Genomic DNA, 259193 nt, shown 5'->3' with positions numbered 1-259193 from the left:
AAATTCGGAACAGCCAAAATCAGACTACTATATCATATAGCTGCCATACAAACCGAACAATCTGAATCAAGTGCTTGTAAGGAGCCTTTGTATTTGTGAAAGTTATTATAGCTGTTGTCGTCAAATTAGTTAAGTAAATGGAAATTATATCAGTTTATATTTAAACGTGTTTTTCTCAAAATTACATTTTTCAAATTTTAGTCGGAGATGATCATTCGGTGATGCGATCACTATCAAATTTTCTGCATGTTCTGTATACATTTAGTTGTCCATGCAATTACCTGGCAGTTTTTCGATCTGTTTAAAAATTCAATGACAATAAAATAAATTCAATTTTTTTTTTAAACGCAGCCATTTTGTCAATTTTTTGATTTTTTCGACCGTATGTCACTTTTACATACAATATCTTCTAGCAGAAAATGGTGAGGTTTCATCCACTCAGAATGCCGGAATCGCTGCAGCAGTGTTGAACATTTTTTAGCGCTGTTGGAGATCACGTAGAACTCGAAATATATTACATTTATTTTTTTTAATTTTACTATTTATATTCCAAAAATTTGGGTTAATACCCAAAAGTTGTCTTTTTCGACTGTCATGCTAGTTGGGCCTTTAAAATAAGCACAAATCGCCACATTCTACATTAGTATAAGAATTTATTTATTCTCGCCGTGAAAGTAATTAGTTGCTCTAATCACATATCGAAATTTTCGGAAAATGTCTTACAATGAATATAAGTAAGTATTATATTAAAATAGGCTAAAATTTAAAATAAACGTAGTTTTTTAGGTTAGACAAGAAAAAACGTTAACTTCGGTTGCCCCGAAGCTATAATACCCTTCACAAATACAAAGGCCCCTTACAAGAACTTGATTCCGATTGTTCAGTTTGTATGGCAACTATATGCTATAGTGGTCCGATATCGGCCGTTCCGACAAATGAGCAGCTTCTTTGTTAGAAAAAATAAAAACTGAGGGGCTAGTTTGTATATATACAGACAGACGGACATGGCTAAATCAACTCAGCTCATCATGCTGATCATTTATGTATATATTTTATAGGGTCTCCGACGTTTCCTTCTGGGTGTTACAAACTTCGTGGCAAACTTAATATAATACCCTGTTCAGGGTATAAAAATGAGGCCGATTTGCGGCTCGAAGATCACATAGGTTACACTTGAGCAGCTGATCAGTATTTCGAAAGAACAAAAATGCTTTTAATGCGGCTATAAAATGAATGATCTTCACATTTGCATTCCATTTTAATACCGCGTTTGTTTTTTCTTTGCTACTCACCTTTTTTTGCAATTAGCCAATAATCATTTTAGTTGCAGAAATAAAATGCAAAATTGTCGCTTTGCTTGATTCTCGAGTTCCTTTTTATTTGTTTATTATAATTTTTATGAGCTTTCATGCTTTCTGTTTTATTTTATGTTTATTCGTTTTTTTCCCTATCATTCATGCACGCTCTCATCTGATCGCCTCATTACACCATATACGAATAATTCGCCACGCTTGCGCACTAACGTTGCGCCGCTTTACAACAAAGTGTGTTTTTATTTTTTGTTATTTTTTTTTTCAATTTTGACAAAGTTGCATAATGTAGCGTTGTTATTACATAAGTGCGTACATAGATTCAGTGCTCTCAATCAGCATTCGGTTCTTAACAAATGTACTCAGCATATTAACTTTTCGCTCGCCTCTAACACGCTTGCTAGAACTACTTTCGCCTTCTGTTTGGCATTATCACCAGCTATTCTTTATCATCATCTTACTCTTCTTCTTCTTCTCACTGATTTGCAAAAATATATATAGTTTATATAAAAATGTTTGTTTTGAGAGGGAGTTTGGTTGTTTTTTTTTTTTTTTTGCTTTTAACTTTTATAAGTTTTTTTTGTTTTTGTATTTTTTTGTATGTGTTTTTGTTTTTGTTTTTGAATTAGTGATTAGTGTAAGCGCGTTGTGTAGTAATCGTTTTTTGTTATGCCGTTGTATGGTATGTGTGTGTATGTTTATATGTAGTATAAATGTTGCTACGTTTTTCGTATATATGTATGTATGTATGGTGTTGGTTTCATGTTTAAATGGAATTTTCACGTACGCTTTACTACAATATGTAGCAACATCGCTTCGGTTTCTTTTTTGCACTTTTTGTTTGCATAATATTTGTTTTCGAAATTTCGAAATGTTCAACATTCTTTTGTTTTTGTTTTTCATAACAGAAAATGTGTAATAGTAGAAGACTAATACATTTATAAAATAAGTTAATATTTCAATGAGAAAAACCAAGGCAGACGCAAGCTGCAAATGGGTCGGTCCGTTCGCTCTCCATTTCGTTTCTAAGCCACACTTGTATGTGTGTGTGTGTGTGTTTTACTGACAAAATCGCGTTCACAGCTTGCTTTCGTACCCAGTTATCCCATTCTCTCATGCTTTAAATACAACAACTTTGGCATCAAAAACTGAGCGCAATACAAATATTTCCACGCTTTTATTATGTAAAACAAGAGTTGTTCTTTTTGTTTTTGTTTTCATTTATAAAGTAACCAATTTTTATCACTTAACTTTCGCAGTTTTACCTTCTAAGTAGACTGCTACGCTATAAATATTAACCATTTCTGCCAAAGAGCTTTTACAACTTCGGCCAACTTAATAAAGAAACTTCCGTAATTGTTACATTTTGCCCTCTATAAGATCGCTGCGGTTAACGAGTTTCCGTTGCAGATTACATTTTTATGAGCGCCTAATTGTAGGCAACACATTATTAATAATTTCAATATAATAAGAATTTGAGCGCCTACAAGCTTAATATATTCAGAGAACGTAAATGAATTCATTTCTACGTTCTCTGGTTGCATGTTCTACAGTTCGAAACTACCAGCGTTGCACAAACGCCTAAAATGCTACTTTATTAAATAATTGTACGAAATATTAGCATATCACAAAGGCCACACATGATTCGTGATTGAGTCAGAGAATGAAAGAATATAGTATTCATAAGCATTCTCTGCTTGAGTGTTCCAAAAGCCACCATTACAAGAATAATGGAGCTGATCAGTGAATCCATTTCAATCGAAAAACTTTCCGATTCGATCGAAACAAATTACATCCAAATCATTGGAAGCAAAATTTTCGTTCAAGTTCAACTCACTTACCGATCCAATATATGTACAAGTATATGTATAAAGTACTTATGAAAAATAACCATTGTTGGTGCTTTTGAAATAAATCGGCTTTAAAGGAATGCTAAGAGTTTAAAAAAAAAATTATATGATTAGATGTTGGCAGCAAGACTATTTATCTATATATAGGAAATAAATTTCCTGTTTATTGAAAATTATTTCTATAGCCTCATCGAAATCATGTAAATCGTAAAATGAAGCCGAAAAAGTATTTCGAATTTTGATTTAAACAAAACTAATTTAGTCAATGTCATCAAGTGCCAGAGCGTTTTCATGACCTAACATAACATTCGCAGTTTTAGTGAGGCTCCGCCAGATCAACGAGTTTTCTGTTTGTTTCTGGGACTTATTTGAAAATTTTTAAAAGTAGCCGATTGTTGTCACTGAAATCAAGACGCCGGCCTTTTCAAAAACAACAAGAGTACAATACATACTACAGTACAATAAGCTTCAGATATTTTTAATTTCAAAATTAGCATATATGGTATATACTTTTCTATGTAAAAATGCATACATATGTATATGTATATGTACATATATGCTTAGGCGCTCAACTCTTTGCACAACGCAAATTATTAAGGAAAATGCTGCGCTCAACCATGTTTTTTTTTGGTTTGTTTTTACTTAAACCTGCAATGCTTACACGTCTGGGACGGGAAGTTACAAATAGTTATTTTCTAATTTTTTATCAATTTCGTTTTGTTTGAAAAAAAAAACACATTTTTGAACTAAAGAATATATAGCTATTCAATATGCAAAGGAAAAAATTGCATGTAATTAAAATTGGTATATATTATTTTATAGTTGCAGCTGCTGCTTTTTCTGCCAACACAACTGTAACTAGCAATTTTTGCTCTTCGTAAGCCACAGCTTTCTCTGCTGCGCAACAAGAGTAAAGTTACAATACAATTAACATTAGTTATCAAAGAATCAAACTCAGTGCTGTTTTTTTTTTTGATTTTCTTTTATGCAAAAAAGTTTTGTTTTATAATTATTAAAAATTATATGAATTATCATATCTTTTTTTATAAAAAAAAGTGAACGACTTGTTGTATTGTACGATGGTGTAAGTGTTTTTTCTTCGCTTTTTCACTGTCATACCAATTTTTTTTTGTTTTTGTATTTTTTTTCTTTGTTTTGGTTATGTACGTGTGTGTTTTGTGTATGTGTATTATGTAAGAAAAGTAAGTGTGCACAGTGGCAGATGTGTTGAGTGTGTGGTGTTCGTACATATGAACAATTTGTTTTGTATATTCTCATTTTCGTTCATAATACACATTACATAAGCGAGCCAAAAAGCCATTGTTTTTCCATCGTAACAGCCATAGCGTATTTAACATCAACATCCTTATTAATCATCTTACAACAAAATTTGACATGTGTGCTTCTTTTGTTTTTGCTCTGGTGTTGGCGTTTCTTTTCTTTTTTTTTGTTTTTTTGGTTTACATTTAACAGTCGTTACGAAAAGTCTTTGAAATAATATAAGATATATAAAAAATTAAACACATTGGAAAATAAACATTTGTATCAGAAAATAAGACAAAATTTTGAGATAATAGTATTAATGTAGTAATTACGTCTAAATTATGTGTATTTGGAATTTCGAACAGTGTGATGTTGAGCGCGACAGAGAGTGGTGTATGGATAAAAGAAAACTAATTGTAAGCAAAATTGCTGACATTAACTTGTAACTAATTAAAATCGGGGGGAAAAAATATATGTTTTAACTATTGCCAACATATTGCAACTTATTTCATATTATTTTGAGTCATGCGTCAAGCCTTACGAGCTTTCGTTAGCTTTTACGCAAAGCTACTTTTTAACTTTTAAACGAAATGCGCGGCATGTGCGCTTTAGAGATAAGCACGCTCAACAAACAAGCTGTCCGTTACACAAAGAAGAAAATTAAATTATTACGAGTAGTACAAAAAAGTAGGTTATCTTTCGTAGATTTTGAAATACATAAGTGATATTAAAAAACCGAATAGGTTCAGAATTTTTGTGTGGGTGAATGTGTGAGCGCAAAAAGTGTGCGAGGTGTTACAGTATGCATGTGAATTTTAGTTTTTAAATGTACTGAGGGCAACACTATCGAAAGTAGAGAGTCAACAAACAAGCAGTAATTGCGGGCGATTAAAAAGTGTTTCAAAGCACGCGCCGGCTTTCGCTTTTAATTGACAAACTACTGATTGCCCACATTTACTTAAAAAGAAAAACGCATTACGCACTTGTTGCACTCACACACACACACCTACAGTTACATAGTTTTTAGATTTTTGAATAAGTATACATAAATGAAATCGAGTTGGTTTCGTTTTAAGAGCAACAAAACGTTCGTGAAACGAGCGTTGCTTCAATTTCTATGAATGTTATTTTGTTTTGTGTTATATTTATGTGTGTATTTATGGATGTGAATGTAGTAAACTTTTCGCTTATTAACCGTTAGCCGTTGCCGATTGGCAGAAATCGCCCACACCGAAGTCATTATTGCGATGCCGCCCAGCGCCTGCTACTACACGCATACGTCGCTGCATTAACAAACTCTCGCTCGGCGGTGAGAGTCCAATGTCCAGCTCACCAGCCGATGTTGGTGAACCACTGCTACTGCCGCCGCCGCCGCCACCCAAACCAAAACCGTGGCCGCTATTATATATGCCGCTGACGGCACTGCCGCGCGACTGCGGTACATACATATTGCCGGTTGGTGAATGCGTGAAACGTCCTGAACCGATGCGCGGCTGATATTGATTGTTTCGGTTGAAATGCGCGCGCATAATGCTGCCGCCGTTGCCATCGTGTATGGGTTGCTGGTAGTTGCGTCGCTGTTGCATTCCACAATTACGCGCACCCGTATAGATGCAATCGTTACGCCAGTTATGTATGGCACTTGCAGAACCGCTGCCGCTGTCATCGGACGGTGGCGAGGCACCACTTACGCCGACGTGACTGTAACTGCCACCGCCGGAGCGGGCATTGTAGTAGTGGCCGCCATTACGTTGAGCGCCGCCCACATTCCAGCCGGGCGAATTGACACCACCTTGTGAACGATACTTGTTGCGGTAATTATTTACTGCAACCGTGGCACTTAAACCGGTGCTGTTCGATGAGTCTCCGTTGCTGTTGCCGGCATTGTTGCCATTTATTAGAATACCACCGCGATTGCGCCAATTTTCGGCTTTCTGTCCGGACGACTGTTGCTGTTCTTGCTGCTTATTGACGCCGGCTGTTGGCTGTGAGTAGCGTCGATGATTGTTGTTGTATGGTTGCTGACGACGTGCATAACCAGTTGCGTTGATGTTGTTGCTGTGCGAACGTGGTCTGCCGTAAACGACGTCGTCTTCATCGGCATCGTCCTCTAACTCGGCGTCATAATTGTTCTGATATGCATCGTAAACGTCGTCAACGCCGCCAGCATGGCGACCGCTGTTGTTGCCCAGCGCAAAGCAGACGTTACGCGGTGTTTTGTTTGCGCGTGGCGACCGCTTTGATTTTATCAAAGTTTGTTGTTTTTGTTTTTGATTTTGTGGTTGTTGTTGTTGTTGTAGCTGCTGCTTCTTTTGATTTTGCTTTGGCGGCTGCTTCTGCTGCTGTTTTAGCTGTTTTTGTGTTTGTTGTTGTTGATTTCCAAAAGTCGTTCGCATTGTTGCCACCCGTTTCTTGGAAGTCACCAGCTCATCTTCATTCCCATCCGTTGCGACAACTTTTCCTCCGTTCTCTTCATCAATTATGTTGTCGGCAGGCGTTGCAGATTTTCCGCTTTTTCCATTGAATGCTGCATTTTCGGCAGCGACTCCGTTTATTGGCGTGGTGACAACAATGTTTGCAGTCTCATTAAGTTCAGGTAGCGTATCTTTCAAATCACTAATACTAGCCAATAATATAGCATTTTCTTTTGTTGTTGTTGTAACATTATCTGCATCTTTTATGATTTTGTTTGCTATATTTGTTTTGGTTTCTGTTTCCATATTCGAAACATTACTATTCTTGTTGTCGTTGGTGGTGTGATTTGTTTTGGTTGCATTAACTGCGATTGTTGTTGTATTTAAATTGGTGATTGTTATATAATTAATATCACTTATTGGAAGTTGGTTTTGTCCAGCGTCCAGCAACAAATCATTTGCTTTGTTGCCGCTTGCATTCTTCTTCGTTTCAATATTATTATCTTGGATGTTATAATAAGTTTTGAAATTTGTTTTTGAATTTTCATTGAAATTCATTTTCGTTTCGTTAGCAAAATCTATTTGCTGTTGTTTATTTTGCTTTTCGATATTTTCTTCCTCCTCCAACTTGAAAACATGTTCATCAATTTCTGCCTTTGCAAATGAATTATTTGCCTCATCTGCAACTTTTTCTTCAAATTCATCATTAACCTTAACCTTATTATGATCAACATTAACATAATCATTAACTTCAAACATTCGCTCCTGATCAACGCTCCTCCTCTTCCACTCTGCGTTCTCCATGTTCTCATCATTAACCTTACTCTCATTATTAGGTAATCTATTAAAACTTAACTGGAGAGCAGTTTCAGCTTCGGCTGATCTCTCTCCCTCCTTAATTTGCATGGCACCCTGTAGTAATGTTGTCTTACTGCCTTCGTCACCACTCCTAACACAGGAACTATCCTCCGCATCACTAGTAATAGCATTATCACCATAATCACCATGACGACAACGATTTTTGTCCTCCAACTCTTCGACTACTTTGAGCTCCATCTCTCCGTCTTCGTTATTATCATCTAGATAGTATTTTGGACGTCTGGTGTAATCGTTATAGTCATGGGGCGTATTATTATCACTGCACTCGCCATCCTGTTCATATGGCCTATTTGTGCTGGTTGCTTCCACCTCATCACCTAACTCACACTCCTCCTCCTCATCCTCATTGTCCATAACACGCCAAAGATGTGGATAACTCTCGTAGTCACTCTCATCTCCAGCATTATCTCCCATTTGCCTACGTCTGGCTTCCACTTCCGCTTTTAAATCGTCTTCATTAGCGGCGGAAAAGTATCCGTTCTGATGCTCTCCCACATGTGCCCACTCTTCATCTTCATCGAGCCGTCCAAATGCTTCCAGCGCCTCATCGTCGTCGTCCTCTTGGTGTACGTTTAGTGTTTTGAACGATGGTGCACCCGATTGATAGATGCTCGACGCTTTGCCGCCATTAATGCTGCTGCCTAAACGACTCGAATGGCGTGTAGCATAAAGATTGCTATTACGACCGCCATAGATCGAACGATTATTGCTGACGCTCAGCGTGTTATTCATGGAGCGACTACGTGGTGGTGGTGGCTTTATAAATATGGGTGGACTGTTGTTGCTGTCCGCGCCGGCGCCGCTATTCTGGGCGTCTACTTGCAATTGCGACGGCTGATAGATGTTCGGGCGCTCTTTCATGTAGTCATAACGCATGGAAAAGTGTTGCAGTATCACGCGTTTCACAGCCATTGCCGACTCGGCGAATCGCGATATCTCGCGCGCTGATTGATTGCTAAGCAATAGAAGGTGATAAAAGGTAAATATAATTTAAAAATTAAATAGCATAAATATTTATTTCTCTTAACGCAACTTACCGCCTTATATTGCCAGGTGTGCGTAGCGCCTTTCGCCGATTCTCCATTTTCTTAATATCATTCGGAGACTCTTCCTCCGAAAACTTGATCCACGAATGGTTTAGCACTGCTTCAGCACTTAGACGCTTTGGCGCTTCCTTGACAAGTAGACCACGTATCAAATCTTTGGCCTCCTCGCTTACATCCTCCCACTCAGCCTCGGGAAAGGAAAAACGTCCTTAAAAAGAAGGCAACAACTTAGTGAATATGTAAGCAAGTTGTATTTCTACTAATTTTTTATGCACACTTTGAAAAAAAAAAAAATTTTTTTTACAAAAATAGCAGCTTACCTTCTTGTATGGACTCGAAGAGCAACTCCTGACAGGTGCGACAATTCTCGCCGCGATTCCAGCCGCAATCCTCTTCACAATTGCCCGAAAATGGTGGATAGCCGCACAATAAAATATATGCGATAACACCAAGTGACCACAGATCACAACGCTTATCATAGTAATTTGCCTCGCCAACGAATAGATCAACAACTTCGGGCGCCATAAATTCTGCGCTGCCGACCTGCAAGAGCAACATTACAAATGTTTATAATTTTTTCATTTAATTATTTTTTTTTTTAAAGCGAATTCTTATAAAATTTTTTCTGACTGGTTACTCACTGGTGTTAGCAATTGTGGTGTTGCCGATGGCGATGAGACGTCTGTGGTGAATTTAATGCCCGATCCCAAATCGAAATCGCATATCTTAATCGGGCACAATTTGTCCGGATAGACGCATAAAATATTTTCCGGCTTCAGATCACGATGCGCAATGCCTTTCTTGTGCAGAAAATCCAAACCGGATGCAATTTCCTTGATAATCTGCGCTGCCTCGTGTTCTGAGAAACAAATCTGCTCCTGAATGCGTCTCAACAGTGGGCCGCCATTAATCTGCAAATAGTATTTGCGTGTAAATTGAAGTTTCCAAAATAAAACAAATGATATTATAGTTTCCTACCTTTTCAAAAACCAAAAAAAACTTTTCATCATCCTCGAAAAATTCAATTAATTGTAAAATGCCCGGATGTCCCTGGCAATGATGGAATGTCTCCACTTCGCGAAAAACACGCGCACGCGCATGTCCCGGTATTTTATCGATTACCTTCACGGCATACTCCAAATCGGTGTAGATGTTTACGCATGTTTGTACAGAAGCGTAAGCGCCTTCGCCAAGGATTTCGCCCGTCAGTTTATACAATTCTGTAAACAAAATAAACATATGTGTGTGTTATTTTAACATAAACAAATTTCAAGCTGCACACCAAGTGCTGATATAGTATATATATATATATATATATATATATATATATATATATATCTATATGTTAATATAAAGCTTCGCTTGCAAAACGCTGATATATGGCTATCTAATTTAATAAATAAGTAAATAAGGTTGATCTGCAAATTTAGCTGCGCTGGGCTGACAAATTAACGAAGTGCCTGGCTGCTTGTCTGCCGTCACACACGTAACACAACACTGCGCTGCCGCCACGACGTGGTGATCAACAACCTCCACCCCAAAAGCGCATTAAGCTTGTACGTTTGTCTGCGCGTCGGCATAAAAATATGTTTACATATTTACTTTTCACAAGAAATTATAGCCGGCTAGAGTTTACAATGTAAACAATGCGTATACTTGATTGAATAAGTTATTGGCGCTTATTGGGCAAAACAGCAGCTAAATACAAAAACAAAAAAAAATTAAATAAACAAATGAAAATTAAAGGAAAAACGAAAGCAGAAAATTTATGCACGTGTCAGTGCAATGATTTAATCATTTTGCTTTTTTTTGTGCTTAAGTTTTGAGTTTTCCAATAATCTTTCTTTGTATACATAGCGCCCGAATTACGCATGCATTCACCTTGTGCCATTTTCACCAAGGCACGCACACCTCTAATGAAAACAAAAGCTTGCTATGTATTCTACCTTTTATTCTTAATCTTTAGTTTCTTTGTTTTACTTTTAAAAGTATTTTTAGCCTCGCATACATATTTCGGAAATATTGTGTAAAGTACCGACCGGTAAACACATACAGGTATACAGGCATACATATTATGTAGCGGCGGGTTTAGTGCTCTATTAGGAACGTGGTGAGTAAGAAAAACTCAGTGCATGGCATGGAAATTGTGTGCTGCTGCGCATTTAATTTTAAAATATTAAATTTTAATCTAAAATGAGCTTAAACATATATAGTAATTGTTTATTTTAAGCAAAAAATTGCGGCGTCAGCGCTTAAATGTAGACGTATTCAATTTAAGGGTATTATATTATATTTAAATATTGCTGACATTTTAGACGTCAGCTAATGGACAACAGCTGGTGTAGACGAAAAATTAAGCCAACACTAGCCGTAATAGATTTTTTATTTTAAAATAAATTTTTGTAATTAAGTTTCTTTCAAATAAATAAGTATGCTTGTATAGAAAACATGGTTTTAGGATAATTAAATTAATTAATTAATTAAGAGATTAAACTAAACTAGAAGCCTTGCCACACTATTCTCTTTTTTGTTTCCATTTGAAGAAAAGTGATGCAGAGTCGCAACGAATGCTTGTCGAGGCATATGGTGATCATGCTCTATCAGAAGCAACATGCAAAAAACGGTGAATGATGTTGATGTGAGAAAAGAACAACGTGGAAGACTACCAAACAAATTTGAAGACGCCAAACTGCTAGCAGTTTTGGATGAAGATGATACTTTGAGTCAAAAGCAAATGGCAGCCATGTTAAATGTTGCACAACAAACAATTTATGACCGTTTGAAAGCTATATGGAAAATAGGGGCCACATGAATTGAACGAAGGATAAATAGAAACATCAGTTAACCCCGTTAAGTCATGTTAAGCCTATTCGGGCTGTATGTGAGAGCTTTTTATAACTGATTTTGTATGTAAAAAAGTAAAATTTTGCATTTTATAGCATCTGAATATCTTAAAATAATATAAAATCAATTAATATTTATTAATTATTTTATGTCTTCTCCATAATGGTTATGGACCACCAATTCACTTGCGCAAACAATCCACAGACAAATAAATATATGAGTTTCAATAAAATATATTTTTCAGCATTTTAAAAATAAATTGAATTAAATAGGCGTCTTCTATAATTTATAAAAAAAAAATTATAATTACTTTCTTAAGTTATAGAAAAAATTAACAAATTTTTATTATTATAATACGTGAAAGCAGCTGAGTTATTTAAATCATTTTATTAATTAAAATCTCCACAATAATAATAACAACAATGTCTCACCTTGAAATGTTGACGAATGCAAAGAGGAACTGGTGCGTTTCTTCTTGCGTCGCTTCTTTTGCATTTCCTCCTTGTGGCGATTGAGTTCCGCCTGACGTTCGATTTCCGTCATTTTCGGCGCCTCGCTGGACTCGTTGCCCGAAACATCTTCGCTGCTATAGCGTGTGATTTCATTATGGCCGCCTGTAGAACAAAACAAAAAAATAAGAAACACAAATAATTATAGGTGAATTATTAAGAATGTGTTTAATTTAATTATTGTATTTTTTTTTCTCAACTTTAAACCAATTAAATATACAATATACATATGTATATATATGTATTTGTGTACGCAGAGCAACGTGTTATCAAAATAAAAATATCTTATAGCTAAAAGTATGTGTCTAGATATACATATACACGTTTGTTGTAATGCATTACGCGTCAACTTTTATAGCGCATTGCGCGGGCGAGGATGTTTGCAATTTCGTAGAAAAACATTTATAACACATTTACAACAATAAAATGAGTGCAATTTCACTTGCAACTGAAATGCGAAGACTTTATAGGAAGGCAAATGATCGACAAGGAATTTTGTGAGCAGACAAGGCAAGCCACGGCGCAGTATACAAGTTTGTTTAGCTGAAAATGAAATTACGGTCGAATTTCTGTTTATATTCTTATATTCTTTGTATGCAATTCTTCAATGCAATATGCGAAATTTCACTTTTCTTGCAGTAGTTTAGTGTAGAAATTTTATATAAACAATTGGTTTACGAGTTTTTGAAAAATTATATTTTTTTGACCAATTGTTTAAATTTTTTTAGTTTTTTTTTAAGCTTTTTAGTTTTTTATATATTCTGCTAAATATTTTCTTTTTATTAACAAATTCACAAATAACAAATATCACGTTTCAATTTCACATTTGCTGCCGCCTAACTGTTCACTAAATTGGCGATAATACTTTAAATAACTGTGATAATGTTAGTATTAGTTTGAAATAACCGTAAATAAGTTTACAAAAATGGTACTTCAATATTCTTAACAAAGTTAATTAACAAAAAAAAGACGATTCAACAATAAATGCGTTAAATGTATAATTTTATAGAGTTAATGTATTACACATTACTTAAAAAACGTTTTGTATGAAATTTTTATGAAAAAATGCGAGTTTGTAAGACACGAAGCATGAAATCTAAAGGAAATTGAATTTTTATTTATGGCTTTTGTGTAAGTGTATTAAAAATAATTATTTTCGAAATCAAATAAAATTATTTTTATTATAAATACTTTATAATATATTAACAAATTTTTAAAAGCAAAAAAAAGTATTATTAAAAAATTAATTTAAAAAAATTATTAAAAAATTTTTTTCAAAAAAATTATTATAAAATTAATTTAAAAAAAAATGTATTTAAAAAAAAAATTTTTTAAAAATTAATTATTATATAATTATTATAAAACACGCAGTTGGCGCTGTCTACACGAAAAACCCAAGTGAATTTTAATGAATTTCGCCTCATTCACATTTTTTTGTTCAACAAAATAACGTGAACTTATACGCAATTGAAATACTTAACAGTGCAAAACGAAAAAAAAAAATAAAAGAAAAAAATAAATACATATGTGCATGCATACATTTATAAGCGCTGCAACAAAAAAAAAAAACTAAAAAAATAAATCTTTATTGCCAAATTAAATTACAAAGATAAAATAAAAATAAAAGTGGAAACGTTGCGTCGTTTTGCTACTATTGACGCACTTTGCCGGTTTATACGCTTTTCTTATGGCTCGTGCGCTTATTTAGAACAATTAATTGAATTTTACACATAAATACGTATGTGTCTGTATGGATATGTTGATATGTCTATGTGTACACAAGATAAAAACAAATTGATACGCAGCAACTTATTTATCTCTGAAAAACAAAAAAGTTTATATTTTTTTATTTTGCATATACATATTTGTATGCGTATGTAGTTTTGTTAAAGTATAGAAACATGTGCATACACACGTACGCACTTTTTTTATCTGCTACAAAACGCCTATAAATTTAATCACTCTCGACTTGGACATTTGCTTTTATCTCGACTTCTGTATTTTTACAATTTCATTTATGGAAAAAATGAAGATATTGTACAATAGAAGAACCGCATGAGCTTGCAAGGCATACCATATGTATGTGCAATTATTTTTAACAAATCCACAACGCAGTTTAAGTATGAATAGCCTAGACTTGCCGACTGTGTAAACATTCCTGTGGGATTATTAGCAAATAAAACGAAAAAGCATTAATTTTTCAAAAATAACTTAATCACTATATCGATATGAGCTTTCGTGATGGGAACGCTTTAACCACACTTGGTATTTAAAATTCACCGCTTCTGCAATTTTTTCGCTGAATAAGCGTTATAACTGATTACATAAACCTAAGATTTTTTCTTTTGAATAGAAGTTGAAAAATTAAATAAATTTAAAAAAAAATTCAAAAAAATTAAAAAGAAATAAATTAAAATTTTTAATAAACAATTAACATATAATTAAAAAACAATAAAAAAATATAAAAATGAACAATCAAAAGCAAAATATTAAAAAAACGTATAAATAAAAAATATGCTTAGAAACATAAAAATTAAAGAATAATAAATTGATTATAAACTGAATAAAATATTATAAAACAAATTACTCAAAGATATTTTTAAATAAAATATAAATTATAAAATATAAATAATAAAATAAAAAAAATTAAATTAAATAAAGTATTAGATAAACCAAAATATATATTAAAATTTAGATTTTTTTAATAAGTTTATATGCAAAAAAAAATATGAATACCAGAAGTTTACAGAAATAAATATGATTAAATTACGTGCAAATTTAATTAAAAACTCCAATGCTTGCACTGATGATGATGTGATTACAAAAATATTCTCAACAGAATAATTTCTTGTTCCTTAGTAAAACTCATACTTTAATGGAATGCACATAACTTTGTAACATTGAAAAAGCAAACATTAATCATGTGATGTAAAGGCGTTGCAACGGCAAAAAGCCGGCACAAATAATAAACATTAAGAATAACAAACAAATAAACCCGCTAATTTGCCGGCAGCGCGAAAAACTACAAAAAGAGAAATAAATTAAGAAGTGCTTTGTAATAATAGTATGTAGTATGTAATTATGCATGTACATATGTACAAATCGGTACGCGCGCATATCTACGCATGGTTGCATTTAAAAAGCGCATTAAACAAAATAACAACATTGTAGTCAATATTTAATTTTTGTTGCTATTATTGTAGCTGATCGCAGTCGTTGTCCAGCAGTGAACTTTACATTTACAGCAAACATGCATATACATATGTATATGTACAAGTATGTATGCATGCAACGATCTTACAATATTTCTGGTTTCATTATTCATGTGATGTGAGTTTGTTTGTTGTTTTTGTGCTTGCTTTTAAATTATGTGCTATGATTATAAATTAAATTACGCAGTTCGTTGGACGTCAAGTGGCAAGGAAAGAGTAAAAAAAGAAAACAAAGGAATAAAGGAAAATTAAAAAGAAAAAAGTAAAGATAGAAAATATTTAAAACAAAAAAGTATAAAATATATATATATAAAATAAATATAAAATATTAAATAAAAATAAAATAAAAATTGAAAATGTAAAGAGAGCAAAATATATTTCTTTTTTTTTACTTAAGTTAAAAACTAGCTGTAAAATAATCATTAAAAATAAATAAAGAATATAAGTAGCCATTTAAAAGCACTAAAAAGGAAAAGATGCTCACTTTCTACACCACTTATTTATTAAACTGGTAACTTTTTATAGGCATTCAAGTCTGTTGAATTTATTAAAAGCTTATTAAGGTGGTACAAATTCTTTACACAATTAATAGTCGTCTTCATGCATATTCATTAAATTATAAAAACCACAAAATATACAACAAAGAGTGAACTTTGAAAATTCTAAATATAAACAAGAAAAAACGTTAACTTCGGTTGCACCGACGCAATAATACCCTTCACTAATAAAAAAGTTTTGCATACAAGAACTTAATTTCCAACGATCAATGTACATATATGTATATGCTATAGTTGTCCGATCTAAACAATAAATTCGAAGATTGGAGTGTTGCCAACAACAATCTATGATAAATTTCGTGAAGATACATACGTATATACAGACAGTATATAAATAACTAGCTTTCTATTTTATATAAAAAGTATATAAAAATGCCTATGATAACGTTCTAGAAGCCGACTACATAGGCTCGACAATTAGCGTTAGTATAATAAAACGATCTGCTTTGAATTTCAATTCAAAATTGCAAAAAATAACCACTATAACAAAGGGCTTAAGATCGCGACAGAAAACAAAAAAAAAATCTCAATAGCTGGAGAAAATACAGCAAATAATACGTGTGTAAACATAACTACAGCGAAAAGCCGGCATTTTAACTTGACTTTCTCACCTGACGCCCTTACAGGCGGTCATGCAGCCGGCTAGGTGAGTCAGCGCAACCGTCAAAAGCAATTGCGACGCTAATTTCTAAACTTAACGACAGCGACATTTGCCATTCAAGCCGGGTTTGTGGCGCTGAGCAGCATTCTCAAGTGAATATTTAAGTGTATGTGTGTGTATGCATATAGTTGCAAGAAGAAGAAAAAATATAAAGCGCTAATAAAATGTGTGAATAATACTACACGAAGAAATAGGGTATATACAGCGCAAAAAGACTCACCCAAACCACTCATTTACATGCATACGCTTATTTACATATATACGCTTATTTACAACAACAAAAAACCAAAAAAAAAGGTATAAAAATGCAAGATTTGTTGTACATACGTATGTATATATGCGTGGGTATGTATCTACAAATATGTATGTATTTCTGTGTGACTGTGGTAAGGTAAGTTCGGTATTCAAATAAATTCGCTTATTGCGACGCAAATTTTTTCGAATTCAAGTCTGTAGGGTGAACACTAGCCATTCCCTAACAAAAAAATTTAAATAAATAAAAAATAACAATAGCAACAACTTTATTCACACTATGCGAAACAAATTTGCAAATTTAATCAAAGCAGATTCGAATTTTCTTCTTATTGTTGCTTTTTTTTAAATCTTCCTTTTTACATATGTATTAGAGATAAATATGCATTTTACTTTTTCTACACAAATGTATTGTAGTATTATGTACCATATTTATACAATGTATGTATGTATGTAGTACGTACAAATGTATATGTAGTTCAAGTTAAAATTTTTATTTAAACTATATTCAGTATCCACACACGAACATATGTGTAAATATGTACCACAAATATTGTATGTACATACATATATTATATAATATGATATGCGCATTTTATTTAAAATATCTGCGCTTAGGCTCGTGTGTGGATTCATTGTGTGCCAACTGTGCCAAAGTGATAAAATATTTAATAACAAGTATGACAAGGCAAGTCAAAAAAGAGAGCAAGTGTGTCTAAAAGAATTAAGAAAGTGTTTTTTTTTTCAACTTACTTGGGTTTTTTGTCGCGCGATTTGCAGGTATGCAAGTATATATTTTAAGGTCTTTTCAGTGCCTTGCAAATGATAACAAACACTACTTACTACATACACATACACATGTATATGTACGGTAGACAGCAGCAAATATTTGATTTAGCAATTTAGAATTTTAGTGTAGAAAATATTTGTTGTTATCAAACAAATAATGATTTAAAAGTAGGTATGTTTTGATAAGGAATTTTGCAGGCCACCAAGGCCAATGAGCAAACCTGACGAGATCGAATGAAAGTGAAAAATATGTTCATACATACATATATTCAAGGCTACGTCCAATGTTAATTGCGCATATGTTACATAGAGCCGAAATTGATTAAATTTCATTGAACAGTAATGCAGTTATTTTTTATTCTAGAACTTTTTTTCTATTCTAGAAATATTTTCTTTTATTACTGATAAGATTTTTTTTTAATATCAGAGTGAAGGATATTTTTATAGAGATTTGTTTATATCAAATCATTAACAATTAATTTAGTGCAAAAGTTATTCAAAATAACAATATTCCAGCAAAAAATAATATTTATTAGTATATTTTTTAATTGTACATATAAATACTAAACAAAATTACAAAACATTTACTATATTCTCCATTATACAAAGAAAATTAAGGGATAATTTTATGTGCAACTTCTCTGGCAATACTGTTACTTAACCGCAAAATCAAAATATCCACTATACTATAAAAATTTCTCTATTTGCTTATTTAAAAATTTCATTTTTATAATTTATGCGTCATAAATAAAATAGCATATACAAAATGCAAACATGAAAAACAATTTTTTGAAAATTAATAATTAGTTTAATACTTGACCTATTTACTACAAGTTTCAGTAAAGCAACAAATATTAAATTTCTAAATATAATACACACATGGCTATTATCTCATAGTTGGAAAAAATAGACTTAACTAAATTGCATATTTGTATTTAAAAAAAATATTTTTGCGTGAAAAGACAAGAAAAACGTAAACACATAGTTAATAATACGCTTCACAAACACAAAAGATTCCATACAAGATCTTTCTTTTGATCGGTCAGTTTGTATAGCAGCTATATGCTATAGTGGTTCGATCAGAACAATTTCTTTGATAAAGATATCTTACCAAATCAAATTTTTTTTCATACAAGGACTGAATTTTGTTCGAACAGTTTATATGACAGCTGTATGCTATAGTGGTCACATCTAAACAATTTCTTCGAATATTGTACCGTTACCTTGGTGAAGATAGCTCGTCAAATAAACAAGTTTTCCATACATGAATATGACTCAATTTCAGATGCGTGCAGTTTGTATGAGAACTACATGCTATAGTCGTCCGATAACAGCGGTTCCGACAAATGAGTAGCTTCTTGGGGGAAAAATGACGTGAGCAACATTTCAGATCCGCACGTTGTGCAAATCATTTATATATGTATGTACATATGTATTTTACAGGGTCTCCGAAGTCTCCTTCTGGCTGTTACAAACTTCGTGGCAAACTTAATGCACCCTGTTCAGGATATAATTACTTTACAACAACTATTTTGAAATATGATCTTTAATTAAAATAAACTCTTCATTCAAAATTAAGTAGAGAAAGTTTTGATCTAAACTTTTGTCTAACCTAAAAAATATGGAGATCGAATCATTGACTGTCTGTTGGGAGTAATTCTTTTGTATAAAAGTGCTTTTACAAATTTTCTTTTGTACATTTTACTAATTAAATTTACAGATAATTACAAAGTAATAAATAAATATTTTTTCAATCTAACTAATCGGAAACATACTATAAATAACAACAAATGAATATAAGTCGCGCGATAGACAAAACACATGCAGAATATTAACGTTTCCATTACGCATATGGCACGGTGATTATAATTGAAAATATTGCAAATAATCTATAATACATACAAACATACTCGTAAACGAGTATAAAAATATTTACTTTCCTAATTAGACTGACAACGAGAAGTGGTGTTTTGGCGTCTATTGAAAGAATCGGTAAATAACGCTAACGAGTCGAGCCTTTTTGAACTCTAGCATAAGAAAAATATTGAAATAATGCTAAATTGTGTTAATGCTGACGCAATAATTGGAAAGAAATTAGTATACGTGCAGACATGCACACTGGCTGACAGAACGACAAACAGTGTGTTGACGACCTATCAGCCAATGATTAGAATAAAAATAACTTGTTATATGTATGCATGTACTTATGTATGTAACACAAAAATATATATGCACGGATGTATGTACATATATATGTGGAGGTTTGTGTCATAAAACGACGCAGCAGGCAAGATAAGCGTTATTAATTTTTCTTCGCTATTTTTATAGTGCAAATTAATCAGTATTTATGCTTGTTTAGCATCGGGCGACGAGTTGGAGGACAAACATTTGTTTCTATTGAGGAGGTTTAGGCAATTAATTGCGCATAAAGGGAAGTGTAATAAGAGAGTAAAACGAAAAAATATATAAAAACTAAATTGTTAAAAAGCACATAAGCACACGTTATTATTGAAAATGGGTTAATGAGGGTGATGTTTTTCAATTAATTTGATCAAATTTAAGCGAAAACAAGCATAAAATTAATCAGCAGTAAAAGTACAAACACAAACAATTCCTAACAGACACACACTTAAAAGATTAGAGCACAAAACAAAAATACAATAAAGTTAATTGTATAACTGTGAATTGCCTATAAAAAATTTTAACCGCATTTTGTCATTACAACATTTATTTTAATTTAATTAATTTCAATTTTTTTACAATAAAATAGTTATGTGTACGCATTTTCACATTTGCAGGAAATTTAAATGCACATGTCAGCCAACTGGCGGGCAAAACTAACCTCACTTTTCGCGCAATACAAGCAATTGTGTGTTCAATGCAAAAAAATGTAAATTCCAATATAGAATTTGCGGGAGCACGGTTTTTTTCCTTTTGCACGCTAGTAAACAGATCTAAGTATACACATGAAGTCAGTGAAAAAAAAAGAAATATTTGACAGCGAATAAGCATTTAAAGAGCAAAATTTTATTGAAACACACGTTTTGGGGATTCGCGTGGCATGAGCACGACGGTGTGGGCTCACGACGATCTGCATACATCAAATGGGTGCTTACATATGGATGTACATACATACTTTGTATATGTACATACGAGTAAAATATGCATATTTTTAGGAAAAACTAATTTCTCTTCGAATAGACAATTGTTTTAGATACTTTCCATATCGTTGTCGTGCAAACATTAACACATAGAATCTTAGGCGAATTGGCGACAATTGGGTATATTTGCAATTAAATTTAAACAGGGAAAGTCTTAAAAAAAATACAACAAATTAAAACAAATCAGAGTGTGACAATTGCTAAGCACACTTATATGTTTATAGGCATAAGGGTACGTAAATAAGTGCTATATACTACCAGATAGCGATGCTTTGCTAGCCAACAATTCTTAAAATAATAATTCTGAAAAGGAAAGTAAAATAGTTATACATGTGGGAAAGATAGCTAAGAAAGAATAAATAAAAATAAAACAAAGTATAAATAAATAAAATATACATAAATTAAAAAATATTATAAAGACAAAAATATATATAAAAAAAAATATATAAAAAAAAAAATAAAAAAGATAACTAAGAAAATAAGGATATAAAACAAAGTATAAATACATAAAATATGCATAAATTCAAAAATATTATAAAGACAAAAAAATAAAAGTAGTTTAAAAAAATGTATATAAAAAAACTAAAAGTGTAAGAAAATATAACAAATAATAAAAAAAATATTAAATAACAAAAAAAGATATTTTGTAAAATACAAAATAAAATAAAAGATATTTTGTAAAATACAAAATAAAACAAAAGATATTTTCTAAAAACCAAAAATAACAATATATACATATAAAAAAAACTTATAAAAATTAAAAAAAAAAGATATTTTGTTAAAAACAAATACATTTTTTATAATAAATATTTCAGTAAATTTAAAAATTTTACTTTCAATAAAACTGTTTTTTAAACTCATCTAAATAATAATTTCTGTAACAAATTTATTATATAATATAAAAAAATATTTTTGTATTGTTTTTAGAAAAACATTTTTGAAGCTTACCTAAAATATTTTTTTTTAATTTTTTAACAATTTAATAAAGGTTCCATATGGTTAAATAAAATTTGAAATGAGTAAGAAAACAACAGCTGAGAGCAAGAGAGCTGACGGATAAAATAAAAAGCGTTCAAGTAAAATGTACTGGCACGCAGAATCAATATGTATCGAAGCGCATAGAGGAAGTTACTACACACAAGGAAGTAACGAATAAATTTTTGTAGATAAACAAAATCGTGTAAATAAGAAAAAATAGTGTCTTGAATAACTGAATAGAAATATAGCGTTACAACAAATTTTCGAAAAACGAAACTAAAAACTATTTAAAAGTAATAATTGAAGATAAAGAAAGTGCACACAATATTAAACCCCTTTGCTTGTTTTATAAAAGTATATATTTTCATTTATATATTCATTTAAGAAAAAAGTAATTATTTCTGAAAAGCGTGTTTTTCCAAATAAACATAGATAAAATAACAGTAGTAAAAACAAAAAAAATAATAAACATTAACTTTGTCAAACTTAACATCGGCTTTTTACTTGTACTGCTTTACAAGGCTTTCGCCGGCCCAAAAATACACTGAGTCTTCCTTTCATTTAAAAAATATAATTAAAAAAACTCGGGAAGGAAATCTATTTCTGTTATAGAAGACTTTACATCGTATGGGTTTTGGTTTCGAATGGCAAGCACTTACTTAAACCACGAGAACTTCTGTGTATATTTGTATATTTATTGAAAAACTAAAAAATTTATTCGCAAAGTGCGCATAAAATATAAAGAAAGTTAAACAATAGATGAGCGAAATTGCAATAACAACAAATACAATTACGTAAGATTACCAAAATTACGAAGCGCTTTCAAATTTCTAATTGCGCAACTACAAGAAAGCGAAAAATATACAGAAAGTGAGTATACCCACAAGCATACATACATACGTACATACATATGCAGGTATATTATAAATAATCCAGTTCACTTGCACCCGTTGGGTGTTTTAAATATACATATATCTCAATTAAGAATAATGATAGAAGGCAGACATGCTCTGATATTTCAACCAATTGGAATTTCGTGGGTTCATCTTCCATAAAGCTAAAGGTATTCTCTTAACTTTAAAAGAGGTATTGAAACCGAAACATAACCTCAAACGGAAATAACCGGCAAAAATTCCTACTTCTAGAAGCATACCTTAAATAAAATTTTTGGAAATATAAATTTTTAAAAATTACAGCAACAGCTAAATTTATGTTAATAAATAATATATATATATGTAATATATAATATAATATATAATATATATATATATACAATATATACCTATACATAAGTATATCAGTTGCATTTCAGTATTTTTTTTTACTAGAAATGCAAACAAAAATCTTAGATAATGAGAAGGAATCATTTGCGTATGTTTTCATTAGTTCAAAAACAAAAAAAAACAATAAAAGAGAGGCTGAGAAGAGCAAAACAAACGACATAGCAAGCTGAAATGAGAAACTTTAACAACAAACTTAAATCAACCGGAGAGCAAGGGGAGGAAAAAAACACAAACAATACTTGCGCTGTGAGCGTTTCAAGTATGCAAAGCCGAAATGGCGGAGACAAAACACAAGCTAAAAGCTCTATGTAGATACATATGTATCTACAAAGCAGCAACAAAACAAAATATGAGATATGACTCTATTATAAGAGACAATCAAAACAAGCACACCAAGTAGTAATGATAATAAAAAGCAGCAAATTATATGTATGTATACATATGCGTATTGTGTGTAGATATAGCCAAGGTCATGTCTAGCGTGGTCGCTTGAGAGCAACCTAGTCGTCAAAATGACAACGACAATAGCAGCAAAAGTATAATAGAAAAAGAAAAAAAATTTTAACTTCGGTTTTACCGAAGGTATAATACCCAGATTAATTTCCTTTAGCAACCAATGTATATGTATAACTAAATCTGAAAACATAACCGGCCAAATTTCGTGGACTTGATCCTGAGCGATCAGTCTGTATGGCAGCTGTATGCTATAGTCATCCGATATCGGCGGTTTTGATAAATGCGTAGCCGTTTTCACGACAGTGAGGGTCTACGTTAGCTGTCATCTGCTTTAAACATCTAATAAGATTTACACTGGATCAAGTGTTATTGCTATTTCATAGTTTTAGTGCCACCTTGCGTAAGTGTTTTGCCTATTCGATTAGCTGCGGTTCATACATTTCAGCCTTTCCACCGACATTTCGAACCGAACGTAGTACACCTTTAGCAAAGACACGCGTGAACATTTCTTAAAAACCACGTGTACTCATAAATAAATACACATTACATAAATATGTAGAGATGTATGTTTATACCTGATAATTGAAAATCACGTCAGCGGACGTAGAAAGGTGCGTGGAAAATGTTTATAACTAATTATTAGTCAAAAATATATAAAAGAATTGACGTAGGTATTTAAGCACATACAATATTTATTTCTTCAAATAAGCGCGTGTTGTTTCTGGCAGCGCAAAACACGACTAATGCCGCACACGAGCGGACACCAGCTACACTCAAACTTATATATAATATAAATACGCAATGTAGACATTTTGTATGTAATATTAATGAAAAAATAAGTTTTTTTAACGAATAATTTATGCACGAATTTACAAAAGAAAAAATTTACGCTTAAACAAAATTGTGGTTGTAATAATTAAAATTGGTTAATAGTGGGTGGTGGCAGGCTCGTGGCATGCCGGCTGTCAGATTTTTTCAATCAAACAATTAGAAAGAACAAAAAAGAATGGCACATGTGTTTGCTTACATTTCAAATACAAATTTAAAAGGAATTAAGAAAATTGTGCCAAATTAATATATGCTACATATGTATGTACGTAGAAATGATTGTGGACACAGTACATATGTATAACGACCAGCAGCAAAAACAATAGTGCTCAGAAAATCTAGCAGTACTCTATGTAATATGGCGGACTAGTTCGAAATAATAGTCAAATGAACCGCAGGCAGAAATAGAATAAATTAGTTGAGTATGTATCTAGACCATCGCCCAGTAAGAGCCAGTTCTATGCCGGCTAGAAAACAGTTCAACTATTCAACTGTTGATTGGCTACATTTGCTACAAGTATAAAAGCGTAAAAATAACGTGCCAGGCACAAAACTATTGCGACGCACAAGGCAGACAAATACATAAAAGTTATGTCTGCACATTGAGATACATACCATAGATATGTCGATAAATGAGAATATATATGAAATGTTGTCCGCCAAGTATTACGGCGGCGAAATTTAATAAAACAAAAAAGTAAATAAATAAACACACAACTACGTGGAGTAGTATTAATCAATTACAATTTTTAACAGTTAGTTGTCCGGTCATAAAACGTTTAAAATATAATACGTTCTTTTAAGTAGATTGAAAATACTTGTATTAGTGCGTTTTTTGTCATAATAGTGCAACTTACCACGTACATAAGTATGTAACATAATATATAATAATATTTAACAAATATTTTTCAAAATATGGACATTATTAGCTTTAAATGTAAATGTTATGAATGCTTTAAAAAAATAAAATAAAAATAAATTATTTTAACACATGTTTTATAAATTTTTAAGTAATAAAAGTTGTTGTGAAAATTATAGTCTTTAACTTTAAACTTTTTGGGACCACGTTATGAAAAAACAAAAACGTTCGGTTACACCGAAAATACCATATAATAACCTTCACTAATAAAAAAAAAAAACGTATCCATACAAGAATAAAAGGATTTTAAACGTTTGTATGAAAGCTATATGCTATTTTGATACGATATCGGCGGTTCCGACAAATGAACAGCAAAATTTTCAATCGATATCTCAAAAACTGAGGGACTAGTTCGCGTGTATGGTATACAGACGTACAGCTCGTCACGCTCATCATTTATATAAAGTACAAAAGTATTTTATAGTCTCCAGCATTTCCTTCTGGGTGTTACAAATTTCGTTGCAAATTAAATAAACCCTGTTCAGGGTATAATAATTGAAGGCATCTAAACTATATTTTACACTCCCAATCCATAAATATCAAAACATCTAAGTCCATCAATTGTGCAGTCGTTAATTTACTAAATCAGATCAAAATCCTATTGCGAAATATTACTGGCATACTTAACCTCAACTTGCATTTATAATGTTTTGTGTCATACTGTTGTGTTCACAAAAGTGTAAACACAATATTTTTTATTCTGCTGTAACATTTATATATTGAGGTATATAATTATGCAGAACATTTTTACCAGTAGTGTTTACTGCTATTATATATTCATCTGGTTTTATCTAATCATAATACATAATTAAATAAGGCGCGCTTACACTTTCCCTCATATTAACGCGTATCCTGAACAGCTGATGTCCTTTCTTTACGTTTTTTATGTTGAGAACACACACAGAAAATTTTTTCTATGCTAATTTATTAAATAATAAATAATTAGAATATTTGAAATAGCATATGTATACTTTGAAGCATGACTATTTTTTACAACTATTACACATTTCACTATAATTCTTAAGATAAGAACGTAAATAATTAAATTAACCAGAAATAAGTAAAATTACTTTAATTGGAAACATATAAGTATTAAAATATTTACCTGTCATTTTTATTATAGATATAGTTGTTGTTTGCACTTTTAATCACCTTACGAAAGTACTGTTACTTTCTTTAAATACCGTATTGAAGTAGTTCAAATTACTTTTTTATCAGAGATCTTTTTGTAACTTATTATTCGTAGAGCTTCTTATTCCTTATTTAATTTAGCGGCCGGCACAAAATATTCTTATAAAGGATACTATAATATTGCTGAATTTTTTTTAGCTAATATTCTATATTAGCTGCTTAATTTTCTATACAAATTTTTTACAGTCAATTACCAATATGGTTAAATTTCGTCGACACAACATTCATGTTAAGAAATAGAAAATTTTTCTTAAACAAATATCATTTTAAATTAAAACGTTTATAGGTATTTTCAGATAATTTTGTTACATATAAAAAAAAATTACTAAATACGCAGTAGAATTGGATTTTCACAGCCACCGCAAAAAAGCATGGCAAGCAACTTGACTAAAAGATGGATGCGAAAAGAAATGTACACAATACTTTACGCCGCACCGGACCGGGTCAAACCGAACTGAATTAAAACCAAATCAAAATCCCACAAACAATGCAAACGCGAAAGCACTTAGCGCCCTCTTGTTTTGCCGTTTTTCCGTTTAGCCTAACCATTTACTACTAACTGCGACACCGAATAGAAAATCGTTTCATACGGTTTCGACGAAGACCAGTGACAACTTGCAGCCGGCAATGCTCCCAATTGCCTCTCATCTGCTTCGTATATTTCTCCTTCGTATCGTACCAGGTACTCTTTCGATTTAATGGCTGATATAGTTGATTTTGTTATTGTTTTGCTGATTGTCACCCTAAAGTCAAGGAGAAAATCGTTGAAAGCCGGTTGACTGTTGAGGATATCTGGTGTAAGTTAAAGAGACATGCATGGCACGTCTATTCCAATCGTTGTAGAAAAGTGGAATGAAAGCTGTGTTGCGCGTTTGCCAATTTGTATTTAGCTCTCCAAACACACATACATACCATATTTGATACATTCATACATGAATATTTATGCATGTATAAACATAAGTAAATAAAAAATTCACTGGATGATAGTGGAGAGCAAGAAAATAGTTTATAAATACATAAAAGCCGGAGCAAGCGAACAGCGGCACACGTCGGTTACGTGCTTTTTCTCTTCTCATTCACCCACTCACACAGTTAACATAAATGTCGAATAGGCACTTCAGCTAATAAATTATTAGACAATCCGTCCAGGGTTCCGCTTTAAAACGCGGAAACATCTGACTAACCATAGCAAGTTTGTGGGTGGACAGGGACGAGGTGGAAACGTGTCTAATGTGGTTGGCAAATCTCTCTCTTTCTCTCCTCGTTTATCATACGTGTTATGCATGTATGTATTGGATGGATTATTCGTGTTTGTTTTTGTTAATTTATTTATTGCTGTATTCGTATTCGAATTACGAGTACAAAACCACATGGTTATCGCTTAGACGGTTGCCACCATTGAAGAAAATTTTTATCATAATATTTGCGTCAGCAACATGTTAAATTAAGTATTTTTAAACAGTTAATTTTCCTGATTATAGATCTTTTCAGAAAACGAAAACAAAAGGACTAATACTGACATAAATGCAATTGAGAAGAAATTGTATTTACCGCAAGACACTCTGTTAGGGCCTAGGCAGTCGCTACCTTTGAAAGCTCTGAGGCAACCTTTCTTTAAATAAACCCCTTTTATAAACCATGTATATATGTATATGCATTCTCTAAACAATATTTCTTATCAAAGTATAATTTTTACAACATAGTATCACAAATGAATATTTGAGCATTCGTAAATTTAAAATTTTTTTTTTGTAATATATTATAATATAATTTTCAAAAGTGAACTATAAATTTACTCACCGTCAAGGCTTTAAAATTTGATTGGAAAAGCTATATTTGTACGTTTTAGGAACAGCTATGTTTAGATGGCCTTCATAACTGGTTATACGATGTCTACGACTGTGTTTTTGTTTTGAAGCTTTCAATGCTATAATCTAATCTTATGAAAACATAAAATCTCGCCCAACTTAGTTTATTGATAAACGACGAAAATTATTTATGAGAGAGTTCAAGAAAGGAAAGTATAAAAAACAAAATATCAGGGAGTAAAGCTCTTAACGGTTGTCACCAATCTTATAAATTCAAGATCCTCAAAGTAACAGCCCGAATCTAGTATACCAAGCCGAGTAAGCTTCTACGTTTAACACAACGTTTCTAGAAATTGGGTGATCTGACCGGGTCTTAAAACTGCCCACACAGAATGCAAAAATATATAAATTTGTATGTATATTCACACATATGTACATTTGTAGGATTGCAAAACAATTTAAATAAAGAAACAAATAGGAAGAATAGACCGGTTCCATGTTTATAGCGCGAATTTTATTTTGCATGTTGTTTTTATTCTGAGCAGTTACGTGGCAACGCGCATGTAAATACATAAATATGTAGATATGTACAATTATGTGTGTAAGTATATATATCTGTACGATTTTATCGCCATTTATAATTTGCGTCGTTTCTAACAAAATCGTAAATTAGTATGTAAGCCAAGATACAAATGCAAACGCAACAGAAAACCGCTGTCAAATGGCATTTTTGTAAAAGCACCGGCCCGTCGATGGACAGACTGCGTACAAAATGAAAGAGTTTCATATTGAATTTTAAAAGAGAAATTTATAAATAAAGAGATACTAAAGAGACATTGCAGTTCTCAGTAAGTGGTGAAATTAAAAAATCAGAAAAATATAGCTGTCAAAGTTTACTGCGGAACGCAGGGAGTATTCGAACTTTTTGAATTTTTTTTTATCTATCAACACAAAATTACACTTTTTAACTTAAATAATTAGTTCAACTATTTTATTTTATTAAACATAAATACTACATTATTTCTATATAAACAGTTGTATAATGCATAAGTTATATAATAATTTATTTCGAAATGAATAGAATTTCTTGGACAAAAAAGGACATCTTAAAAGGGAAGTTTGACAGATATATACAAACTGGAAAAAATGGTTTAGTTTTACTATCAAATATCCAAAAAAAATAAAATCCAAACATTATTGCAACTAATTGGATTTTTAATTTTTCTAATTGAAATCCTTTTGTTAATAAAAATTACATCTGGCAATAGCGTCGTAAAATATGCGTAACTTCGGGCTGGGTATGATCCAAACCCTTCGAACCAGCTCTATTTCTGGACCTAGCGTTAAGTGATTTCGATGGCAATTAACTTATTGCTTTTCCCTAAGCATGGTCAGGATAATCGTTACTTTCAACAACAACAAAAATATGAGTTATTAATTTAACGCCTGAATTAAAACCTGCGTTTGACTTGCAAAATTGTTTACCAATTTATTGTAAATAAACAATATGTGAAATATGGTATATTTGAGACAAAGAAATTTTTCAATCACTTCCTTAATTCGTAACACGCACTAAAATATGTGGTAATTTCGTTATGCAACGTAATAAATACAAATATTCGGTGTAAAAAACAGTGGTTTAAGCTAGTGTTTGCACAAACCTTATGCTTGTACAAATGCCGGCGTGCAGTCACGCATTCTTGTAAGGAACCGCAACACGACGCAACAGCGCTGCAACTGAACACCAGCAGCACCGACGTCAAAACTTTGCTACTTCACAGAATAATTAAACCAAATAGAGCTAAATATCACGTAGGCAAACGAAGGAGATCAAAACGAAATATGAAAAACAAATAGGCACATAAGAAAAGTCAATAAAACATATGTAGCGCAACGCAAGCACAACGTGGCCACTGATAATTGGCAGTGTGAAACGAGCGAACAAAGAAATTTGACAACAGCATTGAAAAAAAAAACATTCCAAACAATAACAAAAGTGTGTAAAGGCATGTGAAAAGTAGTAAAAAATGCGTACTAATGTTTGTTTGTTTGTGACCGAAGAAAGGAAGAAAATGACAAAACATGAAAATACGCACACACCCATGCACATATGTATATAATATTTGTGTAGCACCGTGAACGAGCAAAAGATAATTAAAGACAAATTTGGCTTAGTAAATGCAAACGAGTGCAATAGCAGCTGTAGCAGTGTTAACGCCTCCATCGACGTCGTGACTTCAGTCATACACATAAAAAATGGAGTGCTTAGATCAAATATGGGTGATAGCAGGGGTGAGCATTTAACCACATAAAAACAAGGGAAATGTATGAAAGCCACAATGTAAGTGTTCAGGTTTAGGTGTGTGCGTTTCTTTTTGTGGTTTGATTTTCGTTGCACTTCTATTGTTTAATGGTGTTTGTTATACGGATTTTCGCCAACTTTGGGCAGCGACTAGGTTATGTACATTTTCGAAATACGCCTTCGCAGGTGACAAACTGAGTATAGAAATGAGCTGACGGACTTTTGACCTTACTTTAAATATGTATATTGAATAAAAATAATTACTTAAAATAAAATCTACATTCAAGAAATATTTTATTTAACTTCTAAATTTTTCTCCTACATAGAATTAAAATAATAAGTTAAAAAAAATTCAGCTTATGATCGACATTTTTGAATCATTTAAATCAATTCAAATGAGTCACTATCGCCCTGTTTAATGCGTAAGTATGTCCTAATAGTATTAAATTATAAACTACAGTTACATTATTAGAATTTGCTTTATAAAAATTTTATTCAAGTAATATGATACATACATACAAATGTTTATAAAGGTATTTACGTCACATTTCTGCCTGCCGTAATATAACAAAATACGCAACAATTACCTTGTTGCCTTGTCATCAAACACCTCCGCGTTTTTTGCTTACATGCATTTGCACATACATTAGCATGTACCTCAGCGTATGTAGGCATTGATACCAATACATGTAAATGTATTTATAATTTTGTGTTGTATATGCTTGCGCAGATAATCGGTTAATAAACACTTAATTGCAAAGGCAATATTCCAATAAAAAAAAATGACAAAAGTCGCCATTTAATGACATTCACAAGCAAAACAAATAATTTAAACATCACTTGTCATCAATCAGCTGTAAATATTCACGTGTAGCCGGTCAGTTATTACCTGCTAAATGCCGAGTAATGCGAGTGTAGGCATTTAGTACTTCTACCTCTTTGTACTTCGGTTTTCCAATTTGCAACTATTTTTCATCATCTCTGCTAGTTATTTAATCTAAAGTGGTGGCCGTCATGAAAAATTTATTTATTTACTCACTTAATGTATCTCTTTATTTCTAAATATATTTTTAACGGCAGCGACCCACACGTACAATAATAAAAAACAAAAAGCTACAAAGTGAGTTGCACTCAATAAAAAATATAGTAATAATAAATTTATAACTAGATACATACTACATAGTACATGTATGTACATATACATATATATAAAACCAGTGTAAAACCAGCTAGGCACCACTGGCTAGCCGACAATGAACATACAACGTTTAGATTTTCTTTCTCTTTTGTTCGGTTGTGTGTAGTTGCAGGCATTTGTTTGTGTTCTATTTTGACTGCAACAAAAGTGCATACGAGTGCAATAAACGTCATCAAGGTTAGCCAGCCGCTACTTGAGCACTCAAGCTGCACGATACATTACAGCGAAAAGCAAGTTCTGCCACTACCGTCGTAACTGCGACGCTACAAAAAAACTGCGAAGCCAACGGCGGCAGCAGGCAGGTGCCGCTGAAAATGACGTTTGCTTTTATTTGCTATCTATGCATGCTCACTATACATACATTTTTGTTAGTATTCGCGTTTTAGTATATTGCGTTCCAATGCACCAGAAATGCAGCAACGAAATATATATGAATATACTACGTATAGCTTTATTGATTTGTAGCAAAAAATTTCATAAACAAGCTTCAAATTGCGGCAGCTTTAATATGAACAGAAGAGATTGCAACTATATACATATTATGATGCAATTTCAAAGGGAATTAAATTAATTTTATTTCTATTTGAATATGTAAATATAGGTATATGTGTATTTGGTACCCATTCGATTTCGTTTTCGGTATTAAGAATGTGAAAAGACAACAACGCTGAGTCATTTCTATAATTGCGCCTTTACGTCTACTGTCTTCTGCAAATTTATATATCAACAATATTTCATCAGTTTGAAATTTCTATGGTATTCAGGAAAAGATTCGACTTTTTGCAAAACATGTTGATATGGGAAATAAGCTTTTTCTCTCGTCGAATTAGCAAATAAGCCATGTAGATATAAATACATTGAAAAACTGCAATTATCGAGCGCGGCAGCCACACTTCTCTTAGGGGAAAAAATTACTAATTGCAGTATAGACCAACGCAACGTGGCGACAAGTTTCTGCGCCTACTCAATTTTTCCAACTACTCTGATAGCCAATAAGTTAATTTTTCCACCACTTAGAGTGGGCATAATTGCGGGAGTTTTCCTGCTATCGTCTTGTATAGCGAACTAGAAGGTTTATGTTTTTCCTCTGAAAAACACTTGTGAGAGTGAGAGCTTGAAAATATAGTAGGGCTTACAAGTAGATATAAGAAAGTAAATTTAAGAGTTATATTAGTTTATCAAAATATACTTAAGGGTTTCAAGGCAAACTTTACTTTTGTTTAAGAAATATTTTCCACAATATTTTAAATATACGATTAGTTTTAATATCTTTTTAAACAATTAAGAGCAATAAATGTTTCTAAAATACACAATTATGCGAATCTGATAGAAATCAATGACGAAAAAGTGCAACAATTGGTGACTGCAACCGATGCGCGGTTTCGTAAATGGCGGATGCTTGTCGCGCAATGCCTTTCTATGACTACACTACGCACTCATTTGTATAGACATATGTATATATAATTCATAATAGCTGAGAATCGTACTAGAAACCATACATTCAAATATGTGGTTTATTGAACTCACCTGATTGACTGCTGTTATCGGTGTCCGTAGAGAAAGTGCCGCCTCCGCCTACACCACTATCGCTGCCGCTACCAGCAGAATTATTTACTTTGCCATTGTTGTCCGTTTTAACATTGGAGCCACTGGCAACGGTAGATGCAGCTGGGGCGCAGCTGTTGCACTCCTCTTCCTCCAATATGCGTTCCACCATTTTCTCTCTTCAATTAGTTCGTTTGCGGTTTTCGGGTTTAACGTGGTTTTATATTGTTTACGGTATTAAATTGCCGATATATTTTGAAAAATAATTATTAGGTAATTTTCTGTCAGCGTAGAATTTCAAAATGGCATTTGTTAAATTGGCAATCAATCGCTCAAGTTAAAAAGAAAACAAAACTCATGCACGTATATTATATTAGCACAAATCACTTCTCTCGTACAGACTATAATTTTATTTTTTTTTTGTATTGCAAAAGTTTTATAATTTGGGTTTGAATGTTTTCAAAAAAAAAAAATGTTTTTTTTTATACTGCCGTAACTTTTCTTGTTAGGAATACTGGCTTTAAGCAACTACTGGTTTGCGCGTATATATAATTAAGTTGCTTCCGAAACAAAATTCCAAAACAACAAACCCGTACAAGTTCAAAGAACACACAACTGAACTATTCCTTCTTTGATGCTAAATCTACAAACAGTTGCTCGCCCAATTGTTCGCGGCCTATACCACAATCTGTGGATTTTTATCTATCACTTCGGCTCGCTCCGACTTGTTGGCTGCAACACCAGTTTCCGTATGGCCTGGCTGTGTCGTTCCTATGTGTTGTTGGCTTATGTTCGTAATTTAAGTTTTTTTTGTTTGTTTATTTCGCTTATTCCGTATTCTCTTGGTTTACCTCCTTTCCTCAATTTTCTTCTCTTTTCCAATTAAACGCCGAATGTCAGTCGATCTTCTGCAGCTACTTCTGCTTCCTCTTTTCAACCTTTTCGTTTTCCGAGTGGTTCGGGTGTTCGTTGACTTTTAGCTGTGCTGCAGCTGTGAATGTTACTCAAGCGTTGTTATTCGTTCAAAATGGTGGATGGAGTCATTAAAGTACTAATAGCTCCTGGTTGTACTGGCTTCCACCAGCAAGTAATGATTTGTCAAAAAAACAAAAAATGTATTTAAATACTGTGCAGGAAATTTACGCCTCTTAAAATTTCCCAAACTATCCCCTGGATATTCTTTTACGCTTTTAACTATGGTGCCCTTAAATTGTAGTTAATAGCGAATACGTCCTGCGTCTCTGTTATAGATTGGTACTCGATTTCAAGTAAGAATACGATCGCTTCTATTAAAGCTAAATATTTGATGTATTTTATTGCTAGCAACAATCGTGTTGCTATTGTTTTTTTTAGTGCTAAAACTGGTGATATTCGGAGAAGCTGATATTTGCTGTTTCTTGGTGTTCTACTAACAACAGTCAAATAACGTAGCACAAAAAAGATTTCGCATTAATCTCAAATGAATTAAGCGAAGAATTCAGTGATTCTTGTAAATTTAAAATTTCAATATGGAAAGTTTTCACTGCTGTTGCGTTCGCTGCCGCTGCTGCTAGCTCTGCCGCGGTCGGCTCAATAAATGCTTCGTCCGACTGCGTTTTAAGTGCTGCTACAGCTGACGCCCCTACTACGCTAATTTGACTTTTCTCTGCTGCTTGTTGGTGATGTTGAATAAATTGCAAAATTTCTAGCTCCTGATGTTCTATTGTGTTCAATATGATTAATTTTTGAAATATTTTTTCGGGTGTTTTTGCTGCTGGTGCTTTAGCTGTATACGCTGTGGCAGTTAATTCTGTTTGACCATTAATTTTTTTCATTACAAAATTCTGCTCACGTCAACGTTGCTGCTACTGCTTGGATGTATTTTTTTTGATAGTGATTTTGGTGGTAGTGAGTGGATGTAGTTGCAGTGGTAGAAGTCGTCGTTTGGTAAATTTTTGCTTTTAACAAAAAAATTCGCTGAAATAGCGGACAAAAGGCCGTTTTCTTTGCGTTTTTCGCTGTTGTTATTCCTTTAGCTATTACCGCTCCATTTTCCACGCAGACTTATCGATGATGAAATTCCGACTGAAAACCAATTGCGCATTCGGCATTGTCGTCGGCCAAACTTCTCGAATGGCCGCCACACTGGTGTTGCCTACGTTTAACGAAAGGGATGAAAATCTCAAATGATATATAAACATTAACATTCCTTGCATTTATATATCTTTAAGGATCATTAGTAAACTGTCACTAGTTATGCCTTGCTTGTTTTCTTATTATTATTAAGTTTGTTAGTATTTAAAACTTTTAAAATTTATAATTAAATATAGGTTATATTTTACCCATTATTATATATAGCGTTGGCATCACTGACGTTTATTTATGTTTTGTGTTGTCGTCCATCCACGGGGAATTATGCATAAAGCCAACGAAACAAAGCTGATTTTCTAGCGAAACGTTTTCAATTGGATGAAACAAAAACAACACAATGGATACATTGGTAAAATTAACCGATTACTTTGAAATAAGACTGACTCACTATTTCGATCAACAGTATTTGGATAATTCATAAATATCGATTAAAATATAAAACTATTTGTGCATATCATCAAATTTTTTGCAATAAAGCTGCGCACACAATGATGGAAATAATAAAAGAACGGAAGGAAAACAAATGTAGTCCTCTTTAGAATATGTAACTTTTAATACATTTCTTCTGGACTAATAATACCATCAGCATTGTATGAAAGCAGTATGGCCAATTCGCATAGAACTTTTGTTTCGCTTTGCGTCAGACATTTGTTTTGACAAAAAAGTTCGATGTACACTTTTGTATGACTACATTCACATAAAAAGTTTTTACCACGAAGCCAAGCAAAATACTGAGCAATTCTAATCTTTTTACGGTTTGCCAAGAACCAGTCCCCATTTTTATTAGAGATAATCATTGAAAGCAAACCGTTCATTGCGGCATATCGTTTGTTTTCTGCGCTTCGTTGTTTCAGTATGAACTGTCACGCATAGCGAGAAAAGTTGTATGTGAATGATCCCCTACTCTCCAGCGAATCGAACAAACTATACCTGATGCTCAAACAAACGAGCAGCACTTGTAGTGGAACCCTACAATAACATGTCTTCTGACGCATGCGCAATAGTATTATGATTCTTTCTATGTGGAGAAATAATTTTTCGTGTAATAAAAACGTTGTGTAATCCTTTATTTTTGTTTTCTATAAATTACTATAAATGATTTTAAGTCATGAGTTTTAAAAATACAAGAAAAGAAGATTATATTTTCATTTGTCATTTGAACCATTCACAATAGCAAAACTGCAATATTTAATGAAGTTTCCATATGCTCTCTTGCACTAATTCAACTCGATAACTTTTTAATTGCTTTTACATGTAATTTTTTTGACAAAAGAGCAGAACCGAGCAGGGAAATAGCGAATCGAAGACAGCTTAAATTATTATCACTTCTGACGCTGGTTACTGTAAAATATGTAATTTTATGTACTATGCCGTTTGATGTATAAGCATTTTTTAAGCATATTATTGTTACAATAATTTGTTGTTTTATTTAAGGATTTTTATATTTATATTTAAATAATCGATAATAGAAGGGGAGTATTTTAGTGGCTACACAACTCACGTAAGTTGACGGTCCTTATATGGTGCGAAGGCTTTTTAAACACTGTTTACGCCCTATATAGCTGTATGATAATACAAAAGGTTGTTGCTGATATATTGCACGGTGCTGTATATGGAAACACAGCATAGATTAACCGCTTAGATTATCACAACGTAGCGCATAACCTACTGACCAATCACAATGCAGGGCGTGGCCAAACATTTTCGAATGGCGGCAGAAGCATACAGCAAGCAACATATTGAAACGAATAGCCATGGCGAAAAGGATATTTGCAGTAAGATTTTAAGTAGCAAAATCGCAAGGATGTATCCGTCAAAGCGTTGTAAAGGACTGTAACTGAGTATGAACTTCAATTTGATATAATTTACGTTTGCGCAATGTAAAATAACAGTACTTCATAAGTAACAAGACGGCATCAAAGTTGCCAATCAAATGCCGATGAATTCACTAGGATATTTAGCAAAGGATATAAATTAACCGACTAGATTAGTTTCAATTGGAAAGTCGTTGCATATTACACGGCGTTTAATCAAACCGGAAGTGCGAGTTCGGCTAAAATGGACAGTGCTAATGTCGATAGAAATGTGGGCTCAAGGAAAACACGTAGTGGTATTTTAAATAAATCCTTTAAAGTCAATGCTATGCCGGTGCCGCCAAAAGGCGCTAATCGGGTGCCAAAGTGTGCGCGTTGCCGCAATCATGGCATCATCTCCGAGCTGCGTGGTCACAAGAAACAATGCACCTACAAAAATTGTAAATGTGCAAAGTGCGTGTTAATCTTTGAACGGCAGCGAATTATGGCCGCACAGGTGATATGATTTACTTAATTGCATTATTTGCAAAATTTTTTCTTTTGAGAAGAACTTTGTAATCATAAAATGTGGCTCAAATGACGTTTGTGTTTTACTGTGGTACTTCCTCTTAAAGACCGTCTTATAGATCATAATATAAGTATATACATAATTCGGGTCTCAGTGATGTCGAGGAACTTCAACTCACGAAGTTTGCTTCCGAAAACTGATTTTACATATTTTCAAATTGGGTAACTGTGGCGCAGTTTTTATGATGTTGAACCTGGTCTAAACTGCACTAACAAAGCTGAAATTCTTTCAATAAAAAATACTAGTCTACACATATATATGTATGTATGTATATCCAATTTTAGTTTTCGAGGAATATCTTAGTCAAGTAGAAAAACCATAATGAGGTGTCGAAAAGATGAAGAATGAATGTACAGAAATTTGAAAACCTCGACTAAACATCAACTAATTGAGAAAATCGGATATAAATAAAAATTTGTGCTTTAACTACATTGTTATTTTTATACAGTAAGTAAGTCTTTCTGCATTATTGAAAAAAAATACTATTAAATTAAACCAACGCAAAAACATATACTTTGCATAAAATCAGCGTTGCCACAAGAATATAGTTCTACCATTTTAATTTATTGAACATTGTCTTAGTTCTAGTAAAATTTTCCAGCATTTTATATTCAATTTGGTGCAGACCTCGCTCCCAAATGCTTGAAAAAATTCTTTGTAGAAAATTTTATAAAATTCAGCGAAGCTAAATTCAACAGTGAGAATTATAAAGACGACTTATTAAGGTGGCTAACTCAATTCTACGAACTTTCCCCTAAGACATGTGCTAAACTCAATCGACGGTTATAGATTAAGTTCCCCAACTCCCGTTTGGAGAGTCTCAAAACTTAAAAAAAATAACAAGAGAAACTATTTACGCTCACTTCTAAAGTCATGACGTGAAAACAGAGTTACTCAACTTGTAGTAAATAAATAAAATTCCGGTTTTAAATACATATTATTGTGATAAATTTTTATAAAGCTGCCATAAACTGACCAACGGCCTATTCTTCAATTTCTACTAGCAATTATGTTTTAATTTCAGCAATGTGGTAACACTGTTTGATATTAAAATTTATGGCACAAACAGTCACCGACGCAAAACCGTGGACCGAATCAGCTGATACGAAAAATTAACTGGAATATATTTGAAATATTCTTAATAGTCGAATAAATTTATTTATAAATAGGCAAACTATTTTTAATAGTTGGATTTTAGTTTTGAGCTTTCACATTATGAAAAGTTATAACTAAAAACTAAATGTGTGAAAAATGGTATATACCTATTTGTACAATGGCAACATTTTGACAAATTTGGTTTGATACGGGCGGTAAGTACGGAAGGGAGGAATGTCGGTAACTGTTTGTGCTATTAGAATAAAGTTGTCAGCCAGCAAATCTATGTAGCAGCATATCCATTTCCATGTTTATCCAAGTGTTCGCATCAACCCACTACTCTCACTAACTTCGTGTTTAGTAATCAATCGGCCGAAGGCTGCTCAAGTTACAAAGCTGCGAGCCGTAAGCCATAAGCTGCGTAGTCTCGAGCTGTTGATGTATACAATGTTGACTTTGTAATTCCCAAACGGCAATAGCGTCGAGATTTCTTTTATCCTACTTTCCATTCTATTTATTTGCCGAAAGGCAACAAACACTCGTATGTTCATATATACAAGTACATATGCATAAGTTTGTAAGTATTGAAATTAATGCGGTTAAATTGGTTACTTATGTATGAAAGTATGCCTGAGTATATGCAGCACATAACCAGAATGTTAAAATAAATGAAACGCGAGACGCAAAAGTCAATAAAAATGCACAAAAGCTAATAGAATAAAGTAAATAGATACGAGAGCAAAACTTAAACAAGTTGTGGTGGCGAAGGGGATAGCGGGTATGGTGAAATGTGTCGGTTGTGTCGCATATTAATTTCACTTTACACCGAATTAAATGTGATCCATCGCTGTCTACTCATATATTTGTATGCGCATACATATGTTTGTATGTATGTGTGTGCGCAAGTGATTTGCGACTGTGTTTACACACCATTTTTATTCACTAAGCCATTTGTTTATATCCGTGAAAGTTTGTGATTTTTATACATTTACAGGTTGCCCTGAAGCGTCAGCAGGCGGTGGAGAATGCCATTGCATTGCGCCTGATTGCCACCAAGACGGGCAAACAAATTGATGCGCTGCCGGAGGGACAAATCTTTGGTCTCTCCACGAGCGGCTTAAATGATTGCACGGAGGTGGACGATGCAATGGACAGACAATTGCCAGCACAGCGTCAAATCAAATCACATCAAATACAACAAATGGCTGAGGACCTCAGCACGTCCAGTTGTGGCGCTAGTTTGAGTCACGCGGCAACAAGTGAGTGTTGGAAGCAATTTTAATTTTTTTTTTCGAACCGAAACTATAATACCTTTTACAAATACAAAAGGTTGCTTACAAGTACTTGATTTTGATCAATCAGTTTGTATGGCTGCTATATGCTATAGTGACTCGATCTGAACAATTTCTCCTGAGATTGCCCCATTGCCTTAGACAATAATCCAAAGCCAAATGAAAAAGATTTCCATGTAAGCACTTGACTCCGATCGTTCAGTTTATATGCCACATATATATATGCTATAGTGGTCCGATAGCGACGGTTCCAACAAATGAGTTCTGATCTTGGGCAGAAAAGGTTGTGTGTCTGAAATTTTGCATTCCTCAAAAACTAAGGAACTACAAGTTGTAGTTCGCGTATATACAGACAGACGAACAAAGCTCAGCTTAATATACCGTGTTATCAAGTTTACCTCCAAGTTTGAAACACCCAGAATGAAACGTCGAAGACCCTGTAAAATATATACATAAATGATCAGCATAACGAGCTGAGCTATATCCGTTCAAGGTATAAAGAAGTGGCTTAAGATATTAAATATATGTCATTTTTATTATAACACAGAAAAAAATTGCATAGAAGTTTATATTCCAATGGTGCGAATCCTTTCCATCTTCCTTTTCTTCATCATCACATTGGTCTGTATGCATTTACCGAACACGATATTAAGTAACACTTAAAAATTGTGCAGAGTCAACACCATCTATAAGATAACGAATATTTTAAGTTGTCTCCAAACAGCATAACCTTTAAATATTGTGCGTCATTATATAAAATACGGGTCACATTCAAGCAAGTGAATTTTTTGAAAATGTTCAGAATTAAAATAATTTGATTAATTTTCAGTTTCGTCGATGGGCTCAACCCCCACCCCACCCTCGCCAGCGGTGGTCTCTCAGAGTGCTATCGATATGTTGGCGCAACTTTTTCCGCATCGCAAACGCTCCGTACTAGAGTTGATATTGAAACGTTGCGATTTGGATTTGGTACGCGCAATTGAGAGTGTAACACCTGCAATTAGTAGCACATTAACCGAAGCAACAACAACTGCAACTGCTAGCACAACAATTGACGCAACAACAGCAGTAAAAACAATGCCTATCCGGAGCGCCTTTAAGCCAGTCACAGCGGAGTTGGTAAGCACTAGCACTAAAATTGCATGCAAATTTTCTTATTCTAATCTAATCTATGTTGAAATTCCGTCAATCATTTCAGTACGCTCACAAATCGGGATTAACTGTGAGTAGTGTTAGCGCCTCCAGCGCATCCACCGGCACACCGGCCATTTGCGCCTACCCCAAATGGTTTGTGCCACTCAGCTTTCCCGTCACAATGGGTCATCTATCGAATTTGGCGCCACGCTGCACCCTTCCCAACTGCACCTGTATGGATACGTATCAATTCAATTGATGCCGCCCACACACATCCCCTAACAATAAAATATAATATAAATACGCTGCCGTGCATTAGTTTATAATTTTATTAATTGCCTTTTATTATTGAATAAAGATTGCTTGTGTTGTCAGTGTGTTTGTTGGCTTTTAGTTAGATAGTCACATGGAGAAAAGACCCTGTAGGAAGTAAGTTTTGAAAAAAAAACAATAAAACAAGAAAAATCATTGACTTCAGCTGCATCGAAGCTACAATACCCTGCACAGTGGCATTTTTATTGCATAAAAGGGTATAAAAAGATCTTTATCTTGATTTTAATCGGTCAGCTTGTACAGCAGCTATATGCTATAGTGGTCCGATCTAAACAACGTATTCAGAGATTGTAGTGTTGCTCAGAACAATAATCTATGCAAAATTTCGTGAAGATATCTTGTTAAATAAAAAAGTTTTGCTTACAAGTACTTGATTTCGATTGGTCAGTTTGTATGGCAGCTATAGCCAATTGTGGTCCGATATCAGCGGTTTTGAAAAATTACTAGCTTCTTTAGGGGAAAAGAACGTGTTAAAAATTTCTGCGCTATAACTCAGAAACGGAGGCACTAGTTCGCGTATACTTGTACACAAAATCCCAAACGCACTAGGACTATTTGGCTACACCTAAGTTTCATGGGTCAACTCGAGCTTTTCTATGGGTTATGGGTGAGTAGTTTATTTGCGAATTCATGAAAAAGTTTTCAAACTTTTCATTGTTGATTGCGCTTAAAAATATATTTTTATAGACCTTTAAATTTCAAATATTTATGTAGTATTTAAATTTTTTTCTTTCTCATTAGTAAGATGCTGTTAAATGTGTATTAAAAATTATATGAACATCCCTAATAAACTTCTGGTCATAAAAACCAAATTAAGTCAAATTAACTACCGAGGGTGTGAATTTGTACACCTACATCAGCTAGACAATTGTGGCCAACACATAACGCTGCACTTACGTCGCCAATAAATAGAAAAATTTTATCGAACATCGGCAAAATGCAGTTCAAAGGAAATCAAATAAAAATCCACGCTGCCAAATTTCCAAATTTTATTATTTACATAGACTATGACTTTATGACTGCAATAAAATACAAATGAAAACAATATTATTTAACCCTTAGTAGTCTTCATTACGGAAATATGCGCTTAGCTAAGGGATTTGTACCATATACACATGTAACAGGCGTACACATTTAACTTTATTCATTTACACACAATTATGCTTGCGTGGATGTGTGCATTTGTGGTGTGTGTGAAATGACACCATATTTACCTGCATAAGAATCATAGCCATGCTCGTATTAGTCAATCAATCAATGCTTATCTTAGGACGACTTAAGCTTCTTCAATATTTTTTGGTTATTTTGCTTTTTCGATATTTCTTTTAGTGAGTATTTAGCTATTAAATGACATAATAAAAACTATTTAACGGCAGATAGCAACATTATATACCTATACATATACTCGTATATGCATATTGTAATATTTTTATATAGACATATACACTTATGGACAAAATTACACCTATTATACAGTTTTTATTTAATAACTTTGAAGTATTTGCTATTAAAACAATTTTGTTCTAGACATATTTGCGCTTTACTTTATTAATGTTGAAAATCTTTCATTCCGAATTTGAAAACTGATTTTATTTTTTCAAAATAAGAAATATTTTTGGTCAAAATAGTAGGTGTAAAATATTTTTTTCTAATTAAAATAAAAAAAATCGAATTATACTATTTTCGGTCCATGGGTTTTTGATAACCTGTATATCCTCCGTGGGTTTTCATTAGTTTTCCAATTAATTTTTGGCCGGTTTCTAATGGGGTAGCATCCCAAAGTTCGTTTGTTTTCCGCCACAATTGCTGCTTATTTTGAAAAGAAAAGACTGCCAATCTTCTCTTAAGGTCACTCTACAAGTTCTCAATCGGTTTAAGATGAGCGGATTGACTAGGCCATTGCATACAGATCACATTTGCAACTCTGAACCACTCAGATACCAACTTCGATGTATGTTTCGGCTCGTTATCTTGACACATCAATCAGAATGATGCGACACAAATAACAGCTATTTCAAGCATTAACAAATGATATTTGAAATATTTGAGTATCATTGGTTATACAATAGAGTCTTAAATATTTGGTACTAAATATATATATTCAACATTAGCTGGGTAATGATATTTAAGCCGCTATATTGATAAATAAATGTATGTATAAGAACTATAAGCCAATCGCAGCATAGTACTAGCAAGTATTTTGGCGAATAAGGCGAATACGTTTGGTTAGTACCCATTAAAGTGTGAATTTGATAAATTACATGTAGCCAAGCGATATATAGATATACTCACACACATACCCTATGTAAACAGGAGTGGCATAATAAGCGTTGTTTAGGTACCGTACATTGTCATAATATTAGAATTTTTTTTATTAAATGAATCAAGCAGTAAATGAGAAAAAGCGTTAACTGTTGTTGCACCGAACCTTTAATAACCTTTATAAATAAAAAAGTTTACATGCAAGGACTTCATTTTGGCCAGTTTGTATGGCAGCTATATGCTATAGTGATCCGTTATCGGCGGTTCCGACAAATGAGCAGCTTCTTGGGGCGGAAAGGACGCGTGCAAATAATCAGAGCGATAACTCAATAACTGAAGGTCTATTTTGCGTATATACAGATGAGCAGATCTCATTTATAGAGTCTTCGACGCTACATACTGAATTTTAAAAAATTCGTGGTAAACTTAATAAAACACATTCCATATATAAAAACACTTAAACGTATATAAGGTAGGTATATATGCATAACACTTTAAAATACACTTCTTATGCTAAAGAATAATTTCTCCAAATGGAACTTAAGCACTGAATGTATAGAAAATCTAGAAACAAGTGACTGTCATATGCGATAAGTAATTGAAATTCCTATTAAATACATATTTATATAATGTATAATATATTGTATACTCATATATGGCAAAATGAGTAACTTATACAAAATAATATTATATTTTCGATTTATCAATTGCCATCGCACGATTCGCACTCCCTTCCACCCGCAGCCATGAATCACAAATAATTAATAAAGTGCTTCACTCTACCTAATTAAACTGCCAATTTCAGTAGTCACATAAAATATATTTTCTTTTAAATATACATACATATATATGTACATAGGTATATAAAAGTACATACCTATACATATATAATATATATGTAGATATATATCAGAAATATTTTGCTATTTGCTAGAGCTAGAGCAAAAGGGCTGTAAACGAAATTCAAACTGTACAAAATTATTGTTATGTAGGTATTTCATATATCTTTATTCAACACATTTGATGTGTGTATTGTTTTTGGTTTGTGATATTATTTTGGTAGTCTGCTATCGCGCGCGGGCTATAAATATTATAAAATTGATATACTATAAATGCATAGCCTAATATATAAATTATTAACAGTAGCTCAACGAGCTGATAAGCGGTGATTAACTATTAGGCGATCAAAAGGACCGCAAAGAGGACAATACGCGCTTAACCAACTCACCGCTCACGATAAATACATATTTATATATACACACAATACAAAATAAGCACACATACATACAAACCTGCATATGTAATTCAATTTTATGGTACATCAATTTACGAAGTCTAAACACTTTCAGCCCAAATCGCCGATATCGGCTGTCGGTTGTCACTAGCTACTAATTTAATAAAGCTACACAGTGGTTGTCATGTTATTAGAAGCATATATAAATATTTAATAAATTTCATCAATATTTGACATTTTCTTACATAATAGTTATCTTTGATTCTCTTTTAATTGTGTCTGAGCAGTATACAAGAGAGAAAACAGACCACCTAAACTAAATGAAATACATTATTGTTTTTCTATCTTCATTTGGTTTTGACACTCTGTTAGATTTATGCCAGTTGTTTGTTTAATGCGCCAAGCTTCAATTTCGGGTTGGATATGAGTTCATAAAACCTTAATGGTCTGTGTATATTTGGTATTTCTGAATTTAAGCTTCAATTCAAATGCCTGTTTTTAGAAATCCAGCCACAATCTCTACATATTTCTATGTGTATTTAATCATAACATTTATCTGTAGGCCTCGATCCAACGTAGAGTCTATGAACAAGAAAACGTCCAAGCTATGATTTTAAGGTTGTAATATGTAAGCCAATATTCGTTTAACACTAATTTCGAGTTGAGCTCCTTTCACGAAGTTTACAGTTTCAAAGCCGACTAATAACTTCGCATCATTTCAATAGTGTGTCATCGATTTCTTGCATAGAACCTGTACAAAAAGTCTTCAAAGGGATATACAAGTACGTACGTATAAATTGAAATCAGAACGCATTACTACCGGAACTGGTTGTGTCAGTGTTTCTTCTAAAAACATACCAACGATTCGAGCTATTAGCTCCTAAGAGTCTATATTTTTTTTACATAATCTCAAAATGTGAAGAATATTTTTGAAAAATATATACTATCGAACTTCCATAGAAAGTGTACACGTCTTGTTGCTGTTATTATTATATCTTTAAAAAAGTATTGACATTGTTAAGTTACTATTATAGCGACATTTAACGCTTCTACGCGTGTATTATTATAAAATTAACACCAAAAAATATAATACTGGAACACTGTAAACTGTTATTTATATATACACATGCAGACATGTGCGAGCTTACCTCTTACCGCTGTGTAGAACGTTAACACAGCGCGTCTTATCAGCAACACCCATTGGGCACTATCATCAATGGTGCGATACCTTGATACCTTCAACCATTATGACAACTAATATTATTAATAGAGATATCTATTACCTGCACATTATCATTATTTTATTTTGTATGGAAATCTGATTTAGCACAATTTATTAGTTCTCGACGACTCGTTGTGTGCGGTTCGTTAATTTCGTTTTTTGGGCATTCGGCGCGACACTTCGCCGAAAGTGATCAACAACAAGACAAGCGATCTGTAAAGTGGTGGAACGTATGAGTAGACCAGAAGCAAATATGCATATGCAGATACATATCGCTTCCTAATCGTATATAAATTAAAGAAATTGAATTTTAAATCATAAAAAATAACACACACGTTTAAAAAAAAGTTGTTATTTAACTAAAAAGTGACTTTCTAATTCACAAAATGGAAACAACGAGCACAAACACAAAACCGATCAGCAATAAATCCTCCTTTTCCATCGCGAATATATTAGAGCATAAAATGCTATCCACGCCGCCCGCCGCGCATAGTAACGGCCATAAAATTGAACACTTGCAGCCGCTTGCAAAAATGATAAGTGCAACATCCACAGCCATAAGCAACACTAGCACCAACACCCTGGCACACACACTGCAGTCACGTATCGGTGAACCGATGTCACCAATAATCGCCAATCCCATCGCGACAACAGCTTATTCCACGCTTACATCGGATGCACAATACGCTTTCAAGAATCTACTGCTCAAGAGTGATTATGGCGCTGGCGGCCCACCTCTGTTGCCAACACCGGGCGCATTGCGCTTCGAACCCGTTTACGATCCCGCTACGCTGATCTATCAACAGATGCTGAATATGCAGAAGAACTCAGCGTTATTTATGCCGCACTTTCAAGCGGCGGCAGCGGCGGCTGCGGTAACGCCGTCGGGTTATTGCGATCAATACAATCCCTTTTTGGAATGCGAAGGTGAGTGTTCGACGAAATTTGTTCTTCTTAATTGTGGCAATTGTTATTACAACTAATAAACTGCAACAAAAAATAATCAGTTCAGCTTTGGCAAAAAATACCGTTCGCTTTATAATAAAACCGAGTGCTCGTTGCTAATTTAACTAATACTTCGTATGAAAACTTGTGTCATAACAATCAGACTGTAAAAGAAATGCTTTGTAGAAATAGATACCAATCATAAAAGTATAAATTTGAGAAGTAACCTGAAAATTATATTTCTTTCGAAAAGATGAAAATCAAGAGCCGTCGATCAAACATGCAATTAAAGAACTTTACACTAGAAAAGTGCTGTTTTGAAGTTTTGTATATTTTTAATATCTTTTGCCATCTGTTATATGTTATATTAGGGCAATTACGTATAAATCAATTGATTTACAATATAAAAGTGCGATTTTACTGTGGTTTAATCTTTTATATATTTCTTGACAGCTAAATCGTATAAAATTTCCATATTCGTATCAAAATTCTTAGAACTAGATTTAGCAAAGATGAACAGTCCCCAATTTAAAAGTAGTCATGCTGAAATCTCACCAAAGCCGAAAATTCTCTTAACTTAAAAGAGTTCACGAGTTCAGTGATACTGAAATTAAGTTCAGTTATACTAGTTAGGGTACGAGGATTATATTTTATTTTCTCTATGATCTACACTAGTCGACTCCTAGATAAATATTATCACCATTCTCCTCAATGTTCGCTAAATAGTTTATTATAAACTTATACTTATACAAAACTTCAGCCACAATATTAAAAGAGTCGTTTTAGGTACTCTTAACCATGAAACACCAATGCCAAAATATTAAATTTAATATATATATTACTTCCTCTGTTTATATATTAATAACAACGGCATTAATTTAACATTAAAAGAATTTTACGCAAATATTCGGTATCAATAAGACGATCAACAACTATAGCTTATAACAGTTTTAAATTAATTAATGTACGTATGTATGCATGATTTATTGGAGGTATAGACATGACCTAATCTGGTTAATAGTTTTTTGACACAAGAAAGCATAGTCTACTTGCATACATATTGAAAAATTAGGCTCGTTAAAATTGCTTCATATGCACAATTTCAGTTTGCATCGTGACATATGTTGCCGCATTGGCTAACGCATCGACGAGCCTTACGTGATCTAATTAATGCAATATGGTATGGAAATCATAATATTAGTATTTAATATATTGTATCGGACTTAATTGTTTGAACTTGAAATTGTATTTTAAGTACAACATACCTAAAGAGTTTATATCTACTTTACAGGGAAAATTCGTATTCTCTTTAAAATAGTGTTTTTAGTTAAGTCTGCTTAAATATTTTTTCTACCAAGAATTCATTTCCTTACAATATTTAGGTTATTTATAATATCCAGAATATATACATATATAAAGGTATGGTTGCCACACACATAACATATATGTATATTCACTTCACTATATATTCACTACAACTTATAGTTTTCAAATGAACACAAAAATTTAAATAATGTATAACATATAACCTATATATTAACTTGCTTGTCAGAAAAAAGTTCGTTTTATTTTTTATTTATTTATTTTTTTGAATTTTACATTTGAATTATGACAGATAAATACAGTTAATAATTTAAAGACTAGTAACAATTTTGGTTTCGATTTTTGACAAAATGGCGGTTTCCCAAAAAAAGAGTAGATTTTTGTGAAAAACTTTACATTTCAGAGTGGCTTAAGTGGTTACATGGGTTTCGCGGCTTCAAAAGAAAAATTTAATTCTATAATATTGTATATCTAGAATATTGCCCTAAATTCGCAAGTTGATCCCAGTTAGAGCTTTGGCGCGCTCGAGTTCAGCTATATAATCACTTAAAACTTAAACCGAGTTTTTTCTTTGAATATATTATATTTTCCTTTGAATATTTCACAAAATCTTTGTAAAATATGTATCTTTGGAATAATAAGAAGTTTGAATAAAATATTTAATTTTTATAAAAATATTGATTTTTTTGGATCCATAAGTGGATATATCTTTTTAAAACGCTTAAAAGGTTAGCAAAAAACATTGAGTCTCTAAAATTTAGTTTTTGGTTTATTGATTTGATTTCTACCTTCAATCTCTAACATTTAATAAAATAGTCAATGGTACTTGTTTGTTCACAGATGTGACCTTTATATTATCTATGATAGAGTAACCACCGCGAATAATTATATTTCTTGATATATATTTTTTGGTTAGGTAGCTGTGAACATGTGCAGTCTGCATAGTGAAAAGTGCTCCGTAATATCTGAAAATAGTACATCAATTGTATATATAAAAGTGAAAGAATATTAAATTAATGCCTCATATAAGTTTCCTTAAAAGAAAATAATAATTCTTATAAGAAAATGTAAAGGATGTACAAAGAAAAGTTCGATTAAATTTTGATATTGAACCATAATTGAATTTCGTACAACAAAGAAAGATGTGTGCGTGTAATAATAAAAAGCATAACAAACATTAACATTGATTGTGAATCAGACATCATAAAGTGAATTAATACATTGATAATACACGAAAATAAAAAAATTACTCCGGAATTATTTGGAACATATCTTTTGTTTTTTTCCTGTATCGTGTACTTACAAAATGCCACCCAAAAAAGTAAATACAACACAACAGATACCGCCACCGTCAAAGGATATTGAAACCTCAAACAGCATTGGCGGCTAACCAGTACGACGTTGTATGTATTTCGGAATCCTGGCTTCACTCATCCATATGTGATGGTGAAGTCATTGATTCAACATATAGTATTTACCGTAAAGACCGTGTTTCTCCCATCAACGAGCAGGTACGTGGTGGTGGTGTCTTCATCGCCTGTAAACGTAGTCTCCATACAGAACAAATTGCAATAACAAACAACGATTTAGAGCAAATATTCATCCGTGTCAAGGGAGCTTCTCGCGATATGATCATCGGCTGCCTCTACATACCTCCTCAATCAACTCTTGAGATCATCGAGTGCCACATAGCTACCGTTTCATTTATAATGGACAAATACCAAAACTCTACAAAGTAGTCAATAACATCACTGATGCTCATGAGATCCTAAACAGTTTTGAACTCGCCCCAGCTAGTCTTACCCTGAGGCGAAATAGATTACTAAAAACATCGAAATCCAAGAAAAATTATATTATCCATGGTCCTCTGAATAGACTGGCTAATTTAGTAAATTCACTTAAAGGTGAAATTGATTTCTATGGAGGCTGCTTTTACCGAAAACACCAAGAGACACCTGCTCGTCTGAATTACATCTAAATCAAGTCTGAATTACATATTAACTTACAATTATTTAAATATTTTCCAGATATTACACTAATATACCCTAGGCACTTTTGTATAATACTTTAATTCTTTATTGTATCTATGTATTGCCGATTGGCGTTTAAATAAATAAATAAATATAATATTTTGACAAGAAATCTTCCACCGAAAAAGACACTTTTTGAAATATAGAAAATAAAGTATTTTTTAAACCCATTTTCTTAATGGAATATAATGATATTAGAAGTTTTTTTTATCATAATATGAAAATCATTATTAATCAATTGATTTTAATAGTGAATAGAAATGAATAGTTAATAACAAAAAGGTGGTTTCTGGGGCTAAACACACACATATAGTACTTATATATAGTTGGAAGATTGAGTACTTTATATTCTAATACAAAAACAGAAAGGCAAGGATTAATATTTTATTTATTAAAATTTGTGAACCATACAATAATATATATTTTACAGCATAAAATATTTAAATGAAAAAATCTTATTTTGACTTTCAAAAATACTAGCAAAATAAAGGCAATTTTTCGCCTTAAAAATTCCTGCTACTTAACATGCGTAGACATGTCATCACCCACAAGAAATACCAAACATCCGCCACACAACTTAATTGCAGCTTATAAATTTTATTACTAATAGCTTGAAATATAACAAATTACTAATCGATATTGTATAATATTCGGAAAAGTACGGTTATCAGTCGAATCGAAACTTCAAAATACTTAACAATAACAACCACAAGCAAATACAAAATTAGACAAAACAATAACAACCACAAAATTATTGTTTAGCAAACAGCCAAATTGAAATGATCATAATTTAAAATATACAGACATATAAATGTATATCATATATGTATGTAGATATACATACGTAATCGTATGTGCTGGTATTACCTATTAAACGATGTTTCGTTCGAGTGCACAGATAAGTTGAAGTGAAAAAAAAAATTATGCGCGCATGATGTTAAGAGGAGCAAACGGGAGGACGTACTACAATTATACACATACATATTTACGTATATATAATGTATTTGCGTGTTTGATTCGTTGAAAGATACATTAATTTCGCTCAATAATAAAAAAAATTTAATCACTTTCATTATTTGAAAATTCTAATAACATATTAACACCAATACCTTTCTGTCTTGCTGTGTGTGTGTGTGTGCTTGTCCACACCGCGCTTATCGGCTATTGCGGGCTCCGTTGATGGACAGCACCTTATTAATCGCCACTAATAGCACTTTTTATTTAAGAGATAAAGCAACCCAATGGACATTAGACCATTTTTTTTTTCTTTTTCACATTTACATTCGATCGATTTCTCTTGTTGAGTGCAAATATAATGTTTCAAGTTGTTGTACACACAATTTCATTTGTTTTTTGCTTCTGCTTTATTGTTTTGAAAAAATTTCGACAGCAGATATTATAAGTATGATATGTGATAAGGCAATAACTGCTGTTCCTGACCCGACGACTGTTAGCACTTGGTTGGGGAGCTACCAAAATGTTATGTGTGGTTGTTAGTAATGCCTCTTTTACATTCAAACACACACACACGTACACACATGCACATACAAATCCACAAATATTTAACTTCTTCGCTTTACTACGTATTACCCCTTAAAGGCTGCCACTTGAAAAGTGTTAAATCAAAGTTTGTTTATTTGCTTTTGTGTTGAACTAGGGCGAGCAATGCACCGTTGGTGGTAGTGGTGCCTTTTAGAGATGAGGAGAGTTTTTCGGGATTCGGAAATGAAAATGAAAGAACAAAACAATAATAACAACTAAAAAACTTACTTTTTGATCTGAAGAATAATAAAGCTCACAGCTTATTGCATATTTTACATTTAAATATTTAAGTTAGTACATTTTTAAAAACGTAATAGTGATGACAAGTTCCTTCCAATATGTACTTAGTGTAGCAGCTTTAACGATAATTAAATAATATAAATATAGAATCCTTACTTATATAATTATGGTGGCAACTCCTTAAAACAGTGTTTTTAGTTAAGTCATATGTATATACAATAGATTATATAATAAAAAAATATTTAATATTAATATATGTATAATTAATATTAGATATATGTATGTATACATCGGGTTCGAGCATTTGATGGTTCTACCATTCCTAGCACCCTTCCATTGTATGTATTTTCTTCAAAATGAGTACTGTTATTGTTGTTGTCGGCACTTTTATGCTTCTTAGGCGGCTGAAGTGCCACAAAAAGTGCATTTAATACGCCATCGAATGTCATTTGGCGCCAACACTTGACTTGAATCAAGCAGATAAGCAAATAAACAGCCAAACAAACATGCGGACAGACGAAGCAAAAGCAAACTAATAAATAACTGTTTGAAGTTATAAATAATTACACATACATACATATATATAAGTATGAATTTATACCAAGAACACATAATTATATATAAATATGTATACATATCACTAAAATGGATGATACCAATTGTAAAACAGTTGGCGCTTAGCTGCAACCGAATTTTGATTACATTGGAGCCGCTGTCGACAGGAGTGCAAACAAACAATGCTCATTAATCAATTATAATCGATGTAAGTTGACAATGTCTGCGACTACCGTTGTGAGCAAAAGGTATACGAGTATGTCTAGTAGCGGATTTACCAGCAGGCTGAAGTAGGCTGAAGGCTTGGGCCGCAAATGTGGAAGGACGGCAGATTTCGCTTTACAATTTTTTATTTCTGTTTACAGAATTACAAGAAAAATTATTAAACACACCAAAATTAAAAAAAAAAAATAAATAAATAAAAAAAGCAATTTAGCTAGATATTTTTCCCTAATCATCGATTCAACACTAGATATAGCGCATGTAGGCAAACTTTCGCTTGTTATTATGTATACACCTTTTGGAGTCAGGTGAAGCATGTAAAATACTTCTCAAGTCTATTATATATTGTACAATTGCTTGCAAGCAAAAGTTCGAGAGCAAGCCCTTTTCATATTTTACGAGTACGAGTCTTGTTCTTCTATATATAGTTATTTATAGATTTAAGGCATACATTACCTTAGTTTACACGTATTAGATGATTGAGATTTATGAAAAATTATATTTCTTTGCTATGAAAATAATCAAGGATTTGACAGCTCAGTTCTCAATAATACTACCATACGTGAGAAGTTAGTATTATGAGCATGATAAAGCAGAAATTATAAAGTGGGAATTTTATTGATAGAAAATGTAATGTACCTACACGATGGTGTACTAAAGTATAAAAATTTAGAGGCGGTAGGGAAAATAAGTTGATAAGCTTAATAATGTTGTAACGGGATGCACATGCTATGGAAGTTATGCTATAAAAAGGCAAAAAAATTATTTATTTTCCAATAAAGAGGTGCAGTTAACTACATTTTTTTTTTGTTTTTGTAAATCAATGCAATTGATTAATTCATTGCCACTCTCACTGCTAATCCATTGGATATGTCCTGGAATTTCTTTTATTTCTTATCTCAAACATATCCTACAGAACAAGACATCTAAAAACATTGTATGCTGAGCTGTAATTTTGCCGTTATGGGCTTTATTTTATTTCTTTTTATTTATTATTGAGGTTTACTTGTACATTTTATTTGATAATATATGTAAGTAGAGGTTAGATTTTTTGTCGAAGCTGACAGATGAGTTTTCCTTTGCTTTATGCGTCTGTTATACTATTAATATTAAATTTGAAATAAATTGCAAAAATAATGTGTAAAAAAGTTACTGGGTTAGAATTAAAAAAAATAATATTTTTTTAAATTTGCAATATTTCTGGCCTCAAAAGGTAAATAAAGTTTAGTATCCAACTATTTAAATATTCATTATATGACTCAAATTTCTTGAAATAATATTATTTTTTAACTGCTTTCCTAGAAAGAACTTCCTTACATACGTGTGGTAAGATGACTAAAGTCGTATTGAGGAAATTTACATGAAATTTTCTATGAAACCTTCTTTTCCTACATTTCCTACATTTAAAATTTTTTATTTTCCCTACTTTAGATACAAAATTATTATAATTGGAAAATGGAAAATAATTGTCTTTTCAAATTATTACGCATATTACACATACATAAATATATGTTTAAACATTACCTCAATTAAAATTATATAGCTGTTCTACTTAGGAAAAAGAGCATAACAATATTTCATTAATTCAAATAAAATAAAACAGTTTTCTGAAATAAATTGTAAATTGATAACAAAATATATTGGTTATGTAAGATAGACATAAGACAGACAGATAGATTAAAGTTCTTTTGTCTAATGGCCATTCGCTACAAATAATTTAATTATGTATACTACATTTCGTTTTCGTGAAAATAACTTTTACTTGGCGTGTGACAGTTTAATATCTACAATATAACAAATTTAAGCAAGCATTATCAAATTTCAAATAAAAAAACTCGACTTAATGCACAGCAATTCCTCATTTCATAACGGGACTAATATTACTGTCCACATTTCCCTTTATCAAATCATGTGTTCTCCATATTTTTTCGAGATACAGCTAGTGTTCAGTTGAGAAATATTATAAGAGCTTAATTTGGCATTTGTTTCTCACTATCAAATAAAAGCTGGTGACTTCTAAAATTAGGCAATCACGCGCCAATGAAGTTTCACTAAACATATTTCCATTGCGTATTGTATACAATATGAATAAATAATAAAAACGCTGCTAAGTACCGACATTAAAGATTGAATTTGTTTAGTGAACCTTTTTCGCCTACTATCTAAAACGCCCACTCATGCAGTGAAGGCTTTTCAATATCTGTATATGGATATATTATACATAAAGATATCACAGTTATCTATATTAGTTATTGATATTTGTTATCTATAATTTGTTGTTTGTGCTATATATTGCGTGATAGCGTTAAACCAAAAAACCAACTGTAAATGATAGCAATTATGGCAGTAATTGGCTTTTTATTGCTGTACCCACACAATCATTTTGATGCTTTTGCAATGGCTCTGACTGCGATAGTCCAATACTAGAGCGAGCGAAAGAGAGAAAACAACAATGTTAAGGCTTGATAAGGGTGAGCGAATATGTAATGATTTTGTTTGTGTGTGCATGTTATTAGTATTGCCTATTCATTACGGTGTTTCTTCACTCAAGCAAGTTTTGTTGCTATTTGTGAGCAACAGTATTTATGGCCGCAAAACACCAATCAAATGTCATCATGAAAAAAAAGAGCAATGTTAAATGCAGGGTGACTCGAAAGAAAAATTATGATTTTCCATTATTTATTGCCAAACTTTTAATTTACTTTACTGCATTTGCAAAATTAACTATTTAAATTTATCTTTAATTTGGAATTTAATAATAAAATTCTCTCTTATACTTTTTTTTAATAGGTTTTCCTGGTAACGCCGCCGCTGCTGCTCTCTACTGCAATGCTGTCTATCCGGGCTTTTATGTGCCCAACTTTGGTGTTAAACGTAAGGGCGGTCAAATCCGGTTCACATCCCAACAAACGAAAAGTCTTGAGAATCGCTTCGCTAGCTCAAAGTACTTGTCACCCGAAGAACGACGACACCTTGGGCTTCAACTCAAACTCTCCGATCGTCAGGTGAAGACGTGGTTTCAAAATCGACGTGCCAAATGGCGTCGCTCCAACAATACTAAACGGATACCACCTTCACATATTTTGAACCAAGCGCTGGCTGTCAGTAGTGGTGGAGCTGCATCGCACAGCAGCGATCAAATCGATAGTAGTCGTGATGTACTTTCAGAGGGAGAAGACGATGATGATATCGATGATGTTGAAGACAGCGATGAAGAGAAGGAGTAAGAAGGAGCGAAAAGCAATAAAATGTTGAATAAATTAGAGGAAGGGGGGATTGCGTTAAGTTTTTTTAAGTTTTAAATTTAAGTGTTAAAAAATGTATATTTATTTTAGGATTTAAGCGAAAAATATGTGACTAAGTTTACTTTTACATTGTGAATAAAAAATAAATAAAAAGTTGTGCATATAATTTTTAATTTTTATAGTCATTTCAAAAGCATAAGATCGCACACATCAAAAAAAAATATGCTGTCAAAATTGATTTAAGCAAATATATTTAACTACTGTAATGTCAATGTATTAACACCTTTTAACTTTTTACTGAAAAATTAAATATAATTGACACAAAAAAAATTTCAATTGTATATAATAGTTGTAAAAGCTTGTAAGTCCAAAAACGAAAGTAAAAACTAAAAATTTATTTTTAATAGCGGTATAAAAAATTTAAATATGAAAATGTATAAAAATTCCATAAAAGTTTTTGCTTAAAAACAATAGCAATATAATAACGATTTTCTTTCTTTCCAAAATATTTGAAATAGAATAATGCAATTACCAATTCGGGTTTCGTGCATGAAGGACTTTTTATATAAAATTAAAACAATATTCCTTTTGGCATTATATAAAATATAAGAATATTCATTCAAAAATAGAAAATTTACTGTTAAAGTAGCTAATTTCATCTCAGTTCATCCATCCATTCGTAATCCGTAATAAATGTTCTATCAGAGCGTCAAGAGTACTAGAAGAGCATTTAGCTTTGATCGAAGATTGGTTAGCCAACTGGCGCATAAATTTAAATGAACAAAAGTGTAAGCACTAACTCATTAAGACAAAAAATATGGCAGCTTGGCGTTCACTTAGACAGAAGGCTCACATGGAGAACACATATGTATATCCAGTAAAATAATTAGCATGAAAATAAGAGCAGCAATTTAAACTGTCGTTTAAACAAAATTTCTAAACTTAGCCTTGACAAAGCTCTGCTATACAATGCGATGATAAAGCCGATTTGGATGGAGGAAGAGGAAAAAAAAGTAAGTAGTAAAAAAGTTACTTAAGGGGATATTCTGGTCTACAAATAAAAAATCGGCCAGTTTTGAAAACTTTAAAAGCGTTTTTCTCTACGATTGTCAAGTTCTGCTGGACGGATTTACCTGAAATTGTTAGAGAATCCTCTTTATAGACTTGTCCTTGGCTGGAACTAGCTATATGCCAAAATTTAAATTTTTACTATGTTAAAAAACATCGAAACAGTCTAAATAAGTGGTATAAGAATTGTGTTTTTTTTTCGTAGAACCAGACATTGCTGCGACATTATTCTACAACTAGAATAATATTTTCTTGCTTGGTTTCAGATTGCTAGGAGGAGGGTTGAAATCGTAGGTATGATCACGTGTTAAATTTTTTCCGAACGGCACTTCATCAGCTGCTAATTTTCGAAATTTTTAATCTTTTTTATTTTTTGATTTTTTTTTTGTGTTCATGTAATATTTATAAATAACTAATACAAAAAAGGATAGTAAAAATATCAATTGTTTTTTTTACGACACTTCACAACCTGAAATTCAAGACTCTAAACCAGAATACCCGCTTAATATATTAGAATATTAATATTTGTAATATATCTCTATGTTGCTAATCTGCAACTTACCCGTAACCGGTTTATTATACCCTGAACAGGGTAAATTAAGTTTAATACGAAGTTTATAATAACCAGAAGGAAACGTTGGAGATCCTATAAGATATATACATACATATATAAATGATCAGCGTTACAAGCTGATCGATTTACACATGTCCGTCTGTATATATGCGAACTAGTCCTTCAGTTTTTGAGATATCAATCTATAATTTTGCACACGCTCATTGGAAATCACGTCCTTGTATAAAAACTTTTTCATTTGTGAAGTGTATTATAGCTTCGGTGCAACCTCTCTCAATGCCTTCTTCGTGTTTATAAGCAAGTAATGCACATTTTAATTTTTTATGCTTCTTTAAATGAAATCATTGATTCGATTTTTATTTGCTATTTAGATGTATATATATATATATATATATATATATATTTATACATATAATATACATAAGTATGTATATATTTAATATATTATATACTGTATTTAGTTTAGTAGAGAAATGCATAAATCTTTTCGAACATGTTAATTATTTAATTGTTTATATTTATACATTTGTAATTCTGTAGCTACTTTTAATTACATAAGTTATTGTTGTTGTGGGCCATTTTTATCGCTTTCATTAATCATTCATATTTAGTGTTGCCTTGGTAGATTGTTAGAGCAATACTGTGGTAGTGAAAATAGTTTACTGTAGTATACATATATGATATTTTTAATTTCAACAATTAATTATTTGGGGTTTGAATTGTGATTAAATTTTTAGGTTTTAACTGTTTATTTCTTTTTACGTAATAATAATTACGTTTTGCATTTTTTTTTGTTTAAAAAACAATAATAATTTATTTTAAATAACTTAGCATGCAACTCTGTAATGTCTCTAGAGATTGTATTGTTGAATTTAGTGTTTATTTATTATTTTATTATTTAATTATTTACTACTTAATGCAAATATTGGTTATTAAGTTGTTAATTTTATTTTCTTCATTCTTAGTTGTGTTAAGCTGTTGTTTTTAAGACGCAAAAATAAAATCAATAATAATTAAATTAAAAAACCTGCATATAACTTTCAGAAGTCTGTACATACATACACATAAATATAATATTCATTTGGAAAAAACATCAAGGCAAACTTTTTTAAATTCAATTTATTTTTATTAATTAATTTTCTTTTTTCATTAAAAATCTTTGCAAAAATAGCAAAAAGAGAAAATTATGGATAAGGTTAGATTTTACTTTAGCTAAAAGGTTAAAACGTAAATAAAGAAACGTTATTTGTTAACAATTTTTGTTATAAGCTGAGACCAGATAAAAATGCATATAAAATGAATCATCTATCTCTTTCTAGACTTTTTATTACTATTTAGAACCGCTGAATTATTTTGGATGCCGCAATTACTTCTTTTTTTTGCGGTGATGTCGAGGAAAAACAAAATAAGAAATATTGTAAGGCGTCTTCGCGTAGTCTAAAATATTATTACTTTAAGAAGTTGTAACATCAATCACAAAATTTTCGAAAAAACTTTTTCCATTTGGAATTTTTTAAGAAAGACGCTATTTGCGCATTTTGGTAGTTCGACAGCGAGACTTTTGCTAAAACGCAAAGAACTATAAACATGACGTACACATTTTCCATCCAAAATAAAAGATGATTTAATAGTTTAATAGTAATGTATTATATGCGTATGTATGTACATAAGTCCAAACTAAATATTACTATATAACGATAAACCACTTTTGTTATTGTTAACAGATAGCGAACCCAACTATTAAGATTTCATTATATTGCTGTAATTCAACGAGCTATTTTTGCGAATGCGCAAATTTTCAGACTCTGACTATAAACATACATATTATTTGTGTGTGTGTGTGCGCGTTTTCCTGGATAAATTTTACGAATCAATGCTATTTATTCACCTAATACATTGAGCTTTAAGTATTTTTCGGTTAATTTTTGATTACTCTTTTAACAATTATTAATTGAACAATTTTTTTAAAATTATTTTTTAGCTTTATTATTTCCCGTAGCTTCAGTTTAGTAGTTATATATGTATGTATATATATATATTTAATTAATTATTTTTATAAATGCTACATAAATGTATAACTAAAGTATACTGAGTAGAAAAATTAATATTAGTCACTAATTATTTGGTAAATTTTTGTTTGTTTAGGCATTTTTACAATTTGCGTTTCTAAAATAAATTCAAAGCGCTTTCTTTTTGTTACGAAATTCTATTACGTTAACGTTGTTATATGGGCTTAAATTGGTTTTAGCTAGAATTATAGTAATTTTTTATTAATTTTTTTAATTAGTTTTGGCATGCAACTACTGTTATTTAGAATTGTAACTGCTAACACACGCACGCACCGAAATTTCGTCTAATCGCACGACAAACCCAAATGCCCGTAAATGCATTGTCGCTATGCACAATTAATTAAACTCTGCTTCTTTTTTACTGCTCACATAATCTTCATATAGTATTTTAGAAAAGAAAGCGGAAGAAAGCAATTAGTAGTAGCATTAATAGTTGTTGCCCTTTTTATGGGGTTATCTAATATTATCTGGGCATGCTTCCTTATAATTCGCATATATATTTTTATGTTAGATATATTTAATATTTATATTTATTATATATTTAGGTATGTATATAAGAGTCTGTATATATATATATGTATGAGTGTATGCATAAGCATATACGAGTATTGCGGTTTGTGACCTACTTTTGAATAAATACAATGCTTTACTGTTTAATATTTGTAAGCGTTTGACAGTTTGTATACTGTATATATATATATATATATATATACGTATGTGTGTATAAGTTATTTATAATGTTTTTACACCTGTATATATATGTATGTATAACATGGATTTGATGTTTTTCTCTATTTAAATCTGCAGTGTTGCTTCCCAAATGAGTATTTCTTTTTGCATTTTTTGGTATACTTAAACACTATTTAATACATTACTATTTATAGAAAAACAAAGCAAAAACGCATTTCATAATTAATTTTGCAAATATCATAATGCAAATAAAAATGTATATTATTTTTTGGTGTTTATCTTCTGTTCTTAAGCTACAACTATCCTGCTGTGTCCTCCTTTACAAGCGATCACCTTGATTTTCATAGTTTATTTTCTCTATGGTTTTACTTATTTACATTCGGTGCACGTCGTGCGTTCAGGTTAGATTCGCCACAGGCGTTGTGTCCATATGTAGTATGAGTGTGCGCATGAAAGCCATCTCTTTGCGTGCATTCTCTAATATCACTTTCGGATCGTCTGAGGTGCAACGCAAGCAGTTCGGCGCAAAAACCATTGCCAGATTGGATGAATCCATTTTGGTGCAACTCACCACATCGGTGTGGGAGAATTGTTGCAAAAAGTGCACCAGGTAGGTCAAAACCTAGTAGCACAAATTCAAAAACATTAATGTTGACTTGATTAATCAAATTTCAATTAATATACACGTTTATATTTTCGTACTTACCAACTTATTAAGCTCCGGCAGCTTATCAACAATTTCTTTGGCTTTATCCGGATCCTCAGTATTGACGCATTCTTCGTAGAACTGATCCGGTATAAGCGGATCATACAATTCACGATACCACAGCTTCAGAAGACTAGCGGGCGCATGCGCATCCACTGTTTGTGTATAAAATTGATTTTTTTTAATAATTTGTGGGTAAAGCAAATATAATGTAATAATAGTACATAAATATCATTTAAGCCATTAGCAACAACTTACCCATGCTATTTTTATAATCAGGAACATCCCACCGATCTAAACGACTCTTCAAGCAATTCACCTCATCCACATCGGCGGAGACGCGGAAAATTCCCTCCGTTTGCTTGCCGTTCAAAAGCAAAACCTAAAATTTAATAAAAAATATGTTTTATATATGTAAAAAAAAAATCAAGAAACAGCTTGTGACTACTTACATGCTCGGACAGTGTAGTTTGTATCCACGGCAATTTGCGATTTGGGAACTTATCCTTTTGCAAGTCCATTACCTCAGCGATTGTGTTGCCAAACATGCTAACGCGTAGAATTTGATTCTAAAACAAGAAAAAATGCTAAATTTAGTTGTGTCTAAGTTATAACACCCTTCACAAATAAAAAAGTTTCGAAACAAGAAATTGATTTTGATCGTTTAGTTTGTATGACAGCTACATATATGCTATGGTGATCTGATCTGCATAATTTGTTCGGAGATTGCACCGTTATCTTGCCAAACTTCTGTCTTTTCAGTTTTCATATAAGCACTTGATTTTGATCATTCAGTTTGTATGGCAGCTACTTGCTATAGTCGTCCGATAACGGCGATGCCGACAAATAAGCAGCTTCTTGGGGAGGAAAAGACATATCTGAGATACTAGTTCTCGTACATACAAATAGATGTTCATGTCTATTATGCACTTATGCCAGCGCTTCTTCCAATTGTCGAAACACTTTCCGAACTCGGAGCCCTTTAGGTTCTCTTTATTATTGGAAATAGGAAAAGGTCACACGGAGCCATGTCTGGCGAATAAAAATACGTCTAACCTTAGCAGCTGCTACAGACAAAATAAGCAATGAATACAGCCGAAATTTTTATCGTACTTCAGGACCTATATTTATAGTCACACATTCTTCATTTAAATCTCACTCACCCGCGCCTGCTCAACTTCATCTTCTGTGGGCCTCTTGGCCTGCCGCCGACCATGACTACCGATACGATCCAAACGTCTGCAGCAAACAGTTGCATAGTGTGAGATCTGTACATGTATGGGCCATTTGCCCACTTCCGGAAATGACGTGGCGAAGGCCGGATCACGATGCCGATTCATATAACTGTAAACACATTCAATTTATTCAAAATAATATTTTATACCAAAATTTTTCTTTAAGCTTACTTCAACAAAGTTGGCTGGAATGTGGGCGATGGCGGCACAAAGGATAAACAAATCGCCATTAGCTCCCAGCCGCGTATCAGCGAATCACGTTTCGGGTTCTCTGTAGTCTGACGGCATAGCTGCACGTACAATTCATCGCGTAACCTGCGGAATTTCATTGCAAATTACTTCTTGTTAAAATACTTCTTATATACATATGTATTTATGTATGATATATGGTGCACTCACTGTTGCTGTGGCAGCGCTGCGACTATTATATCGATCGCTACCGAATTGAGACTCATGCCGACACGCGCCTTCCGATCGCCCATGTAAATTTGCACCAACTTGAAGAGTTCAATGGCAGTTTTCTTGTCCGATTTGTCGCGTGACAGCGCCAACATTGGTCGACTGATGGGTTCCGGAGTCCAGCTCAGCATATCGCGTACAGAAGACTAATGAAGAGTAATAATTAAATTATTTCCATGACTTGTCATTACTTGATTATTCTTTCTTTTGGGCCTTTTTATGCAGACACCACTTACCTTTTTACGAAAAATGCCCTTCGAATGCAAATTCAGATTGTCCGCAGCGAATTTCTCAATATCACATTCCTTCATGCACACCAGCGTGGTGCTCAGGCCGCCCAAGTTAGGTGGTGCGCGCTCGCTGGGTGGAAATATTTGCTGTATTGTCGGCTTCAGCGATGGCGGTGGCAATCGGGGCGTACGCGACATGCTTGCTGTGCCACCACCACTTTCATCTTTGGCATAATGATGCAGACGCACACTGCCACCGCCCGTACCGACAACACCGGTGCCCGCGGTATTATTGCCATCAATGGCGGTTGAACCGCTGACACCGCCCGACTGAGCGATGCGTGAGATTTGTCGATTTGGTGAGGGAAGCGTTTGTGATTGTTTTTGTTTGGCATCGGCATCAAGTTGAAGGTGCTGATGCGGTGGTAGAGGCGGTTGTGGTGGCAGGTGATGATGTGGCGCTAGTGCTGGTGTATTCGAATACAATTGATTTTGTTGTAATTGTGTTTGAGATCCAAGCTGATGATGACCAAGCGTTGGTTGCTTTTGTTGGTATTGCTGCTGATGTTGTTGTTGTGTTGGTGTAGTGTGCGTTGTATGCGCGGTGTCATAAAATGAGATTTGATATCGTTGTTTTGGTTTCTGTGCGAATTCCGATGCGCGTTCGGCACCCTGACTGCCGATACCCTCGAGAACGGCTTCCACATTGTCTGAGCTGTGAAATGAATGCGAAAAATGCATAAAAATTTATTACACTTTACGAAAGAAAAAAAAAATATATATATAAACATACATATCCTCACGTCCCGATGGATCATAAGGTGGATATTGATATGCGTAATAGGACACGCTGTCATCCATGTTGGCATAGTCATCAATCATGCCATAATTATGCTCCAAATAACCGCCATGCGTGTCTGAGCCACCATCCGAATCCTCATTATCGGGCTCGTGACCGGAGAGCGAGTGTTCCGATTGGCTATCCGAATGATAGGAATCTGAATCGATGGGATCACCGAATACATAATGTCCAGACAATTTGGCTTGCTCCATAATGTAGTTCTTCAATGGCAGCAGGTGTTGATGCATTTCCTGCATATCAGTTGGAAAACAAGAATATTAATACATACTTGTACATATGTACATGACTGTTCTTTTTTTTATAATTCTAAACCGGTTTAGTCAATACTAACCTGATCCCAATTGCTGTAAAGCGGCGATATATTGCCGTTATCATACTCCACATCACTGTTATCCGCATTAAGCAGATTGTTATGTTGTCGTGAACCACGCGAGCGACGATGCTCATGTTTATTGCCACGCGAGCTGTCATAGTAGTGCTCGTTTGAGCGACGATTCGCCTGCTTGTCCTGCAAAATACGGTTAAAACTTTTAGATACTTATAGTTCTATGATACTAACCTGAAAATATATTTTTTTAAAGTCTGAACAAGTTATCAAAGAACAAATTATTCAAATAAAATTAGTTATGCTGAAAATCGACATTAAAATTATATTAATTTTCGAAAGTGTAATTTTTTTTTTTTAGATTCACAACTATCATGCATAATTTATTATCTTCAATGCAATTCAATGTGTAGCCTAATTTTTGAGTTAAAATATGTCGTATGTTTTCATTAAATGTTCAACGTTGTTTCAAGAGCCGCCTTTAGAATAATACGAAATTCTAAAAAAGCTTTCTTCTGCAAGTGCAAAAAAGCAAAAAGCAAGCAACATCCGACTTTAAAATAAATTTCTGATAGAAAGAAGTCTTTAAAAACTTTCTGACTGAACGGCTGTACGTTAAAAGTTTTAAAAATTACCGTTAGGGTTTGAACCTAACATTTTTTCTCTAATTTATAAATTTTGTGAAAGTAACACCTCATTAATTACCATTTAAAGTAATTGAAATACTCACCACACCAGTTGAGTTGTGACGCAAAGACCCAACCGAACGATTATCCTGACTTTGGTGTTGCTGCAGTTGTGGCGTCTGCTGTTGATATGCACGCTGCTTGCTGCGCGAGTCCGTCGAACTGCGCGACGAATGTGTCAGCATACCACCAATATTATCCGATGATGGGAAATTTTTCATACCCACGGTGGTGGCCACCAGGTTATTTGGTGATGTTGAAGAGGAAGCAGCAACGACGTCACTTAAATGTGGCGAAGTCGGCTTATTCAAGGACATACGTTCCATATTCAAAAGTTCCAAGCTGCATGAAGAATCCTGCTTGTGATGTTTGTTATGCAAAGGAGCAGTTGGTGAGTGACCAGGTGAATGTAATGCGGAGTTATTGGCAAAAGCGCTGCCGAGCGCATTGTTAGCGGTTTTCGAGGACTTTGATTTGATCTATAGGCAGTCAAGAATATTATGATTTAAAAAATAATATTTACTAATAATTACATTGTTGCCACGCACCTGCGGACTAATGGGGCTTTGCGGACTGGAGTCACTCGAGTGCTTTTTATTGCTGCTGCTGCCGCTGGTGCCACCGCCAGTGCCATCGCCACTTGTTGTCTTGGACGCGGCAGCGTGCCGTCGACGCGAGAGTGGTGTATTTTCCACAGACTTGAAATATTTTTCGTGCATAGAGTCATCGCTAGCCGCGCCACCATTTGCCTCGCCGCTTGACTTGCGATACGACTTGCTGTGATGCCCTGCGGCTGTGGGATTTATGGCGGTTGACATGAAACTACCCGAACGCGCCAGCGACACTTTATATTCACGTTCACGCTCTGCAACAGGGAAAAACGCTTCAAATATACATACACACATATATACTATACACCTTAACAGGGAATTGTGCACTTACCGCCTGCATATTCTGCGGCACCGTGATGTCTTCCACCCGAACCGCTGCCTCCCGCCCCGCTAATACGTTGGGCGCGTGGTGCCTGTTGTTGTTGTTGTTGCGGTTGGGAGTGCCTTTGATGTGCATAGGCCAGCGGTGGATACTGAGCACTCGTACCTGTGCCCAAAGCACTGCCACCGTCGGGCGAGATTTTCTTCTTTGGTTGTGGTGTGTGCGCCGAGTGCGTGGGCGAAGCCACATCCGACGACTTAGACGAGCAATAGCCCGGCAAATGATGTCCCGGCAAGAGTTGTTGTTGCTGCGGTGAATGCGTTTGCGTTGGTGTCTGTTGAAGATGACGATCGAAATATTTATCGCCTACCGCGCCACCACCAACACCACTGCCACCATTGCCGCCATACGAGGAGGCGTGCGGCAAATTGTGCGAACTATTGCTCTCTTGCAACAAATCAAAGCTGCAATGTGGATTTTTGTTTTTGTTTCGAGCATATTGCAAGGTTGGTTATTTGCCATGTGGGCGTCGTTGGACGGTGGATGTCGGTTAAAAGTTTGCATTTTCGTTATATACGCAAGTTGGCGCGGAAAAGCCATATGAAATGAGAAGCGAAACACACAGCGTGTTGTGAATATGTTGCTGTGCATAGGCCGGAATGGTGGAATAACGCTAAAAAGCAACAACACTCACCTGCCCTCCTTGCGTGTGCGTTGTTTCTGTAGTGAACCCAAGCGCAAGCTTTCGCCAGCGCCAGCATCGTTAAAACGCCGATAGCCATGTATGCTGGACAAACTGGAATCGCTAGACTTGCCCGACTCTTTGTAATGATTTGTTGAATCTGTATATGCATATGTATGAGTGTGTGGAAATACATAGAGTGCATGAGTAATTTAAGTAGTTAGATAAGATGTGATTTCTTATGAGCGAAAATTAGTGCATGATGTGAAGTATTCTAAGAAACAGGAAAAGCCGTTAACTTCAGCTGCAGCGAAGCTATAATACCCTGCACAGGTGCATTTTTTATAACATAAAAGGGTATAAAAATCTATCAGTTTGAATGGCAGCTATATGCTATATTCCGCCGATCTCAACAATTTGTTCGGTGGTTGTAGCGCTGCCTTGGATAATAATATATGCCGAATTTCGTGAAGATAATTTATTAAATAAAAAAGTTTTCCATATAAGGACTTGAGTCTGATCGATCAGTTTGTATGGCAGCTATATTCTATAGTGGTCCGATATCGGTGGTTCCGACAAATGCGCCGCTTCTTGAGGAGAAAAGCACGTGTGCAAAACTTCAGAACGATATCTCAATAACTAAGGGACTAGATTCATGAATATACAGACGGACATGACTAAATTGACTCAACTCGTCACGCTATTCATTTATATACATATATACTTTATAGGGTAACCGATGATTCCTTTTGGGTGTTCCAAGCTTCGTCACAAATTTAATATACCCTGTTCAGGGTGTAATGAGATTTCATCATAGCAGCTAAAAATTATAGATATGGGTTTATCGTGGCAAATATCTTATTTATATATATGGTATTATTTTGATATATAATATTTATAGCGATACCGTAGAAAATCGGAACAGAGATATCTTCTAGTTTTGAAATCAGCATTGTGTATTTTTCCAAAAAAAAATCTAGAAAATATTTTTTACCAAAGAAGTTATATAAATAAACAAAACTGATTTAGCTGGGCTCAGGGCGAATGTAATAAGTATTTTGTATGCACTAAATTCGAAAATCGTTTTATCAACCGCCTAAACTATGTCATTTGACCACCACGAAGCTGCGATAGGAAAACGTTAGACTTTTTATAGGGTGTTATAAGGAACCGGAGTTCGATATTTTCAGTCGTTTAAACTTTAGATTTTAAAGCAACAATCGAAGATACCAAATTAATGAAATTGTGATCCGTAAATAATAGGAACGTTTCTTCATTGGTATTAACTGCAAATACATAACAATCGGTTGCCTTTAAAAAAAAAAAAAGTACCTAATGGACCAACCTATATGCAACACTGCCCATTGTTTGTCAGAAGTAATTTATATACTTAACTTAATATACTTGTTTTTAGAAAAAGATAAGCCCATGAATATTGTCGAAAATTAAAAACAAATTAAATTTTCATTACAGGAAAGTCAGCAGTATCGACATGGAAAGTTCAGGTCTCTCACGAAAGAACGTCTAGGCAGAAATCAGTGATGAGATCGATTGAGTTTTTTTGGATGATAGAAGATGGGTTAAAATTTAAGCCAAGCCTGAAGTGAGCATTTACCACTTATTATCTTTAAGAATAACATATTGCATTTTGTTCTAGCTTTTACGGGATTATTACGAAGCAATGCATCCAGCTATTCCAGCTATCTTACACCTTAAACTAAAGTTTATGATACAAAAGCGAAAGCATAATTGCGATTTTAGCAATTTAGATTAGTTTAGAGAATGAAATATTGACAAAGACGTGACTGCTACATTTTTATGCTTTTACAAGAAGCATTTTTGGACAAGAAAAATATAATTCTTTGTTTTAAGGAGTCTATGACTATACACAAATGTATAAAGGAATAATTACTGACTGCCATTATATATATATTATACCTATAATGGAATTTGAAATCTTACACGCTTCCGAAGATAATACGGGAACATTTCTTTGAAAATTTTTTTAAATCTTAATTATATATACAAACATATTGGTATTTAAATTTAATGAAATTTTTGATTTCCTAAGAAATGCTACAATATATATGTGTATTAGGGTAGTCAAAAAAAAAACTTTTTTTTCGCTTGGTACTCTGAAAAATTGATGGATAGACACCTCTTGTAAAGGCTCTCCAAGTATGAGCTCTTAATTTTAACTGTAAGGTCCTTCGACTAACGATTTTCAATTTTTTTCTTATTATCAAATATTTTTTATTATCTCTTTTTTTATTTTTTTTTTAGTTTTCCTTTGATAGGCATTGATGTTTGACGATGAATATCTCGTAAATTTTTAACTTAATCGAAAAATTATATAGAACGGGTTTTATAGAGCAGAAAATTTCCTATGAGTATATGAGCTTTGCAATTTAAAATGATATTTTTTCATTGAGTTAAAAATAGTAAAAATTCAACCATTAATATCTTTTAATCGGTTAGGTTTACGAAAAATCGGTAGCATTCAATTTCCTATGAAACGAAATACACATGTTTTCAAGTGGTTGGAAGAGGGATATGAATTTTTCTTTCTGATGAAAAAATTAAAAACCGTTAGTCGTAGGAACTGTCAGTTACAATTAAGAGCTCATACTTGGAGAGCCTTTCTAAGAGGTGTGCGTCAACTAATTTTTCAGAGTACGATGTAAAAAAAACATTATTTTTTTTTACCCACCCTAGTATGTTCGTGTGGACATACATATGCACATATGTACAAGTACATACATACACACATATTTGAAAGTATTTCTTACTCTGAAGGTCTATCAGTCGAATCAGATGGGCGGACAAGAAAGATGAGTCGTCTTGCAACTATTCCCACTTTATATTAAATACGCATATACATACTTATATGTATATATACTCCTCTGTACTTCTGCAGATGAATGCGTACATATGTATGTGTCTATATTGTAGGTAAGCATGCACAAGTATCTATCCCGGCAGCGTTAATCTTTGACGAATGCGCATTCTACTGGTACCCGGTTATGGCAATAACAACAATAAATATGCATAAGTATTGTATAATTAAAAATACTACAAATAGACCAAGACCAAGACCAAGCCCAAGAGCTAGAGCAACGAAGTGACACACTGTCTCAGCACCGATGGCAGGAAAAGTGTCAACGGCATTCAAAAATCTATAAATGAGCACATGTATGTATGTGAATACATATATGGGTGCATGTGTGCATGTTCATTAATGGCTTAATGTCTTGTATGACTATACGAAGGCACGCCGGCTCTAACAGCTGGCTATGGATAGCGTTATACAAAAAAGTACTTCAACCAATTTACCGGGAAGCCGCAGTGAGAAAGTAAGCGGAATGCACATATGTTTGTATGTATATATGTATGTCTATGGATATGCATATATGTGGATGAGTGAGCGCATGGATAAATTTGGATTGCTTTGGATTCTTGTACAACCACTGCGTTACATACATAAATATGTTTGTTTGCGTGTGTATTGGAGGGCAAAAGTAGATATTTTTATTTATGAAGTAAATGGCTTACCTTGTGAGCGTCTCGAAGAGAATGGCTGCATATCCGTGAACGATGATGAATCACCCGTTCCAACGCTGTGCGTATGTATGTATGTAGAACGAATCGGCATTTTCAATGATAAAAACATTGCAGATACATTTAAGTACATGCAAATGTGGTGAAGTGATCATTTGAGCGCGACAAAAAAGGAATCGCACAATTTGAACGACGTTGCGGATGGCAATGAACGCCAGCAAGTGCGTGCCCAGTGAATTATGCGACATATATGAATTATGAAAGTAAGAAAAAAAGAAATATATACAATTGAATTTACATTTCACAGACACTGAATTATTCATTTATTTGCATATACAGAGCTGTACATACACACATACATATGTACATACAAGTATATGTATGCAAATATGTTTGACTGTTACACTTAAATAAGGGAAAATCAAAAAGCATTCAGGCTTGAAATAAACGCACTAAGTATTACTCACCGAAAACTGTGACGCCCACGTGGACTAGAAATGAACTCGGCGGAGAGTTTTTCCTCCGAACTGGCGTGTAGAGGCAAAGCGTTGACGTTACGGCCCTCCATGCCAGCGGTGCTGCGCTTGCCCGCACTGCCGACACTCCCACCGGTATTCGTGTTATTCTTGACAGTTAATCCTGCCGCTTCACGCGCTGCACTCCGCTGGGCGCGCAGCTTGCCGACCGCTGCCAAAGGTGATTGTGCCGCCGACGTCGACTGCGACCCACCTCCTGTCGTATGCTGTGTCTGTGTGCTGCTCTCCTTGCGATCACTCGGATCCGTATTCTGTTTGAGCGTTTGCAATTTCGCCAGCGGTATGATATCACACTTGCTTGGCCGATGCCAGACGGTTTTCTGTGTCGCTGCATTGTAGTAGTAAAAGCGTTGCGTATTCGTATCGAACAATTCCCACCACTGTGATGAGTCGGTGCGCTTAATTGGTACATCCTGCGGCGCAACAAAAACAACAACAACAACAAACAAATGATATCAAATTAGAAATGTGTACAAATGCCGCAATAAACAGAAATTATGCAACAACAATAGCTAAACCATACTTGTGCATGTGCGTGTGTGTGTGTGGCTGTAGTGACTATAATAAAATATTAAATTGCAAAGTAAATTATTATGTGAGCCGGTCGTGCCGCTTTAAATTAAGTTGAGCCACGTGGTTGGTCGGTCAAGTGGCGGTCAGCGATTGTGTTCAATTGTGTGTGTGGGCGTGTGCGCGTTAGCGAGATGGGCAAGCAACACACAATGGGTTGTGTCAAATTCAAGTGGCAGCATACCACGGCATATTTACATACATACATACTCACGTAACCATTTAGATATGTAGACAAATCAAATAGAGAATTAGGTAAAAAAAAAAGCTGTTAATTTAGTTAAAAATTGCAGGAGGGTTGATTGCAAAAGTTTTTAAGGCACACCATACGTTATGCATATAGCTAGTTTCGTTGCCCAGTGAGAAGATTCGATAGCTCATGGATTTGTGTCCAAACATAGTAAAATTTTAAATTATAGAAAAGTTGTAAAAACAGTTGTTATAAGCTGACATATTTATTATGCTCTAAATGTTTCATCTCAATGAAAATCAAGTTTTCCGCTACTTTAAGCCTCACTATAACTTGAATATCAGTATTTTTGTTCAACTTTTCCTTGTTACTCTCTTTCCAGAATATCTTCTAGTTTAACGAGAATTTTTTTATTTTTAGGTATCATTGACGGAGAAGACCAGAATCACTGCAGCAGTGGAGCACGTAGTTTTAGCGCCGCTGAAAATCGCGATAACTCAACAAATGTATTTTTTAATATTTTATTTTTTTAGTTTTTATTATTTTTTTTTTTTTATTTAAAAACTTTCACTGTGTATTCTTGAAGCATGTATAAATATACCACGAAATTTACAAAAAAATTGAGGTTGTTAGGCTGTCACAGTAGGTGTGGCTCTTTAACCCTACTTTCTATTGAGCTGATTTTATATGAATCAAAAACTTTTTATTTTGGTTTAAAACGATGTATCTTATATAACGATACGTAACGATTTATTTTAAGTGCATATCTGAATTTCATAATTTGAACTTAAATTCATCTCGACTTTTATCCCTAATTAAGTTAAAATCCGTTATTGATATATGGTAAACATGTAATACAATCACGAAACGACAGGAAATGAATTTTTTCCTTTCGAAATTCTGTAAAAAAAATTTACACATATAAAGAAAACGATATAGCAAATGCGTAGTTTTTGGATCACATGTTATTGGCAAATTCAGAAAAATAAATAAAATTTTTATTTAAATATTTATGCTGAAAATTATTAATTTGATATGAATGTTTAAAGTAAGATAAATCTGACCCAAGGTCCCTCGAATTGAGTTTAGTTTCTTTAACAAAGTAGATAAAGCCTATTTTGTAGCCGATGCACCAAACAAATACATTTTTACGTTATTGCTGAAATCGGTTGCACATAAAATGACCCATCTAAATATCTAAATTAAAATGCTGTCGCTGTCAAATGTAATATGAGCCGCTCCACGGTGCCCTTCAGCAGTGCATTCACACACATGGAAGTGCAACGCGCTCGCTCCCAAAGCTTATTCATTCATTCATGCGCAATCAGCAGCGTTGAACACCCACAAAGTTGATCGACATATACATACATACATATTTATACATATAAACATACATAGTATATACGTATGTTTGTATGTAAATAGAAAACTGAAACAAAATTTATGTGGCGCATTGGAAACAGCTGGAATGTGGCGAGCTATGGCAGCTGGCATTTTGTTGCTGTTATTTTTGTACATTGTTTTTGCTTTCATTAACATCAGATGTGTTTGTAAAGTTTTTTATTGCATGGCACACATCAGATGCTTACTTTCATGTGTTTGCATTTACATATGTACAAGTACATGTATCTATATGTAAGTGTGTGTGTGTATGAAATAGTTGCGACTTGAAATTGGGCCGATTTTAATGCAGCTCAACACACACACCGACAACTGCAACCCACACAACACATACAAGCAACGATTTTTTTTTATCGCTACACGTCGTTGTTGTTGTTGCTATCACAAATGCCATCATTATTAAAATGTTTGTTGTGTTACGTTGTCAACTGGTTGTTTTTGTTGCGGACCGCCTAGCATGACCTTGAACTCTTGCTAGCTCAATGACGTTGCCGATGAGGCCCAGCACGAGCGTCAACAAGATGCCAACAACAAAATGTTGCACACCACAGTTAGCAAATGTGACAGCCTACGCAATGCAACAAGAACAACGACAAGATTGAAACACATTGCAATCAGAAACAAGGATAAAAGTCACGTGGCCCTCGCAAATCCGAATCTAAACAATGCCGAAATGCCAACATTTGTGCAAAGATAAAAGCAGAAATGTAAAAAAAAAAAACAAAGAAATAAAAAAAATAAATCTGCTTCACACTGCTATTTCCATTATGCTTCTAGTTGCACGCTGAGGCCACTTGGCTTTCTTTTTTGCCTTTGCTGCTGCACTCGAGCAGCCTTCAAGCGCATCCCTTCGCCTCCAACCACTCACAGCGCTCACCACAATCCTTTCAACCTTTCAATCAAGCTTGCTATGTGTGCCCGACGCTTGTCCTTCGGCGCTCTAAGCGCTATGCAGCGGAAGTCAGCAAGCTGCAAAGAAACGCCGCTTGTGATGCTGCAACATTTATGTAAGTATTCCAGCATGTAGAGGGTCTTACAACAAGAGCACGTATGTAAATGTTCAAATGGTGTAAAAGATGGTTTGTGTGTGTGGCATTAACGATACTATTTTTCTTTTAAGAGGAAGTGTTTTCTCAGCGTTGCAGCTTTATAAAGCCCATTTACAAGATCTCTGTCTTTTGCATACAGAAAAAAGGAGTAAACGAAGGCCAGAACCGCCTGGAATCATATGCCATCTATATGCAATATTTTTCGATTTGAGTATTAAGAGTGACTTTCGACCAAATTTGAGTCCATCGTTAAAGAGCTACGAAGAACTTGTCACTGATTCTCCGTTTCCATCACAGTCGGATCTACGTAAATGGAACGGTTCCGAATATTTATAAATGAAAAAAAAAATTTTCCCAACAGCAACAATATAACTGATTTCCAATCAAATCCTCTTGAAACACCCATTAAGCACATACGTAAGAGTTCATGAGAAATAAACGAACAGTATATGCTTAGCAGGAGAATATACATACATATAAAGAGCGTGTGTAAGCGTTTTAAGTGGCGCAGAGTCCTTCATTACCAAATATTGCGAGTGGCATAAAGCAAAACTGAAAACACACACACAGACACACCAAGTTATAAAAACATGAACGCACTGTTTAGCATAAAATCCTTTTTGTAATAAAAGAAATGCTGATGCACGTGATGATTCTTCACACACCATAAACACTTGCGCGCTTTTGAGGGCAAACGTTTTGAAAGCGCTACAGCTGGCTGGCGGCCGTCCCGCGAAACTAGCTCATATGTACACGTACACGCCTACGCGTATGACAGCGTGTGGGCGTGCGAGTGCTGTATTGAAATTCCTTTCCCGTCCATTACCGCTATCGAGTGTTTTATAGCATGACCTTGAGGTTTTATATAAAGCATTGCCTAATTTAAGTGGAGAAAAATTTTGATAAATAAAAAAAAGTTAAGTGGACCAGGCTCTGGGGGAAATAATGAAGGCCATATTACTTTTGAGCTTTTGAACCCAATGTATTTAAGGCTCTTCTAATCTTCATCACAAAAAATGCTTGCGGACTACCAAAGTTTTTTAATGTAGCATTTATGGTTCCAACAAAAAATATATAATATGTATGTATAATGTATAGCATTGTAAACATGCTTAAAAAGTAGGATTATCAAACTGCAACTGTCACAAAATATTTTTAGTCGTTATGTGAGTTGACCCTTTTGTGGCAGACATTTAAATAACGTTATGTTCTATGAAAAGTGGAATTAAACGATTTCCTTAGAAAAATAAATATTGAAATGGTTTCCAAGTTTGTATTTCTAAATTTTTCGATATCAAAAACACAGTAATTTAAGTGGCAACGAGTTCTCGTCTCCGATACCTTTAGTGAGTACTGACATCGAGTGCGTAATGATATCGGAAAATCAATACAAAACAGCGACTTTTTTTATGGCTTAAACAATTTTTTTTACAAATTGAAAAGAAGAATTTTTCATTAATTGGGAAAATTTTTGCGCAATCAAGGTTAGAGAAATGTTTATACAATTAATAGTTTTTATTAAATTTGCCGAAGGAAATGTCGGAGACCCTATAAAGTATATATATGCATATAAATAATCAGCGTGACGTCTAGTCTGTCAGTTTTTGAAATATCGATCTGAAAATTTTTCACACGTCCTTTTATCCCAAAGAAGCTGCTCATTTGTCGCAACCATTGATATGGATCCACTAAAGCATATAACGATCAAAAACCAGTCCAATCTCCAAATAAATTGTTCAGTTTGGACCACTATAGAATATAGCTGCCATTGAAATTAATTCAACAAAAAAAAAAAACAGTTCTGATTAAAATACCTTTTTTTCTCTATTTAGTATCCTTGACGTTTGATTTTTATCAAACAAATGACCGGTTTTATTTTCCGTTTCAGTTATACATACAGCTGTGTTCATAAAAATAGCAGTGAGTAATGAAAACATGGAATTAGTTGAAAAAAAACATTGTTGAACTCCAAAAAACTATTTTATTTTGTTTGCTTGGGTTAGTACTTAGTCGTTTACCCATTATTTTTTATTACGGCCTGGCATCTGCAAGGCATAAAATCCACCAGGTCCTGGCAGCGCTTGACAGGGATCCGCTCCCATGATTTTTGAACAACCTCCCAAAGCTGTGATCGAGATGTTTGATTTGCATTTGCAACATATCGTTTAACATCTCCCCATAGGTTTTCAATTGGATTTAAATCCGGAGACTGCGCAGGCCATGACATAAGATCGATCCGCTTTGATGCCATCTAGCTTTTGACCAGTTTGCATGTATGTTTGGGGTCGTTATCTTGTTGAAACGTCCATTTTACTGGCATTTCCCAATTGACATAAGGAAAAATAACATTTTCTAATATGTTAACATATACAGATCGATCCATGATCCCATCAATCGTGAATATAGGGCCCACACCACTGTAAGAAAAACATGCCCATACCATAATACTCAATCCGCCGTGTTTAACTCTCTTCAAAGTGTACCTAGGATCGTACTCTGTGTTAGGTGGACGTCTGACTTATTGTCTGGATCCCTTTCCATCAAATAACACAATTTTACTTTCGTCACTCCATAAAATATTTCGCCACTTTGTAATCGGCCAATTAAGGTGACTTTTGGCGAACTCCAAACGTGCTTTGACATGTCTGGTGGCTAACAGTGGAACTTTTCGTGGATGGCACGCTTTGAGATTTTGTTCTTTAAGACGTCGCCGAATAGTAACGCCACTAACATTCAAGCTTAAGTCATTTTTTATCTTGCTGGACGATGCAAAAGGCTGCGCCCTGCTATATCGCACAATAGATCGGTCCTCATGAGGTGTGGTTTTACGTTGGATACCACGATTTTCGGGCATTTCTTTAAAGTTTAAAGCATTATGAATCATTTTAGCTGAACATCCACATATTTCTTGGATGTCTTTATATGTTTTTCTCAGGTTTCTTAGTTGCACTATAATATTTCTTTTTTCAGGAGTACAATGTTTGCCCCTGCCCACTAAGTTAAAAAATATAAATTTATTTTAGTGTTTTCTAATGGTAATAATAGTCACTAACACAAAACCACTTACTTTTTATCAATTAAACGTCTTAACAAAATTTTTTTGGCTTATCAAGATACGCACTGCTATTTTAATGAACAGCCAAAGACTAGTGCTTCTAGCAAAAAGAGTTGTTCATTTGCTTAAATCTCGCAAATCTAACGGGATTTTTTCGTTTCTTCCTTATACACATTCCATTCTACGGCAACAATGCGTAGACGTTGGAATAATCGTAACGGAACTTGAAAAAAAAAACATTACTTGATTGCATTTCTCGCACTGCTATTTTTGTGAACACAGCTGTACATACCATATAGTTGCTATAAGAAATACATCTGTGCAGGGCACCAAAGCTATGCAGCCGCAGTTAACGTTTTTTCTTGTTTACTATAATTAAGTAGTATAGTAGATTAAATATTTTTTTAAACAAAACCATTATAAAAAAAATCATAATAAATTTCTAATAATAAATGAAAAAATATTTTCAAAAACGTATATATTAATAATCTCTGAAAAGCTTAAAATAAATATTTGTTTAATTGTATTAGGCCTAAATATATTTGAAGTATCATCAAACATTCGTATGCTTGCAATATTTATAATTGTGCGATTGTAGCTACTAAATGAGGGAAATTGTTGTATTTATTTTGTAGCGAACCTTGAAATCATCGCAGCAATTAGAAAAGCAAAAGTAAGCGAGATTTTGAATTGTACGATTAGGCCTTGTACCCTCTAGCTAAAGGCGTGCGCTACGCCTAGTTTAAGTAGAAATAACGGTAATAATATTTGCACATTGTTAATCACATGCAAAGATAGTGTGTGCGATAATTAAATATTAATAAAATTAAATAAACGTAATGAGCGGCGCAACTATTGGGCAATGACGTGGCGCGCGTGTTTAACTTTCGCTTTCAAATAATTTAATTATGATTAGCTATAATTTCGAACTATTTAACTTTATTTGCCATAATGAATACACTTGTGTAAGCGTGTATATTTGTAATGCATATGTTTGTATGTAAATGCGTGCTTGCATGTACTTTGTGCTCACTTGCTGCATTGCACCACCATAATTAGCGCAGAATTGCAAGCTTTTACTTTATTTTAATGATTTATATGCGCTGATGTTAATCCACGAGCATTTTATGGATGCCACACTAGCATATACACATACATACACGTGCATACAGACGTCCAAACAAGAGCTTACGCTTGTGTTTGAGTATCGAATTGCGCGTATTTATAGCATAAATATACATACACTCACATATACGTACATATGGATGTACACATTTTTTATAGTGAATGCTTGATCTGAAGCATTTTAATTAGCTCAATGTGTGTGTGTGTTGAAGCAGGCAAATCAACTCACTTATTGCTCGCGCTACTTCATTTTTGTGCAATTTTTGTTTAAATTTCTATTTCTATTTTTATTTTATCATTTATTTCCTTTTCTATTTATTGTATTTGACTCAATAGTGCTGCGGTTGCGGCTGGATGGTTGGCTGAGCATTGACTAACGGCTTGGCTGGGTTGTATTTGATGATTGACTGACTGGGCTGGTGTTGAATTAATTGAATTCTATCATCGCCTTCGCCATTGCTAGGGCAATCACCACTGACTGCCGCAATTTCTGTCGCTGCCTATAGCTAACAAATACAACAACAAACGTCGCTTTGTTGCAATAAACTATGCGGTTTTAGCGGTGGCAATGTGGTGGCATTGCGTTGGCTACTGCTACACGATAGTGTGGCATGCAATACAAGGCTGGGCCACATCGGTCGGACACACATTGGGTTGGGCAGACGGCCAGTCAGGCACATGCCTCAAATTTTATTGCTGTGCGCTACAAATTTACTTGAATAAATATACATATATACATATGTACGTATGTATATACATACATGCGAAACTAACAGGCAGTGTGGCCCAGTGGTAAAGATTAGTTTGTTAGGAAGAAACTATAGGCAAATAGAGCTTTTGTGAAGAATTTCGCACATCCAGAAGTGCCTAATATAACACACATATGAATGATTCTGTGCTGTAGTTGGCTACAAACACCTGCTGCAATTACAAAAATACCATGTCAAGAAATTTTGGGGTTAGGCCGAAGAAAAATCTTCTTCACATCCAAAGAACGATTTATTCATTTTGAGCATATTAAATCACTTAGTTTATAAAATTGTTATTGTTGTTTATCCGAGATCTTTTTGTCGAAAATTTATGGTCAAATGATATTAATTTTAGGTTGTTGCTGTTGGTCGATTTAACTTACACTATAGATGACCACTTTAGAAAAATATTTTTAAAACAATATTTCCAGAAATCTGAAACGAGTAAGATTTTTTATTGCTCTCGATTCAGCGTTTTGTTCGATTTTTCGTTCTCGTCTTCAAATGTGTGATGGGCCACCTGTGGACAATTTCGACCGAGCAAGTGTTATTATTTAATAATGATTCATTGGACGTTTTATGAATAAAAAGATCAATCTGAACCGTATGTCAGAGATTTAGTTGATCGCAATATGTATAAGAAAATGTTTCTGGAAAACTTTTATGTATGTATATCTCTGAAGACAATATTTATTTTACTCATTAGTTTTCATATTTAAAATTAAAAAATCAAGCTACTTAAGGAAAACAATGTGAAACTACAGGAAGAGTTTTAGCTTTTTTCTCTTATAACGGGTGATCCAAGTAGAGGTACTTTTTTCAATAGCCTTTTTTTGACAGATCACGTGTAAGTCGTGTCAAGCTGTCATGTTATTTGTGTTCAGTATTGTTTGGCATTTCATCATGGAAAGATCTACGCCTGAACAACGTTTACAAATCGTTCAACTTTATTACGAAAATTAACGTTCTTTAAAGAAATTCGCGCGCTTCGCTCAACTTAAGGTCAAAATAATCGGGTTACTGATCGTACTATTCGCAACACCATCACCCATCTTGAGACCCAGCATTCATTATTGACTAATATTCGACCGAATAGACCACGTCCAGCACGCAGTGAAGAAGATTTAGCGGCCATAGCTGTATGGAACGACTTGGCGCATTTTACGTCGAGATCTTAAAGTGAAAGCGTGCAAAATACAGCTTGTGCAGAAACTGAAGTCGCTCGACCTTCTCAAGCGACATCGAATTGCCCTATGTGCTCTTAAATAGTTTCAAGAAAATCCGACGCTTTCAAGCCAAATTGTGCTCAGCGATGAGGCCCATTTCTGGCTCAATAGGTATGTAAACAAGCAAAATTGAAGCTCGTTTTCTCGCAACATTTGGTTTCAACAAGACGGCGCCACTTCTCACACATCGCATCAATTAATGGATGTATTGAGCGCACACTTCGGTGAGCAGATAATTGCACGTTTTTGGCCGATCGATTGGCCACCAAGATCGTGTGATATCATGCCGTTAGACCTTTTCCTGTGGGGATATGTAAAGTCTAAAGTTTATACGGACAATCCCGCTTCGATTCAGTCCTTGGAGCAAAACATCAAGCGTGTCATCGAAAATTGTGCTCAACGGATAGACCATCTGAGACGTAAACGTGGCCTACATTGACAAAGAACGTTCTTTCGAATGATAATAACCATTCCCCATTAAGTTTGAATCTGTGTTTTTTTATTTTATGTAGGGAACCTCGAAATGGATCACCCATGGATATCATTTACCAATGAGATAATTATACCTAATTTGTATAAATTCAATATAATTAATCAATAAGTTAGTTGTTTTTGATATTTGCTTTGCGAGATTTAGGTTTTTAAAATACGTTCGTCCTAATATATGTATGTATATACATTATCATGCAAGAGAATGAATGTGTCAAGTCATATTCTTTACAAATACCTTCTTCTTTAAAAAGTTATGCAATTATATGGAATGTAAGATATATTCATATACATATGTGCATATATTTTCTGGAGTGTTCAGAAAAATTCAACTTTCCATTTCCTAAATCACAACCGTAAGTCCATTTCAATAAAACGATCGATCTCACGCCTTTTTCGCTGTTTTTAGTGGCCATTCCCTTAAATCGCCTAATACTTCGCCAATGCTGACCCTATAGGGCATGCAGGTGTTACCATTTATATTAAATAGCGTTAATATATACATACATATGTACATATATGTGCACACGCATGCCTATTAATATAACACTTTCATGTACATATGGGAAATTACTCATTCATTGTTCGTGTGCCTATTTTCGCTCACCACTTTTTTTTTACTTTTAATTATAAATGTTGTACTTTTTCTCCTTAAATTTTTTGTTTTACAATAATTTACTTATACATCTGCTTCTTGCTTGTAGTCAATTTATTATAAAGCTTTTAGCTTTATGTTTTTGTGAAATTTTTCGTAATTTCTTGAATATTTTCACATTCTCCCGCTGTTCTGCGCTGGGATGTGCCAAACTATCAATATGTCTTCATTATTGCAAGCGCTAGGCTTGTTGTTGGCTGCCGCCGATGACCTAATTTTGTTTTGAGCTTTTTATTTTTGTTTTCATTTTCATTTTGAATGTGTTGTAGTTTATGCTTTTCGGGGTCTCCTAAGTTTATATATATAATATGTATATATATGTAAGTAAGTGTGGAGCGTGCAGTTTTATTTGTTTGTTGCACATTTTCCACACATTCATTTCGTCTTCATTTTTTTGCTTGTTGTTGTTATTTTTTTAAATACAATCTTTCTTTATCAAATGTTCTGCTGCGCTGTCGGTCGGTCGAAGCAGCGTGGCTGCGATTGTTTTGCTTCTTCAAATTATTATTTTTTGTATTTTTTTTTCATATTACATTGTGCGATTATTTCAAACTACTGTTACACAACAATAGCAACAACAATGTAACTTTGGTTTTTTATTTCTAATTCATTACGATTTTGTAATGAGAGAAATCATTTTAATCGCGTTTCAATGGCAACGCTCATGTCTGGTTTTGTAATAATCGAAAAACTTATTGGAAAATTATGAAATACATATGTATGTATGTATACAAATTGTATGCTAATATAAATTAAAAAATTATAATAATGAAAAAAGTGGTTATATACAAATATCAGGAGTAATTTGCCAATTTTAGGAATCAATGTAAACCATATAGATATGTACGCCTGTAGGTTTGTATATACGTGGGTATGTATGTAGGTATATATTTACATATCTACATACGTATTTATGTAATCGCATATTATTGCAATCCATTCCGTTTCTATTTGAACTTTCACTGATCACTCCAGTTGCTTGGAGTTGAAGAGAGCAACATATCCGACTCCAGTTAAACCGACACTTATGTGTGTATATACATACATACGTTTCTGTGCTTGTGCAAGAAATTGTGCGCGCATATTTACTATGTCCAATGACTATCTTTTCATTGCGTATTCTCATCAACAATGTATTTGGGGCAGGCTATCATTTATGGCGAAATGTGTCGAGCAAGCAAGCTGGCAACACTGCACGCTGTATCTATTAGACATGCAAAACTATGCAAACAGCAAAGAATGCATGAATGAATTTTATGGATGCATTTTTATGTCATAATGAACTCATTACTGGGGCGCCACCCGGTAGGCGCATTAGTGCACAGCTAAACTCGCTATGTACTATATAAACATGTGAAGCAGCATATACACACATAAACATAAATATGCATTTATATGGATAAAAGTCGATTTTGCAAAGAGAAAAAAGCAGGCAAACTTAAAACTCCCCAAAAGTTGACCACCCTTACGCTCTCGTGTACTGCCGCATACACACATGCTTACATATGTACGAGTATGCATGTTCGGAAAATTTACAAAAGCCCAGCAAGAAATTAAAGGACTACATGTTTCAAGAGACTATCAAGTAAATAATTATTTCAGAACTATTACGAGATAATGAAATGTGAGTAATTTATTTTTGTGTTTTGAACAATTTTTGGTTTAGATATATGTTTATAATTTAAATTTTTTGTTTTCTCTTTTTTCAATTTTAATTATTTTACACCATTAAATTATATTTTATAAGTATTATTCGTTTTCTTAAGTATTAAAAAATATTGCTTCCGAAAAGGTTTAGGTTTTTCGGATAATTGAAATCATTTAATTGAGAGAGTTAATTGTAGGATTGCTTGTGTATAGGTATTTTGTGGAAAAGTTATCCGATTAACTAGCAAATTGTAAATGCCTATTGTGTCTTTCCTTTTTTCATTAAAATATTTTTTAAATAACTAATAAAAAATGAAATTAACTTTGGAAATGCACACACACACAGGTTTTTTTAGATTTTTTGTTCGTTTATTCATCAAGTTTTACAAATTAAGCGTTTGTCTGTGAATTATAAATATTATTACTCCACCCATTTACAGCTGTGTTCATAAAAATAGCAATGCTCATGAGCTACAACTTTAAACTTAATTTTATATAACAAAAAGTAAATAAATGTTCACAAATTTAATTTTGTTTTAACTGATTATTTTAATTTCAAATTATTATTCAAAATGTTGTTAATTTTTTTTACATTATTAATTTAAACAAAAAAAGTGCTGTTTACAGCTGTTCATAAAAATAGCAGTGAGTAATGAAAACAGTGGAATTAGTTGAAAGAACATTGTTGAACTCCAAAAAACTATTTTAATTTGTTTGCTGTCCTGGCAGCGCTTGACAGGGATCCGCTCCCATGATTTTTGAACAACCTCCCAAAGCTGTGATCGAGATGTTTGATTTGCATTTGCAACATATCGTTTAACATCTCCCCATAGGTTTTCAATTGGATTTAAATCCGGAGACTGCGCAGGCCATGACATAAGATCGATCCGCTTTGATGCCATCTAGCTTTTGACCAGTTTGCATGTATGTTTGGGGTCGTTATCTTGTTGAAACGTCCATTTTACTGGCATTTCCCAATTGACATAAGGAAAAATAACATTTTCTAATATGTTAACATATACAGATCGATGCATGATCCCATCAATCGTGAATATAGGGCCCACACCACTGTAAGAAAAAGATGCCCATACCATAATACTCAATCCGCCGTGTTTAACTGTCTTCAAAGTGTACCTAGGATCGTACTCTGTGTTAGGTGGACGTCTGACATATTGTCTGGAGCCCTTTCCACCAAATAACACAATTTTACTTTCGTCACTCCATAAAATATTTCGCCACTTTGTAATGGGCCAATTAAGGTGACTTTTGGCGAACTCCAAACGTGCTTTGACATGTCTGGTGGCTAACAGTGGAACTTTTCGTGGATGGCACGCTTTGAGATTTTGTTCTTTAAGACGTCGCCGAATAGTAACGCCACTAATATTCAAGCTTAAGTCATTTTTTATCTTGCTGGACGATGCAAAAGGCTGCGCCCTGCTATATCGCACAATAGATCGGTCCACATGAGGCGTGGTTTTACGTTGGATACCACGATTTTCGGACATTTCTTTAAAGTTTAAAACATTATGAATCATTTTAGCAGAACATCTACATATTTCTTGGATGTCTTTATATGTTTTTCCCAGGTTTCTTAGTTGCACTATAATATTTCTTTTTTCAAGAGTACAATGTTTGCCCCTGCTATTTTAATGAACAGCCAAAGACTGGTGCTTCTAGCAAAAAGAGTTGTTCATTTGCTTAAATCTCGCCAATCTAACGGGATTTTTTCGTTTCTTCCTTATACACATTCCATTCTACGACAACAATGCGTAGACGTTGGAATAATCGTAACGGAACTTGAAAAAAAATAACATTACTTGATTGCATTTCTCGCACTGCTATTTTTGTGAACACAGCTGTAAGTGTTACACACGTCATGTCGCAATCAAACCGCATTGTCATTAGAACGAATTTAGGGGCGCCTACACCGTCAGCTTTATGATTCGAAAGATTCTCGAAATGGTTATTTTTGCTTTTTTCTTGCAGGGTATGCATATGCGCACATGCTTGGTTGTAAAAGCGTGCGCTCCGTCAAGGTTTTTATGAAATCCCCACACCATAAATGAGTCATGCTTGTAGTAGTAATGGATTTTTCTGCTGTTTCACTTAGTTTGTATTTACTCCCCTTACTTGTTGGGGAACCCACTTTCCGATGCATTGGCAGTTTTTATGTTGTGCGCTGCTTTGCAGTTGCAAAAACACTTTGCGCCGAAAAAAATGTGGAAATAAATAAATTGTGCAACTTTAACGCTCCATTAAAACAAGTGGCTGGTCGGTCATTAAAGTCTACAAATTGTGCCGGTTTTTAGTCGACCTAAATGCTTATTTTTCACACAGTTTAAACAAGATTACTACATCTTTGAAAGTGTGTATCACACTTAAATGTAACTACAATATATTGCAGCCAGTTTTAAGAATTTTTAAAATGTTCGATGAAATAAAATACCATCCCCTATATCTCCGGGTCACATTGACCGGAAGTTGAAAGAGTTACTAACAGTTTTCTATATAATCTTTATGCACATAAGAGGGAAATATGGTTAGATAAACCATATTATTGATTTTTTTATGTATAAACATATACATATTTTAATTTAAAAAAAAGTTTTTCTTTGCACAAAATGTTAAACAAATGGCAATATGTCATGATTTTTTGTTATGGCCACTGTGAAAAATTCAACGTTATATTTTAGCATGGATTATATTCAAGGCTACGCTGCAATCTCCGAAATAGATGTTATTGGACCGAACAAAATCAAATTCTTGTGAGAAAACTTTGTTTATTAGTAAAGGTTATTATGGCTTCGGTGCAAACGAAGTTTATATATTTTCTTGTTTTGATAGCATTTAGGTTCATATACATATGTACATATACAATATTTAAAAATAAACTTCAACTTCCTTTGATTTTAGATCGTCTTCCCGAATGTACGAAAAATTCTGCGTTCGATTTTGACGTGCAATATGAAGTCGCAAATATGTATCTTCGGTGTTTTCAAAGAAATTCTTCAAAAATTGTATACCATATGCTATGTATGTATGTACTTAAATATGTATATTTATAAAATATTTCATAAAAAAATCAAAAATATCATTGAGAGAAAGCGTTGAACTAGTCCTATTTACCATCTTAATTTCTTGTAATTTCACTTTCAATGAGTTATATAAAACAAATAAATTTTTAATAACATTATTTGTTTTATAATTATGCCTTAAACCTTTTTTACTTCTACAATTAAGGTGAGCTTTACTGATCCGACAATTGTCCAACCTATTTATACTCTTTAACGCATTCTCTTACAAACAACTGTGCGTTATTGGGTTGGCCGTTAGTGATTCACCCAACGAAGCTAATTTAAACGTACTCACCATTTAAGGATACGTGTATAAATATATATTTTTACACCCTGATTTTGGTCTCTCTTAAGCGCTTCCGTTCTGCACCAAGCATTTTCCAAAAGCGGTCTTGTATATTACTTCGAACAACGTCATAACACACAGCTACTTAGCTAGATACTGGTGGTGTAGAGCATGTATGTACAAGTACAAGTGTATAGAGGGACACTCTTCAATCGGTGCCAATAGCCAGGGCGCTGCTACCATATTGTCAACAGCAATTCTGTCAACTTCCATATTTTTTGTTGTCATTATCGTTGGGCTTATACCGCCGCTGTCTTTTGAAATTTTATAGTTTCACATTATTGCCCACTCGACGTGCTCATTATTACTTTATTCACTTTGCGCTGATGTGCTGCGTTGAGCCACTTCTTTTCACCCGTTGCCGAACATGGCACGCCGCTTGCGTCCTCTGCACTGCGCTTTTTTCCTTTTTTCGATGCACGAGAAACGTGATTTGAAATTTGAATGAAAAGCAGACGCTTTAAACTTACTTCTTCCGTACAGCTAAATGCATACATATGTACCCATGTAAGTATGTTTTTAAGTAAGTTATGTGAGCATATAAAATTCTTGAGCACGTAGTTTTCTTTCACTGCCATCAAACTGGAAATCGTGTATTTTTCTTGTTTGCTAATTATGTGTTCCATAGTTTTTTTGCCATTCATATTTAGTTATATACAGCCGTGGAAAACTTATTAGAGATGACGTCAAAAACAAAAAAATTATAAATATATTACGAGTTAGTGACAAGAAACACACATGGGTTAATTTGTATACCCTGAACAGGGTTGCATGTAAAACTTTTTATTTTACGAGGTATCTTCACGAAATTAGGCACCAGTTATTAATTAAGGCAATAATGTATTCTCCGTAGAAGTTAACGTTTTTTCTTTTTATACCGTTATTTTGCCTGAGAATTGTATAAAATTAGTTTGCTAAAGTTACTGCGCGAAAAGTATGAATCGAAAAGCTGGCTTTGAAAGTTTGTTTCTAATTACATGCCTGCCACTGTAGCTGCTATTCAAATTATTTTCGTCTACTGCTAAATGCGGTCGATTTTTGGTCGCGTTGCTACAATTCAAAACTTCCGGTTGTTACCCTCACCGCAACCGGCCACCAAACAATCAGTGAACCAACCAAGAAACAATTTGGCAGTTTGGTTACCTTCCGCTGTCGCCGCAAATACTGTTACCTTGGTTGTGGAATAAAGAGCGGCACCCGAAAAGTGGCAAAGTGCGTTGTCAAGATTTAGAAAAAGAAACGTGCTTTTATGCCTCGGCAGTCGCACCATTTCTGGTTGTGGCCCCTTCACCGCGCAATTTTCGCACACCTCGTCAACCTAGGAGTTTTTTCTTCAGAGTTGGTGATATATGTATATATGTATGTATATTTTGTGTTAGCTTTGAATTAAGTACGCTTATGGTTGTTGTTGCTACGGTAGCGTAGCCGTCGTCTTTATCGCGTTTGCACTTTTTACCCACATCAATACAGCTTATGTACACACATGATTTGTTTGTGTTTGCATATTGTGTACTCATAAGTTTATCTATTTTTTCATAGTAGTCGTTGTTGTTTCGTCGATCATTGTTATTGTTGTTTCGTTACTAGAATGCCAGCCTATTTCAACGTGTCTTCCTACTTACTTATTTGCATATAAGTAGTAAATTATGTTTAATTTTCCTATGTATAACTAATATGCTTAGGAATCTAACAGCCTACTGAATATTCGTATTGTGGGTTTCAAGGAGAAAGCTCTCATTTCACTGAAAAATTATCAAATATCGTACTCGTGTACTCCTTTCTGGCTTAATAATAACGGATATCTAATTGGGAATAGAAAAGTTAAACGATTTATCGATAATTGTGTTATTGCATTTCCGATAAATAACGGGCGAAAACATCGATATATATTTATTGTTTTAAAATTATATTTAAAATCATGTCGAATCAGAATTTAAGATTTCTTTTGTGTATATGTTTTGAAGTTCAAATAATAAATAGGCATAAGCCATCTTTTTATAGTAAATTCGATGCAAGTAGGACTGTTAACGGTCTAACTCAATGTGTGATCCAGTGTGAGAGCACCAACTAAGTTTATATGATTAACCCAATCATTGGGAACACTTAACACTCAAACGTTGCAAATAAAGTAAAAACATGCCCGAAATTTTCAAATTCAATATTTATTTTAAAAGTTACGAACACTATGCCCTGATTAAAATGTATAATCGAAACTGAAGTTAATGAAAAACAAACAATTCTACGGTTATAATTCAAAGTATCATTGATATCGAAATTGACAATTCAATATTTTATCAAATAAAATTAGTTAAGTTTTTTATTATTCAAACGATATAACCCATATTACTCATACCCACATCTCAGAATGTCATACTAATTACATTTATATTAGACAAACTGTTTTTTTATCGGTTAAAAAATCAGCTATGTGAAACAATAAATGTTATTTACAAATCTTTTTTAATAAAAATATATAAATTTTTCAATTTGTTCGTATGACATTCATTATTCAAAAGCCGCAACTCTACAGATTATAATGCGGTTGGACATCTCGTTTGCAGATAAAAGTAGTCATTGACCCCTTGCAGTCATATTCATTTCAGTATTTTTATAATTTTGACCAAAAATATCAGCACATTCGGATAAAAAAATATATCTTATTTTTAAATCAATTATTTTCGAAGTGGCATAGTGATGAATGCCAGCGAACGATTTATTAGTATCGGTACACTCTAATGTAAGCTAAAAAACTGATGAGTACTTGTGATAAAAATAAATTGACGGTCTATCTACAATGTTCCGATCTTCATAATAATTAATTAACACAAATTAGCACAATTTATGACTTAAAAAGTCACAACGTGACTCTTTAGAGCATTTAACGCTCGCGAATTGTGTATGATAATTCAAAATAACAACAACAAAAACTGTAGATGTTGTATGAACATAACCTAGAAAATGTTAAGGCAATCATCTAACATTTAATGCTACAACTTAGTTAGCTCATGACTTAAATTACCTCTATCAACATTTAGATATATATTTGGAACAATATTTGCAACCTAACCTTAAATTTTAGATAACTTTTAAAAAAACTTAACGGTAAATATGACATTGAAATTGGGAAAATGTAAATTTTAAGAAATAGTAGTTTTAAATTTTCGAAATTTCAAACGAAATCCCATAAAAATCATTGTTGGGTACCCAGGGCAGGTGAGAAAGTAGAGCAAAGGTCAGTCGGTCGGTTGGTTGGTTGAGTCATATTGGCCACTAATGCTAACTAACTGGGTCAATGCAGACAAAAATATGCAAGCAAACTAGATTTATATGTTGTTTTTGTGGTTGAATGCCGAATGGGATGAAGCGGGGAGCGATACTGAGCGGAGGCACAACATACGATGCTCTCGAACGTAGCCAATGCAACACTTCAATAAGCAATGTTGTTGTTTTAATGTTCCTCCGCAAGTGTGTATGAAAATTTTTAGTGGACAGAAAGAGAGAGAGAGGGAGAGCATGGACAACTTCAGTGGCCGAAAAAACCGCATGTTTAACAACTAGAAATAACAGTATTGCCTTTGTACAAATATATAGCTGCTAAGCAGGCATCTGCATGTAAAAATATCCTTGACTGCCACAAGGCATTGCCTCACAACGACACCGGAAAATGTAATGGCACCGTAAACAGGACATTAAGTCAGCTTGGAAGGATTATTTTAAAAATTATACCCTCGAATATATTAAAGTGTAAGTGTAAATGTTTGATGGCATATTTAAATAATCTGGGTCATACTTACTTCCGGTGGATCCCAAACGCACTCGCCAGTTGTGAGATTTGCGTACATGTGCTCCTTGGTGCGTGGCTCGATTATTTCCACCCATTCTATTCTGCATATGCAAGAGAGAAGAGAGAGAAAAAGTAAGTAAAAAATCAAATTTTACAAAAATAAACAAACGAATTAAACATGATTTAAATGATAATGATTCCAGAAATTAGTTTAAGCATGCCTTGTCTACAACAACCTTTGCATTATCCTTCGTAAAATTGAAAGTGGTTAAAAGAGTACTGCGAATAAAAAATTCACTAAGCAGGTCATAAAAGAGTATTGATGGAAAGGTTTGAGTGTAGATATTTATATACATACATACATACATATTGCTGTCATACAAAGTGAACGATCGAAATCCAGTCTTTGTATGGAAAAATTTTTCATTTGACAAGATAAATTGTTCCAATCGGACCCCTATAGCGAAAGGGAATATTTTGTATTTGTGAAGGGTATTACAGCTTCGGTGCAACCGAAGTTAACGTTTTTTCTAGTTTTGAATTATTTTTATTCATATAAAATTTAAAAATTCTTCCAATAAAAATAATACATATGTATATATATTCTACTCCATTTGGGATTAGTATGAGCAGAGATTGTTAATGAATAGAGAAGGCGCAAATGTTAAATCATTTATTTTTGAGTACTAATTTGTAGTTCCAGATGAGGGAACATCGGAAAATATAACTTTGAAATGAAAATAATAACACGCAATGTAGTAAACGGAGAAAAGGTGTAGATATTTATATACATACATACATACATATTGCTGTCATACAAAGTGAACGATCGAAATCCAGTCTTTGTATGGAAAAATGTTTCATTTGACAAGATAAATTGTTCCAATCGGACCCCTATAGCGAAAGGGAATATTTTGTATTTGTGAAGGGTATTACAGCTTCGGTGCAACCGAAGTTAACGTTTTTTCTAGTTTTGAATTATTTTTATTCATATAAAATTTAAAAATTCTTCCAATAAAAATAATACATATGTATATATATTCTACTCCATTTGGGATTAGTATGAGCAGAGATTGTTAATGAATAGAGAAGGCGCAAATGTTAAATCATTTATTTTTGAGTACTAATTTGTAGTTCCAGATGAGGGAACATCGGAAAATATAACTTTGAAATGAAAATAATAACACGCAATGTAGTAAACGGAGAAAAGGCTATATATAGACACAACGAATTTTCTTAAATGAATTATCGATGCGCATACCTATTTAGATTTGTCTTTTCAATTTCTATGATATGACAAATTTTATAGTTATAAAAAACTTTTGTACTAAGAAGGAGGATTATTGGTAATAAAAAACCCCAGAGTTTATAATAAAATAAACATTTAATAGACAATTTTTTCAACTTATGTACATACATACATATAATATGTTTATGGAGCAAATGATAATAATGAAACTGTGGCTAAAACGGCCGCGTTTTCACTTTTGTGGTGGCTGAGGTCGTAAGAGGGAAGGAGTTAAGCTCAATGCGAATACAGCATTTACGTTCGAATCCTGAACATCATGAATCTTAAGTTTTATTTTCCCTTTTATTTTATTAATAGATCTCAATTCAGTTACTTTTATAGCATATTTTACTTAATTAGATAATTAAAATATTTAAGGAAAATATGTTCATATGTTTAGGTTTTTTGAATGTTCCCTTATTTATGCGTATTGACACAAATATGACAATCACACATACATACATACATTGATAAATACACGTACGCTGATGCTTGCTTCTCCTTGGCCCGCGCAGACAATGTTCACATCTGCTTTCAACGGTTCGAACGAAGCAAGTCTAACGATCGAAGGCAAGGAGAAGCATTTTAGAACAGCTGACATTTGCGCCCTCTCTATTTATTAACATTCGATGGTATTGGCTCATATAAAACAGAATCTAACCCCCCCATCTTTGCTGTAAATGTGTTTTCCAAAGTCCGTGTCTTTGAACAGCCATACAAAACACAGAAAAGCTGATCTTTAAGACTACTTATCTCCTATCGCTATATAAACAACAATTACTTATCTGACCAAACCGTGAAAAACTTATTCTTGAGACTACTGAACTTTTTTTCAAAATCAACTCAAAAATTTACTACACCATTCTAATAAGAGGTTTTCAACAGACAAACAATTATATAATTTTTTTAGTAAAGTTAAAAGTCCGAAGAAAGAAATCATTAAATAATTTATTCTCTAATTTTTATGTTTTATTTCGAATTTCATTCAGGTTTTCACGCAATCCAATAAAAAACACACGCACACGTACATATGCATATACATAAGTACATATACTCACCATATACGCGTGCTTCACCCATTCATACCACGAATGCGTTCATTCATTAATTCCACGAGACCAAAATGCACCCCTTCCCTTATAATCATTTGTAACAGTAAAAACAAACTAATAACAACAACGATATCTGAAGAATATTAAAAATTCGCCGCTACGCCGGGCATCCTTCACACACACACATGCATATAAGTAAATACGTACACGCTCTCTCGCTTTCCACTTCTCTCATTCAGAGTTATCCTAGCTTTGGCATATCATTGGTGTTGGCTTTAATAACGCAACCGCCGAGGTTTTCAAATCTATTCGTCATCGTTAACAACACCACAATTGCGTTGACTTCGTGCTGCACACACCCTGTCTGCCTTATTTTTGGGCTTTTTTCAACCAGCGTCTTTTTACATCCACGCGTTTTCTTATCATTTCTTTTCAGCCTTATTTATTAGTGTGTGTGTGCATTTTCCTTTTCATTTGTACAAACATAATTCTCATGTTTCCATTTCCTTGTTCTCACTTTCCCAACCACATAATCTCTCTCTAAGTACTCTCTTTGCGCAAATGTTGGCTATATACACATGCGCCCCTCTCGTAGGTATGCAAAGATTTATGCCTTTCTTGCTAAGTATATATTTGGCTACATTGTGACAAATCGATTTTGACAATCACACATGGCGAATGACAATGGAATGAAGGCGAAGAATATACAAAGAATAAATTTTACTATGCGTAGAAAATAATTTTTAAAAAAATATATAAAAAAAGTAGTGAGAGGAAGATTATTACAATTATATACAACAGCTGATATGTATATTTAATAAAAGGTACGATACAAATATCCTACAGTAATCGTACGTTACTTTTCAGTAAAAAATTAGTTCAAAATAGAATTTTATTTTACGAAAAATTGGACGCTATTTTTTAAGTTTATAACGATTTTTTAAATCACATAATTATCGCTGACAATATAATGTTGTCTCATACATCAATCAAAGAACTAAACCCGGGACCGCATATAGGAAACTTAGGAAAACAAACACAAGAAATGAAGGATAACAGGGACGACAAAGATTATTCAGAGTATTTAATAAGTTCAATTAAGTAAAGCGCTCTTAGTTTGAAATGAGAAAATATGGACTACAACAAAGGGGAGCGGCTTCTAGAGTGAATTTCTTGTTGGTTAATACATTTCCAGTTCTTTTTTATTCATGCAACAACCTACATTGACGTATGTATGTATTTGTATACATGAGCAATTTTCGCAACACACCCACAGTGACATGTTTACTAAACATATAACATATATACATATATATGTACATGTACTATATTTATGTACTATATTCCCTTTTAAAAATATGGAAAAGCATATGTACATATATATTTATGTTTACATATGAAACCCACTCGGCTCTACAGTACCACCCATCCTTTGCAGTGTCGCTTTGCAAATTACTACCGCCGCCCATATCAACCCCCACACACATGTGCACACAAAATAGCAGTAACATTTAAGTTTTACGGACTATACAATATCAAAGGTAACTAGTTTGCAACAATCAGACACATTTATTGTCTTGCAACACGCTGAATGAGAAAAGTAGTATTGCTTTAAAATTCTTTAAGGCCATACATATATTTGCCTACTCAAAAAAATATCTGTATATATTTGACGTACACACCTTTCGTTGCTGCAACTCGAACTCATTTTTCTGCAACTGCGTTCGCCTTGAATGGTCGACGCTGACTTTTCCAAAGGCCGCTACAGCGACTTGCGCTATTCTGCACACAATTTTTTAATTTTGTGCTGCACTTTGATTTTCTTATCTTAAATTTTTTCTTTTTTATATTTTATAATTTATTAACACACATCTAAAACCGTTTACAACTTGAACGTTTTAACACTTTCCTACTTGATGAACTGCAATTTTCCTCCGTTTTTCACTACGGCGAACGTTGCTCCTCCCGTTTACACTTCCTTTTTTTCTTCAGTGCTACTGCCCACATTTCGAACTATTCAAATTGTACCATTTTCTTCTATCTTTCACCGTATAACCGATATAAGCATACATTATTTTTCAGAGCACTTAAATCATATCGGCATTTTAATTATTTCAATTCAATATTATCCTAGTTAAAAATACATATACATATACATATATTTGATATAAAAGTTACTTTCGCAACTACCGCTTTAGTTGTATATTACTCGCTCGCACGCACAACAGAAATGAAGTAACTGAGGAAAATAAACCCAAATGTCATGAAAAAGAAGCGAATAAACGAGTGCCGGAGACAATCGGGACTGCCGAAATGGAATAAATAGCAAATGCCAAATAGAAAGATACAGAGTTGCAATGAGACTAAATTATACTCCGACAAATTCAATCGATATCCAAAGGTAATATCAGCAACAAATCGATAGTTTTATCAAAAATCTTGCCTATTCATATTAACGAACAGAACATGGTTTTTATAATTATACCCTGAACAATATATAACCGCTCAACATAATTAGCCGAGTCGATTTAGTCATGTGCGTCTGTCTGTATATACGCAAATTAGTCCCAGATTTTGTGATATCGATTACAAATTGCAAAATTTGCTCACGTACTTTTCTACCCCAAGAAGCTGCTCATGTATAGTAACCGCCGATATCAGACCACTATAGCATATAGCTGTAATACAAACTGAACGATCAAAACATCCTTGTACGGAAAACTTATTTTATTGTCGAGATATCTTCACGAAATTTGGCTCGAATCATTGCAACGGTACAATATTCGAAGGGTATTATAGTTTCGGTTCAACCGAAGTTATTCTTAATTTTTATTTGTATATGCCAAAAAGGCTTAGTTTAAAGTGTACTTAGTAAACATATTACAAAAAAATTTGAATTAAATCTCCATTTACATAGGTGCATATGATTAAGTAAATCCATAAATGGCAAAGGTTGTTTGCTAGATCAGTAGCAATCAGCTGATATCCTTTCAATATTTGATTCCGGCTCGAATAGACTCAAAATGTCTTCCAAAAGCGATGCCAAATTTTCATTACACAAAAACCACTCGTCTTGTTTACAAATTTCTTCCTCGAAATCTGTGCGCCTAACTATAGCAAGAAACTCCTTTGCACTCACGTTACTAAATTGTCGGTAGTAGAATTTGTTTTTATGTTTTCGCTCGTAATTTGCTTGATGATGGCTTGATGCTGATTGCTTATTTTCCCCGTTTATATGCATATTTTGCTCATATGCTGCCGCCAATAAAGTTATGTCTTTTGTATCAAGTATAGATTCGATAATTTCTTCGGAATCCAGGAGTTCGACGATTTCTGCATCACCACTTACTATTTCCAAAGAATTAGTTTCCAACTTTATTGTTGCAGAAAGTGGACTATTTTGTGTTGAATCGTTCTTATTTGATGGACTGTTATTCAAAGACAGCAGTGTTGTGGTGGCTATATCGATATTATTGTCGGATGTTTGGTTATTAAGATTTACTGTAGGAATTGTAGTATCTGATGCATAGGTATAGTTATATTCATCAAGTTTATCAACCAAGTTTTTTACAAGACTTTTAGCTTCTCGAATTACAACCACATCACACTCGTCATTTAGACACTTTAGTATTGTGCCGAGGCAACCGCGTTGCGACAGTTCATTCAGTATTTTGGAAAATCGTAAATTTATTTCCTTTTCATTTAATTGAACAATCTTACGCTTCTCTTTGGAGAATGTTACTGGCGGAAATATACCATCAATCATGCCCTCATTAGACAGCAGATTGCACATCTCACTTCTCCAGGCTTTAAGTGCTTCAACTTTTACCTCCCAATGTAAATCGTTAACGACGCAATAGACTAGTGTAGAGTAAAAATTGTCTCTATAGCGATTGGTTATTCTACGCAGACTGTTTAATTTAGTAAACGTAGATAATGCCTCTTTGCGCACGATCCCTTCTGGTTCATTATGTAGCACATCAAATAGATGATCCTAATAAGTAGTATTGGAAAGAAGTTTAGTAATTTTAAACAATTGATTTTAAATATTAAAACTCACGGGTAAATTTTGTTTGCATAAATCCGTTTCCCATATAGCATCAATTGCTACAAGTTCTGAAATGCATTTTAGTGCAGAAGCACGGACATAAGGCTCCGAATCGTGTTTGGCCATATCATACACGATACGACACATCCAGTGCTCGGTTAAGAATTTCTGAAATGCGGGATACTCTGTAATATTAAATTATAAAAAATTTATTTAAAGTGAGCTAATATTATGAACATAAAACATACTAAAACGTGATATATTAGTAATTGAGATAACAAGCTCTAAAACGCTGTCACGCACTTCCCAAGCAGTGTCATGAGAACGTTTCATAATAACTGGGGCCATCACTAACAATGCGGAACCTTTTAGGTTATCTACAAGCAGCGCCATGTTCGGTGAAAGGAAGTGTTCTATTGAAAGTTTTAGCAATTTAAAAGATTGAACAGACACCTGCAATAAAGTAGAGGTAATTAATTGGTTAACATATCTCATTTAAAATTGATAATATATTTTATTTAACCTTTGTTGGTACATCGTCTGCTTGTAGCAGATACAACACGCAATTCACTAAGCAAATTGTCTCGATTGAGTCCTTCCACGTAATTTTGAATTTTTCGATCAGCGTTTGCATTGCAACCAAAATAGCATGTACGACACTAGAAAATTCAGAAATAACTGAAAAGCTTGGTATTTCTTTTAGAGTACAAGCGGAATCATCTGGACAGTCAATGATATTTTTAGGGTATAATGTTATTATAAACTCTTTCAGTGCATAAATGCAAGCTTGGAAAACAAGCACAGCCTGATCACGCTCCAATATATCCACCATTGACATGGCACCATGAATTGCTTTTAATGTTAAATCTGCGTTCGTTGTTGATGGTTTATTAAATAGCAAGTCTCTGTAAGCATAGCTGACGCGTAGTGTTAGTTCACATACTATTTCGAATATCTTTGTCATATATTTTTCAAATATTTCTTCTTCTAGAAATTCATGGGACCTTAAAAGCATGTGCAGAGGTAGCAGTTGAAAAGTCATCAACTGGTGTTCAAAGCGTACCAATTCATTTTCAATCAAAACCTCTCTAGGAACACGATTACGTAGTTTTTTCCATAATTTATGATTGATTTCAGCAACCTTAAGAAAGGTTACACAGTAATTTCGCGAGACACAAAACTTCATTTGATTGAATATCGAAACACAAAGTTCATTGAAATTGTCCGCTGGTATCTGATCTCCACTCCACTTATCATGCACTAATATAGCAAAGCTGTATGATGATAAAGTTGCTAAAATTTTGCGAATAAAATTTTCATTGTATGAAATTTCAGTTAGTTTCCAAACTGTAATTTCAACATTATACTCCGTTCTGCAGTATTCCGCAATACTAGTCTTTTCTTCCGATTCGAGCGTTTGTTGAAGAATAAATGAGATTAAGTCTAATGTTGAAGACAGCTTATGTTGCAGCTCGTAATCATCCACATTGATAATAATGTTCTCATTATGACTTTCAAAAACATTCGCCATAACAGGTTGAAAAACTTCAGTAAGTATTTCTTTTACGACTTTTTCATCTTTTGTTTTCACATCGTATTTATAGATCATCTCATATAGTAAAAGGCGCGCTTCACGTACCACGTACAGTGTGTGATCTTGATTGCAATATTCTATGAGAAATTGCCATACATTCATAGTACGCAAATAAGCTAAACCAATGCTGTATTTAGAGACAGCATGTAAAAGTCGTATAACACCTAATTTAATGGACGGATTGAAACGATGCGATTCACGTTTAACGACCATCAATACCCTAGTAAAAATTGAAGATTATAAATAAAGCTTGAAGTGTAATATAGCACTTACTTGTCGACTAAACGACGTTGTCTTATTTCGATTATGGTCCACTCATTGTTTATAAGTAAGCCAAAAACGTTGAAAGCAAATGAAATGACTTTGGAATTCAATTTGGTGATGTCCTCGCAAAGTATGTTGATGCAGCGGTCAACCCAATCCAAGGCAAAAGGTGCTTGTAGTATGTAAGCGTTATCTGGAATATATCATGAATTATGTTATAGAAAGCAACTAAAAATAAATATTAACCTTTTGCAGCCAAGTGTGTTAGTAGCTTATCAAAACAAACATTATGCTTTGTGATGAAATTCTCATCAAGGAAATATTTGAATATCTGCTTCAAATTAGTAATAATTTCCAGTCGTTCTTCCATATTGCAAACAAATGTCACTTAAATGTCGTTGTGTTGTAGCTTAAAGTTTGTATTTGATTTGGATTTGATTTTTAATATATAATGGCGCCATATATTGAATTGTTTTGTATTATTTTGCTTCTGTTAAATCTGATATTTTGATATATATTTCTTATCAAAGCACATAATATAATTCCTATAAGAAGTAATTACGAATATAGGAGAGCACTTATTGAAAGATATGTTTAGTGAAAGCTCAGGTGTCAAAGAAATCATATCATAATGAAATGTCAAAATTTCAGAACTTCATTATTATCATTATTTACCAAATTAATTATAATTAAGTTAAATAAATCTAAAATTAAAGCAGTACATTATAATATGCTAATTTTATATTATAATATTAATCAAAGCTTTATGATTTATAAAAAAGTTCTTAACAGTATAGTTCAGCAGCCTGAACGAAGACTAGAATTCAAAGGCAACAACAACATATGAGAAATGTTGGTACTACTTAATGCCAACAACAATGGCAACAACAAGAAACTCGAGTTTTGAGATGGATATTTTGCGCCCCAAAATCGAATAACCAGTGATAACCATTCACTCCACTACAGTAGTGAATTTGTTAATGGATTTATATACAATTAGTAGCTTAATTACTTCTAAAATTTAAGTGTACTCCATATCATAAACATATATTCTATTATTAATCGTCAGCATTTATTTTGAAATAGTTAAACTTATAAATACTGTTATATTTAATACGAGTACTTTGATTTCATGTGATATATCGATGTCTCCCAAAAATCGATATACCGTTGGCAGATCTACTTGATCTCAGTGCAATTTCGATTTGATAGCTGAGATATTTTTATTTCACACATTGAACACGTATTATTTGTTCCCAATAAGAATATTATTATTAGTTTCGTTTTTGAATATTACAATTAAATTGAATACAGTTTCATTTGGAATAACGTGTATACATATATCAATACTTTTTCGATTATGTAGTTCGAAAATACAATTAACCACAAAAGGGAATTGCAGTTTAAATTAAAAGAAAGCTATTCCGCAACAATTATATGGATCCTTATAAATTCAGAGCTATTCTATAACTTAAGAATTTGGCATTCGCGCATACTATGGACAATAATGTAGACGGTGCAAGACAAAACGGCAGCAACAAAAGCAATACCAACACGGATAGTGCAGTCCCAGCGGCAAATACGAATAACATCGCTGCATCAACGACAACAACAACATTGCCTACTAATAAAAACACAAATAACAGTATCAGCGTTAATAACGTCAGCAATAGTAGTGGGAACTCTTCATTTTGGAAAAATAGCGGGAGATTGGTGCCAGGACGTCCAAGTCCTAAGCGTGTTGACGCCATTAATTTTAGTGGCAAAGGTGACGGTATGGTGTCTACTTTTCGTGATTATCAGCAGTCTGTTAGCGATGCTTGGGACACGGGCGATGACGAATTTTGTATTATATCCGGTACAGCTTCAGGTGGACAGCTGGGAAATGGTAAGTGTCTAAGCGGGCGCTATGTGTTTAATATTAATTAAAACTGACACAATATCTAACACCCACAATGTATATACTTTCAACATATAAATCGCAAAACAAACATCGTCTGTTTAATACGTATTTTACTAGATTCGCGTATATCAAAAAAAGTCTCACAGACAGCAGCTTTAAATGTGATTGAAACGCATCGGAATTCAGCAATTACTTCCACCACACATACAACGGCAGCAGCAACAGAAGTGATCACAACAACAGGGGAAGTAGCTACAATCAATAACACAACAACTAAAGTGCCAACTACAGAGGAACAACAATGTCTCAAATTGCAATCATCAGTCAATCGAAGAAGCGAAGAAACGGAGTCATCAAATGACTCAAAGAGCGAAGCGGAAGCGAGGTAGTGAATAAATGTTTGAAGTTTATTTGAATGCATTAATCTAATGTTTAAATTACAGAATTAAAGTTGTACGTAATTTCCACGCATACCCTGGACGACCACAACTACAAAAGTTCAGTTCCAATTCCCAAGAAACCGAATATGAGACAAAAATCGAAAAATTTCATGTTTTGTTGGAATCACCGCTCTTAGATTTAGTGGCATTAAAGAAAATAAGCTGGTCAGGTGTACCAAAAAAGGTTTGCAAGCAAATATGTTATTGCATTTCATAGAGAGCAAATAACTAGAGTTTTTAATAAATTTCATCTTGACAGATGCGCGCGGTCAGCTGGCGACTACTCTCTAAGTATTTACCACCAGCGAACGAACGACGAAATGCCGTGCTCGAAAGCAAACGACAAGGATATCAGGATTTACGACATAATTATTTTAGAGTCGACAGTCAAGACGAGTCACAGCAGGACACCTATAGACAGGTGTGTAAACTCTAAAATTATAAATACTATAAAATTTGGTGATTATATTTTCTGTTATTTTTTTTTGTTAGATACATATCGATGTGCCACGTATGAATCCACAAATATCACTCTTTCAACAAAAGCTCGTACAGGAAATGTTTGAACGTATTTTATTCATATGGGCGATACGTCATCCAGCATCGGGCTATGTGCAAGGCATTAATGATTTGGTGACACCGTTTTTCATTGTCTTTATGCAAGAAGTACTCGAACCAGGTTATGTTTCTTTTTACGTTTCAAATGATGCAATAATTCTAAGGATATCAATTTTTTGAACAGGCACGGATTTGGAAAAATTCGATATTAGCACATTACCTGTAGATAAACGAGACGCCATTGAAGCGGACTCCTTTTGGTGTCTCTCTAAATTTCTCGACTGCATACAAGATAATTACATTTTTGCGCAATTAGGTATTCAAGAAAAGGTTAATCAACTAAAAGATCTTATACAGCGGATTGATGGTGTGTTTAACAAGTGATAAACTTTCTTTTTTTCAATAACTTATTTAACTTAACGGTTTATGGTAGGAAATCTTCATCGTCACCTGCAAGCGCATGGAGTGGATTATCTGCAATTTTCTTTTCGTTGGATGAATAATTTACTAACACGGGAACTACCACTACATTGCACTATACGCTTGTGGGACACATACCTCGCCGAATCTGATGGCTTTGCACTCTTCCATTTATATGTGTGTGCAGCATTTCTATTGCATTGGAAAGACAGATTAATGCAACAAAATGATTTTCAGGTAAGCATTTCGCATTTAACTAATTGGGTTATCTATATATAAATATAATTTAATGCATTTAGGGTCTTATGCTACTACTACAAAATCTGCCAACGGAAAACTGGTCTGATCGTCAAATAAATGTACTGGTTGCGGAGGCGTTTCGTTTAAAATTCACTTATGCTGACGCGCCAAAGCATTTGGAGGCGAAAAGTTGACACCAGCAGCAACGGAAAACATATATCTATGAGTACGTGGCATAATTTTGGTTAAATAAAGACATGCGTTAGTTATGAAAGCGTTTAAATGCTTAATTATTCTCAAAACAGTCAGTTAATTGCATAAATAATACAAACGCATTCACACATCCAGCATAAATATACGATTATTATAATAATAATTATTATAAGTTATTGCATATACTTTGTATATATTACACAAACAATGTTTAACTCAATGATGCATCAATTTTTTTCCGGTGAGAATTTATAAAATCGAAGCAAATATCATATAACGAAATGTAAACAAAGTTGCAATTCTTTTATATATTACAATAAATAAAATTAAAGTAAAAATGTAGCTTATGCAACGAAAATTAGAATTTAAAATCGTTCACTTTAATACACTTCGGGCGCTCTAAGACAAAAAATCTTAAATAGGTAGGTGAGTTGGGTATTCAAGTTATATATAAACAAATAAATAAAATCTCAAGCGCTATTTGATTTTATAGTAATTGTTTATAATATATATTGTTTGATCAAAATCAACTGGTATCGGTTGAAAGTTGTTCTACAGTTTAATTCTGTCGTTCAGTCAAATGTTTCAGTTGTTTCAGCACTGTGTCCAAGAGCTTCTTTTTATCATTTTTACGCAGCACCGAAAACATAGTCTTTTTATCGGCCTCGCGTATCTTTTCCAAAATAACAATAATCGATTGTGGATGCACCAAATGATAGCGATTTTCTTGTTTGCCATAATCATGTAAATAAGTGCTCCACTCCTCCATAATGAGTAGGTCCAGTAATTGGCGATTTTTGAGAAAATATTTGGAAAGCTCGCCTTCACGCAAACCAGGCACAGGCTCGGACGCTGCAAAGAATTCGCATTGCAGAACATCCAAATTTATTTGTTGTAGTGCACCAGTTGATATTTGTTTTACCTCCTCGTCATAGAGTATATCATAGATTTTGCTCGCAATGTGCTCACAGGTGCGACGACAAGCCGTTTGCGCTATGCCAGGCAATTTGAAAGCAAAATTATCAAAAGTACTCTTTAAATAGGAAATCATGTCGGTGATGTAAGCGGATGCAATGCCTGGTGGTTCGATAAGTAACCAGTCATATGCTGCCAAATCAAAGAATTCATCTATTTTCGAACAAATGCGTATGCCAACCTGTTTTTCAGCTTCCTGCCGTGCCACATGAAACATAGCCGAGGGCGTTTGCGATATGTTACTCACCGTATTGGTCATATGACAAACGAATTCATCTAAAAATGGGCCAGCCTTTTCCAAATATTGTGTGTCAACTATAATTTGTATTAGTTGTGGGAGCGCAACGCTTGGATTGCGAAATACCATAGAGAGGCAACCACTGAAACTGCGTGTCAGTAATAAATTTGCGGCTTTACGAACCATTGCTGCAACTTCATTTGGCGAAAGTGTAAGCTCCTCGGCGAATTTCATACACGCATACATGAACTCCTTGGCCTGATGATAGACTTCGGGTACCATACGCGAAAAAGGGAATTTCTTAGGAAACGTCGCATTTTCCAATTGCTCCGAATGAAATGGAAAACGTTCTATAATTGACTCATACTCTTCCTGATTTTCAACAATCATGGGCTGGAATTGCTCTTTATCCAATATGTCGCGAAAGACGTGAACCCAACGTTGCAGTAAAACCTAGAATTCAACATAACATACAATAATATATTTACTACAACGTAACTATGTTGCACTATTTAGTATTTACCTCGTTGTAGTGATCACGCATATTGTGAAGGCACTCGAATAGCATATTTACGGTGTATCCGTAACATTTGAAAGTATTTATAGAGAGCATAATTAAGTTTTTTATGCGTAGCAAAATATTTGGATCCGTACAAGATGACGACGCCATGCTAATCTCATTTACAAATTTCGTTAACGATGTGGACCATAAATCTTCCAAATATGAAGTTGTTACAACATCACCAGCTGTATTCTTCACATGATCTTCCACAATGAAAAATCCGACAATAGCACAAATATAAGTTTTGTAAGCCTCCAAATTATCGTGCATACCCGGCGGCGGTTGTAAAACAAGCTTGGACTGGTCGCGGCGCTGCTGACGATAATCCTTTTCAAAATACTCACGCTGACCCAATACCATGTAAATGTGTAAACAACGATATATTGGAGAGAAATCTATTAAATCTTGCGCACTCAAATTATTTTCTTCGTCCCGATTTTCCTGCTGTCGCAATAGCTTATGCTCCTCAATAATTGCATTGATATCCAGCTTTTGTAATTGTTTTGTGTGCGTAATGGCCACCTCTCCAATTTTAGGTGAAAACTTTCTAATATTTTCCAGGAATTCTCGAAAGTCCGCTTCAGCGGAACGTCTTATATTTTCCTTAATAACTGGTATTGCCTGCCTAATTTGGGTGGCAAAACGATAATTGTTCAAGCCAACCAAATGCTGTGATTCCAAAGTTTCCAAAGTGCGTAGTGATTGGTAATACTGCTTATTGTTTGCTTGCTGGGTAAATTTAATGTAGCACTCGAGAGCAGGGAGACAGGCTTGAAGTGCATCAATAGCGCTGGCCAAATTTGATTCAATTTGACGAGCACGCACTAAATCTTGGCCCTGCTGTAAAACAGATGCACTTATTTGCTGCAACGATCTATCCAGTGTATGAACCTCTTCATGCAGTTGCTTAGCTTGTGTACGCACTTGTAACAGTTCTTGTATTGAATCTATAAATCCTTGGTAATACAGATTGCATATGCGTTCAATATCCTTATCATGACTACGTATACGCTGCTCCAATTGTTCAGAAAGTGACTCAGTGTTATTTCCTTTATTATAGTAATGACATTGAAGAGTTAAGACGCTATAATTGTGGGTGGATATAGTAGTCGTAAATACCTTCTAAAATGGATCGGAATGTGGGCCCCCAATAGTCGTCTACAGCTTCAATGTCCTGCACTGTTACTTTTGACATTATTTAATAATGTGTAATTACTTATTATGAGAGATAATAAAAGTAGTAATTTTTTATTTGCCCGGTCAAAACAAATTTATATAGCTGTGAGTCTAATCAGAAAAATTTCTACTTCTTTTACAATCGCTTATTCTCAATAGCTAACTCGAAGGCAAAGGATAGTCAACTGGAAAATTGTATAATTGTGGTAAAAATTCTGAGGAACGTATTAATATTATTAATAAAAGATTATTTAAATATATTTGGTTAATTATAATATAAACTAAAAATTCATCATAGAAACTAGTGTACCATATATTATTAATAAAGTCTGTTTAACGGATTTGAGTGCATATTTATTCCGAAAAATTCAAGTTATTGATATATTTATGTATAAGTATTAAAGAAAATCTAAAGGTTTCATTAATCACAAGATGTGATAATATGGTAAGATATATCCATTTAATTTGTTTACTTCTCATTCACAATGGAATGAATTTAATAGTAGTTATTAGTATTGTTTTATTGAAATAAGTATTGATTATATATATAACAATGGAAATCAAATTACAAAACTTACAGCAATCAGTAATATGTTTCAGTATATATATATAGACAAGATTTAACTTAATTTAGAATGTAACTAACTAATACCCATTAGATGGCAACACTTGAATACTAGAATGTTTTTGTTTATAATTATCGTTTTTTGTTTTTTGGTCAGATAATTATGTATTGTTGTTGTAACGTCGCTAGCTTGTTGCACATATTCGTTTCTCGTATGATTGGAGCAACTTTCACTTCACAAATGTGTAGTCAGCCAACCAATCCGGTTAAGCATATGACTGTTGTGCTTTAATATTTGCCAAAAAGTAATAAAATTAGCAATTAGCGTTAAAGCTTAAAGCATTATAAATTTATTTAACAAAGTTTACAACTATTTATAACTACATGACTGCAACATCTACGTTAAAAAGCCGCAATGGCAATCAAGTTATTAACAACAATCTTGCAGAAGTGCCTACCACCAAAAGGCATGATAATCAGACTAATAGTGTTCAAAAGACTGATGATACTGCTGGAAAGAATTCGCGTTCAATGATGACCTTAATATTTATTTCGCTTTTGTTTGACTTACTCGCTTTTACCATGATCCTCCCACTAATGCCTTCCCTGCTCGAGCATTACCGTCAGAATGACAGTTCTGGGTTGTATAATTTGATGACGCGGCGAATACATTGGTTTCAGCAACTTGTTGGGGCTCCAGAACGATACACATCGGTATTGTATGGTGGTTTTTTAGGATCCATGTTCAGTTTTTTACAATTTATAGCTAGTCCCATTGTTGGTGGGCTATCCGACTATTATGGACGTAAGCCGTTAATGTTCATTTGTGCGGTAAATATATCGATCATTTGTAAGGACAATTTATTTTTATATATGATTATTTTACAGAGTGGTATTGCTTTATCCTATCTCCTATGGGCTTTCTCCAGTAATTTTGCACTTTTTGTACTAGCACGATTTGTTGGCGGGATCAGCAAAGGTAACATATCCCTTTGCATGTCAATTATCACTGATGTGTCCAGTGTTAAGACACGTGCATTTGGTATGGCACTTGTTGGTGTCGCCTTTTCGGTGGGCTTCATTGCTGGTCCCACAATTGGTGCGTTATTTGCGCGTTCATTAAATAAATCAGTAGAATCTTGGTATTTGGCACCCTCATTATGTGCCTTCACTTTTGCTATATGTGATTTAGGAATCATTGCATTTGGTCTAAAAGAAACATTACCAAAAGTGAGTAGTCGTTAGTTGAAAGGGAAAGGTACAAATTGACAATTTTCTATTATCAGGAAAAACGCGTAAAAGAGATATCATCGGCGATGTCATATGCTATTCAATTATTGGACGTGCGATCAATATTCAGGTGCGTGTAAAATAAAACTAAACTAATATATATACTTATTATAAAGTTTATCAAATATCATTTGCTCGCAGTAATATTTGCATATTAATTACAGATTGTTTTTAGTTACTTATTCAATTACTGTTACAGCCATCATATACTCTTATCTATGTTTAAAAATTTTTATCCTCACTTTGAAGTATAGTATGTTAATCACCGCGTAGCGTTTGCATGTTTCATTTACAAGCTTATAACACTATTTTATTTATCAGCACTTTCGTGCTGTATACGCAAATTAGATAAGAAGCTACTCTTAGTTGACATTAAAGTTATTAAAACCACAAAATACTACAACAACATTATTTTTTAGAAGTAATTTTTTTGTGATGAAACAGTTAAAACCTATTTTTAAAAACCAATGGTATTTCATAGTATGACATTTGAAGAATATTCTGCTAAATTTTCATAAAGAAATATTTAAAATACGGTAATGGCAGCAATTGTTCTGGAGCGTTTCGATAAAGTTGAATTGCGATGCACCTCATAACTTGGTGCTGGATCATATACAACCAAAATATATCGTTATATAATAGGTTGCCCTAGTAACGCTGGGGGGCTCGAAATTTAAATTTTTTACTTTTTGAGAACACTTTAAAGAAAAGAACGCGATCTAGTATATGGTATGGTTTTAAAGTTAAGAGGCGCCACCAACTTTGAAAACGTAAATTGTGGGGCCTTAAAGTTTTGAAATCTGATGTAAAACGTTTATAAAAATACTCGTAATTTCGTCAATAAGTTAAAATTTAGACGCAATATTCTTGAGGTGACATGCATTCATTTAAAACAAAACAATTAGTAATCGTATTCTGCATTTATGATAAGCGTTTCATAATTATAAACTTACATAATTTATTAACATGTCTACAAAAATAGATTCTCTGCAATTAAGAAAGTGTCCAATGCCGAAATACTTGCACTTCGTAAAATAGGGCTAATTTACTTCTTATACCTATTTCTGTATTCCGGTTTGGAATTCACTGTCACATTCTTAATGTACCACAAGTTCGGCTACAATTCCATGGAGCAAGCAAAAATGTTTCTTATGACAGGTATTTATATACATTAAGTTAATATATATTTTTATATAATTTTTCGATTTTTATTGTAGGTGTTGTCATGGCCATTCTGCAAGGAGGAGTTGTTCGGAGACTACCTCCTCAGGCGACAAAGCCATGTGCTGTATTTAGTTTGTATCTGATTGTACCTGCATTTATATTAGTTGGATTAGCGAAGGATGGATATTTGCTATATGCAGGCATGTTCCTTTTTGCAGTTTGTAAGTTTACTGTTAGAGTTATTATGGTATATACATATGTACATAACGTTTTATAAATTATTTAAATTACGATTACCCCATTTATAGCCACAGCCTTTGCTGTTACCTGCCTAACCACATTGGTTTCACGCTATGGCAATGACGATCAAAAAGGTTCGGTGCTCGGTATTTTCCGTTCTTTGGGTGCCTTGGCACGTGCAGTTGGTCCAGTTGTTGGTTGTATTTGTAAGTATCATGTGTGTATTCAAACAGTTTCAATCTATTTTTATACTTTGATGTATATATAGCGTTTTGGAGCTTTGGTTCGCGACTAACTTATATTACTGGCGGTCTTTTATTACTGGGCCCAGCGTACATTTTACAAAAGTCAAAGCTTTAATAATTTAAATATTAAGCAAGAAATTTTAAAGTATTTAAACATGGGTTTCGTGCCGTACAGTATCATAAGTAATAATTTGCATAAAGTGCTCATTAATTTATTGTGTATTATGAAATTTTCTTTACTTATATTTTTATATCATTTTAGTATTTAAGAATAAAGTTGTATCGAATATTGCCAAAAATTAATTAAATATATTGTGCATAGTTTTGCTAAAAAAAAAGGTAATTTATATTCTACAACTTTTTAATAATAATAGGAGTATTTCCAAATCTAAATGTAATTGTTTTATTTTTTTTATTATAGTAAGTAAAGTTTAACATTATGATATAAATGAATTTTCAATTAAAATGTACATATATGTATGTTGTAAAGTAAAACTCTCGATTATATCCTACAATCTTGCCAAAGGTGATACACCGATTAAAGCGATCTTCAAGCTAGTCGATACCTTTTGTGTTATGTTTAAAAATAGTCCCTTCCATACCAGCCAGCATTTTCTTCAGTTTGGAGACTATAACTATATTCACTCACTATTTGTATTTGTCAAAATGGTTTAATTAACATTGATGGTCAATTCGATTTTGTGGGCAGCTATTCTTTATTATAAAGCTAATAAATGTGGTTGATTCATTTGTGTTTTTAAACACAAAAACTACCATAAGTAAATTTAAATAAATTTAAAGTAACGTTCAATTCAATTATGTTGGAGATGTTCCGAATATATTGTAGTAGAGGATAGAAAAGTAATAGCGTATATTTTCTTTTCCTTTTAATTTTCGCCTTCGTCGCACGCCATATTTAATATTGAACAACGGCACATCGAGCAGGGAAGAAGAAGATATTTTCGTGTGTCGTCGTCGTAGTTGTCGCGTAAAAAGGTGATTAATATTGAAAAGTTTAAAAAAGCACAGCAAATATAATTGTTTTCATATATTTATGACTAAAATTAAGTTTTTAACTTTGTTAAGAGAGTAGAAATAACAAATAAGCAATCTTTTAAGTGTAACTTATCAAATTGTGTATGCAAAACTTAGGCGAATTCCGATGGAAATAAAGCCACAGTATAGACAATTAAGTAGAAGTAAATGCTGAAGCAGTAGAAGCAGCAGCCTATCAATCAGTGGAAAAAAGTTACCGCCCCGTCATTTTTTCTAATTTAATATTTTCTTTTTTCTTCCATTGGTTTTACGGTCTGTGCTGTCGTTGAACGTCGTCGTCATTGTCACCCATCCGCTGGACCGTCGCATTGCCCTTTGATTTCACTGCCGTCTTATGTGTTTGTGTGTTTCATCGCATTTCGGTGAACAATCGTGAATTTTTTATTACTATAAAAAAGAGCTTTTGAGAAAGAGTAGTAAAAAGATACGCAAATTACATACCGAAAAAAACTTTCCAAGTAAAACCGACGATAAAGAAGAAAATTGTTGGAAAATAAAACAAGTAGAGTAACTCAAAAAGGATAAACGCAGGTCACCCAATTGCATAGCAAAAGCAAAAAAAAAACAAAGAGGAAGCAGCTACGCCAAAAACAGTTGAAAAAATAATTTACAGCCAATCATGGGTACTAGAGAGGATGAATACGATTATTTGTTTAAAGGTAATTAAATTTTATTTGTGTTTAAATGTGATTATATGTGAATAAGGATCTAAAAATACAGAATGTATATAAAGAGAAATTCATCAATACCGTGCGATGACGTAGCTCATGTGAAATTGGTTGGTGCAAGTTTGACTACTTTAATTGAATAGCATACAGACTAAGTGCGTAATGTATGGAGAAAATATAGATTAATCTTAATAAAGGTATAACTATGTTTCGTTATGCTCATTCACAAGCAGAATTATAAACATTCAGTTGATACTGCGTAAAGTTGTAAGCTACATATTTAATTCAGTAATAGCAAGCTGAAGTCACATCAGAATGATACATTGTGTGTATGCGGTTAATCTCAAGTTGTGGGTGCTTTTTCAATATGATCAGTTGGTTTATGATTTTCTTTCAGCTGTTTTTTTTTCTTTTTTTTTTACCTAAACCGCCCCCTCAGTCGCTGGTTAATAATAAGTCAGCTGCAATAACTATCGTTGTCACTACTTACCACCACACGGAACCATGCAAAGCAGACATCCAACTTTTATCGGCATTCTATTGCATGCCGTAACATATTCTTGTTCTTGCATATTCTGCTTTGTACACACACGTTTGCTTTGCTATCGTTATTGGACAATTGGCTTTGTGACACGTTGCATAAAGTATTTCGGACGAGTTAACTATTCACCTATTTTTTTTTTAACAGTTTCGCATAAATTGTTGTATTTTTCTATCATTTTTTTTTTATATGTGAATTCCAACTGCGTATATGTATTTTTTCAAATTAAATTTGATTTATTTACATGTGATGTTATTGTGCATATATGTATATAGAATAGTCTAAGTAAATCTATTACTGTGACGTTTCAGATGTTCCCTTTGTTTTCTCAGCTGTAAGCAACATTACCCTCCACAAAAGCCTCATCATGATTGTGTTTAATCGAACAAACAATTTCCTCTTATATTAAAAATTTCTCTGTTTTTCTCATTGCGTTCTCTGTTGTTGGTGCAGAGGACCAGATTTATTTCCCAGCATCGATAATTGCGCACAAAACAACACTGTATTTTATATATGTATAAAATGCATTCGTATGTACATAGATATGCACATATTGGCATTATTATTTTTGTGTTTTTCTTAAACACTTCTTGTATTGCATTTTATTACGCATCCGTTTTTTCATCAATTGTGATAACATATGTATATGTAGCTATGTACATATATAGAAAAGTTTATTATGGCAATGGTGGAACGTAAAGAAAACAAGAAAAAGCGTTAACTTTGGTTGCATCGAAGCTATATAGGCCCTCACAAATACAAAATATCCCATACAAGAAACTGATTTTGATCGGTCAGTTTGAATGGCAGCTATAGCCATAGTGGTCCGTTCTGAACAGTTTCTTCGGATATTGTATCATTGTCTTAGACAATGATCAGACAAATGCGCAGCTTCTTAAGGTGAAAAGGAAGTGTGCAAAATTTCAGAACGTTATCCTAAAAGGTTCAGGATATAAACAGTACTTATATCTGCTAGTAATGGAATGTGTAATCATTATTTTTGCGTTGTTCATAGATACAGACTCTCATTTTTTAGTTTTTAATTTTCTTTTCGCTTTTATTGTTTATTTGGTGTTTTTTCTTTTTATTTTTTCGTTTTGTTGGAATAATGCATAACATATAATTCTTTTCAATTAGGTGGAGTAGTCATTGCAAGCTTACGCAATTTGAATACCACTCGAAACTCAAATTCCCAAAATTTGGTGACTCATGCCCAACATTACTGACTGAGTTATCAGCAAAGTACGAAATGTTGAACTAAAAATATTTTACGATAAAGCGAAGCACTAAATGAACTGGATGCAAGATATTTTAAATTTCTTACATTCTTAAAAGCAACTAATATAGCATAGTGAGGAGAAGCAATGTTTATCAACGCTGTTATATAGCAGTTAATAAATATAAATGTACTACATATAATCAGACATAAATTATACTTTCATACATATCGGTGTAACCGATTAATTTGGCACTTAGCGACTGTTACCATTTACCTCTACTGTTACCAATTAACTTTGTGTTTTTTTTTGTTGAAATTTCTATAATTAATACATTAGGGTGAAGCGAAAAAAACATTTTTTTTTGCTTAGCCTGAGGGTAAAATCTGTAGATTATAAAAGAAGAAAATGTTTAGACAAAATTTACTTTAAAACACAGTGGGTCGCCTCTAGATGTCCAAAAAATTTTTTTTTTTATAATTTACAAATTTTACCCTCAGGCTAAGCAAAAAAAAACTTCGCTCCACCCTAATATCCATATGTACTACACAAAATTATCTCCAAGCTCGTTAGTTTTGCAACGGGATAAGTTGGTTGATCTTAGAAAAATAATAATACGTATTTACAAAATTAATTATTAGTCAATGAGAATATTTGTTGTAAATGAGTCCAGGGTCTTTGATTCCGACATATAGACTCGTACCAACTTAAATATATCAAATAGTTTGTTTACAACAGAGGAATTCTGGTTGTCTTAACTACTATTCTTAGGGCCGTTTTCTCAATATCTGGTTAGCAACCATATGTCAGCTAAGTTCTGCTTAACTCAATGGAGAGAAGGGGTCTTGGTGGATTGCGGTGCCTACCAATCTATAGTAGTGAGAATATCAAATCTAAGTAATTGACGTTGTTGACTCCTTACTTTCCTTTAAGTTAAGTGATGAGATAACTCTAAAAAGCGAACATATGGAAAAGAATTTACTGTAATGAGAAACTTTATAAGGGTATACATTTATAAATATTTGTACATATGTTAAAAATTATATATTTGTAAAAATTTATTAAAATGTAGGTGCTTTCTTTTCGTTTAGCAGCTTAATTTAAACACGGTTCCCTCAATTTTCTGAATATATTGTATAAAAAAGGAATTGATTTTACGCTAGCCAAGAGTTAAAAATTTAATATGATTATTGTTTGTCAAACCAATGCCGATATTAGATCAGTGTATATTTATCTCCATAGTATGCGATACTTTTCAACAGAAGTGTGTGGAATACATTTATTTCAGTAAATTTTCGAATGAATATTTTGCTGTTTTATACATAATTTTTCTATCAATTATTATGACTGGTAGTGCAATTCATTGCAAATGATCAAACTCACGATTACTTCAATAAAAATCCCTTGCCCAGCATTGTCACATGGCTATATTCAATAATCCACAAGATTAACTTAATAATTCTTTCATTTCTCATTTTTAGTTGTGCTGATCGGCGATTCCGGCGTTGGTAAAAGTAATTTGCTATCGCGATTTACGCGCAATGAATTCAACTTGGAATCAAAGTCGACAATTGGCGTAGAGTTTGCAACGCGTAGCATAGAGGTAAATAATATTTACTAATAAGTATTACACTAGATATAATTAATCTGTTGACATGCATTTAAAGATATACTAAAGCAATAACTGTATATGTACACTGATACACAAGTTAACACAACCAATGCAGATATTTAACGCATTACGTGCTAATAATATACGATATCGCATTTCAGATTAAATTATCAATTTATTTGTCTCCTATCACAGCTCTCACATTAACATATGTACACATGTACACGTACTAATTAATTTGCTATAATTTGCCACATTTAGGTTGATGGCAAGACGATTAAAGCGCAGATTTGGGATACGGCTGGCCAGGAGCGCTATAGAGCTATCACGTCTGCATACTATCGTGGCGCTGTCGGTGCACTGCTTGTCTATGATATTGCCAAACATTTGACATACGAGAATGTGGAGCGATGGTTGCGGGAATTGCGCGATCACGCTGATCAAAATATTGTCATTATGTTGGTTGGCAATAAGTCCGATTTGCGACATTTGCGTTCCGTGCCGATGGATGAGGCGAAACTCTTTGCCGAACGCAATGGGTTAAGTTTCATAGAGACATCTGCCCTTGATTCGACGAACGTTGAAACTGCATTCCAAAATATACTCACAGGTAAGAAGTTGAAATGGAAACACTGTTGTGTATGAGGTAATTTAGAATATAACTCTGTTTTTTTATTTTTTAGAAATCTATCGTATCGTATCGCAGAAACAAATCAGAGATCCACCTGAAGGTGATGTCATTCGTCCAAATGTGGAGCCCATTGATGTGAAGCCGACTGTTACAGCCGATGTGCGCAAGCAGTGCTGTCAGTGACCGCCTTATGCACGTCCTGCATTACTTTTAAATGTCATTTATGCATAAATAATAAAAACCAACAATACTACAATAAATGAAAAAATACAAAAACCACGACCACAATTTCCCCCAAATGAATCCAAATCTACGCCAGTGGCAACAAACGACAGCAAAACATAAACAGAAGAACAGAAATAGATGCAGCAATTATTATTAATATTACCCACATACACTAAATGGCAAAGAAATGAGTGAAGCAGAAAATAGTGAAACTCCGTTGAAATTTATTGAAAGAAAAGTAATAATTTTATTTATAATTTGAACGTGTATTTTCTATAAAAAAAAAAAACATAATGAAGTGAGCAATGAATTACCCTCTATGCTATTATTACACTTAGAGAACTACCCCGCAATCGTCCCAGCTCTTTTAAACGCTTTTATGAAGTTGCTCAACAAAATTTCAATACAACAAGAAAAAAAACAGACATAATCAAGTAAACTGAGTTATTGTATTAGTGATGCATTATTTATATACACTTTATAACAAGTTGCCCAATCAATATCGCTACTTACTATTTGGTTCCTTATGCTAGTATATACATATATATATTTTTTTTTTTTGTTCAGATGTTGCTAATTTGTTTAACAAAGTGTTGCTTAATTAAATAAATCGATTCAGTTAGATTAATAACCGACTAATTATAAAAAACAAAAACATTTCTACATTTTTTTTACATTTAACTTAATGAAAACGATATGCAAAATTCTCCATGTAAATTTAATTTTTTTATTGTTCAAAAGATATGTAAAACTATTGTAAATGTTTTAGTAAAATGTAATTAAAAATAACAAATGCGAAAAACGAAATTAATTTAAATATTAATTATAATTAAGAAAAACACACACACACACGCAAAAAAAAATGCAAAAAATTATTATTCTGCTTTTTTAATTAAAACAAAGAAATAAAATTTTATATAATATTACTATGAAGTAATCAAAAACAAAACTAAACACCAAAATACATACAATACTGTTCGCAGCGAGTAATGCACACACATACATAAATATATACGAGAGCATGGCGAGAAATAAGCGGTTTAACAAAGGTAGTCAACTGTAGGTGGAATGAAAAGAATTAGTTTTTGATAGCGTAATTGTGTGGACCCAACAGATAAAGGGAAAGCTAAAATATGAAATATCGTGAATCTAATGGCAGAGAGGAAGGCATAGCAAACAAAAAATGCGTAACCGAGTAATAATTAATTAATTGGAAAACTTATAAAAACTAAAAATAAAAGCGATACAACATGCAACAGCCAGTTGTACATTATTGAAGATTATACATTTAAAAAGAAAAAAATTTAATTAATCGATCGATTGATTAATGCAATTATATTGTGTTTTGCTATATTTACCTATGTTAAGTGTATCTAAATAAATAAAATAAAATTGAAAACAACAAAATGTAAATATAAGATGGGTTTTATTAAAACACTAATGTGTCACTGAGAAGTGTGACGGACTTAGCTTAATTCTGGACAATTTGAACTTGCTAAGAATAAAACTGCAGTAAAAACCAGTGAGAAACGATAATGAGAGTGAAACCGGTAAGTTCCGGATCAATAGAGGTTTGCTACTATACTTGCGCAACTAAAGTTATTTAAATTGTTTAGTTGTTACAGCAAGAGTGAGCAACTGAATCACATTGGTTTGCCCAATACTGGTCATGGTAACAGAGGTGCATTTATTATTAAACAATATTTTCCATACTTAAAGTTTTTTTATATTTAATAAAAATAAAATTTGTGCATGTGCAATTGAAAGTTATGTTTTATTTACATAAATATTTTTTACAAACGTTATAGCCTATTCACAGCTGAGACTCTTTAAAAATCATTGTGAATAGCAAATACTTTTTAAAAAGAAGAAGATTGTAAACACGCGGATCCTCATGCGATTCTTTGAATGGTTTAGTGATAATTTGTATTAATTCTCAAATAAAGATTTTATAAATTAAAAGCAATTTCTAAAGCGGAACATAAAAATGGGCAAAACTAAAAAGAAGGCACATCCTAAAAAACGCACAGCAGCATTCAAGGAAAAGGAATCCAATGAGCTGGTGGAAGCACCACATTCTTTTGTAATACATCGAGGGCTTTCATGTCCCTATATCACCGATTTAACATTGGATTTTCGAAAAATCATGGAACCATTTACAGCATTACAGTTAAAAGAGAAGAAAATTAATCGCATTAAAGATTTTGTGGCAATGAGCGGGTTCTTTCATGTTTCCCACATGGGTATATTCAATAAAGCCACATCCCAGTTGTCATTTAAAATTGTACGTATGCCGCGTGGTCCTACACTTACTTTCAAGGTAAATTTTGCTATAATTGCTTTATATAATTAATAAAAACAAAACGAAACTGACAACAGGTGCACCAATTTACTCTGGCGCGAGATGTGCTCTCAAACAGCAAAAGACAGTTTGTGGACGACGATATGTTTAAGCACTCACCACTTGTTATTATGAATAATTTCACAGGTGATGGTAAACATCTAAAGTTAATGGCCAGCACGTTTCAGAATATGTTTCCCGCAATCAATTTAGCACAAGTATGTATAAATTCTGCTTCTTTTTAATATTATTATACCTTATAATTTATTTTAAAAAAATAGGTAAACATTGCTACAATCCGTCGTTGTGTGTTGTTCTCATATACACCGGAAACAAATTTAATAGAAATGCGTCATTATTCAGTCCAAGTGGTGCCAGTCGGCTTAACGCGAGGTGTTAAAAAGCTTGTAATGGGCAAAATACCAAACTTATCCAAATGTGAAGATATTGCTGATTTCATAATGCAGTAAGTTAATATTTTTTGATTAAATGCAATTTAGTAAATATTTAACTATTTCTACAGAGACGGAGGAGCTTCAGAGTCGGAAATGGAAGATGATGAGCAATCGCAGGTTGTTCTACCACAAACTCTTAAACGTAAAGGCAATTTAGAGGATAATAAATCAGCTGTGCGTCTGTTTGAAATTGGTCCACGCTTAACTATGCAATTAATGAAAATCGAGGAAGGTCTTCTAACCGGTGAAGTACTTTATCACGATCACATAGTCAAGACGGAAGAGGAAAAGGAAACGCTTCGTAAAATGATAGAGAAGAAACGAAAACTAAAAGAATACCGAAAAACAGTACAAGAAGAGAACCGTAAACGCAATTTACGTGCAAAAGAGGAAGTGTCCGGTAAACGCAAGAAACATAAGAGCGAAGCAGCAGCTATTGGTGATGAAACGAAGGAAGACAGCGATCCCGAAAACGATGCAGAATACTATAAACAAGAAGTTGGCGAAGATCCTGATGAAGGTAAGAATTAAAAAACTTATTTCTTCCAAATAAATTTGTTAGTAATATATTCGATTAACTTTGCAGAACTGTTCAAATCTGAAAGCAAGTCAAGGAAACGTGCCAGCTTGCCGCCAAGTTTAAAGTTCAAGAGTAAGAAGCTGAAAAAAGCGCAAGAAAAAAGAAAGTGATGCTCATATATATATTTAAGTAGTATATTGTTAACATTCAATAAAAACCCAATTTCTCAGAAATTTTTTCTTATTTTTACAATTTTATTACACCGTCCTTAAAAAAATACATTTTTTGTCAGTCTAACTAAACATACGTTTCACTACATTTTTATACTGCTCATTGCTGGTTTTCCAACTTTCCCCTAAACGTTGATGAAGTTTAGCAAATTCTCTTTTTCCTTGATAATTTGGAACACCCTCAATAAGTTTTTGAGCTTTTTCAAATTCTTTAAGATGATAAAATGCCATTGCTCTGCGGTAAATACTTTTCTCTGTAGCATTTGGGTGCTCTTCTACAAACTTTGTTTGATACAGTACATCTTCGTAGCGCTGTTCGTTCAACAAACAAGCTGCTAAATTAGTCTGAATTTGTGTAAAAAGCGTTTGCATTTCCTCACCCGATATACCATCCTTGCTTACCGTCAAACCTTCAAATGGTTTATATGAGATCAAAAATTTTGCGGCGCGCGAAAAATAAGCATGAGCAAAGATGGGATACTGCTTGAACATAACTACGCCGTTTTCCTTGTAACGCATGGCGAGTGCGTACATTTCTGCACCATTTAATTTAAATATTTCCTTTGTTTCTTCTATCCGTATCAGAGTCAATAGGAAACTTATTTCCTCTTTCTTTGTGGCAATGAAGCAACGTGCACGTTCACCTACCACAAGTTGTCGCACAAGCAGTTCTGTATAGCAATCAACCGGTGTGAGAGCACTACCTAATTCCACTGTTTGTTCTTGTTCAATTAACTCATTGGATAGATATTGACTTTCACGTCCATTCAAATTTTGCACTTCTTCCACTTTTATCACAACTTTGGACACTAAATGAGGTTTATTCAATAACTTGAAATTGTCCAAGGATAGAACTTGCTTGCGCAAACCTTTAGCCGGCATAGTCCACTCGGTGCCAATATACCACGACATGGGTTTATATTTATCCATTTTAGAGCAGTTTACACTTTATTTCAAAACAAAGCTGAGTTAAAAGATTTAAATTTTTATTTATTATTGAAATAAAGCACAATAAACAATATATGCTGTCAAAGATTATTCCAGTATTCTTGGTCCAGTTGACATTTATCGCAGCAGAGAACGTAAATTATATGATATACGGTCTCTGATCCCAGTACACATTCAGTGCTGCCAAGTTAATTTTTTTAGCCTTATAACAAGGTTTCATTTGATTTAAATAAAATTATTTGATTTATTAAGGTCCCAATTATGTAAATACAATGCCCAATGTTGAGGAGAGGGGGAGGAGTGTATTGGTTGCCTTATATTGTTGTAAAGGAGCTATAGGGAAGTGGTGGGAATTTTCACCAAGAGTTGTGCCTTGGGTTTTCGAAGCTGTAGTTTAACCAATACCAGAGATACTATTCTATGATGTATTTGTCAGATGGCGGGAGCTCGGTAAAGCCATAATGTGAATAACGCTGGAACGTGTCAACGAGCGGCCCTCATTGGCATCTGTGGTGCACTAAGTATAATACCAACATTGGCACTTTATGCCATTCTACAATAGCGTCCGTGGGCATAACCGGCAAATGCAATGCTGCGAAGGTTGCTATCAGACTCCGGAAAGCCGGACCCATTAGGAGTTCCATAATGGGACATACCGAAGTCCTCTCGCACTTCGATTGCATCCCTGATAAACTGGACCACTGCACTGTGGAGCCCACTCCTAGCGGCATCTTCTCCGCGCACATACCTCCGGGGGATCTGTGGGTGAGGCCGAGTCGCTGGAAAAGAGGCGGAGTGAGCTTTTTCACGTATGGATTAAAGATCGAGGGGAAGGTTGGAGGGGGAGTCTTCTGTCGGGAGCTCTCAATTAACTCTTGTGTCTATTTGTCTGACACTGTAGTGTCTTTCAAGCAGAAGTAGCAGCTATTAAGATAGCAGCAGGTGTACTACAATGAAGTGCGGCTTCTTTTAGGGAGGTATTCTCTCTATAATCTATTTCCAACTTTAACGCATATATTTTTTGTATTTAAACGCTTTTTATGCAATGCGGCATTGATTCGAGAATATCTTTTAGGATAACAAACATAACACACAAGAATTAATTTTTGATTAAATTATTGTCCTTGTTATTATAAGAAATTTATAAATATACTCATATTTTTATTTTTTGGTATTTTTAAACTTTATTTGCCTTGCTTTATTCGAAACGAATATTTAGCAAATCGATATCAATTCTCTTTTCATTATCAGTTTTGGCTTATTTTATCATGCAAAACCATTACAATCATGATATTTATATTTTAATATTCATTTAAATTTAATCATTATCATTCACGGTCTTTATATTAATAATAAACAAATGTCTTCTGATTTATAACTTTATAATATAATATAATTTACAGTTACGAATCCAACATACAATGAATTCCATAGTGTGGGCCATGTGGCTCAATCTAAGACCTAGTCAGTGCATTTTAGTTTTTTATTTACAGTAAATACGTGACATTTTAATTTAAACATAAAATATATGCAATTTATATCATTTCGAAAATAACACATGATTAAAAAAATAAGTCGAATTCTAACCTCTACCTCTAACCTCTAAATAACGTCTTGAGCTATGTATGGATAGGCGTAGTAAATTTATAATGTTTAAATGGGTTTGTATAGTTCATAAATACATATTTTGTTTGTCGCTATGCATGTATACAACTGTGTTTCAAAACTTTACTGTATTTCATTGTGTATCAACATGCATTACTTTAAATAAAAGAAAAATATATACTTATATATATAATATATATATATATTTCAACGATGTAATTGGTGAATCGTACAATTATTTGGCGGAAGTGTAGTCGCACAGTTGGCATTAAAAAATATTTTGTTAACATCAGGTTATACCTATTTGCTTCATAAATTATACATTTTATTGAGCATTTGGCGTATCAAATTCTTTTTCGTATTGTTGTTTTCCAAATTCAAGTTTTTGTTTTATTTTATATATGATATTATGTAGCTAAAATTCACTTTTGATATATATATTTTTTTATATATCCTTTATTATTATCCATATTACAATTGCTATTTAAGAAGCTTAAAAACTTTTAAATCGGTAGCATTTTGTATTTTAATTAAAACTGACATTAAAATAGTTTGCTTGTCGTCATTTATTATATTATTGGTATCTTTTATTGAATAAACTTGAATTTATTATTTTATTTTTATGTAATGTCATTCATTAGTAATCATCAATTTAACTTTTTTGCATTTATTTCAAATAGCTTAAATCTCATTTTTGCTTCGTGCCTTTAAACACAATCTTATATTTATTTTTTAATATTCGTTGACTAGAAATTAATACAAAAAATAACTTAATACTAAACATAAGCTTGTATAACTATCTCAAAAGTATAAAAAAATATTCAAGTCTTAAAATAGGAAACTAAAACTATCTTGCTCAGTAAATTGTTCATTATAAACTTGAGAAAAATACAATACAAAAGATAACAAATCAAATGACAAGTAGAGGTACTGCTTAACATGCACATAAGCCTTCCTTTTTTTTTTGAATTTATAGCTTATTTATTGTACACCGTTTTAATAAATTATTGAAAGGATTTTATTTAATAAAATATAAAAATTACACCGTATTTAAAATAATATAAGAAAGAATCTAACAGTGTTGCCACTTTATACACATAAATAATAATTTTTGCAATACATCTTTTCATTATGCAATTATTTTCCAAAAATATAGGAAATTTTCATCTAAAAATAAATTGGATTTTTATACATTTGGTGGAAAACGGTAAAGCGCGTGTTGAAGTCTGCTTATATATGTATGTATGTACACTAATAATATGGAAAGCATTTTCTGCTCCAACCCCGTACAATCTGAAATTTTACTTTAACAAAATTACACGAGCATTGTAAAGAAAAAAATACATAATGCTGTTAACAATTTAATGTAGTTTTTTTTGTTTTATTTTTTTAGGCAGTTTTTATTGTATCTATAGTAGCTGTACTCAATTTTTCACGACACAAATAATAGCAGTTTTGGCAGTTTTGCTTATAAAAAAAAAAAAATGTAGCATGCATTCAAAAAAATTGACCTTTATGTGTTTTTTATATAACGTTTGAGAAGTGCACTGTGACTGGTAATTAGGAATTTTTACCGGTTTATTCGAAAATGCTGAAATAACGGTAAATAGAGCGTGTGCAATACAGTTAGTAACTATGAATAAAAATATTATGTGATTAATTGAGAGAGGGAAAGGCTGATTTGGTTATTAACGCAATTTAAATTTATTTCTGATTGGCAATAAGAATAAACAATTCAAAATGCTTTAAGCAAAACAAGCAAATAATAAGAAAATTATATGAAACATCTTAACGCACAATTTCCAGCTAAACTATCGACATTGAATCAGCCTTATAATTAATCACATAATAGTAAGTAAATTTTAAACGTAACAAATCATTTTTGGACTTCACATTTTGAAAACACTATAAAATTGCAATTATTTCTGCATTAAATATTACTAATTACAATATTATATAACTATATTTAATTTCAATTTCGTCGCCAATAAACGCTGCTTAAATTATTATAATAATTTTTAGTTTTTCTTTTATAAAATCACAAATTTAGAATATAGTTCTGTTACAATTGTTTTTTACTTATGTTTTTTGTTTTTTTTTTTTTTGCTATTTGCTATTTGCGTTTTGCATTTTATCTTTTTAGTCTAATTTAAACTTACAATTTGCATAATGCAGCGTTCAGTTTTAATGCTTCGCGGAGTTTTAAACTACTCTGCATTTGGTTTTTGTTTGACGTAGCATTATATCTAAATCCTAACTGCTGGCACTAAATACAAAATCTACACGTGTCTGCTCTGCTTTAGAGTAAATGCGTTTGTTGTTTTTCATTTGCTTTTATATTAGTTAATTATTATTTTTTACTTTGCAGCTTTTTTCTTAAAGTAGTCTAGTCTGCCTTTTAAAGTTGCTAATAATATAATACGTTTTAATTACAATTTAGTTTATTTTTAATCATAAGTGCAGTGTTCTCTTATATTTTTGGACAATTTTGTTGTTTTAGTTTTTAGTTTTTCTTGCAATTTTTTATTAATTATCTGTGTATGTAGTGTAAAATTGCGAGTTGTTTAGTTATTCGGTCACATAACGATTATCATTCATTCATCTCATTTGTCTTTGACTGCGAGTAACAATTTCTATGCTTAATTTAAGCACGTGACGGTTTTACTGTTGCCTAATAGCCTTTGTTCACATTTCTTTGCTTCCTTTTTGGTATACCCGTATTATATACTTAGTTAGGAGGCAATTTCAGCTAAAGTAGGAATTACGTTTTCATCTTACTCTCTCACGTTCTCATTGTTTTAAATATTATTGTAATAATCTAACGCTTTTTTGTAACGCGAAATTGTAAATTTAAAAAAATCGAATCTACTTTTGGCATTAGCATAGATAGTTAGTTGCATTCCATTTCACCTGTTTTGAGTTTAAATTTTGTATTATTATTTTATTGTGCCTCATTGTTCCGTTCATGTGGTATATGTGCGTATAACATCACGTATGACGGCTCTACACAGTGGACACTGACCGCCACCAACACCACGCCACTGCTCGATAGCGCAGTCGTAACACATGCACATGTGTCCGCACATATAAAGCACTGAGTCGATTTGATTTTCATAGCAGATCGTGCATTCAGCGCCAGCGCTGCTATTGCCACTGTGATCCACGGTGTCTTTCCATTTATTCATCTCCTGAGTGGAATTGCAACCGTTCAACGAGGACACAGGCTGCAAAAGATTGAGTGGTAAATAAAGAAAATTATAGGTTAGAATTGTTGACAATTTATGGTAGTATTCAGCTTCTGTAATACTTTTTTTATAATTGCATTGTTACTCACCTCAATGTACTGATTATTTGTCATTGTTGACGAACAAGCGCCAGCCAGTACACCCGATGTTGGCTGCCTTGTTGCGGTCACACCATTACCGCCACCACTCACACTATTCAGTTCGTGTGTCGAGTTTGCAGGCGGTAAATTCACAACCAACACAGTACCGCCACCGTTGGGCTGAATCTGTATGAGATCCCCACTTGATGGCATACTGATCATGTGACCGGTCGCCGTCGCCGTGGTATTGCCATTGGTTTTGGTGACGGGCGTGACCGTCGACACCGTCGCTGCAGGTACATTACAATGAGTTTGCGCCGCTGCCGCCACATTGGCCGTCATGGAGGCTAGTGTCGCCGCAGAGCTGTTCATGGTGTTGTGTGATGCCACAGTGAGCGCAGAGTTGTGCAACATTTTGCGCGATTCAGACATTTGGCTATTCAGACTATTCATCGATTCGGCAATTGACATGTTGCCGTGTTGCGGCAGGCGTTGTGTTGACGGTGCGGCTGAGAGCGGTTGTTGTGGATAGTTAACCATATTAGGTAGCTGTTGGCGGAACATGCGCACCGACTGTGTGGAGCCGTAAACATCGAGGAAAGCCCACAGCTGTAGGGATTGATCGACATGCATGACAACAACGGCCGGGCCATTGTTTTTGCTTATGGTTACCTCACCATTGGGCGCGACAAAGAAGGCGATCTCGTCACCGCGTTGTGGTTGTGAGGCGATATCCTTGCTCACCACCCAATATTCGGGGCGATCGAGCAGAAAATCAGAATCGTTGGGTAGGTCGGAGGGTTGCAGTGCCGCCGGGTTGCAGGAGGTAAGGCCCAGCGCCAATGCGCCCAAGTACATTTGTTCGGTTTTCAGTATTTGTACAATCACCTTCTCGCCGATGCGTATGGGACGCGCTGTGAACACATAACCCTGGCAGAAGTCATTTTCTGTGCGTGACGCTATGAACCGATCCATGGAGAGACGCACATTGCGGCCTTTGGTGATGTGAAATGGCACCGGTATGAGGCGGCCGTTGGCATTGTAGCGCAACGGTGGCAGACCATTGGCCATATCTTGTGCAAACGGCATTTGTTCCATAGAAATATTCAGCGATTGCATTGAAGGCAACACATGACGATCCAAATCCTGCTCGACAGCTGGCAATGAGCGACGCGATTGTTGATGCGGGTGATGTGGATTCAGTGGTATTTGTGGACCGGGCAATGTGCCACCAACACCAATTACACCACTATTGCCGGCAGGTAATGCTACACCGGCGGCCACGAGTCCATTGCCGCTCTGTTGATACATATAGACGCGCGCATCTAAGAACTCAATAGCAGTGCAATTGCCATAGATGTCAACCAAGGTCCAGAGTAAACCACGCGTATCGATGCCGCTCAATATGACACCCTTCTCCACGTTGTTGATGCCATAGATCACATCACCAGCCGAATTGACGTAGTAATAAAGTATGTTATCCTTTTCGCAATACTGTTCGTGCAGCGCTTTCGCCCAGAAACCGGGACGATTCGTTAGGTCGGGACACGCGTACTTGGGCAGCGCACCCTCCAGCGTTGCCGGATCGTTGCTGGTGAAACCGAAACGTATGCCGCCATTCCAATTGTTTGAAATTTCTGAGAAGCGTACACATATGCGCTCGTTGATGCGCACCGGGCGTGCTGAGAAGGTGATCGCGCGGCAGAAGCTTTCGAAACGACGTGCCAAAGTGCCGTCCCGTGATATCCGTATGTTGTCGCCATGTACGGTGTGAAACTGGAGTGGTGGCAAGTTGTTGGGACCGGCGCAGGAGGATGGTGAGCGACGAACTGGAAGGAAGAAAGCATACAAACAATCAGATATATTAACAATAAATGTAATAAAGATTATATGTACATGTATGATGGGAGTCTATTGACTCCACTATTGCTCAGTAGAGGTAGCTTTTAGATATTTAAAACCAATTGTAAATCAATAAAGCCTAATTATAATGGATTGGACTCAAAAAACTAGCAAATGATTCAACAGTTTTGAGGCCGAGCTTCGCCATAGTTGTGTGGTTTGGCGGATCTATATATATTGAAAGTAAAAGATATCACAAGTTTTAACTAAATAAAAATATATTTTTATTCCAAAAATTTTTGTTGCAGTCAAGCTAGATATACATACATACTTGTACATACATTTATATTTTTTTTTCTTTGCTTCGCTAATGTTTTCATATGTACGAACGTGTGCAGGTTATGTCCTTAAGGGGTTACATGGGTTTCGTCGAGCAAAAAACGACGGTTCATATAAAAAATGAAAATATTTTATTCAAACTTTTTATTATTCCGAAGACACATATGCATACATATTTGATAAAGATTTTGTGAAATTTTCAAAGGAAAATATTAAAACACGGGCATTACGACGTTATTTCCCGCAGTCCCTCGGAAAAAAGGTGCTTCCGCGTTGACAGCAGAACTTCTGACAGGATCATCAAAAGTAAAAAAAAAGTGTTTGAACTAAGACCATTAACTAGGTATTGGACAGAGAAAAAATAAATAAAGTAAAATTATAATTTTGGCAGACTTAAAAAAAACGCAAATTTTGGTGAAAATTTCTCTACGTTTTTTTGTTTTAAATAATTGTAATTAAAAGAAGATAAGTGTATTTGAAAGAAGATAATTGTAATTGAATTCAAGATCTTGTAAAGGATATTTTGAAGATTTGTAAAAAAATTTACTAAAAACGGTTGAGTAGTTAGCGAGAAATCTTGACAACCGACTTTGAAAGCACAGTTTCGAGAAAAACGCGTTAAAAGTTTTAAGGGACTATATACCTGACCACAAGCGCGCAACTTTTCAAAGCTGTACCTCCAAAACTATTACTGCGATCAACTTGAGAGTTTGGGACAATATTCTAGAGATGTTATAGAATTAAATAAGACAATACTTTTTTTGTTTTGTTTTTTGAACCCTTTAAGCACAATTAAGTACTTTACATGCTATATAAATACGATTCTACGTAGCAACATGCCTACCCTATTTTCAGCATTTACATATATATGAACTATATACTCGTATAAATGTTTCCTTAAATCCTTGTCCACTTGAAGAGCAGAAAGCAGCTGGCGCATGCCCATTTTCCAATTTTCGAAATAAAGGCAAAAATGTGAAGACATGAAACGTGCAACAACAATTGGTTACTGCCTACTTAATGCTTTTTTGTAATGTTTCTTCGCTTTTCGACAAACCAACCGACACAGCACGCTTGGCTGCAATGGCATTTGTTATAGTTGTTTTTGCTTGACTTGAGCTAGCGTCTTGTGCACCTACGTTGTTGTTATCCTTGCCAGGCAACCGGTTTATTGTCTGTCCTTAATTTGAAGTCGGACCAAACCAACAGATGCTATTTCACATTACTTGATCCTTGCGCTCATCTGAATATAAAAAGCAAAAAAACAACAACGACAAGCAATAGCGTAGAATGATATCTACTACCTTGGATCAATGTGTCGTCAATGCTTCAACATACTTACACATATTTACTTGAGCGCATGCGTATGCGCCATACATACAAAATACATGGTTGTGTGTCGACATGTTAATTTTTCTGTCGCGGCTGTTGCGTTCATGCCTATTTTTGGCTTTACTTTCAGAAGGGTAGCTGATTGTTGATCCCATTATACATTTTTTTACTTTTTATTTTCTGTTGTAAGCTATTATGCGCGCAAGTGGCACGCGTCTGGGATCGTCCTTATGTTGTCGTTGTCGAAGTTGTTGCGGTTGATTTAAATTCAATTTTTTCGCCTTTGCTTTTGTGCGCGCCAGCCGTCACGAATATCATTATGCATTTTATGTATGTATATATGTCATGTTAAGCTATGCTATGTTGTATTATGTGCAGCAGCCGTATGACAGTAGGTGAGTCGACGCATTAACCGCCTGACCGTCTGTCGATCGCAAGTGCTGCCGGGTGCTGTGGCTTGCAGCTTTTACTTTTTTTCTTATTTTCTTAACATTCCGTTGCGGCAACTGCTGTTGCTTTTGCTAGCATATTTGCAAATTAATTATTTGCGCCCTTCTCCAGCTTTTTATTTGCAGCTACTACTTTATAAATACACTTATTAATATGTATGTATGTATATGTAAGTATGTATGTAACATAAGTTAGCTTATGTTAAGTGGTTTGCGGCAGCATGCTCTTTTTAAAAAAAAAAATCGCTAAGTAATTAAGGACATAACATAGGAAAGATGGTCGGGCGGTCCCTTTGGCAAGTTTCTACATACACACATATGTACATGTGTAGATATGAATGTAAAGAAAAGTTATGTAAAATGCTTTTGCGCATACTTCATAACTTTGAGTCACTTAATCGTCCTTAGGGCAGCTTCTTATCGCCTTAAACATATGTTTATATGTGTGTATATCTTCTCTACAACAATTATACCTGAATATGTAGCTACAGTTTGGACACAATTTTTTTAACTTTAAGCAACTAAGGAAACAACTGTTGCTATTGGAATATTTTAAACCACAATCGTCATTTGTTTTGGCGTGCTGCTGTCGAACTTTGCTTGTTGCTTTTCTGGTACAATTTTTTGAATACAACAACTTTAGTATCAACAGTTTTTATTATTTCTTCCTTTTTGCAACTACATATTGCGGTTACATATGTGATAAGATAAACATTTCTTTATAAAAGTTAAGTTTGGCAAAACTTGTTTAACGTTCAAGTGTCGCTTCCTTTTGCTCTTCTGTTGTTGGTGCTCTGGCCAGATTCTACCATATTTTTTAACGGCCAACTTTAATAATCAAATAGTTTTGTGAAAACTGTAGGCCTAAAATTTTCATTAACTAACTCAAATGTTTATGAAGATAAATATGTATGTGCATGTGTATACTTGTGTGTATATATTCAAGCATGTAAATTTATCGCTGAATTGCCACTTATAGTTTAATTTAAAGAAAAGATAGCTACGATTGGCTTATCAGGCAAATCTCCAAGCTATTCAGTCATATTAATGTAAGTGTTTTATTAAAATGGGCCTTTATTAAAAAAATAAAAAAAAGATATAAACGATTCAATTTATTTTTCTTTTAATTAATTTGTTCAAATTTTCTCATTTTTTTCATTTTTAGATGTTGTTTTTTTCACTGTTGTTTTTCACTTTGCGAAAATAATATGTTAGAATCATTATGTAGTAGCTGAGGTTGACAAAAGCTAAGTTGTGTCTTTGATTTTCTTTCTCTAAATCTGTGCACAACTTGTATCCAAATTTTATTATAATTTGAAGATTCGGATTTTCAGTTATAATTTAGGATAGTACACAAAGTCGTGTTTCGAATAAATTCTTCAGAACTAATTCTTCAGGCTTAAGCTATTTTAATAAAAATAACGCGGGTTCGTAAGTTTGTAAAAGAAATTCAGACACCTAATTTTTTTTATTTTAATAAATATTTAAATACTATTATAAATTTTTACACAAGCAATTTTAAGTGCGCCTTAAATACACGCACTCACGCTCAACACAACTCAATCACTTTTGATAACACTCATTTCTATAAAATTGTACTCAAAGGCAGCTAAATGATATTATTGAGTGAAATACTTGTTAATGCTCAAAAACAATTATTTGAGTGAGAAAGCGCGATCACTCAACTCGATGAGTGTTTCTTCAATAGAGTGGCGAACAGGAGAGAGAAAAGTGATTTCTGCAACCCCTTAATTGTGAGAAAAGTAGCACAACCTCCAAACAAAGAGAGTGCCGAAAAAATGCATTTAATACGCCACAGGAACTGAAGGAGTCCTAATAAAATGAAGAATAACTTTTGTTATTGCGCCCTTATGGAGACGTTAAACAAATAAAATAAGGCGTCGCGAGTGCACAGCAAATTTTCGGGGGTTGAAAAGTTAACGTAAAATCCAAAAATGAAGGTAACTTCAAAATGCAACTGGAGTAAATGTAAAGGGAAAGAAGAAATACTAAGTAAAGGCAAATGAAAACGGCAGATGTTCAAATTTCCGAAAAAACACACGCACGTGCATACAAACATACATATGCATGCATACACATATGGACACACAATGTAAAGTTGTGAGGAGATCGAAAAAAAAGAGAAATGAAAATTTACGTAGAAATAAAATTAAATACACATGTTCATACATACATAACTAATATATAGTACATATTCATATGTGTGTTGATTTAAGAAACATATAGAAAGTATAACCACGCAAGTTGGATTTGAAACGTTTTAAAAACACTGCTTAAATCGGTTTTTAAAGCTAAAACTAAAAATCAGGAAAAACGTTAACTTCAGACTGTACCGAAGCTATAATACCATTCACAAATACAAAGGTTCTTTACAAAAACTTGATTCCGATTGTTCAATTCATATGGCAGCTATATGATATAGTGATCTGATCTGAACAATTTTCACGGAGATTAAATTGTTGTCTTAGACAATAACTCGGGCCTAATTTCGTGAAGTTATATCGTCAAATGAAAGAGTTTTCCATACAAGCACTTGATTCCGATAGTTCCGTTTGTATGGCTACATGCTATAGTGATCCGAAGTGAACAATTTCTTCGGATATGCTATTATTGCCTTAGACAATAATTCGTTCTAAATTTAATGAAAATATCTCGTCAAATTAAAAACCTTTCCCTACAAGAACTTGATTTCGATTGTTTAGTTTGTATCGCAGCTATATGCTATAGTGGTCCGATATCGGCCATTCCGACAAAAGAACAGCTTCTTGGTGAGAAAAGGTTATATGCTACATTTAAGAACGATATCTCAAAAACTGAGTGACTAGTTCGCGTATATACAAACGGATGGACGGACAGACAGTATATTTTATAGGGTCTCCAACGTTTCCTTCTGGGTGTTACAATCTTCTTGGCAAACTTAATATACCCTAAAAAACAGCAAAATTTATAATGTCTAAAGGGCTGTTAGTCGCACAAATATCTACACACATGTACACAGTTAATAAGTTGCGCTAGAGAAAAAAATGAAGGGGGCATTAAACCAGGTCTTAGACACGCTTAAAAATGAAATTCAACACCACCAACGGCTGAAAGCAAAGTACCAGTACACTAAATACAATTGAGACTCGGGTTCAGCCAAGCGTATGGGCTAGGGTATATTCCTACACAATACATACAAACAGCATAACTTCTGTGTAGACAGAAGCAGGGGAGCCAACATTTAGGGCAGACACAGGGCTTGGCAAAAATCAGAATCTTGTCTCACTTAAACCAAGCTGGAAACCTACAAACATACAATATATCATATTTTAAAGGTAATATGTATCTATACACTTACCTATGTATATATATACATACTAGCTTAGCTCAATGTGTAAACTAAAACCGGTAGCAACCGATGCGGATATGCATATACGTGCATAAACGGCATGAATATTAAGAACACATCCGGTCTCTCAAGCCGATGAAGGGGATACACACACACCCAAACAAAATATAGAGCCAGGATGAGAAGAAGTCTTCGACCGTAGAAAGGAAGTAAGCTGAATAAGAGCGCTGTTATGTCTACGCAGCAGCAGCAGCAACAACAAAACAAGCTGTATGAATAGCCAAGTGGAGAGTGCGATAGTACTTCCGGTCTTAAAGACACATAAACTAACACAGTCTTACCAAACTCAGCTTCGCATGGAGCCTGAAATCAACTCGCTGCTTGATTATACATAGGTTGTGGTAGATACAAATTGTTGTTGGTATTCAGACAGACACACATACATATATATACATATGTGCGCACTTATTTATATACATATCGACATATTGTAATGGGTTTGCATTAAACATGTTTGATTACAGCGCATGAGCAGCTGCAGGCTCAAGTGCATGCGGTAGCAGTAGTTTGTGATAATGGTGGTTTACATAGAATAATATGCATATTGATGACGACAATTTCGATATGACTTAGTGATACAAATAATAACACACTTTTAGTGCTATAACTTATTGCCGTGAAGAAATTGAAATTTGTAGTACGAAAATAATTTAAAAAAAATATTTTTCAGTTTTATAAGCCGCTTTCGGAACTTTTCTCAAAAATAAAACAAAAAATAATAAATTTAACTATCTTCACTGGAAGACCTTAAGCCAGGTTTAGACGATGAAATGAATTATGTTCTGTTTCTATAAACTTTTTTTCAGGTAAAATATAAGTTTAGTTAGTTCTTTGTGTATATATACAAACGAACAACAAATATTTTAAACATTGTATTATCTAAGAATAGCTAGTTTAAAATTTTAATGGTTTGCCCATAACCTGAACTTTTACCATTTCGATATTCTAGCTGCTTCAGCACTTGGCGCTATTACTTTCTAATTTCAAGGAAGCGCTGACCTTGCTTCTTCCTTACCACGCTTACAAAACACAATTAACCAATGAAAATTACAATAGACAAGAAACGCTGTTACAGCGAGCAACGTAACATAAACATCACCATTTTTAGCGACAATTTTTCAGCGCTTCCAATCGATGAATGCACGCTTGGTTGATCAAACAAACTCGCCGTTCTAAACAAATAAAATTCACAAAAATATTTGTAAAAATGGAAAGCAAAATAATAAAAAAAAATACTTGTATGCAAGAATTTTAATTTGAGCAGAAATCGTTTATTTTGCTACAATTCTAAAGGAAGAGAAAAATAAAAGCTAGAAGGCGAGGCATAAAAACACCGATGAACGTTAAAAAGCGCAAAGCAACAAGCAAGCGCCAGTCACTTCATTGCTTCGGTTTTTGTTTTTTATATTTTTTAGTTTTGCTGTGTAACAAATTGGTAATTATGACCTGTAACTAATTAAAGAATCAACAGTCGTTGCATAATTTGTTATGAATTGCGTTTTGAGCGAAGCAAAATGGCAACATTCGGCGCGAGAAGGCCGGATAGCGCTTGCATGAGTATGTATGTATATAAAATACAACAGACACAGATTATGCTAAATGAAAGGCAATATTACAAGCTTATTTAAGGATGTTCACAGCATTGTGAGTTTATAAGGAAATATATACAATGTCGGTGATAATGAATATGTTTAGAACATTTGCCGCATTAGATTGAGGCGTTCCAGCAGATGTTTATCTTCAAGAATATGTATGGGTAAGTAAAAAATAATAACAATTTTTCTATATGGCCAGCTAATATTTGTAGAAATAATTATTCAGCACATTAATGATGTGCAACAAATGTGCATCACAGCGTACGAGTGCGTGTGGCATGCTTATTAAATTAACGCGGAAGTCGCCAGCTATGTGTTCGCAAGCATACATACATATATGCACTTGTGACTACATTCATACATACATACAAACATATTATATGACTGAGAACACTTGTCACTTTACTGCACTCATGTCTCCAGTCGAAAATTAGTACGTTTTGTTTTTGCTTTAATATTTTGTAATTGCCTTACAACAACAAACTACAAATTGCCGCAAATGTTTTACAATTAATATTATTTATATATGTATTTGCCATCGATCATTGATGCATTCATTCATTGCATTGCTTGGCTCGCCTCATTCATGCGCAGCACTTGTGGCCAAAGAACATTGCATGCGGAAGACTTGTTGCTGTCAACATAGCGACAACAACCTCTTTTAAATACTAAGTCAGTGACTAGACCGCCGCCTTAAGCTTCGCATTATTACTGGTCACGGCTACTACATATTTTCTGCTTTACTTCCATTCTTTTCCTATAGAAAAAAATTTATATAAAGTACGTGATTTCCTTTCGGCGACACGAACTTCTTTCAATTAAACGTGCAAGCATTCGCCACGTACTATTTATCAATGAAGTTTTGCGTGTATACCTACATACATACAAATATTTACTATAAATGCCAGACATCTTTGCCATTACAAGTTTACTATCGTATTTAATGCATTGATATATATTTTTCTTTCATTATTGGTGTTTAGCACTTTTTGCACACAGTTGTCCACTTCCCCTAACTGCATTGGCTCATTGCTACATACAAGTACATATGTATGTATACAACGACTAAGTTAAACTCTAATGCGATATCAGTGTTGCATTAAGGCTTATAGCGTTTCCACAGCACGTTGCACTTGCTGCCGTCAATCAATGTTATTGGCGAGTCGGTGAAAAATTAAATAACAACATTCTTTTTAACATCGGTATAGCGTTTTCGTCGATTTGTTGTACGAAACGCATGATTTGCAGGGGTGATTTTTCTCAAATGCACCGAACGTCATGAAAATGTACATAAACAAAAAAGAAAATAATTTCAAAAAACGTTAAAAGATTATTTATATTATATAATACCCTTCACAGGTGCATTTCTTATAGCATACAAGTGTATAAAAAGATCTTTAGATTGATTTTAATCGCCCGGTTTGTATTACAGATATAAGGTCTCTTGAAGTTACTTTGTCAAAGCTTTCCATATTAGAACATGAATTGGATCGGTCAGTTTGTATGGCAGCTTTATGCTATAGTGGTTCGATATCAGGTTTTCCTACAAATGAGCAGCTTCTTGAGGAGAAAAGAACGTAAAATTTCAGAACGATATCTCAAAAACTGAGGAATTAGTTCACGTTTATTCAGACAGACGGGCGAACAGCTCCTTACGCTGATCATTTATATACATATATAGTATATTAATTTACTCTGTTCAGGGTATACAATTTTTTATAAAAAATTAAGCGGCGCCCATCAATTGATTTGATCGGTAAACATATTATATTAAGACGCATTTCCCAGGCTTGTCAAATCTGTCTAAGCAAACGATATATGAATTCACCACACAGTCAATCAAAGCGTTGGCAATGCATTACGCAATATGTATGTACTAGTGTATTAGATGTCAAAAGTTAAACTGCAAACTAAAAGTACACACATGAAAAAATAAAATACATATCAACAATTAAAAAAACAAAAGCAATTTATGGCAACTAAAAAGACGCTTAATATCACTTCACGCAGCTTGCTGGCGCTGCCCGGCAATGGTCACTTCCGTTGATTGCAAAATTTCAGATTTTTAAAGTATGGGAGGCAGTGGAGTGCATTGGCGTAGAACTACTTATAACAACATTTGAATGCGAACACAATAAAGGGAAGCCACAAAAGCGAACTAAAGCAGCAATTTCTGCGAATAAACCGCAATAATACACACATAACTCAATACTTACAAGCTAGTAAAACTGTAAACAAGTATTTATGACAGAAAATCAGCCAGTCACAACGGAAGGGACAACGCAGGCGAATTGCGTGCGTTTGTGTGTGTGTGTGTAACTAAGAAGCGGCAGCACAAACGAGTAGTCAGCAGCTTAGTTGCACAAACGGCTGAGCATTGAGTGTGATGAACTTCTTAATCTGTGAAAATGTGCATCAGGCTCCGTCGGTCGACTGGCTGAATTGTTGTGGGCATTGCACTTGTCGGCGGCTGCGGCGCATTTCCGCTAGCATTTTACTTTTTATAAATAAAAAAAAATCAAAACGAAGCAAAACAAAAGCAATGTGCACTTTTCAATTTTATTGCGACAAATTGTAGAAAACACTTGCAATAAAAAAATGGACAGCACTGGCATTTTAGCAAGCAAGAATAGAGAAATATGAATACAGCAGTTGGACAATTGTCAGTCACAGGCGTTGAGGTCAAAGTGGAGTGCAATGCACTGTTGCAATGCTATTGGACACATAGCATACATACATATACATATGTATGTAGCTTGGGTCATTTGAAACCACACAAGCCGATTACATCAAATAGCTGAAATGAGTACAGCGACAAAATACGAGAATGCGACACGCTTCTACATTACTATTGCGAATTCGAGAGCAAACAAAATCGGTGAAGCAGTCCGTCATTCGATAGCTTTTGGAAACAAAAAAAAAATGTAACATAATAGATAAATGGCAGACAATATTGTTAACGCATGTAAAACAAGTAATGCATAACGCGACATCCAAAGTTAACCAACGATTTGTGGTGAATTTCAGGTTGCGATTTGTGACTTTTAAAGCTGATTGCAACACAGCAAAATGTAATAAATATGTATGAATGTAGATATGCACAAAAAGTGAAGGCGAATAAAAAAACTTAGTTAAATAAGCCCTTATACTATATTATTTTATTTTATCTACCGATTTGTGACTTTAAATATAGAATTTTTACAACAATAAAATTATGAAACTCGCGTTGCCAGTTTTGCAATAAAGGCAAACTAAGGCGTCAAAATATTATATCTTTAGAGGAAGTTTTTTCGAATTGTCCATATATTAACATTTTTTTCCCAATTCAATATTTAAATTATAAAAAGTTGCAAATACATTATTTTATGCATCTTTGTTTATTTATTTGGAGTCATATAATGTAAAAGTGGATCATCGCGATCTATAAAAAATTTTATGAAGCAACATAATAAAAACCAAAATTCATTTAACCCCAACAGAGTTGAGTGTGAATGGCCTTAGAACTCTTGACCAACACAGCTTGATGCTTGCTGAAGCGGCAAAATTAAAAACTAACCGACACAATTTTCTCTTCTATTGTGTGTATATGTATAATAACCACATAATGAGTGTTTCTTTAAATTAATCAAAGTATAGCTGGAGCAAAAAGAGTTCACTACTTCACTAATATACATACAATGTATTTATGTACAAGAGCATAAATGAAGATAAAAAACATGCCGCAGTGTATTTATAAAAGCACACACATACACATGTGTATAGCGTTTCAACCCATTACTTGCTCGAAGGCCATGTATGCTTTTATTTTAAGTTTTTAACTTTTTTCAAAACATCACAAACATCATAAACAAAAAATACTTTGAAAAGGGGAACTCAAAACGCGCTGGGAGTCGAATTGCATTTCCAGATACTATAAATATTCATATGACGATGATTCAAACAAGCATACATACATATGTAGTATATATAAAATATATTGGAACATTTTGCCACATATTAATTAATGATGTGTTCATGAGGTATGAAGCTGCAACAAAACCTATAAAAGCGAATAAAGATTCATTTCTATAATTGAAACATATGAACTTATGAATGTGCTTAAGAATATATGATATTTTTATGTGAGTATAATTATCTACGAAATAATAAAGAATTATGGATGCGTGAAGTGGCTCAAGTCTCAAATTTATAATTGAGCGCAATAGCGTGTTGCTATCATTTCTAGCTGCAGCCCAAACTGCTCGAAGGTAATGGAGTAAAGAAAATTCATTTTTAAGACGCAAAAGCATTTTGGAAAACTAACATAAAAACTGCCTACAAACGTACTATTCAAAAGAAATATTGAATACGTAAGCAGCATAAATACAAAATATGTATTAACGTGTTGCTGCACTGATGCCCTTGTATATATATTTTATTATTTTATATACATTTGTATATCTCCTGCCAGCAATTTCAACGGTTCGATAAACCGAGAAGTAACCAAAACGTACAAAATTATAACGTGGAAGCCTGGCAAGGTAAAAATAACTCCACATTGGCTACATTCGGCTCGTGATTACATATACATATACAAGCACATATATATTTGTATATAGCTGCAGTAGATGCACAATGCTATGCACCAGCAGCTACGCCCGCAGTGTTGATGCAATTTCTTCGAAGGGGTCGCATGCTTCAGTGCCCAAAGTACGAACGCCTGAAGATATGCCTGTACACACATAGATACACGACTCTATACGTATGCGTGTATGTCGGTATAGTTAGGTAAAGCAACAATTTGAAAGAGTCCGCGTAATTTCAAGCAAAGAAACATGCATACAAAATTGTTGGCAGTTGTGGGGTGGCATGCTGATGGCTCATTATAGACACAGAAACACATAGAAACGCACACGACGAAGCAGAAGTAGATATGCTTTTCCTTTTTTTTTTTATAATGCCAAAGAAATGTTTTAGAGCAGAAAATTTTATTTGGTGTTGTTGAACTGGGAAGCAATTTGAACGACTAGAAAAATTTTATGCTTGCTCGCGGTGCCCACAAGCTTGCAGCTGCTTCTATAGAGCTAATTACATACATTTCTATGCATATGTATGCTTGATGCGAGCCGATGAGGTAATTTGCGGCATAAGTTGGGCCAATGAGTAAGCTAGGCGATAACTGATTTTTTTTTTTGATTAAATAAATTAAAAATAAAATTTTAATGACGAAGTAAACGTAAAAAAAATACAGAAATAAAAACCATTAGGGTTAGGGTAGGAACATAGAAGATTTTTCAATAGAATTCCAATGGAATTCAATAAAATTAAGTGTCTACATATATTTGGCAGCTAAACTAACTAGCAACTAATATCTTGCCCTCGTGACGAAACAAAATTTTTTTTTACTAAAACCCAAAATCTGATTCAATACATTTTAAATTATATATTTAGTTTTAATTTTCACTAAATAAATCAATTTTTTCGAAAATTTGAAACAAATGTTTTATTATTCTTTAAAAATGTAACTCATTTTAATAATTTTATTTATATTTATTAAACTTTTTCTTGATACAAAACCCAAACTAAGGTTCAAGAAATTTCATTTTATGCATATATACATATACATATGTATATACTAATTTTAACCCAGCAAGCCTAATATAAAAAAAAAAAACAATTATGCGTATAGATACACACTCTACCACATTTAGTTAACCTTAAAATTTCATTCATAACATCAAATTAGCTAATATTAATTTTTCAACTTTTCACAACCTACCCCCTCAACCATTCACTAAACTTGGGTGACGCATGCGCCTACAGAAGACACACATTTTCAACAAATTAACATTTCAAATTAGAGTTGAAAATAAGAAATTATTAACAAATCACTGCACCACGCTACATTTTGCATTTTGCGTAGGTCAATGCGGCCAACGCCTAATATTATATATGTATATAAACATATTAGTAAGCCAATGGGGTGCATGTCGGCGGATCACGTGCCACTAGAGCAACACTAAAACAATAACAACAGGGCCAACATTAACTAAAGGAGAGCACACAGCCATTAATGCATTGATTTCGTTGACTTTACTTGTTGTTGTTTTATACCGGTAATGATTTTTAAACGGCGTAAGTCAAATTGGTGGCGGCACGCGTCGACAAAACAGTAGGCGGAAGTGTAACGCTGCACAATAGGGCTGGCATGTGACGCGTGTAGATAATCAAAACGCCGATACAAAATCGAACTTCGGCAATTAGTTGCGGGCAGGAAGAGAAAATCGTGTCGAAAAATGGCTAAGTGCATGCCGTTGAATATGAATTGGATAGTAAAATGCGTAAAAACAAAGTTGCCGTCTGTAATTGGAACCGGAAATGCGTGGGTTGAGTGTCCACTGACACAACGGCGGTGCTAAATGCAGTGGCTATTTAAAGTTAAAGGCGAGGCATTTATCCAAATGCAAGAAACGGGTTAACATTTCAAAAAATATCACAATAATTAAGCTATAAAGAAGATTAAATTAACAAAATTTAGGTGCTAATCTCAAAACAAACAGACGTCAAAGTAGTAATATATTGGAAAAGAGAAACTATTGTAAATTATAAAATTAAACTTCTAACAAAATTACTGGAAGCTGTCACTTTTATATAGTTAAACGAATAAATTTTCAGTTTACAAACTCTAGAAATAAAGCTCTAATAAAATCAAAGTCCATTTTACACCTACGAACATTTTAAGATCTCAGCAGTGACCGTTCAAATTGTTAATGCTAATTTTCATAATTAAAACACCAACGCTTCAGGAGACCACGCAGTTTTTAAATGACGATGTGTAAACAAATGAAACAGAGATAACACCGTTGCATTCACATAGTACAGAAAATGCAAACTAGTCTGTCAAACAAAACAAACACCCACATTATATATAAAAAAAAATGTTATGGATACAGGTTACAAGCGAACTCATAGCAAAATATACATAAATAATAAATTGTGTCACAATCGAGTGGAAATCGATTAATGAAACGATAAACAAAATGTAAAAAAGATTTAAGCGGCAGCGTTCACTGTGTGTGGGCATTGGCACTGCCACGCACAATTAATACCAGAATTATGAATGATTTCATGTGGTAGGCATATGAAACGTATTTATAAACGCCCATGCAAAACAAAAAAAACAGTTTTGTTACTTCTTTAAATATGCAAAAAGCGATTAGCATAATACACTGCTTCGATTAAATTTAGTGTTAACGCTAATAAAACAAGTGCATTTGCAGATATTGGAGTAGGCGTCAATGAAGCGCGTTCGTAGTTAACGGAAATGTCACATACTTGTAGTAGTGTTTGACGTAATTGTTTGTAGCTAAAGAAAAATTGTTATTTTACAAGAAAAAAATAATAATGGAAATAAAAAAAATTAAATTAACAAAAAAAAATAATAATGATAAAAAATAGTAAAAACAATAAATAGAAAAAAATTAACAGAGAAAAGATTTAAAAAAAATAATATAAAAAAAATTATCAGAATTTTAATTTGACAGAAACAAATTCACGAAAACTGATAATGATCACCTTTAGTAAACAATATATCAATATGTAGTCAATTATAATGATGGGATAACTTATCAGATTGAGTAAACTATCAATCGCAAACATTAACAAATGGCCAGCGGCTATTTTCTATAGTTATAAATGTAAATACGCACAAAAAGTTAACATTTCTCACACAAAAGCTAGACATTGCTAAATGGTAACACTAATAATTGACCGTTTTTGTGCTTCAGTATGGTTTGTGAAGGGTTTAGAATTATTTTGCTTGGGAAAAATTACACAAAAACTTAGCTTAAGACTGAACAACACAAAGTAAATATAGTATTATATTTCTTGAATACTGTTTTGTTAGAATAACACGCTAATGAAGCGTCAAATAAAAGAAAAAAGTAGTTAACACCAGAATAATGTGCTGGTGTTACAAAACAAAAAAAAAATGCTATTCTTTATCTAAACAATTAGAAAAAACAAACAATTGGAATAAATGGGTGTTTAAGCAGCCTTAAGCGTTTTGGAAAGCTTGATCATTATGCTTATAAGTTGACAAATTGTGCAAAGAGCACGTGAGATATTAATGGTTGATAATAAATATAATGAAACTATTCCGAACAAAGTGCTCTAAAAGTAGTAAAAATACGTGCTCTCGAAAAAATTATAAAAATTTAAATTTCAATATTATATAAAATATAGTGATGAAATTAATTATGTATAAATATAAATATAACGGTTATTTTAATATTGCTTCAGTTGTTTGGAAAAAACAAAAATAACTTTAATTAAAGCGTTAGTACAAAAAGTAATATTTATTTCCAAACAATACTTAATAAATAAATAAAAATGAATTTGAATTACATTAATTTGTACCAAGCAAAATTTTCACAACGGCATTAATGTCTTTTAACTGTCAGTGAAGTGATGGGTTAATTGCTGTGACCCCTTTTGACAGTTGTAAGTGGCAAGCGAAATAAACAAAGCGATGGGACGAATGTTTACGAAGAAAATTCTGAAATTAACAAACATACTATAATTGAAAAGGCGTACAATTGCTGGGGGCAAAAGTAAAACAATATATGTGCACGGTCATCTCGTTCTCCTATTTAAGTTAAGGTTGATCGGGTCTCAATGCGCGCCGCGTGCGAATGTACTTTTTTGGTTTGGCATGCCATTGCGTAAAATCGATTTAACCATCAAACGCTGTAGCGGTAGCCACAACAAGTGAAACCTGATTTACCGTTTGCAATGAATGCGCCGAATTCCCACGCTAACGATGCCGATACGGACTAGTATTGCCAATTATTGATACCTATACATAAATAAATTGTCAGCCAAGCGATGAAGCAACGTGAGATTCGTGATAAAAAGAAACAAGTGCGCGGGGATTTGGAGGAAAAATAGATGAGAAAAAAATGTGAGTAAAATAAAATAGCGAAAATTAAATATATATATATATTAGTTAAATTACAAAAACCGCAATATACAACAAAAAAGTTTGAGTGTGAGAAAAAGAACGCAGAAATAATCAGTGCTGAAATTACGTAAAAAAAAAAGAAAAAGAAAATTGCTCAAATGTAAATGTAATTGGCATATAAATCGGCACAAGCATAAACAACAGCAACAACATATTTCCCACGATACCAAATTTGTATATTGAAAGTGGAAAAAAGTCAAAGCAACATATTGATGCGCTCACTTCCCACTCCGCAACAACAGAACTCCACTCTGATAGCAATCATTTGCAATAAGGTAATTTGGTGCATGCAACAAGCAAGCGCATCTCAACCAGCTATATGGTTCATGCTAGAAACAGGCAACAAGCTGTGTTGTACATGCATGCGCGTTTGAGACGAGCGAAAGAAATTATTTACCAAGCAACAAGCTAACAAACTGTTAGTTGTAATAGGCTATTGTGGAGGCATGCAAAGCAAAAACCAACAACGGAGATAAAAAAAATTTGTTTGGGGGCAGAAGCTCCTGCAGTGACGTTTATAACGGCACTTGAGGTTAAAATGCTCACGTTACTGCCGATAGCCACAGGATGTGTGGCGTGTGGAAGCCGATTGCCTGCTGACGAGCGCATCAAGCAGCTCTTTGTAGCTAAATGCTGCAGTAGTACAAATATACATATGTACGTAAGTCTATGGTATACTAGTGTATATATATAGCAAATTGGTAATGTGAAAAACGTGCAAGTGGCATCGACATAAAATTTGGACATATTAATATACTCACATACAAGCATTGGCGACCAGATAGAGTTAATGCGGAATCGTGTGTGTCAAAGTATTTGGCGATAAAACGCTGTTATTTAATTTTTTAGCGAAAATAAACGATATATGAAACTGAGCAAACTCTCAACACAAAATACATATAAACACGAGTTGCAGCACTTTGACTACAGCCTGAATGCCACATGGCATATATGAAATACTGTGTGCATTTGTCGATATGCGTGTTTTTTTTTTGCACGTGCATCAGCACTAGCCGCTGGTGTTCATTGAACTCTTGGCACAACTAACTTCAACTAACGTTCCGCCTATAAATAAAAATAGATGAGAAATGAATTCCAACTAATTTTAGCCATCACACGAAAATCGAGCACTGATCTTCTCAAGATGCGCTGCAACTTAGATCAATTTAACTAATTTTAAATCGCAACTCATAGCAACACACAATCATCTGTTTGTCAGCTGATTGGCTTGGATTTTGTATCGAAAAAAGGTTAACAGGTAAACGCTTGTAAATGAGGTAGAATATCAGGTAACCCGAAGCAGCTGGACGAAATCTCACAAGAAAAACGAGAAATAAAACTAAAAGAAGAGAATCGAAAATTGGATATACTCGTATAAAACAATAAATCTTATAAAACGTAAAGGACAGCAACCCCCGCTGCAAACAGCTGGCCGCGATGGTGGTGCTAAGGAATTTCTTGTATGTACGTCTCAACTCAAACGCTATGAAATATCAAGGCAGCTGGTCTTTTGCGCCCACTTGCTTGGCAATTACGCACAGCACGTTTTGACCCACCGTCGCTGTATGTACGTGTTGCATGCAGTTCAAAGCGAATAGTTACAATTACGAAGGTGAATTGAGTCAAACTATGAATACGGGCATATAATTGTGAGAACGCTCACTCAGGTGTTGCATAGAGCGCAAATATATATACATATATATGTATACTTGTATGACTATGTATGTGCTACCTAGTAGTTGGTTGACTTTAGACACAGGCACGTAGAGAGTCAGTAAAAATTGGTGGTAATTGGTGGCAAGACCAATGAAAGCAAACCATTATTGTAGATGTATCATGGTATATAATAAGAGAGCTAAGTTATAAAAATGTGATTTATACTTTTTATAGTAATGAGCATTAATTTTTACAATTAAAGCTAAATTTAAAATTACGCCTTCATATCTGAACTCACTTTTACTCCTTAAAATATATGCCAGATCGCTGCAGAGCAATGCTAAAATGACGTCACTTTAGAAAAATCAATAATATAAAATTATGCTAATCTTCTGCCGTGCTATACCTTCTTCAAATTAGAAAAAAAAGCCATGCCTCAGTGGAAGAATTCAAATTTACTTTTATGTAAATTACATAATTTTTTTATCTCAATATTTAATGACATCATCGTCCGTTTTGCAAGCGCTCTTTTTAGCATTTTATGTTCGTGCAACACATAAGCTTATTACTCATTTTCCCACCCGATTATTTGCATTTTTATGTCTTTAATTTATTTATGCTTGTTCCACTGGGTGCGCAAAACGCAGCTTAGAATCTTTAATGAAAACCGGCTTGCTTCGTATTTCGCCTTAAAGCGAAAACGCTTGTGCGATGGGAAAACTGTTAACCGAAATCGAAATGTTCATATTGACAAAAGATAAATATTGAAATTAGGCAATGAATTCACAAATAAAAGCGGCTAACGACAGATTAAAGCAGATAAGTGTTTGAACAAAACGAAAAGCTAAAAAAAAGTGTTCAACAAAAGGTATTAGTTGAAGGCGGCATTTTGAGAAACCAAATTAATCATTTGAAGTATTTGTTCAATTCTGTTTAAACTCAATTAAGCGGCTGTGAGCTTTAAAATATTCGCATGCAAAGTTGGAAGATATTATTTTATTTTTTCAAAAAAAATTTAATTATTAGCATTAGTTAATTAACTTTAGTTTACTTGAAATATTTTAAAGTAAACTAAATAATATTTTGTTACAATACAATTATACAAACAATTTTATATGATGTCACAGTCCTTAACTTGAGGGGTGTCTAAAATGTTAAAATGCTACATAATGTTACGATTAACAGCTGTGTAAAATAGCAGCTGCAGCAATTAGGATTTCGTTGAAATCGATCGTGTAATTTATGCAAAAATATTCGTAAATTAAAGCAGTTTTTAATGTAAAAAATTAATTGTAAAACAATGGCGTGTCGTATAATATGTATGGATATAAGAAATCGTAATAAACTATGATAAACAAACTACAACTTTGAGGGCAACTTTTATAATTTTATTACGGCAGTCATTAAAAAACAATTGTTTGATAAACTTGCAATAAGTGGTGAAATTAAAAATATTAATTTGCTAAATGGGAAAGTACCGTTTGATGATTCAGGCTTTTATTTTGAGATCTCGAGTGCTTGTCAGTCATAAATTGTAGAAGATATTTACCAATAAATGAAACTATTGAATACTAAAGCAGTGCATTTCGTTCAGTTTGCACTGGTACCAATCTTTTTTATTATATAATAACAACAGAAAACCCTACAAAGATATTGGGATAAATGCTGACGCATGTTTGGCATGTGAGAAGTACAGGAATTCTATAATAACAATAGAGGTTCTATATATAAATAAAAATAAAAATTTACATTGCAGAAGTGCAGGCAAAGTCAGCCCGGTGAGCAAGCGAATACTCGATTAAAAGCGGAGGGCGCAGAGCGTTGCAAGCTAATAGATAGCGGAGCAAATCAATGAAATTTTTTTTCCATTCCCTTACCGGAACGTTAAACAAATGAAGTCATAGAGCTTTAGGCGCCTCAAAATGAATAAGCAGGTAACAATCAGTACGGCACTCAACGTTAGGTACAAACAAACTTAGAAACCAAACATAACATCAGAAAAACTTACTGATAGAAAGGAAAACAAATAAATAAAATAAAGCTAAACAACAGCAACGTGAAAAGTGGGTTAAAGTAAACCGTGAGAAGATAAGAAACAACAACGATTGAGTAAACGTAACGAAATGTTTTAGTGTAATCGCGGAAGGAAGCACGAAAAAAGAGCGCAGACAATTGGGTTGGTTGTCTTAACGGCAAAACTGTGTAGTTTGTTGTGGAGGTAACCAAGGTGATAGCAACAAAAAACATGTTGAATAATAATGGAATGATTGTAAAAGGTAAATTGAAGATATTTGGTGGAGATGAGTGGGGCTGATTTTAGACTTGATAGTAAATTGTTGTGTTTGTACATATGTAAATAACTTCGTAGGTAGTTGCGAAAGTTCTAGTGACGTTTTTACTTAACTTTTTGAAAAGAGTAAGCAGATCGCTGAAATAATTTTTCAAAATGGTATCCACGTACGAAAACAAAACAAAACGCTTTCTCCAAACAAATTTTTTTCATTCAATATCTCATTGATTTATCTACACACACTTCAACGAAATAAAATGTAAACATTAAGTATTGGTATTTACAAGTAAGGTTAACAAATAAAAACAAATCTTTAAAACTGAATTATTCATTTAGTAATTTCTATTGGATTAAGTAAAAATTATTGCAACTATCAGTGAAACATTAAGGAGTAAGTAAAAATTAAAAATTTAACAGTTATCTTTGCATATAATTCACTCATCATATCAGTCACAAAATCGCCTGTTTCAGACAATATAGAGTGGGGCCGTCAATTCCTATGTGAAGTGCCAATGAGTGGCTAATGAGAATGCTCACACATAATAGGCTCTTGAAAATCGAAATGCATAAGCGCGGAAAGGTGTATGGTTAAATTAAGTGCGCACAAGTGGCAAAGGTGGCTACGCTGTACGCAATGAATCATCGTTGCATTTGCGGCTTTGGGTTTTGTTGCAATTACAACAATAATGCCCGCAGCAAATCGCTTAAACGTGATTTAAAAAATTAAATCTTGTGAAGTGTAAAAATGGAGTGTGCTCAACAACTGGTACTCGAAATGAGTCAAGTATAGAGAGATAAGCATGAAATGTGCATTAAGTCTTATGACTTACTCATTTCACCAGGTGTATGCCGACTGTAATTAGAACAACAGCAAATGTGGTAAGTGCTTAAAAGCCAAAAGCAACACACAACAGCTGATTGAGCATTATTTTGCGATGGGAAAAAATATTTAATGAGAAAGAAAGCAAACAAATTCACATACAAATAAAATGGCTAGCAAATAACCGGTTGTATGCACGATGTTGCAAATTGCAGTTGCACATTTCTCTGAATTATACGTACTTGTGTGCTACAAATCTATGTATGTATAGGTATGTGCACAAATTTTCCCTCCAAGTTCATTGAGAGCGCGCTGCTTTGCCGAGGTGCGGCACACCAAACGTGACAATTTTTCCACAAAGAGCTGCTGACACTGGCATTTCATAGCAAAGCATTGATGCTGCACAATTGCCATTAGAGCGCGAACCAATGAATTCACATGCAGCTGAGCAAGTGAGGCCGCATCATGTACATATGTGTGTACATCTGTATACGTACAAGTATGTATGTGCGCCGCAAAGCAAAACCAGAATTTATTCCCATGCTTAAGTGACGTATGATGTTAGGTAGACAGGCGGCGTTTGGTCGGCTAGCCAGCTGTAGCGCCGGCGAAGACAATTGTTAAGGTAAAGCGAAAAACAGAAAAGCAGAAACAGTATAGTATATGTATGTATATACTTGAAGTAAGAAAAAACTTCAAACAGTTGCGTGCGCCGATTGAAGTACGGGCAAGCAGTTTCTTACGCTTTTTGCTGCTTGCCGACAAACGAGCTTTGCAGAAGCGCGTTGCGAAGATCAGCACATGACAAACAAACTAAAACAAAAAATACAAAGGAAACAAACAACAAAAACACTGAAAACGGTAATATTTTTATCGGTTAATATAATAGTAAAGGCGTATTAACAATAAACCCACGCACATACACACGTAGTTATGTGAGTATGTATAACAATTAAGAGCGCTAAAGGAGCGGCGTGTCGAGCCTACTGGGCGTATGAGTTATGCGTCAGCCAGGCAAGCGAGCACACGTGATTATAGCCCCTGTCAGAGTATACGTGTGTCAGTGCGTGTGTGTGACAAACGGTTTTTTTTTGTTTGGATTACATATTGTTATTGTTTTAGCAGTTGAAGTGCTTTTGAGTTAAGGCCGCAAATGAGTACGACAAACAAAACAAAGGCGAATGTGCATAGACAGCATAACATGGAAGTGGACAATTTATCGATAAAAAATACATACAAATTTAATTATAATAATAAATAAAACATTAAATGCGATGAGTGGGTGAAAATTTATGATAAAAATTTTCACAGGAAAAGCACGTAAAATTTAATTGAATGAATGTCTGTACAACCCTTTTTTAATATTATTTATTTTACTTTTTAACCACAACAACAACAGACAAAAAATTTTATTATACATGCTAAGACAACTGTAAATTGACGGACAATGTGAAGCGGCACAACATACATATGTATGTTGATATGTATTTATTTAGAGATTAAGTTTTTGAAGGCAGTACAATAAAATTGTGGTGGTGGTGTAGGTATAACAGACAGCTGTTAACGTAACGCTGTGAAAAGTACATAAATGTTTTGAATTATTAATTTAAAATCGTGTATAGTGATGGAAAATTCACACACAGCGACATAAATGTATACATATGTAATATAAGGTAAATACATGTATATAAATACGTATGTATAATGTAATGCAAATGGTGGGAAAAATTTTCAGTAGCGTGGTTTTTGCACATAAATAACAGTAATCAAAAATGCTAAAAAAACAACAAAAAAATAATACACACAGTTTTAATTAGCTTTCAGCTTGGAGGCATTGTGGAACAGCAACAATTTAATGATATCATTTTATACCCACAGCGCCGCTATTATAGAGGTATTTATAAGATCAAAGTTGTACACATGTGTGTATGTAAAGGGTTTTCCAATAAGAGTGATATGATATAATTAAAAAAAAAACACACACACACTAATTGTTGAGGAAATTCAAATGCTTGTTATTTAGTGTGGAGCTCAAAAGTTACAATTAAGTTCTGAATATAACATCATTCAAATGGCCTCCACAACTTCTTTTGCAGAAATGAATTCGGTGAACCCAATTTTCGAGTACTTTTTCCATTAAATCAAGTCGTATTTCATGAATAGCACGTTCAATATTGACTTCTGAAGCTTGAAGAGAGTCTGGTTTATTGCTAAAGACCAATGATTTCAAATAACCCCACAAGAAGTAGTCTAATAGTGTTAAATCACAACTTCTTGGAGGCCATTCAATGTCACAATTTCTTAAATTTATCGAATCTCCAAACTTTTTTCGCAATAATTTGGTTGTTGCACGTGCTTTGTGGCACGTAGCCCCGTTTTGTTGAAACCAAATCTTGTCAAGGTCAACTTCTTCCAATTGCGGCCATAAATAGCTGGTTAACATCGCTCTATACCGCTTTCCATTGACAGTATCGGTGTCACCAGCTTCATATCGAAAGAAGTACCGATCGATGATTCCACCAGACCAAAAACCACACCAAACTGTCAATATAGGTGAATGTAATGGTTGTTCATAAATTATTTCTGGATTTTCTTCGCACCAGTTTTGCTTATTTACCGCTCAGATGAAAGTGAACCTCATCGGAGAAGATGATTTGCTTAATCATGAGTTCAAAGTGAGACATCAAAGTTGTTCCATGGCAAAATCAGCTAATTCACGATGTTTATGGTGGTCCAATGGCTTCAGTGCTTGAGTGAGAATAATTTTATACTTGTCTGGATGCAAGCCCAAGTCCTTCTCAAAATCCGCCAAGTTGTGTTTCGAAACATACCCAACTCCTGAGAAGGCCTGAACGCGGTAGCAATATTTTCATTACTTCGAGCGGTTTTTTATCTTATTGGCACTTGAACATTATGTAAAGAAACTGTACACTCGAAATTTTCCGTAATTCGACGAATAGCGAGCGCAGATGGACGATTATTACGAGCATAAAATGGCAACAGCGCACGAAAAGTTGCAATTGGAGAACGATTATTTTGATAATAAAATCGAATAATTTGTAAACGTTGTTCTTGCGTATATCTTTTCATGATGAAACTATAAACATTACTGAATACAATGATAAAAAAATTGCAGTGCATGACATATTAAAAATGGCCGAAACGTTACTTAGAAATCATATCATTCCTTTTGGAAAACCCGATACATATAAGTGGATAATTATGTTTATTATGTGCACGCATATGTACATATATAAAAGCTTCATTAAATTAACTTGCAGATTTTGCAAGTAAAAGTTAAAAACATAAAAGTGCCTTAAATAGTTCATAAAAAAAAACATTTAAAAAATTAAAAAGAAAACATGTAAATTTAAATATTCTCTCAGAATGTGTATGCTGGATTACAACTTGGTTTAAGTGTTTATGTGCATATGTGCAACCGGTAAGCACTTGAGCATAGACGGCAGCTGATCGAAAATTATTGATGCTGGTTAATGTAAAATGAAGGACAGTAGACTCAAATAGTTGATTACAATACATTTTTACAACACAAAAGAGCATTTAAAGAATTTTTTGGATCAATCAAGGGATACATTTAAAAGGGAAATTTTATCCAAAATTTAAAAATTTTAAAAAATAAATAAACAAAATAAAAATTTTTAAAATTAATAAATTAAACAAAATACAAATATTATAATTCTCTTTCTTTTAAATACATACATATATAAACTGTTAAACTTTCATGCTTCCAAAGATGGCAGAGTTATTTCTTAGATATTATATAATTATAAGGTTTTTTACATTTTATAAACATAACTGTTATTTATAGTAAGATATTCAATTTATGTACAAATCTTTCAATTTCATTCTCAAAAGACACGAACATAAGATAAATTATCTAAACAAAACATTGTTTTTTGTGCTGTTTCAGATAAAGAAAAAAATCATCCCCAATTCTGGATACTTGCTTTATAAAAGTCAGCTTGATACAACGAAGATCGCAGACAGATAAAGGAAGAAATCTATAGTAGGGGATGATTCCACAAATTTTTATTCACAAGGTGATATGGAAACAGTTTCAGTGTTTAAAAGTTGTACATATGTATGTTATGTATATGCTTAAACATATATAGTAAATATATATAGATGTATGTATAAACGTATATAAATTCAAGTATATGCATTTCATTGAAGAAATGTTTAGCAAGCCTCAACCGCTATTTTTAAGAGAAATCAAACAAAATCACTTGCTTGGTACTAACCTAAACCGAAACGTTTCTTGATCTTCTTCAAAATATGCAGCTTTTTGTTGGAAATGCGATGATTTGGGCACTCGACAACGACCACTTGACCACCAGCTCCTGTGCTAGTAGGCATATAGCTATTGGCCTGATTTTCTGACAAACCCATGGCGTTGTGATTTTTTCAATTTATTACTTTGGTGCAGTGAAGACTTGCTTGGAGCAAGTTGCAAAACGATTTGTATTTAAACAAAAATTAATTATTATATTAAATAAACTGTGTGTGTTGTAACGACGTTTTGGTATGCAAGTTACTTTGTGTATAAACACTAAAACAACAAGAGCAACAATAAATGTTGATTATTATCTTATTTTGAGCTTTTATCAGCACATTTTGTTCATTTGTTTGGTTTTCAAAGTAGTTTTCAGTTATAAAATTTAATTTTTTTTTTTTTTTACATAAAATATTTAACACAATTTTTATATTTTTTAGTTAATATGAAATTTTCTGTCAACTTTGAACTGTTTCACTTTTGTGTTATAGTTGTTCGGCATTATACGCGTCTCTTAATTAACACTATAAGTTTTTTGTTGACAGTTATTTTGGTCAAAAGTTTCTTACAACAATTTTTTTTATAATTTTCGTAGCTTTTATTGATGGTTTATGGCATCCTGTTTGAAACTCAAAAGTTTATATGCGCCTAAACGGAAGCAATGAATTTTAACTTAATCGACACAAGCAAAATACAAAACTATTTAGCCATTTGCAGCAACAACAATGCGCTTTAGCAGCAGTAAATAGCCTTCTGAGTAAAAGAAGTTGTTAAGAGCGTAAACTAACTAGCGTACATAGCGCAAGCAACCGAACGAGCATGCAAGCTGCTAGCCAACGACCGAATGTACATTTATGTTGCTGCTTGCGAATCGCGCGAAAGTCGATCTAAACCGTCTGACGTGAGAATATTAACTGAATAACCCCAACGACGTCAACAGTTCCTGTCAAAGAAAGGCCAGGTCAACATTGAGCGGAGGCAACAGCTGAAGACTATATATCGCACTCATGCAACCACTCGCTCACACACTCACTCAATCAGCCGCACTTTGCACTCGAGCACTTGAGTGCTTTGCTCACAACTTGGGCCGGGAAGGTAAGCAGACAGGCGATAAGCAGTAGATAAACAAATGTGCGACGACGAGTTGCCGAGTAGAATTTTAAATATATGAGCGATAAACACACATACATACACACGTAAATATAACCGCGTTGTTTGTATTTGTAAACTATCAGCGCGCTTGCACAGGCAACTTTGTGGCCAAACGCCCGAATGACTAACTGCTGCTGGCTTCTTGGCTATCGCTTGTTATTTGTGTGCGTGTGTATGCGCAGCCAGGCAGTCAGGCAAACCTGGTTGGGGCAACAACAATACAATGCACGTAGTGTATTTTTTTTTGGTTGTTTGTTGATGGCGTCTCCATACGCTGGTAGAATTGCAGCTGTTTCGTTATTTTTACACATTTTCCGTTTATTCTGCATTCGCGCTGCGCGTCGACTCAAATCACTCAAGCTGTTTCTTGGCTTACGTTTTATTTTTGTTGTTGTTTACGGGCATATGTACTCACATCGAAGTTGCACACACAGTACAACTATCTGCCTTAGATTTGCGGTTGTTGTTGTTTTATACCATCATGTGTTGCCTGTGCTCGCGTTTGGTGGTTAGTAGATGTTGGTGTTGGCGTTGCCGATGCTTGTATTAGTGGTGTTGGTGTTGGTGGACTCTTTTGTTTTCTCGCCCAACCGTAACCGCGATGTGCACCGGTGCAAAAATTCAATTGCGAATAATTTCGTTTCGATTGAGCGCGCATTTGTGCTCAAAGAGAAGAAAAATGGAATTTAAAAAAAAAGTCAGCCTCCAAATTGTATATTTTTCAATTTGACGCTTTTTATTTATCTGCTTTAGTTTCTTTATGAGTTGTTCTCATAAATAAATAATTGAAGGTGGAATACTCTGGCAAATGGAAAAATTATTTTGCAAGGATGAGTATTATTACTTTTGTTGGAATTGGAGTGTAGCAATTTTGGGTAATTTCCGTATTAAGTGTAAAAAATTCAAATTGCTGTTAGAAATATGCATATTGCTTAAGGTTGCTCAAAATAAAGTTATTTACTCGGGAGGAAAATGAGTAAGTTGTAAGTTGTCTTAAGTAATTGTGTGCACCGTTGTATGCAGCGCTGTTATACCTAAATTACATATACATACATACATACATACATATATATGTACTATATAGTCCTTAGTTGTGTTTAGCAGTGTAATCAATTTATTCACTAATAAATTTCAATTTTATTGGTTAGAAAAAATATATTTAATTACAGACAATAATTTATTAAATATTAAAAAAACATTTTCTTATATTATATTAATTGAATATTAAATCGACAAAAAATATAAAAGTTACATTATCTCCAAAAACGCTAATTTTTAGGAAGTTATTAAAATATTTAAATTTTCATTATAACGTTTTATTTGTAGTTGTATTTTTATGAGACCCAAATAGAGAACCCGATTTTAAAAATATCAAGCGTATTTCATTTGAAAACATTTTTACTAAATTGTATTTAAAAATTCTCTCTAGTTTACCCTTTCCACTAAGAAATTACAAAGTAATAACAAAAATACAAATATGTTATATGATTTTAAGGGATGCAGTGACGTTTCTTAAATAAAAATAAAACTAGTACAAACTGTTGTGTCGTTGTCCTTTGGCTCTACAGTAATACATACAAGTACATAAAACATTCACAGGAAGAAATCTGAGCAGATGTTTAAAGATTTTGTGGGAGTAGGTAGACAAAAGCGGCATAATACAACAACACCAAAAAAATCATGCCAGCAAGTAAAAATATAGACTTAACACATAGTGCTTGTATATTGCAGGACTTCAGGCAATAAGAAACGAAGAACGAACGAGGTAAAGGAGCATACTACACGTGTACTACACGCGCAACAACAACGCAGTAAGTAGTTTACCAGAATTTTATATTTATAACCTGTATTATTTCTTGAAAAGTTCTTTTTATTAGTAAAAACTTGAAATGCCCTATAAAAAAATCATATTTAAAAATTCGCTTTAACTGACAGTATGCTAGAAAAGAACAAAGAAGATTTTCATACAAAGATCACACCAATAAATATATATAAATTTTGAATATGTAAAACTGTAGCACTAGTCAAAAACATATCAAAAGTTTTTTTTTGTGGACTATCAAGAAAAAGTAATAGCGTTTTCTTTTCTCGATGAAAATATTGCCCACTATATGGCAACAATACCATATATAAAAATTCAATTTTTTTTAAGACCAAAAAACAAAAAAATGCCAACCAACTCATTATTTGCAATAGTTATTATTGAGCTTAACAAAACTGATCGATTCATTATAATTAGTACAATAGAAAAACTGGTTTTAAAAAAAATAACTATCAAAAACGAAAAATGAACATCGCCTGGGCCACTCTCATCCTTACGTTTTGAGAAGGGCAGAAAACGTTGCACTTTTTTCAGGTTACAAGGCAACATTCTAATGCTGGAAACAGTCATCGACGCGAAACCGTAGGCCGAATATCAGCTGACCTATCTTATGAGACTGTCCGCTTCTACAGACCATACGGTAGGATATCTGCGAAAATTGGATGTTGCCAGTCTCGATATTTTGTACAAATTAAAAAATAAACTTGAATATTTTTAAAATATGCTTAAACTTACTCAAAATAAAAGTCGAATACATTTACATATAATAGATATGCTACTTTTAATAGTTGGATTTTCAGTTTTGAGCTTTTAAGAAAAATCTAACTGTAATTGTCGAGACAAAAAACAATTTGACCTATAAAAATGGTATTAATTGTTAAAAGATGCTATAAACGCTGTATCGCTTTCGACCGCATTCTAATAACTAAATATAAAATATTAAAATGCAATAATGCATAATAATAACTAAATTAAATTACTACACTAATCTTTTGTGGACCAACGTAAAGATCAAGCCGCCGATCGATTGCAACAGCAGCTTTTGTACGATGGCGGAGCGCAAAAGAGATCACTATTGTTGACAAAACGTTTTTAAAATTCAAGCTAATATCATGCAACATTAAAAATTCTGTTATATAGTGTAATTATTTATAACACACACTTCAAGTATTTAAACACAAAAAGATTCGACACACTTCAAATTGCAGCCAAAAATCGTTTACGCGTGCGTTTATAGGAAATATAGCAGTACATACATACATCTGTTCTCTTATCAAAAGTCAAACAAACGCCGACAGCAAGCTGATATTTTCCTAAGCGATGAGCTGAGCAATCAATATTTAAACTCTTTATTTCAAAAGAGTTTTGTCATTATTTGACTACGTTTTTTTGTTTTCGGTGTGTGCTTGTGGTGATAAATTTACACCTGGAATTTGCAAATACTCGAAAAAAAGAGTAAATAAAAGCATTTAAAGGAATTGACACGATTACAAGCAACGTTTACACGCAGCACCAGCAAGCGCATTAAAGCAAACCAGCGACAAGCTGACAGACGGTCGTGCCCGCAAACAGACTGCCAGAATGAAGTGCCGGTTTTGATAGGGGTAAGAAGCGGCCAATTGCACGACATTTACTACAATGCTGCGTTGTGGCACGCAAATGAGAAATGAATGCCACATGCCAAGCGAAGTCACAGCGCAAACACACACACACAAACAATGCAGCAAGTTGTACGCCTTGTTTTGCTACCCTTTGCGGGCACCGTGACTGCTCTAAAGGTGGTCGTGTGCGAGCCTGAAGTACTTTTGTTGACAACATTTTCATGAACACATCAGCACATACATATGTACATGCAAACATATGAATAGGTGTAGTTAATACTTTATTTGCACAACAGCTGACGCTGCATCCATCCCCAATTTGCCAACTAGCGATCGTCATCGTCATCTTCATCAACATCATCATCGCCGTCATCTTTGGCGGTAGCAACACATGTACACACACTCGTGGGTACAACGAAGCAGCCGAGGTGCAGCGGAGACACATGCTTTTTTCTTGCAATTTCTGTTCGTTTTCGTTTTTGCATCTTTGATATTAAAAGTTTAAATGGTTTCCATTAAATGAACGCTTGTGTATATGTAAGGCTAGTTGCCATTTTTTGTGCTGTGCAAAACGTCATGCAGGAAGGAAGGACAGACAGGACGGAAGGAAGGCAGGAAAAACAGCTGCAATCTGCATTTGCTAGTAATTATAGCAACCCCCAGCAGCAGCCGCCGCTACAGGAACTAGTAGGAGCATTGCGAGCGGACACGCGGACCAACGGACAGACAGAAAATATTTGCAGTTGCCAGCGTCTGCAAATTAATTACAATAAAAAGTGGTATGCGTAAGTTTAATGAAATGGGTATATTTTGAAAATTTTAATTAGCATGGATACATACTAACCTTCTATCAGATATAAAACATTTTATCTGGGTGTGCTAAAATGTTAGAAAATAATAAGTACTTTAACTTACAGCTTGATTGCAAGAAAGAAGTTACTATCTCGTAGATGGTTACTGTCTAAATTTTAGCAGAATCGGACTCATGTGAGGTTGCGAAAAATATAAAACGTGCAATGACGGTCGGTCATTCGATTCTTACTTTTGAAATAGAGATACCGTTGTTGTTGTTGTTGTTGCGATTAACAGCCCTTGGCCGAATAAAAATCCAGTTCCGTTCCGGTTACATAGACCCGACTGTCGTGTTAACGGGACATCTCTCCTTCTTCTTCTTAAATAAAGAAATTCAAGCATCGCTAGTTCCTTTTAAATTTACTCATTCTTTTATTATGCCCAGTTTTCAGGGAAATAAAACTAAACACTTTAAATTATACGATTAAATTTTTTTTAAGTTTGCAGGTTAGGAAAATATATTTATTTATGAGGGTAGTGGGTAAGTTTTAATGTTTTAATTGACTAGTTATTATTTTTAATTAATTACTTTACCATAATTAAGTCCTCTGTTTGTTCCACATATTACTACAAAGCGCCTAAATCGGGAAGGAATAGGAAAATATGAAGAAAATCGAGGAAGCTCATTTTTAAATATGCTTTCAACGGTTAAATCAATAATTATACAAGTATGAGTGCAGTATACGAAGCAACGGGTTTAAAATATTTTTTTAGAATTTTTATTATATATTTAATGCACATACATACGTTATATTATATGCATAGATATTATACGTTCAAACGTTGAAGCTTTCCAGCAGTGTCAAATAGTTTTTTTGCGATGATTAATCAGTTTGTTTCTAATTCAAAACTAATAAATTATGTGTACTAGAAACCTATATACAAATACTTCCCTATCACAAATAAAACAGTAAATCGATTTCTTGGTAATTTTGATAATTTTTTTGCATCTATATGGATTGATATGATTTGGTAGCGTAACTTATATTGTATGTATTTTCACATGTTTATTAATATGTACAAATTTGTGTATCTTGCTTTAAATTTCTGTTTATGCTCGGAATAAAAGTACTATCGGCAACTTAAGAAGCAATCGGCAATTTCATAACAGCATTATAAAACAATAATAATTATTATAGAGATATATATAGGGTTATATATGTATATATAAATGATCAAGAGACGAGACGTGTTGAAATCCGGGTGACTGTCTGTCCGAAAGTCCGTCTGTTCGTGCAAGCGATAACTTAAGTAAAAATTTAGATCTATTGATAAAACTTAGTACAAATTTCAAAACCAGGATGGGAGAGAAGGGCTTTTTAGGATCTGGTGTGAAAATTGAACAAGGGGCGTGGCACCGCACACCTTTCAGTGAAATTCTATATCTCAGGAACTACTCGACCGATTTCAACCAAATTTGGTGTGTGAGGTTACCCAAACATTCCTATTAGACACTGCGAAATCAAATGACAACCACGGCTAATTCCCATATAACAAACTTCCGTCTGATTTTTCCACTTTACAGCATACAAATCAAACACCAATAAAGTTATCAGAATAAAAGTTTGGACAAAGAGTCAAGGTATTTTATCTAACGTCCAAAAATTGTCGAAATCGCACTATAAGTTGTGTCAAAAATACGTAAGCACAGGTCAACACTTCCTTTAGCCCCCATATACCTAACATAAATATTTTCGAACCTCTGGTTCACTTTATACCGCAACTATCGGTCAATATGTAAGAAATATTAATGAAATTCAGATAACATCTTTTTCTAATAACAGTATATGCTTTTTCCTTAAATGAATGAAATCACGGCGATACTTTCTTTAGTTTTAAAGGGGCAAATTGCCTAGTTGTAAAACAATTGTAACTAATCTTGAATTTGAAAACTCAGTCTTATTATACAATATTTCTAAAAATAATACATTTAAAGTTCAAGACCAAAAAAAACAAAAAAAAGTTTCTATCATCATTTGAACATAAAGTGTGTAAAAGTCATGAAGTATTTTCCGATCCAATGCTGCAACTCCAACAATACAATACATACATATATGTATGTTTATATATATGGTAAATAACACAGCAATATAACTGCAGTAGATGATGCAACAACCAAAGGGACAGTTAATCGACTTTCAAAACTGCACTAACAATAAAAAGTACCTGTTTCATATCCCATAGAGTATAAATAATTGATGCTTACAACACAATGTACGTTTAAAAAACCTATATTTTCGGCAAAAAAACAAAAACAACAGTGCAACATTGCACTGCTATACATATAAAAAATCTTTACATCAAAATGCAACATACATAGATAACCGAGTTTATTACTTTAATTTCGAACACAAAAAGGCAAGCAGAAGAAGAAGAAGAAACACACATTTTCAATTCAATTTCTCGTTTCCATCCAATACTACGCAAAGAACAAACTCTAGCGAGGAAATTTAAGTACACATTAAATATCGCAGGATACTCTAAGAACAAGCAGGTAAAATGCGCCTGCGCACATTACACAGCAAAATGCTCGCACCCAAGCAAGGGCGAAATGGCAGTGATATCGTAGGAAGACAGGTAAGCGTGTAACAGCTATTGGCTGCTGCGCATAGCGGCACATTTAGATAGCGCTGTTGACCGCCAAGCCAAGCGATCATTTGATACGCACAAACACATACACGGTCACACACACAATAATCGTATAGAATCCACATGTGTGCGCCACGGTGTGAGTCGGGAGCAGGGGGTTTTACAGCTATGACGATTCAGTTTGCTGGAATTCAGAATTATATGCGAGTTCGGTGTATGTGTAAGATATAATACCGACACACCTTTGCCTTTGAGGATGTGCAGACATTCGTCCTAGCTTGGTATGCACATATGCGTGTGTGTTGTTTTTGTAGAGTGCATTTTAAACATTTGCGCCTTGCCGTTTACAATTTCCACAAACACTTCACACAGCGCCTTTAAATTTTCATATTGGTTTTTTTATTCTTCTATAACTTCGTCACAATTCGCTTTGGTACTTATTGTTGCTGCAGCATAAACATACAAACATAAGTACAACATTAAAATCATACGTATACTTATGTATATATGTAGAACCATACCGTAAGGACATATGTTTCGCAATGCTAGAATTTCCCTTCGAATATTCAAAAATACCAGCACTCGGAAGAATTGTGTATTTGACATATGGTAACGTTAGATGCATGGGCTTTACACAACTGTGATCCTGCGTATAAATAATAACAACGACTCTTCATATAGACACAAACAATGTGCGACCTCATGAGTGCCCCCAAAAATAGCGACTCCTCCACGTTATCCTGCGGGTTTTTGGCAGCTTGCCATTTCCCCTAATATAATATTTATGTACATACAAATGTATATACAATGTTCATATATTTTCACCCTCTTAAAAATTTAATATTTTATGAATTTTAAATTGCATTTATCTTCAATCGACAGCAGTCGCCACAGCAGCATATGTTCTACCTTATACAAATACAAATTTGCTACACTTTCCTGCCATTCATTTTCATATGCAATGGTGGTCTAATGAAGTTGCTGTAAGAAAAAATTTAAAGACAAAGCGATTCGGAAGGGAATTTCATTGACGATGATGGAGCCGGATATTATTTATTTAGCGGAACCAAATATACATACATATATGTATGTATGTACGAGTATGTATGTTTTCAGGAATTATCTCAAAGTGGATTTTTTTTATTAAGCTAGTGAGAGTTGCAATGAAATAGATGATTCATTACAGATAAGCATCTTTGTTGGGTCATTTTAATCGGAAGTATAATGATTAAAAAATACCACTGCGTTCTAATAAGCGCATCTCAACGATGATCTTTGGTCTCACTAAGGAAGCGCGGTTAAATTAGAAAAGCTTAAAACTGCAAATAGGAATTTACTTCCTTTTTTTATCAATAGTACTTTTTCTGCACAACTTTCCCATCATTATATCATTTTATTGAAGTTTTGACTTCTAAACGCAATAACATAGAAAAAAATTAAATATTATTGGAGAAGAATTTGACACAGCACTAAAAATAAATAATAAATGAAAAATTTCAGAAAAATATTATATAACATTTTCATGACAGTCGATTCTACGAATCAAATATGAATGCAAAAAGCAGTTTATATAATATGTATAGACATATTTACATACATACAATGTATAAGTTTATATAATAAGTTTGGACTTTTAACTTATAATTTTGCGTATTCGTTGAACATATTATTTAAAGATTTTTTATTTATTCAGAATAATTTACTCTAAAATGTCTTTGTCTTTTATATTTGAAAAAACTCGAATGTGTTTTTTTACAATGTATTTATAAAACCCTGCTCCTCTATAAATTGTGGACTACCTAAAAGCTAAATGAAGGTAAAGGGTTTCATAAAGATTTGTACATGTTAGAGCTCTTGGTATTCGACTAATCGACTAACCGGATGCGGCCATTATTCAGATAATAATATTCGGTTTGCACTATCCGGATAGTCGTAAGTTGTCGACTATTTGAATAGTAAGCGTTCAATCAAAAAAACAAAACGCCAAAAATTAAAAGAGCCTAGATTTCAGACTATGTTCATTTATTACAAGTTATGACTATTCGAATGTTGTTGTTGTTGCATTCGAATAGTACTATTCGGTTAATATACGTATGAACGGTTACAAACCGGATATTCGAATAATTGGTTATCGGGTTATTCGAATTATTTTAATTTATAAAATATGGGGTATATCTTTTTATTGTACATACTGCAAATGTATATACTATTTCGTGAAAGGGGAAATTACTAACTTATGTCTAAAGTAACTAACACAGGTCCTTACTAAATGATTCCAGAATATTATTTTATATCTAGACAACGGTGTAGACGTGCACAAAAGGAGAGGTGATACTAGCCAATTTAAAACTACCGCATGTGAATTGTCGCCGCATTCCAATAGAAAATGCATTATACGTATTTACTGGAAGCGGAAGTACCAATATGCAATCACAAACACATCAAAGCCAACAACCCTCGCTTTTAGTAAAAGAACAAAACAATATTACACATGTTCGCACCACAAACCCAACAACAAAAACGTCACACACAAAACATATGCATCACCATGCATTTGTATGTTTGTGAGCGATGAAGCTGCGGTATCAGCAGTATTTTGCCGATTGCAAAAGTTGTTTATTATATTTTATTCACGTGCTAATCATTGCACATCCATTTAATATAGTTTTGTCAGCTAACTTGTTTGTCTCTTGTAAATAAAAATTTCCAGTTGATATTGGCTTAAATATACATATATAAAAAAATCTAATTGGAATTCATCCCGACAGACTTACCGATTTTGCCAGCGGCCTGCCCCATGACTGCTTTTATGGATATTTATTTAATAATTTATTTTTATCACACCATTAGCACTTGCATTACTATACACAGTTTTATGTAGAAGGTATTTAACGTTAAAATTCTAGATTTATTATTCTATTTTCACTATTTTGTAAGACCTATTTTACAAATACGGAACCAAGGATGACATGATGCGAGACTCTCTCATTTTCGCTGATTTTTCTGTTATTCTCTTTCCCTGATTATTAAAATCAGGGAATTTCGAACAGCTGATGTCAAAAAAGGCGGGATGCCAGAAATAAACCCGCTAAAAATAGCTAACAAAAGCAGTGCGAAAAGAACGACACAAATACTTTTGAATAACGTGCAACTAAATTTTATTTGTTAATTTAATTTAAAACGTTCATTATAAAACCATGATATTTTATTATGACTTGTATTGTTTCTTTGTTATAATTTTTTTTATTTATATGCTAATTTTTTATGTTATATGCATTTTTAAAAATTTTATAATATAAATACAAGTATATAGAGATGTATATGCGTTATATAGGCCTACTTGGGGACGGAGCACCTAAAAATAATATCGAAATGCAAAATACCCCCAAGTTTTTTTTATAATACCCAATCCATTTTCGTTCGACAGTGGCATGATTGGCAAATGTTATAAAAAATGTGGGTTTTGACAGCTCTCTCTCGATTCAAAGAGTCTCGCATCATTTCATCCTTGACGGAACCAGCACAAGAAACTAGAGATAACTTGGCATTTCATGCAGAGCTCTGTTGCGTTGGTAAATTGTTGGCTGCCGGAGCGCGGTAACGGCCGATATCAAAATTTTACTAACTCAGTGTTTTCACAACAAACAAAATATTTATAAATAATTTACTTACAAACAATTCTAAATATATTTCTAGTTTTTCTTTCATTATATACATATTTTTCAAAATATTAAAAATATGCTAACAATATGACAAAATAATGTGCACTTATATTAACACTAGAGCGAATAGGAGATATGCAAAATGATACAATAGGCTTTAATTTCCAGATACAGTTTAATATAATCATTATCAAGGAATAAATAATACTATTTTATTTTATTTGTCATCTATTTCGGTACTTTGAATTTTCGGTGGTAAGTCGAAGCAGAGAACGTATATCATATATATATATACGTTCTCTGGTCGAAGCTACACGTACAAAATAAATATGAAACACAGCTTGGCTTTTATGCAAATGCAACTTTGTGCTTATCGCCACACGCCACTCTCGATTTGACATCTTTACAAACGTCAATACGTTTTCGCAACAAGAAATAAAAGTTTATATTTTACTTAAATTAAATAATATTTCAATCATAAAATAGCATATCCAGTTATAAAAAACTAAAGTCGTGTTAAGCGGCTAATATAGAAACCATATTAAGTGCAGTGTTATTTGCGGAAGTAATTTGCAAAATTAAACAATGGCGGATCCACTAAGTCTGCTACGGCAATACAATATAAACAAAAAAGAAATTATTGAACGTGATAATCAAATAATCTTTGGCGAATTTTCATGGCCAAAAAATGTGAAAACAAACTATTTAAAATATGGGTAAACAATTTACGCCACAAATCTTCCTTTGCAAATAATAAATGATTGATTTATATATTTAGTTCTGGCAAAAAAGGAGCACCACGCGAATATTACACGTTGGAATGTTTACTATATCTACTTAAAAATGTTATGCTGCAGCACTCGGTGTATGTACGACAATGTGCTGTAAGTAAAACATTTCATTGATTATTTTTTATTTGAAATGTACAATCTTAAAAAAACGTCAAAACAAATTCCAGGCCGAAGACATACCTGCTGTCAATCGTCCTGATCGTAAAGAGTTACTTGCCTACCTTAATGGAGAGAACTCAACTTGCGCCAGCATAGACAAAAGTGCGCCACTTGAAATTCCCACGCAAGTCAAGCGGCCCGCAGATGGAGATGGACCAGGTGGCGATTCACTCGCAAAGAAGGCACGCTTCGAAGAAACCCAAGTGCAAAAAGTGCGTGAACAACTGGCTGCACGTTGGGATGTCAACAAAAAAGAGACCACTGTAAATATCGACAATATCAAATCGCTCTCAGAAACGATGTCTGTGGAGAAAATTGCTGCCATCAAAGCGAAGCGTTTGGCCAACAAACGTACTACCATTAAACGCACTGACAATGAAGATGCGATGGCTACAGATTTACGTGCCATACTTGACTATGATGTAGATTCAACGAAACATATAATAAGCCGCGAGCGGCAGTGGCGAACGCGTACCACTATACTACAGAGTGCGGGAAAGATGTTTGCAAAAAATATATTCGCTATACTGCAAGGTATAAAGGCGCGTGAAGAGGGCAGAAATAGACCGGCAGCTCAACAAGCTATCAAGATGCCAGAACCGGCACGAATTGCGAAACCGCAACCACAGTTGACGCAGTACAATCGTTATGATCAGGAACGCTTCAACAGACAAAAAGAAGGTAAGCAGTTGTGTATTTACATATATACTTTGGTTTGTGTTTAAATTAATTGTTGAAATTTTTCAGAAACGGAGGGCTTTAAAATCGACACACTGGGTACTTACCATGGTATGTCACTGAAATCTGTGACTGAGGGTTCACTTGCGCAACGTAAGGCGAATATGACACCACAAATACGTAAGCTAATTAGAGAAGCGAAATTGTTGTTACTAAAATAAATATAATTAAAGCTGGCCGCCCCAAGGAACTTTTACCTACAGCTCAAGCTCGACAAGTAGCACCATCGACACAGAAACGCGTTTCGCGTACGCCCATAATTATAATACCTTCCGCTAATACCAGCCTAATCACCATGTACAATGCCAAGGACCTTTTGCAAGACCTGAAATTTATCTCAACAGAAGAAAAGAAGCGTGCAGGTGGAGCACGAGACAACGAAGTCTTATTGCAGGTAGGTGGCCAAGACGAAAATGTGAAAATAAACTCGCTAATAGCGTATTATACATTTATTATATTTTTCCAACTTAAGCGCAAACGAAACAATCAAACTGTACCATATCGCGTTATTGATAACCCGCAAAAGCTTTCGGCCCAAGATTGGCAACGTGTCGTAGCAGTGTTCGTAATGGGACCAGCTTGGCAGTTTAAAGGTTGGCCTTGGGATGGAAATCCTGTGGAAATTTTCTCCAAAAGTAAGTAGTTTGATGCAAATATAAATTTATAACGTTTACTCGAACAATATTCGTCTTCTTGCAGTTTGTGCTTTTCATTTACGCTTCAGCGAACTAAAACTGGATACCAACGTTTCGAAGTGGTCGGTGACATTGCTGAATCTTTCGCAAAATAAGCGACATTTAGATCGTGCTGTTTTAATGACGTTTTGGGAAACTTTGGATAAGTATGATGAAATTAAACAAAACAATATTAATCATTCTATTTTATTAATGGCAATAATTTTATTTTTAAAGATACATGGCTAAAAATAAGCCGGATCTTAGATTTTGAATCTTCTGTAAAATGTCTACCCGCAAATGCAGCGTAAATTCCTCTTCCACTACACAATACAATTTCTTTAGTGGAAGGAAGTGTAAGACTTGCTTTTTTTGGTGTCTTTAATAAAACAGAAAAAAATATATATTAGCTAGTAGTGAAATTATTTTAAAATAACCTCGAAAATGTTATGTATTATATCTTCGGCTACTTGGAAACAACACTACTGCTCATGGCCACCTTTCAGTGCACAGCGTGCCGACATGATTAAATTGTTAACAGCTCACATCGTTCGAATATATGTACATATACATATATTTGAATTGAAAAGTCATCGAAGACAAACATTTTTGACTTAAAAGAAGACAAGAAACCTAGTTTGCGAAATGCGAAGTGTTTGCGTCTGTTTAATGCAAACCAAATATTAAATTGTTTATTGTAGCTATTTAAAGAAGAGTTGAAAAATTAATATACCAATAGTTTTATAAACAAACAAGGACTTTTATTTTAAAATTTCGACACTAATTTAAAAATAATAAAGTAGACGATATATACATATAATCAAAGCGTTTCCAATTTATGGAATGCCAAAATATTGTGCAATATTAATACAATTTATTTATTTTAGCAACAAACACTTTTAATTATAATCTCAAATGACCATTGCAGCAATTAAATACAAAGATAATAATAATACTTAGAAAATATTATTCAACATAAACAAGCCGTAACACATTATCTTCCCTTTCTTTTACACCGCTCCAATTTGCAATATCGGTAAGAACAAATGAAAAGCCTTGTCTATTTGTTGTAATGCCACCAACATTTCAGCGAACAATGTGCTGACGCGCGCTTTTATTATGTCATCTGCTTCTGTCTGCGCGTCTAACTGAATGCCCGTCAATGTAGCGGCAAATCGATTTGTCAGACCATTCAAATGCGTAGTGAATTGCTTGCACAATTGTACAATACAATCAACTTCATTGGCGGTACTATGATGTTCTTTCACCAACAATAACTCGGCGATTTTGTGTAATTTATTTATTTGCAAGGCACAAGCTTCAGCTAACAATGTAATAGCTTTGGCAAAAAAATCCTGTACGGTGTCATGTGTACCATTCACTGGTGCTGATTTAAACCAATCCAACGCTTGTCTCCAATTGCTGTAATAAACATAAAAGTACGATTTAAGCAAATTAAGACATAAGGAAATTCATGTCATTCATGTACCTTATTATATCATCGAAATTTATTTGCAATTCTGCATCTTCAATGGCGCTAATTAGACGTGCATTTAATTCTTCGGCATCGTAATCTCCATCACTTTCGCCCTCTAAATCCTCCAATTCCATCAGTTCTTTAACTTCAGTGATAGTCTCTTGCAATTCTTTAAGTGCATTGCCACTGACTGCATCCTGCAGCTTTTGCAATTTAAGCAATGATTCTTTAGAGAGTATTTCCAGTGCTTCCAGGTGTACAAGACCGCAATTGTTCTCGAAAAGTAAATCGAACCGAAGCATTTCGCGTGATTTTTCTAATTTCATTTGTTTCAAAACATTTTCTAAGTGATCAGCGTCTTTTTTAGCTTCCTTAAGCACCTGTTAAAGATAAAAAATTTTTTTTTTTACTTTTGTATTTAAAAACTATTTGCAGACCATAAAAGATTAGTTACACAAACCTCACTCAGATTTGGTTTATCATGTTCCAAACCAAGTAATTTTCTCTTATTCATTAATAGTGGATCATTTTCTTGTAATATATTCATGGTTTTTTTTCCAATTCCTTCAAGTGTATCCAAACCTGTATTGAGTACCTTCGTCCCAATAGTCGTCACTCCACTAACTATATTCAATCCGAAAACAGGCGTTCCTCCTTGTTGTTCCTGAACTCTATGTTGCTGGTTATCTTTTATACCTTTTTGCTCGTCATTTTTATCTACGCCAGAAGGCTTTTTTAGTTCACTCTGTAGCTTTGTTGTTTCGGCAGCTTGCATTCGTGCTAGTTCCTCTGGATCGGGTACGCCAATTACTTGATTAAGTCCTTGACTGACTGTTGATGTGATATTGCCAAGACCTTCAGTTGCAGTTGAAAGTACGGATGAAACTACGCCTCCAAACAGCCCACCCCATCCAGAGGTTGGCTTTTGCATTGTAGTGGTAATTGTATTTTCCGTTTTTCTTACGTCCGTTAATATCCCTTTGTTCTTGTTAAAATCTTGTGCAGTTTCTTCAGCTGTTTTCGTTGTGGTGTGTAAGGAATTATTATTTTCTACATTTATTTTGCCCTTTGCATCATTGTCCTCCAATAATTTGGAATCAGGCGGATCCTCAAAATTATCTTCGGCATCACCCCAATCATCCCAGTTATCATCATCATTTTGATCCCAGTCGTTTTTCTCAGAGGCCGTACTGTTTATATTTTTTGCATCAATTTTGGTAGACATTCTATCACTAATAGGATGATTTTTGGACTAGAATTCTTTAGCCAATTCTAAGGTTGTTCACAATTTTTATTTACGTGTCGTTAATTAGGATAATAATAGTGATGTAGATAACAAGCAATTGAAAATATTCTTTATCGATACTTTTCTTTAGTAAAACGATAAATATAAAATCAAGCCCCAATTTCGCTTATGTGTTTTTCTACAATTTAATAAATGTTAAAAAAATTGAATTTCGCAAATTTCGTCCCTTTTATTTATTTATTAATTTTATGTTTAAGATCTTGTGTTCAACAACCACCGATCAATTTTTAGTTCAATCGACTCTTTTCTTTTGAAAAACATTTAATTTTAGTTGTGTTTGATATGGCAATAATACGATTTTTTTGATTCTCACTCAAAATATTTCAATCACTCCATGCAATTTGAATCAAAATAAATGAAAATATTGGAACTTCTATCTGATTTTTCCACTTTTATTTCTTCATCAAAATTCTTCTTCAACACATTTTTGGCTTGTCTTTTTAATCTTTTTAATTTTGGAAGAAGACCCGAACACAACTCAATAAACCAAATATTACAGAAAAATAAGTTGCTGTTTTTGACGCGAGTATATTTTAAATATATTTAGTTTAAAGTTGATAAAAATAATATTTTTACGGTGTTGAACATATTAATATCATTGTACTAAAATCATTTGTAAGTTTCGTGTAAAGAATATATTAGGAAAACAGTTACTAGCAAAGATTAATATAAACAAAAGTGATATGTGATATTCAATAGTTAAATTAGAAACAAAAAATATTTATTTTGGAATTACGAATTTTTATATTTTTGCTTGCATTTGGAATTAGGTTCCACAGAAGCATCCCTGCTTTGCACATTTCATCGTTTCAATAGTTTAAGCAATCGGCTGAGTTCGGCCATTTTTCTTTTTCTTTTACTGAACGAGTGAAGTAGACGTTCGACGCGTTTCACGTTCGTGTGCAGAAAAATTGTGAAAACTTAGTACAAGTTTTTCTAAATTACTAATAGTTGGTGATATTCAACTAGAAAAAACTATTTCCTTAATAAAAGTGTTAAATATAATCAGCGAAAATAACTACTTGAAATTTCATTAGTCTTTGAAGTAACTGATGAGATAGTTAAAAAGAATATACATCCACAGACAAAAAAAAATAATTTTCATTTAACTGAGACTCTTAAGAGATAGAGAAAAGACAATTTAGTATTTTATTTGTTCTCGATTTCTATATACAATAGAAGCAGTGTAAGCAAGTGAGCACGTATTCGAGATTTTCCTAAACGGAAAGAAAGAAAAAACCAGCAACTGATTGGAGGGTAATATGAGTAATGCTATTAACCAAAATGGCACAGGTCTAGAGCAGCAGGTAAGTTGCGTGCATATAATTAATTACTATACCGCATTTTTAATTAAACCAATAATACTGCGAGTGGAGTGGTTTATAAATTTTAATGAAGATATTTAATTGTTTATTATTAAAAAAATTATTGATTTCATAACATTGTGCATGCACACATGCTGTCCTTTCTTTTTCTCAGTCGCGGTCGTTAGCGCTGTATTTCCCACTCGTTTCAACCCCTTCGTGTTGCGCTCGTGCAATTTCATCGTTTCGTTTTCGTTTTGCATTGTACTTATCTGTTCCTTATTTTAATTGGTTGGTACCTTTTTTTTTTGTATTTTTTTTCTATATGCCATGTCAACCATTATATTTCTTATCTTTTATATTACTTTCATTATTGTAAAACCTAAAAGAGTTTTCACTTCGTTCCGGTTGCTGGATTTGTGCTATTCCATTTCGTTTCGTTCGGGTTTATTTGAGCCGAGTTAAATTTCACTGACTTTTAATGTCTTTCCGGGCAATTGTTGCTTTGCGCTTGCATTGTGTATTTTCGGGCCTTGTAATTTTTGAAATGGAGAGGTAGTGGGTGATTCTTCATCTTGTATATTATTTATTTCTGGCTTAAAAATTATAACCATCTAGTAAAAAGTAATGTCGATTTACCCACAAGATATATGTATGGTAACCACATGCGAGACAATTGGTATTATTCGATTTATATTGCAAAAACTTTTGTACACCTGCCATCATTGCCGATAAAAACTACAATACTTTATGTAATAAAGTTTGTTTTTTAAGGTTTGTATTGTATATTAATCTTACTGTTCTTTACGTACTGCATAATCGAATTAATTAATAATAAAATATTTTACAATTCAGTTCTTAAATTAATAAATATTCAAATACATATAAATTTAATTTCAAATTTAACATATTTTCACACAATCTTTGGTCAAATGAATACTTTTTTTTGTTTTTTTTTTTAAATACATTTTTTTATTATTAAATTAGCACGGACTAATTCCTTTTGTATGAGTGGATTATATATGACGGTATTGAAAACAAAAAAATATGATGTTCTTTGACTTTTGCTTCGACTTTTTCATTCGCACGAAGCAAAGATGAACTCGCGCATTGTTGCCGGGCGACTTTGGCCCTGTTAGCATCATTGTCAACGTCATTATCGGTGTCATATATGGCTGTGAATTTTTTGCTTTGCATATCTCAACTATACCATTGTACACACTACAAAAGAACTCTTATGATCGAGACTTGGATTTTTGCTACCTAGTTTCAGTTTTGTAGGTTTTTTATAAACCTAATAATATTTACATATCCAGTATTATAGCTAAAAGTATCTAGATGTAGACTACATCTATAAATGTGTTCAAAAAATTGATTCTGGTTTTTACGCATTTCGTTAGCATTTCAATACGTAGGTTATATGTGTATTTATTCGTTAATTACTAAGCTTTTCGCGCGCAATAAATATCACGACACAAATCCATGTTAAGGCAATAGGAATAGCTGCAAAAAAAAATGAACGTAGTTTGGGTTAAGTGATCTCGTCTAAATGTATCTACATATATATTTATATGATCGTCAAATAATAAATATTTTTGAGTGTTCTAGTCTAGACAAACAGACTCCCTTCTTACTATAGTATTTACGTCTATGAATGAATTACTCAACAAATGTCTAATTCATGAATGACGTTATAAATAATGACGTGGTAAATCGGTTTATTAATTTGCCATCGTGTCCATTATTATTATTTCTTATTGCTATTAAGCCCAGAGTTGATATTAATTTGTCACTGTATTTGTGTGGAAGACGATTGCGAAAATAATTAGAAATCTCTTGCGTTTCTCGACGGAGTGGCGTAATTTCATATATTGTTGTTATATACTAAAATTATGGTGGTTTTTACATTGTTTTGCGCTTCGTAGACCGACATCTGAACAATTAAGCTGAATTATCTGTTTATCTCAGTTTTCCTTGCAGTGGAGCTTTTTTTTTTTTTAATTTTTTCAATTCTATTTCATGCGAACATCTCTTTATTTCGCAAAAGTGTTTGATATCAAGCGCGTGGCCTAATAAAATACGCGTCACGGGGTCGTTTGTAAATAGATATGTATATACATGCATGTGTTTTTTTTTTGTTCAAGGTCTATCGCGTGTAAGGTGATTTTGCAGTATATTTTTGAATGTTAACATTTATACTGTAATTAATAGGAATATTAATAAATACTTGTAACTCACTAATTATCAAAATTTATTTTTAATCACAATGAAACTCAATTAAATAAATTTATTGGCAGACAGGCTATCAGACGATGATATAAAGAAATTTCACTTACAAAATAAAGCAAGAAATCTGTTTTTATTGTACGTCAAAAGTTAGAATTTTTCATTTTTGAAATGTCATAACGAAAAACCTCAGCAAAAATGGTTAGAGAGTTAGTAAGTTCTTGTCGAAATATTACAGCGCCTACTCCCTGCCCGCACGTATTCCTCGTTAACTTGTTTAAATTAGTATTTTATAATATTGTCACATTAATTGGAAAATATTATTTAAAGGTTGCTGGTCTGGACTTGAATGGCGGCAAAGCTAATAATAGCAGCCCCATAACAACGAAGAGTTCATCCAATTCCGGCGTTTATATACCTCCTCATCTTCGCGAAGGTGGTAACAGCGCACCTAACGCTAATAGTGATAATCGCGAGGAAGGAGCTCCATCGACAAAGTACGAAGGTAGAGAACAGCGCGGCGGCGGTGGTGGAGAATATCGTAGAGGCGGTGGTGGTCGTGGTTATAACAATTCTGGTGGTGGCTACGGCGGACGTCGTGGTGGTAACAGATACGAAGATAACAATAGCGGTGTTGACGGTAAGTTAGCCATTTAAATCTTTCATTTTGTCTAAACATTTATTTAAAAAAAAAAAAATTATAGATAATTAAGTTGTCGTAAATTTCATTATCTGTATTATTTCTTCTCAAAGGAGACGGAGAGTCACGGCAACAGCGTGGTGGTGACGATTGGAATCGCGGAGGACGCGGCCAACAAAATACGCGAACATTTGACCGACGTGAAAACGGTGGCTATCGTGGAGGACGCGGCCAAGGCGGCGGCGGCGGCGGTAGCAACAGCATTCGAAATAGTGAAGTTTTGGACGATCAAACTCAGCCACAACAACCGCGCAACGATCGTTGGCAGGAACCAGAACGTCGTCCCGAGGACGTTGGGCAGCAACATAATGAACGTGGCGGCAGCAGCAGTGGAGGAGAACGGAACTATGGCGGGCGCTGGAAAGAAGATCGGCGCGGCGACGTTGATTACACTAAATTGGGGCCACGTGACGAACGCGTTGAGCAAGAGCTTTTCGGTGTCGGTAACACCGGTATTAACTTTGACAAATACGAGGATATACCCGTGGAGGCGACGGGCCAGAATGTACCGACTAACATCACATCATTTGATGACGTGCAGCTGACCGAGATCGTACGCAATAATGTGATGTTGGCTAGATATGATAAACCGACACCGGTGCAGAAATATGCGATCCCAATCATTATAAATGGGCGCGATTTAATGGCCTGCGCACAGACCGGATCGGGCAAGACAGCAGCTTTTTTGCTGCCCATTCTTAATCAGATGTATGAGCATGGCATAACCCCGCCACCGCAAAATAATCGCCAGTACAGTCGCCGCAAGCAGTATCCGCTCGGCCTAGTGCTGGCACCGACGCGCGAGCTCGCCACACAGATTTTCGAGGAGGCCAAGAAATTCGCTTATCGCTCACGCATGCGTCCCGCCGTTCTTTATGGCGGCAATAATACGAGTGAGCAAATGCGCGAATTGGATCGCGGCTGTCATCTGATTGTGGCCACGCCGGGTCGTCTGGAGGATATGATTACACGCGGTAAAGTGGGTTTGGACAACATACGATTTTTGGTATTGGATGAAGCCGATCGTATGTTGGACATGGGTTTCGAACCTCAAATACGTCGCATTGTCGAGCAATCGAATATGCCACCAACCGGTCAGAGGCAAACCTTGATGTTCTCCGCTACCTTCCCCAAACAAATTCAAGAGTTAGCTTCAGATTTTCTAAGTAATTATATATTTTTGGCTGTCGGACGTGTTGGTTCCACTTCTGAAAATATTACCCAAACAATATTATGGGTATATGAACAAGATAAGCGTTCTTATTTGCTTGATTTATTATCATCAATACGCGAAGGAGTCGAGTATTCCAAGGATAGTCTCACTTTGATTTTCGTGGAGACGAAGAAGGGGGCCGACGCACTGGAGGAATTCCTCTACCAATGCAATCACCCGGTGACAAGCATTCATGGAGACCGCACACAAAAGGAGCGTGAGGAAGCTTTGCGCTGTTTCCGTTCCGGTGACTGTCCCATCTTAGTTGCCACCGCGGTGGCAGCACGTGGTCTGGATATTCCGCACGTAAAGCACGTCATTAACTTTGATTTACCTTCTGATGTCGAGGAATACGTACATCGTATCGGTCGTACAGGCCGTATGGGTAATCTTGGTGTAGCTACATCATTTTTCAATGAAAAGAATCGCAATATATGTGGAGATTTGCTGGAGTTGCTCATCGAAACAAAACAGGAAATCCCGGTATTTCTTGAAGATATGTCGTCCTCAGACCGCTCACATGGTGGTAATAGACGACGTGGAGGCGGCGGCGGTGGTGGTGGTGGTGGACGCTATGGAGGCGGTTTTGGTTCGCGCGATTACCGTCAAACGCCTGGCGGAGGTGGTGGCCCACGTACTGGCGGCGGTGGTGGCCCACGTAGTGGTGGCGGATCGTATCGCAGCAATGGTATGTTTCTACATAGTATTAGGCATATCGCAAAGTGACTATAGTTTTTCGGGTCATAAGTTATGCTTTAATTGTATGACTTCATTCTGAATGTTGGAACAAGCTTTTTTGTGAAACTAAATTTCTCTCTTACTTTTTCAGGTGGTAGCTCTGGCGGTGGCTACTATGGCAATAGCGGCGGTAGTGGCGGTGGTGGCGGCGGTGGCGGTGGCTCCTATGGCGGTAGCTATTCATCATCGCATTCTAACACAAACTCCGGTGGCCCCGATTGGTGGGGAAGTTAAATAAAACGAACTGATTGCGAATATCCGCTGAAAGCGAAAAAATATTAAAAGTATAATATGATTTTATGAAAAACAATGAAAATATGAAATTAGCAAGAACAGAAGTCGAGAATTGAGAGAGTGCAGAGCAAAAACGATTAACAATAATGCGTACAGAAGACAAAAAAAAAAACGCAAAAAATACGAAGAAAAGCAGAATCAGAAGCGCAAAAAAAAAGGAACTTTCTGAATATTTAAATAAAATATATTAATTACTATTATTTATGTATAGATTATTAATTTTATAAAAGAGCAAACATTAAAGCATAGCATAAACACATTGACATTTGAATAAGAAACAGACATCCCTCCCCACACCCAAAAAATGTACACACATATATCGAAAAGGATTTCACACACTTACTATACTTACGAACACCAAAATATAAGTGTATCCAAATACGATTTTTCATAATCATGACTAAAAACTTCCGCATAAGGACGTGCAAAAAAAGCACTGGAAAAACTAACGAATGCGACATTTGTGAAAAATGGACACTACAACAATTGAAAGAAATTATTTTAAATTGGAAATATAAATACATGAATGAAAAAAAGCGTAAGCATATGCAATATGATCAATTTAAAAAAAGAGCACGAATGACAAGGCACATTAAAATTTGAACTGGATGCATGAATGAATGAATGATTTGAGTAGAAGTGGATACACAGTCCGTGGTCCGTGGTTGGAACCAAAAGCATTGGTAATGTATTGAAAAAGGTGTGGTTGAACAAGCTGTTAGATCGATCTTTAAATAATCGAATTCGCTCTGGGAAAATACGTAGTACATAATACTTTCGAAAGCACTCACTCGATTTTAATAATTACAAAAAAAAAAACTTAAAAAAGAAAAAGAACCCATTTAATAATTACAATTACATTTTTCAATTTCATTTTATTATTATTAAATTAAATAAATGTAACTGCATTAAAAAGCACGAATGTAATAAAATGTAAATCCATATGAAAAACAAAAAATATATAAAACGTGAAAAGCCCGTTTGCAAAATAAAACTAAAAACTATAAAAGAAGTACACAGCGGATACAAGAAAATATAGAAGAAATCATCAGCAACAGCAATTTCAAATAGTTAATTACTACGAACCTACAAAATACAATAAAAATATACATATATTAAACAAGTTTGCTAAATAAATGTACTTTTTAGCAAATGAAAACTAAAATAAATTATTATTTATTGCGGGAAGAGAGTAAGTAAACAATTTCAATGGGCTGTCTCTTCTGCAAACTATCGGTTTTGTGAAATGGGGTCGGAACCCTAGAACACCTGCTAGTGGACTGCACAGAAGTCAGCAGACGCAGAATTAAGGCCCTGGTATCCATGTTTCTAAACGGGGATCGCATCGCTTCACTAGCACCAACAGTATATTGGAGTTCATATATATGTTGGGGCTAGAGTGGTTGACTTATGAGAGGGTACAATAGACCGTAGGTCGTGGTGCAGCATTGTTGACTTATGAGAGGGTACAATAGACCATAGGTCGTGGTGCAGACCTCTATTCATATCTATCTATCTAAACAATTTCAAATACTAAAATTTCTACAAAAAATTTATATGAAGACATTGATTATCAGTTAAAATCATGAGAATTAACGAAATGGCGTCTTTCGAACAAATTCAGAAACATTTGCAAGTAATAAAATAAATCGGTTAGATGTCTGTCTGTATATACACTAACCAGTACTAAATTTTTGAGATATAATTTTCCCTCCAAGAAGCTGCTCATTTGTTGAAACCGCCGATATATAGCATATAGCTACCATACAAAATGAACGATAACTAGATAACCGTTACAACAACAACGATCAAATCGTGTTCTTGCATGAAAAACTTTTTTTTTTGACAAGATATCTTCACGAAATGTGGAATAGATTATTGTCCAAGATATCGATACAGTTTCCGAAGAAATTGTTTTTATGGGACTACTATATCATTTAGCTGACCCATAAAAATTAAGTTCTTATATGGATTCTTTTGCATTTGTGAAGAGTATTAGGTATAATAGGTAGATTTTTTCTTGTTTTAATTAAATTATATGATTTTTAATATACTTATTTAAATAATTATTATTCATCTCTTTCACTTTGGTAAAGGATACAATTTTGTATTATAATTTAAGAAAGTTTGCGATATTATGATATTAAATGTAGTTGTAAATTTTATTACAATATTAAATATAATTATTATGAACAAATATAAATATAAACATAAATCACGAATATTTCATTTAACTTTTTCAGTTATCCTAAAGTTAAATACGTTGTCGTCCCATAGCTTACATACAAATTGTCGGGAATTTAAACATCAGATTTTTGATTAAGAGCTGCGTAGCCAACGGGTATTTCTTTCAATTCGGATTTAAGACACAAGAATTCGCCACCTATACACATTATCGTCGTTGTAATGGCATTCAATAGCCACCAACTAATATTTGAAGGAAAATTCGAATTATACCACCAACAAATAAGTAAATGTAAAATGTGGAATGTGCAACTGAAACGCAATTTTTCGTTAAATAAATCAAATAGAAAACGAATAGTTTTATATACACTCACCTAAAATCTAAGCATAATTTCGCACGTCGTACAATAAACCAAAGCGCTAAGGAAGCAATAAATGAATTCAGTACAAACGCGAGAATTATGAGACGTCCGCCTGCATCTGATATATGTATTTCCTTGTTCGCGTTTTAATAAATAATTAACATTAGTATGCGTTTATTGCTTTATTACTTGACATACATACATGATACTCAAAAACATTATCCAATGTGTAATTATCACCGGCCAATATATTAGCAATAAACACCAATAATCCCAAAGTGAAATAGACGCAGGATTGCATTGAGATGATCTGTGCTATGAGCAACATAGGATCCCATTGTGTGTTTCGAAATGTACCCGATTTCATAGCGTGGCACTACTTATATTCACCCTTTGTTTTTATAAATTCGATTTTTAGTCGTTATAATTATTTTATAGCTTCAAAGTAGGAAATTTACGAAAATTTTTGTAAATACAAAAATAAACAAAATTACAAATGACTAATGTCAAAAGTTTTATGGGTGAGTGGTTAACACAATCATATGTTGTAATGTGTTGCCACTTTGTGTTAAAAAAAAAAATTAGTACCGGGTACCTAATTATTTGGTACTATCATAAATAAAAATTAAGATATCTTGTGAAATAAAAAAGTTGTTTATGCAAGTACTTAACTTTGATCGTTCAGTTTGTATGGTAGCTATAAGCTATAGTGGTCCGATAGCGCCGGTTCTGACAAATGAGTTCCGATCTTGGGGAGAAAAGTACGTGTGCAAAATTTCAGAGCGATATCTCAAAAACTGAGGGACTATTTCGCGTATATTCAGACAGGCGGACTTGACTAGGCTTTTATTCACGCTTCTACATTCATTTTAAAAGCGGATACTAAGTTTGATGTATCCAGGGGTTTTATTTCATATATATTTTCTTATTATTTACTCAATATCTAGTAAAATATCTTTCACCATTATTTTTCATAAATTAAAGATTTATCTGTGTGTTTCTTCAGATAATTGACCCAAATCACTCCAAACAATCAAAAAACATTTTTATTCAGTGTCCATCGTCAATGGTTATTGTTACTGTTGCAAGACATCTAACAAATCTTTTTGGTTTTTCTGACGGAATAATAGTTTCTAAACGGATATATTATATGCAACCTGCCAAGTTGTTTAAAATTTTAAATAGTAAATAAATGCCAATAAAATACTAGTTACAAACATGCAATTACGCACATATAAATGTACGTGGTTTGTAACTTCTCAATAAAAACTCGTTTTTTTTAGATACTCTTCTGATTTGTAGGTCACATGAGTGAATCCAATTAGACTGACTGATTATCAGCTGATCACTTTTCATGTGCAATGGAAATAACTTTTTCAAAAAGATAGTAAAATTAGAGAATTTCTAGGCCATAAAAGAAAAATATGAATGAACTTTTATTGAATATTCACACTTTTTTCTTTAACTATTGCATAATAACAAGAACACAAGTTATATTAGTTACACTTTATAATAACAATGATAGCATACATTTTCTTCATACTTTTCGGCTTAATACTTTGAATATTTTAGCTTCAAATCATTCGGTGCATTTGCGCCCACTTTTGTATTTATATTTTAAGTAGTGACCTTCAGTGAATGGAAACGCTGATATCTGGAATTTTTTTAAGTAAAGGCGAAACACCACCACAAATATGAATTTAAATGGAACGTATACGAAATTTTGGGAATATGCTGCTTAGTTAGCTAGTTTGTTTGGTTAGTTCATTAATTAACTTTACAAGTACACGACGAATAAAAGAAATGCATGCAAGTTGGCATTTATCCCTTCACCCTGGCTAAAAGGCTAAAACCATTTAGTTCTGTACAAAGTTTTTGTGCAATTCGGGAGAAATGTTGTACACAAATTGTAGGACTTCCTCTATTACAGGTTCTTTGCGAGTGGAAATCGAACGGTCCATTTCGGATAATTTAGTGCGGGTGTCAGCATCGATTTTCGCGGCTACACCTTCACGCGAGCCCATGTGCTATAAAGAAGTTAGAAAGTGATTTGTTTTCATTTTAGTTGCAAATCTAATAAAATATTTATTTCTTATTTTGAAATTTAATTTTTAATATATTAAAAATTTATTTGATTATTAGAAATATACCTTGGCTTCGAATTCTTTGAACTGACGTTCACGTTCTTGGCGATATTTCTCAATTTCTTCGGTGGCCTCATCCTTGGCTTGCTTCAATCTTCTTGCCTTGCCTGAAATATTAAAATAATTAATGCATCAGAAAAGCATATAAACTTTTCAAAGCAGTTAATAACTACTTTGCTGAATTTTTGCTTATCACATGACCCCTTTGATTGTTCGTTACGGGGTTGGGTGACTAGTTAACAAGTAGAAAAACACTTGTTTTTATTGCTGTTTTACTTACGTTTTCTAGCTTCTGCTACCTTTTCGGCGGCTTTCTTTTCTGCAGCGAGCAGCTGTTGGATACCTTGCGTTTGGCTAGTCATTTTCACTTTTAATATTTTAAGAAAACTTTAATAAAGTCACTTAACTACGCTGTAAATTTTTTCTAACTTCGTTCCACACAAGACAAGGAGAAAACACCAAGTGACGTTCGATGTGTGACAAGCGTAGTCACATGAAAAAAACCACCTATTGATTAAATGGATGGTAATTCGGATAATCGTTCGGCAAACGAGACTCGTTCGTGGATTCTGATTGGAATTTATAGCGCTGCCAGAAATGTGTGGCCATTAAAGAATGTGTTAAGAAAATTTTTGTAAAATTTGTTATATCTCTAATATTAAAAGCGTATTAAGACAATAAAAATTTGACTAATTTTTAGTCACATTTTGTATATAATTCATAATGTTTTAATTTAAGTTGTTACTAAATACTTATAGAATAATTATCCTTGTATTAATATAATTTTCAGTTTTAATATAACTATGACGTATATTTTAACTTGGTTCAAATGCTAAACTCTTTTATTATGATGGAGTAATAAATATTTGAGCAGAGAGTGTAAAATATACATTCTCTGATTTGAGTTACTTAGTTGAATGATTGAATAGTTTTTAAAACTTATTTGCTAATAACTCGGCAGCATATGCAAAATATAAACAGACCTGGCATTCCTATCGGTTGTCATGTAGTTTGACATATTAGAAGATTTTTATCCTAATAAGGAAATCACCGAAAACAATTTTAAAAATATTCGAAAACAAGACGTGCCGTGTGTGAAAATTTGGAAACTTTTACACATTTTCAAAATGGATAAGGCTACAGGAAGGAGCAAGAAAGAGGCCAAAGATGAGAAACAAAAGGATCAAAAGATTGAAGAACAGGTAAGTCGACGAAAAATATCTTCAATTTTGATGTAGATATAAGTTATTTCTGGTGACATGCCGGTTAACGGGGCCAAGGTGATTTGTACAGTAAATGCTTAACTTTTCCTTATATTTGGTGTATTCCAATAGATCGTGAAAATGTTGGAGGAAGAAGCAGCTGGCACAACGCCGGACGAAAAATTTGCGATTCTACTTCGAAAGCACGTAGAAAGTGAAAGAGCGTCTAGAAAGTTGCGACAGGAGATGAAAGTGCAGGAAAAGCAGTTGGAGACGGTGTTGCGAGAAAAGGAAAATTTACAACGTGAATACAATAAAAGTGTATTGATGCGGTAAGACAGTAGTAAGAATATTAAATATATATGTTATTATTCATTTGTCCGTTTACGGGACGTGTTAGTGACAAATTGCAGGAAGTTTGCCGCGAGCAGCAGAAGCTAATAAAGTCTGTGAAAAATGAGAGCATACAGAAAATTCGGGAAGAGGAAGAAAGACGCAAGGAAAGCCAATCGAAATTCCAAACATCGTTGAATGAGATCACACAATCTCTAACTAAAAACAATGAAGAGAATTTGAAATTGCGAGACCACAATTTGGAAATGACGAAAAAGTATAACAATAGCTAATGAAAATTAGAAAAAATATTTTGATATATACATATTACGTAGATTAAAAATGTTGGCAGAACAATATCATATGCGTGAACAACAGTTGGAGAAATTAAATGAACAAGTACAGTTGGAGTCACAATTACATCAGGCCAAATTGAACAAGGTGCAAGTTGAAGCAGCTATGGAAAAAGAAATCTTACTAAAGTGAGTATGCTAGTAAATGCCTAACATTTATATACTCATATATATACATATCTACAATGTTATAAAATTAGAGAAAAGCAAATTGCGTTGGAAAAGTTTGTGCATTCACAAAAATTGCTGAAAGAATTGACAGAACGTGAGGCGGCACTTAAGGAGCAGCTAACGTTGTACACAGCTAAATATGATGATTTCCAAAGTTCATTACAGAAATCCAATGATATATTCGCGACATACAAAGTTGAACTGGAACGGGTAATTCAAATATTAAATTTTAGCTATGTTGTTATTTTTAACCAATTTTCCCGATAGATGGCTAAGAACACACGTAAATTAGAAAAGGAAACACTTGAGTGGAAAAGTAAATGGGAAAAGAGTAATGCGATACTTATTGAATTGGCTACAGAGAAAAAAGAGCGTGATGAACATGCTGCGCGTTGCAGCAAACAGGTGGACCAGCTACAAAAATTATTGCGCGCATTACAAAATGAACGTTCACACCTGTATAAGGTGTTGCGTGATAATAACATTGAATGTCCCGCCATGCCGCAACTCCCACCAGAACCTGAGCCCATGCAAATACAGGCATCCGCAACGTCGAGTGGTGGTGCAGCAGACAAAGATAAAATGGAGATAATGTCGCGAAATTGTGCCGAATTAAAGCAAACCCTCGCCAATCTTCAAAGCCAAATGAAGTTTTTGAATGTCAATTCCGGTGTGAACTCAGACGCTAGTGCTAAAGCAGTGCAATCGGTTGTTAAACAGCAACATTCGGAGGATACGAGTAAGAAACGTCAACGCAAAAAACAAAAATCGAAAAACAATAAGAACGGCAAGGAATCCTCACCCGCTCCCGATACGGAGCTGCTAAATGGCACTACAAATGCAACCACAAATAATATTCAAACAGAAAACGATGTTAGCAATTTGCACTTGGGTGAAGCCAAATCCATTGACACATTAATTGCAATATCGACAGGAGTAGAGTCTAGTGCTGACATTACAGCTGTTGCAAATGAGCTAGCAACACCAGTGTCTCCTGAAGTTGCTGCAAAGGCAGCAGAATTGTCTGTTGCAGATATAACTGATGCTGCTGTGGCAACCGTCGCAGAATTGGTGAATGGTGCCGTCAGTGCGCCGACAATTGAGTCACCGCAACAGCAAGTGCAACAACAATTAGACGTACCAGTGCCAAATTAGTGCTGCCACTTTCATTACTTTTTGTTATATTCATACATTGCGTCGTCTAAGTTGATGGCATACACCTAACCACATGATCTACCCTTCACATTTTTATCTTATTTGTCAAATTATTTGTGTATACGCACTTATGCGTTAAATTAACTTTTTCTGTTATTTTATCACAGCGCAAAATTTGAGAAATTTTTAAATAAAGTCCTGGCCTTGGTTTCTTAATATCATCTGAAGAACATGCTTTTCCTATCTGTATCTTTTACAATATATAGCTTTAAATGTATGTATAATTCTTTTCGTTTAGTTCTTAATTTTATTTGTATATATACATATATTAAATTATTTAATTGTTTTGTTTTAACAATAATTTTAAGTTATTTCACACAGTTCACCAAAAATTTTTATGGCTCAAAATTATTCGCGAGAAATATTGAAATAAAATCATAAAACCATGTAGTTATATATGGCAAAAGCAGAATATCGTTTAGTGAGGATAGTAGTGAAACCTATTTCGCACTTACAGTAATATTTTGCTTTATAGTAATCACTGTATAGTGGGTTCGTGTTCCGAAAGCCTTGTAAAACGGCTTCGAAGCAGCTTTGAGCAGAACTGGGCTCTATATTTTTCATTTAACATCTCTTTTTCATCTAGATAAGAGAGATAGTAGGTAAGTGCTGGCGGCTCCTACCATAAATAATACAGTTAATCCACTTAAAAGCGTTGAAATAGTTTCTAGTGATTATATTGAGTTTGTTGAAAATAAAAACAAATGAAATTATTTTTGTTGTTGCCTGTTCACGTGAACTACCCTGTTCTGTATAAAATATTCGGTAGTATTAATATAACTTTTCGCTCTATTAATGAATAAAAGTCATTTAAAATATGATTTTCAATTGAAAAATCTCTATATTCAAAACGTAACCACGTGCCTTAATGCTCACTGGCTTGCTGATCTTGGCACACCGTGCGTATGAGTAACATTATGAATCATATGGTACATTCCATTGCATTTTAAATGTTACGTATACGACACAGCATGCTAGGGGCATTGCAGCTGAAATTAAGCTATTACTGCGGTATATGTATGTAATGTGCGTGTGCATGAAATTATATACAATTCATTTAATAAGTATGCACTTTTTTATGTGAGCGCAACTGTATATTTGTAAGCAACTTGGAATTATGTATATGCACAAGTGGTGTTTATACATCTGTGTGTGATTCATATACCATAAATAAAGTGTAAGTGTGGCACAAACTTGTTGCCACATTTTGTAGCAGCAAAATATATTGTTTTCATATATGCAACGGCAAGCCTCTGGGCAGTTTTTAAGTGCCACACTTGTCAAATACGAAGAAAGGTTTTGAATAGCCACTAAGTTGGCATTGTTTGTAAGCAATAGACGCGCGTATGACCGTCTAATTAAGTATGTGGCTCGTTTATTGTGAAACTGAGTGGGGAAATTGGCAAACTCGCTCTGGTAAAAGGGTTATATGTACATATGTATGTATATGTACTAGTATGGAAAGTGTAAGTAATTAAAGAAAATAATTTTCAAAGCGTCGAAACTGTGGCAGCTACTTAAAAGTTGTGAATTTAGGACACAACAATGTTAATAATAAAGTATATTAATAAAGCAAAGTTTTTTCAGGGATTTCTATATATGTTACAACCAGATTGTCGTAAGAATAATGCAACGCCAAGGGAACGATTCTCTCTGGCTTCAAATTTTCGATTGCATAAAATTCGTAAGCCATTCGGCATCTTAATACAATAAATAACCAATTTATTTAAAGATAAGACTCGACAAAATACATAGCAAAAATGCCATATCATTACATGTAGGCTTTCGAAACTGCCTAAATAATATAATGCTATGGTATATAATATCGTTCTCATTGTTTGAATTGTATGAAAACGAACCGTCTTGCTGAAAATAAGGCTTATTTGATTGGAAGACCTGCTTCTGTGCTTTAACGATCTCAATTGTTATTTGTAGAGTCGAATATTTGAATATTGCGGCTAGCAAACAGGCTGCTCACGAGCATTTTTCTTTAGTATTAGATTTGAAACTATTAAACTGAAGTTTTTTGCTCACATCTAACTGACTTCACATTCAATTCGCGTTACATCAATTATTCAGCAAAAAAAAACGCTTCTAAGCAACTCGACCTGTTGAACAGAGTTAGCAAAACTCTACAAAGTATATGCTTTCTCTTTTGACATCTAGTAAACTTCAACTTCAGTTAAATGTGTTCGTGTGAAAGCGTGAAATAACGAAGGATTACAACAAATACACCGTAAATGTTATCATAAACAAATAAATACGCTACGCTCATAACTGGAAAATCGTGAGAATCCGCTTAAGTGAGGGTGGTTAAGCAGATACACAATCAGAGTTGCCAAGCAACAATTTTTATTTTCTAAATATAAGAATCATAAACCGTAAACTAGTTATATTACAAGGCAAAAAAAAAAACACAATTAAGGGTTAACCCTTGCTAATAATTTTAATTTAATATAAATATTTTTTTGCATTTGTTTATATGAGATATTCTTTAGCCATAAAAACACATCGATTGCAACTAGAGACCACTGTATGAATCTAATTAGTTTAACTTTATTTACATTTATGTTATGGTCGATGGTAATTGATAAAAAAAAGTATATACTGCCGATCAAGGCGATTTGTTCCTAACTGAATATTCAAATATTTTAAAATCTGCAATGCGGTTATATATATTGTGTAAATTTGTAAGCCGAATGGCAATAATGTCTATAATATCTTGGCGCAAACGAAACCAGCACTACTAACAGAGCCTGCAGGCGCTGTTACTGTTGAAGTGCGTGGTTACTCAGTTAGATAAATGATAACATTAACAGAGGACAACTAACTGACATTAAAAAGCTCTCGAGAGCATTTAAAACACCAAGTGGCGGCACTTATACGTCAAATGAACAAATAAATATTTGTATACATAAGCCGACAAGTTGACATGCATGGAAATGTCATGTAAATATAAAAACGTAGAAGAAAATTTACAAAAAAAAATATAAACTCTCGCACAAGGATTATTAGCCTTTCCAGCAGCATCAAAACTGGTCTGACGACTGAATTCAAATCTATTTCTAAATGCCCAAATTATGTTTATGATTAAATGTAATAAATTTTCATATAATATTTGTACTAAAAGTACATAGATTAAACAAGCACTGAAAAATCACCCCAAAAAATAGCATGTACGGAAAGTCAAAATTAGAAGCAAGCCTTTTGATGATAGCTGAGGACGTTCGGCATGTCCTGTCGTTTGAACTTCGGCAAAGTACAGGAAATGCTGCTCCCATAAGGCTGTGAAATGTGTGTGTAATTGAAATCGTCGATATGTGTACTCGTATTTGCACAGAAAAACTAAGTAGATATGACAGTTAGTGGCGCAGCGACGTCAATGTCAGCGTTAACAGGGCTCCACAACGATGGCAGCTGCAGTCAGCAGCAGTCGTCGGTAGTGGTAGCAGAGCGAAAAGCACCAACGAGTGGATTTTAGTATCAGTTGTGTGTTTGGATTGCTTGCGTACACGTAGGTCTGTCTCTTGGCAACTGCGGTTCGGTATCTATTTAATTTATTCACAAGTGTAAACTGCTGCGGCCTGAAAACGTGGGTGGCCATAAACAAACGGTGCGTGTGAATTTGTGCAAAAGATTATTTTTGTATATTTAATTTAACGCATTTAAAGAATGTTCTTTAGCAATTAAGGAGTTCTGAAATGCCTTGAAGTAGCAGCAGCAGTGGCGAATGAAGCAGCAAAGTTTAAAGATAGCAAGCGATTTTCAGCTGTTGTGTGTATGCGCCCACAGCCACAACTGCTCCCTCGCCACTTTGCTGCTGCTGCTGCTGTGGCGGGTGTTTCTGCTTTATCTGTTATCTGTTGGTTTTGCCAATGGTGTGCTTAGGGCCACACATCCTAAGCGGAAAGTCGAAGACGCCACTTCTATTACCAGCGCTAGCTTTACCTCTCTTTGGATTAACCTCTATTAGTTTGAGCTGCGATTGGTGTGCGTATTGTAGTTATATTTCTCACGCAGCGCCGTCAGCGATAGATTTCTGCAAATATTTGCAATAAAACAAATAAAATTTTGTAATTATCAAGGCAGCTGGACGCTTGGGTGAGTATGTGCATAGGTGTGTAGGAGTTGAAGGCAGGGCAATAAGCGAGGCAGCGAATAGGTGGGGGTTCCCCGAAGATAGCCGTAAAGCGGAGTTGAAAGAGTAGCGCGATGCTGTGAAATGTGTATGCGAACGTATTAATGCTGTTGAAATTGTAATGTTAGCAGACAGATCTTATAAGGATACGGAGAAGGAGAGAAAATGGCAAATATTGCAAACGACGAGTGTGAATTCTGTGTGTGCATGTGGTCGTGGCATAGAGAAGATATTTCTGCGGCGGCTGCTAGTGAAATAAATAAAATGACAATAGAATTTATGAAGAATTTGTGTCTACAAATGAAGTAAAGTGCCAAAAACGCCACTTTTATAAAGTGAAGGTGTTTTATTTAACTCCTACAGGCGGAGTTGTGGCAGTTTTTCGCAGCACAGGCCACATCACGTAAAAGTAGCAGGAAATAAAGAGCGAAAAGAGCAGGAAAAAAGAACAAAAAGTGTGTTGGCCATCAACAACAGCCAGTAGGGCTCCACAAGGTGTTAAGCAAAGTTCAAGTGCCAATTACAACAGCAACAAACACATGTTAAATAAATATTAACAATAACAACAGCAACTAAATAAGCAACGGATGCAGCTTATCACACCCAACGATGTAAATAAAAAAATAATAATAATCAAAGACATTAGCGATTGGTAAAAAAAAATTATAAAAATTATTAGAAAACCCAAAAGACTAATAATGTGTGAAGTAAATAATACAAATAATAAGAATATTAATAAATTCTGCCAAATATGAATGCTAAGATTAATGAGTTAAGAAAATATTAAAAAAATATAAAAATATCAGAAAATGTTAAAAAACAACACAAGTTAGCAAAAAGCGTGACTAAAGCGTTGCAGTAGAATAAAAACTGCAGTAGAATAAAAACTGTTAAATAAATAAAAAATATGTGTCTAAATTATTAAAGATTAATAAGTATATGAAAATAGTATATTTATTAAAAAAAAAAACATTTAACACCAAAAAAAATATGCATATACAAGTATATATATTATTTTTATTTAAAAACAAAAATTTATGCAATTTTCATAGCTCACAAAAAAAAAGTCAACAAACAATTTCATTGCTCACAATATTCGTAAGTAAGCGCGAATTGCAAAAGTTTTGATCATTTATATTAAAAATCCTATATATATATTAAATAAATATAATTAACGCATTTAATGCAAAATACGCACGCACATGTACTTAGTGGTGAAAGTGCTTTCGAATATCTAAAATTGTTCGAAACACGCGAGCCATTAAGCAGTCCGTCAGTTGAAATGAGTACACCAACTTACCGAGCTGCATAAGCACTTAAAATGTAGAAATTGTGTGCAAACACATAAATGTTGTAAGCATACATTTAAGCCGCACTAAATAAACATATTTCAATGACTGAAGATTGGTGAGATTTAAATATAATTAAGAGAAACTTTTGCAAGGAAGTGAGAATATAAGCACTGTGCTGGCCTTCATTATTCTGCAATGGTGTCACATTTTTATATTGATGCAAAAAATATGATCCAACACACTTTAAGAGTAATTCATACAGCACAATGTAGTATAAAGCAGCTTATTAGCAAAATTTCAAAGAATTGAAAGATTTTGAAAGCCAATTTAAAACTAAAAAATTAAAAATAAAATTTTTAAATTGGACTAATTACTAATGTAATTTTTCGGAGGACTGCTCATGTCAGCACTGCTCCCAAAGGCTTGACTTTGGTAATTATACATAATTTATAGGGATTCTACAAATGTCATGCTACTTTAGTTAGTTGTTTCGGCCGATAGCTGATGTAATTTATTAAATATATGTACGTAATTTTTGTGTTGCCTTTCAAATTGTCAAAATTGAACAACCCATAGAACTCGTTATTTGAGGATTTTTAAAGGTTTAACATCAAAAATACAATACATATGTTTGTAACCTATTTATGCAGAAGTTATTAGCTTCAAATTAACATTGCGAATATTAACTTCTCAATGCAACAGTAGCCATAATAATCGCTCGGATCTTAATCATAAAGAGTTCTAAGCGAAAGCTGTCTTTAATGAAAGCACATTTGTTGAGTAGTATATGTAACTATGCATATACATATGTATGTATAACAAAGTTTTTTTCCACCCAAAAAACCTTTGTGATCTAGTATCAGTGTAGTAAATAGCTCTTACATATATCTCCTTAGCATCGCTTCTCTTTCTCCTCATTATCAAGAGTATCTTGAGGCTTTTCCATAAATGGAGAGTGTTACTTCAAGGTTTGTTACTGCATTTAGGGTCGTACTTATCCACACTCCATGAAGACATCGGCTTTTTATAAATCAATGGAATTACGTTACTATTTTCAACCTTTGCTTGCACTTAACCGGTTCTAGATTGGAGTACTGTGGTAAAACTTCTTAAAACTATAGTTGTGAACTATTTTTTAGCAGTTCTCATTATTTTTGCTCCTAACGGAGTGTTTATCTTTTTCCTTCCTTCCCTCTCATTTTAATTTTCTATGAAATCTTCCTCAAAGTGTTTATTATTAGTTAATTTTGCTCTCTGCATTATTAATATTAAAACCTGTGCTACGTAGTCTCACTTGTGATAGAGATATACAGGTCACCCCGCCTGGCCACTTACTCGTTAACCATATCCTTGCTGAGAATAAGTTTTTTACCGTTTCCTGCAGAAGTAACCTGTTTAAATACCATAAGCTAGTTTGGTTGATTGTTCTCTAACGATATAATTGCATTACTATTTATTAGATTGCTGTTGGAACTGTCCTTGTTCATTTAGTTCTAGCTCAAGTTGTCAAGAAATAGAAGTAGAATGACATGTAAGTGCGCCAGCTGGCTATTTTCTCTAAAATTGAATGAAAATAAACAAAACTTGTATGTTTGTATATATATACAAATGTGTATATATGCATAGTTGAAAGCAAGATATGAATTTTTCTATCTCATAATAAAAAAAAATAGAAACCTGTTAGTCGGAGGATTTTCAATTAAGAGCTCGTACTTGGGGAGGCTTTCTTAGAGTTGTCTATCAACCAATTTTTCAGAGTACGAAGCGAAAAAAATTGTTGGTTTTGACCCACCTTAATATTATATATACATACATATATTAGCCATATTCATATGAAACTGGTTGAAATTCATTATAAATGTGAAGTTCTTTTTATAAAGCACTTTATAAAATTTCATTTTGTTTTTGGTCAAAGAGCGATACTATTGCTTTTGCTCATAATTTAGCAATTTTGGAACAGACCTCGCTGCCACACATTTCATATTCAAAACAGTCGAGAAAATTGAATGGCATGAGCCGATTGATATGTCAACATCCTCTGCAACGTGGTCGCACCTCCATAATGCTCATCGTTGTCAACACCTTCTCGGCCTTCTGTAAAGCACTTGTACCACTTATAACCACTTTTTTGAGACAAAGTGGACTCACCGAATGCCATAGTCAACATTTCAAGTGCCTTGGAGCACTTTATGCCATTTTTAACGCAAAATTTAATACATATACTTGGATCCATTTCTTTCCAAAGTCAAAAATCGAAGGGCACACAAAAATGTGCCTAACCTTTTCTGTTGTCAAAAACAAACTACTAATCAAAATTGGCTCCTAATGTAAGCACATGATAAACATATGTGTCTGATTATAACAAAAAAAAAACATACTATAACATCAAAATTCACCCTTTCCTTTGAATACACCTCGTACATACATAGCAGTTACCTTAAACGCTCAATTAAAATTAAAATTAAATTAAAATGTAGGCAAAATTAATTCAATTTAATGACTGATATACTGAATTAATTTCTTCTTTCAAAATAAATTAAATTTAAAGGTAAACTTTTTAACCCACTTTTTACTTGTTATTGCCATAATCAAAATTTATTTGAAACCAAAAGAGTAATTTCGGTATTATATTTCTGTAATCTGAATGTGAGCTCCAAGCCTCGGAAGCGAATCCAACAAACAACTGCTATAAATCAAGTAGACTGGCATAATTAAATATCGTTATTTTAACAGAGTGATATGCACTTTTACGAAATGTTCATTTAATCTCTGACATGGGGCTGAACTGAACAAATTTTTTGTTGCTTTTCGATGCAGAGACGAAGCGCCTATTTTAATTTAAAGTAAGGTTCGAAAACAAGACGAGATATCGCAGCATGTGAGTTTGTCACAGTGCAGGAAGCAGTATTATCAATTGTATATTTTACTTCAATTAAGAACATGACCTAACAGTTATTTTAAGTTGCGAAATATTTAAAAGCAAAAACAGCTGGAAGTTCGAATGGCAGGCTTAACAGCAAAAAACAGCAAAAGAGAAATCAAATTAATGTGTGTTAAAAGCAAAAAAAGCATTGATGGCAAAAATGAATGAAACGAATGAAATGTATGGCTGTGTGTGTGTGCTTACATTTTTGTGACAGATGTATTTGGGAATTTGTGAGTTTTTCAGGCCTCACAAATACTGTTCGAATTCTCAATGGTGCAGTATACTGTGGTAGTACTTAAGTACATATGAATAGAGTGGAATACGAATATTGACTAATTACATTGAAATGCAAATAGCTTGTGACCTAATTTTGCCGCCTATAAGTTTACTTCACATTAGCTATTGTATAATGTGACATGGAAAAGCTGAGTCTCGTTTGTAATTTGGAATATGGAAACATGATATCATTGAAAGAATTAATTAACTGTTGAAATGGTTTCGGTGAACTTAAGGCACCTAATTATCTCAGATATTATGTCAATTTCATTTTAGCATATACTCAATAAACCCTTTAAGCCATGTGATGTCGTGTTACAACGATAATTGTTTAACTTGGAGGAACTCACATTGCATTGGGCAAAGAGGAGTTGCAAGCTCCAGCTGAATATTGGATGTGACGGTGAGAAATTATTGAAATCATGTAGTAACCTATAGGGATTCTAAGCTTTAGATAAAAGTTATATTAGAGGCAAGACTAAGGAGCTTGTGAAGTTAATCATAACGCAGCTCTGGGTGTTTCTAAGGTATACGCATAATTTAAAGAAAATGTTTAAGATTTTTCACTATTACTGATCTGTGATTGTCGTGTGGGTAAAGATGACTTTGGTTGACATTCTCTTTTTCTACTAACTACAATTTAATACTTTCTACCGGACAATTCTACACTGTGGTTATGAAATAACTGGGAACTTCACTTGGCTTATCAATAAAAGGTTTAATTTTAAAGATATCTGTTAAAAAAAATCAAAATATCGTTTAGGCATAAACATGTATACATACATATCTTCATATACATTCTGAATTGAGTTTCATACATAAATAATGACTAAAAAATATGTTCATAAAACATACAAATGTCCAATGAAACACGTGTGTTCAGTGAAGTTCCCTATCAATAACTTCCGCATAACTATTTTTAGCTTACGTGAATTGCAAAAATCATTCATTTTTATAACTAACATTTGAGCGAACGCAGCGCATGGACACTTCGGTCCCACGCAAGTTTCATTCATTATCGGGCTTTTCCCAACTACAATGGCATTGACCGACTGTCATTCGTAACCGACACGCTGTGCTTAGTTGGATAGGTTTAAAAAAAATAAACAAGAACATCACCAACAACCACAATAACAATACAAACAGCAAAGAAAAAAAAATTAAAGTGAAAAAAAATAGCATGAAAAATCGATGTTATATGAAAGAGCAAATAAATAGCAGAACAAAACAAATAAAAAATGCAAATTTACGCTTAAGGAAGGACCAACTCCTGCCACGATTTCAACCAACAACAAACCGCACTCAAACTGGCGCCTCTAACCATAAGCTGTACATAAAAGCCGTAAAAGTTCTGTACGTTTACTAAACTAACACGCAAACACCCAAACACATACACACCCATACCAGTATACGTACTAACTATTCGCATTGTAGTCATTCGCGCATAAATAACTAACATAAAAATTGTACTGTTCATTTCACCCCGTCGCTTCATTTGCGCTCGGCTATTACGATATTTGCTAAGTGTTTGACTGAGTAAACAAATATTCGCGCTTAATATACGTATGCAGATGTTCATGTGTTTGTATGTATGGTATAGAAGTAAAAGAGAGTGTGTAAGTAAAGTAACGACTTTTGTACGTGTGGGTGTATGTGTATGGTATGCATGTTCAGCTTGCCAAGCAGGCATACGAAGCGCACATGCAAATACACGTGCATACACATATGTATGTATACGTGTAGATTGTATATATTATATAAAGGCGCAAGTTAAGCAAATAAAAATTAAAAGCGGGTTTCTGTAGGGTTACCAATTCCTTCCTGGACTGCGCTGGTCGCTGGTGTTCTTCTCCCTACACTCGTGGTTGTACTAGCTGATTGGCTTGTTGGGCGTTTGTTAAGGCGGTGTGATTGTGAGTAGATAGTACGAGAGCGGTTTGATAAGTCTGTGATTTGAACTAGAGATCTGACGTAGCTAATATTTAAGCGGCGGCTCTGAATGAAATTGTGTATATAATTTGGCGTTGAAGCGCTGGTTAGAATGATACATAACCATAGACCTTTATGTATAAAAATACAATTCGAACCCCAGTCTGCGCAATTCAGTGTAAAGAGTGAAGCTCAACCACAAGTTAACTTCATTTAGAGTGATTTTTATTTGAAATAGGCTCGATTAGCAGCATAAAACGTGGTGTTTCGGGAAGATAGCTCTCTGTTCATACTTGGAAAATTGGTTGACTGCAGATATTTGAGAAATATGTTATAGATTATATTCGTTTTCGATTAACTAAACTAAAAACATGCGTAAATAATGTTTTTAAAATAGAAATTTAAATTTTGTGCCACAAGTTTTACGAAATAATTTTTTTTTTACTAGAAAACGTTGACACAAACACTTCACTAATACTTCAGAAATACAGAAGGCAACACTTTCACGTAAAGTTTTTGTTTTTGAGCAAAAATCAGATTTTAAATCGAATTTCTGAGCATTCGAAATTCATTATATTTTTTTTAATATATTATTTTCAAGTATTACCAGACCATATGCAAATAGAATAAGCCTGTCTTTAATTTGACCCCCATAAACAGATGGCATTTAATAGAGGCAGCATTGTATTTAACCGAAGGACAGGCATAACAAACTATACTCGTAGACGTAAGTGCATATGTCAAATGTCGATCTTGTGTTGACAAGTTATAATTGCCACCAATAACGATGCTAACCAAGTTTATTGCCTGTATGTATTGTTGTTGTTGGGTGAAAATGTTACACTTGCGTTTGACGTTGACACTTTAATGGTGGCACTATTAAAGACATCTGCGTTTGGCCTTTCTTCATTTAACGAGAACAGACTAAGTTTTGTTATGTTTATGCTTTTGTTTTTAGTTTTACATTTTATATTCACTTTTTGACTTCAATGAGTTTTGAGTTTTAATGTTTTCATTTGGTTTTGAGTTCTTGTTTGAATTAAGTTTTAATGTGTTGTTGTGTTGCTTGCACAACAAATCATTTGCTATTTTAACGACCTTCATACAAATTTTCGCTCTTAATTATAACAAAAGCGGTTTCCACTAGTTGTATAAGTTTGTTTTTTTCTGCCGTTATTGCCACAATTTGTTCCAGCGTAAACTTTTCAAAGTCGTTCTCAAGTGAAGACAGTTTTATTTAGATTGGCGGATTGCTCTAACATTAATACAACGCTAATTGATATGTGATTAAATTTAAGAGTCATGCAAAAGTCATTGAAGAACTTAGCGTTTATGCAAAACGGTATTTGTATATATTGTATGTATGTAAGAATATTATTGGTATATACATATATGTATGCATTTCAATTGATTTACATGTTATGTTATATAATATTATGCTCGAAAAACTGTAGATGTTTTCTCCATCGAAATCACAATGTGCGTCCATTATATGTGAAATTTACAAAAGTTACTCATACGCACCGTGGCGGCATTAAAATCAAGTTGGATCAGTTGTACATTCAGAGATATATCTAACCATATATAGAAGTTATGCTGACAGATTTGTTGAAAATATGATTTAAATAAATTAAACGTGCTCTAAATATTATTTTTCGCCAATAGTAGCTTACCCTTATATGCATGCAAGAACATTTTTTCCTTATTGCCCTCTTTGAAACGCTTTTATTGTGAAACAACCACATACGCATACTTAGTATGTGTAGGAATTCTTTGTTGTTTTCACACACTGCTTTGCATTTACTTTTCACAACTTTCTTTGTGTGTGTGTAAATGCATTAAAAAGCATTTTTTAAGCTCTTTGTCAGTGCTATTGAATGGGTCGGTGAAGGTGCTGTTAAAAAAAGTGAATATAGTTAAGTAGTTGCGGATTTCACACGATAACTTAACTGGCTGTCTGAGTGACTGACTGACTGACCGACAGTATGAGAAACTTTGGCATTGATTAACGGTATACGTGGCGTGCTACTGTTAAACGGAAATACTGTAAATGGTAGTGAGGTTTTTGTGCACTTTCACTTTAGTGTAGGCGAATTGTAAAGAATTTTTGTGAAATGTAATTGGCACTGCTGGCGGTTGGGCAACTAAATGTAAATTGAATATATGTATGTACTTATTCGCGCATGTATAATCGTTTTTTGGTTCTTCTCATGTTTGCTATCAATGATTTATTTTTTGTGCCATAAATGAAATTCTCAGCGATGTGAGAATAATTTTTTTTATCGCTTTCGTATTTAGTATTGACTTTCTTTAGTCTTTGCTGGGTGACGCTCCATGTTGCAACTGCCAGGAGATACATTTGCACACATACATATATTTTAACTTATTTTTCAATACTTGCTAAAATGTAAATTCAAGGCGGAGAACATAGCGGCTTGGAATGCTGTCGGATATAGATTGCCATTTTAACTGGTTATATTGTTGTTTGGATCCCTGCTAGATATTTGGGTCGTTGTCTACTGAGTAGCGAGCGCTGTTAGGCGAAAACTCCTAACTGGTTGAAATTACGATAAAAACCTTGATCTTGCATAGTGATACTGCGTATCTCTAATCACCATACCACGGCATCTTTCTAAACAACACTTTCACATTATATACTATTGTACGGAATGTTGAACTCCAATGGTTAACTGAACTGTAAAGGTAATTTATTTGAGATTTTTCTTTTTGAAGTGGTATATATCGTTGTATTCGCCTACAAATGAGACGCTTAAGAAGCTACAAGCTTTAATTGAGCGAAAGTTTGAAAAAATCTCATAAACATCGTTAAAATTATTCGTCTATTTTGAATAGGTTGCAAATAATAATGTCTAAAAATACTGTGTTGCATTTATTTTCATACGCTTGATTCGGTAAATTGTTGAAAAAATTGTTTGCAAAGTAGTTTCAATAGCAGTAAACCTGACGGACGCTTATCATTTCCGTTTCATTACCATTGCTGGCATTCTTTTTACAACCGCGTTTCCGGTCGCCCGTAATTCGAAAGCACGAAATGTTTCAAGTACTAAATATAGATATACATGTAGACATACATACACACGTAGTATATGCCAACATGATTACCATGTAGTTAACTAACAAAAATAGCAACTTAATGAGTGGACAACAAAAACGAAAACAACAAAACCACCAAAACCACAAGCATACACAGTCTGTGTAAAATTAGCCCGAACACGCCAACACAACAACCATTCACCAGCCCAATGCCACGCAGCTCAAATGAAAATGAAGTCCAGTTCTAGCCAACCCAACCGTGTGAGTAGGTAAATAGCTAAGCGACCGCAGCAAAACAGAATTCTAACCCAAATCACATTCAAACATCAGCGAAAGTAAAAGTTTGGCATTGCCGAAGAGGAGAGTGCCGTCGCCCCACCGTCTGGTTAAACTAAAATAACTGTATACATTTTGCATACTCAGCCAATAATTTAACTAAATATATTACACAAGTTTGTGGGTTTTTGTGTGCGCGAGAGCGCGCTTCAAAACTTCGAACTGCCAAAAAAAAAAAAAAATCACAGAAAGTCATATATGATGCTATCAAAGCTTAAGTGCTTACTGAAAAAGCTACAAGGATACGCTTTGCAAATAAAACAGAAAGTGTGTGAAAATAGAAAACAAGTAACTTTTGAGTAGAAAATATTGTCGAAATCGTACGAGTAGTTTGTTTTTGTCTTTCGGTTTTTACTGTTTTTTTTTTGTTGTTTGAAAAATTGGTTGAGTGCTTAATAAGCCGCCATACAAGACTATGTGTGTAGGTGACTGCGTAAAAGAGTAATGGTATATTTTCATGCACAGCAGGAGCGCATTAAGCATGGCAGGCCGCTTGGGCGGCTGAATTTTCAAGGGCGAATGCCATTTAAGTTTAATAATTATGACATTTCTAGGCATGGATGATATAGACAAGATTGCGACACGCCAATTCACGAACCAAACAAACTGTTAAGCTTTCATAATTATTGTAAACTCTTTTCCTCCTCTCTTTTCGTTTATAATGCCACGAAGTAATGTTTTTTCTGTCAAACGCCCTCTGAACAAGTAACAAGACAAAACTGTATAAAAATTAGTTTCTATTACTCTTGATTACTTATTATAATAATGAGATATATTTTTACATTATTAATTTATAAATTTTTCTTTAAAATATTCAGTATCTTCCACTCTAATATTTTAATAAGTTATATATATATAGATAATTTTATGATCACCAAGAACGCTTAATCTATAAACAACATGATTAATTTGTGTGAAACATGAGGGAACTGCAGTAATAAAATATTAGGTAAGTTTTGGTTAAGCTGAAACGCTCGCTCCAAGGTGGGATATTGTTGCAACCATGGCGGATCAATAGTTTCGCTACAAAATGAGACGCAGAGTATTCCTAAAAATTTCGATATAAAATTAATCAGAGACTGGAAGTTCGGCTGTTATTCAGCGCGTTTTTTAAAATTACAACTAACATCGATAAATAAGCTTTGCTCAAAATATTCGCATCAACAATTTCTTTAACAACGGGATGAGAGGAACTAACTCTCTCTCTAAGAATTGTTCTAGAAAATTTATCTTAGAATATAATGAGCTCAACAAGCATTTATATGACTAGAAAATTACCCTAGGTGTCCAGTGGTCCGATTGATAAGGAAGCTATTCCAACTATCCGTTTTCGCTACCGTTCAACGACAGAATTTTAAGCCTACGTGTCATAAAAAGGTTTCTAAGAAATCTGTCAAGTTGGCTTGAAACACACTTGACCAAGAGATCGATATGCATATGTACTACTTATGTAACATTATATAGAGCATTTTAAAATTTCTCTATAAACATTTACGGTTACGATATATCTATAATACACCGAATTGATAGTCTAAGCTTTAACCACTGTTTAAAGAAGCGATTGTGCTGAAATTAAGAGTAGGCACAACTGAATGATTTTACAGCAATTTCTAAATATAATAACTTTGTTTGTTGTCAGGCTTTGTTTTTTTTCTAGTTGTTAGCTAGTTTCATTCTTTGGGGTTTTTGCGAAAATTTATTGCTTTGTTTAATTTATTTCCGCCATCAAATAATTTACGACGCTTTCCCACTTACAGAACAAATGTATAGTAACGCGTTTGCCGACGGCTCAACTCGGCTGTAAACAATAATAAAAAAAACATGCGAGTACATAACATACGTACTAGTAGAAGTAGAAATAGAATAACGTTTTAAATACGTTTCACAATAGAGTGGCAGACCACGAGCACGGTTTGGCTGCAATGATATTCATGTCGTTAATGCGATCGAGCAATGTCAGCAATGAACTAAGGTTTTTCGAGTACTTAACTAAAATACTGGAAATAATTTAATGCTTTTAATTGTATAACACTTTGATGATATTTTAGGAATTTTTTGTATTAACTTTTAACTATGTGCCTATGCTTTCTGGCACGATTTGAAATGTTTTATTCGGTATTGAAAAGTGTTTTCGTATAAAATATTAGGGTTTTGTGAAAGACTTAGTTCAAGCAAACTCATAATACTTTTCAGCCTGACTGTAATGTGCGCCGGGTAGCGTCGCAAATTTTGCCTTCGCTCGAATTTACGCCACCTTACTTATTTTATTGCTATTGTCTCGCGTGCGAGGCGAATATGCTTTTGGCCGCCCATTACGACTTCGCTCGTCATTTTCTTTGGCGTTCAGTCATTTCTTGTAATTTTGCCAAATTCCTTTTTATCGCCACAAATTTGAGGTCATTTGCTGATATTTAATTTGACAAAAAGAAATGGCAATTATTAGCGTTGATTTATGTAAAATCAGCTCATTGAGTTTATTATTTCTTTTTTAATCTTTGTGTCTTTGTAGGAGTATGTGTTTGTAATGCTTGTTGCCTACAATTTTGGCAAGGATGTTTAAGGCTTATGAACTCGAAGTGGCAAACGATGAAGCTGCTTTTGGCTTAAAAGCTTAGAAAAATTTGGTAAAAACAAAGGAAATTACAATCGGCAATTTGTTTTGTGTGCGTTATTGTGTCATTCGTAGTTATTTAGAGACGCGTTTTGTGATCGCTTCGATGGCCACAATAATGCTCAGTTGGGTGCGTTGTGGCGCTTAGTGCACTTATACTGCGTGACGTCTGCTTCGCTTGTGGATATTTACTTTACTCAGATAAGTAGGTTTGTAACTGATTTTGGCCTACTATTTCTCATGTTTCATTTTTTGTTTTTTTTTCTGGTTTTTGGTTTTTGGTGCATAACAATTGTACTTGACATTCTTATTTCGCATGTCAGTAGTGTATACGCGTGGCTGTGTTGATTATTTTGCATGTGTGTGCTATTCTGTTTGTTTGCAGTTGGTAAAAGTCGGGGCGGCACTCCTTTCATGCATTGCATGTCAGTCAGCGAATATGGCAGGCTCTTTGTTAGACGCTAGCTTTTCATTGAAGCTAAAGTGGGGTCTCACATGTAATGCCTTGCGTGCCTTAAACTATTTGTGATTTTACGCTTCATTCACACGTTGAAAATTCACTTATTCTGCCATGATATATACTAACGTACATGCATTTATCATACATAAGCACATAAATACTTTGAAACACTTTTAGACACTGCGATAAATGTCACTGCTGCTAAATGAGTATGTATGTGTTTTGTTGTTGTAATTTTTTCGCAACACTTTTATGGTATGACATTCGACATTTTTTTTTTGGAATTTGTACTAGATACTCATATATCTCATTATTTTCTCGCTGAAAATCTACACGCCATAAAGGAAGTGAAATTATTATGAATCTTTCTTTGTCCAAGTCGAAAACTAAACTTGTATTTGCATATTTATACATGAATACGCAGATATGTATGTATAATGTATGCACTTCTCAGATATTATAATAAATCGACTTTGTGAGAAAATGTTGTTATAGTATGTCTATGATAGGTCAAGGTAAGTGAACGTGTAATGTATTGTAAAAGCTTTCAGTAATGACAGAGGAAATGTAATGTGCAACCCTTTCATAAAAGTACAAAAGTGAGGCATTGTTTGAAGCGCTCTATTAACACACTTAGAAAACATAAGAATGACGAGAATAATTAAAAATTCTAAATTGCATCAAATTATCACAGATAGTAGCGGAGTTGCCTCTAAAAAAAGCTACCACTGAACTACTCCTGCTTTCTTTATGTGATATAACTTTAATCTAATACTAGGACGGGGCGTGCACGGACGTGCAAAGAGTTATAATCTTAAATTGTTCCCGTATTAGATAAACTACGCCTTAATATTGTATTTAGGCCTCAGAACTTTGTTATTTGAGCTCAGAACTTTGTTATTTAAAGCTTATTTGTAGCTCTAAAGAAGTAACGGTATCACAGACGTATATTGAACCCATTGAGTGATTTGAATATATTATGTTTTTCATTCATCTCACTTCAGTCATTGATGGAATTCCCTGCTATCTTCTATCTTACTTGTATTATGAAGTCCCAGAAGAATGTTTCGATAGTTACTTGAATTTAAAGTTAACTTTAAATATCAAACTTCCACTTTGTAATAATTATTATATTATATAATTATTAAAAAAATATCGGACTCAAAATATTTTTTTCAAGTTTATTATTACTACAATATAACCAAGTTTTATTTTTTTTCAAAACATTTACAGTTGCTGGCAGAGAAACTACACAGAGTTGTGTAGGTCACAAATACCATTCGTAATAGTAGAATACAGCAACACTGCGACCACTGGCATGGGCTGTTGTCCTTTAAATATGTTTTAATTACATGAAGGAAACAATAAAGGAAAAAACTTCTACTACAAAGTTTATAAATACAACAAAAACAATAAGAAATCGTTAGTAATATATAATACAAAATTCAAAACCGCCGCAAACCGCCGAAACAATAAGTTAACAGCAAAACTAAACAAAAAAATAAAACTCTTTACTTATACCACACAACAATAACAAAACGAGCTAGAAAAGGAACAAGCGTGCAACAATAATTGTCCAGCCAACTCTTATTCAAATTGTTACCGTTACAGTTAGACAAAGAATGGCATCAAAGCTGCGGTAGCAAACCAAGCAAAGCTAAAGCCAAAACCAAGCGAACTAACGAACTAATTAACCAATGAAACAAAGACAAACCAACAGTAGCCAATAAATGCATGAGAATTGTAACACCAACAACTATTATAACAGAAATAGGAATATGCACATGAAAAAGATAAAATAGTGGAATTGAATTAAATGGAATTATCACGCGTGACTATGCGATTACAAAGAAGCCAAAGCGTTTCCCTCTTAATTTTCCCTTTGCTACACAAACCTATTCGCTGCTCATTTTGACTTGGTTGCAAAGTACAACCATCTAAAAAATTTGCCAACGTCATAGCTGGCGAAGAATTAAACGATTTTAAGTAAAAAGAACAAAAACAGGCGCATTTTTGTTGTAATCCTCTACAAAAGCCATCACAAACACCATCATTGTTTATCGCCTCTACTAGCTACTCAATATTATATAGTATATAATTCGTTTGAACATTTCGTATTTTAACTAAAAGAAAGTGTAAAAGAAATTCACAAAATACATCAAAATAATACGAAGACTTAAAGGAAATATACAAGATACAGACGATAATTCAAAATGACTTCGCCACCGGAAAGCCCCATCGAGGAGGTTGTCTTCGAATTGGAACACACTCGAGTGCCTAAGCCGATTAATGTAACAATCGAAGATTTGTATCGTGAGACAAAATTCTCAAAACAGGAAATACGAATTATGTATCGAGGATTTAAAACGGTGAGTAAACTATGAGCAATGAATAATGAAATGTAAGTATTTATAATATAAGTATTGAAATTATAAACCACTTTGTTGTATTTTATGGTGTCTTAGAACGTGTACTGTATCCATAGCTGAAACATTTGAGACTGTTCGTAATGATCTAGTCAGCCGAAGAATTTCAATTATTTTAATTATTTTGATTTCGTCACAAGTGTTATACATCTCTTTAGAGTCGCTATTATAAAAAATATATCAAAATATGTTTTTTCAACGTCAGATCAGTTCTTACTAGTTCGATACATTAGAATTTACATTATAAAGTACAATATTTGTTTCGAAACCCGCAAAATATGTATATATGTGTATATGCTCTTATCGTTTCTGGTAACAACATAAAGCTTACTCCGTATAGCAATATTGACTCGACAGCTTTTGATTGAGTATGTGTAGAAATGATACGGTGTATGTGCGGACACGACTGTTTTGACACCCTTACATTTTGACGCTCTTTAGTACTACTGTCCTGTATATTCAGTGATTATCACAGGTGGATTTTGAACCATTTAGAAGACAATGCTGGGCGTAAAGGCTCTAAAGAGGAATTTATCGCATCCTCAAGGACTTTCCGGTTGTGTGGATATTGTGATGAAGACATCATTAGTACTTTTTTTTCGAAAATCGAATGGCAATGAACCTTCGGTAAACAGAGAATGTTTTAAAAAAAAAGATTGTTCTTATGTACTTAAATTGAATTTGATATTAACGTCATAAGACTATTTTCGAACTTCAAGACCAATGCCAAATATTTATCCATTTACTTACTATACATATGCAATTATTTAAAAAATTGATTGCGGTTTTATATGAAGCTACATTTTTTAATATTTTATTTTTAAAGGTATGAACATATAAACCATTTACGTTGACTTTATTGCCTGATTCTTGAGTAATGTGAACGCCACAAAAGCTGCTCCAAATGCTGAACTTTGTTTTAACATTTTCTCTTACACCCCCTTGTTTTTGCAGGAATGTCCCGAAGGTGTTGTCCAAGAAGAATGTTTCAAGGAGATTTATGCCAAATTCTTTCCACATGGCAGTAAGTAGCAGTAAAATAAAAACCATAATAGTACCTAACTGTATTAAGTTCTATTGATTAAACTGTAATGATTTTTACTTATGTAATTTATGGCATAACATATAAATTTTATATTCTTATACATATACATGTGTATGAATTTCTGCCTATCGTTAACATGTGTCTTTTATTTAGATTCCAGTTTGTACGCTCACCATGTGTTCAGGACTTTCGATATAAACAGCGCTGGTTCCGTCAACTTTCGGGTAACTAAATTAATTATTAGTATTTACTTTTCCATTATATATAGGTAATTACAAATATTTCTAATGATAATCAATTTTTTTGTCTGGTTTGTCACAGGAATTTTTAAATATGCTTTCAACACTCTTGCGAGGTACTGTGTACGACAAAGTCAAATGGACTTTCAAATTGTACGATGTAAATGGCGATGGCCGGATAACACGCGGCGAAATGAGTGATTTATTTCATTCAATACACGAGCTAATGGGTCGACGGCCGCATCAGCCGGAGGAAGACCGAAAAGCCAAAGAGCAGGTATAATTAAGCGAGAGTGCAACGTATTAATATAAAGTAATGTAATGTAATGGGATATCATAAAAATAATGGAATTAGTAGTTTTATTTAATTACTGCAAGAATAATAGACAACTAAAGTAGGTACTTATGGGTTGAAGGCAAAATTTTGATATTTAAAAATAGTCTGACAGCTATGGAAATATGTTTTCGGTAGGTCTGCTTCCTCATCCTAGGTTTCACTGTAGAGCTTTTATGAACGATGTCAAGGGATGCAGATCCGAGAGTTTTAGCACCTTTTTGCACTGGACTTTTTAGTCTGATACCATTAGAAGAGAGAAGATATCATTACAATAGCGGCAAACCGAAATCAGAAGAGATATCATTATGTTTAATAAACTTTTGCTCTTATTTGTGGTATATTGTAGGTTTCCATTGAAGAAAGTCCGTTTGCCTTACAGCATTCTAGGTCTGATTTTTATCTTCAACGTCGCTAGTGTATGTTGAATGGTTAGGATATCTCTCTGTTTTGAGACTTACTGCGGACTAGTTACACATAGTATATTGGACGGGACTTCGTATCGTGGAATATTGTCTGTATCTTGCCAAGGTATAAATGTTTTGGGTTTAAAGAAATTTCGAAACGATTTCTTCAGATGTAAATAAGAAGGTTAAGTTATCATCAGTATATTCAATGGAGTTAACCATTGTATGTGATTTCAAGAATGTTGTTTTTGACATAATTTGCTTTCATAACAATTTTTCTACAAACTCTTCTAAATCATGCTGCTCTATTTGTGTATTATAACAAATCTCTTGGTTTTTTCTTTCAGTTGGAACGTACCTTTCGCTCATTTGATCCGCACAATGTCGGCTATATTAATTTCGAGATGTGGATGAAGGGATTGCTGACTAACCGTACAATTGTGAACTCATTCCATGTATTTCACTCGGATCCCTGATGGTCAGAGAGTGACTTTGAGAGCATCTTGAATAATCAAGAAGTTATATCGCTGATAGATCTTTGAGAAAGCAAGAACAATAATGGCAGGAGCACACGTAATGCCAGCGAAAGTCCACAGGTAAGCGTATTCACAGACACATACAACTTATTTACATAATTTCATCTACTGTATTTTATTTTGTAGACGAGTAAACCGTTAGACAAAAATAAAAAGACGTAAAATTTCGAGCAGAAGTTCCAGTTTGTAGACAAGGAAATTCGTTTTAGCGAAAAGAAAGTCGATGAAAAGGCGTAAAATCAGGTGTATTTGTATGCGTGTAGTATGTACATAAAGTAATTAACAGTTCGTATGCTTCAGATTGCGAATATGCTGTATAGTTTGATTAAACAGAGTATTATTGAAAAAATACTAAAAGGAGTGTAACAACATAGACGTATACAAACTGAAAATAGCCTTAGAATATCTCAAGGAGCTATTTAATGTTCCAATTAGTCATATTACATACCACACTAGTTTGTGTTACTAAAAAATGTAAAATAGGTGAAGCACAGCATTGCTAGAATTGACATTTGACACTGTCAGGCGTACAAATTGTTGATGCGTTCAAGTTTTCTTTTCACTATAAATGTTTGAGTATTTTCTAATTACCTTTGAAGTTTAACAAGTTTCATGTGTTGCCCTAATCAGTAAGGTAAATCATTGAGAGCTCATTGAAATAATTAACTGAGTAGCCTTCGTTCTAACAAATGTTTTACCATAATGCGTGTGTTTCAATATGTCAAAATCAATGATGAAAAATTCAGCTAAATTGGCAGGAGTAAAATTTTGAAATAAATACGTTTCTAATTAGAAAAAAAAGCAAATTATTCAAATTAAAACAAGCTTTCAGTTGTCAGCTACAATGGTGTTGACATATCATACCAATTCATCTTACCATTTTTGCTCAAAAATTGCTCTCATTATTAGGTATAAAAGTGAACTGGCAAACATTTTCATTGTCACAACTGTCAGTGCATTTAATGCAATAAAATCAGCTCTTTAAAGTTTAAAATTTCTGAGTACTTCAAACAAAACAGGATAACTATTAATAAAAATATAATCTTTAAACTACAAGTGCCATTTTTCGGAATATTTTTATGTTAATTAAATATATGTCAGCAGTCCAATGTCAAAGCAAGATTGAACAAAGTCAAGCAATAATAAAGTTAAACATGTTTAAAATTGAAATTCAATAAATTTAGTAAAAAAGTGTAATACCAAAACGTCGAGAATGAATTACTTTATTATTTAGTAATAATAGTATGCAGTTGTTTATATACATACATACATATGGTACATTTAGTAGTATGAAGACGTTGCCAGTTGTTGTATGGTCAAAATGGATGCAAAACAATAAAAGTTAAAAAATAATCGTGCTAACTAAAAATTACATGATAGTGACTGGAGCATGCAAGCAGAGAGATTGATACACAAAAACCAAAATAATAATAATTACAACGATAGTATTAGTAAATTTTATTTAATAAAGAAATATTAAATAAATTTAAGAAATTGTTCGAAAATTCTAAACTAATTTAAGTACTTTCCATTGTGATTGATCCTGCCAGCAGTGGTGTTTTGAATCTCGTTGCCGCTTATCTTTAATTACTAAAGAACCAATCCATGTGTTCTTTCGTACATTATTAATATTTTTTATTTATTTAAAACTGTGTGTAATTTTTTAAAAATTATTATGGTTAGGCAAGCAGAAAGACAAAGATAGCACGTATAAATTTAAGGTTAGGTTTTCTGATAGCCATATATGTAATTTTGACAATAATTTGAGTTAAAGTACAGTGTGAATTCGGTAATTTGAACTATTACAATCATAAATAACACCATTAAGGGCTATAATGTTGCCGCTTACTTTTTTGAATCGATGCTACTTTTCTTTTCAAGACTTTAATACTACATTTTATTATGTCTATTATTTTATTATATTTGGGATTCTAGCAAAAATGAAGTTCGGAAAAATTATTTTTATATTGTATGTATGTTTTTACTAATTAATAATTAATAAAATTATTGTACCCAATTATGGTAGCTATATGCTTATTGAAACAAAAAATGTTTTGAATTTGTCTCAATTTCTCTTATGACTATTTATATAATGCGTGATAAGAATATAGCACAAAATATTATTTGTATGTTCATCAAAAATATTTCCAAAAACCATTTGCTTAGATTGTCAAAGTCAACGAATAATTATCAAATTAATACGATAGTTAAAGGTAACAAATAATAATACTATTATCATTGTCAAATGTGTTTAAAAATTTTGAATTTGCTTACAAATTCATATGGTTATTTTATTTGAAGCAATTATATTAGCAACGTTCATAAAAAGTTATTTTGAAAAGTAATACGAGCTAAATAATTAAGAATTTTTATATACACAGTTATCGAGAGCATACTGTGATCTGTATATGTTGCTGAATTTTCACGTAGAAATTAATAATTTCCCATTTTCAAACAATTTTGCTATTTCGAAACTTTTACTGCGAAATGTGAATTTTTTATTTAAAAAGTCTCTTTGAGAAAAAATAACTACACAAATTTCCCTGCTGGCATGTACGGTTTCGTCATATTCTCCTTGCAATGTGAATTACCTACATATATTTATATTGCATAAGTCTCAGCTAAATACCTACATACATATAACTGAAATACCAAGAACATCTGCCAAATTAAAAATAATTCTGTAAATGTGGTAAATACATATGTGTCGTAACAAAAGTTGTTATTACTTTACTGTTATTACGTATTTCCGGTCAATTAAACCAACACCGAAACATATGAATGACAATTGAAAATGTAATTTCAAAGGCAATTTACTACTAAGATTTCAATTAAGTACACACATACGAAAACAAAAAACGGAAACACACACACAAAACCGTTGAAACAAATACAAATATCACAATCTATACTATATCTGTAGAACTGAAACTGTACTAAGGATAATTTCAACACAGTAAACACTTGAAAAATTGTACTACAAATAAGTAAAAACATATATGAAAAAAAGAGAAACAAAAAAATACAAAAAACGTACTTACACAAACGAAACATATTGAAAACAAAAACCAAACACAAAAATGAATTTCGTGCACCGATAGCCCAGCGCCAATAGAATAAATAACGAACACAAATGAATTTGAACGTAAAATGCAGCTTATAGAGTGTTCTTATTGTAAAAACTAAAATAAAATAAATAAAAAAAGTAATCAACACCAAGAACTAAAAATATATTAAAACAAATTTTACAAACAGATACAAGAACTTAAAGTGTATTTGTGTAAATTTTAAAATTGAATTACTTTTATTCATATTTTATTTTTCACTTCTTTATATGGAGCCAAATTCCACCGAAGCTGTAAGCAATACCTGAAGAAAATGTAATAAAATAAGCAAAACATTTACAGAAAACAAACACACACACGCCAATGGATTACTTTGTAAAATGTTATAAAGAGAGAAAATATAAATAAGCATTGACTTTATTACTTGTTGAAATGTTTATTTCTACGCAAATAAAGCGAATATTATTGTTTTTTTAATGGGATATATAGTTTTCATTTACAATTTACCAACTGTATAGCAAGCAATTAGCGTTTTGAAATAAAGCGGAAAAAAAAATTGTTGGTTCCAAGTTTTGAAAACCACTATTCATTTGTAAGTGAAATGGCGAAATACCCGGAATGGCGTCAAAATTTGAAAATAATAAACTGAGTAAAGTCTAAAATTTTATGAGATTTATTTAAAAAATCTCAAATAATTGTGTGTTATAACACTTGACACCGCCTAACCTCAGTTTTAATTAAAGTTGTACGAGCCATGCCAGAAATTAATGGAATATAATACATACTCGTACTCGTAGATATTTTTCGCTTTCGTGCCAAGAAATTAAAATTTTAGTTGCCCAAACTAATGATGTTAGCTTTACAGTTTTCTTTTATGTACAAAATTTAACTCTTTAATAATCAATTTAATCAAACAATCAAACAACTTGTTATAATAAAAATAACAAACAATTTATTATTAATTATCTAGATCATTATTACTCGGAAGTTATTTGTTTGTTTTTATTAAACGCTTTAAGTTATTTTTATTAATTAAGTTAAAATCCATATATTTTCATACTTACTGTTTTTTTCAAATCGCGATTGCACTATACAAAATTCAACACACCCATACACCAACTTTTTGAATTTCAGCGACAGTTGTTTTGAAAAAAAAACTGCATTCCATTAAAATTGATTTTTTTTTTACAATTTACCGCTTAACGAAGCTAATGTTGGCAACTGTAATACTACAACTCGTATTTAGACGAAATGGACAATCAAAGCGGACTCACATTTTTAGAAGGTTTTGCATCAATCCAAACAAATACTACTAATAATCAGCTAATGCATTACATTTGTGCATATTCAAAGCATTATTTGAAACTCTTTTTGGTATACTAATTCACCGTTCTATAATTTGTGGTACTCATTTCGCTTGCCAATGACTAAAAAGATACAAAATTAATCAATAATAAATTAGGTAATAAATTGAAGTAATTTATCGAATTAGCTGTTATCCTTCCATTTAGGCAAATAATAAATTAATGTAATGAAAACAAAAACTAACAAAACGAAATTGAATTGAAAATTCTTCCAAAAATGTGTGTGTCTAAGTTACTTAGAAAACTGTTAAACTAAACGAGTTCTAAATAAGTGAAATAACTAAATATTACTAAAATATACCAGTAAAATATCTACTCTACATATAATATGTATATTGTATGTGTTTACGATCCTAACTAACTTTATGTGTATGTGTCTTATTGTATATAATTAATAATGCGCCGTTATGGATCACCCTACAAGTTGTAATATTGCTTGTCATCACATTCGTCACAAAGGTGAGATTTTACAGATCTTCCGTAGCTTTCATTGGCGTGATTTCTTCTTCGTATTTTTGAAATTTTAACAAATTTTACTACATTTTTGTATAGATTTAAAGCTATTTTACTGACAAGTAGCTGTTTTGTAAGGTGATTTTCATAGTCGGCATATTGAGTGTTAGTCTCAAGCAAGTGTTTGTAAGTGCTTACAAGAAATTTGAAATTGGTGAAAGCTTCATGAAAGCTCTTACAAGCATTTCACCTGATAAACGAAGGTACTATAACTACTACCACTAAGTAATTATCTATTAAATGTAAGCATGTGCTAAAAACTAAAAAAACTAAATACGAAAAAACTGAATAATTTAACGTCCTATATTTGTAAAGCGGAACGAATATCCTTCCAAGAAACTTATGCATGTATGTAGCGATATACGACTTAAAATTTACTATTTGTACATTTACTCGCAAAAATGATTTATTTATTTAGCTTTTGCGTTAATGTTTGTGATATTCTGTAAAAATTAAAAACGAACGGTCGCTTATTATATACACATTTATTTCATAAAAAATATACCTATTCAAAATTGTGAATTTACATATACATATTGGCAAAGTTGATATACATACATATACGTATGTATATTTGAGCGAAGATAATTTTTTAATAACTCTTCTTTTTATATTAACCTTTGAAATTTTTTCTGCTTTCAAAAAATTATTATTATTTTTTAATATTCACTATAATAACTTTACTTGCTTTCAAAAAATATTTTTATAAATCGCTTAAAAAAATTTTATATAGATTAAATTAAAAAAAAAACAAAAAGTATTTGAAGAAACGAACATTTCTGTAAATACAAGTTTTTTTACAGCACTATCTTAGTAAAGGTTTAAAACTAGAAAGATTTTGATAAATATTGTGGTTGAAAGAATTTTTTGGTGTCGGTTTTCACTTGTTTATATTGTTAAAACAAATTCAATATTATAGTTTCCAACATTTTGGTTAAATTTTGAAATTTTAACAATTTTCCTTGATAATATAATTACTTCATCATCATTTTAAGAAAAGATTTGGAATACAGTTTTTTTTATTTAAAAATTTCTTTTATTTTAACAATTTCGTAAATTTAATCTTATGTTTATTAAAAAGTAATAAAATTTTATATATATTAAAAGAGTATACAACAATTTTGGCGAAATAAAATGTTTTTTGATGTGTATTTGTATTAAGCAAAAAGTTATAATTATTAATAATAAATAAATATATTAATTGTAATAATAACCTGCAAATCTAAATTTACAAAAACATTAAAAAAAATTAAATTTAGCTAGTTACGTAAGATTAATTTTTAACATAAATTTACTTAGAAACACTTTGCTGAGTTTTAAGTTCGATTACTGTGATCTTCATATGCTTTTTGCGTTTTCTCTTGGAATTACTTTAATAAATACTTTGAATAAAATTTGCAAATCAAAATGTACCTTAGACGAAGTAAGAATAAGTTAATGATACAATTAATTGAATGAAATTTAAATAAATTAAAGTAATATGTCCACGCATACAAACATTCTCAGTATAAGGAATTAGTTGAAACATTTTTTTGAAAATAATATATTTATATAATATATTAAATATATAATTTAATGTAGGGAATACCAAACCTAATGAGAGAAAGCAAAAATAAAAAAAACAATAAAAATATATAAACTATAGCAAAAAAAATATTTTCAATTACGAAAACTAAGTTTAAGAAATTGGTAATTTAAAAAATTATAATTGTAAGCATATTAAATAATCATTGAATTAATAATTATTTATTTATTATTTAGTAAAAGTTGCTGAGTTGTTTCGCAAAGAAATCACCACAGTAATATTTAATTGTATAATTGATTTATATAAACAAGCAAATCTTAAACGAAGTGGCAACAACTCACAACAATGCTAATACACATGTAGTAATATTGAACTTAACAACAACAAATTGTGGTTAGTGATTGGAATGTTTAAGCATACAAAATAAACGATAAATACAATGAGAAAAATTAAAATATAATTTACGGGAAGAGGTATTTTCTTTAAAAATAGATACTTAGTAAGTAATTATGTGTACTCAATAATTTTTAGTAGCACAAAAAATTAAGCTGAAGAGCAAATATTAATATACAATGCAAACAAAATTAATAATTGTATAAAAATAAATACCAAAAAATTTATTGAAAACACCCATACTTGTATCTATGTAAGTATGTATGATATGTATACATGCCATTCTAGTTAAAGTAGCTTATGTCAAGTTAAGTTAAAGTGGTTGTTGTAAATGCTACTGAAAGTCTGTGCAAACTTTCGTTTCAGCCTTATTTGAACTTCATAACCATGAACTGATACTCAGCTATTATTAAAGATAAAATATAATGCCGGATATCCATTAAATTGATTAAAAAACTCCAATTGCCATCACTAACTTAAGTTGACTTCAGCTACTTTAATAAATTGCCACAGATATTTTTACGATTGAGGCCTATGTTCAGGCGCATATGTCTAAAAAAATGTTTACGTATACTAACAGTAAGTGTTGTTAAACGATAAAAAAATATCATCAATAAAAAATACTTTAAATATATTTAATTTCTATTGTAAATGAAATATTTTCCAAACTATTTATTTCATAAAATGTATTTTATGACTAAATTTGTTACTAAATTTTTTCTTATGCATCATATATTTATTATTAGTATTGTAATAAATAAAATGTAAGAATAATAATTAAATTAATGCAGAAATAATTGAAATTTGAAAAAACATTTATGCAATAGACTTGATAAATGAAATGAAAAAAAAAAAGAATTGAATAAATAAAAAATAAGAACTAATTAAATTAGTGAGCATTTTTATTTAAATGGAAAATATGTGATATGTTTAATTAGATAGGTTGGTGTTAAGCCTTTTAACTTTTAAAATATTACATAATTTTTTTTTTTAATTTTGTTTTGTTTTTCAGATTTATTATTGTGCCTACTGTTAACTCAGTCAACTGTTGAAACTAAAAGTCAACCGAGCATGCCATTAATCTTCCGCCTTAAAAATCGTTTATTTTGCTTCAGTAAACCTACTCGTATTTGAAAAGAAAATTTCTTAAGTAATTTAAGGTAGGTTTTGGTCGTAATGTACAGCATAAAAAATTTGACTTGTCCACGTCCACTAGAAACTTTCATTCACATATTTTAAGCACTATATGAACTATCTCAAGAAAATATTGTAAATATTGTATTGTACTACTCCAATTGGATAGTTTACAAATAGATCACAATGCAAGAAAAGAGTAGGAAAGATCACATGTCTTTTGCCAACTCGGCAGAAAAGGTTTGGAATTTATATTCCTATTACGTCGCTTTGTGTCTTTGACTAAAATTTAATTGGTTTCGAGCCACTTCAAAATAGTTGCTGGATTTTTTGAGGAGATTTTTTTTAACTAAAATAGAGAGTGGAGAATTATTAGTGTCTAACTTACTATAACCCCTATAGTCACTCAAATAATCGCCGATTAATCAAAACAATGGTAAACATAATAAACGACACATAGAATTGCACTCAAAAATTTATTCATTAACACTTTGCATTACCTAAGTGCATTTCGAACTAAATGTCTTGTTTGAAGTTTACAAAAACGCAAATCGCACAGTTAGAAAGCAATTCTTTACATATAGAGCCGACTTCCATGGTATGCTATTGTAAATTGATCAATGTATGTAATGTAATTGTTTGCAATGCGCTGATTCCGTAATTTTTTTTACTGAGATTTACAGCGAATTGAAGATAACATCGACTCCTACATTTTACCAAACTCATTTTTCATCGTTAGCCAACCAAATATCGGAAGTGCAATCACCACCTGGGTAACGCATATCATGTGGTAATGCTGGCCCATATGGCTCATTACCGAAGTCAACTAAGAAACTTTCATTCAACTTTAAGCCACCGTTAACGACATCAATATCAATTTCAACTATTGTTCCGCCTTTTTCAACCATCTTCGGATAGAACTGTTTAAAAAAAAGCTATGTAAATGATGTAGCTCTTAAAAATTCCGAATTTTTAGACACATACCTGTTTATCCCATTGTGAGAAAATTGATGTTGAAACATACAAACGTTTGCCATCCAAAGAAAGTTGCATCATTTGCGGTCCTCCCTCGAGTCTGCGGCCTTTAATATAACGTGGTGCAGGGCGTTTCTAGCAATTATTAATAGATGATTTGAAACCATATGATTATTTAATTATAACAGTTTTAAAAGACTAACGGTTAGTTCCTTATCTTCAAGCACTTCCACATTCTTGCAGTCTTCACAAATATAACCTCCTAAAAATAGTTGACCTGTTAGCCGTGGATTTTCTGGATCACTAACATCATATTGACGCAGATCACCGTGCAGCCAACAATTTACATAGAGATATTTGTCGTCCAAAGAGAGCACTATATCGGAAACCATGCCATTCAAAGTTTCAGGCTTGCCACCATCAATTGAAATACGCTTTCCAGGTATGTCAATAACTTTTTTTGCTACAAATTCATCGGAATCGGGTTTCTTTTTGAAATAGTATATATTTGCGTTCAAGCAACAGCCAACAAATCCATCTGGACGTTTTGGATTGTGCATAAAACGAACTTCTAATGGTGTTGTACCGTCCTCACCCAAATCAATGGTTTGATATAGGGTATGCGTTGACCATTTGTAAAAATTTAATCGACAGCCATATTGTGTCATATCATCGAGGTCTTCTGTACGCCAACCGCTTTTAAAATATTTTATAATAAAGAAAGTTGTTAATCGATATATTCTGTGTCAAAAATAGCCTATCGACTTTTTGAATACCATTGTTCTGACATAACTTACCGTTTAAACTTATTGGGTGCTCCCCATTCCGTCGATACCATTACATCAAAATATGGTTGATACCAAAAGTCATAACCGCATAAAGCCACTTGCTTGCCCTTCGTCCATGTGCCAACACAATTGAAATTATTTGTTTCAAAGAGAATAAAATCGCCCTTGGCATAACCCTCAGCATCGCCCAGTGTTGAAATCATAATATTACCATCAGCCAGACAATGCGTTGTATGCGGCGCAGTTACGTTATGTTGCTTAAGCAAATCACCATCTATGGTCTTGTATATCGAGGGCTTGCGTGGATCAGTCGCCACATCCACGATGTAAATGAAATCGGAAATTATCGAAGGCAATATAAGTTTGTCACGCTTCGGTATTTGTTTTGAATTCTCATCCACATAGTAGCAACTTGAGCAAGCATTCCAGCCCGAATGATGAAGTTCATTGCCCTTGCGATTGGTAAAGGTCCTATGAATTACCTATACATCAATATGAAAGTAGTGAAAAACTATTGTATTATAAATATTTTTTATATCTATGTATTGTATGCTCGTAAAAAAGTGACAAACTAAACAAGCAACTAGTATAAATTACATAAATTGGTATAATCAAATATTGAAATGAATAGTAATTAATATAGTGACTTTCCTGGGAAAATCCACACATACTTAACCACGAAAACTATAAGTAAGACCAACATGTCATATAATGTGAAATTGAGGCGTCTTGTGCTAAAAAGTATGTATGTCTCGTGTGCACTTTGGATAGTAGGATTAAAAAACGTTCAGAAAGAAGCATTTGTCGAGTGGTATCAGAAATTCCTGAGAAAATCATTCTTCAATTGTGTAAACCTTCCCCAAACCTACAACAGCAGGCTTCGGCGTTGACGAAGAGATTTTTGACGCACCAAAACCCGATAATATTACCCATTGACCACTCTCGGTTTCCACTGAGGCGTGCTATAAGATGTTTGGTTGCTTCACATAGAACTTTTGTTGCGCTTTGCGTCAGACATTTGTTTTGACAGAAAAGTTCGATATATGCTTTTGTATGAGTACGTTCACAGCGAAGCGAAATGCAGCAGCTCTTATCTTTTTACGCTTTGCCAAGCAACCTGGCATACCCTTTGCTTTCTACGCTTCGTTGTTAAAGTATGAAATGTCACGCAAAGCGAGGAAAGTTGTATGTGAATGGGCCATTTCGATCTCAAAAGAAGCTTTCGCAGAATTCTTAATCTGTTTGAATAATATGTTTCGAACATTGTTTCAAATTGTGGAAAATGTAGTGCAGTGTGTATTTTTCACATGTTAGGCCATAAATAAAATAATACTTTTGAATTTAAAAATATGAAAACAATTCTAATAAATGGCTCTTGCCTTTTGATGTACAAGTACCTAGTGTACCTACTAAATGTTCCGTATGTATGTACATACAAGCCTATACGAATCTACATCTGTCAGTGACTAGGCAGCAAAGTTAATCACTCATGTAGATAAGAAAGACACTTAAATTGGTCAAGCGCGGCTTGAAAATAACATTTATTCATCTCGACATTCACGTTTATAGTTAAACGCTTTTTTCCAATAGTTGTCAACGTAATTTATATATTGCTTAATTGAAAAAAGTTTAGGGAAACATCAACAACCGTTGTAGTCCAGTGACATCTCCGGTATTTTGTCTAAATATTCATAATTATGTTGCTAATCGAAAGGCGCTCGAAAACTAACATGTCATGTTAATAGCTGAAGATATCAAAAACAAGCAAAGAGTTTTACTCATTACGCATGCGTGATCAATCCGCATTCAAATGCGTACTACCTACTGTTAACGATTTATGTAGATATGTTTAAAACATATGATGAAACATATGTACATATAAGTAACTATTTAAATAAGCGGGGTTGCTGCTATCGTACGAATTTCAAAGAAGAAAATTAAATTAGTGAAAAGCCCTAAGAAAAAGTTTTAATACAAGGTGTTTAATATACGCTTGCTTTTTGTAATTAATTAGTTATTGTTAATTTCAAATAAATAGTTTATCAATTTTTTTATATTTCAAACTAAATCGTACATCACAAAAAATTTTTAAACTTATACACATATGTACATACGAGTACTATATATATACTAGTATATAGGAAATTTAATAAACTGGCAACACTATTGCATGCATTAGTTATTTGGCCTAACATTAGTTCTTTGGAAATTTCATATGCATATATAAAATTGTTCTAATATCCTTGTTTGCAATCTGTGTGCAAGATTTTAATAAATTATGATGTTATTTAAAATTAATGAGTTGAGTATATATAGCAACTCTATTTATATATTTTGTCTAAACGATCTACAGTTAAAAGATTTTAAATGAAGCAAGAATATTATATAAAAATCCATCTAGAACATGCAAAGTTTGTACGTGATGTGCAAATGAATTTTCTATTACTAAATATGCATATTTGTATATGTGTATACATTAAGGTGTGTCAAAAAAAAAACGAATGTTTCTCTTTCGGTACTGGTACTCTGAAACGTTGGTTGGTAGACACCTCTAAGAAAGTTTCTCCAAGTACAGTTATCTATTTTTTTCTTATTATCGGATAGAAAGATTCATTACTCGCTTGCAACTACTTGAAAATGTAGTTCGTTTTATAGATTTAATTGGAAATTGAATCCTCTTCAAAAAAGTGCTATTTCGATTTTTTCCTAAACCTAACCGTTTAAAAGATATTAACGGTTGGAGTTTGAATATTTCAAGGTAAATTTGGTTTTTTCTTTTAAATTTTATAACTCAATGAAAAGAAATCATTTTAAATTGTACAGCTCATAGTCTCGTAGGAAATTTTCTGCTCTACAAAAATGGTCTGTATAATTTTTCGATTGAGTTAAGCGTTTACGAGATATTCATCGTCAAATGCCTATCAAAGCAAAACAAAACCAAAAAAAAAAAAAAAACAAAAAAAAAAATTGAAAAAAGAGACAATTTCTGCAAGACCCTCATATACATATGTACATACTATATACGATAAGTAATTCGTATGTGCTCTATAGATAATTGTTGAATTGTAAATACTTTTTATCTCTGATAGGATGTAATTCGTAGAATTCAGAAAGAGTTTTTTGATTTCGGAATTAGCTTTGATATTGTCATTATGCTCTCAAGTCTGATTTCTAGCATATATGTATAAATATGGCGTGTAGGTATATACAACATTTTTTATAACTAACCTGGCAGTAAGTTGGACTTTCGGGATCCACATCCACAGTTGATAAGTAATCACCATGGGCTTCATCTAGATTAGGCTGCACAGTAACAGTGTAGAGTAATTTTTCGCGAGGTCCGTTCTTCATGGCATCAATGGGGCTCTTATAACCGGGCCCATGACAACAAGCTGGAAATACAAAAACAAGTATTTAACCTCTGCATTCTTAAGTACACAGTTAAGTTCTCATGTATGTATGTATGTAGACATATGTATATTGTATGCACAATTAAGCTTATCCCTTTTTTCGTTTTTTCGTCTAGTTTATTTACTTTTCGATAAAATTCGACGGATATCACATTTTTATTATTTAACCCAACAAATATAACTTTGTAATAATTTTTTTTTATTTCCAAATGTGAAAGCCTTTAAAAGTATTAAATATTATGAATACCTTACCTTTGCTAGACATTGTTGTGGTTTTTAAGTTGTTATCAATTTCGTATTGCACACAAACAATCTACACCTGATAAAAGTCACTGAGCGACTGCGGCAAATAAGACAACAGTTAAATAAGTAAACGAGTACAAGTTGATCAACTAGAGAACGTAAATAAACGAGAAGATGCAGGTTTATTTACGTTCTCTGTATCAAGTGCTCAAGCGAAAGTGATAGCGCAGCAGATTTCGCTATAAAATTCAGAATATCATCAAAAGAAAGAGCAAAAGTTTCTCTTTGTGAAACCAGTAGTCAATAAAAGTGTTCACATTCCAGTAAAATTAAAAAAAAAGCATTTTCGAGTATATTTTTTATAAAATGAGTACACATAGGAAAGTGTGTAGAATTGTTGTGCCGCCTCTCTCTCTCTCAATATTTCAAACTCGTTAATTAAAAATATTAATAAGTAGCTAATCAAATATAATTTAACGCTATGCTTTAAACTAATTCTTTATTCGAAGCATTTCGTCGTGCCGAACTCAAATCAATCAGTTGAGAGCAAGTTTCGCTGTGGAGATGATGTACCTATCAAGAATTATACTTGTAGAGATAGAGAATACGACAGTTGCATAGCGTCACTTTTTTGGAGTGCGTTTGATAGAAAAATACATTGTTCGTGACGTCATGAACTAAAAAAGAAAAGGTATTGTTTACAATTACATACTATGACAATTTGATAATTTGTTTCCTTTATGACAATATACTCGTATACTCGCAGTGGCTTAAAGTTAGATTTGTCCACAAATACCTAAAAACTATTTTGGTTTTCATTTATATAATACCATTGTTGTGGAATGGATACGCTTTAGTGTCTAAAATTCTTCAACTGAACCAAAATGTCGTATTTTTTCAATTTCAAAAGTAAAAGACAAATGGTTTTTTTATCGTAATTTTATTTATTAATTTTAATGATTTCAATGTTTTTTCGCTCTTCAATATTAGTTTTCGGTATGTAAGTAGAATGTATGTATGTATTTCGAAGGTCTTAAAGCTAGTAAATATTTCAATATTTTATATTCTAGTTTATATGTAAAACAAAAATTAGTTTTCAATTGAAATAAAAAATCCAATTGAAGAACCATATCTCAACTATAGGAGATTACAATACTAGATATACTATGTATCTCAAATTTAGTCTCCGATTTTTGCGGATTATTATTGTAACATTGCTGTAAAAGTAGTTAAAGTAAGAAGTTGTTGCTTTAAATTGTCTTTATTTATTATTTACTGGTTTTGTGTTTTATAGATTTTTTTTTTATTTTCAGATTTATTTATTTGTGGTTTCTTGAGTAGAAAATTAAATGTAATAAAAATGATTTGTTTATTAAATACAAGTATTTTAATTACAATAATTAATTTAAGTATAATATTAAATTTATTTAATTTCATTTTAATTTTTTAACTCCTACTATACATATTTGTTTTCTTGTAGGTTATGTTTTTTTGTTTCATTTTTCATTTAATGCTGTAGATAAAGTATATTCTTTACCATCATCTGATTTTTGTAAATTATAAAATGTATTATTTATTAATCATAGAACTGATCACTGTACGAAGTACAAAAACAAAATTTTTCTAAACTTCTTATTCTTTGTAATCATCACTCTAACTAAAAACACTGTTTAAAAGAAAGTAAAGCACGCTCTTCAAAGCATTAAAAATGCAAATGGGCTAACAGCGAGCCTAGCAAACACGGATCTAGTCTTTCTAAGTTTTAAGAAATGCAATCATGGATCAGAATCAATAATTTAACTTCATAGCCTAACCAATCCGCGGTCGACAAATTTACGGGCATTTATCTTATGGTGACTGCTTGTTAGACATAAATTGTGAGATTTAAAAATACTACCAGTTCCCTTTATGTCAACGTTTTGGAGGATCACTATTATGTGTACTGGCCCACTTTTTCTTGTTATTATAGTTTCGATAATGTCAGACAGTAAAAAGGAATTAATCGCTTACAAAGGATTCAACAACTTTTTATGTGTCTGTAATTTTTAGACATAAAACTCTATAATAATAAATAATCTTAATTCGCAGGAATTTCATGACAATGACGTTAAAGTAGAGTCATTGGAAATATGTTATTATTCCGACATTCAAACTTATTGTATAATGCAGATAAAAAGTTGTAAAATTCTAATCCAGTATCAGCACTAGCTTACTTAAAGCAAAGCTCAAGTAATCAAACTCATCTAAAGAAATATGTTGACATTATACAAAAACGCTCTTTAATTAAATGGCAGCTCTGCAAATCTGATTTTTTATTTCTATTTTTACAGGGAAACCGAAGAACTTTCGTATATACGTGAAAATATTAAAAGAGATGATTAAACTATTCATTGATACTACAACAGGGGAATTATTTCCGATCCCATTGTTACTGGAGATGAAACCATGGTACTAACAATGCTCCTAGAAGCTAGCATGAGTGTATGTAATAGCTGAAAAAGTATACAGATCCAACTTAGCAAAATGATTAGGTTTTACTTGTTTTTAAATCTGAAATTTGCTCAAACATCTATGTAACTAAAATCCATAAAATCCATCAGCAAGCGTTCTGAAATTTTCCAAAAAATGTATTTTACTTCTTCCACATTTCTTTTAAATTAAATCAAATAACTCAATTTCTTACTATAATGTTATTAAAGATGGTTCTGAGAATTTCGTATTATTTTCCTTGATTTTATTTTTTTAATGAAGTATAGTTTAAAAGGCTTTATTTATTTACGTAGCTGGTAAAAAAGTGTCGAAGTGTATTTTATTTATTGACTTGTTTGTTTTTGTATAAAGTAATCAATTTTTCTCATGACTCTCCATTAATCGAATTCGCATAATCCTCAGCGTCAAAGACAATTTATGAAAATCATTTGTTATATTTTAGACTCCAAATTTTTTTCATTTAATCTTTGTTTTCGGCTGATGCAATTAGGTGAATTTTTTTTATGAAAATCACCCCGTAACATATTTCGCACGATTTTTGTGTCGTAAAACACTTACACTACAAATTATGTTTAATTTACGTATGTTTCTGTTTAATAAATTTGTATAATTGTGGCAGCCAATTTTCCATTAATAAAGTTTTTAAGTGTTTGTTGTTTTAATTAGGTTTTATGTTTATCTTTTATTATTGTAAATGCTGTTTCATAAAGTTGGATTTTTTTTTTATTAATATTAACTATTTTTATGTTTTTTCTAAAGAGCTTATTTTACTTTTTCATCGTTTATGTATTGTTTTCTCTCTCAAACATTTTTGATTAATTTTTCATATTTTTATTTTTATTCTGTGACTACTACAAAGTTGAGCATACTTTCAAGATGACATTTATTGCGTTTATCATACACATATAATAACCTATAAATCTACTTTTCAAAACACTGCTTGTTACGTGTCTTGACTATTTATTTTATTCTGAGAAATTATACTTTGCAATATTAGTGAAAAGGCAATTCATTTTATTGTTATTTAAGTGCCAAAATATATATTAATATTCTGTTCTCTTTGTGAAATTACCGGAGAAATTTGTGAAAACATTTTTATAAGTTAACTGAATACAGTCAGCGCTAAAACTCGTCAAGTATAGATTTAAAGGTATTCATTTTGTTTTTTTGAACATTTTTCCATTATGAAAAGAACTAAAATCGTGAAAACTGAAAATAATGTGAACTAATTGATTTTTAACTTTAAATTTAAGTTTAATGCATTGTAACTTTAATACATCTAAAATTTGCTTATATACTTTAAAAAGGCCTCAAAAGTGGTTTCCTTTATACATTTAAAAAGTGACTCGCCCCAAAAATAGTTTAGAATGATACCAGAATAAGAGTTAAATAATGTTTATAAAATGTAAGTCGTTTCCCACATTTTTTTTATAAAAAAATGTATCTTTGTATACCAGAAACCTGGCAAATATCGTTGGCAAGTTGAAGCTTCCTGAAGTAATGTTTAGTCTTTTTGGCTATCTGCACTTATTCAGCTTCAGAGAATGTTAGCTGAATAAAGGGCTGATTGCCAAAGCACCTAAAAGTCTGGTATTGAAGCACAGCTACAAGAGCTAATACATAAGCCACAAAAAGCTTTAAGTCTGGACGGTCAAATCGAGTTTAATTAAAGCACTTATGTACATCCCAGCAAGTCACGGCTACCGAAACTTCAATACATTGAAAGAACTAACGCGGAAACTTACCCATACACAACGTGCAAGGCTTTTACGTAAGAAAAGGATGAACGAACACATCTACTCTAGAGTTTCGGTTAGAGTTGTCAATTCGACCTTAAGAAACTCATAGAAACTGTAACAGAAACCTCTGGTAGAGCTGTTGGAATTAACCGGTGATTTAGTCGATAGTTGGCTTGCTGGTAAATATTTTCTTAAAAATGTGGCAATATCGCGAAAAATGGTTTTGACATTTTTGAAAAGCTTTCTAACTCAAGGAAATATTGAAAAATAACCGCATAAGAAAACGAGCTGTATAAGCTTTCACATCAGTTGTCCACCCTTAGTGGTGTAGTCGATCTTTTAAACCTTTTTAATAATAATTATTATAATGACAAGAATGAAAACAAGAATAACAATTTTTTAAAGTCATTGCATCAGACGCGTTCTTTCTTAATTTTTTTTAAGCAACTCTCCGGTTAACGTGGTTTTCTTAAACACCACTGCACCGTTTTTCTCTCACTTTTCTATTTTTTTATTTTAATTTTTTATATTATTTTGTGGGAACCAGCATATTTTTGCGCCAGCCTTATGCACATACATATGTACATATGCAAAATTAGCATATTGTATGTATTTCCCGCAAAGTGTTTCTTAAAATTTTTTCTAACAATTTTTCTATAACTAAATTTAGCTACACATATCTTCCTTTATATTTGAATGTTTATCAGTTTTCGCCTTAATTAATTTATTTATTGCGAATCACTTTTATTTCGGATTCTTGGGGCATTCAAAACGAGTGCATCTTTCATTATGTATATATGTATGTATAAACTAATCAATATTTATATATTTACTATATTATTATTTTCTGCTTTTTAACTTCCTGTTGAAAATTTTACTATCAATTCTTACACTCCTTACCATTTGCTTATTTGTTTTTGTATATTTCATTTAAAGTCATACATTTTCAACAATCAAATTAAGTATCTAGTGGGTGGCTACATGTGAATATACAGTAATAAGTAATAGTTTCTATTAAAATATTTTTATTTATTTTAATTAATAATAACAACAAACAGTTTTTGTCATTTTATTTAAATCATTATGTTTTATGTGTGTTTGTGTGTGTTTTGGGACATCTTGAACTACAATTTATTTGTATTTAAATTTAATTTAGTTACAATACTAATAAAAATAGTTTATTTTAAAATTTAAACTAAATTAAAAATGCATATACAAGTATATTATTTATGCCTTTTTACATATAATATAACAGTTAATATGTGCGTTCGTGTATATGAATTTTTGTGTCTGAATGCCTGTTTGTTTATGTGGGTGTTAACTTTAAAATGGTTCAAAATATTTTCGAATTTATTTCGAAGGCATTTAAAAGTGTTTTTTATCCACAATTAGGCCTAACAAATAAAACTAAAACTTAAAATATTTATAAAAAATTTGTTTGCTTTATTAAGGTGTGTTCGGTACTAAAAATTCTTGTTGATTTCGGACTACGTTGGCTTAGGCGGTTAAGTAAGGTTAATCATTTCTTTCGTAAAAAATATGCATAAAATTATGTGTAATAAAATGAATTAAACATTTTAAGTTCATAAAAAGTATGTTAACATTTTTGTACAAAAAAATTATGAAATTTTAATAATAAACTTAAGTTGTGTGAAATAAAATTACAAAAATATAAATTTGTGTGTTTTTGACATTCTCTTCAGGTTTGTGACAAGAGTTTGTTAAAGGTTGGGCTGTTGTTCTCTAATTTGCCTCTTTATATGTAAGTACATATACATATATATATATTATAACAGCAATCATCGTTTGGCAAAGCTTTAAATACTCAACTACATCACCAGTGTTTCAATTTCAGGCAATAGAGATGGGTTATTTCTTACGATATTCATTAATAATCTCGGTTTTTGATAATTAATTGAATTATTATTTAAAAAGCTTGGCATTTTGAATTAAAAAAATTCGAATGCCACTTTTTAGCGCTAAATTATTATTCTCTCAAAAATATTTCTTAATATTTATAATCTTTATTCATGTCATTATACATTTTTAGGTTTTTAAAAATATTTTTAAATAAAATATTTGAAACTCGCTTTGCACAAAACAACAACTGTTCTTTTTGAAATGCCTAGATTGTCTTATAAGCACCTTGTTTAAAAATAAATGACACATTTAATGTTAACCTTTTACAGATGCACAAATTGCTTTTTAGCTTTCGCAACCCATCTCTAATTGCTTTCGTGTATGGAATGTCAATACCGCAAAACATTGAACTGACTTAAATTATAGATGAGCTGTTTAAAAATTATTTAAAATTATACAGATTATAATGTACAGTGTGAGCAATAAAAAAATAAAAAAGTAAAAATAAAAAGAAATATTAAATCAAAAATAATCAAAACTAACTAAATTTATAACGAATACGATTAGAGCTAATTTAACTTTTAGTTATACGTACAATAACTTTTATACAAATAATAATTTGAATGGCACAATATTTAGCTTCAAATTTTTAATTTTGTTTTAAAATTTTAAAATAAAAAACAATTTTATTTGGTTTTGGTGCTACAAAAAATTGTAATTTTTTTTGTTTTACAATAACTAAAAATACACAATTTTTGAGTAAAAGTTTAAAACTGTTAACATTTATTTGACATACTTTTTAATGGTTAACTATAACAAAAGTTTTGCACAGTTTCAAGTATATTTTATTTCGACTAAGACTGAGGGTTTTATTGTTCTACATTGTAGCATTGCTTGAATATTGTGCGTAATTTTTATTTTCATCATAAATTTTTTTCCATCTAATTTATTTTTTATTTTATGCAAATATAATCTCTCGACAAACTAACTACATTTGCGGTTGAGTTTGAGAAAAATATATTTTGAAGTTTTTCTCTACGGAAAAAAATACTCATTTAACGCTCCACATTTTTATTTCACACTGTACTAAGCGTTTTAATCAGCGTTTCTCAAAACATTTTTATTTAATGTTAAATAAATATATATTTCTTTACATTTGGCAAAAAAACTTAAATATACATTCATACATATTTCTGTTCTAACGGAAGACCTCGAACTTGGTAGATTTCGTGCAATTGGCGTAAATCATTTGTGCACAAACATATTTGTATAATTACGCTACCTATAGTGCTTGCAAAAACGTAAATTTGGCATCGTAATGTACTTAAAAGTTGTAAATTCTCATAGTTATACCGTAAATTATACAAGGTAGTGCAAATGGTGTGATGAGCATTTTGCAATTTCTTTTTTCCTCTTTTTCTTTACAACATTCGATTATAACTAACTATTTTGGTTTTTTTTCGTTTGTATGTGGCATATGCATTTTGATTATTGTTTTATGAAGATGAAGGTTTTCACATTTTTCTACAAAGTTTTGCTTAAAAATTTACTGTGTTTTACAAAAGTTTGGAAAATACAAATGAAAATTCCTTTTTCTTCTTAAATATCATTTACCGGCATATTTTCTATGAAATTTTATTCGCCAGAGATTCGCTGCAGACAATCGTACATACATCAATATTTGTTTTTAATAATTTAATTATGTATGGATGTATGTGTTTTTACTAATTATCATTTTTTTTGCACTACATTGCACGTATCGCATATTCTTCGCACTTATGTGCTTACATTCTTGTATGATTTTTTATTTTTTAATTCCGCATTTTCTTCAACTTCTTTCTATCTCCGTTTGCCTTGCACATATTTAATTTGTTTCGTTACGAATTAGAACGCCTTTGCCCTCCTTCTTTTCGGTTTGGTTTGTTAATATTTTTCGTCGTCATTTATTTCCCGCTGGGAATTCAGTAATTCTCAGGCTTTGTAGTGTTGATTGCGCACCGCACAGCAAAGGCTCAATGAGAAAGTCAACGCCAACAATTCCAATAGAATCACACCCGCTGTGATGCCGAAGATCAGTACCCAATTCTCGTAAATTAGCTCAATTAGTTTGTCAACGCAACCCTGAAAGAGAAAAATGTATTTTAATAAATTTTAAGATTCCTTTTTTGCATACCAACACATGTGCATGTACATATGTATCAATTTTTATAAAAACAAAATTTGAAACAAAGAAAGTAAAATTCATAAATTACTTGATATTGTAGAAAGGGGTCTTCGGGCGAAACCGATTATCAAATAGCCGACATCCTTTTACGTCGTTCCCATACCCATACCATTTTCTACTTTACTTATAATCACGTCTAGTATCTGTGATGCAACATAATTGCAAATACCATGCTTGTATACATAAATTTCCTTAGAGTACAATATCCTAATAAGTACACTATTTATACCAATCTAGATCTTATGAACGTACGAAAAGAAATTTATAGGTTGTATTTTAAGCGGATATGGTTCTGGTTGTAGAAAAATCTTAGTCAAACGCGGTTTTCAAACTATACACAGAGTGGTTAATATCTACATTTTTTAGTTTATTCAAAAGTGAAAAGTATTCCCATTATTTATGGAGACACATTTTTGTGATGTGATCGATACTCTCGACCGATTTGCAGTCACGCGCCATATTTTCAGCCTAGTCCACCTCTATAATCGCTTTGAGAAAAGCTTCGGTTCTTCACGGTACTCCGCAAGCACAGATTAGTTGCGTTAAGGTGCAGAAAAATCATGCTGGTTGGCCAACCGATATCGACTGCAAATATCGAATGTATCCAATGGTCGTCTAAGTCCATGCGCCATTGTACGAACAGCCGTTTCAAAGTGTTAATAGTGTTTTCAATTCATTACAAACTGACCCCATCAAAAGAAATTTAGGCTTCTCAACTATCACATGCAAATTTTGCGTTTCTAAAATACTGTGTTCGATTTGTTTTGAGATGAAAATACGCTTTGTTAGAATGGCTGATTTTTAGGAAAATGTGTTAATCAAATAAGTTTGTAGTTTTAGTTCGAAATTTGTTACTTCTACTAGTACTAGTCTTAAGTTTACGAAATATCTTAGTAAAATTTCGGAAAACACGGGCGCACAATTATAATCGATTACCATAATTATTGGTGCGATCCGTCCAGATCGAATGACTAAAGCACGAAACCCGTATACAACCGATTATGCGGATATGAGAACTTGTGTTATAGTTCCAATTAGAAAACAACGAACTCAATAAATTTGAAAATATTTACAGATACATGAAGGTCTGTTTGCTCCCACCACATTTTGCTGCACTAAATATAAATAAATAACAAACCTGTTGATATATTGCTTGATTTAGCGAACCACCGAATTTCAATTTTCTCGACATCTCACACACATTCTCCTTCAATTCGTCTTTGCAACATGATTCGGGTATATTGTAAAACACATTCATCGATGATATGGCAATATCGACGATATTTGTGCGATCGACATTGTTGAAACGGCTCGTTGCCCAATCGGCCGGTCCATCAGCACCGCAACATTTCAACTGTAACGAAGCGGAAAGCAACAACAATAAAGCATATTAATTCAAGAAATTTGAGTATCAACTTGATGGATAGTGTTTACAAAGGCGGGCGCCAATATGTAAATAAACACATGACACAAATTCCAAACATTTGTTACATATGTACATACATAGTTACGCATACACGCATATGTATTAAATGCACTTACATTCTTTTGTATATTGTCAAAAGTGACCGTACGCGAACTCATGCTTGATTGGCCATATTCCTCCTGCACCGAATACTTCACCGACGCGCGTACAATGTCATCGAGTTTGTCTTTGTTGTGGAATGCCCATGCGCCGGCGGCAATCTGTGCCACCATCACCACCAGAATTACGCAGAAGAACTACAAAGTAGGTATTGTAAGTCATAAATCATGTGCATGATCATAAAAGAAGATATTAAATGAAACAACAACAACAACAACAATGTACTAATAAAAATATGTGCTACATGCCGCCAAAAGTTTACAGCTGCTAAGAATTCGTGCAATACGCCTACGTATAGAGGGCACACGAGAGCGGGTCTATAAATACATAGAATACAAAAGAGAAACCGAAATTTTGGAAAATAGTGATTTTTTTTTAATATGCATAGTCTTCTTATCCAATGACTCCCACTCTTTAACTCGTTTGAAGTATAAATTTAAAGTCTACTAAGTAGCCAATCGTGGCAGTTATATTCTGCTCATTACAAATATAGATCCTTGGAAATATTGGCCGCCACCTATTTGACCGATAGGACACTCTTCACTTTCAACGAAGCAGGTTCACCTGGTGAAGGCCAATGTTACAACTCTGTTTTGGTCTGTAGTGTGTACTAGTGAATGGATCTTTCACCGTCGATCACGAAATTTCTTTGGATTGTGTTTAAACAGCGTCAGGCTCCATTGAAGCATACAGCATTTAATCTTTGATTTCACTTCACGTTGCCCTTTCCTAAAACAATAAGTAAATCACTGACCGTTTTGCTTTTTTTTTATATATTTGTAAGATCCGAGAACCGCTTCCATATGCTGTCAAAACAAAACTACGATTTCTACAAGTCAGATTTTGACAATAGCCGTTTAAGAGAATGTACTATACAAGTACTATATTAAATTGTTCTAACCATAGCGCCCTATCGTGTGAAGAGGCTAAGTACTTATCAGACCTCACTTGTATGTGTGCATATACCATACATATGTATATGCATTTACATCGGTGAGCATATAAACTTATGACACCAAGGCGCTGTGCACTCACAGTAACATACGCAGTGGGTGGCTAAGTGCGTGCGCCAGCCATCGACTGGACTAAGCAGTTGCCGCGTTGCGTTGGCGTTTGATTTAAACGAAAATCAAAGCGCAAACTTTTGTAGGTTGTCGCATGGCATATTATATTAAAATTAGAGTGTAACATTTTTTAATAACACCGCCACGTATACTCATACATATACATATATTTATTTATTGTCACTCACCGATATAAGCAGACATTGCGATTCCTTTACGACACCACAACAGCCGAAGAAGCCGCCCAGCGTGATGAGCACACCAATGCCAAGGAAGACATACAACGCAATGTAGTAGTGATTATAGGATTGGGTCATCGACAGCACGAACGAGGGATCGGTAAGCATCCACACCGAGATGATCACAATGATTAGGCCAATAATCTGCAAACAAGCAAAAGATTAGTAATGAAAATAAAAGCGAAAAAAGCAGAAATATTTATAGTGCGAATAATTTTCGCAAAAAAATAAAAACAAATGAATGCATATACAAATAAAACGAAGATTAATGAGTATTTAAGTGAGTGGAAATGTATAAAAATAACAATATAGAATTTTACTGTTTATTTAAGTTGTCGTTAATAGCAGTTAGTCTGGCTATGAAGGCACAAACCATACAAAATCAACTGCGGAAATTTGAGAAAATTACATATTTTAAATTTGAGTTTGTTCAAAAGTCTCGTAATGATATTATTCTGTAAAATTTTCAAACACTCAACATTTCAAATCTGTTGTTAAAGTAAGAATCTCTTTGAGAACCTAATACAAATACTTACTTTGTCTGTGAAATACTAAATTATATGTATTTCAAGGAAAGTCTAAGAAGGTCAAATAAGTTGTTTTGTCAAAAGTTCGCAAACGTGTTCATATGGTACAAGCTTGTGAATATAAGTTTTGTATAAATAATGGTTTAAAAATAAAAAAATAAAAAATTGGAAAAACTATATTTTCATTCCAAATTAAAAAAAATTCTCTCATTTATGAACCAACTAGAAAATACCGTACTCAAAAATTAATTGAGACAAATAATAATATAATATAATAATTATAAAGGTGAAGGTTCAAAATCACGACGATGCTCATCGTGTTCTTCGAATATGACTATGTAGATCACTATACATTAGTTCCAAATGGTTTAAGGGTCAATAAGTAATACCGGTTTACCACTTCGAGGTGTCTAAATGAATACAGCCAATTTGTATAATTTTCACCACAATAATTAACCGCATATTCTCCTAATTCTGACTGAATTTTTGGTCTATTACAAAAAAATTATCGCACAGGCATTGTACTCACGCTTCTCAATTGTTTTAGGCCCAAAAATTTTTTTTTTAAATTTATCTCTCATTATCTTATTAACATATAAGTATAGAGTACAGAGGAAGCTGCATCGCAACTACTGAGAAAACATTTTTCATTTCTTAGCTAAATAAATATGTGTATACTTCTAATATATACATATGTTTGTAGTTCGTGAGTTAGTTGCTGCTTCGCATTATTTTCGGATTGGTGGCTTTTCAGCATATTATTAGTTGAATTCCATAAATTAGCAGTATGTGTGTGAAATATGTACGTGTATCCAACCATTTCTGATCAAATATTTGTTTGATTGTTTGAAAAATATAATTCTTCCACATATAACAAATTTATATAATCGTCCATATGGAGATCGTTAAATGTTCTACTCTTTTATTGGATGGCGCTATTGTGCGTCAACGGTGTGAAGTAGTTGGCATACTCGTTCAAATATCTAAATAGATTATGTATATGGATTAGATCAATACAATGCATTAGGTTTGTTCTTAAAAAATTGAAAGAAACGAAATCTGTTAATCTCACGTTCTTAAACGATACCATTTTTAGCCGAAGATACCACATATAAGCATTTGTCCAAATTGGAGATGATTAAGGTGTGGCGCACAGGGATCACAACTCAGAAATTTATATTGAAACAAAATATTTTTGTATCGTATGATGGCCAGAATAGACTTATCATATTCAGAGGTATCAGTAGGTATAAATGAGATTATGGTACCATTGTTAGAGAATTAGTAAAAATTTCTATAAAATATATTATATTTTAAAAATCATAGAATAGATATGTGAAGCAATACACTTTGGTATATAACGTATATTTGAGTTTTGAATATTGTATATATTATATTTTGACCGTTTCAACAGCTGCGAGGTACAAACGTCATATGTTATTTGTGTTGTGAGATAAAATATTAGACATTTGACAATAAATTAGACTTATACGAACAATTTGCGATGAAATGTGATTTTTTCCACTCATTTGCAATAATCAATTGCTCACAATAATATGCAGATATGTATGCTTTGGATTAAAATCAGTGCAACCATAAATTTCACAATATATGGGCCATATGAAGAAATTATAGTGTTTTAATAATTCTAACAATATCTAAAATGTAAAAATGGGTAAAGTCAACTTAGTCAAAGGTATACAAGTATACAATTACATCGAAGTTTAAAATTTTCGTTTTTAAGATATTGTTTTGGATAAAACACAACGTCGAATTTCGAATAATTTGTTTGAGTAGACTTCAAATGTCTTTATTATTCCAAATCGACTTAGGCTTTTTTTAAGTTAGTTGTTGACGCGGAGATAAGCATCTTGGAATGAAATTGAAGGCGCCAATATACAGTCTGGACTGTGATAGATGTTGAAACCCGTACGGAAAGTTGACCCTTACTAATGTATCTTTTGGTTTATATTTAATAATCGAATCATAAAAATAATTTTCATCTTCGCCGGCTTAACCTAACCTCTCGTAATTCTCTTCCACCCATTAAGACGTCAGCAATATACGCCCATAATTTATTTATAGTAAGTGATGCTATAATTTCGACATCTATAGATTACCGTAAATTCTGATAGACAGATAGCTGTCAATGCTTTTCGCTTACAAGTACTGAAATATTATTGTAGTTGTTGTTGTAAGATTTTATATATGTTTGAATATTGATCTTATTATTACTTTATTATCTATAATAAATTTTGTACAGCTATTGGTTGTAGATAAGCATGTCCATTAAATAGAAAATATATATTCAAATGGTGATTAAATGGTCGGATTAGTTGAAGAGGACTGAAGTGGTGTGGGAAATATATTACTGTGTGTGTATGTATACTATATTATGTAGATAAACTTGTGAAAATGCGATTTGGTCTGACAAATTTACTTCGCTTTATTCAGAGCAGTATGGAACGGCTTTAAATTATACTAAGAAAGTAGAAAAATAAATCTATAGTAGTTTTTTCTAGCCATGAGCTTAGAATGCTCTAACCAATTGCACGGACTTATTCGCTACATTTTCCTATCTATTCGTCGTTTTATGAATCTGTGTACAAAATTTAGTCAGAGAGTAGTAATAAAAGTTTCTTAAAACTTAGTAGGCAATTCGGCCGATTATCACTTAAGACTTTTTATTGTTTTCTCTTTCCTACCGGGTGATCTATACATATACAGCGTATTATCAGGTAAAACTGACGAACGAGTACAGGAAACTTTTACCATATTAACCATAAAATTCTCAAATTAGTACATGTGGATGTTGATAAAAAAACTCTTTATATATATTATTTTTTACTTTGGTTTGTACGTTTCGCCACTCTCAAAAGATTAGTTTAATGCGATATCTATGCACTAATGATGATTTATTGAAAAGATGATAGGCAATAAATCGGCATATATAACCATAAATTAAAACAACATATTTATATATTAAAACTTGTTGCCTTCAAGATACCTACAAGTAAATATGTCCTGATCTAAAATACTTCAACACATAAAAATGAGACTTAATCAAATTAATCTCTTCACTTATTGTTTTATTTGGTTTCCTTAGTTGAAAACAATTTTTGTTCACAATAAAACTTCACGGCATTGTTTCCTCCAACCAATACATTGCCAAATGTACACTAACATATTCTAAGGCGCTTTTGCAATAAGTGTTAATAGTCACAACTTATCGGTATCATTTTGCAAAGTTCAGCAGCTTGTCAGTAATATTTGAAAGTGGCACAGCAAAATCATATGGAAAGTTATCAAACAAAAAAATTAACGCCAAACCATAAAGAAAACCAATGTAACAATGGCAATAACATATGCACATATGATAATATGTGACATACTTTTAGGCGTATAGCCTGGCTGAAATAACTGCAAATCGACTTTTTATATTTTTATGAGCCACGAGACGTTAAAGCACCGCGCGCAAGCGGAAAAACCTGCAATTCACACGATAAAAGTAGTAAATGCACGATTGCAACACTGTACGGGCGTTTAAGCTAATGACGAAGGTGGAAGACGAAACAAAATGAGGACATATGCAAAGGAAGAAGATGATTTTCGTAAAATGGGCAGAGGTAGGGGACAAGGCGTTGACTATTAAGGTTAAATCACTGTTGGCTGGTGAATCTGGTGGTGGACCACTAGATTATTACCACAAGCTTTAATAAAGTTTAAAGCAGACGTCAAACAAATGTTTACTGGAATGACAAATTTTCATAAGAATCGGTATTCGTAGACTTTACATTTTTTTAGGTTAGGTGTGGTTGTTTCACAAGTAATGATATGTAAGGAACGTTTCGAAGCGAGAAGTTGAATATAGATAGAATTAATAAATGGTAATCTAAGTAAAGCGAAATAAATAACCTAAATATTCTAATTAAATCAAAGCTGATAAATAATGGACAACCTGGCTTTTAGGGTTTATGAACTCTCTAGATCTTATCTATTAATACTAAATGGTTTCTTTAATGGCAGGTCAGTGATTTTGAGTTGAGGCGATATTGGTAGTAATTTAAAGTCCTTTATGTTATAATATTAAGTTGACTCTTGAACTCTTTGGTAGTAGAATAATATTATGAACCCATTATTAGGGAAAGACTGTTCTGTGGATTCTGCTGACATCAATAAATAAAACTACATACCACGTCACAATGTGTACCATTAGGTATTAAATAACTGTAAACTGTTGATCTTACCAGATCAAACATTAAAGTGAAGGAGAACACCAATTTTAGCAAATGAATCTGAAATCCAAATAGGGGTATAAACAATATACGATATACTCGTGCCACTAGGGAATACGTGAATGAGTATGTATGCATTTATATGAACATCTATTTATACACATACTCGTATATATATTTTTGTAATAATATAAAAATCGTTTTATGAGCATTAAGTAGAACGACGACATGCGACCGAGGATGTGCTAAATGTAATTACAGTAGCAGAGCGCGGACGGGAAGGACCTATAAACAAGAATCAGCACGTCAAATTGTCTGTCTATAGGTGTATTTGTAGACACAGCTATTTGAGTATAAGAAAAGCGACAGTGAGTCAAAACGCCCACCCATTTTTAGTTGTTTTTGTTTCGAGTATCCTTTTGTGCAGACGTATATAACGGTAGAGAGAGCCTAGTAGTAGTATAGAGAAATATTGCTAGTGCCTAACCACGAGTAAGAGCATTAACAGAGAGTGAAAAATTACATGCGAGAGTGCAAGTGAGAGCGTACAAAGCCCTTTTGGCTGCAATGACCTAGTTACGTTCAAAATTGTTAATGGCAGTTAGAGAATTGCAAAAAGTATACCAACACATAAATATTCAATTTTATATATGCAAATATATGTGTCTATATGGTATGTATTTATATATTATTATGATATACATAAAATTTTTTCAAAATAATTAAAATGTCGGAAAAGTCGATGAGTGGGTCGAGTATTCTTCAAAGGGTGCATGTAAATATATACTTGTATACAGTTATGTTTGCCACTGTTTGTTTTGTTAATTAGACAGTAAATATTATTAGCATAAAATTCAACATAGAACTGCATAACCCGCCCCGGATGAAATGAAAGCAAATTCATGAATGACAAATGTTGTGAATAAAAAATATTTAAGAAGTATGAATGTGAATATATGTAATACAAATCATTTTACAAGTTCTTGAAATTAAGCTAGAGTTAAATTTGTCCAATTTGTGCTAAAATTAGTATAGATCCAAATTTATGTATAGGAGCACCAAAAGAACACTCGCTAAACTTCTCCGAATACAAGCCACTTCAAATGTACTATTGCAAGGTTTAATAATAAATTTTTAAGCATTATCAAATAACAGCAGTACATCTCTAAATACTAATTAATACAAAATGGAGCATACGTTTGACAACTGAGGTGGTATTATTAAAAAGATTTGAGAAAGGAGGTTTTAGTCATTACTTGTTTAACAGAAATTAACGCCTTCAATAAAGTCACACTGAAAACAAAAATGATGTACAATTTTGCCACTTGGTGCTTTTTTGATATAATAAAAGTGCTTCGGTCTTTAGTTAGCGATCCAAAACTAGTAGATCGCTCTATATGTTGTGTTAAAAAAAAAATGTTTAAGAAAAATTCAGAGAAAACAACCATTTTTATATTAAATAATAAGAACTATTAAGTATTTTTGTATGCAGATCGGTTTTCAGGGGTTTCCTTAACTCGCAAAAATAGAGTTTTCCATAGAAGCACTTGCTTTCGATTGTTCAGTGTGTATAGCAGCTATATGCTATATTCATCGGATCTTAACAATTTCTACGGATATTGCATTATTGCCTTAAATAATAATCCTTACCAAATTTCGTGAAGATATAAAAATAAAGATATATATTTAAGATATATATAAGATACTTGATTCCGATTGTTCAGTTTGTATGGCAGCTATATGGTATAGTGGTCCAATATCGGCCGTTCCAACAAATGAGTAGCATTTTAGTGAGAAAAGTACAGGTGCAAAATTTCAGAGCGATAGCTTAAAAACTGAGGGACTAGTTTGTACATATACAGACAGACGGACGAACAGACGGACATGGATAAATCAACTCAGCTTATCAGGCTGATCATTTATGTATATATTTTATAGGGGTAGAGTTGGAATGCAATTTTAATAAGCTATAGCTTCTCCGCGTGAGTGCCAATGGACAATCAGTTAGGACACGCTACATTGCGGCGATGAGAACCTTGCTAACAGCTAATAGTTCAATGGACCTTTTACGCTCCACTCTGTTAGTAAAGCAAAATTTATCGAAGAAAAATGCATGTTTTAGCAAATTTGCTCAATTTATTTAAGTAAACCAAAAAAATTACGTAACAGTCATAAATAGATTATTTTATCTCAAAATGATTTCCGAATTCCATAAAAAGCTTCCAATCGCAGTGCAATAGGAAATGTTTAAGAACCGCTGGCTGAATTAAATGTTTGTTAATGTGCTAATGACATTGTAGGTTTATTTTAGAATATAACACACATACAGACAAGCATACATTCATACTTTCGGCATTTAGTGGCAACCGTTAATAAAAATGAAAATTTAATTATTTAATAATTTTTTGATTTGCCAACAGCTGGTTGTTTAGATATATGTGTTGTATTGTATTGTAGCTAATTTGTTATTTTTGGCACTTGTTATTGTTATTGCTTAAATATAAATAAGTGCTTCTTCTGTTGTTAACTTTCGTTGGCATTGTTGCTTTGACGCTTTACAAAATTGCGTTAGCGTGAAAATCTCAAAAGGAACTATATATGTATACATGTAGGTTTGTATGTATGTATGTATGTATATATGTTGAAACACAAATTCATGTCGCAACAGCAAATATATTGGCAAATATGCTATACAGTACATTTGTTTATATGTAGGAGGTCTTCTCTATATGCTATGATGCGTTATGAATGCGCAACTAATGCAACAATAAAAACAACTCGACATACGTACATACAAACAGATACATATGTGTGTTGAATTTGCTCATACATATAATACAACAGGAAAAGCAAAGCATTCATATTGTATTGATAGTGCCGTTTCAGACAGGGATGCAAAAGAGTCTGATCTTTTTCAAATTTTCTTTTGGTGTCGCTCTGGGCATTCACACGGTCAAAAAGAGTCCAGCAACTCGAGTCTAGTTTTTCTGCATTCCTTTTCACAAAATGTTCGTAAATATTTGTGCGGTTCGACTGCGCAACACCGCGCAACACTGCATGCTGCGTATTTCATTTGTATGTTGAGATGATGGTCACACATTTTGCTTGCAATGAATTACCATGAATATGGTAGAACAATATGCATAATACAAGTACCTACCCGCTAAATAGTTTCAAAAAAATACTAAAGACGGGAATTCCCTAATCCACAAGAATGTATTGAATATCCGCTACTAATATTTTCAAGGCCAAATTTATAATAGGAATTTCCTAATCTTTAAGTATTAAAAACTCATAATTTCTTTACTCCGTATTAAAAATTCATAATTTCTTTACTCCATAATCTATATCTTAATTTTCTCCTTATTTACAATTTGTCATAATATTTCTATTATTCTATGCATACATATTTGCATATTACATACAAAAATAGATAACAGAACTCAAATTTGCGATCGAATTCATTTGAAACCGAGCGCTCTTGCAACCATTCAAAGAATTTGAAAGTGAAAAGGAATGCTGAAAAGGGTAGCAGCGAGCTGTTGCGAACAAGAACACAAAGCGTGCCACCCGAACACGAGTGGCACGGTCCCTTCGTCTTTCCTCGTCGTCCCCTCGCCCACAATAAACTGGTTTGAGACTCTTTTGCGTCCCTGTCTGAAACGGCACATATTCGAAAATAGATCTTGACTAATAATATAAATAAATAATAGGTATATATGTACATATGTTGTGGCTAGTACTCGCCTATAGGAGGTAATCGCGCGCGTCACAGCACACTTGTGAGGAGATGAATTGAATGGGCAGGAACCTACGGCAAAAGCACGAAGCTCTTAGAATGAATTAAGAAAATAAAATTGGAAAATTCATATAAATGATTTCATAGATGCTTGTATGATTGTGTGTACGGATGTGGGCAAGTAAATACTCATATGACTAAATGAGAGACGCGCACATACTTATACAGTCGCAACCGTAATTTTCATAATTGAGTGTGAGTCTAGGCGTGTGATGATGATGTAAAATGGGCGCGGTAAGTCAAAGGGAGGAAAGCACATACATACTTATGTTAAGGGGCTTATAAGAGTGACATAATAAAAAACCAAATTAATTCATATTGAAATATATACATATTTACATACTTAAAAAAAAATGTTTGCATGTATGTATGTGTAGTAAATGAGGCAGCCAGTGGCGCTGATCAGTTGCCAACACTACCAGCTGACTGGTACTTCAAATGGCTTCCGACAGTTACAAATGACCGCAGAGTTGCTGCGGGCACAACCAGTGAAACGTAGGCAATTACCAAATGTGTCTGCGCCTGAGTTATGTATGTATGTGTGTGGCCCAAAGTAGACTCGCACAATTGTTTGCTCAAGTGTGGTTTTTTATGTTTCGGTCAGGTTAGATTTGTATTGTTTGCGACATGCCGCATCGGTAGTTCCACCAGCTACTACCATACTTTCCAGTTGCTTAAGGCTGAAAGTCTGGGGCAACTTGCGTTTTGCGTGGATGCCACCATGTGAATACTGAATACGCCCATATTCCATATGTAAATATGTAAAATTTCATTGCATATGTATGTAAAAATGCTTATATATACATATGTATGTTAACAAATTATACAGCATTGTGCAAAATTAAGGCAATAAATAAATAAAAAACATTTAATAATTATAATAAAAATAAAAAAATATAATAATTATAATAATAATAATAAAATAAAGATAATTGAAATAATTATAATAATAATAATATAAAGATAATTGAAATAAAATACATAATGATTTATTTTTCGTATTTACAGTAAAAAATTGTTGCAATATGAAAACTACTTAAAATTTTGTAATAAAATAATTTTCAATATAGATTGTTACCCGTTTAAATTAATTAATTTTTAATAGCTGTTTTCGATACACCATTTCTCTGTTCGCTTCTGATCTCTTATCAAAAAAATGACAATTAAAAGCAACAAAAAAGTAGCCGAGTTGAATTCGTGCAAGAGAGTATGCGGATACCTCTTTAATGTGGTATAGTCAATATCTTCACTGCGACTAAATTTTGTTTTACATATTTTATATTAGTTTTACTAGTGTGAATGGTCAAATGACAAATGAAAATACAAATTTCTTTTTGTTATTGTATAATTAAAACTTCGGACTTAAAATAAATATAGTAATTTATAGTAAACAAAAATAAAGGGTTACAGCTACGTTTTTTAATGCGAAAAAAATAAATTCTCCATTAAGAAAGAATTCTAAGACTATTGCACCACACACGCTGTTGCACCACAAGTGCTGCCTGTTTGCTTGAGCATTTGGTATAGCTTGTTCGATTCGCTTAAGAGTAACGCTTGGTAACGGATAAAAATTATTTATCTTTTAGTACTCTTACATATGCATATTTGCGTAAAAAATTTATTTATTATAGTATTTTAAAATAGTGCTTCTTTTTCTCTCCACTACTGTACGCATGTAAACAAGCCCGCGCATATCAGAGATGTGTAACAATTGATAGCTGCCCTGGAGTAAAGCCCGCCCTGCATACTGATGACTGCGCATCAGTATTTGTTTTTTATAAACCACGAACTATACATATGCGTATGTATGTATGTTTCTGAACGCATATGTTTATATTAAAAGATTTTTTTGTTTTCGAAATACGTACACTATAACATTGTTATTGTTTAAAGGAAAATACTTACAAGCACGCCGCATAGCTCTTGATTTTATGCCTTCGAATATTACCACCGATGACCGACATTTGGCCTACGAATTGCGGTTAAAGGCAGACGAAACTTATGCCCACACCCGAATATATTACCCTGATTTTATTTTATGAATATATACTGCCCTCCACTATAAATCAAAACAATCAAATAGAAATAGGTGCTAGTAATTTCAGAATAAGTAAAAATTATTTGATTTCAAGTGAAGAAAGTTGGGTGCGAAATCAATTATTAAATATCGATCCAGTCCTTGCCGATATTTCTTAAATTTATGCCACGATCTTTTGTCTAAATAATTTATTTTTCAATTCGAGACCGAACTTTTATATATTTCCTTTGGAAAAGTCTTTTTTGAAGAAGATTTAATACCCTGGTTCCTCAAAATCCCGATAAACAGCTTAGGCAAACATTTGCCTAATAAATGAACATCAAAGCTTTTTAGCCTGCATTTGTATGCATAGTTTCCAGCAAGCAATCAGTCTACCAACCCTATACGATAAACACACATATCCTTTTTGTTGTATTCATACTTTTGACTTTTAACTTCCTGTTCTAATTATAGCTCTTCGAATTGAATGGTGGTTTCCGTATACAATACATCAAGTCTTGATTTGGTTGTTTTCTCTCTATTTATTGTGCTGACAGGCTAGTAAAAGAGAGAGCAAACAAATTCATGTGTACGTATATACTATGTACGTATATAGTACATACATATGTATATACATACCACAAACCTTTAGAAGACGAAACAGCAAACCCCGCTTTAACCAAATTACCTTTCACAATGGGTTATAAAAAAACAAAATCAGAGGTGATGGAAATCAACATCTTATAGAAGTAACCTGTACACCTGTATGTATGTATGAGCGTAAAAGTATTCAAAATTTGTTGTACAAGAGATAAGAAATTTGTTTATAGTCAATAAAACGCAAAAAGATAATGAAGAAACAAAAGCACAAAAAGAATATACAATAACTATACATAAGTACACATACTCACACATACGCTTATATTATATAAGGATTGCGGCAAACAACCGCAACGTCAATGACAATTTACAACTCCGGTTGCAGTGTGGGGGAGCAGACGTTCACTTGTAGTACTATCAAGAAACTAGTATTGTTCAGTTTGTCCACAACTCAATAACGCAACAACAACAACTGCTGCATGTATTATACGAGTACATAGATGCATACATAGAAGTATAAAAGGCAATGTGTACAGAGTTATGAATGTAAGCAAGCGGCAATGCAACGGAAGCAATGACACTTTGTACGGGCTTGTGTTGTGAGCCATCGCTGTGTATATACATACATATATACCTATGTATTTATGTAGATCCGCACGTGTGTGTTCTTATGCATGCTGCATGCAGTGATTGCAATGCAGCGTCTATTTAGATCGAACCCCAACATAGGGCGGCTATAATACCTGCAGGCTGGTGAAAATGCCGTATCGAGAATTACAATTACGAGCAAGGAGGTGCACATGCATACATATGTACATGCAGACATATATTGTTGCAAAAGAGGGCAATTGTGTCAACTGCTAATAGTTACGTAGAAAACTTTGCAAGTAAGAGAAAAGAGCTGGTGAATTGGCAACAAAAAATATGAAAGAATGGCTTTTCGTAATTCAAAAAAGGTGCATATAACCAAAAAATCACGTTTGTCACCCAAAATACCAATAATTTCAGCAGACTTGTAAAAAAAACCTTCAATAAAACTTCAATATATTTGTTGTTAAACATTTTGGCATAATCGAAAGAGGACAATGGCGTTTATAAGGATTAACAGCAGATAAGCAGAATTTATGAATGATTTTCTATATGTAAACCATATATATAAATTTGTAAACATATTTGTGCATATGCTACAATCAAGTTCTTTAGTACTCTTCTCTCCTTGGTCTAGGATCTCTATAAAGTTTATTTTATACTATAAACCGATTTTCGAATCTTTCGAAGAGCATCACGCGTATTCCATAGATGGGCATACATACTTGCACAACTTCATATACATACATACATATTCACTCTCATTTAATAGGATATTCGCAAATCCACAGCACAAACCATTGCCGTAATATACATAACACCACCCACTCAGACCCTACAGTATCCATAGAGTTAACTCCACGTAGTACATACCCAAAATAAGATGTTTATCAGCACCATCAAGTATTTTACACACGAACAACAGCCGTTCAATCCCATTTTTGCGCTTTTGTATTATACTTTTACTCTGCCGATTCCTTTGACCTTTTTCACTATAGGTATCTTTCACTTTGCCAAGCACTGATTTAACACTCTTCTCCTTTGCACACTGCCTCAATGGGCAATATTTTGCATATTTTGTGGTTATGTATAGCACTGGTTTTCGAAATTTTCATAAACTTATCACTTTTTAATTTAACTTTGAGAAAAAACTACACTTTTTCTTCTGTACTAATCTTTCCTACATGAAACACTTTTTTAGCTGCTGCCGTTACATTAATAATCAGTTGTGCTACGTCCGCTTCTCTATCCGCTTCTGTTTCTGTTTTTGTACCAAGCTCACTCAATCACTGGTACATTCTCATTTATTTCTGAATGGCGTTTTTTGAGTGCCTATATCACACGGGGTGTTGGCAGAGCTGCCAATCGGCTATTTGTAATTTTTAAGGTCTCGTAACGTTTGATATGGTTGGGAGAGAAATTTTCATGAAACTAATATTTAAAGTGCATAACATGAATGAATATGTAGGGCATTTCTCCCACTATAATGTTTCTGTGTAAGAAATTTGGTATGCCAAAAACCTGTCTTTCAGGTCTGTAGAAATTATTTAATTAGTTTTTTTTTTGTTAATTTCTTACTGTGAAAAATGATAGCAATGTTATGTTAAGTATTTGTTTTTCTATAATTTTTACATGTTACTATGAATCCTTTAAAAAATGCATAGCACTTGGCAGCTCTAAAGCAAATGGTATAATTTTTTGAAGTGCCAATATTGATTTTGCAATATAATTCTCTTACTAAAATTTTTGACATACTCGTATATTCCGAATATTTATCCACGTTTGCTTCCTTTCTCTTTTACTAAACGGCTTTTTAACCGATGACTTATGTGTGCTTGTTTAAAAGTGAATTGGGTGAATTTATTTCAGCGATAAATTTATTGATATTTATCGATAATGTTGCGAATCGGTGGGCTATGAACGCTGCCAATTGACATTTCAAAGTTGTGCCAGAGACACGAAAATTTCCAATTTGCAAATTGCGATCAACAGTGCTACTTTTCTATTATTTGTTTGTAAATTTATCTGTTTATCGTTAGCTTGTGAAGAAGTTAAATATATTGTTCATATTGAAATTGTGTTTATTTGTAATTGTAAAGTTGAGAAACATAACAAGTGTTCACCTATAGTAAACCAAAGTGCAAATCAGTTTTAACCCTAACGCCAATTAAATGAACACGCGAATTCCGATGGCGGAAGAGCTGTGGCTACAATAACAACTAAAGGAGGCTGCTCCCGCACCCCACACGGTATCTACGGAATGTGTGACCCATTATTATTGGTGTAAATTGCTAAGGTGTATTAGCGGTAACTGTAAAATTGGAAACACCGTGAGGACTTTACCTTTAACATTTTAGTCTGATTATCGCGAAAATTATTTTACCAAGAGAAAGGCTGTAATAAAAACAAAGATATTTATGCAATTTTAGTAACGCACAGTTGTGGATTTGCGTGGGTGTTATGTTGACCGACGACTAAAAAATTAGATATAAAAGTATTACAAAATGGATGTAGCTGTAGTGATTGATACACAAATAACAGAATATCTGGAAGACAGAAAATGCGCCCTGGAGGAAATGAAACAAGCCATTCAAGCAGTGGGCGCAAATTTTCAGCGCGTGCTGGTACAATTAATTTTGCCATTTCTAATACCACTTATTTATTAAATTTTTCACTATAGTTCGATAAACTCGATTTTGGCGAAACAAATATGCTAGAAACTTTCTATAATGCAGATGTGGCCATAATTGATTTGAGTATATTGGTACAACAGCGTTCACTTTCCTATCATCTGGGCGTACGGGAAAGCTTCGGTATGAAAGGGAATATAATTGTCTACAATGATATGCAGTCCAAGCAAACATTGTGCCTTAAGGTAAGCTTAATATATGAAATCATAGAATATGAGTAAATAATGTTAATGCTTAAGCCACAAGTGCTAAGGCATTATTTTTCTAGAAATCAATTTAATTTTTATTAAAAATACCACTGTTCTGTTTGTTACTAACTAAGACCTTGTGATAAGATAATTATTCTCATTGCTTCGCTGACTATATATAACCTAAAATTTTAAATTTTGACAATGGGCTTCTAATAAACTCTAATGAAATGAACTGTAACTTGATGCATTTATTAAAAAATAATACGGCTTTCATATACTCGCATGCATATACATATGTACAATAATAAAACATTGGTTTGTTATTACTCGTTAATTTTTTATTTACTCTCATTTTCGTTAACGTAGTGTCCATTTGTTGCCGTAAATTAGTTAGATACAGCATCTGTTGCCAATGATTTTGATGTAAATATAGAACGCAACTATTTTCCACAAATATAAACATAGTATAATCAACTTCCGTTTTATATACAGCAATGAAAAGCGTTCACATTCCACCTTTTGATTAATATACAATACTGTTGTATACTTCACAACCCCCACTACCTTACAGAACGCCTACATATTCGGCTTAGCCAACCAGTTATTGAACTAAAAGCAAGCAATTGAAAATAAAAATAGCAATAAAAAATCACACGTGAAACCACAACAATTGTGTAATATTTGCCACATTTCTAACAGTATATGTTTTCTTTTATTGTTGCTACTTTAGTTGCCGTATTTTCTTACAAAAGTTTTTAATGTTTAATGTATTATAATAAACCTACACGAATAAAAAAATTAAATCCAATGTTATATTAGCCGCGTTATGCCTTTGTTTTTGTTATCTCTGCTCGCATTTTAATTTTGTTGTTGTTCACGTAATTCGGGCTCTTGCGACGTCGGCGGTGCTTTATAATTTTTGTTTTGTGTACTCTTGATTGCACATGTGTGTGCGTATGACTTGAACAGTTTGTTTTGCTTGCATTTTTGTTTTGTTACTTCCTCCGCGTTTGTTTACTTTATAAATTTATACGTATATGTGGTTACTGCTTTTTCACTTTATTTAATTTAATTTTTCATTTATTTTTGCCGGTTGCGCTACTTCTAGCCCAGCTTATTATTCGAGTGTTATTGATATTATACATTTTTTTATATAAAAATTTAAGTTATTTCAAACTGGTTGTGGTTCGTTGGCTTTTATGCTAATTCGATAGCGTAAAGCCACTTCCGCTATTTGTTTTGTAATCGATTTTAGTGGTATATAAAATTTTATCGAAATAGGTAATTGCGCGGTATTATGCGCATAAAACGTTAAATACAATTTCATTATGTTTCACAAATTTTTTTTTTATTTCTTGACTTCTTATTATTCGGTTTTCTTTCAGCTTTCATGTGCCAATTATCAATTTCTATCGTACAAACGTAACGAAGAGACTTCCACCTGTTTTTTAACCAACTTTAATAAGGAACTGCCCGCAGATACTAAAATGCCAACACTACTTTCGCGTTTGAAGCGTCTTTTACAGGATGTGGAAATACAATCCAAGTATTTTATTATAGAATTACATGTTTATAATAATATTTCAAGATAATTTCTCTTTTATACAGGGCGCATATGCGTGAGAAATTTCTATCCGATCTGCGTTCAGCGCGTGAAGCTTATGGAGCAAATGCACCGAAATTGCAAAAATTTCTTCATGATATGCGCAAGCGTTTGGATGATGTGCATGTACTATCTGGTGAAGTGGTGCACAGTTTTATGTGCTCACTACGCGATGTACAAGATTACGATGCGATGGTGCGCTTAGTGAGCGATCTAAGAAACATACCAAACACACGAAAATATGTTGAGACAGGAAATATGAGTTTTCTGTATGCGTTCGCGCTGAATCGCCGTAATCGCAAAGGTGATCGCGAGAAAGCCCTGGCATCATCGCTGAAAGCACTGGAAAGGAAAGAGAACGAGTTCCCCGATATGTTGTGTCTATGCGGACGAATTTATAAGGATATATTTGTGGAATCCGATTATGAAGATAAAGATAGTTTGAAGAATGCCATAAAATGGTATCGGCAAAGTTTTGATGTACAACCGAATGAATATGCCGGTATAAACTTAGCTACATTGTTGGTAATTGATGGAAAAGAATTTAGCAATACAGAAGAGTTGCAAAATATTGGTATAACCTTGAATAATCTCATTGGTAAAAAGGGCAGCTTGTCGTCACTGACTGAATATTGGGATGTGGCCACTTTTTTTGAGATTTCCGTGCTTGCTGAAGATTATGCAAAAGCGATACAGGCAGCAGAGTGTATGTTCAAATTAAAGCCACCTAATTGGTATCTCAAGTCAACAATTGGTAATATATCGTTGATACATCGCTTCCGCAAGAAACCTGAGGATCACATTTACTCAATAGAAGAGCAAATATTTCAATTTTGGATAGACTTTTTTATGGTAGCGACCAATACGGAGGAGATTACTAGCGTGCGCATGCCGATACTCGTAAGCTTTCATTTTCAACGGTTTTTACTTGCTAATGAAAATAACTAATATTTTGTTTATTTTTTGTTCGTTTAGATTTTGGAACCACAGAAAATATACATGCCAAGTTATGTCAACATTAATATGGACGCTGATGAGAAATCAATACAAATCATCAATATTTGTTTGGCGCACTCAAAGAACGCTTGTAAAAAGGTGCATGATTTCGTCTTCAATGCTTCGCAAATTAAGTCTGTGAGCTTGTATAAACGAGATGATCGTTGTGCATACCTTTATGTGCATCATAACTCAGACGATTTCCAAATATATTTTCCCTCCACGGAATGTCGTCAAAAATTTTATGAGCTCATACTGGAAATGGCATCGGATCAAGAGGTGTTTGTTAATCTGGACGTGGATGAAGTGCGACAAATTGAGGTGTGTATTTTCTTCTAAGTCTCTTAAGATTTTTTTAGCTTGAAATTAATATTTTTTTACTTATTCTTTAGTTTGAATACGATTACGATGATCAAAATCGGAAAATAATACTGGGGAAAGGCACCTACGGCACCGTCTACGCAGCACGTGACAAACACACACAAGTACGTATTGCCATAAAGGAAGTGCCAGAGCGTAACTCACAGGACGTGCAACCGTTGCACGAAGAAATCAAACTGCATTCGCAACTGCGTCACCGTAACATCGTGCAGGTAATACATTGCTATATATTTTATTATTATGCAGTAAAAATTATAATAATATTATTCAAATATTTGTCAGTACTTGGGCTCCATATCAGAAGATGGCTTCTTTAAGATTTTCATGGAACAAGTGCCCGGTGGTTCGCTCTCTGATTTGTTAGAAAAGAAATGGGGTCCGCTCAAGGATAATGAGTCCACCATGGCTTTCTATTCGAAGCAAATACTCGAAGGTCTCAAGTATTTGCATGAGCAGAAAATTGTGCATCGCGATATCAAGGGTGACAATGTGTTGGTGAACACCTACAGTGGTGTGGTGAAAATATCAGATTTTGGCACGTCAAAGCGTTTAGCCGGCATTAATCCCATGACAGAGACATTTACCGGCACGCTGCAGTACATGGCGCCGGAGGTGATCGATCAAGGCTTTCGTGGTTACGGTCCTGCAGCGGATATATGGTCATTCGGTTGTACGAATGTGGAAATGGCAACGGGCAAACCGCCGTTCATTGAGTTGGGTTGTGCGCAGGCGGCCATGTTTAAAGTTGGCTACTATAAAAAACATCCCATTATACCGGAGGAGCTATCGCCTATGGCGCGAAATTTCATTCTGCGCTGTTTTGCGATTAGCGTAGCTGATCGGCCTACGTCGGCGCAATTATTGGAAGACCCCTTCTTGAATGAGTATGCTGTAGCGCATTGTATTGTAGACATTTTATTTTTTAATTTTTTCCTTCATTTTGTTTTGTGTAGTAAACACCGTAAATTGCGCTTGAATCCACCATCTTCATCGGAATTCGGTCGCAGCATCTCAGTGCCCGCCGATCGTTTAGTAAATAAATCTACCTTGCCTGCCCTTATAAGTTCAATCAGCGCCAACACCTGTAATACTCCCACCACGCCTGAATTAGAGTTAGTTTTCCGCTTTTGAATTGTAATTTTATAACAGCAAATACTATTATAGTTTTATATATTATTTTGTGCATACTTAGAATAACACATGCGTCTTCCGTCGATATCGATGAGCTGCCGAGCACACAATTCGCTTTGGAACGTCGCAACTCGTCCGGCTTTCTGCTTTCTCCCGAAATAGAGGCTTCCACACCGTCGCTGCGCACAAATGCAAGCGAAACCAGTGAAACTGATGGTTTCTATCGCTTGAAGAAGGATTCACAACGTCGCACTACATTATCGAAGGTGCTGCGCATGGATGAGGATAAAATTTGCAATTTATGGATGGAACGTATACAAACGGATCACAAAATAAGCGTGTTAATAACCAAAACCGAATTACAAACTCTGATACGTGGACTACGCGAGTATATTGTGAATGAGAAGGAGAAGAATTTAGAGGCTACCATAACGAGACTGAAACACTCACTAAACGACGATGTTGCTGTCGATCATTTACACCTAGCTTTATATGCCTTCCAAGATGCTGTAGTCACAGTATTGCGTTCACATTTCATTAAACCACATTGGATGTTCGCCTTGGATAATTTAGTAAAAAGTGCTGTGCAGGCGGCGGTCACGATTTTATCGCCAGGTGTGTGACAAATGCTACAGAAATAGTTTTTGAATTTTTATTATTCACATTTTTGTACGTTTTAGAGCTTGGCGCCAACTTGGCTGGCAAGGAGCTATCCTGCAATGATGACGAAAGCGTCAATAATCCACAACACACCTCAACGGATAGTCAAGAAAAAATAACCGGCGAACAGACTATAGTCACACTAGCCGAGGAGGATGACGGCAGCTTTGCACCGAGCGAATGCGTACGTATCTTACGCGATATGCGAGATAACGACAAGCAATTCCAGCGTCAGCATTTGGAACAGCAAAAGCAGCTATTGAAAGCGCATCGCAACTTAAGCAAAGAGTTAGCACATATCTTTGCTGGTTCGCGCAAAGCGAGGTAAGTTTTGCTTGTCTGATTTTTAGTGAAAATAAATAGATATTTATATAGAATTATTCTTCACTTCACTTCCCTTTGCAGACGTCCATTCGCTAATCTCCATCGTCGCGGTCAGCGCACCGCCGCACATAAGCAACAAAATTTGAGTCGCTCATTGAATAAACGTACTTATGATATTTGCGAAATCGATGAGCAGCTGTCGCAATGGCTTACCAAACACGGTATCGACGAATTCTCACAGACAATAATCCTGAATGAGGGCTTTACTTATGAAGATTTTTTGTTTAATACAGAGAAATTAGATCTGATGCGTTTGGAATTGAGGTTGGTACTAAAAAAATTCAACCATCATTTGTTCTAAGTAAGCTGCACTTATTTTCAGACTGGGCGTCGAAGTGCGTCTATGGAAGTTGATCAATCAAACACGCATGGGTATGGATATGATTGATGCTGAGAGCACTTGTAGTCAGCAGACCAATGTACAAAGTACTGATAGTGCCGGTGCCTTAAAGCGTAGTAAAACTACGGTACCAAATTATAGAAGTAGTCGCAGCAGAAGTGAGAATAGTCGTAAGCGCATTTTAAATGCGAATGCGGCTAACAATAATATCAACGCTAATGATAATGCCAATGCCAACACGCGACAAACTGAGAGTGAATATGATTCTTGTAGTGAATAAATTACAAATCGAGCATACAATACGCATGCATACTTGCATATTATACGAGTATGTGTGTATGTACATATGTGTATGTGTGCGCCAAGCGCCACTAAATTCTATCATTGTTGTTGTTCTCAATTTCGTTCCGTTTTAAGATTTAGCACAAACCTGCATACATACATTAAAAAAAGGAAAACACAAAGAAAAGAAAAAGAAAACTACTAACCTCTGCTAAAACGCATAAAATACTACAATCAAAAACAAAAATTAATAATAATAAAAATTATATATATTTTCTAATGTTATACAAGTTAAAAATTTAATTAAGCAAAAAGTTATAAATAAAAACGCACACAATTGTGTTAATAACTGTTGAATAGCTGCATGTGAAAAAATCGATGACTTTGATGATGGGGTTCACAGAAATGCAATGCAACTTTAGTCAGATTGTTTTTGACATAGTAAGACTAAAAATAGTTTTTTTTTAAAACAAAAGGTAATTGTAGGTAGCAACTCTAGTTGAAAATATATCTAAATCAAAGTTTTCTTCGTTACTTCCCTAAAATACATTGTATTTTCCATATAACTGAACAATCGGAATCAAATACTTGTATGTGAAACTTTTTTATGTATCTTTATTTTTATATCTTCACGAAATTTGGTAAGGATTATTAACTTCCCGCTAAGAAAATGGAAAATTTTCTAAAAATCGGGAAGATATTGGTTTCACCCCATTTTGCAAAAATCGAGTTCTCAACAGATCTCGACGTTCTGAGGGTCGAGGAAGCTTCCCCGAACATTTCTACGATGATGTCCGTATGTCTGTATGTATGTGTGGATGTATGTGACCCTCTTATAACTATTAAACTGCTCAACCGATTTGAATAAACTAAACGGCATTCCAAAGGGTTTCATTGCACTTGAATTTCGTGTAAGTTTGGACCCAATCGAACCAGTAGATTTCGAGAAATCTCAAAAATAAAAATTTTGAAAAATCGTTTTTTTCAAATTTTCTCCAAACGACTTGACCGATCGACACCAAAAACTAATCAGTTCTAAACCTTGAAGAAACACATCGTTTGCCGCAAACCGGGTCGAAATCGGTTGATTTACTTGCTAGATATCGAAAACGAAAAATTTCGAAGAGCTCAAAAGCAGTGAAAAAAGCGAAATTTGAACGTTAGCGTATGAAATTAGAGGGAAGTTGCAGGGATGGCCCTTGAGGCCAACCGTTTTCCACATTTTTATTTAAGGCAACAATGTATTCTCCGAAGGAATTGTTCAGATCGGATGACTATGGCATATAGCTGCCATATTAACTGAACGATCAAAATCAAGTTCTTTTAAGGAACCTTTGTATTTGTGAAGTGTATTATAGCTTCGGTACAAAGTTAACGTTTTTTTGTTTAATTTTCATTCGTTTGTTTGACTCGACTTCGAGTAGTTCGCTCAAATATTGAGCTGGCTTAGCAAAATTTTTAAAATTGTATTCATGAATCCAATATTATTTAATCTTTTGGTTCACACTTAGCCAGCTCTCAATTTTTAAATTAAAAATAAAAGAAATCCAGATATTTTTTATTAACTTTTTTCAAGTTCGTTTGCTCTTTTATTTTTTTGTTTCATTTTTTTAAGTCTTTGATGACGTTGCACTTTATGGTTTATATATTTATCTATGTCAATAATTATATTCATAAACAATTTCATTCTTATAAATTCGCTCTCTCTTATAAAACAATTGAATCTCTTCATTATGTTGCTGCTAGTTGTTTTCATAACAGTTGTCATTGTTGTTGTTGCTGCTAATATGGCATTCGCTCGAGATGTTCTCACTATCTTTGTTGCTATTGTTATTATTTTTTTTATCGTATTTGTTGCTGTCATTTCATCGCTAACGGCTGGCACATGTCGCAGAATTTATGCCTTGGACTCCGATTCGTTTGTAGTGGCCTGTGACTGCGCGTCGCTGGACTTGCCATCATCGACCTTGCCGAACACACAGCATGGGCATTTCTCTTTCAATGCCAAACGGTATTTAGGATGGCTAGTTGAGCGTAAGTAGTGTGTGAGAGAGCGACAGAGAGAGAGATAGGAAAAGAGATAAGCTGAAGTTCAACAAATTGGTTAGGTTTGAATATCGCTACACTTACCTGATACCGTAGACAATGGGATTGTAGCAAGCGGCCGATTTGGCGAAGCAAGCACCCCAGATGGTGTTCAGTGGTGTCAATCCCTCGAACTTGAATAGACCCATGCAGTTGATCACCAAGTATGGTGTCCACGCCATGAACCACAATGAAATGGTGACGAGCGCCACCTTGGCCAGTTTGCCCTCAGCACTCTTCTCGGCATCCTCAGAGGAGCGCAGAGATTTGACATTCATTTTCTTGGCCTGTTCGCGCATGGCCTTCTCGTGAGCTGATACCGCCTAGTTAAGTAGAAAGAAAGTGTAGTGAAAATATTCATAGTTCATTTTTTATGCGCGCACTTACAGCAATAATGAACCAGTAAGAGTAGCAAATCAAGAATAGCGGAACATAGTACACGAAGATGGAGTAGAAGATCAAGTAGGATCGTGGATTCCAATCGCGTTCCAAATAATCAATACCGCAAGATGTCAAATTGCCCTCAGGCACATACCTTTAAAAGTAAGTGTTAAGCATGATTTACCACTTCATTTAGCACGCGCAGCTTACCTGCTCCAGCCGAAGACCGGCGCCAATGTCCAAATGCTGCCCATTGCCCAGATGAAGGCGATTTTTACCAGCGCCAACTTAATGGTCATTGGTCGTCCCGCTACACCCTTGACAATGACTTGATAACGGTCCAGAGAGATCATGCACATCGACCAAATCGAACTGCAACCAAAGGCCGAGCCCAAACCACCATATAGATCGCACATGGCCGGACCCAAGACCCAGGTTTCGAAGTACAAATTAATACCCATCATTGGCGTATTTGTGATCATTATACCGAAATCAGATAGCGCTAAGTTGATGACCAGCAGGTTAGCGGGTGTACGTAATGATTTCGTCGTTGAGAATATATAAATCACCACGCCATTTCCACACCATGAAATCATACCGATGATGATCATGTACGCCGTGAGGACTTTCGCCCAGATGGGATCCATAGCTGGGAATTGATTCCAGTACGGGTGAATTAAGTGCGCCATATCGGGCGTGACCTGTGTAAAGATAGATAGCAAGTGTGTTAAATGGTTTTTGTGGTAACCTATTTCGAAAGGAAGTTTCTCTACTTACCTTGTCTGTGACTGACCCATTGGACAGCGCGGCAAAGTGTGGCCCCAAGGATTGTAAACTAAAAGTTAGTGAATCGGAAGTGAGATCAGAAATAAATAATATCCAAGTATTAATAGTCTAGAATCTAAATTTGGGGAGCTTCTTGTTTTAGTGGGTCTAATTTTGAAAAAATTTATAGTTCAGAAAATCTGTGTTCTTTCACGATCAGATTTCGAATTCACGAGGTTTCTAGGTATCTAGGTTGTATCAAGATTGACTAAATGATTCTCTTTGTCTCTTGCTCTCTTCATTTCGCTCTAACAAGACTTTTAAGCCTCGTTTTTTATTTTTCGTGACCAAATATCGTTCTATATAGCAGGTATTTAAAGCAAATTATCTGTTGATTGAGGTTTAGCCGGGAATTCTGCTTTGGAAACTCCAATGTAAAAGAGAAAACAATCGCAGAAATAACTGTAGATTAACTGTTTTTACTACCTTTTCTAATCTTTTAAAAGATTATTCATAGAAATTATGGACAATTCCGTGAAAATGGACTCGTGTTGTACACTTTTTTAATACTGTAATTTAAGGTTGCTCTGGTATCATAGTTAATCTAATATGCGAATGAATGAAAATTCCAGATTGCAAGTTCGAAGTGAAATACAGTCCAATATATACGGAATGAACCCAAACCCACGAGAAATGCTCCAGTTCTTTGTTTCGAGACAAGCTTTTGGCGTTCGACAATATATTCTACAGCAAACAATGATGATCCACCGATAGTCTCGAAAACAGTACACACAATCACTTTCAAAACATACTATTTTTGTAATTATGTTTATATATAATATATAAATTCACCATCGCATACCTATCCATTATTGAATTGTTGTTCGGTGGGTATTGGTGTACAAGCCTTTATGTGCTTTCGTGCCGAAAGACCGTGTTTGATTTTTTAAAATTTAATTTACGTTCAAAAAAGATGCAAATTAAAGAATAAATCTCATTTCTTTTAAAGTAAAATTTTTTTTTTATTATTTTTTGGGATAATTCCCGGAGTGGACTGTTCGCGGCGATCTGTCGTTAGAACCTGCGAGCAATCCGCATGCTGTTATTGCATTTATAGGTTCGTCGGTCCTTCAGTCTCACATAAAGACCCAAGCCACGCTAATAAGTTCACTAAATTAAATTATGAACTAAGCGGCACGTTTGCTTTGGCAGAAAGCGCGTGAGTATATGTGTGTGTGTAAGTACAATTAAATTTAAAAATATTTGAAAAAAAAAACGAAAAATGTTTTAAACCGATGGCGATGATAATGACAATTGAGATAATGCTACTCATGTGGGTATACATAATAATGACGGTAATAACGATTGAAATTAGTAATATACACTTCTTGATGATATTTGTGGGAACATACGAGGGAGGTTTGATGAGTTAGCAAGTGCTTAAGTTACATTTTTTTTGTAAAACAAAGAAACTGAATCATTATTGAAGTGTTCGATTATGCCACCTCTTCGAAATTTGCTTTGAATGTTTATTTTTATTACGGTTCTACACTACTGGCATTAACACGAACTTTCACCCGACCAGAGCTGTTCTTTTAGCGATCTAACGCTGTTAGGATCAGTAAGTAACAACGTAGCGGATATTTGTTGTTATTTTATTATCGGCTTGAAACTTCTGTCTCTACTTAGTGATGAGTAATTAATAACATATAAAGGAATGATCTTAAATCGAGTATTTTCGAGTGGGTTAGCCAAGAAAGAGATTCTCTTCACTTAGGATGGGTGTTAATTTGTCACTCAGAACGACATTCACAAAGATATTATTTATGAGTTATACGTGTAGCTTAGAAATGCTTTTTTTATGTACCTAGGCGGCGGTGCTATAGAAAACAGCGCGACATTTAAAGTTGAAAATAAAAAAACACGAACTTAGCGAATTGCCCTAGTAGGTGTGAGATTTTGTAAAAATTGCATACATTTCTTCTAAGCTTATTATACCTACACCTTTACGACGTTTCTTCGCATATTTTGTACATACAAACACAAACAAGTACTTGCATAAAAACGTAACGCTGCAGTTTTGTAAATATTTTTAGTAAATATGAATGTGTAGACATGCTAAATACCGACTTTGACCACCTTGACGATTATTTTGGGTTATTGTTTGTATACCTTCTTTTAACGGTACATTTTTCGCCCGATGCCAATGTCAATACAACATTTCAACGGCTTCGCAAAAGTGTTTCAATGTTTCGCCAACACGAGTAAATATATTTATACATATGTGTCTGTATGTATGCATTATTATTATTAAATATTTCATTATCATTGTTTAAAATAAGAAAATAAGTAATAATAAGCAATTATCACTTATACAACGACTAAGATCGATTTCCGTTGTCTTAAATCAATAACTGGCTTTTAGTACAACAGTGCGTATGAGTTACGAAGGCTGCATAAGTATCTTTGTATGCACATTAACTCTAGTTCATATAGTTTTGGTGAAGACTTGATTAATCTTTCCTCTTATTTAGGAAATATATGGTCAACTAGAAACAGAGTTGTATCGCATATCACTTGGACTTCGGTGGTAACGACTAACATTCGAGTATATTGTCACAATGATAAAGGTTCTTATAAAATCTATCCTTGGTTCGCTAATTGTTTTTCCAGCAAGCATTTTGAGGTCCGAGAATAGGATATGGCCGACACACCTTCGAAGTCTTCAAAAATTTAGCTATGTCTCGCACTTAGTAAATACAATTGCATATGCAAGTCATTTATTTATGCATTAAGGTGTTCCAAAAGCATCCGACATGAAAAAAAATAAACAAAAAAAATCAAAATAATTCTTACTTGTCTGCTTTGACACCTTTTAGTTTGATTAAACGAAATTCTACAGTTTTGTTGCTCTTTTGACGGAAAATATAAAATTAATCTCAAAATAGTTGATCTCACTTGTCGAAAATTTGTAATTATTATATATTCCCAATGTATCAATACATATTAAATATCCTCTGGTAGCCTAATCTAAAAGATGTTCTTGGGAAATTTTTAAATTTTAATACATTTGTTTCAGTAACTCACATGAAAATAACCTCAAAACGGTAGGCTCACAGTTTGCGCTCAGCTTTCGCTCCTACAAAGCATGCGCAGTTTTGTTTATAGTATTGCTCTCATGCCTCCTATCAAACGCAGTTTTAGTAGTCTATATTTTTAATCATATTTTGAAATGACTTTTAAATGCAGTAGTCTTCAGTCAGACCTCTCAAATAAAATTATTTAGAAAAAAAGCAAGGAATTGATAAGTTCGGATGTACCCGAACATTTTATACTCTGGCAACTTGCAAGGAGCAAAGCAGGGTTAATACCTTTAGGTGTAGCAAAATTTTATTTACTAGAAAAAATGCTAACTTCAGCTGCAACGAAGCTCTAATATTCTTCGCATGTACATTTCTTATAGCATAAAAGGATATAAAAAGATCTTTATCTTGATATTGATCGAGCAGTTTGTATAGCAGCTATGTTCTATAGTGATCCGATCTGCAAAATAATCCAAGTCAAATAAAAAAGTACATACAAGGACTTGATTTTGACCGATCACTTCTCTTAGAAAAAAATTGGTCAATTACCGTTTTGTTTACATTTTATGAGGCCAATGACCCTCTTGTTAATGTTAAGCCAAGTCCAAAACTTTTGTTTAAATTTAGAGTCAATGACCTTATTGTTTACATTTTATAGGGTCAACGACCCTTTTGTTTATGTTATGAGGTCAATGACCTGTTTGTTTACATTTTGCCGAAGTCAATGACCCCTTTGTTTACATTTTATGAGGTCAACGACCCTTTTGTTTATATTTAGCCAAAGCCACAACTTTTTTTTACATTTAGCCAAGTCAACTACCTTTGTTTATATTTGGGGTCAACGACCCTATTGTTTATATTTTATGAAGCCAATGACCCTTTTGTTTATGTTATGGGGTCAATGACCTGTTTTTTTTCATTTTGCCGAGGTCAATGACCCCTTTGTTTACATTTTATGATAATAAAATCAATAACTCTTTTGTTTACATTAAGCTAAGTCCACAACCTTTTCCTACATTTAGCTAAGTCCACAACCTTTTTCTACATTTAGCTAAGTCAACAACTTTTGTTTACATTCTATGGGAAAATGCTTTTCTTTTATAGAGCCAGCTGGCAGCCAGCTTCCTTTGAAATCACCTCATGACTTCTAAATCACATCCCACCTAAGCACTGACCAGGCACAGTACGTGCTTTACTTATATAGAGCCAGCTTCTCGTGAGGTCACCTCGTGACTATTACATCAGATCACATCGACGCACGGGAGTCACCTGAACACTGACAAGGTACATTGCCTGTTTTACTGCTTTTCTTTTATAGAGCCAGCTGGTTTAGGTCAACTCCATTCATATTCAGCGCTAAACCACGAAATTTTTAATTTGTGTCCACTTAATTTCGTAAAAATAGCACACTTTTTTACCATTTTAATATAGGGTATTGGGGGCCGAGTAAGGTCTGGGCTTGTTGCATTAAATTTTGGCATTATTCAGGTATAGTCTAGAGCATATTTTCAAACAAGTTATAAATAATATAAATCGCGATAAGGTTTCTTAGAATAACGAAAACTATTACGTGTAGTATATGGGAGTTTGAGAACTTGGTAGACTAATTTCACATATTTTCGGCATGAAACTATAGCTTATCTAATATTATACCTTTAGTTAATTTTGCTAAGATATCTTAAATATTGACCGATATAAATGATGTAAAGCTAATTGAAAGTTTGAAAATTTTATATGACGTATATGGGAGATAGGGGTAGTACTGAATCGATTTTATCTATTTTTGGCATTACTTCATATTCTTAACAGAAATAAGTGTTGTATGTGTTTTATTAAGATACCTCACATACCGTCGCCAATATATAAGGAGTAAAGTCAACCGGATGTTTAAGAATCCTGATATTAACTATTTGGGAGCAAAGGCAAGTTTTTACCCGTTTTTATCCATTTTAGGCGGAAACAATACACAATTAATAGAAAAACATGTTCACTTACTTTTTCTAAGATAACGCGCATATTGGCCGATATATGCGGTATAAAATCAACCGGAAGCTCGAAAATATTTTTATTAGGTATAAGCGGGCTAAGGGAAGTATTGATGCGATTCAACCCATTTTTAACATTCAGACATACTATTATCAGAAAAGGGTTCTCTTCGAATTTCAATTATGTACATATCTTACACATTGACCGATATATCAGCTATAGAAACTTGGAATAGCGCCGATTATTTAATGTAGTGCACATAAAAATTATTGCTTTTTCTCACCACCCTCATATTTCTACAAAACTATTTGAATGTGTTATGTTTAGAAAGTATAATTATAATAGACATTCTAATAAATGCATTTCAGGTTTATGCGCTCTATAGAATTGCAAGCGCTCGTGTAAGAATTCCGGGTCTCTCCCTCAAATGAAAACAAAGCAGATTATTGCCAATTAAGCTGACAAAAGCCAAATATTGGACAAAGAAAACACATTAGAAAGCCACTAACGACTGCGCTCAGGTTTTATTGGAAAATACGAAAGAAACGCACTGACAGTTGTATTCGGGCGAGTGATTGCAATTTGATGTCAAATACTTAAGTAGCCAAAGTAACAACTTGGAAGTGGTCCACAGAAAGAAAAATGGGGTTGGAAGTGTGGCATATTTTCAATATTTTTTGCGCTTTTTAATTTGATGTGTTCTCTGTGAACACTGTGAGAGATTGAGAGTGGAATGAGTGCATTTTTTTAACAGCGCACGAGAGAAATGAACATGCGGTTGAGTCATACAAATATAAACATGTGTTTAAAAGAAATTACTTTCCTTCAGCAACAAAATGTATATGTTTCTTTTTGAGAACTGAAGTGAGAGCGGCGTGCTGAATAGCATGAACGATGGGAGATCTTTGCTTCTCAAAAGCAAGCGCTGCAGACTCAAGCGTTCGGAACACTTGAAACACTTGAAAACGCTGTCGAATAATATGTGCAATACTAATAATAAACTATATATCTGAAACAAAAAAAAAATCATTAAAATGAGACAGCGCTTTTGAACGTTCTCCGAACACGAAATTTTGTATTGAAAAAGTAATTGAGCGTCGAGCAAACGTAAATATATCTGTTGTTTACAAAATTTCGACATTTCATGCGCATGAGATCACTACGAATTATGATGTACGTAAAGTAGCAAAAATTATTGTAATTTCCTTTTTCAAAAGTGTAGTAAAAAACTCGTTTTAAGGACAATTTTTCATTACTTTTTGTTTTACAACGTTTCTACAAAAAATTTTCTTCACGT

At 33.4% G+C, this 259193-nt stretch overlaps 23 protein-coding genes and 1 long non-coding RNA gene across 30 annotated transcripts; 12 read left to right on the top strand and 12 right to left on the bottom strand.

The window, feature by feature from the left end:
* Positions 1–4387: 4387 nt before the first annotated feature.
* Lk6 (Lk6 kinase) lies at positions 4388–35328 on the bottom strand. Of its 2 annotated transcripts, none has more exons than XM_014247943.3 (7): positions 33238–35328; positions 12038–12220; positions 9741–9982; positions 9404–9673; positions 9083–9305; positions 8754–8970; positions 4388–8671 (listed from the first exon to the last, which is right to left on the bottom strand). In XM_014247943.3, exons 1-7 carry the CDS (start codon positions 33425–33427, stop codon positions 5614–5616), a joined length of 4383 nt encoding a protein of 1460 aa, XP_014103418.2. In that variant the 5' UTR covers positions 33428–35328; the 3' UTR covers positions 4388–5613. The 2 variants fall into 2 exon arrangements, with proteins under 2 accessions (XP_014103418.2, XP_014103419.2); XM_014247944.3 differs by lacking the exon at positions 33238–35328 and adding an exon at positions 26317–26984.
* A 1631-nt stretch (positions 35329–36959) lies between these two features.
* Positions 36960–41621, top strand: dmrt93B (doublesex-Mab related 93B). The gene is made up of 4 exons (XM_036377975.2): positions 36960–37695; positions 39857–40121; positions 40984–41273; positions 41353–41621. The coding sequence occupies exons 1-4, from the start codon at positions 37444–37446 to the stop codon at positions 41545–41547; spliced, it is 1002 nt and encodes a 333-aa protein (XP_036233868.2). The 5' UTR covers positions 36960–37443; the 3' UTR covers positions 41548–41621.
* A 4848-nt stretch (positions 41622–46469) lies between these two features.
* On the top strand, positions 46470–56645 carry HHEX (Hematopoietically expressed homeobox). The gene is made up of 2 exons (XM_014247889.3): positions 46470–47266; positions 55987–56645. The coding sequence occupies exons 1-2, from the start codon at positions 46726–46728 to the stop codon at positions 56421–56423; spliced, it is 978 nt and encodes a 325-aa protein (XP_014103364.3). The 5' UTR covers positions 46470–46725; the 3' UTR covers positions 56424–56645.
* Positions 56646–58567: 1922 nt separating this feature from the next.
* On the bottom strand, positions 58568–95001 carry RhoGAP93B (MyTH4 and RhoGAP_KIAA1688 domain-containing protein RhoGAP93B). Of its 2 annotated transcripts, XM_014247954.3 has the most exons (18): positions 94437–95001; positions 90425–90515; positions 70986–71467; positions 70513–70577; positions 66973–67120; positions 66288–66742; positions 65894–66210; positions 65390–65824; positions 64666–64842; positions 64266–64564; positions 63479–64187; positions 63183–63388; positions 62955–63098; positions 62712–62892; positions 62001–62117; positions 61807–61930; positions 61549–61703; positions 58568–61464 (listed from the first exon to the last, which is right to left on the bottom strand). In XM_014247954.3, exons 1-18 carry the CDS (start codon positions 94460–94462, stop codon positions 61240–61242), a joined length of 4356 nt encoding a protein of 1451 aa, XP_014103429.3. In that variant the 5' UTR covers positions 94463–95001; the 3' UTR covers positions 58568–61239. The 2 variants fall into 2 exon arrangements, with proteins under 2 accessions (XP_014103429.3, XP_069966461.1); XM_070110360.1 differs by lacking the exons at positions 70513–70577; positions 70986–71467 and having other exon boundaries at positions 94437–95000.
* Positions 95002–95463: 462 nt separating this feature from the next.
* On the bottom strand, positions 95464–99263 carry LOC106627794 (uncharacterized). The gene is made up of 6 exons (XM_014248069.3): positions 98907–99263; positions 98670–98853; positions 97326–98616; positions 97051–97255; positions 96815–96987; positions 95464–96748 (listed from the first exon to the last, which is right to left on the bottom strand). The coding sequence occupies exons 1-6, from the start codon at positions 99028–99030 to the stop codon at positions 95720–95722; spliced, it is 3006 nt and encodes a 1001-aa protein (XP_014103544.2). The 5' UTR covers positions 99031–99263; the 3' UTR covers positions 95464–95719.
* A 603-nt stretch (positions 99264–99866) lies between these two features.
* Positions 99867–102577, top strand: Tbc1d22 (TBC1 domain family member 22). Its single transcript, XM_014248039.3, has 8 exons — positions 99867–100548; positions 100681–100948; positions 101007–101187; positions 101263–101424; positions 101496–101682; positions 101746–101928; positions 101995–102218; positions 102281–102577. Exons 1-8 carry the CDS (start codon positions 100158–100160, stop codon positions 102413–102415), a joined length of 1731 nt encoding a protein of 576 aa, XP_014103514.3. The 5' UTR covers positions 99867–100157; the 3' UTR covers positions 102416–102577.
* A 337-nt stretch (positions 102578–102914) lies between these two features.
* Sec15 (exocyst complex component Sec15) lies at positions 102915–105531 on the bottom strand. Its single transcript, XM_014248038.3, has 3 exons — positions 105329–105531; positions 104171–105258; positions 102915–104100 (listed from the first exon to the last, which is right to left on the bottom strand). Exons 1-3 carry the CDS (start codon positions 105402–105404, stop codon positions 102994–102996), a joined length of 2271 nt encoding a protein of 756 aa, XP_014103513.2. The 5' UTR covers positions 105405–105531; the 3' UTR covers positions 102915–102993.
* A 579-nt stretch (positions 105532–106110) lies between these two features.
* Positions 106111–109232, top strand: rtet (major facilitator superfamily domain-containing protein rtet). Of its 3 annotated transcripts, none has more exons than XR_011396636.1 (7): positions 106111–106781; positions 106839–107180; positions 107237–107310; positions 108223–108398; positions 108458–108651; positions 108713–108850; positions 108913–109232. XR_011396636.1 is itself a non-coding variant. In XM_070110328.1 (7 exons), the coding sequence occupies exons 1-7, from the start codon at positions 106335–106337 to the stop codon at positions 109002–109004; spliced, it is 1416 nt and encodes a 471-aa protein (XP_069966429.1). In that variant the 5' UTR covers positions 106112–106334; the 3' UTR covers positions 109005–109232. The 3 variants fall into 3 exon arrangements, 2 of the variants coding, with proteins under 2 accessions (XP_069966429.1, XP_014103354.2); XM_070110328.1 differs by having other exon boundaries at positions 106112–106781; positions 108458–108604; XM_014247879.3 differs by having other exon boundaries at positions 106115–106781; positions 108458–108625.
* Positions 109233–109784: 552 nt separating this feature from the next.
* On the top strand, positions 109785–116257 carry Rab11 (RAS oncogene family member Rab11). Its single transcript, XM_070110338.1, has 5 exons — positions 109785–109885; positions 110344–110604; positions 113853–113974; positions 114245–114593; positions 114667–116257. The coding sequence occupies exons 2-5, from the start codon at positions 110565–110567 to the stop codon at positions 114795–114797; spliced, it is 642 nt and encodes a 213-aa protein (XP_069966439.1). The 5' UTR covers positions 109785–109885; positions 110344–110564; the 3' UTR covers positions 114798–116257.
* A 456-nt stretch (positions 116258–116713) lies between these two features.
* On the top strand, positions 116714–118388 carry ppan (Brix domain-containing protein peter pan). Its single transcript, XM_014248067.3, has 5 exons — positions 116714–117159; positions 117219–117398; positions 117462–117646; positions 117704–118155; positions 118222–118388. Exons 1-5 carry the CDS (start codon positions 116827–116829, stop codon positions 118323–118325), a joined length of 1254 nt encoding a protein of 417 aa, XP_014103542.2. The 5' UTR covers positions 116714–116826; the 3' UTR covers positions 118326–118388.
* Positions 118378–119456, bottom strand: Bdbt (Bride of doubletime). Of its 2 annotated transcripts, XM_070110337.1 has the most exons (2): positions 119255–119456; positions 118378–119194 (listed from the first exon to the last, which is right to left on the bottom strand). In XM_070110337.1, the coding sequence occupies exons 1-2, from the start codon at positions 119313–119315 to the stop codon at positions 118449–118451; spliced, it is 807 nt and encodes a 268-aa protein (XP_069966438.1). In that variant the 5' UTR covers positions 119316–119456; the 3' UTR covers positions 118378–118448. The 2 variants fall into 2 exon arrangements, with proteins under 2 accessions (XP_069966438.1, XP_014103543.2); XM_014248068.3 differs by having other exon boundaries at positions 118378–119454.
* Positions 119457–120491: 1035 nt separating this feature from the next.
* Positions 120492–162261, bottom strand: neur (E3 ubiquitin-protein ligase neur). 2 transcript variants are annotated; one of them, XM_014248036.3, is made up of 3 exons: positions 162081–162261; positions 124273–126092; positions 120492–124162 (listed from the first exon to the last, which is right to left on the bottom strand). In XM_014248036.3, exons 1-3 carry the CDS (start codon positions 162103–162105, stop codon positions 123902–123904), a joined length of 2106 nt encoding a protein of 701 aa, XP_014103511.2. In that variant the 5' UTR covers positions 162106–162261; the 3' UTR covers positions 120492–123901. The 2 variants fall into 2 exon arrangements, with proteins under 2 accessions (XP_014103511.2, XP_014103510.2); XM_014248035.3 differs by lacking the exon at positions 162081–162261 and adding an exon at positions 151259–152203.
* A 1098-nt stretch (positions 162262–163359) lies between these two features.
* Positions 163360–166085, top strand: hyx (cell division cycle 73 hyrax). Its single transcript, XM_014247860.3, has 8 exons — positions 163360–163684; positions 163747–163852; positions 163927–164599; positions 164666–164776; positions 164830–165050; positions 165129–165291; positions 165356–165497; positions 165568–166085. Exons 1-8 carry the CDS (start codon positions 163554–163556, stop codon positions 165602–165604), a joined length of 1584 nt encoding a protein of 527 aa, XP_014103335.1. The 5' UTR covers positions 163360–163553; the 3' UTR covers positions 165605–166085.
* On the bottom strand, positions 166070–168153 carry LOC106627681 (protein FAM114A2). Its single transcript, XM_014247873.3, has 3 exons — positions 167268–168153; positions 166820–167187; positions 166070–166752 (listed from the first exon to the last, which is right to left on the bottom strand). The coding sequence occupies exons 1-3, from the start codon at positions 168030–168032 to the stop codon at positions 166341–166343; spliced, it is 1545 nt and encodes a 514-aa protein (XP_014103348.3). The 5' UTR covers positions 168033–168153; the 3' UTR covers positions 166070–166340.
* Positions 168154–168962: 809 nt separating this feature from the next.
* bel (ATP-dependent RNA helicase bel) lies at positions 168963–175443 on the top strand. Its single transcript, XM_036377909.2, has 4 exons — positions 168963–169420; positions 171974–172283; positions 172397–174244; positions 174386–175443. Exons 1-4 carry the CDS (start codon positions 169376–169378, stop codon positions 174526–174528), a joined length of 2346 nt encoding a protein of 781 aa, XP_036233802.2. The 5' UTR covers positions 168963–169375; the 3' UTR covers positions 174529–175443.
* A 1280-nt stretch (positions 175444–176723) lies between these two features.
* On the bottom strand, positions 176724–177656 carry Sys1 (Sys1 golgi trafficking protein). Its single transcript, XM_014247892.3, has 3 exons — positions 177337–177656; positions 177147–177268; positions 176724–177084 (listed from the first exon to the last, which is right to left on the bottom strand). The coding sequence occupies exons 1-3, from the start codon at positions 177499–177501 to the stop codon at positions 176889–176891; spliced, it is 483 nt and encodes a 160-aa protein (XP_014103367.3). The 5' UTR covers positions 177502–177656; the 3' UTR covers positions 176724–176888.
* An 879-nt stretch (positions 177657–178535) lies between these two features.
* Vha13 (V-type proton ATPase subunit Vha13) lies at positions 178536–179766 on the bottom strand. Its single transcript, XM_014247865.3, has 3 exons — positions 179559–179766; positions 179285–179385; positions 178536–179161 (listed from the first exon to the last, which is right to left on the bottom strand). Exons 1-3 carry the CDS (start codon positions 179638–179640, stop codon positions 178991–178993), a joined length of 354 nt encoding a protein of 117 aa, XP_014103340.1. The 5' UTR covers positions 179641–179766; the 3' UTR covers positions 178536–178990.
* Positions 179767–180287: 521 nt separating this feature from the next.
* On the top strand, positions 180288–182722 carry LOC106627673 (gamma-taxilin). Its single transcript, XM_014247862.3, has 6 exons — positions 180288–180480; positions 180613–180812; positions 180881–181090; positions 181149–181295; positions 181367–181547; positions 181605–182722. The coding sequence occupies exons 1-6, from the start codon at positions 180406–180408 to the stop codon at positions 182490–182492; spliced, it is 1701 nt and encodes a 566-aa protein (XP_014103337.3). The 5' UTR covers positions 180288–180405; the 3' UTR covers positions 182493–182722.
* Positions 182723–186010: 3288 nt separating this feature from the next.
* LOC106627710 (A-type potassium channel modulatory protein KCNIP1) lies at positions 186011–208049 on the top strand. Its single transcript, XM_014247920.3, has 7 exons — positions 186011–186165; positions 200808–201943; positions 202955–203024; positions 203199–203269; positions 203367–203561; positions 204373–204621; positions 204688–208049. Exons 2-6 carry the CDS (start codon positions 201788–201790, stop codon positions 204499–204501), a joined length of 621 nt encoding a protein of 206 aa, XP_014103395.1. The 5' UTR covers positions 186011–186165; positions 200808–201787; the 3' UTR covers positions 204502–204621; positions 204688–208049.
* A 4963-nt stretch (positions 208050–213012) lies between these two features.
* Positions 213013–218141, bottom strand: LOC106627769 (methanethiol oxidase). Its single transcript, XM_014248028.3, has 6 exons — positions 217981–218141; positions 217547–217710; positions 214328–214800; positions 213734–214226; positions 213540–213665; positions 213013–213475 (listed from the first exon to the last, which is right to left on the bottom strand). Exons 1-6 carry the CDS (start codon positions 217991–217993, stop codon positions 213278–213280), a joined length of 1467 nt encoding a protein of 488 aa, XP_014103503.3. The 5' UTR covers positions 217994–218141; the 3' UTR covers positions 213013–213277.
* Positions 218142–218252: 111 nt separating this feature from the next.
* On the top strand, positions 218253–220646 carry LOC118683743 (uncharacterized). Its single transcript, XR_004979617.2, has 2 exons — positions 218253–218662; positions 220302–220646. It is a non-coding gene; the product is annotated as an uncharacterized lncRNA (long non-coding RNA).
* A 2968-nt stretch (positions 220647–223614) lies between these two features.
* Positions 223615–242235, bottom strand: Tsp96F (Tetraspanin 96F). Its single transcript, XM_014248029.3, has 5 exons — positions 241812–242235; positions 229122–229316; positions 227827–228006; positions 227423–227638; positions 223615–226181 (listed from the first exon to the last, which is right to left on the bottom strand). Exons 1-5 carry the CDS (start codon positions 241875–241877, stop codon positions 226032–226034), a joined length of 807 nt encoding a protein of 268 aa, XP_014103504.1. The 5' UTR covers positions 241878–242235; the 3' UTR covers positions 223615–226031.
* A 666-nt stretch (positions 242236–242901) lies between these two features.
* On the top strand, positions 242902–249862 carry Ask1 (apoptotic signal-regulating kinase 1). Its single transcript, XM_070110268.1, has 12 exons — positions 242902–243562; positions 243619–243813; positions 245205–245365; positions 245428–246322; positions 246398–246739; positions 246811–247011; positions 247082–247683; positions 247753–247911; positions 247992–248545; positions 248611–248914; positions 248996–249238; positions 249297–249862. Exons 1-12 carry the CDS (start codon positions 243443–243445, stop codon positions 249592–249594), a joined length of 4074 nt encoding a protein of 1357 aa, XP_069966369.1. The 5' UTR covers positions 242902–243442; the 3' UTR covers positions 249595–249862.
* Positions 249863–251148: 1286 nt separating this feature from the next.
* On the bottom strand, positions 251149–253927 carry ninaE (neither inactivation nor afterpotential E). Its single transcript, XM_014247929.3, has 6 exons — positions 253690–253927; positions 252840–252897; positions 252273–252763; positions 252069–252216; positions 251727–252004; positions 251149–251620 (listed from the first exon to the last, which is right to left on the bottom strand). The coding sequence occupies exons 1-6, from the start codon at positions 253695–253697 to the stop codon at positions 251494–251496; spliced, it is 1110 nt and encodes a 369-aa protein (XP_014103404.1). The 5' UTR covers positions 253698–253927; the 3' UTR covers positions 251149–251493.
* Between the last annotated feature and the right edge of the window lie 5266 nt (positions 253928–259193).

Source organism: Bactrocera oleae, chromosome 2, assembly GCF_042242935.1.
Source record: "Bactrocera oleae isolate idBacOlea1 chromosome 2, idBacOlea1, whole genome shotgun sequence".
NCBI lineage: Eukaryota > Metazoa > Arthropoda > Insecta > Diptera > Tephritidae > Bactrocera > Bactrocera oleae.
Note: the sequence above shows the minus strand (reverse complement) of the source record. Positions and strands in the feature narration are given on the sequence as shown.

Coding starts and splice junctions, on each gene's coding strand:
- Lk6 (XM_014247943.3), bottom strand. CDS start 33,427: ATGGTGGAACGCATATTGGAGGAAGAGGAGTGCAACAGCTGCGCCCCA. Junction 9,983..12,037: donor GCATTCGTCAACATTTCAAG/GTGAGACATTGT, acceptor TTTTGTTTACAG/AATTGTATAAACTGACGGGC. Junction 8,672..8,753: donor ACACCTGGCAATATAAGGCG/GTAAGTTGCGTT, acceptor TCTATTGCTTAG/CAATCAATCAGCGCGCGAGA.
- dmrt93B (XM_036377975.2), top strand. CDS start 37,444: ATGGACAGTGCTAATGTCGATAGAAATGTGGGCTCAAGGAAAACACGT. Junction 37,696..39,856: donor AGCGAATTATGGCCGCACAG/GTGATATGATTT, acceptor ATACATTTACAG/GTTGCCCTGAAGCGTCAGCA. Junction 41,274..41,352: donor AGCCAGTCACAGCGGAGTTG/GTAAGCACTAGC, acceptor CAATCATTTCAG/TACGCTCACAAATCGGGATT.
- HHEX (XM_014247889.3), top strand. CDS start 46,726: ATGGAAACAACGAGCACAAACACAAAACCGATCAGCAATAAATCCTCC. Junction 47,267..55,986: donor TCCCTTTTTGGAATGCGAAG/GTGAGTGTTCGA, acceptor TTTTTTTAATAG/GTTTTCCTGGTAACGCCGCC.
- RhoGAP93B (XM_014247954.3), bottom strand. CDS start 94,462: ATGAGTTCGAGTTGCAGCAACGAAAG. Junction 67,121..70,512: donor CTCTTCGAGACGCTCACAAG/GTAAGCCATTTA, acceptor ATGCATATACAG/ATTCAACAAATCATTACAAA. Junction 66,743..66,972: donor CGCACACGCAAGGAGGGCAG/GTGAGTGTTGTT, acceptor TCCACATTGCAG/CTTTGATTTGTTGCAAGAGA.
- LOC106627794 (XM_014248069.3), bottom strand. CDS start 99,030: ATGGAAGAACGACTGGAAATTATTACTAATTTGAAGCAGATATTCAAA. Junction 98,854..98,906: donor AACACACTTGGCTGCAAAAG/GTTAATATTTAT, acceptor GATATATTCCAG/ATAACGCTTACATACTACAA. Junction 97,256..97,325: donor CAGACGATGTACCAACAAAG/GTTAAATAAAAT, acceptor ACTTTATTGCAG/GTGTCTGTTCAATCTTTTAA.
- Tbc1d22 (XM_014248039.3), top strand. CDS start 100,158: ATGGACAATAATGTAGACGGTGCAAGACAAAACGGCAGCAACAAAAGC. Junction 100,949..101,006: donor AAGAGCGAAGCGGAAGCGAG/GTAGTGAATAAA, acceptor TTTAAATTACAG/AATTAAAGTTGTACGTAATT. Junction 101,425..101,495: donor AGCAGGACACCTATAGACAG/GTGTGTAAACTC, acceptor TTTTTTTGTTAG/ATACATATCGATGTGCCACG.
- Sec15 (XM_014248038.3), bottom strand. CDS start 105,404: ATGTCAAAAGTAACAGTGCAGGACATTGAAGCTGTAGACGACTATTGG. Junction 105,259..105,328: donor ATTCCGATCCATTTTAGAAG/GTATTTACGACT, acceptor ACTATAATAAAG/GAAATAACACTGAGTCACTT. Junction 104,101..104,170: donor TGCGTGATCACTACAACGAG/GTAAATACTAAA, acceptor GTTGAATTCTAG/GTTTTACTGCAACGTTGGGT.
- rtet (XM_014247879.3), top strand. CDS start 106,335: ATGACTGCAACATCTACGTTAAAAAGCCGCAATGGCAATCAAGTTATT. Junction 106,782..106,838: donor CGTTAATGTTCATTTGTGCG/GTAAATATATCG, acceptor ATTATTTTACAG/AGTGGTATTGCTTTATCCTA. Junction 107,181..107,236: donor TAAAAGAAACATTACCAAAA/GTGAGTAGTCGT, acceptor TTCTATTATCAG/GAAAAACGCGTAAAAGAGAT.
- Rab11 (XM_070110338.1), top strand. CDS start 110,565: ATGGGTACTAGAGAGGATGAATACGATTATTTGTTTAAAG. Junction 113,975..114,244: donor TTGCAACGCGTAGCATAGAG/GTAAATAATATT, acceptor TGCCACATTTAG/GTTGATGGCAAGACGATTAA. Junction 114,594..114,666: donor ATTCCAAAATATACTCACAG/GTAAGAAGTTGA, acceptor TTTATTTTTTAG/AAATCTATCGTATCGTATCG.
- ppan (XM_014248067.3), top strand. CDS start 116,827: ATGGGCAAAACTAAAAAGAAGGCACATCCTAAAAAACGCACAGCAGCA. Junction 117,399..117,461: donor CCGCAATCAATTTAGCACAA/GTATGTATAAAT, acceptor TTAAAAAAATAG/GTAAACATTGCTACAATCCG. Junction 117,647..117,703: donor ATTGCTGATTTCATAATGCA/GTAAGTTAATAT, acceptor CTATTTCTACAG/AGACGGAGGAGCTTCAGAGT.
- Bdbt (XM_014248068.3), bottom strand. CDS start 119,315: ATGGATAAATATAAACCCATGTCGTGGTATATTGGCACCGAGTGGACT.
- neur (XM_014248035.3), bottom strand. CDS start 151,406: ATGGGTTTGTCAGAAAATCAGGCCAATAGCTATATGCCTACTAGCACA. Junction 126,093..151,258: donor CAAGAAACGTTTCGGTTTAG/GTTAGTACCAAG, acceptor TCTTCCTTCCAG/TTCGTCGCTCACCATCCTCC. Junction 124,163..124,272: donor CAAATAATCAGTACATTGAG/GTGAGTAACAAT, acceptor AATCTTTTGCAG/CCTGTGTCCTCGTTGAACGG.
- hyx (XM_014247860.3), top strand. CDS start 163,554: ATGGCGGATCCACTAAGTCTGCTACGGCAATACAATATAAACAAAAAA. Junction 164,600..164,665: donor CTTCAACAGACAAAAAGAAG/GTAAGCAGTTGT, acceptor GAAATTTTTCAG/AAACGGAGGGCTTTAAAATC. Junction 165,051..165,128: donor ACAACGAAGTCTTATTGCAG/GTAGGTGGCCAA, acceptor TTCCAACTTAAG/CGCAAACGAAACAATCAAAC.
- LOC106627681 (XM_014247873.3), bottom strand. CDS start 168,032: ATGTCTACCAAAATTGATGCAAAAAATATAAACAGTACGGCCTCTGAG. Junction 167,188..167,267: donor ATAAACCAAATCTGAGTGAG/GTTTGTGTAACT, acceptor TATCTTTAACAG/GTGCTTAAGGAAGCTAAAAA. Junction 166,753..166,819: donor AATTTCGATGATATAATAAG/GTACATGAATGA, acceptor TGTTTATTACAG/CAATTGGAGACAAGCGTTGG.
- bel (XM_036377909.2), top strand. CDS start 169,376: ATGAGTAATGCTATTAACCAAAATGGCACAGGTCTAGAGCAGCAG. Junction 169,421..171,973: donor GCACAGGTCTAGAGCAGCAG/GTAAGTTGCGTG, acceptor TATTATTTAAAG/GTTGCTGGTCTGGACTTGAA. Junction 174,245..174,385: donor CGGATCGTATCGCAGCAATG/GTATGTTTCTAC, acceptor TTACTTTTTCAG/GTGGTAGCTCTGGCGGTGGC.
- Sys1 (XM_014247892.3), bottom strand. CDS start 177,501: ATGAAATCGGGTACATTTCGAAACACACAATGGGATCCTATGTTGCTC. Junction 177,269..177,336: donor ATAATGTTTTTGAGTATCAT/GTATGTATGTCA, acceptor AACGCGAACAAG/GAAATACATATATCAGATGC. Junction 177,085..177,146: donor AAATTATGCTTAGATTTTAG/GTGAGTGTATAT, acceptor ATTGCGTTTCAG/TTGCACATTCCACATTTTAC.
- Vha13 (XM_014247865.3), bottom strand. CDS start 179,640: ATGACTAGCCAAACGCAAGGTATCCAACAGCTGCTCGCTGCAGAAAAG. Junction 179,386..179,558: donor GGTAGCAGAAGCTAGAAAAC/GTAAGTAAAACA, acceptor TTAATATTTCAG/GCAAGGCAAGAAGATTGAAG. Junction 179,162..179,284: donor TCAAAGAATTCGAAGCCAAG/GTATATTTCTAA, acceptor ACTTCTTTATAG/CACATGGGCTCGCGTGAAGG.
- LOC106627673 (XM_014247862.3), top strand. CDS start 180,406: ATGGATAAGGCTACAGGAAGGAGCAAGAAAGAGGCCAAAGATGAGAAA. Junction 180,813..180,880: donor AATAAAAGTGTATTGATGCG/GTAAGACAGTAG, acceptor GGGACGTGTTAG/TGACAAATTGCAGGAAGTTT. Junction 181,296..181,366: donor GAAAAAGAAATCTTACTAAA/GTGAGTATGCTA, acceptor TTATAAAATTAG/AGAAAAGCAAATTGCGTTGG.
- LOC106627710 (XM_014247920.3), top strand. CDS start 201,788: ATGACTTCGCCACCGGAAAGCCCCATCGAGGAGGTTGTCTTCGAATTG. Junction 203,025..203,198: donor CAAATTCTTTCCACATGGCA/GTAAGTAGCAGT, acceptor TCTTTTATTTAG/ATTCCAGTTTGTACGCTCAC. Junction 203,562..204,372: donor ACCGAAAAGCCAAAGAGCAG/GTATAATTAAGC, acceptor TTTTTCTTTCAG/TTGGAACGTACCTTTCGCTC.
- LOC106627769 (XM_014248028.3), bottom strand. Junction 214,227..214,327: donor GCACCCAATAAGTTTAAACG/GTAAGTTATGTC, acceptor ATATTTTAAAAG/CGGTTGGCGTACAGAAGACC. Junction 213,476..213,539: donor TCTCACAATGGGATAAACAG/GTATGTGTCTAA, acceptor TTTTTTAAACAG/TTCTATCCGAAGATGGTTGA.
- Tsp96F (XM_014248029.3), bottom strand. CDS start 241,877: ATGGGATTGAACGGCTGTTGTTCGTGTGTAAAATACTTGATGGTGCTG. Junction 229,317..241,811: donor TGATAAACATCTTATTTTGG/GTATGTACTACG, acceptor GCTTGTTTGCAG/ATTATTGGCCTAATCATTGT. Junction 228,007..229,121: donor CGCAATGTCTGCTTATATCG/GTGAGTGACAAT, acceptor CCTACTTTGTAG/TTCTTCTGCGTAATTCTGGT.
- Ask1 (XM_070110268.1), top strand. CDS start 243,443: ATGGATGTAGCTGTAGTGATTGATACACAAATAACAGAATATCTGGAA. Junction 243,563..243,618: donor CAAATTTTCAGCGCGTGCTG/GTACAATTAATT, acceptor TTTTCACTATAG/TTCGATAAACTCGATTTTGG. Junction 248,546..248,610: donor GGTCACGATTTTATCGCCAG/GTGTGTGACAAA, acceptor TGTACGTTTTAG/AGCTTGGCGCCAACTTGGCT.
- ninaE (XM_014247929.3), bottom strand. Junction 252,217..252,272: donor CCGGTCTTCGGCTGGAGCAG/GTAAGCTGCGCG, acceptor TTACTTTTAAAG/GTATGTGCCTGAGGGCAATT. Junction 251,621..251,726: donor CCCATTGTCTACGGTATCAG/GTAAGTGTAGCG, acceptor ACGCTCAACTAG/CCATCCTAAATACCGTTTGG.